The 288,358-nt window shown below is 36.2% G+C and overlaps 1 protein-coding gene and 1 long non-coding RNA gene across 9 annotated transcripts; one reads left to right on the top strand and one right to left on the bottom strand.

The window, feature by feature from the left end:
* Window positions 1–19,188: 19,188 nt before the first annotated feature.
* On the top strand, window positions 19,189–179,567 carry LOC119874186. Its single transcript, XR_005367872.1, has 3 exons — window positions 19,189–19,255; window positions 39,920–40,091; window positions 179,407–179,567. It is a non-coding gene; the product is annotated as an uncharacterized LOC119874186 (long non-coding RNA).
* HMGCLL1 (3-hydroxymethyl-3-methylglutaryl-CoA lyase like 1) lies at window positions 36,677–241,599 on the bottom strand. Of its 8 annotated transcripts, none has more exons than XM_038554354.1 (9): window positions 241,376–241,596; window positions 187,413–187,493; window positions 187,080–187,187; window positions 160,343–160,438; window positions 158,233–158,381; window positions 148,407–148,470; window positions 146,459–146,647; window positions 41,584–41,709; window positions 36,677–37,988 (listed from the first exon to the last, which is right to left on the bottom strand). In XM_038554354.1, the coding sequence occupies exons 1-9, from the start codon at window positions 241,481–241,483 to the stop codon at window positions 37,878–37,880; spliced, it is 1,032 nt and encodes a 343-aa protein (XP_038410282.1). In that variant the 5' UTR covers window positions 241,484–241,596; the 3' UTR covers window positions 36,677–37,877. The 8 variants fall into 8 exon arrangements, with proteins under 8 accessions (XP_038410282.1, XP_038410289.1, XP_038410288.1 ...); XM_038554361.1 differs by lacking the exon at window positions 241,376–241,596 and adding an exon at window positions 212,293–212,315; XM_038554360.1 differs by lacking the exon at window positions 241,376–241,596 and adding an exon at window positions 196,210–196,288.
* Window positions 241,600–288,358: the final 46,759 nt, after the last annotated feature.

Below are 288,358 nucleotides of genomic sequence, written 5' to 3' on the forward strand. Positions count from 1 at the left end.
TGGGAAAAATCCAAAAGTTATAAAATCAGAATCTTCAAGATCTGTCTGCATTTTCATGTTCATTGCAGCACAATGGTTAAGATATGGAAACAATCTAAGAGTCCATCTATGGATGGTTGGATAAAGAAGATCTCCATCCATCCATATGTACACATACAATGGAATATCCAGCCATAAGAAGAAAGGAAATCCTGCCATTCCAACAACATGGATAGAATTTGAAGGCATGATGCTAAGTGAAATAAGTCAAGGAAAGGCAAACTCTGTATAATATTACTTATGTGGATTCTAAAATAACTAAACTCATGGAAACAATAGAACAGTGGTTACCAGACACTGGAGTCTAGGTGGAAATGGAGAGAGGTTGGTCAAAGAATAAAAACTTCCATTCATAAGATGAATGAGTTCTGGAGATACAATGTATAGCCTGGTGACTATAGTTACCAACACTGTGTTTTTATTTTTTATTTTTTTTTATTTTTTTTTAAATTTTTATTTATTTATGATAGTAACAGAGGGAGAGAGAGAGGCAGAGACACAGGCAGAGGGAGAAGCAGGCTCCATGCACCGAGAGCCCGACATGGGATTCGATCCGGGGTCTCCAGGATCGCGCCCTGGGCCAAAGGCAGGCGCCAAACCGCGGCGCCACCCAGGGATCCCTAGTTTTTTGTTTTTTTTTTTTTTTTAATTTTTGTGTTTTTATTTTTAATTGAAATATAGTTGACCTATAACTTCGGATGTACAAGATAGATGATGTACAACATAGATGATTCAACAATTATATATTGTAAAATGTTCACCACAGGGTGGTGCCTGGGTGGCTAAGTCAGTTAGGCTGCTGACTGACATTTTGTGACCTCAGGGTCCTGGTACTGAGTCCTGCACTGGGCTGCCTGCCCAGCAGGGAGTCTGCTTCTCCTTCTCCCACTGCCTGCTCCTCTCCCCACTCATTGTCTCTCCTCTGTCTCTCCTCTGTCTCTCCTCCCCCATCTGTCCCTCCCTCCATCTCCCCCATCTGTCTCTGTCTCTCTAATAAATAAAACCTTTAAAAAATAAAAAGTGTTCACCACAGAAAGCATAATTACATTCTTTCTGCCACCATACAAAGCTATTACAATAATATTGACTATATTCCCTATGTTCTACTTCTCATTTCTGTGACTTATTTTATAATAGAAAGTTTGTGCCTCTTAACCCCTTCATCTATTTTCCTACCCCTACCCCTCTGGGGACCACTAATTTTTTCCTCTTTATTTATGAATCTGTTTCTTGTCTGTTCATGTGTTTTTTAGATTACATATAGAAGTAAAATCATATGGTATTTGTCTTGTTCTGTCTTATTTCACTTACCATATACCCTCTAGGTCCATCCATATTTTTAGAAATGGCAAGATTTCATTTTTTTTATGATTGAGTAATACTCCACTGTGTATAGATAATACATTTTCATTATTCATCTGGACATGTATGTTTTTTCCATAGCTGGGCTACTATAAATTTATATAGGAATAAGCCTAGGGACACATATATCTAATTAGTGCCTTCATTTTCTTTGGGTAAATACCCAGAAGTGGAATTATTTGGTCATATGGTAGCTCTATTTTTAGTTTTTTAGGAACCTCCATACTGTTTTCCACTGTGGCTGCACCAATTTATATTCATAGTTCCCTTTGCTCCGCATCCTCACCAACATTTGTTATTTCTTGTCTTTTTGATACTAGGCATTCTGACTGGTATGAGATGATCTCATTGTAGATTTGATTTGTATTTGCCTGAGCATAAGTTATATTCAGCATCTTTTCATGTGTCTGTTGCCCATCTGTGTGCTTTCTCTGGAAAAAAGTCTGTTCAGGCTCCTATGCCCATTTTCTGTTTCTGGGAAGCTGAGTTGTGTAAGTTCTTTGCATAGTATAGATATTAACCCCTTAATGGGTATAGCATTGCTAATGCCTTTTCCTAATCAATAGGCTGCCTTAAGATTTTGTGGAGGGTTTCCTTCATTGTCTAAAAGCTTTGTAATTTGATGTACTCTGGGTTGTTTATTTTTGCTTTTGTTACCCTGGCCTGGGAAGACCTATCCAGAAAAATACTTTTGAGGCTGATGTCCAAGACATTATTGCCGATGTTTTCTTCTAAGACTTTTTAGGTTTCAGGTCTCAAATTTAGGTCTTTAATCCGTTTTGAGTTTCTTCTTGTGGATGATGTAAGAAAATAGTCCGGTTTCATTTTTGGTCATATAACTGTCCAATTTCACACCACCATTTATTGAAAAGACTCCCTTTTCTCCACTGTATAGTCTAGCCTCCTTTATTACAGGTTAATTGATTTATAAGTGTGGATTAATTTCTGGGCTCTCTATTCTGTTCCACTGAACTGCGTGTTTATTCTTTACCAATTTGGATGCAGTTTACTTCGGTATCCAATTGCTGAGGCTATGATTTCTAGTACTATGTTGAATAAGGTTGTAAGAGTGGGCATCCTTGTATTCTGATCTTTCAGCTTTTCACCATTGAGTATATTAGCTGTGGGTTTGTCATGTATGGCCTTTATTATGTTGAGGTATGTTCCCTTATACCCATTTTGAGAGGTTTTATCATGAATAGATGATAATTTTTGTCAAATGCTGTTTCCACATCTATTGAGCTAATCATACAGTTTTCCACTCTCATTTTGTTAATAAATCAACATGATATACCATATTTACAGATGTTGATCTATCTTGAATCTTCAGCATAAATCCCACTTGATTGTGGCAAATGATCATTTTAATGTGTTGTTGAATGTGGTTTGCTAATATTTTGTTGAGGATTTTTGTATCTATGTTCATCAGTGATATTGGCCTCTGTGCGCGCACGCGTGTGTGTGCGTGTGTCTTTGTCTTTATCTGGTTTTGGTTTGCTATTTGGTTAATGCTGGCCTTGTAAAATTTGGAAAATTTCCTTCCTCTTCAATTTTTTGGAATAGTTTGAGAAGGAGAGATGTTAACTCTTTTTTAAATGCTAAAAAAATTCACTTGTGAAGCTGCCTGGTCCTGGACCTTTATTTTTATTGGAGTTCGTCGATTACTGAATCAGTTTTGTGACTACTAGTAGATCTATTCTGATTTTCTTCTGATTCAGTCATGGAGACTGTTTATTTCTAGGAATTTTTTTCTAGGTTGTCCAATTTCTTGGAATGTAACTTTTTTGTAGTCTTTTATAATCCTTTGTTTTTCTTTGGTGTCTGTTGTGAGTTCTCTTTTCCTAATTTTGAGTACTTTCTTTAAATCTGGCTAAGAGTTTATCAGTATCTTTAATCTTTTCAAAGAACCAAATCTTAGTTTCATTGATCTTTTCTAATATTTTTTGTATCTTTTTCATCTGTTTCTTCTCTAATCTTTAGTTCCTTCCTTCTGACTTGGGACTGTTTTTGCTCTTCCAGTTTCTTTTGGGTATAAGAGTAGGTTGTTTTATTTATTTTTATTTTTTTCCCTTTCTTGTGGTTGGCCTGTACTGTTATAAACTTCCTCTTAGAATTGCTTTTGCAGTAGTAAAGATTTCTCAACTGTTGTCTCTATCTTTGGCTTTCAGGTATTTCTTATTTCCTCTTTGGTTTCTTCGTTGACCATTGGTTGGTTAGTAACCTATTGTTTAGCTTTCACGTGTTGTGGGGTTTTTTCCAACTTTTATAATTGATTGCTAGTCTTATGCCATTGTGGTCAGAAGAGATGCTTGATATGATAAGTTTGATCTTCCTATTGAGACTTGTTTTGTGATTTAACATGTAATCTATCTTGGAGAATGTTCCATGTGTACATGAACAGTGTGCATTTTGCTTTTGGATGGAATGTTCTGTATGTATCTGTAAAGTCCATCTGATGTGTCATTCAAAGCTGCTATACTCTTCTAATTTCTGTCCCAATGATCTATCCATTGATGTAAATGTGGTGTTAAACCCCCTACTGCCGTATTACTGTCAATATCTTCCTTTATGCCAATATTTGCTTTACATTTAGTTGCTCTTTAATTAGATGAACAGATTTTTAAAGTTGTCACATACTATTTTTGGAAGGATCTTTTCATCATTACATAATGCTCTTCTTTGGCTCTTGTTATAGTCTTTGTTTTATTTTTTTAATTTTTTAAAAATATTTTATTTATTCATGAGAGACACAGAGAGAAAGGCAGAGACACAGGCAGAGAGAAGAAAAGCAGGCTCCCTGCAGGGAGCCCGATGCGAGACTCGATCCCAGGACCCCAGGATCATGCCCTGGGCCAAAGGCAGACGCCCAACCACTGAGCCACCCAGGCATCCCATAGTCTTTGTTTTAAAGTCTATTTTGTCTGATATAGATATTAATAACCTGGCTTTTTTTCTGTTCCATTTGCATAGAATATTTGTTTCCATCTCTTCTATTTCAATCTATATGTCTTTAGATCTGAAGGGATTCTCTTGTAGATAGCAAGATAGCATATAGATTTTTTTTTTTAAATTCCATTCTGTCACCCTGTTTTTTTTTTTTTTGTTTTTTGTTTTTTGTTTTTTTTTTTTGATTGAAGCACTTACACCATTTACACTTAATTATTGATTAGTTTGTACTTAGAACCATTTTATTGTTTTCTGGTTGTTTTTATAGTTCTTCTTTGTCCTCTTGCTCTCTTCCCTTGTGGTTTTCTTTCGTGTTATGCTTGGATTCCTGTCTCCAGTTTTTGTGGATCTATTATTGGCTTTTGGTTTGTGGTTACCATAAGGTTCATATATCATATCCTATGTATAGCAGTCTATATTAAGTTGATGGTCACTTAAAATTGAATGCATGCTAAAAGCTCTATATTTTTTACCCTCCTCTGCATTTTATGCATATGATGTCATGTCTTACATCTTCTTATTTTGTCTCAACTAATTTTTGTAGATAAAATTGATTTTATTACTTTTGTCTTTTAACCTCCATACCCACTTTATAAATCTGCTACCTGTACCATATGCTTGTTTTTACCAGTGAAATTTTTTCTTTTTCTTTCTTTTCATAATTAATCCAAGTTATGGCCTTTTCCTTTCCTTTTCTTCTTAAGAGACCAGTCTAATGGTGATGAACTCCTTTAGCTTTTTTGGGAAATTCTTTATCTCTCCTTCTATTTTGGAGGATAACCTTACCAAGTAGAGTACTCTTGGTTATATTCTTTTTTTCCTTTTAGCATTTTGAATATATTGTGTCACTCCCTTCTGGCCTGCAAAATTTCCGCTGAAAAACTACCTTATAGGCTTATGGGGTTTCCTTGTATGTAACTGTTTGCTTTTTTGTTGTTGTTTTGTGTGTGAACTTAATTGGGCCCATTTTGTTCAGCTCTCTGTGCTTTCTGTACCTGATGTCTGTTTCTTTTCCCAGAAAAGGGAATTTTCCAGCTATTACTTAAACAGGCTTTCTGTCCCTTTCTGTCTCTTTTCCTTCTGGGACTCCTATAACACAAATGTTTGTATGCTTGATGTTGTCACAGAGGTCCCTGATACTGTACTCATTTTGTTGTTGTTGTTGAGTTTGGGTGCTTTCTCCTCTCCCATCTTCCATATCATTGATCTGTTCTTTAATTTCTAATATGCTGTTTATTCCCTCTAGTGTATCTTTCATTTCATATCTTGTGTTTGTCAACTTGTTGTTTTTTTGTTTTCCATATTTTCTATCTCTGTGTTACAGTTCTCACTGAGTTCATCCACCCTGCCTGCCTTCATGATCAGTAAGCATCTTTAGGACTATTTTAAACTTTATCAAGTGGATTGCTAGTCTCCATTTCATTTAGGTCTTTTTCTGGGTTTTTGTTTGGTTCTTTTGTTTGGATTCTATTCCTTTCTCTCATTTGTTTGACCCTGTTTGTTACTATCTATTAGGTAGTTCAGCTAGGTCTCCTGGTCTTGAAAGTAGTAGTCTTATATAGAAGGCATCATGTAGGTTCCAAAAATGCAATCCCTCCTTGGTCACCATAACCAGGTGCTCCAGAGGTAGCCCCTGCATGGGCTGAATGTGCCTTCTTGTGGTGAGGCTTTGACTGCTATGGGTGCTCTAGTGGGAGGAGTTGGCCCTCAGTCTGGCTGTCTGCAATGATCAATCATGACTGCCATTGGTGCATTCCAGAGCAGGGCTTGCCTGGCAGCAGTGTGTGTGGGTGTGCTAGTTCATGGGGCTAGCTCCCCATTTCTCCTCCACCGGGCAGGAATAGCTGTTGGGGGATGGGGGATGAGTTCTGATCCTGGTGGCTGCTACTTGACAGTGTGGTGGTGCAGTAGTAGCTCTAAGGCATGCTGGCCTCAACTGAGGTTACCTGCTGGTTGTGGCAGAGTGGGAGCTGCTTTAGAGTGTCACTTTCTAGCACAGGAGTTGGGCAGAGTGGGTCCCCAGATGAATACCTGGGCTAGGTAAGTATTCTACCAACATAGATGGTGGTCAGAACTGGTTGCCATAAGTGTCAAGTTGCTAGGCTTAAAAAACAAAAAGGCAAGAAAAATAGTATGCGACAGCCTTTATATTCCCAGAGAAAGTTCCTGCAGATTTTTGATCCTCTGGTACACATCTTAAAATTATCCAAGAATCTTGATGGATACCTCAAGTGCTTTCCAAACTGTTGCTTCCATGCTGAGTCTCAGGCAAGCGATCTATCACTCTGTCCTCTAAAAAAGATATTTGGTTTCCTGCAGCCTTCTGGCTTTCCTAGAGCTAAGCGCCACTGTTTTTTCTTTTTTTTTTTTTTTTTCCCAAAACCTTGGTTGAGTGTTTACCTTCCCAATGAAGATCCTTATAGCTCCTATTGCCTGATTTAGGGCTTGATGGCCTCAATTCTCAGGATGTCCCTCAATGCCTGTGATATCCTGGTGTAGCAGGGACCCACAAGTGGGAGAGGCCTAGTTCCCTATCATACCTCCTCCTTGATGTAGTTTTGTGGGTTTTTCTTGATGCCTATAGCTATTGAAAGCCTGCTCTGCCAATGTCAGATCATTTTTACAGTGATTTAGGTTATATGTAGTTGCTTCTTCAGTGTGTCCCTGAAGATGACCTCAGAATCCTCCTGTGCTACCATCTTCCCCTCTATTTGAACATCTTAATACTGCATTCTATATGCACTTGAAAGTTCCTAGTATAGTAGTCAAATGTTCTCACCACCTAAAATGATGGTAATCATGCAAAATGATGCAGGTGTCAACTAATCCTCCTATGGCAATTTCCCAATAAAGAAGTGTATCAAATCATCACATTTTATGCCTTAAACATATACAATGTTATGTCAGTTACATCGTGATAAACCTGGGGGACAAGAATCTTGATTTCCAATCATATCCAAAAATAGATTCTATGTGTTTAAGTCTTTGAATTATTTAGCAGGAAAGAACAGATAACTATTAGATAATTTTTCTATTCGTGTATAAACATTCAGAAAATTGGCAAAGTTAACCAGATTTTGGTTATGGTTCCTCCAATTTAGGGACTAAGCATTAAGGTATAGGAACATTATTAATCTGACTTCTTAATGTGAGGGACATTTGGATAGGCAGCCTTCTTATTTGAAGGCTGTATTAGTTCTGGCTCCTTAGAGAGGGTCTCAGCTTCCTTGTATTCCTCTGAGGGGCAAAATGGTCCTTTAGTCTCTCTGCACGTTGTCATATTATACAGTATTTTGTTGGAATTAACTTCAAATCCCTCCTTCAGTCATGGCTTCCTTTCTGCTAGAGTTTCCAGTGACATGCCAAGTTGACAGTATAACTAATTACACCTTTGCTGAAAGAAAAGCAGTAAGAACTCTTAACCTGGCTTTTCCACAAACTTACATGGTTGTTAACATTGTTCATCATTTCTGACCTGATACCAAACCCATGGTGTGTTCTACTGTGGATGGGGTGGGATGGTGACCGGGGGGTGGTGGTGGGGAGCTGGGAGTGGAATCAGTCAGTGTTGGGTGTGAGGGGGATGTAGTGGTGAAGAAAGGATCAGGACAGGATGCCAAAGTTGAACATCCTGCTTCTTCCTTTCTCTTCCCTTCATCTCTCCAGGGTCAAAGTTTCCTGTCTTAATGTATCTTGCAACATAGTCTCCATATTTCTCATGCTACAGCTTTTAGTGCAGCCCTACCACCCAAATCTACCTGAAAAGGATCATGATATGTACAGGAAAGTTAATAAAATTTAGAAAATACTCTGTCAACAAGGCCTGGCTTTTGTTTCTTCATGTGCTTGAAAAGGATAGTTTTTGAGCTCAAATGCAACCGTGACTTCTTTGGTCTAAGATTTTTTGTCCCTTTGGTGCTAGTAATTCTTGGTTATACTTCTCTGAAGAATAAAGAGGTAGACTAGACAAAGACTGATGGTCAGCAAAGCAAAATTTATTAAGCAAGAGTACAAAGCTCTGGGAGAAGGAGTAGGACCCAAATGGGTTGCCCTTCGAGTTTCTAAATTTAGGGATTTTTATGAGCTCTTTGGTGGAAATATCTTAAGCAACCAGGGTGTGCTGAGTAATGCCAATGAGGGATATTAGTCACATATCTGTCTACTAATGAGGTCTGTGCTGGTGATCCTTTTTTCTGACATTGGGGGCTGAGATCTTACCTGCCCCTTTCCTGTGATGCTTTGTGATTAATTGTCCTATTTTAGGACATTTTGCAGAAGTCATTTCTGCAAAGGCTGCAAAACAGAATGTCAGTGTGGTCCTATCTGAGCTGCAGAACAGGATGTCAGTGCTGTTTTATTTTAGCTGCCCTGACTCCATTTTTTTTTTTTTCTTGTTGGAGACCCCTGCTCTGACTACCTAACTGTACAACTAACTTCTAAGAACTGTACTAAATCTTAGGAGTAATGAATACTGTTGCTTCATTAGGTTTGGAGCTATAGAGAATCCCAATTCAAGGAAAATGAGGGAGTATTTTTTGATGGCTGAAGGTTTTTCCATTATGTTCCTAGTACATTGGTTCAACTAAAAGCTAGAGTTAATAGAAGAAAGAGGAAATGAAGACAAGGGAAATGTGAAGAGTAGATGAGAGCCGAGTGAAGAAAGAAAAGGTAGGGATTGGGGGAGGTGGGGATTCTGCTACCATCTCTTCCATTTCTTATACTGTCCTAACTCCACTGCAGGTAGGAAACAGGAGTGACTGTTACAGCAGGGAACACCCCTAATTTAAAACTGTAAGACTGCTTTTATAGATTCATTCAGAGTAGGGATTTGGTGGTGGTACTTGTCTCCTCATTTTGCAAGTAACTATAATCATTGCCACAGGCCAGAGAAGACTGAAAACCATACAATTTTCCCACACTGGATTTAATTTGCTAGTCGCACACTTTTGTGTGCTCGTGTGTGTGTGTGAAGATTCATGGGACATAGTTCCCTTTTTTTTTTTTTTTAAGATTTTATTTATTCATGAGAGACACAAAGCGAGATGCAGAGACCTAGGCAGAGGGAGAAGCAGACTGCGGCGCCCAATGCTGGACTCAATCCCAGAACCCTGGGATCACACTTTGAGCCAAAGGCAGACCCTCCACCGCTGAGCCACCCAGGTGTCCCCATAGTTCCTATTCAGAAACTATTTCTGAACTAGAAGAGTTTTGATGTGGTTTTGGAATGTTGGCAAGGTCCAGATCCCATGGCCAGGAAAGAATTCTTGAGGTGTCTTTTGTGGAAAGGTGATTGTATTAAAGGATGAGGACAAGACTCATTAGCAGAAAAAGCTGCTAACTGGGGTTGTGAGCAATGACTGATTGTATGCCTGGAAATAGGGGAAGGTAAGGAAAAAGGTAGGTGCCTGAAAGGACTTTCATATACTAAAGACGACCCTCAGGATATGGGAGGCTTGCTATTGTCAAGCTATTGTTTTTTTTTTCCCTCTAGCAAAGCATTAACTTTGAAGACATTTGGGAGTTTCCTGGAGGACTGTCACACATATCCCACCCAGTAGTGAATGGAGGGGAGGGAGGTTGTGGAGTGTCAGCCTGTGTTTTGTCCTCAACTGACCTTTGCTTCCTCATCAGTTTGACTGCCCTTAATTGATTGTTATATAACAGACTAAGTCTAATATCCAAATGTTTGCCTTTATAACGTGGCTGATAGAAAGTTGAGTTTAATTCGTGTCTAACATTGACAAAGTATCCCTGACTACACAGACTTTTATAATTTTCATTATCTATAAGCATTTGTCTTCATTATTTATAATACTAGTAATAAGAATATAAAACAGAATAGGCTGGATTATTTCAAAAGAAATGAGTGGTCACAAAATATCAGTGAATCACAATAGCAAATGTTTATTGCTTGATCACACTACAAGTTAATTACAGATGAGTTCTGACCTTGCCCTGCTGCTGTCACTGGGAGGTCCAGGCTGATAAAGCAGCTTCTCCCTGGAATACCACCAGAGGGAAATCAAAAATCATGACAAGGTACATCTTGGGTCTTAAAATGTTGATCTAGGAGTAAAACCTGTCCTTTCTGCTAATTTTTCATTGGCCAAAGCAAATCATAAGGCTGTCTGAATCAGTGAAACAGGGAAGTACATTGTTGCTACGGAGAAGCTCAGGAGATATTTGGGGATAACAAGATAGCCCATCAAAATAGATAGCATTTAATTAATTATTCTGAACTCCACTTATAAGACTGACACATTTAATACTCATCAGAGTTCTGTTGGGTATATATTAGGTTTTTCTTGTAGATAGGCAATAATGAGTTTGAAGAATTTTGTTCAGGTTTAAAAAGTGGTCTGGGTTGGGATTGGAACTGGATTTTTTTCTGATTCCAAATGTCCTCTCTGCTTAAGTTTTTTGTACAGTGTGTTTTCATAAGCTTTCTGGGATAGGGAGGGGGTTGAGTATTTAAACAGGCTGATGAAAAGCTGAATGATCCACATTACCAGTTAAGTGTTAGGAATATCCAATTTGATGGTAGTGAGTTTTCTCACTACTCTTGTGTAAGGAACCAATCGCCAATAGGCCAAAGTACCTGGAAATGACCCAGTGATTTTCTCTCCTTGGCAACTAATTAGCCTGTAGCCTGGGGACACTTGTGATAGGTGTTCCTAAAACCAATTAAAAGGGGGATCAACTAGGATAACTGAAAAAAGGCAAACCAGATTTGTGAAATATAAAAATTATGTACATAATAGATTACATATGACAACTAAGAGGTATTAAAGTTAAATCTATGAATTTCCTTCGTATTTTTTTAAGGTGCCATCATTTTATGTATGAAAATAGAACTTTAATAAGCTATGAACTTCATAGTCTAACCAATTACCACAGTCTTAAAACCATTTTGGGTTATTGTATAGGCAGCTTTCATTTTCTAGGTGTCATTTCCCTTCATGTACAAAATTACTCCTGCTTCCCATTATCACACTCCGGTTAATTTCTTAAGGCACCACTAAGTGTATATTAAGGCAACATATTGGAGAAATACTGAAACCCAATTATATACCCGTGCTTGTGGTGAATCTGGATGTGAAAGAAACTCTGCCTTCTTGGAGCTAAGAAGTCCACTGCAGTGACTTAATTTACAAAATTTGCAAAGATATTTATGTAATTAGTATCAAATCCTGGCAGCATTAAAGCATTTTGGCAACACTCTTCACCTGCTGTCCTGAGTCTGACAGAAAGTAACATGCAAATTCATTCACTTCAACTTCAGTATTAATTTGTGGACTGAATGGTTGTATTTCTCCTGATATTCATATGTTGAAATCCTATCCCCTGCCTTCATGTGATGGTATTGAGAGGTGGGCCTTGAGAAGGTAACTGATGTTACCTGATAACTGATGAGGGAGGAGCCCTCATGAATGGGACTGGTGTCTTAATAAGAGAGACCCAAGTTGTCTAGTTTTCTTTTCCCCATGTGAGAATACAAGAAGTTGCAACCTGGAAGAGGGCTCTCACCAAAACTTAACCATCCTGGAACTCTGATTTCAGCCTTCAAAACTGTGAGAAATAAATTTGCTTATAGAGTATTTCGTTACAGCTGCCCAAACTAAGATCTATGATTTAACCTACACTACATAGAAGGTAGATATTTGTTAGTCTTGATAATTGCTTATACCTAGATAATTCTATACCAGAGATTTAGAAATCTATCAGAATTGAAAACTTCTGTATTTAAGCTTATAATTTTTGAAGGCTTCAAATTTCCTCATGAAATTAAAATTACATTTAATAATGATTGAATGTTGCCATGAAATTTGAAATGTAGTTATAAGTAAACATAAATACTGGAAAGTATCTTTTGTTAATTAAAGCTTTGACTTGTCATGAGAACTGAAAATTATGTTACTAATAGACTTCTTTCAAAGTCTGTGAAAATGGTACTATCCAGTTAACCTTACTATAATAAAAAGATGTACATTCTCTGGTTTCCAGGATATATGACCATATATTCTCATGCTTGAATATCTTGAAGCACACTGTGAAGCTTAGCATAAAGTAACAGACCCTCAAACAGGTGGATAACATAATTTTCTTTTTCCTAATGTATAACAGAATCTAAATTGCATCTTGCCTTCATTTGAAACCCAACCATTTGGTTATGGTAAACTGCCTTGATGGGAAGTTTATCTTAAGACTTATGTAATCTTTGCCCCTTGTGTATCATGATATTTGGGGAATATATTTTCTGGGGATAACATATGGTGGAACAATCTTTCAGGTTACCTGTTGTGACCCTGAGTTTGCATTATGGGGGGAATATGCTTCCAATTAACATTGTCCTGTGGGGATGCTATTCTTTATGAATTCAGGGTGAAGAATAGCTAAGGAGTCTGGTCTGTGTCTGACAGCTGGTGCAAAGCACCTTGAATCAATAAAACTCTTATTAATTCCATGCTAAGTACTTTCTATTGGTTCACATGGACATGATTCTACAAAGAACTGTAGATTTGAAAACCTCTAGTACAGGTTATCTTTCAGAACAATGCCAGTATTCCTGAAAAAAGGCCTAGATACTGACAAAAATGACATCAAGTAAATACCTCCACATCAGCAGTTTATAGTCAGTGTTTTAAGTGCTTTGAGGGTTACAAAGAAGTTTAAAGACCTAATTATTTCCTTAAATGATGTTCTAGGTCTTGTTTTCTAGAAATTTTAAGGCTATATAGACTAGGGCTTATCAAAATTCCTCTCAAAATACGAATTCAGTTTCTGTTGAAAATGATCCAACCATTTACAAATGATCTAGCTTGTGCCCAGTATAATGCTAAAACTATTAAACATCCCGTGGAGTCAAATAAAATTTAATTAGAGGAGGGTTTATTTTTCCTTACTATTCTCTAAGCTTTCAGATTGTTTCATATTCAGTTTTTTTATTCCAGGGCAAAACAGGACAACACATAAGTCATAACTATTTAGCCTTCATTATACATCTCTAGTTTGTTATTATGCCCTATTGGTTTTCTGGAACATATTCTATTTCATCCTCTAATTCAGATCTGAGAATCCAGATCCAAAGAAACAATTTGCTCTTGATATCATTACTACAGCCCCTCACCTTCAGTAGAATATCAACTTTATGGCCAATAATGGGGAAGGAATTGACCATCCATTCCTTTTTCCCCATTACAAGAATCTCAAGGTTATTTATTTATTTATTTATTTAAAATATCTTGTTCTCATTCCTAATATTCCCTAATAGCTAGTCAACAAGAAGAAAACTCTATAACTCTTTTTTTGTATTTCATTAGTCATTAAGGATCTGGGTGGTGTTTGGTAACAATTTATTGAAATGACATTATATGACACGATTCTTGTTTAGTAATTTAGTCATTTTAAAATTTCGGTCTTTTACTGAACAAATACATAGGTGCAGAGTGATTACTGTGTCTTAAGCACTGAGCACATGGTTGTAAAAGAGCTTTGAGGCTACAAATATAATTCCCAATTATCTGCCCAGCTGAAATCATTTTATATGATTTATAAGCACTCCATTAACCAACTTGTGTCCATACATTCATATTCCCCCATTTTCCCCTTTGCCGCCTTGAGCTTTCCACATGCCTCATGCCCCTTCCTTGCAAAGGATCTTTACACTTGCTGTTCCTTTCACATGAAATAGTCTTTTCTCTTTTATTTAGCACCATAATTTTTTTAGACTTCACCTCACAAATTATGTTTTATGGATGGACACATTGGGCAAGGTCATATCTTCTATACACAGCTAGAAAAAAGATGGGTTTCTTCTTTATAGCACTTATCACAAGTACAATTGTCGCTTTGATTTCCCCCTCTAGATAGTTCTATAAGGACCTATGGCTGATTTTACTCATAGTTACATCTCTAGCACATCATACAACCTGGCCCCTATTTGGCCTGGCTGACAGTTGCTTTCCCAGGATCCAGTCTCACTTCTGTACATAAAATTATGATTTTATTTAGGGTAACAATATGCTCAAGAGAAATGCTTGAATTCCCTGACTCTCTAACAACTAAGTATAGTGATGACACAATTCTGGCTAATGACTGGGAAGACTAGAATTTTCCTGATAAAGAGACAGATGTAGCAAGACTGCTGTTGCCCTCATTTCTGACCTTGAATGTGAATGTAAAGATTGGATCTATACAAGCTATTTTGAGACCAGAGGAAACCAGCAGAAAGATGAAAAAAACATACTTTCATCATGGTGAAGCAGAAATATTAGCATTACAGTGTTGTGGTCACTTACATAGACAGGACAGCCCTCCACCCAAAGTTGGTTCAAATATTGAGACTGAGGATGCTTCTATATAATACACCAAAATGTGAAGAGGTATATTTCTCACATTTTGAATCTTTTTGAGAAGACCAGAGAAGATATACAAGCAGATATAAAGATGGTTTGTGCAAAGAAGAAAGGGGATGATTGGCCCTGGATTTTATTCTGGCTAGGCGGTAGGGCCAAGGTGGAGGTTCTTACAGTTTGAACTTACTTGCTGGTGATTGCATGGTTTAAACTTCCTCACAAGCAACAATGGTAGGTGCACCCGGGCTTTCCTCTCAACTTGCCCATATGTGGTAGGGAAGGCTGGGGGAGATTTTAAAAGCTGTCAGTGGTTACATGCCAAAAGGGAGTCAGACATTTTATTACATAGAGCATAGATCAGTAACCGCATCCATGTACTCCTCCATGCTTGTCACGAGCAGGCAGTCAAAATCCTAAGCATACAATAGGTGCTGAAAAAATAAATGCTTTGTATTCATCTTTGAGGTATAATTGAACTATAATGTGTTCCAAGTATATAACTTAATGATTCAGTATTTTATATATTAAAATTATCACAATAAATCTAGTTAACATCTGTCACCATAATTATAAAAATTTTTCCTTGTGGCTTTTAAGATTATTAGCAACTTCAAAGATAGAATACAGCATTAACTATAGTCACAAAGTTGTACTGCATCTCTCACTTTTTTTTTTTTTTAGATTTTATTTGAGAGACAGAATGAGTGAGCGCATAGGTGGGAGAAGGGGCAGAGGGAGAGGGACAAGCAGACTCGGGGTGAGGCAGGGAGCCCCATGCCAGGCACTATCCTACGACCCTGGGATCACAACCCAAGCCAAAAGCAGAAGCTTAACAGATTGATCCACCCAGGTACGCCTCTGTGATTTAAAACTAAAAATTTGTACCTGTTTTGCCTACCTATCTATCCCCTCCATCCTCACTTCTGGGAATCACCCATGTGTTAGCTGTATCTAAGAGCTAGTCTTTATTTTTTATTCTTTCAAGATTCTACATATGAGGTCATGTGACATTTTTTCTTTATTTCATTTAGCATAATGCCCTCAAGGGCCATCCTTGTAACAAATAGCAAGATTTCATTCTGTTTTATGGCTAAATGATATTTCATCATATATACATATATAAATACACATATATACATACATACATATATGTTCAAGTATTTCTAAATCATATCCACATAAGCATATCATCTTTATCCATTCATGTGTCAATGGATACTTAGGTTGTTTCCCTTTCTTGGCTATTGTAAATAATGTTGCAATAAACATATTTCAAGTTAGTTTTAGTTTCCTTCAGATAAATACTCAGAAATAGAATTGTTTAACTATATGGTAGGTCTCTTTTTAGTTTGTGAGGAACCTCCATACTGTTTACCATAGTGGCTGTGCTAGCTTACATTCCCACTAATGATGCATAATGGTGGCCTTTTCTCTATATTTTCACCAAAGCTTGACTTTTTGATGATCAACATTTTAACATGTGGGAGGTGATACCTCCTTATGGTTTTGGTTCATATTTCCCTATGCTTAGTGATGTTGAGCATCTTTTCATGTACCTATTGACTATTTGTATGTCTTCCTTGGAAAAGTATCTATTCAGATCTTCCCCTCTTTTAAAACAGATTGTGTGGTTTCTTGCTATTGAGTTGTAGGAATTGATCTATTTTGGATTTTAACCTTTAACAGATACCTGATTTGGGAATATTTTCTAATCAAGTTCTTTCATTTTGTTGTTGATTTTCTTAGACTTGCAGAAACTTTCTAGTTTGATGTAGTCCCACCTGTTTTTTTAGTTGTCATTGTTGCCTTTGCTTTTGCAGTAAAATCTTAAAAAACAAACAAACAAAAACCTCACCAACACCAATGTCAAAGAATTTACTGCCTAGGGTTTTTTTCTGAGAATTTTATGGTTTCTGCTCTCATATTCGAGTTTTTAAGCCATTTTGACTTTATTTTTGTATATGGTATAAGGAAGTCGTCCAGTATCATTCTTTTGCATGTAACTGTCCAGTATTCCCACCATCATTTATTGAACAGATTCTGATACTTCAAACTCTGTTCTTTCTTTTTTTAAAAGATGTATTTATTCATGAGATACACAGACTGAGAGAGGCAGAGACATAGGCAGAGGGAGAAGCAGGCTTCCCACAGGAAGCCTGATGCAGGCCTCGATCCCAGATCCCAGGATCATGACCTGAGCCAAAGGCAGGAGGCCAACTGCTGAGCCACCCACACATCCCCAAACTTTATTCTTTCAAGATTGCTGACTATTCAGGATCTTTTGTGGTTCTATACACATTTTATAATTTCTTTCTATGTTGCATTTCTTGAAAAATGCTATTAGAATTAATGGAGAGTCCACTGAATCTGCACATTACTTTGGGTATTATGGACATTTTAAGATTCTTTCAATCCATGGTCATAAATATCTTCCTACTTATTTGTGTCTTCAATTTCTCATCAATGTCTTAAAGTTACCATTGTAGAAGTCTTTCACCTTCTTGGTTAAATTTGTATCTGAGGTGTATTTTTTTAATTTAAATTTTAGTTAATAGTACAATGTTAGTTTCAGGTGTAGAATTTAGTGATTCGTCGTTTACACATAATACATAGTACTCATCACACCAAGTATTGTTTATGCAATTTTAAGTGGAATTCTCTCAATTTTTTCTCATACCTTGTTAGTGTAGAGAAATGTAAAAGATTTCTATATATTTATTTTTGTATACTGCAACTTTACTGAATTTATCAGTTCCAGTAGTTTTTATGGTGAGGCTTTAGAATTTTCTATATATCATGTCATATGCAAATAGTAATAGTCTTCTTTCTTTCCAATTTAGATACTTTTTCTTGCCTCATTGTTCTTGCTAGGACTTCTTATAGTATGTTGGATAAAAGGTCAGAGTGAGCATCCTTATATTGTTACCAATCTTAGAGGAAAGGCTTTTAGCCTTTTCACTGAATATGATGTTGTGAGCTTATAATATATGGCCATTAGTGAGTTGGAGTATGTTCCTTCCATGCCCACTTTGTTGAAAGGATTTTTTTATTATTTTATTGTAAATACATATGAAACTATGTCAAATGTTTTTTCCTGCGTATCTTGGGATGATCATGAGATTTTTAACCTTCATTTTGTTAATGTATCATGTTGATTGACTTGCAGATGAATCATCATTCCTGCATCCCCAAAATCCCACTTGATCATGTTATGATGCTTTTAATGTATTGTTAAACTTGGTTTGCCAATATTTGTTAAGGATATTTGTTTCTATGTTCATGAGGAATCTTGGCATGTAATTTTTTGTTGTCCTTGTCTGGTTTTGGTATCAGGGTAATGCCACCCTTGGAAAATGAATTTGAAAGTACTCCCTTCTCTCTCTCTCTCTTTCTTTCTCTCTCTTTTTCGGAAGAGTTTGAGAAGTATTAATATTCTTAATTCATCTTTGAATGTTTGGTAGAATCCACAAGTGAAGCTGTCTGGTCCTGGACTTTTGTTTGTTGGAAAGCTTTTAATTACTGCTCAATCTCCCTATCACTAATTAATCTATTCATATTTCCTATATACTCATGATATACTCTTATAAAATTGTATAGGGGGACACCTGGGTGGCTCAGTGGTTCAGTGTCTGCCTTCAGCTCAGGGCATGATCCCGGGATGGAGTCCCACATCAGGCTTCCTGCATGGACCCTGCTTCTCCCTCTGTTTATGTCTCTGCATCTCTCTCTGTCTCTCATGAATAAATAAAATATTTTTTTAAAAATGTCTAGGTCTTAACTATATCTTTATGTCATTTAATTTATTGGTATATATTTATCCATTGGTATATATTTATCTTATAATGCTTTGTATTGCTTTGGTATCAGTTGTAATATCTTTGTTACTGATTTTTATTTGAGCCTTCTTTTTTCAAGTATGTCTAGCTGAGGGTGTGTCAGTTTATCTTTTTAAAGAACCAGCTCTTGGTTTCATTTTTTTGTGTGTGTGTTTTTATTCTCCACTTCATTTATAAATACTTGTTAAAGGTCGGAAAAATCAATGAAAATTTATAAGGTATGCAAAGGCCTAGACTTTCAGAGTTGTAAATTTTATATTATTCTGTATATACTATGTCTTTTAACTTGGGCATTGTAACAAAGAACTAAAGACAGGTAATAAGTAAATTTACAAAATGGTACATGGTTGTCTACACATGCTAGAGTTTGAGGCCAGGTAGCGAGTCAAATCAAATGAAGTAATTTGGAGCCATTATGACAGAGACAGATAAAGGTTGGCACAGAAACAGGCAAGTATATAGGAGTATATAATGGATCTAAAATTAAGATGAAGTTTTCCTAGATTTTTTTTTCTCGTGTTTGATTTCTAATTTCAAAGTGTGTGATCAGAAAACATGCGTGGTATGACTTCACCTTTTTTGAATTTATGGAGTTTTGTTTTGTGACCTAATATGTGATCTGTTCTGGAGAATGTTCTCTGTGTACTTGAAAAGAATGTGGGGGGAAGGTAGGGCGAGCAGGGGCCTCCGCTCATCCGGTCCCACCAACTCACCTAGGTAACTTCCAAATCATCCTGAACACCTACAAATTCGACCTGAGATTTAAAGAGAAAACAGAAAGCTACGCAGAGAAGGGTTTGCACTTCTAACAAAGTAGGAAGGAGGGGGAAAAAAAATCAAGTGGGGGAGGGGCCCCGGGAGGAGCCAGCTAAGGCCTGCAGGGAAAGTCCCCAGGACAGGAGAGCCCAGCCCTGGGGAAGCAGGAACTTTCAAAATCCACACCGGATTCTTCCCGGAGGGAAAGGTGCTCAGCAGGGAACTCGGGCAGGACCACAGGAGGGGCGGTGGGGCCGTCAGGTGCCTGGGTCACTAACAGAGGAGGTACACCCGGAGAGAGTGCCCCACACTGCAGATGGAGCTCGGTAAAGGGCTGGAGCGCCCGGCGGCGGGGCCTCGGGGAGAAGCCGGGGGTCAGGCGGGGGCTCTGGGCAGAGGGGGCTGCTCCCTGCTGCCTTCTGGAGCCGCGGCCTCGGGAGCACGATTCCAGCAGCGCAGGCCCCAGATCCCAGAGCGCTGGGGGACACAGCCCAGGATCCTGCGCTCTCCCGGGACAGGCAGAGGCTGGGAGGACACAGGACCGTGAGGACACTCCTGCCGCTGGGCCCCCCAAACTGTGCAGGTCAGCGCCCCCTGCCGCTCCTGGAGCACCTAGGCCATTGCAGACTGGGAGACTGTGGTAGTTACTGCGGGAGCTGACTCCAGGGCTGGAGAGCTGGCTACCGCCAGTGGGATTGTCCCTCCTGGTGTCACTGTGCCTGGGAGAGGCAGGGCTGCCAGGGAACACGGGCCTCACGAGGTAACCAGCTCCCACTGACCCTGGCACCCGGCGTGGGGGGTTGGGGCAGCTCCCCCAGGTGCACACACCTGAGAGCACAGCAGCCCCTCCCCCAGAAGACCAGCTAGAAGGACAGGGGAAGAGCAGGTTCTGGACCCAGCAGCGCTGGAAAGCTCCAGGGGAAGTCGAGGGATTTACAGTATATAGAACCAGAGGATACCCCTTCATTTTCCCCTCTTTTTCCAGTACAACTCGTTTTTATCAGACTAAAATTTTCCATTTTTTTTCTTTTTCCACCTTAACTACAATATTTTACCACCTCTTCATTTTTAAGTCTCTTCCTTTTTGTCTTTTAGATTTCTACAATTACAGGTATTAGATATATTTTCCACTTTTAGGTTCCCTTCAACATACTCAATTTTGGAAGGTATACAAGATATGTTTTTTTATTTTGTGTTTGTTTTCTCTGCCTCATTTGTTTTACAATGGTGGAAGTTGATACCTTCTAAAACATGACCAGCATGCAACCAGAACCAAGTGGTATATCGTGCTGGTTCATTCTGTGAGATTATATTCTCTCTTCATTCCCATTCTGCCCCCTCTTCTATCGCATTTAGGTTTTGGTGGTCAATGGTGGGGCTTTCTACTCGTATTTCTGGTTTATATAAATTTGGGACTGAGCATCTTCTAACATACAGAACAATATACTCAGAACCAAGAGGATTACCCTCTAGGATCCTCAGGTAGACTACATTCTCCCTCCACTACAACTTGATTACCACCACCGTCTCCCTGTCACCCCTTCCTTGTTTTCTTTTTTTTTTTTTTTTCTGATTTTTTTTCTCTTTCTCTCTCTCTTTTTTTTTTTTTTCTTCTTTGGGATTCTTGGGCTTTTATTTTTTACTACTTTGTTTTAAAATTTTTTTGCTTTAGTGGTACTTTTGTTTTATTTTGTTCTGGCTTTGTTTTCATTTTCTGGGCTCTGACCTCATCAGAATCATCTAGGGTGAAATTTACTTAGGTCATGGTTGATATTCTTGACTCAGCCCACTCCTACAGCCACTCTGCGCTGAGCAAAATGACTAGAAGGAAGAACTCCCCACAAAAGAATCAGAAACTGTACTCTCTGCCACAGAGTTACAGAATTTGAATTACAATTCGATGTCAGAAATCTGATTGAGAAGCACAATTATAAAGCTACTGGTGGCTCTGGAAAACAAAGGATTCAAGAGGCTTCATGACTTCAGAATTTAGATCTAATCAGGACAAAATTAAAAATCAGTTGAGATGCATTCCAAACTAGAGGTCTTAATGACAAGGGTTAATGAAGTAGAAGAGTGAGCAACATAGAAGAGAGGTTCACAGCAAGGAAGGGAATTGAGGAAAAAGAAAGACTATGAGGAAAGGGTAAGGAAAATGATAGCCTCAGAAGGAAGAATCTACATATAATTCAGGTGTCAGAGGGCACCGAGAGGGACAGAGGACCAGAAAGCATATTTGAACAAATCATAGCTTAGAACTTCCCTAATTTGGGGAGGGAGATAGAGAGATCCAGGAGATAGAGAGGTCCCTTCCCCCCCCCCAAAATCAATAAAAACCATTCAACACCTTGACATTTAATAGTGAAACTTGAAAATTCCAAAGATAAAGATAAAATCCTTAAAGCAGCAAGAGACCAGAGATTCCTAACTTACATGGGGAGAAATATTAGATTAACAGCAGACCTCTCCACAGAGACACAGCAGGCCAGAAAGGGATGGCAGGATGTATTCAGGGTCCTAAACTAAATGAGAAGAATATGCAGCCAAGAATACTATATCCAGCAAGGCTCTCATTCAGAATAGAAGGAGAGATAAAGAGCTTCCAAGATAGGCAGAAACTGAAAGAATATGTGACCACAAAACCAGCTCTGCAATAAATATTAAGGGGGACCCTGTAAAAGAGAGAGGAAGCCCAAATAAATAATCCACAAAAACAGGGACTGAATAAGTATTGCAATGAGACTAAATTCATATCTTTCAATAATTACTCTGAATGTGAATGGCCTAAATGATCCCCCAAAAGATGCAGGGTTTTGGACTCAATAAAAAAGCAAGACCCATCTATTTGCTGTCTACAAGAGACTCATTTTAGACCTAAGGACACTTCTAGCCTGAAAATGAAGGGTTGGAGAACCATTTACCTTTCAAATGGTCCTCAAAAGAAAGCTGGGGTAGCAATCCTCATATCAGATAAATCAAAGTTTATCCCAAAGACTATAGTAAGGGATGAAGAGGGACACTATATCATACTTAAAGTCTTTCCAACAAGAAGATCTAACAATCATGAATATTTATGCCCCTAATGTGGTAGCTGCCAAGTAGATCAATCAATCAATAGCCAAAGTAAAGAGATACTTAGATAATAATACACTAATAGGAGACTTCAACATGACACTTTCTGCAAATGACAGATATTCTATGCACAACATCACCAGAGAAACAAGGGCTTTAAATGATAAACTGGGTCAGATGTATTTCACAGATATATACAGAACTTTGCATCTGAATGCAACTGAATACACATCCTTCTCAAGTGCACATGGAACTTTCTCCAGGATAGATCATATACTGGGTCACAAATAAGGTCTCAACCAATATCGAAAGATTGGGATTGTCCCCTGCATATTTTCAGACCACAATGCTTTGAAACTAGAACTCAATCACAAGAAGAAATTTGGAAGAAACTCAACACGTGGAGGTTAAAGAGCATCCTACTAAAAGATGAATGGGTCAGCGAGGAAATTTGGGAAGAAGTAAAAAGATTCATGGAAACTAATGAAATGATGATACAACCATTCAAAATTTTTGGGATACAGCAAAAGCAGTACTAGGAGGGAAATACATCACAATACAAGCATCCCTCAAAAAATTGGAAAAAACTCAAATATACAAGCTAACCTCACATCTTAAGGAACTGGAGAAAAAACGGGAAAGAAAAAAAAAAACTTACACCAAGGAGAAGAGTGATAATAAAGATTGAAGCAGAACTCAATGAAATAGAGACCAGAAGAACAGTAGAACAGATCAACAAAACCAGGAGTTGGCTCTTTGAAAGAGGTAATAAGATAGAGAAACCATTAGCCAGCCTTATTAAAAAGAAAAAAAGACTCAAATTAATAAAATCATGAATGAAAGAGGAGAGATCACCACCAATACCAAGGAAATACAAGCAATTTTTAAAACATTATGAGTAGGTATACGCCAATAAATTAGGCAATCTAGAAGAAATGGATGTGTTTCTGGAAACCCAAAAATTACCAAAACAGGAACAGGAAGAAATAGAAAACCTGAACAGGCCGATAACCAAGGAGGAAATTGAAGCAGTCATCAAAAAACCTCCCAAGACACAAGTCCAGGGCCAGATGGCTTCCCAGGGAAATTCTATCAAACGTTTAAAGAAGAAACAAAACCTATTCTACTAAAGCTGTTCCAAAGGATAGAAAGGGACAGAATACTTCCAAACTTGTTTTATGAGGCCAGCATCACCTTAATTCCAAAACCAGACAAAGACCCCACCGAAAAGGAGAATTATAGACCAATATCCCTGATGATCACAGATGCAAAAATTCTCAATGAGATACTAGCCAATAGGATCCAACAGTACATTAAGAAGTGAGATTTAAGGATCCCTGGGTGGCACAGCGGTTTAGCGCCTGCCTTTGGCCCAGGGCACAATCCTGGAGACCCAGGATCGAATCCCACGTCGGGCTCCCGGTGCATGGAGCCTGCTTCTCCCTCTGCCTGTGTCTCTGCCTCTCTCTCTCTCTCTCTCTCTCTCTCTCTCTCTGTGTGTGTGTGACTATCATAAATAAATTAAAAAAAAAAATTAAAAAAAAAGAAGTGAGATTTATCCACTTCTTATCTATCCACAGTGACCAAGTGGGATTTATCCCCAGGATGCAAGGTTGTTTCAACACTCATAAAACAATCAACGGGATAGATCACATCAACAAGAGAAAAAAGAAGAACTATGTGTTCCTCTCAATAGATTCAGAGAAAGCATTTGACAAAATACAGCATCCATTCCTGATCAAAAGTGTAGGGATAGAGGGAACATTCCTCAGCATATGAAAAGCCATCTACGAAAAGCCCACAGCAAATATCATTCTCAATGGGGAAACACTGTGAGCCTTTCCCCTAAGATCAGGAACACGATTGGGATGTCCACTCTCACCACTACTATTCAACATAGTACTAGAAGTCCTAGCCTCAGCAATCAAACAACAAAAAGAAATAAAAGGCATTCAAATTGGCAAAGAAGAAGTCAAACTCTCCATCTTCGCAGATGACATGAGCTATACAAAGAATACCCAAAAGACTAATATTCGACAAAAGCAAGAAAGACTCTCCACTGGAAAAAGGACAGTCTCTTCAATAAATGGTGCTGGGAAAATTGGACAGTCACATGCAGAAGAATGAAACTAGATCATTCTCTTACACCAGACAAAGATAAACTCAAAACTGGATGAAAGATCTCAACGTGAGACAAGAATCCATCAAAATCCTAGAGGAGAACACAGGCAACATGCTTTTTGAACTTGGCCACAGCAACTTCTTTCAAGATACATCTATGAAGGCAAGGGAAACAAAAGCAAAACTTAATTATTGGGACTTTCAAGATAAAAAGCTTCTGCACAGCAAAAGAAACAGTCAACAAAACTACAAGACAACCTATAGAATGGGAGAAGATATTTGCAAATGGCATATCAGATAAAGGGCTAGTATCCAAGATCTATAAAGAACTTATTAAACTCAACAGCAAAGAAACAAACAATCCAATCATGAAATGGGCAAAAGACACGAATAGAAATTTCTCCAAAGAAGACCTACACATGGCCAACAAGCACATGAGAAAATGCTCCGCATCACTGGCCATCAGGGAAATACAAATCAAAACTGCTATGAGATACCACCTCACACCAGTGAGAATGCGGAAAATTAACAAGACAGGAAACAGCAAATGTTGGAGAGGATGTGGAGAAAGGGGAACCCTCTTGCACTGTTGGCGGGAATATGAACTGGTACAACCAATCTGGAAAACTGTGTGGAGGTGCATCAAAGAGTTAAAAATAGAGCTACTCTACAACCCAGCAATTGTAGTGCTGGGGATTTACCCCAAAGATACAGATGCAGTGAAACACCGGAACACCTGCACCCCAATGTTTATAGCAGCAATGTCCATAACAGCCAACTGTGGAAGAGCCTCGATGTCCATTGAAAGATGAATGGATAAAGAAGATGTGGCCTATATATACAATGGAATATTACTCAGCCATTAGAAATGACAAATACCCACCATTTGCTTCTATGTGGATGGAACTGGAGGGTATTACACTGAGTGAAGTAAGCCAATCAGAGAAGGACAATCATCATATGGTTTCACTCATACAGAGAATATAAAAAATAGTGAAAAGGATTATAGGGAAAGGAGAGAAAATGAGGAAAAATCAGAAAGAGTGACACAGCATGAGAGACTCCTAACTCTGGGAAATGAAAAAAGGGTAGTGGAAGGGGAGGTCTGTGGGGGGTTTGGGTGACTGGGTGATGGACACTGAGGAGGGCACTTGATGGGATGAGCACTGGGTGTTATACTCTATTGGTAAATCAAACTCTGATTAAAAAAAAATACAAAAAAAAAAGAGAAAAGAATGTGTATTCTGCTCTAGGATGGAATGTTGTGAATATGTCAAATCCCTCAGGTCCAGTGTGTCATTCAAAGGCACTGCTTCCTTATTTTCTGTTGGGATGATCTGTCCATCAAAGTAAGTGGTGTGTTAAAATCCCCTACTATTATTGTATTGCTATCAACTCATTCCTTTATGTTTGTTATTAACCATTTTTCATATTTGGGTGCTCCCATGTGGGTGCATATAGATTTATAATGGTTATATCTTTTTGGATGTCCCCTTTATTATTATGTTGTATTCTTCTTTGTCTTTTGGTGTAGTCTTTGTTTTAAAGCCTATTTTGTCTGATGGAGTATTGCTACTCTAGGTTTCTTTTGACCTCCATTTCCGTGATAAATATCACTCCATCTTCTTACTTGCAATCTGCAGGTGTCCTGAGGTATGAAATGAGTCTCTTGTAGGCAGAAAATACACTTTTGTTTGTTTGTTTAAAATCTCCTGCCACCCGGTCTTTTGACTGGAGAATTTAGTCCATTTACATTCAAAGTAATTATTGATAGATACGTATTCGTTGACATTTTGTTACTTGTTTTGTGGTTGTTTTTGTCATTTTTCTCTGATCTATCTTCTCTTTCTCTCTTTCATGGTTCTTTGGTTTTCTTTAGTGACATATTTGGGTTCCTTATTCCTTATTTCTTTTGCATATCTACTACTGTTTTTTTGTTCACATTCAGTTTATGTACATCTTTTGCATATATCAGTTTAATTGAGCTTAAATTTAAACTCTTTATTTTCTCTTCATGTTTCAGATATTTGGTAACAATTTTTATATCCTTTTATTTTGTGCTTCCTATTTTTCTTGACTCATGTGATTTTTGTTTTCCATTCCTAGTCTCCCTTATCATTTTTTAAATAGCTGGTTTAGAGGTCATGATTTATTTTAACTTTTGTTTGGGGAAAATCTCTCTTTCTATTCTTTTTTTTTTCTCTTTTTTTCTCTTTCTATTCTGATGGATGGATAGCCTTGCTGTGCAAAGTGTTCTTGCCTACAGATTTTTCACTTTCACTACTTTGAATACATCATTCCACTCTTCTCTGAACTGCAAAGTTTCTGCTGAAAAATCACTTTATTATCTTATGGGGTTTCCTTCATATGTAGATGTCTTCTCACAACCTTTAAAATTCTTTAGTACTATTTTTTGCCATTTTACGTCTTGGTGTGGACCTCCTTGGGTTGAACTTGTTAGGGAATCTCTGTGCCTCCTGAATCTGGATCTCTGTTTCCCTCTTCAGATTAGGGAAGTTTTCAGCTCTTATTTCTTCAAATATATTTTCTGTGCCCCTTTCTCTGCTCCTTCTGGGATCCCTATAATATGAATGTTACTAAGCTTGATGTCTCTAAGTCTGTTCTCCATATGCAGTATTTGTTGGTCTATCCTCTGTTCAGCATGGTTGCTTTCCATTACTCTATCCTCCAGGTCACTAATGTATTCCTCTGTTTCTTTCTTTCTTCTTTTCTTTTCTTTTCTTTTCTTTTCTTTTCTTTTCTTTTCTTTTCTTTTCTTTTCTTTTCTTTTCTTTTCTTTTCTTTTCTTCTGTTTTTGTTTGAGAGTTGAGTGAGTAGGGGAAGGAGCAGAGGGGGAGAGAGACAACCCAAGTAGGCTCCATGCTCAGCACAGAATCTGACATGGGCCCTGATCCCATGACCCTAAGATCCTGACCTCAGGCCAAAATCAAGAGTTGGCCACTTAACTGACCGAGCCACCAAATGCCCCTGTTTTTTTTTTTAACCCACAAGAGAACCTATACTTTTCATTAACACCATACTAACGTGTATGTGAGGCATTTCTAGGAAAAGTGTTCCAAACATTAAATATATCTTGGCTTCTGAGATTCTGCTGAGCTTCTCCATCTTCAGGGATTTTTAAATAGTAGGTGGAATAGAAAATGCCAAGAGGTGAGATAAGAGTAAGAGCTCTGCCAAATTAGGAAGATAAAGGCATAGTTTCCCAAAACAACACAGTCTTGGGATACTGAGGGCAGGGCTTATACTTTACCCTATATATCTTAATAGCAACTGAGACTGTTAACTAATGAACTAAAAGAAATAAATGAAGTTTATAATAAGGCCCCCATATTATTAAGGTAAAAGTATGTCAATTCATTTGTTCATGCAACATATACTCATGAGGTTCTATAATGTGTTAGATATCATGAGTCACAGGGGCTATAAAAGTATATATGATACAGACTTTGATTTCAGAAGTTCATAGTCCCCTCAGATGGGTACATAGCAAATAATTACACTGAAGAGTGATCAAGTATCAACAAGTTCCAGTGGGAATATGCTGGATGAAGAGCAGCTACCCAAGAGAGAAGATAGCAGAGGCCAAGGAGCATAAGGAAAGGCAGGACGTTGGGGGGTAGTTTGGTTTTGAGGGCATTTGAATGGAGACTGTGTAAAGTAGTAGAGGATAACAAAGGTAAACTTGAATAGTAGATGAAAATCCATTTTGAGAATGGTCGTGTTTGTTGTGAGGAGTTTTTAAAACTGGAGGAGAAATAAATACTGAGTGCTAATTATTTCCTACAGAAATTTGATTCTTTAGGTAGTTAGGATATAACATGGAAATTTTCACTCACCTGGGAAAGTCCTGTATCTTTAACAGCCTGTCCCTAATTCATCTAGGTAAATGATATTATATACAAGTTATGAGACATAAAAAATTACTTTTCTAAAACAAACAATGTAAAGATAGAAATAGATGATACCCCTTCAAAACTGCTGACTTGCAACTCTAGGCACCTATTCAAATATTCTGCCAATGATGCTAATGTGTTTATGGCTCACTGAAATGGTTTTAGAAAATTTTTTGCACTCTTGTGAATTAACTAGAAAATTGAAAATACCTCTTGTGTCAAGTTTTAGAAATAACTGAATATCTTTTGGATAGGCTTAGTGAATAATGTGGGTGGTTGGATTGGTATTATGTTAACTATTAGCAAAAGGTAAAATAATATGGTGAATATTATCTTAATATTAGCATAATAAAGAGACAATGTGACTACATCAGTGAAATTTTAGGGTTTTTTTTTGTTTTGTTTTGTTTTTGTATGGAAAAGACACAATGCAATCTAATTCTAAAAGGTAGTATCATTGACATGAATGCATGGCTTCCCTAAATGCCAATTTGAAGGACAATCTTTCCTATACACACAAAATATTTAATGATGATGGTGTACTGTTAGAGTCCACTGGGTCCAGAGAATAGCTTCTACTCATCCAAGTGCTAAAATACCAGGAGGAGAAGCAGACTAGGAGTATAGCAATGTCTGTGTTGTCCACCATCCTTTACATGTATGTATAAACCCCTTAAAAAACACATCTACCCCCACACATGCTTCTAACATTTGTCATCACATAATTCTCCCTTCTTACTGCCTATAATTCTAACCTAAACTCCTCTGATCCTCAACATCTGTGAAGGCCTTTAGAGATGCCAAACCCAAGACATATTATTTTTTGTTTATTTTATTTTTTGTCTTTTGTTTAAAGACAGGTCTATAGATAGGCTTTTCTTTACACAAATGTGAAAGATACCTGAGTTTACAGACTTAGTAAAGAAAAAAGAAAAAAAAAAAAAAAGCCAGACAGTAGATCCTTGGAGCATGGTCATTTGATAACTAGAACTTTGTACTCTTTCACCAAAACTTGCCCATTTTCTTCAACCCTAGCCCCTGGTAAACACCATTCTAGTATGATGATTATGGTTAATAATACTGTATATTATATTTGACAGTTGCTAAGAGAATAACTTCTAAATAGTCTTATCACAGTGGAGTATTGGTAATTATGTGATGTGATTAATGTGTTAGCTAACTACTGTGCTAGTAATCATTGTGTAATATCTAAATTTACACAGTGTAAATCAATACATTGTATACCTTAAACTTATACAACGTTGTATGTCAATAATATGTCAATAAAGCTGTTGGAGAAGAAAGCTACCAAAGATAAATTAATCTAAATAGAAGTAAATTGGGGGCTATGATTACAAAACTATGACTTAAGTTTTAAATCCCATATAACAGTTCTGTAGAAAAGTTTTTTTGAAATTCAGTAAAATATTGCTGTTTTTCTAATGTCGTTATGCATACTTATAAGATTTTTATGTTTTTAACAAATGCATTCCAAAAAGAAAAGTTTTGAGATTGTTAGGTACACTAAAACAGTCATTTTGCAACGTTTTAAAATGAGAAGATAAGAAGTTTTTTCGGGGGCCTACATTGTTTTTTAGTAACAAAATCTAACAATCTAAATATTTTCAATTTACTATTCTCCAAAAAAAAAAAAGTTCTTGGTATTTCAATTTCAATTATTCCCTTCTTCTTTAGCATATACACACATTCAGAATGTTGATTTTTGTCAGCTGACTCCCAGATGATCCAGTTGCACTTAGATGAAGCTCCTAGGAAGAGTAAACAGTGTTTTCTAACAATGCTGCAGGCCTTGTAGAATGCTTCCTGATTGTCTGCCCAACAATCCAATACATTGGCATTCATATACAGATAGGCCACTGCAAAATCCTGATTGGGGAGCATCTTTTCAAGATTCAGATGCTTCAGGGTAATGGTCTGGCTAACCTGTGATGTATTGGTTAACTTTATCAATGACAGGGGCCTTAAAGACTTAGCTAGAGATAGTAATGTTCAGGTAAGACAGTTTTCAGAAGTTCTGAGATACTTCTTCTCGATTCCTAGGAAAGTATAAGCCCTTCCATATGCCACATAAGCTTGATGCAATGGCTCAACTAGGGCAGGCAGAAAATTCCTGCTGTTAGGTGATGCCTGCAGGGATACTGAACCTATTGTGATACTTTTCAAACAGATTTACTCATTAAATTAGTTTACACAGTAAACATCTCATGCTTAAGTTCTTATAGAAACTATAGTTATGGGAAATATAGAAGGTAATCAATTCAGAATGCATGGGTCGATGATGCAGCATAATACCTAAAGCATAAGACTGTCAATTAAGATTACACAGTTCTGAGGTTTGATGGTGAGCCATTTCTTCTGGGCTCATGGCAAGCTCTTCAAGACAATGCATGCTTTACATGGAATAGGATGAAGGGTGATCTTTTATAAGAGCCTTAGAGCTAAACAACTCATAATGGAGGAGGAGTTCTATTCCAGTGCAGTTCCATAGAAAGGGATAGTAAAACTGACAATAGTTAACATTTATTGACTATTAAGTGTCCAGCACTTTGCCAAACACTTGTAAGTATTTTATAAAATCCAAGAGATCTATAAACAAGGACTACTATTGAAGTTTTACAGGTGAAGGAACTGAGGTTTCAAGTTTAAAGGTATTAGGTAAACTGACCAAGGTTGTATCACCATTGAGTAATAGACCAGATGGTGCCAGAAAAGACTCAAGACTGATGGATATGCAGTAAGTTCATTATACCTTCTCTCTCCTTGGGCAAGTAGTTTGGTGACACTGTCTTCTTCCCTCAATTGAGGCATTATTTCTAGTCTTCCTTTATAACTATCCCAAGTGCTCCCTAATACTCACTTTAATTTATTTTTATACTAATAAGCTTGAAGAATACCACATAGAGAAAACCGGTTTATCTCAGATCCAGGTCTCCTGGAGAAATTCTGATGACTCTATTCACATGGTGCTTGCATCTTATGGAGCTGGGATATAGTCAAGCAGAGGAATGTGACAGGCAATATTGACTTTTTTTTTTTTTTTTTTGCATATTTTGCTTATCCTTTATAAGACTTTTTTCACATTGGAAATGCGAAGTGGTAGGGCTGTTTAGATCATATGAGTGTTAGTTTGAAAGAATGTTTTGTTGTATGAATGTGGAACATGTAATAAACTGACTCGGGCCCATTTATCTCCCTTAATTACAAAGGTGGTAAATCACTGTTTTGGAAAGAAATTCACTCTAGAGCAATGTTCTCAAGTTTTAGTGTACCTGAGAATCCCATGGAGAGCCTGTAAAAACACAGATTGCTGGGCCTCAGGGCCTCAACCCAGAGCTTCTGATTCAGTAGATCTGGCTTTGGGCCCAAGAATTTGCATTTCTGTTAAATTCCAATCGCGTTCTAACAAATTGGTATTATATTGCTGTCCCTCATGTGATTATAAACACATTAATGATCCAGATTTTGTGAGCTGACTGCCAAATGACCCAGGTTTATCTGAATAAAGCTTCTAAGAAAAAAAGCAAGCTGTGTTGCTTGTCCTGGAACCATATTTTATTTTTAAGATTTTTTTTTTTTAAATTTAAGAGTGAGTGTCAGTTGGTGGAGGGGCAGGAAAGGGAGAGAAATCTTCAAGCAGATTCCCCAGTGAACATGGAGCCTAGCATAGGGCTTGATCTCACAATCCTGAGATCATGAACTGAGCCAAAGTCAAGAGTCGGACATTGAACCGACTGAGCCACCCAGGTGCCCCCTGAAACCACATTTTGAAAACCACAATATTAGAATAGAGATTTCAACTCTGGCTTCACATGAGACTGCTTTGTATACATCAAGAACAAAACAAACTCAATCAAACCTGGTACTTAATATTCTACTCTACCTCAAAAAAGTCAATCTTTGGAGGTGAAGTTCAGGCATCAGTATGATTATCCACACCCCACTCCCATCCTCCCTCCATTGATGGATCAAATGTGTAGCCTAAATGGAGGCCACAGAGAATAAGTTTATGTGTCAGCCATAGACAATTGAAGGTTATATCCATGCTGAGACTGGATTATGAAATACCTATAAATGGGAACTACTGAAGAAATACTGAGTTAATGAGTATGATATCAAATTATTATGAAACTTCTATGTCTCTTAATCACACAAATGACAGCTGGCATAACAGGCTTTCTCCTTGATGATGTATTACAGTGGTCTTGTAAATAGGCAGTGCTGTTATGATTCCTTGGATAGGAAAAGAAATAGGTTCTAGAAAGTTTAGATGATGAAACTGAGCTTACTGGCTCAAATGGAATGGTCTTATGTGCATGCAGGAGACTGTGTGAATGTGTACAATATGGGGGTACAGAGATGTAAAGAGGAATTATAAGCACTTCTTAAGGTAGCTAATGCCTTTCTTCCATGTCAGGAAGGTTTTTTTTAATATTATCACTTTTGTACTAATTTTGATGGTTTAATTACTGTTTAAAAAATATTTATCTGACAAACTAGTTACTCTAACATTTCTTAATCTTTTTGGTGTATATATGTATCCACTCTTGAGTTCAGTCATTCAACATAGATTTGAAGGATTTTCGATAAGCTTTGCTGTCAAACTACTTTAAAGATAAATCCTAAAGAATGAGGGCTAAGGATAAAATTAAGAAATATATTTAAAAGACAGAGTTCAAGTAGAATTATTTCCTTCCTTAAGTTCCCAAATGTCTGATTTAATTTCATTTCTATTTTTATTTTTCCTTCTCAGTAACATTTACTAGACAGCTATTATGCCAGAAGCTGAGCATTATGTTCTGAGCACTAAGGAAGTAAATTAAAGTGTAGTAAAGCCATTGTTCTCATGGGGCATATATTTTGTGGGGGAAAGAAAGACAATAAACAACTAAATATACAAAGAGTTAAAAATTCTATAATAAGAATTAAACAAAATGAGAGAAAGTTACTGGGGCCTTTCTTTAGACTGGGGTGGCCACAAAGACTTACTAAGGAAGTGATATCTATGATGAACCTGAATGACAAGAAGGAGCCAGGCTAAGATCCAGGGAAAACATTACAGGCAGAGAAAATAATTAAGGTATGGGAGCTGAGGTGGGTCTGGATTGGGGTTGTTTGAAGAGCAAAGACATTGGGCTACAGCACAATGCATGAGGGGTAACTGGTACAGGTATTTTGAATGCACAAAGCTTCAGGTACCCATTAGACACCCAAGAAGAAGTATCAAATAGGCAAGTGCTTCTCGAACTTTAGCAAGCATATGAGTTCTTTGAGGATTTTGGCCTGGGATGGAGCCTGAGATACTGAATTTCTAAAAAGGTTCCAAGCAATGGTAATACTGCTGGCTGTGGTATACATTTTGACTGGTAGAGATATAGGCAAATTTGTATTTGTGAGTCTATAGTTAAACAAAAAGGAGAGAAAGAGGAGACTAAAAAATTAGAGATAGAACATGGGACCAGAGAGGTGGTGGGACATACATAGTGTGGTCCCTAGAAACCAAGAAGTGCTTTCAGTAGGTGGGAGATCAAACAGAGTGGTAAAGATATATACACTTAATTTTAGCTCACAACAGTTCCTGGAAAAGTTGGCTGGAGTAAGATAAATTCTAATCAGCTCTAGGTGGGTTTCAAGCTATACCATTCTTCTCAAGCCTTCACTCCACCCTGAACTAATGACTGAAGACCTCACTTCCTATATTCCTGGAAAAAAGATGACCAGGATTATCTACTTTGCCCTTAAAACCCATACCTGTCAACTTCAAAACTTCTTCTGTTTCCATCCTTTGCTCCTGTCTCAGAGAAGCTAAATATGGTACTTCCTTAGGGTTAACTCCTCTGCCTCAGTTCCCCCACCATCTCACCATAAAATGTACTCCCATCAGGTTTTTTCTCCACTGTTACACTGATCTGTTGAAGGTCACCCATAACCTTAGTTGGTCTGTTCTACTGGTTTATTCCTCTCTTATGTTACCATTTAAGGAAGGAGCATATAACGATCTTCTCAATGAAACATGAGAAGTTTGGGATGGCGGTGGGAAAATATTCATTGATTTTTTTTTTTTTTTTTAAGACACTTGGAATAAAAACCTCCACAGCTGCTGGGCACTGTGTGGAATGTGAGGCTGTGAGGTGCACTGACCCGTTTGTGATCCTGGGGAGTGGGAGCCTGCCAATGAGCTAATATTCAAAGACCTCCCCCCAAAAAAGGACAGTGGGAAGAATCTTGTCACTTGTAACATAATTGAGCAACTGAACTAAGTGACGATGGAAAAGCAGTATTTCTGAAATATTGAAGAGAAGTTTGTTGCTTAGGCCTATCAAGTTAAGGCTTTAAAAAAAAGATTTTATTTATTTATTCATTCATGAGAGACCAAAAAAGAGAGAGACAGAGGGAGAAGCAGGCAGGAGCCTGATGTGGGACTCGATCCCGAGACCCCAGGATCACGCCCTGAGTCAAAGGCAAATGCTCAACCACTGAGCCACTGAGGCATCCCGAGTTAAGGCTTTTTATGTGCAACTTATAGCAGCCCAGCTGATAGACTCCACAATAGCAGAATGTGCCTGCCTTTGGAGCTGCTCAAGGCAGGCGATAGCCTCTCACCCCTCTCTCTGCCCTTTTCTCCCACCTTTCTTTCTCCCCCACCATCCTCCATTCCTGAACCTCTTTTCCCTGCCTCCCTCCTTGTCCAGTCTCTTCCTCTCTTTTTTCTGTCTCCAAAACTGTTCTTTTAACTTCTGGTCTGCCCTACATGATACAAAACTTACATCTTCTAGCCCACAAGAGCAATTTGCAAATGGTTATTGGTATTCAGAGCAATTCTTCACATGTCTGTTATTTCAATTCAATTTCTGCCTAGTGCCCCGGCCTTCATTTTATTTCTTCTTGACAATTTTGATAGTGATGATATTTGCGGCCAACTTACTCAATGTTGTATAACCTGTCATTCTCATATCTGGAGTTGATCATTTTGGAGGCTTAGAATGCACATATATAGTAATGAATAGCTATATAAGTGCAGCTAAAAAGGAAGTAAATGTTATAGTAATCAGAATAACATAAAAGGGCATCCTGCATTTTCTCAGAAAGTCCTAGTTACCATTTATTGGCTTTGTGAATTTCATGGATCTGGAACTTAGAAAATCTGTAGTTTTCAGAGGACTCCAGCTTAGTTTTCATCTATAATAGGTCATCAGCATATACATGTGATAAAATGTCACATATTCCAGAACACAGTATATTTTCTTTAAGGGAAGATGCCATAGAAGATTGTTTAGATAAGTACTTCAGTAAAGGTCATAATTGCTTTGCCATCTTAAGCCTTTCCCCAAGGCTAACTCTAGTATGGGTTTATATGTGGGTTTGTTGGGTGGGTCAGTCCTATAGTGATTCCAAGGTTTCCTGGTTAGTTGAAATGTGGATTTTGGGGGGATTCTCTGCCTATGGATTTCAGGCTGTTTTATGTGCTTAAGTGATTTTTTTTTCCTGCAAAACCAGAAATAAAACTCCAATGTAGCAGAAAGATTTAGATGGTTTGGGTGGGGAAAGGATAACATATAACTAAAACATGAACTTTCTTGTGGTGAATGTGAATAGGAAACATTGAGGTATTCTCAAAAACGAATCTGTAGAGTAAGATGTGTGCTGCGTAAGTGTGTGCTAAGCTGCACCTAGAGTTTCTGATTACTTGCTCTGCCTTCTGAAGAGTCCATGGTTTATATTTCAAAACAGCAAATCCTGGCTGTTCCTATAAGCAGTTTGCACCAACAGATCCTTTTCCAGAAACTCAAACTAAGAACCCCACAGGTCCCTAAGAGAGGAAAACTTAGTCTCCTCTGAAGATGGGGAACATATCCTGCTGTGCACACTGGGGCAGGTGTCCCATTACTGCTACAGTGCACAGGGCTGTGTTCTTTTGAAGAAAGACCCACAAGAGAATATAACAGGTAGATCCATAACGAGCTGTGATTTTGTTTCCTCTCCGTATTATTCCCACCCCCCAACCAATACTAACCCAAATGCAAAGACTTAGTACTTAGGATAATAAGCTCCTGTTCTAACACCCATCACAACCTGATGAGTTAGCCTCTTTTGTGGGAATTTAGTGTGGTTTTGTCAATTACCAATATGCTTCCCTTGTGATTATTATGACTATCTTTAAAGTTAACTTAGTTGTAATCAATGCTTCTCATATTTTCTGGAATTTCTTATTTCAATAGTTGTGATGAATATTTAATACAAAGTCCACAATGCTCACTTTCATATTTCAAGTTATATTCAAATTTATTCAAAGATAAGATCACCAAATATTACTGGAGAAGTCTACATAAATAATAGAACTGATGGTTCAGACCCACATTTAATAATTCTGTCCCCTTATGATTTGCATAGGTTACAGAAATGTTTTTTCTTAACAGTCTTCCAGCTCCTCTTCTCAACTTTGATATATTAATTTTTGTTATTTCTGGCAATGCTTTCTATTACAAGAGATAAAATTTCAGTCATTTCAACATTAAAAATAGCCATAAAGTCAACCAAAAAAATGATGTGATTTAATCAAAGGAAAATAGTTTTTTTTTTTTTTTTCATGAAATAAAAACTGCCTTAATATTCTTAGGATCATGGTGATCTTTCCTTCAGCAATTTGGATTTGATCTGAAAATTACCGAAGTGGATTATAATATATGTATCAATCTATTCTTATCATTACAACTGAGACATGAAATGAAAAACCTTATATTTTTTGATATTTGAATAATATCATCCTGGTTTTTACTAAAACTGATGAAAGAGAAAGTATGGTAAACTGGATGCATATAACAAACATGGGAGGTCGTAATGTTTCCAGGATATGGCAACTTGCCATTGACCACAGCCTCTTGGAACAAGATAAAGTCATTGAAATAGTTAACAGATGTTAGCCATACTAGAAATATAAAAGTTCTATTGCTAAAAATTATGTACGGTCAGATGGAGATTTGGCGCTTGGTCCATAATTTAACTGACTTGGCAAATGGAAAGTTGAGATCCAGAGGCATAATGCATAATATCAAGGCCACACACTTTGTGCACTATGCAGGAGCTCATAAACTACTGACAATATGTATACTGTGCTAAGCCAGCTTGATTAAGTATTAACACAGCATTTGATACTTAGGGAAATCTGAAGTCAATTTTCACATCTACTAAATTAAAAAGTTATTTCTATAAGAGCAAAAGAGTAGACTTTTCTCCAAGTTCAAAAGCATGTCTACAAATCATCTTATTTAGCTTCAGTTTGCAGTTTACCAATGATTGGTATTGCATTCCACTGATTTTGTAATCTATCTAGCAATACTCTTTAAAATATTTTTTCCCACGCTTGTCTATTACTTCACATTTCAGAAAAAGTTGACAGTAATGATTTTCAGATGAGTATCTGTAGCTGAAATGGGTCTTCTCAGCTTTAAGTCACAAGTTCATTCAAGTCGAGCATTGAAGGAGGCTTGTGCTACTTTAGAATTTGTGGTTTTATTCACAGCTTTGCAAATAAAGTCACCAGCTTCCATCACTTTGTAAAGATTCACACCCTAGTAAGGGAAAGAAGGGATACCAGGTAGATTAGGGAAAAAGAAGACAAAACAGATTTGTTTTCATGTTATTAGTAGTCAATTAATAATTTGAAATAAAAAATGTTGATTATTGTTGACATGAGGGTAACATTTGTCTCTTCATGAATCACATAAGAAGCATTTTAGAGTTTTATGTTTTATTAGAGCATATCTTGAATCTGATTCTTATATAAAAATCATAGGCTAGCCATACCTGAAAAAACTCAATGTAATTCATGGTGGTATCTACATTCTAGAAAGGGCAATGACAAAATTAGAAACAATCTACAAAATGCCAGTGGAGGGCAGTTACAATCAGAATGGTTTAGAGTTGTTCATAGATAAGGGCTTAAGAAAAAACACTTTTACTATATAAAGAAACAACTTGATAAAACTATGAGAAATACAGGAAAAGTAAATGTATAATTTTAACAGTATTCAGAAACACTATTGGTACGATATTGAAGGTAGTAGTTGTAGGTCAAATAAAATGAAGTAGTATTTAGTACACATCTGGAACTTGTTTGGTTGAGAAGTTGTACTGTCTGAAAGCATAAACAGGATCAAGAAAAGCTTAGGTAAATCCATGAATGACAGATAGGCGGTTGGGTTTGAGGGCCAAATTCGGGGCATGCTCCTCATCTCCTGGGCTTGGTGTAACAAAAGGTCCCCACCCAGCACCTCAGCTGTCAATATAGGGGAGGCAGAGCATTAGGTGGATTACCCAGAGATTTGCCCTCAGGTAGCATTTCATAAACTTCTATGTCTTCCCTTAACATGGACTAGAAACAATGTGGACTTAAAATTGAACAGACTCAGGTTTCCTTGCTATTAAGTAGTTCTTAGTATTTATGTAAGTCTGTCATTTTCTTAAAGACAAATGCAAACACAGGACCTTTTCATAACAATGACCATAAGGAGAGCATCATTTTAATACAGTCAACTCTATCTAGAAACTTTAAAGCAATGTTTCCATTGTAGTTCACTTCTCTCTTCTTGAGAATGGTCAAGAAAATAATTTTGTAAAGTGATACTTATAAATGATTCTCATTGTCTTTTTGCTATAAAGTTGTTCTTAAGGTACCAACATTTGCTTTCGTTCCAGATAACTTGTTTTGTCCTGTGCATGGGTTTAGGGTAGAATATGTTAGACACATTTTAGTTGACATCCTAAATGGAGTGCTATTTAAGTATTGTGAATAATTAGCTACATGTGTCTCTAATTTTTGAATTACACCCAGCAAAGGATTATAGAAAGATATTAGTCACCAGGGTTTTGTGCTTTCCAAGAATTCCATTGATAATAAGTATGCATTGGAATTTGCTGACACTTTCTCCAAAAATTTCATTTTGGCCTTTCTCTATCATTTTACCTAACAGATATCATCATAAAATAGCATTGCATTTATTACTGAATCAGTTATCGGGTGCTTAAATATGTCTCATGTACTGTGATATGCTCTGGGGTTTCAGGAACCCCATGTAGAATAAAGTTTCTGTTCTCAGGCTGTTTAGTGTCAAATAAGCAATATGGATGCCTGTTGATAGGGCGTCTTGTATTGTAATTAAAGTCACTGAAAGAGATATACCCAGGTGATTATGAGGGCACAGGATGAGACAATCAATCCACTGAGGAAAAGAAAGCAGAGAGGAGTGTGTCAGGAAGGGTAAATTCTGACCCGAGTCTTATATGGGCAGTATGAGTCATTGAGAAGGGGGACCGAGGGGGTTCGGTAGGCAGAAGAATGATACAAAACACCTGAAGAATGCCATGCTATATCTGTAGAATGACAGGCAGAGATACCCTGAAAAGGCATGAATAGGCCATATTAGATGACAGAACACAGCTTTGCTTTTCAGGAAATGAGAATCCAAGCAGAAACAAGGCATATTCATATTTGTATTTTTAGATGAAATCCTCTTGTGGTAGCATGGAAGACGAATTTAAAGGCAAGTCTGAAGTCTGCATACCAGTGTGGAAGATGAATACCTCAGAAGGAACTAAGGAATTGCGCTGACATAGCTACAACAAGGGTATTAAAGAACAAACAACCAAAATATAAGTCAAATGAGTGGCTCTTGGTAAGTGATACGGCACAGAAACCATAATAGCACTGGATTCTACAAAGAATCTTGGCTTGTTAGCCTGTGAAACTGGTTGAATTAGGCTCTTCTTTCTATTTAAATTTTGAATTCTTAGGAGTAAAGCCATGGCTTATTTGCATTTCAGCCCTCAAGTTCTAGAACATGACCCGATATATAATAGGCATCAAAGCATGGCTAGGTTCAATTCAGTCCTCTAAATCTCCAAGGAAAGATCTAATTTGTCTCAGTTTTTGTCGTAGCCATACATTTCTACCAGAAATGATTAAGCTACTTTGTAAATGAAATAATTAGTTATTCCTAACCAGGAAAGACAGGCAATAGCTTTTAATGTTTATCCCGAGTGATACCCATCCCCCGGTGAATGCCATTGAGCATCTCTATGTAATGGGCATAGCTGCCATAATTGTTCTTTAGCAGGGAAAGCTAGACATAGAAATAAGATCATAATAAAACCTCAGGGTAGGCTTAGAGGTAGAAGCACACACATTGGCATGGAAGTCTTAAGGTAAGGAACCCAAGGTATGAGCCTGGGGGTTTAGGTAGGGAGACACAAGAAGACTTTTTGGGATGGTGGCACCTCACTCCAGGTGAAATCGAGTATGGGGGAGTAAGGCCATCTGAGTGGTGGTGGAAGCAAGTGCCAGGAACAGAGGTGAGAAATAAAATGATGTGGAAATGGAGACTCCAGGCAAGTGGTACTGAAAGAACTTTAAGTGGAGAGAAAAAAAGATGTGAGAGAGAGAGGGAGAGGGAGAAAATTCCATTTTGTAATCCAGATGATGCTTTTACATCTCAGAAAACATTTTGAACTTCTAGTCATTTGTGAACCTTTTTCTTGCCTTCTATATCTGCCCTAAATTCTGTCTTAAAGACTAATAAGTAATTTTAACAAGCATGTGGCAAAACAAAGTGCTAATTTAATTTAGGTGGATGCTATAGAGTATGTGACTTTTCAGGTACTTTTTTTTTTTAGAGACCCTTCTTTTTCTCTAGTGTCTCACATGCTAAGTAGTATTAAGCTCTCCTCTTCCCTGACCATTCCAATCGTGCCCTGGGCTCTTTTCCAGAAGCTCTAGTTGTCACCGCAAGAAAATCAAGATCTCTGTTTCCTCCTAGGAAAACATCCATCCAAAACAAAACTGCAAAAACAACAATCCTAATGGCAAAGACACAAGCTGTAACTCACAGTGTGTGACATCAAATCAGATGATACATGAAAAAACACTTCAGAGGTCATGAAGCACTATAAAAATGTGAAATGGTAGCATTATTGGTGATGGAGCTACAGCAATAAGTTACTTTATAAAGCCCCCTGAAGAGTTTTTATTGTATTTTCCCACTGTGCATTTTAGCAAACAGCAAAAGTGTAGTAAAACTTTGACCTCAAAATTGCTTCCCAAATCTGAGACACATTCCCATTTGTATCTGCAAGGCATGCATGAATATTAAAATATGTTAAATGACTTACTGTGTTGAGCCCCAAGCCATTAAGCATATATATCAAATCCTCAGTGGCTACATTCCCAGAAGCACCTTTTGCATAAGGGCAGCCACCTAATCCGGATACTGCAGAGTCCACCACATTAATCCCCATCTGGAAAACAAACCAGAACACTCAGGGCTTGTCTATTTATGGCATGTAAATTGTTGAATTTCTACTTAACCTGTTCCAAAGAGCAAATGAGCAAAATCTAAACCTGTTATCCAAACATACTCACTTACTCACCTGCTGCTAGAACAGTCCCCCGGGTGCTGATTTCTTTTCTACCTAATTTTCCTCTTTTAGGCTAATAGAAACTCTAAGGATCTCAGGAAGTAAAATAATCTTAGATCAAAATTAAAACGGTGTTATTCAGTGATAACAGCACAACCAGCTTGAAGTAAGATGAATTCACTTCTAGGTTGGGTAGATTTTCCAACCAATTCCCTGGTTCTATCCTAATACTATTATATAAACACGAAATATTTCCAATACCCCAACACAAAGTCAAGGTGACTTAGAAGACTAGTGGTAATAGTAGGGTCACTATGTTTGGAAATAGGATTTTTGTGGGCTCATTTGACACTGAATTCACTCAATCTTTATTGAGTCGTTCTCTTACCCGATCCTGCTGCTTTGGGAGAAGTGAAGAGGTGATCGGGAGGCAAGACATCTACCATTAACAATAGCATCATCTCACGTTTACTGAGTCTTTATTAAGTGTTGGACATTATTCCTAACATCTTATGAGTATTTTTTTAACATCTTATGAGTATTAACTCACAATCTTCACCAGAAATCCATGAGGTAGATATTCTATTATCCCCAAATCACAAATGAAGAAACTCAAGCACATCAGGATCAAAAAAATTGCCCAAGGTCACATCTGTCTCCAGAGAATTCACACTGGGATTTATGGTTTCTGGAAGCATGCAAATTGGTATAGGCCATGTGTATGGGGATATCAGAGGGTAGAGGATATGTATGTGCTGGAGATGTCCTTGTAGACATTATCACAGTGGGGTCTGAAAGGGGCCCTGGAGATCAAAGGGTTAGAGAAGACTAGGGAAGAGAGGCAGGCATGTCATGCCTCTATAAAAGGTGACAATTGGATAATCAGAAGCTACCAAGAGGCCTAATCTGATTATTTAACTCCAGGGCATTGGAGAAAAAAGTAACATGGCCTCTGCTAAAATGGGAAGTACCTGAAAGCAAAAATCTTGGGTAGCCTGCTAGGTCAGCTGTTCATATTCACGGATCGGAACCATACACTGTGGCTACATCTCCAGAGTCAGCCTCAGGAGATCTGGGCTCAGACTTGAGAATCTGAGTCTTTCACAAGATCATGGATGCTGCTCTCACTGCTAATCGGGGGGGGGGGGGGGGGGGGGGTCACACTTCCTTTTGTTTTTCTTTTTTGATTAACTTTTTTAGAATAGTTTCAGATCATCAGAAAACTGGTAAAAAAAAAAAATACCAAGTTTCCTATACTGTTACATGATCTTGTGATTATGGTAAATCTGTCATGGCTGATGGACAAACATTGGTACATTATTATTAAAGTCTATACATGATTCAGATTTCCTTATTTTGAACTTAATGTTCTTGTCTGGCCTTTAGTCTGGGTTTGTCCAATGTTTTTCTTAATGGTTAGACTAGAATTCTAAAATATTTCGAGGAAGACCACAGAGGTGAAATGCCATTCTCAATACATTGTATCAAAGATAGATACTATCAACAGGATTTATGACTGGTAAGCACTTTGATCACCTGGCTGGGATAGTGTTTGTCAGGGGTCTGCAGAAAGGAAGTCCTCACTCCCCACTTTCCAGAGGAAAGTCACTATGTGCAAATCATGCTTAAGAGACAGAGAGTATCTATGGACATTATTTGGAATTCTCCCATTTGGGAGATTTGTATGTTCTCTTTGATTTATTCAAAGATTTTTTTTTTTATCAGTAGGGACTCCAGGTATTTTTTTATATCCAATTTGTTTTAGAATCCAGTATTACTTTCTATATTTTGTGGATCAGGTTGTTTGAGATTTGTTTTTTGCAGCTCTTTTAGTTGGTCCCTGTGTCTCTTTCTCATACCAAAGGAACTGTGCTTTTTGAATCATTCTTCTAGATTTCCCCTTGAGACTTAAGAGGGATTCCTACAAGGTTAAAAAAATTTTTTTTTTGGATGATAGACCAAACTGGTTAACAGCAGTGATTACCAGATGGTGTAAAAACAGATAATTCATTTCATTCTAATTATATATATAGTTTAAAAAGGGGGGGGGGTGTAAACTTTTGCCTGTAGTAGAATAATAGTATGTAAACAAGAATGAACATAAATGAATCTAAGACTGATTTTCTTGATTAACATCATTATTTTGCAACGAAGTGCTCTTCCTAAGATGTGAGACTGTAGGGTCAATCTGCATACAAAATCTTTAAATACATACATGATCTGAATGAAAAGTTACTTGGAAAACGCACTTTCCCTTTTTCCTAGCATCAGAATAACTGTAGACCTGGGGATTTTCTATCAATAAGTTCTATTCCCAAATTAGTTGAATGAATTCTACCCACTGTGTGGCTTCAAAGCAATTTTTTTTTTCACAAATTTGAAGTTTATTAAAGTATATATTACCTGTGAAGGAGAACATTAAGATATTAGTGCCTTTTAAATTCTCTTTTTAAAAAATCATAGTACTACTTTAAAAGCACTTTTCATGTAGTTAAATCCTAAATTCTGACCTCTATTAAATGTATAATTCTATTCCCTAGAAATCTTAATGGATAATATTACCCATATACTAAGCTATGATCTTGTTTTACATAAGTGCTTTAGGGGTATCTGGGTGGCTCAGTCAGGCATCTGACTCTTCGTTTAGGCTCAGGTCATGATGTTGGTGTTGTGGGATTGAACCCCGAGTTGGGCTCATGCTCAGCAGGGAGTCTTCTTGAGATTCTCTCTCTCTTTCTATCCTCCCCCTACCCTCCCTCACATGAGCTTGCTAGTGTTCTCTCTCTCTCTCAAATACATCTTTAAAAAAAGAAATAAGCTGTTTTGAAATTCTGCAACTATAAAAATTTGGTTTTACCCTGTATATTTTCTGTATATCGCTATCCCTATTCTGTTAGAAATGATACATACTATGATGAAAACAAGTTCTTGACAGTAGGAAAACATTCTCTTCATTGATTTTTGATGGTAAACGGAGTGACATTTTTTTGTACTTACTGAAATGATATAGTAAACACAGTGACATTTAAAGATAATAGATGGGATCTTAGATGATTTTATCCTACAAGAGATTATCTTCATTAAAAGATTTTTTGTAGATACTCCCTTTCCCATATCTCTGAACAGAAACCACTACTTTCATGCTTTCACATTCCCAGGGGTGTGGGTATGTGTGTGTTCCCAGGGTGTGTGTGTGTGTGCATGTGTGCGTGTGTGTGCATTCACACATGCAAGCATGAGTGAGTTTTTTGCACCACAGATTGCAGAACAAAGCATTTGTTTTTTGTTTTGAAGGAAAGTGCATCTTTAGATGAGAAACCACAAGGTGGCAATGTAGCTTCAAAATCCAAGTTAAAGTCAAGCGTTTACAACCCCACTGTGTTCCAACCCCCCAGAATAACAAACATGTAAATAAATCACTTTATATTATACAAATAAATATTTTCTTTGCAAATGAGGAAACTTTTACTAATGGTATATAATACAAACTGTTGCTCAGTATATTTTTTATTAGTCTTCCTTTGACTTAAATCTATTTATGAAGTGCATTCTATGTGCCAGGGACATGGGATATATACAGAATCCTGTAGCTAGTAATTCTCCCTAAACTAAAATCCAGAACTCAAAGGGTTGAGGTATTCTTGGCTCCCACCTTTCTCCAAGCTCATGATTAAAGCTATTTATCCAGTGACCAGGAAATGATAAACTTGTTGGGTTCAGTTACATGTGCTCTGTCTTGAGCTCTATACTTATGTGCTTGGACTTAGGGGCTGAGAAAAATGAATAAAATATTAGTAGCCTCTTTTTTCCTGGAAAATGGTAAATTGATTGTAGATATACAATGGGCACATCATTTTGTGCTACAGTCTTAGGTGAGCTCTGCAGAGTATTAATCTTGTGTAGTGCTTAGATGACCTGACCATGCTGATATGCTAATGAAAAATACATCTTGACTTTTTCTTGATGCTGTAAGAACTTATTTCCCAAAGAAAATGAGAAATCCTTAAGAGGAGTCAAATCATTTTGCAAAAGTTATAATGTCCTATATTTTCATGATTTCACAATATTTAATAAAATCTAACATTTTAGGTGTTGAGGATACTAAAATCTTAAGGAACTTAAACAATTTTAATATGTTAAGTTTTGAAATGACATCTTTCTTTCTATGATCAACTTTTTTTAAAAAAAGTCTATAATGTTAGATTTACCTAAAATATCTGATGGTTTAAGTTACTCATTTTTGGATTTAAGTTATGTGGGGAAAAGGCAAATGTTCATATGGGATAAACATTAAAAATGTACTAACTTTTCTAGTAGCTATCTCCTCAGCCATTCCTAAGTCAATATACCCTCCAACAGAGAACTATAATTAAGCATAAGGTGCTACTTGTCTTCCAGTGATCAGGCCAGATAGCATTAATGAAGCATAGCACTCTTTGTAATAAGCTCAGATCTTGCCTTGAGCTACTTCTCAACTCTAAATAGTTACTATATATTGATTTATACTACCTTAAAAATAACACTATTTGCATTCATGTGTACTAGGGATGTAACATATTATATAAATCACAGGTAATGTACTGTTAGCATACATGAATAAAGCCCAGTGTTTTAATTAAGGGAAGTATATGCCAAAATTGATATGTAAATGATGATAAGCATATATATTGCTGTTGAAGGATAATTCAGCTAACTTAATTGGTTACTAACTTTCATGTAATATCCCTCATATTTTTTTAAGATTTTATTTATTATTCAGAGACCGAGAGAGCCAGACAAGACACATAGGCAGAGGGAGAAGCAGGCTTCCTGCGGGGAGCCTGATATGGGGACTCAGTCCTAGGACTCTGGGATCGCAACCTGAGCCAAAGCAGATGCTCAGCCACCGAGCCAACCAGGTGCCCCAACATTCTTCATCTTTGAATAGGTTTTCCTACATGTTTCATTCTCCTTTGCCTTACTATACATAAGGAGATAGATTATATTCTTACCTTCACTGAGTATATTTCAAATGGAGATAGAAATGGGACTGTGTGTGTAGAAGGGTGGGTACAGAAATGGAAAACAGATAAGAAAATTCTCAATTTAAGTAAGATAAAATAAATACTATTAGTGAACATTTATTGAATGCTTATTTTGTCACACTGTGTCTTATGCCTTATATATGATAAAACCACACGATGTTAGTGTGAAATGGGTAGTAACCCATGCCCATTTTACTGATGAGGTGACTGAGGTTCTAGGAAGACAAACACTATTTCCTACTTCAAACAGTAGAAGACAGAGGAAGGATGCAGATAGCTGTGTGCAGTATACTGTCCAATGTCAATTGTTAACAATTAACACTCTATGCCAGGCACATGACTAAACATTTCCCATGCATTGTTCATTTAATCCATGTAATAACACCAGAAGGGGCAGTTGTGACTGAGAAAGAGAACACTAACATATCAAAAACCTTCCTTTTTTTAAGATCCTTTTTTCAACTTTCTGAAAAATCTACACAACATAGTAATAAGAGAGTTGAGAAAGTAAATGATCATTGTCCCAGGGCTTTTTTTTTTTTTTTTCCTAGGAAGCTAGCCCAAGAAAATAGCCAGAAATGTTAATATAGATTCATGTTCAAGGATAAGGTATTCTTTGTACCATGATTTGTAACAGGAGAAAAAAGGCCATAAGTTAAATATCCAGTAATAAGGAAATAGTTAACAAATTACATAAGATGGGCTATTGGGAAACCATTAAATATTTTCAGTGAATATTTAATGGTATAGAAAAGTGATTATAAGAAACTGGAAGATAGGAGAGGATACCATCCATGCTTGGTATCATTCGTGTCGGTATCCAATGATACCGAGCATGATAGCATCCTTCTAATTAATATATACCACACATGTAATGTGTATTTGTTTCATTGTCATCCCCTTCTTCTGCTACAACAAAACCCCAAAACTATATTGGCTTCCTTCAGGTTCTATTTTTTCATTTATTGGTTTCAGTCCAAATTATAGAGATGATTGCTATAGGAATCCTCTACCATTGTCTGTTCTTTTTTTTTTTTTTTTTTTTTTTTTTAATGATAGTCACACAGAGAGAGAGAGAGGCAGAGACACAGGCAAAGGGAGAAGCAGGCTCCATGTACCGGGAGCCCGATGTGGGATTCGATCCCGGGTCTCCAGGATCGCGCCCTGGGCCAAAGGCAGGCGCCAAACCGCTGCGCCACCCAGGGATCCCCCATTGCCTGTTCTTGAGTGGATATTGCTTCTATACTGCATTTCAGTAACCACCTATTCCCTCCACCCTAGTGGCACAAAATAATTAAGCCAGTTCCCCTCAAACTTGAATGAGCATAAGATTTCACTTACAATGCCTGACTTAGAGGGTATTGTACTAAAGGAAATAAATGGGACAGAGAAAGGAAAAAAAAAAAACATATTATTTCACTTATATGTAAAATCTAAAAGAAACCCAAAACAAATGAACAAACATTTATGATGTCTGAGGTGAGACCTGAGCTTCTGAATTTCTAACAACTGCTGAATTATGCAGAAGCTGCTGCTCCTCAGAACATACTTGAGTGGAAAGAGACTCTGTTTCGTCTGGGAAAGAACTGGTTCTCATGTGTCAGTATATCCCGGTCCAGTCATCACAGTGGTTCCATCCTGCCTTGCACAGTGTTGCTCAGAATGGGACCACCTGAGTATCAGAATTACCTAAAGTCCTAGTTTAAAAGGCAGATTTCTATTGTCTATCTCCAGAAAACTGACTTTTTTGTTCTTGTAAAGTCCATTGTTTCATATTCTAAGATGACTTTAAAGCATAATAAAGTGTGAAAATAATTGTTTTCATTTACCTGTTCATCTGTGGCAGATAATGCCAACTCTTTACCAAAAATTTCTTTCCTCCTCTTCTGGGACTCTGCTAGGTGTCATAACCAAATGCCCTTTAAATTAAGTGTTGTTATGTGACTGTAGGTTAACAAATGATGTGCAAGCAAAGTGATGCAGGCGCCATTTCTAGGGATAAGTCTTTTTAGAAATTCTGTCAATAGTCAAATGCAGATTCTAGTAAGGCCTTAGGGAATGGTGAGACAAAAAAAAAAAAAAGACGGGTGGAGCCTGAGTCCATGAGTTACCACCTGGAGGAGAGATGGCCACTGACAAAAGCATGTTTGGTGAGGAACAAACATCCATGTGTTAGAGCCATTACCCATTTTGGGGTGTGCAGTTATATCAGCCAGTTAGAATTAATATACCAACTGATGGGATAGATTAAAATCTACCATTTTTCAACTATTTTCTATTCCATCTGTGTTGTTTTTCTTTTCTACCTTCTGTTATTTTTTATGATCCATTTTATCTCTTTTACTAATTTAATATTTCTACCTCTTCAAATTGTTGTAGTTACACTATGGTTTACAATATAAACTGTAAAAGTCTACTTTCAACTATCCACACCACATGTAGGGAAAGACCTTACAGCAGGATCTTCTCAATTCCATACAACCACCCTTTGTGCTGTAATTTCCTTACCTTTACTTTGATATTCCCATAATACATTTGCATACCCATAATATGGTGCTTCCTCTATTTGCTTCAGGTAGTTTAGAGCAATTAAAGTTTAAAAAATTATTTTGATTTACTCCACTTTGAATTCTCTGAAGAAGCTCAACAGGAATCAGAATATTAGAGATTCACATCCTACTATTTAGTTAACACTCACCTTTTAGAGGTAGTATGCCTTTTAGAGGTAGAAGAAGGAAAATTATTTAGTGAAAGAGACAAGGAGTTCAGGAGGAGGTCCAATGTCACAAGCCAGAATAGGAAGTTTCTCTAAATACTTTTTTTTTCTTTTCTTGAGAAAGAAAGTAAGCAAACGGGGTTGGCGGGGGAGGGAGAGAGAGAATCTCAAGCAGGCTCCAAGCTCAGGGTGGAGTCTGACCTGGGGCTAGATCTCATGACCTTGAAATCATGATCCTAGCAAAGACCAAGAATCATACACTTCACTGACTGAGAAACCCAAGAATCTTAAAGTTTCTCTAAATACTTATACCACAGTGATGAATGCTTCACCTACTTAAGGAAAATAAGAACCAAGAAAAATCTACTGGATTTATGAAATTGACAGATTTAAAAAAAATTTTTAAATTTATTTATGATAGGCACACAGTGAGAGAGAGAGAGAGAGAGAGAGAGAGAGAGGCAGAGACACAGGCAGAGGGAGAAGCAGGCTCCATGCACCGGGAGCCCGATGTGGGATTCGATCCGGGGTCTCCAGGATCGCGCCCTGGGCCAAAGGCAGGTGCCAAACTGCTGTGCCACCCAGGGATCCCGAAATTGACAGATTTTTAAATGGTTTCATTAGAGACAGGACAGGGGAGAGCTGACAATTGAAAAACAAACAGAGGACATATAGTCTAGTACTTAAAAAAAATCAGTTTAGGGAGACTTGTACGTAAACCTGTTCTATACTTGTTAGCTGTGTGATGTTGATGTTACTTCTCTGATGCACCAACTGTAAGATGACTCTAATAGTACACAGTCATGGGCTTGTTGAGGACTCAGTGGGATCTTCCATGAAAAATGCTTATCTCATAGATTGGCACATAACACTCAGCAAATGTTGGCTTTAACAAGTATATGTCAAGGATATAGAGACAGAAGACATGTGATAATAAAGAAGAAAATCAGGGCATAATTGGGGGTATATGAATGGAGAGAGATGGAGAATATTGAGACCTGTAACCTGGAAGCCTTAAAAGACAGAGGTAAGTAAGTGGAAGTAAAGAATGATACCATACATAGAAGAGAAAATTCACAGAGATAAAAGCCTTAGAGGGTGTGGATAAGTTTGGGATTAGGGCAGAAACATGGTGTTGAGCTTAGAAATTAGTGGAAAAAACTGTCCTTTGAGACAGAGTGAGGGGGGAAGATGAACAGAGGTACAGAGATATGTCGAAGGAACACAGACCCCGAAGTTTTCAGGGAAATAAATGATCGATACTCTCAGAAACACAGTAATTGAGTTAATCTGCTGAGATATCAGAAACAAGTTATAGTATTTCTAGCTCCCTGATACTAGAGCTTCTCTTGGACTCTGCCCTACCCTGCTCTTACCACACATTTTGATGTGTACACAAAGAGGCGGGTGTATAATGAGGAGGAAGATAGGGGGACAGTAAATAAATGACACCATGTAAATAATAAAAAAAAGTACCTATACACATAGAAGTAAGTTTTTAATAAGCATCTAAAAATTCCAGATTTTTATAACTAATTTAGTCAGTTTTCCTTATGATTGATTGATTCAAAGGGAACTAAGCCCTAAAGTTCTTAGTCACAGAGGTCATTGTTCCAGAGATGGATCTAGAATTTAGGCCTTCATGTTTTTGGAATTTGGTAGGAGGTAAACAACTTCCAGTTCTAAATGAATGTTAGTGGGAGGCCTATGCAATAGTGTAAATGTGCAACTAAATATTAGGTAAAAAAAAAAAAAAAAAAAAAAAACCCCAAAAACTATAGAATGAGAGCACAGTGATGCTGATATGAATTAGGTGTTACAGTGTTACCAATACTCATAAACCAGGGAGGGCTTGGGATGATGGGAGGACCAAGTTTTGGTAGGAGGAGGGAGCCAAAACAGCAGGTAATATATACAAACTATATAAGGGCAAGAACGTTCCTCTATCTCCATTATAGGCTCAGTAGGTAGCATAGCACTCAGAACATAATGAGTTATTACTCAAATATTTCTGAAAGAATTGAGCAAATAGTGTGCCTAAAATAACAATGCATGCAATATCAAGACCTGGGTGCAAGTATAACCATACATGGTAATAAATGAACTTGATACAATTCAATTGGAAACATAGAATTCCATAAGGAGGATTCTAAAGTAAATGAAACAGTTCAGTGGATCACTACCTACTTGCTCCCTAAATCTCCTTCTCTTCATTCTGCCTTCCCATAAAGATGGGTTCCTGGAACTTGTTTGTTCAGTGACTCCTTATAAATGCTTGGTACAGTTGATGGACCTCATTTGGGTCAATCAGTCTCCTCCCCAGGAATTTAGAACAGAAACAAATATATATTCTATGTTTCTAAAAAGTGAGATGTATAGCATATGAGGTATGGGCAAGCAACTTTTTACATGAGCAATGGGAAGTAAAGAAGTTCAGTCTGCAGTAAGAGGGAAAAGGAAGCATCGTTGAATTGGAAATGTCACCTGAATTCCAGATAGCCTCTCAGTCTTAGGTCCAGCTTCATTTCTGTCCTACCTTGGTTTTTGAAATAACATTTAATTAGAACTATTCCAAGTCCCTTAAAACACACAGTAATCCTAGGAAGTAGGTACTATTACCATCCTCATTTTATAAATGAGAAAACTGAGACACAGGACATTTAATATGATCATGCATGGTGTTACATATTTAGTAAGTGATGTAAGCTGAGATGCAGGATCAGGTGGAAAAGTCTCCAAATCTCTGCTCTCAACTTGTGTGTATACCTCTCTAAAAGGTTTCCATGAGACATTGCTGTATCCTCATAACAAAGTCTCCTTTTTGCTTAAAGTAGCAGGAGTTGGCTACTGTTACTTGGAAACAAAGAGTAATAACTAACACATCATTAAGTTAATGACCTGGCAGGGAAGATATTCATAAGTATAGAGAACGATAATACAAAGTAGAGTGTGGTAGCTATTATGAGAATTACAAACAGAGCTATTCAGAAACACCAGTGAGACGGTTTCTATATTTTGTAGGGGAGCATGGAAGGAGGGGCAGGGTGAAAAGGTTGATGAATAGTTTGGCTCTGCTTTGGGCCTTGAAGGATGTTGACAAGTGGGGGATGGTGAGGGAAAAGATGTTCTACAGAGAGGGAACAGCTGAGAAAATGCACCTATGATGTACAGGCCAAGGATGTACTGAGAATACTTTAATGAGATTTGTATTATAGGGGCTGTTGAGGTGTGGAAGGAGTACAGCTCCAGATCATGATAGGTCCTAAATGCCTTTCTCTGGGGGATGAGCTTTCTTCCCTAAGAAATAAAGAGCTACTTAAGGTTCATGAATAATCATGACATCATCAGCATTTGTTTTACTCAAATTTTGTTATCAGGGGAGCAATCATTGAGATGGATAGGAGGTTGAGAATATGTAAGTAGAAGTACTTGTTAGAAAATTAGTGCAATGGATGAAGTCACTGGTGATGAGTATTTAAAATGAAGCAGAAGGGGAAAAGGATTTGTGTTAAAGAACAAATTTGACATTTATGAGGTAAAATCATGTCTAAATGAATGTATAATACTGGAAGTAAGAGGTGTCATTGACAAAAGCAGTGATTTCTAGCTTAGTAACTAAGATGATCCATTAACTGGAATGGGATAGAGAATCAACTCTAATGAAAGGTAGAAGTTGCTTTCTTGGAAATCATTATAGATGTAAAAAACTGGATATTTAACATGTCATTCCTTAAAGCATCCCTGCTTGTTCAAAACTAGTTTTAATTCTTAATCTTTCAGGGCAGCCCTGGTGGCGCAGTGGTTTAGCGCTGCCTGCAGCCTAGGGTGTGATCCTGGAGATCCAGGATTGAATCCTGCATCGGGCTCCCTGCATGGAGCCTGCTTCTCCCTCTGCCTGTTTCTCTGCCTCTCTTTCTCTCATGAATAAATAAATAAAATCAAATAAAATATATATATATATATATATATATATATATATATATATATTTCTTAATCTTTCATTGCATACCTATTTGCTTTTGCTCATTTATATCTGGGGTGATGTACAGCTTTGGTAATGTTCAAATTCATGGTTAAGCATTCTTGTAATCCAAAGAACTGGCTTCCATTGGGCAGTGAAATAATTTAAAAAGCTGTGACAACCTGCTTCCTGGGTCCCTAAGTTGAAGGCTCTTCCTCTCTGCTGAATACAAAGAGTATGGTTGGGGAAATCGGTGATAGAAATTCCAGATGGGTTTAGGGGAGCCCTACAATACAGGGGACTGGTACTGCTTCCAAAAGTGTATGCTAGAGGAAGTATAAGACCCAAAAGCTCCCCAACCAGCTGACTGAGATGCCAGGACAGCAAAACTGAAATGAGGAACCTGTCAAGTGGGACCCAAGGTAGTCTCACACTAGAATGGAGAGAGCACAGGTGGGCCTGAGATAACTAGAATCAAGACCAGGAAGGAGCAGCATATGGGCCAATATCCATTTGTCATGGTTAGGGTACTACCAGAAGGGTGAAGGCTGAACAGGCTGGAGAGAAGCATCAAGGAGAGAAGGGAGGACGAGGAATGCCATCACACAAGGTAACCCCTGGCCAGTGGTGGATGGATACTCAAACTCCCTTCAAACTTATCTCATAGGAACAAGAGTCAAAAAGCAGAAGAAAGGAGACATTGAGTTTTAAGAGGAAATGACTAAGCTGATTAACATATGTATTCAGCCATTTATTAGGAGGTAAACTGGCATTTAAACTGGAGTGTTCATTAAACTGAATACTGTCACTTACATAGAAAATTTAAAACATTTCATAATATTTAATCACTATATATTACCACTCTGTCCTTATTGTTCATTTCAAATAGTTCAAGTTCAATTTGATTTCCTTCCTTTGAGAGGCCAGGGAGAGGGATGTCCAGTACGGAGCCCAATACAGGACTTGATCTCACAGCCCTGAGATCATGACCTAAGCCAAAATCAAGAGTAGGATGCTCAACTGACTGAGCCACTCAGGTGCACACAATCTGGTTTATAAATGATTTACCAGAAATCTTGCTTATTCTAAAGACACAACTGATCAGAATATCCACAAGATATTTATGGTCATAATGGTGTTAATTTTTCTAAGCAGTGAATATAACTGAGAGAAAGCTGAGTATACATGAAATCAAAATAGATTTTCCTCCAGTTGAAACCAGTTAACTCAAAGAAGGTAGAAAAACAAAAATATAATTACGTTTCAATATATAGGAGGTAAAGCAGGTTTGGAGCAAACCACATCTAGAAACTATGATATAATCAAAGGTTGATGCAATTGTAGGTATTTATTTTGGGTAAGACTCAGTGGTAGATAATAGTTGCAGTTGCAAAGTTCAAGATCATTATGTGGTCAAGAATGTAGATAGGGAAGCCGGGGTGGCTCAGTGGTTTAGCGCTGCCTTCAGCCCAGGGCCTGATCCTGGAGGCCCAGGATCGAGTCCCACATCAGGCTCCCTGCATGGAGCCTGCTTCTCCCTCTGCCTGTGTCTCTGCCTCTCTCTCTCTCTCTCTCTCTCTCTCTCTCTCTGTATCTCTCATGAATAAGTAAATAAAATCTTTAAAAAAAAAAAAGTAGAGTCTACAGAGGTAGATTTTGCTTGATTATGAGAGATAACTCTGTAGCCATTTAATGCTGCCTAAACTTAAGTGGTTAGCTCTCAAAATAATTCTCTCTGCCACTGAAACTATTAAAAGGCCATCTAAAGATCGTAGAAAGAATCCCTTCTATAGTAAGTGAAGTTATTGGCTCTGGCCTCTAGGAATTTTATCCAATCTTAAGTCTTTCTGCAAATGTACGTTTAGCTTAGCTTGCTCAATAACATCTAATTTTGTCATAAAGTTATATACATAGACAACATAAAAATATTAAGTGCTGCTGCTATTGTGATTTGAGGTAACATTTCTGTGGTAGGGCCATTTCTTGGCATCTGAACACAAGAGGCAAATTCTAAGCAAAGACACAGTGACTTCTTGGGAAGGCCACATGCAGTAATCTTCTAGATGGCATATAACTGTGGAGTCCACTGCCAATAGCCAAGAAAAAGACCTATAAAACATAGTTTAAGGAAAAAGTTTGTTGAAGACTCTCCTGAAGGGTGTCAAGCCCACACATATTTGGTATTTGCAGCAAGGCTGCCAAATACCACTAGAATTACAAAAGCTTCCATATGACTTACAACATATTTTAGGATTTGTTTTAACTTTAATACTTCCAAGCACTTAGAACTCAATGCCACCCTTAGTTGAAAGTGAAAATAGAGAAGCAGGTAGGAATTTTTAGATCTGAGTCCAAGTACTATTCCCTCACTTGGTTAGATAACATTCAGAGAAAAAGAAATCACCTATGAAATATATAGGAAAATACAATGTTAACCATGGAAAAAACAGATTGATAGGGCCAAATATCCTGTTTGGGCAAGAATAAAGTAAGACTCCTCAAGGTTCACAACAACAAGAAAGCTGCCACCTGCATCTGATTTCCAAAGTGCATGGCCCTGTGATGGTCAAATGCCTGCTTGCTCTGTGAGGTTTGGTCTGTTCCTTTTCTTTTCCTTAACACAGGGGACTGACTTGTGCAGTCTACATTCCCCCAACTCCTCTATGAACTAGATTCCAACTGGTTCAGCCAACAGAAAGCTCTGTTGGAGGGAGAATCCAGAATATCCCCCCCTCCCCTTTCTGTTTCAGGTGGTATTTCTAGCATAGCCTGTTTCTTCAGTGGCTCTAAATGTTGGCCATGGACAGTCCCACCTTCCTTTTGGTGACTCTGGATGGTGGGTTCCTGTAACAGTGTCTTCTTTCTTTGTCTAGCCAAGGGGCCTCATTGATGTTGATGTGGTGGTTTCCTTTTCCTGTTCCTACTAATCTCAGGAGTGCCTCCTTAAAAGTGAGAACACTGAGGGGCAAGCTATAAGGAGGCACTCGCTCTCAGGGTAGAGCAAGTACAATCAGCACCTGAGAATGAGTGCCCCCTAAATGGTGTGCCTTAGGCACCTGGTCACCTGCCTCAACCCAGGCCCTACTCATTGCTGGTTGCTTTGCTGCCTAATGTTCAGTTTTATGGTTCCCCTGTCACCTGTGCACAATTTCCTCGATTCACTTACATGGCTCCTGCTTTCTGGCTGGACCCTGAAAGATCCAAGTATTCCTTTTATGAAGTTCAGTCTGAATTTGCTTCTATCTAGCTCCTACCAAAGGCAAATTGAGAAAATATTTTTAAAAATATTTTAGAGTATACAGTCCCTCCTCTTCTAAGTATTTGAATTCTAGCCTTATATCAGTTTAGTTTATCAGAAAGACATATACCAGTATCTTATCAGCTCAGACACTTGCGGAAGTAGCTTCCCTGGATCCCATTTTAAGGTTATTTTCTTGTATTTATTGATAGTCATTGTAAAACACTAAGAAGTCAGTCATACTAGAGGATTTTTTTCCCCACATGTATCTTAAAAACTCCTGCTGGAGATAATTGTTCATTAATTTTACTATGCTGTATCCTGTATTAATCAGGATGATTAGGTTGAACTAGGGAAAAAACTAGAGGAAACCTATTGGTTCACTTAAGTGCATCGTAGAAAGAATTTGGAGCTAATCTTGGGAAAGACGGGAACCTTTCTGTTTCTCTCTGTCTCTTCCCTCTCTCCTTCCTTCTCTCTTCACCCTCCCATCTTCCCCCAACCACCCCCTCTGTCTTACCAACACCCACCCCCAATCATTTTGTTTTTTGTGTTGGCTTTATTTTTCCATGTCTATTATGCCAAAGGTCACAGGATTTTTATATAAGAAAAGTGAGTACTTTTTCATGAGCTCCAGCCAGGACAATACTGGGACAGGGGTCTTTATTGAGCCACCTTAGGTAAAGTGTCCATTTGTGGACTGGCTACAAAGCCAAGTGTATTAGAGCACAAAGATTTCTTGTACTAGGATCATGAGTCCACTGTAACATATACTTAGGAGGGGTGTTGGTATATGATATGTGTGTGTGTGTGTGTGTGTGTGTAAGGAAAGTGCTGCAATTTCTACACTCTCACAAGAAGTACATGGTTGAACTTATGGGGAACAGTTTCTTGGAGGAAGCTGTTACTTTCATACATCAAACAAGGATCCTTTGAAAGTTTCACCAAATTCCTTCGGTAGAAGCCACTTGGTATATTCTATTTAAATTTCAGTATCCTAAAAAAATGAATGTTAGCACTCTTGTAACTCTTCATGTCTCTGTTTTTAGAAAAGTTAAAACATCATTTAATGCTCAGTAGTGACAACTATTCATCCCACCAGTGCACAGACATTTGAGGAGTTCCTATGCTGTTCAGGGCTCCAGGTATAGTCACAGAAAATAACATGTACAAAATTTGTGCCCTTACAGAGCCAACTCTCTGGTGGAGGAGAAAAACACTTGAGATGGATAAATGACAAAAATAATGTAGGAAACAAGTGACAAGGAGAAGATGCCAATTTACTCCATTCTTCCAAGGAAATTGCTTGACAAGTAGGAAAGTGAACTTAAGTACTTATGCGAAATAATTTAAGGCAAAATAAAGTTAGGACAAATGCCTTGAAAAGGGATGATGCTTGGTGTGTTGAGAGCAGTAAAAAGACCATGATGACTGCAGTGGCTGGAACCAGGGAGACAGTGTGAGACAGATGTGTTGCAGGGCCAGATCTTGTGGACAAGTGTATTTTGATAAGGTCAGTATCATTAGTGTAGCAGACTGGAGTCTCAATCAGATTATTTCAGTGGTAGCCATAGAATGGAAAAACTTCTGGGGGCATTGTACTTTTACCCATATCATGAAACATTTTGCTGTTTGATAGGCCACAGTGTTTTGGATTTGGAAACTACAGTAGACTAGGGAGGTGTCACAGGCCAAAGCTCATGAAGCTATTAACAAATTAACTGAAGTCATGTTTATGCTTTCCTGTCAAATAAAACATGTTTACTTGAACAAAGGTCTTTTGTAATTGAGCATAGGAGATTTGGTTTCTTACTAGACAATATAATACAAATTTTATAAATGTCTATTAATTCAACAAGTTCTGATTTCATAGGGAGACCTCATCAAAATTACTATGAAATGATAGCTCTTAGGAACATATTCAGCATTATGTAAGCTAAAGAATAAATCATTCAACCAATATTTACCAAGCATACACTTACAAAAGGCTTAGCATTCTAGTATATTTAAGACACAGTCCTTGATAGAAAAAACTTATAATCTAGTAGAAAAGCTATGATGTCTACGTGAAAACACAGAAAACTATGAGAAGCACTAATGCAGGTCAGTTAGGAAAATAGTTCAAGGAGGAAGGAAGTTATTTCAGGCCCAGGTAATTAGAGGAGGTTGCATGGGGGAAATGACATGAATCTGGCCTTGAAGAGTAGGATGATTTTACAGAGTATGGCACTTGGAAAGAGTCTTAAAAAGAACTAAAAACAACACCAATGACTGAACTTGTTAATGACAGTTTCCTGTTTATTGACATTTTACATTCACTCAATTCCTTCCACTATGTAGCAGAATTTTGTAGAAGTATCCAAAATACCATTCATTTACTATTTATTTAAACATATTAAGTGGTTTCCATGTACGTACAACTCACTATGGGGGCAAAGATAAAGGCTAGATGCAGTATTATAAACCTAGATGGTTAGTAGAATGGGTTTTTGAAGATCATGATATGTACGCACACAAATACTTTTTAACTTTCAGTCAAACGCTACATTATTGAATATTTTTAAGGTAGCTGTATATACATATAGATCTGCATGTCTATACGGAGCTATTGGTGGGAATGTGTGTACATATATTTCAGCCATATCACATAATTCATGTGTAATTTAGAACTCTCAGAATCTTCTTTACAGCTAATGTCCATAAGACATCTGTAAGTACTATTATATTTCTTAATAGAAATATGTGTGTTCTTGCTCAGTATTTCAGGCCAGTGCCTAGTCTTGTATCAATTACTCACATCATCTCACATGTCCAGAAGGAATTTATATCAAAAGTTTGTAAGCCATCTAACAAATGCATGCATGTTTCTCTAAAGCTGTATTTGAAATTTTACAGAGGTGGAATTCTTCCAATCATCATATCTCACTAAGTATAAGAGAAATCCAAAACTTTATACAAAATGAATTACAGCACTATATAGTTATCTATGCAAAATGTGCTAGTTGCTTATTGCAATATATGTAAAAACCAAAAATATGACTTTCAAGTTGATTTTAACTCAAAGGTGAATTATTTATGTACACAAAGAACTCATTTTCACTTTACCAGAGACAAATGACAATTGAAGTCAGAAAACACTCAAAATTAATTTTACCCAAGTTTTTGTTCCTTCTATCAACCACATATTTATAAACATTGTTTCACACCAGACAAGGTTTAGGGGAACATGATATACATGGCCTTTGGTTTTGCTTTTAGTTCTTCAGTAATTAGGTATTTGACTTTGGAAGTGTTACTTTACTTCTATGGGTCTCACTTGTCATATTTGAAAAGTGAATTGTTAAAATATTCCCCTTTGAAGTCTTACTTGGAGAGTAAAGAAAGATACTCTTTTTTAAAAAAGAGGAAGGATAGAGTACATGGTTACTCTCCTAACTATAAAGGAAATGAGAGATGCTTAAGAGCTTCCTATAAAGTTTCAATAAAATGTCATTCAGGGTGCTAATATTACACCTGCCAAATGTCATACATTTATAGCACAGGTTTGCACATGGTAGACAGGCAGTCTATAAGTGTTAGATGAATCAAAGAACATATTTTGTGCTTCTAATATATTCTTCCAGTGATAAAATACATAACAATTAAAAATACATTTTTAACATTAAGAGAACATGTTTATTATACTGTAAATCATGCTTCTCTCTCTCTCTCTCTCTCTCTCTCTCTCTATATATATATATATATATATATATATATATATATATATATATACACTCAACTCTTTTTTTAAGTCATAGTTCCAATTGTAAGCCATGGATTCTTCCAGGAACATTATGTCCTTTGGCTAGGAAAAAAGAAAAAAAACAAAAAAAGACACACATTCAAAAGTGAATATATATTGATCTGATCCATGGGCAGAACACTTTTCTAAAAGAAATGTATTGAATTCGCTTGTCACTTTTATCCAAGTGAGGAAAAATATTCTGTTGTTACTAGTAAGCTGTGTAGCCAACGTATCTGCACATTTTTCTGTCAGTCAGTATTTTGTAACCCAGGAACTTATGAAATTTAGTATGAAGATAAGTTTTAATGTCACCATTTCTTATTATTGAAACACTAGCAACATTTAAACACTTATCTGACCAAGTAACATTAAGTAGGAAATCTCTATGAGACATAAAATATAAGTTGTAATATCTCCTCATGAGAAACAATTTAATGTGTTTTATTAAGACTTTTGCCCTTAGGGTGCTGCTACAGGACTTGGAACCAAAATCCTTTAACTCTGTGACTCAAATATGGAAAAAAAGAAAAAAAAAAACCCAAATCTAATTTGTAAAATTATTCTGTGGTTCTTTGTTGGCAAGAGGTATAAACATCTTTAAGAATAATGACCCATTGTATTTTTTAGTCATCTAGACATTCTGTAAGGTAGTAAAGATTTTTTTTGAGAGTAAATTGTTTTTTGGCGAGTCAAAAAAAGAAACATGTGGAACACATTCCTTGGCTTTCCCAAATCTCCAACTGTGAGCGACACATGTACAATATTTTGAAAGTTTAGAAAAAAAGGCAAATCATATTCTCCAAATAATACTGTACCTTCCAAATAGTACTGCTTTGGAAAAGGTGTAGCTAGTGCGTCAATGCCTGGTAATCAATGATGGGGGAAGGGGGGAGGGAATCAAACAGGCAAAGATTTGCTACTTTTGAAATATATTGTTGAGTAGAATACTTGGCACATTGTAAGAACAAGAATATAATTTCTTCCTTCATGTAACTTTGACTAGTACATTCACTTAATGAAAACTTATTTTGGTACTTTATTTAAAATTAAAGCCACCTTTTCAATAAGAGATGGTAAACATCATTTGATCAGAACTTCAAAAAATACCGACCACAATAAAAGTAGACCAACATTCTACAAAATATTTTTTATTTTAAATGTACATGTACTTGATTGGACTCTGGGTTTAAATAAATTAAAGAAGTACTCAAGATAGCCAATAATGCCACTCAAGATGCTGCAAAATACATAGCCTTGCAAAACTACCCTAAAACACATTAGTAATGAAGTCATCCTACTTATAATTTAGAGGAATGTTAAATAGTAGCAAAGCTAATTAAGAATGTAAATGACTTTACTAATATGGCAGAAGGTTTGAGTGATTCATTGTGATCCATATGAATGACAAGCAAATCAAGACACTCATTAGCCTCATCACATATGCAATATATGCATGTGATTATGGGACCTTTGTGGTATAACTAATAGAAATCTCTGTTGAAATTAGAGTCAACAAATAAGACTGTATGAAAATACCTTAGAATTTTTTAAAAAGATGTAATAAGAATAACTGCTTTGGGATCCCTGGGTGGCGCAGCGGTTTGGCGCCTGCCTCTGGCCCGGGGCGCGATCCTGGAGACCCGGGATCGAATCCCACGTCGGGCTCCCTGCATGGAGCCTGCTTCTCCCTCTGCCTGTGTCTCTGCCTCTCTGTCTCTCTCTGTGTGACTATCATGAATAAATAAATAAAATCTTAAAAAAAAAATAACTGCTTTGCTTCTCTATGCTTACTGTTTTCTAAAACAGGAGTTACTTCTTTTTTCAAAAGAGGCCATCTGCTCTCTTGGGAGCTTGCCTTCCTCAAAACTTTCAGGTGAAAGTTTATCTGTTGGAATCACATCCAAAATTATTTCCGTTCTTCCCATGCTAACCACGTATGCTCACCTCTTAAATTTCTAGGTTTTGTTCTCCTCCTCAGTTATACTGCCTCCTAGCTTTCTTCTCCCTGCCCACCCTTGCTCACCTCCTGACTACAAGAGCTCTCCTCTTTGCCACACATAGCTGTCTTCAACTTCTGTATCTGGAATAACAACTATATGATCTTAATTTCATCTAGATATTTATTCACATTTCAAAATACAATCCATAATATTTTGCCAATAGAATCTTATAAATTCTTTAAATTGATCTAAAATAGAGAATGCAAATAGTTACTGAAAATGCCAGTCATCTTTAGCTCTGCTTGGATAAGCTCCTGTAAAATGGTCTAAGGATTATTTTGAATATCACCTAAGACTAAACTAATTATACAAATGTCCTTTGTTAAAGGCATGCCTCAAATGCTCAGATCTCATATTGCTGCTGTGTATTTTAGCCAATAGATTTCTCAGAAGTAGTTAAGTGCAAAATGTATATGCCTAACAATGACTCCATCACAATTAAAACATGGTTTAAGGAGGAAAATTGTGCATGGAAGGTATAAAGAATCTCTTCCCATGTGGAACAATATGTGTTGTCAATATTCACAAAGAAATGATGTTAGGGTTGGGATGTTGAGTCTATACAGCCTTTGCCTGAGAAGAGAGAGAGATGTGGAAAAAATGGCCTTTGTAATGTAAAAAAAAAAATTCTGTAACTATTTTAAAGCAAATGAAAAATCAAGTCCATAATTTAACTTGTGTCTACTGCTATGCCTTATTTTCCTTGCTTTAGGACTATTAAAGAGAAGGTTCCAGAAAAGTTATGCTAGAACATACAAGTTTTCAGTGCTCCTACAAGATAATAACATATATTCTGATTCAAGTATTTCTAAATATAACAATGGAAACATAAAAATTTTGGTTTGAAATTGTAGGTCAACTGCAGATTTTCTAGTATCTCAAACAAAGTATCTACTTTTGTTCCCTAAATGTTGTAACCCTTTGGCACCTCTCCAGATGGAATCATCACTGAAAGAAAGTGAGCTTTGTCTTTTGTTCTGTTTCTGAGTGGGCTGTTCATTTTTCTACTCCATATACTTTTGCTTTCCTGAGAGAACACACGGGGCATGCTTTTAGTATAAAATATTTCCAAACTTTTTTGATTGTCTTGAGTCTCACCTCCAGGGCCATACTCTGTACAGGATCATTTTTAAAAAATGAGAATACAAAACAGGTGGAAATCAGGAACCAAATAATACTTTTCAGACTAAAATGTCTTGATTATAATTTTATTCCTTTCTTATCTACTTTAAATATTATACTGGTAATGAGACTCTTGTATAATTATATAGGATTAAAACTTCTGTCAAGATACACATTTCTAGAAACAGTAACTGTGAATATTAATGTTCAATTCCAAGAGAAATTGTTAATTGCTAATGTGTGACAGGAATTGAAAAAGTTATATCTATGATATTAAATTTTGAGGCCGTAACACTGAAAATGTGACTTAGTGACTTAATTTTTTGTTTAAGAAAGCACTCTACTACCAGGCCTCTATATACCCACTTGGATACACATCTAAAGGACTTCTCAAGTAAATTTAACCTAAAACAAAGCTCTCCAAACACAAAAAATATGGCTAAAGCTAAGCTCAAATTTCAATTCTAATTGTGACTCAAATTCACACAGATTAACAAGTTAGTGAGGACTAATAGTAAAATAAAGTTTCCTCTGTGTGGATCTCCACAGGTAAAATCAACACCCTCTCCTACTTTCTAGCCTTTTAGGATTAGGTATTGAACATTTCCCCAGGTGTTGTAAATATGCCTAAGCTCTCATGAAATCAGTCCTGGAGGCTGCTTTGTCATAAGGAAATCTTTCCTGATTGGAACTTCATAAGGCAGGCTCTCTTATTTTAAAACTTTTTCTTATTTATTCTGCCTTATATTCTTCATTTGCTTTGCTTTTTCTTATGGGCTTTATTGAAAGATAATTGATATATAATATTATGTAAGTTTAAGGTATACAACATGTCAATTTCATACGTATTGCAAAATAATTACCACCACAGCATTAGCCAATACCTCTACCTGGTTATAAAGTTACCATTTCTTTTTCTGTGGTGAGAATATTTAAGATCTATTCAATTAGAAATGTTCAATTGTATAATATAGTATTATTAGCTATAGTCACCGTGCTGTGCATAAGATCTCCAGAACTTATTAATTTTATAACTGAAAGTTTCTAACATTTGACCAGTATCTCCCCATTTCCTCTACCTGCCAGTCCTTGGTAACTATCTGTTCTGTTTCTCTCAGAACAGCCTTATTAGGTTTCACATATAAGTGATATCACAGAGAATTTGTCTTTCTCTAAATTATCTCACTTTATATAATGCCCTCAAAGTGCATCTAAGTTGTCATAAGTGAGAAGATTTCCTTTCCCATGGCTGAGTGTGTGTGTGTGTGTGTGTGTGTGTGTGTGTTCATATCACATCTTTATCCATCAAAGGGCACTTAGGTTGTCTCTTTATCTTGACTCTTGTAAATAATGCTGGAATGAACGTCGGGTACAGATATGTCTTTTTTTTTAACTTTTTTTATTAGAAAAGAAAAAAAATACTGCATAGGTCTTAATACCTGGACATCAAGTATATTTACGAATAGAGAGCATCTTCATATAAGGGATTCTAAATGGAAGACCCAGATGGCACTCCTTGGTGGGGAGGAGTTCCAGCCCTCACCCCAATCAGACCCATCCCACTCACACCTCAACTTTTTGGATTGGGGACAGGCCAAAGGCAGCTCCCAGGTGTAATTTCAGATATCAAAGATCCTTAAGTGATCCCAACATCCACCCCTTTCTACTCTTACATTCATGCATCCCTAAGATAGCTGCCTAGGACAGGTCAGTAGTGAAGCTCTGATCAAAACAAAGCCAAACAAAGACAACAACGACAACAAAAATGCAAAAAAACAAAACAAAACAAAACAAACAAAAAACAAAAACAAAAAAAACCCTACAAAAACAGAAGAAACACATTGGTTCCCTTAAGACCATGAGATACACAAGCCACCTCTCTGTCTTCCCTATCTCTCCAGGGCCTCTGCCATTGAGCATACATCCTTGCATAGACCTATGCGGCCCAGCTGCTCACCTGGCTCTGTCACATTACTGTTGTCTTAATTGTCACTAACGAAAAAAAAAAAAATTAAGGCACATGCTACAGATACACCCAGCCAGAGGTCTGGTTGGCCCCTACGACTTTGTTTCATGCTATAGTACTGAGGAGCATGTGCCTCCAACTGGGAGCCACCTGTATACCCCAGTGAGCTTCCTAAGAAATACAATATTCCCTCCTACCTCAATCTTTCTTCCCTTAGGTGGCTGTTGTCCATTTCCTAACAATAGGCATAAGGCCCTCAGCTCCTACCTGCCAATGACCACCCCCAAAATTCAGTTGTCTCTGCCATAGCGGTAGAGTAGGTCCTCAGGCCAAAGCTCAACACTCCTCAGTGAATAGCTCTTGGGAGCTGTACAGATTTTTCTTGATGATTTGGAAGCCTGTGCTTAGGGGTCAGGGATTGGTTGAAGCCAGAGGTGAAAGGAATGATGGTAGAGCTGAGTAGACCTTGATCTTGGTCTACAGGCATAAATTTAGACACAGCATGAATGTCAGCTGGAAGTTCATCACCAGGCTGGGGTTGAAGGTCAGCTGGCCAGTGCAATGGCAGCTTTTGCCCTGCTGTACACAAATTATCCGGCAGTGCTCCTCAGAGACCACTGGGCTTGCTGTAAACCAGGTGCAGTAGTTTCTTGCCCACCTGGCTCACCAGCTGGCTGGGCATTGATGACAGCCATTCTAACTGGTATGAGGTAATATCTTGTGGTTTTGATTTGCATTTGCCTGAGGATAAATGATGTTGAGCACCTTTCTATGTATCTTTTGGCCATCTGTATGTCTTCTTTAGAAAAATATCTGTTCAGTTCTTTTGTCATTTTTAAAGATTTTATTTGAGATATAGTGAGAGAGAGAGCATGAGCTGGGGGCAGAGGGAAAGGGAGAAGCTGAGCAGGGAGCCTTCCATGGGGTTTGATCCCAGGACCCTGGATTCAAGACCTGAACTCAAGGCAGATGCTTAACTGACTGAGCCATTCAGATGCCCCTTTTGCCCATTTTTAATTAGGTTGTTTGCTATTGAGTTGTAGGAGTTCTTCATATATTTTAGATATCAATCCCTTATCAGATATGTGACTTGAGAATACTTTCTCCCATTCCACAGGTTCTTTTATTTTCCTGATTGTTTCTTTTGATGTGCAGAAGCCTTTTAGTTTGATGTAGTCCCACATAGCCTCTTTTAGTTTATTTTTCATTTTGTAGCTTGTTCTTTTGATGTCATATCCAGGAAACTGCTTCCAAGACCAATGTGAAAGAGTATTTTCCCTATGTTTTCCTCTAGAAGTTTTATGGTTTTAGGTCTTCTAAGAGTTTCATCCATTTCAAGTTAATTTTGGTGAGTGGTGTAAGATAGAAGTCCAATTTCATTCTTCTGCATGTGATTATCAGTTCCTGACACCATTTACTGAAGAGACTATCCTTTCCCCATTGAAAATTCTTGGCTCCCTTGCAAATATTAGTTGAACACATATGCAAGAATTTATTTCTGAGCTCTCAATTCTGTTCCATTGGTCTATGTGTCTATTTTTATGCCAGAAACATTCTGGTTAGCTTTGTAGTATAGCTGTATATTTGAGTTTGAAATAAGAAAAGCATGATGCCTCCAGCTTTGTTCTTGCTTCTCAAGACTGCTTTGGTTATTTGGGGCCTTTTTAGGATTTTTTTTTTATCTCTGTGAATAATAAACGCCACTGGAACTTTGATAGGGGTTGCATTGAATTTGTAGATGGGTTTGGGTAATATGGACGTTGTAACAATATTAATTCTTCCAATCCATTAACACAGGATATCTTTCCATTTGTGTTCAATTTCCTTCATCAAAATCTTAGCAATCTACTATCTCTTTGGTTAAAGTTATTCCAAGTATTTTATTGTCTTTGATGATACTATGAATGGGATTGTTTTCTTTATTTTTCAGATGTTTTGTTGTTAGTATATAGAAACCCAATTGTTATTTATTGATTTTTGTATATTCAACTTTACTAAATTCTTTGATTAATCCTAGCAGTGTTTTGGAAGAGTTTAGGATTTTTAGTTATATAAAATGGTATCATCTATTAACAAAGACAGGTTTGCTTCTTTCTTTGATGTCTTTTATTTGTCTGATTGCTCTGAGTAGGACTTCTATAATTATGTTGAATAGAAGTGGTAAGAGGGGGCACCCCTGTCGTGTTTCTGATCTTAGAGGAAAAGCTTTCAACTTTTCACCATTGAGCATGATGTTGTTTGGGTATATTCACACATGACATTTATAGATTTTGTTTATAAGTTTCATAAGCAGAGTTGTTAGGATCATTTCGAAGAATATAAACTCTATAAATCAATATTGGGCATTTGCCATCTTTAAGATATCTGTGAATGTCCTATATCTAGCTATTTATCCTGATTTCTTTGTATTTCTTGAATTTTCAGTATGTATAGTTTTTATGTTAAAGGTTTAGTATATATTTGGTTTTAACACATACTTGGTTTCTTCTTGTACTCTCTAGTTTCTCTGTTGCTAAGCTGAATTTTTTTTTTTTTTTAGTCTGTTATATATTGATTGGTAACTATTCTGTGTAGGGGCACTGTTACTTAGAATATTTTTCAGCCTGAAACTTTGCTGAATACTCTTATTACTATATTTATTTGTTCATGAGAGACACAGAGGCAGAGACATAGGCAGAGGAAGAAACAGGCTCCCCGCAGGGATCCCGAAACTCCAGGATCATAACCTGAGCCGAAGGCAGATGCTTAACCACTGAGCCACCCAGGTGTCCCTAGATACCTTGTTTTAGAAAAGACTCAATTAAAAAACCATTTAGTATAATATTCATTGTAAGGTTTTCATAGATAATATTCATGAGCTTCAGGAAGTTTCCCATATACTTTAAAGAGGTTTTATCAAGAACAGGTATTTATCAATTGTTTTCTGCATTCCTTAAGAAATGGTTTTCTCTTCTATTAATATTATGATTACATCAATTTCCTGATATTTAACTGATCTTTCATTCATTCCTGGTATGAATGTTAGTTTGGGCTATTAGAATACTATAAACAGTGTGACTTACAAAACAGCCATTTTTTTCTCATAATTCTGGAGGCTGGGAAATCAGCATCAACAGATCTGATGTCTAGTGAGGTCCCTTTTTCTGATTTGCAGATGGCTGTCTTCATGTTGTATTCTTTCATGATCAAGAGAGAAATCATTTCCTCTCATAAGAGCCTAGTCCTACTCATGAGGGTTCTATTTTATAAGCTAATTACCTCCCAAAAGTTCCTGTCTCCTAAAAATATAACATGGGCTTTAGGATTTCAACATATGACTTGGCTGGGGTGGGGGCACAAATATTCAGTTCATACCAATGGGTCATGTTGTATTCATTCTTACTAGATTAAATTTTTTAACAGCTTAAAATATGTGCAGTTAAAATACTTTTAAAGTTTTCTTTATATTTGTTTGTATGTCATGTAAATTTTAAGATTGGTCTGGCTCCCAAACTACTGCACTTAATCTACTGTGTACTGCCATTAGTAATGGAAGTTGTTAAATAACAAAAATTCAACAGAGTAAGCTTTAAAGATCCAACTGGCTTTACTAATTAATGAATGAAGCAGCAACCCATCTAGCAAGTAGAGGGGAACTCCAAAGGGCTACAGAAATGAAAAAGGTTTTAAAGGTAGAGAGGGAACAGAAAAAATGAAATTACTAGCAAAGAATCCATTGTTTTAAGCAAGGTCACCCTCCTAAGGAGAATACAAGGGGTCTATCAGTAAACTTCCTAGTGCTGACCAGGAAATTCCCATGTTGACGGTTAAAGGTTACATTCCTTAGGGGTTGAAACTGCAGTTAAGTTAGGTATTAAATCTTGATTTACTGACTTGAGGCCTTAACCTAAGTGATGCCATTTTGGGCCTAAGGTTTTCTTTTTTTAGTAAAGTGAATAATTTTCCCAAGATATATTAAGGTGAAAATAAAAGCTGGATGAAAGTTTGCCAGACCATATGATTTTTGAGTTTAGAATCTATTTGTAGACCTTCTGAGGCTTAGTATCAAGTCCCAGAACCCTACTCCATACACCTTTGTGGTTAATGGGGCAGAAATTTGAACAAAATTATGCCTGATGGACTAAATTATTTTGGTTAATCAAGAGGCAATATCACTAGCCAAACAGAGGGAAACAGTTTTGTAGGAAGCTTATGAGGGATGAACCTTGAAAATAGTGGTAGCTCAAGGAAATGAGGTGTGAAATCAAGAACAAGAACTTTGTCATTAAGTGTCATAAGAAATAAAAGAAGTTCTACTTCGTGAGTTAATCTGACAAACTGAAATGACTCTTGTGCTTTAACTCTTCTGTTTCCAGTGCCTCTCTCATAGTTCAGGCACAACCGTTCTCTGATCTGTAGAACAGCAATAGCAGGTTAAATGTATCTATAGGACAGTGCTTTGATCATTGACCATCCAGTCACTCCTGCAAAACCTATGGGAATCAGCTACATATCTCCCTCTCCCCTTTCTCTCTCTTTCTTGCCTTCCATATGCAGCCAATCATAAGGTCCTACTAATAGTAGCTCCTAAAAAAATTTCCAATAGCTTTCTTCTCCTACTCTGTATGGTATATGCTCTATACATAAAGTATTTAATATCTCTTGCTTGGTACACTGCAAGAGACTATAACCTGATCTGCCTTGTCCTATATTCCTTAAATCAATTCTCTACAGATCTACCAGAAAGATTTTTCTTTTTTTTTTTTCAGAAAGATTTTTCTAAAATACAAATATAAAGTTCTAATATCATTTCCCTGCTTAAAATCTTTTGTGGCTCTCTATCACCTACTGGATGAAATAGAAGATTCTTACCACTGTTAGTGAGACCCTTCATGTTTTGGCATCGGGATATGCTGTCAAGCCTTATCTTTCATCATTGTCTTACATTATATATACATGACTGTTTTCTTTGTTACTGTTATCTTGAAGTTCATATTCCAATGACATAAAACTTCTTGTAGATTTCCTCATACTGTTTGTAATTTCCATTTTCTCACCACAGTGTCCATTCTGCCTGAAAATTTGCCTATACATAAAGTAATTATTCCTCAACTGAAAGGTTGCTTCTTCTAAGAAATGATGTTTTTGTAATAAAGTTATGGCTTCAACTAATAAAGATCTCATTTTAAGAAGTTCCAACATACATGTAAAAAACATTATCTTATTGATTTCCATGCCTGTAGTTCAAATATATGCCTATATTATATCTATCTAATATATATGTATACATATATACAATACATATATATTATATACAGATATATAAATGTTTTCTCTTTGTGAACATTTTTTTTCATATATTTTTTCTGCAAATGTTTCAACCAAGAGTCATTTCAGATTTCTTCTGTATAGACATCTAGTATTAAGTTGCCATGCTACCTGAATGGATATTAATGAATTCCTGTTCCACCTTACATCTAACACCAACTAAAACTGAATTACATAATTCAACCAGAGCACACTTAAGGAAAATCAGCAGATCTACACAAACAAAAATCAACTTCTGAATTTTTAAACATTTTAATCATTTCAGAGACTCCCCATGTATTCCCCCATTAAGTGAAGGTGTTCTGTTCTTTTAGTATCCTTAGGTTCTGTGGTATCAAAGTAGTCCTACTTTTCCACAAAGATATCAAGTAAAAAAATTCCTTATCATCGACGTAAGAAATAGAGTATTCCTATTTAAACAGTATATTTTTAGCAATATTTAGTCACTTTGAAGATAGGTATTGAACATTAAGTATATACTAGGTGTAAGACACTGTGCTAGAACTTTGACTAACCATGACACACACACTCTTTTTCCTCACTAATAAGTGGAACACTGATGTGTAAATAAGCAGTGGATAGTGCTGAAATAAACATAGGGGTATAGATATGTCTTCAATACCCTATTTTCCTTTCCTTTAGATATATACCCAGAAGCAGGATTATTGGATCATATGCTAGTTCTACTTTCAATTTTTTGAGGTACCTTCATACTGTTTTCCACAGAAGCTAAACCAATTTGCATTCCCACCAACAGTACTAGAGTTTCCTTTGTTCCAAATCTTCACCCGCATTTATTACCTTTTGTCTTTTTTGTTGGTCCATTCTAACAGATGTGTGATTATACCTCATTGTCATTTTGATTTGCACTTTCCTGATGATTAAAGATATTGAACACCCATTATTCACAAAAGATATGGAAACAAACTAAATGTCCATGAATTGATTGATGAATAAAGAAAATGTGGCATATATATGCAATGAAATATTCTTCAGCCAGGAGAAAGAAGAAAATACTCTTATTCCCAACAATGTGGATGGACCTTCAGGTCATTATGCTAAGTGAAATAAATAAGATGGAGAAAGACAAATGTATAACTTACATGTAGAATCTTTAAAACAAAAACTGATAATGAGTAAAGTGCTGAATCCTTTCACAATGTATATATACATCAAAGCACCATTGTGTGTGTGTGTGTGTATCGATGTCATTTATACCTCAAGCTGAAATTAAAAAGAAATAAGCCTGTGGAAATATTGTGTAAACAGCAACAAAACTGGAGATATGCCATATGGCAGAGGAGCACAGTCCAGAAACATCTGTTAAGGAAGTCTTTGTAAAGTGTGACTTAAAAGACAAATGGAGATTGTACAGAGATAGAAAGGAGAAAAAGTGTACCATAAAGAACAGCCTGCCCATGTGAAGGCCTCCATTCCAGGGGATTTGAGTGAAGAGGAGTGTGGCAAACGATAGGGCTATAGTAATAGGCCTAGGGCAGCCCAACAAGGGGTTGGGGATGTATTTTGAAAACTTAAGGGTGCCATGGAGGCACTAAAAACTTTAAGAATGTGAGTTCTTATGTCTAACAATGTACTTTATAAGGTAACAATGGATTCAAGTTTAATGATTTTGAAATTATTGAAAAATGAATGATCTAATATCTCACAGATACATACACAATTTAGATAACCAATTTTACCACCTAGTAAAGTACAATATCATTTCTTAAAGTACAATTAACATATAATTTTTATATTAGTTTCAGGGGTATAACCTTATTGATTCAACAATTCTGTACATTACTCAGTACTCATCCAGTAGGTGTAGTCACCCTCTATCACTATTTAATATTATAACAACATTATTTTATTTTTTAATAATAAATTTATTTTTTTTGGTGTTCAATTTGCCAACATACAGAACAACACCTGGTGATCATCCCATCAAGTGCCCCCCTCAGTGCCCATCACCCATTCACCCCCAACCCCTGCCCACCTCCCTTTCCCACCCCTAGTTCGTTTCCCAGAGTTAGGAGTCTTTATGTTCTGTCTCCCTTTCTGATATTTCCCACACATTTCTTCTCCCTTCCCTTCTATTCCCTTTCACTATTATTTATATTCCCCAAATGAATAAGACCATAAAATGTTTGTCCTTCTCCGATTGACATACTTCACTCAGCATAATACCCTCCAGTTCCATCCATGCTGAAGCAAATGGTGGGTATTTGTAGATTCTAATGGCTGAGGAATGTTCCATTGTATACATAAACCACATCTTCTTTATCCATTCATCTTTCGATGGACACCAAGGCTCCTTCCACAGTTTGGCTATTGTGGCCATTGCTGCTATAAACATTGGGGTGCAGCTGTCCCGGGGTTTCATTGCATCTGTATCTTTGGGGTAAATCCCCAACAGTGCAATTGCTGGGTCGTAGGGCAGGTCTATTTTTAACTCTTGGAGGAACCTCCACACAGTTTTCCAGAGTGGCTGCACCAGTTCACATTCGCACCAACAGTGTAAGAGGGTTCCCTTTTCTCCGCATCCTCTCCAACATTTGTGGTTTCCTGCCTTGTTAATGTTCCCCATTCTCACTGGTGTGAGGTGGTATCTCATTGTGGTTTTGATTTGTATTTCCCTGATGGCAAGTGATGCAGAGCATTTTCTCATGTGCATGTTGGCCATGTCTATGTCCTCCTCTGTGAGATTTCTCTTCATGTCTTTTGCCCATTTCATGATTGGATTGTTTGTTTCTTTGGTGTTGAGTTTAATAAGTTCTTTATAGATCTTGGAAACTAGCCCTTTATCTGATACGTCATTTGCAAATATCTTCTCCCATTCTGTAGGTTGTCCTTTAGTTTTGTTGACTGTATCCTTTGCTGTGCAAAAGCTTCTTATCTTGATGAAGTCCCAATAGTTCATTTTTGCTTTTGTTTCTTTTGCCTTCGTGGATGTATCTTGCAAGAAGTTAATGTGGCTGAGTTTAAAAAGGGTGTTGCCTGTGTTCTCCTCTAGGATTTTGATGGAATCTTGTCTCACATTTAGAACTTTCATCCATTTTGAGTTTATTTATCTCTGTGTATGGTGAAAGAGAGTGGTCTAGTTTCATTCTTCTGCATGTGGATGTCCAATTTTCCCAGCACCATTTATTGAAGAGACTGTCTTTCTTCCAGTGGATAGTGTTTCCTCCTTTATCGAATATTAGTTGACCATAAAGTTGAGGGTCCACTTCTGGGTTCTCTATTCTGTTCCATTGATCTATGTGTCTGTTTTTGTGCCAGTACCACACTGTCTTGATGACCACAGCTTTGAAGTACAACCTGAAATCTGGCATTGTGATGCCCCCAGCTATGGTTTTCTTTTTTAAAATTCCCCTGGCTATTCGGGGTCTTTTCTGATTCCACATAAATCTTAAAATAATTTGTTCTAACTCTCTGAAGAAAGTCCATGGTATTTTGATAGGGATTGTATTAAATGTGTAAATTGCCCTGAGTAACATTGACATTTTCACAATATTATTTCTGCCAATCCATGAGCATGGATTATTTTTCCATCTCTTTGTGTCTTCCTCAGTTTCTTTCAGAAGTGTCCTGTAGTTTTTAGGGTATAGATCCTTTACCTCTTTGGTTAGGTTTATTCCTAGGTATCTTATGCTTTTGGGTGCAATTGTAAATGAGATTGACTCCTTAATTTTTCTTTCTTCAGTCTCATTTTTAGTGTATAAAAATGCCACTGATTTTTGGGCATTGATTTTGTATCCTGCCATGCTGCCAAATTGCTGTATGAGTTCTAGCAATCTTGGGGTGGAGTCTTTTGGGTTTTCTATGTAGAGTATCATGTCATCGGCGAAGAGGGAGAGTTTGACTTCTTCCTTGCCAATTTGAATGCCTTTAATGTCTTTTTGTTATCTGATTGCTGAGGCTAGGACTTCCAGTACTATGTTGAAGAGCAGTGGTGAGAGTGGACATCCCTGTCTTGTTCCTGATCTTAGGGGAAAGGCTCCCATTGCTTCCCCATTGAGAATGATATTTGCTGTGGGCGTTTCGTAGATGGCTTTTAAGATGTTGAGGAATGTTCCCTCTATCCCTGCACTCTGACGAGTTTTGATCAGGAATCGATGCTGTATTTTGTCAAATGCTTTCTCTGCATCTAATGAGAGGATCATATGGTTCTTGGTTTTTCTCTTGCTGATATGATGAATCACATTGATTATTTTACGAGTTTGAACCAGCCTTGTGTCCCGGGAATAAATCCTACTTGGTCATGGTGAATAATTTTCTTAATGTACTCTTGGATCCTATTGGCTAGTATCTTGTTGAGAATTTTTGCATCCATGTTCATTAGGGATATTGGTCTGTAATTCTCCTTTTTGGTGGGGTCTTTGTCTGGTTTTGGAATTAAGGTGAAACTGGTCTCATAGAACGAATTTGGAAGTATTCCATCTCTTTCTATCTTTCCAAAGAGCTTTAGTAGAATAGGTATGGTTTCTTCTTTAAACGTTTGATAGAATTCCCCTGGGAAGCCATCTGGCCCTGGACTTTTGTGTCTTGGGAGGTTTTTGATGACTGCTTCAATTTCCTGTTGGCCTGTTCAGGTTTTCTATTTCTTCCTGTTCCAGTTTTGGTAGTTTGTGGATTTCCAGAAATATGTCCATTTCTTCTAGATTTCCTAATTTATTGGCGTATAGCTGTTCAGAATATGTTTTGTAAAATTGTTTGTATTTCCTTGGTGTTGGTAGTGATCTCTCCTTTCTGATTCATGATTTTATTAATTTGAGTCTTCTCTCTCTTCTTTTTAATAAGGCTGGCTAATGGTTTATCTATCTTATTAATTCTTTCAAAGAACCAACTCCTGGTTCTGTTGATCTGTTCCACAGTTCTTCTGGTCTCAATTTCATTGAGTTCTGCTCGAATCTTTATTAACTCTCTTCTTCTGCTGCGTGTAGGATCTATTTGCTGTTTTTTCTCTAGCTCCTTTATGTGTAAGGTTAGCTTTTGTATTTGAGTTCTTTCCAGTTTTTGGATGGCTGCTTGTATTGCGATGTATTTCCCCCTCAGGACTGCTTTTGCTGCATCCCAAAGATTTTGAATGGTTGTATCTTCATCCTCATTAGTTTCCATGAATCTTTTTAATTCTGCCTTAATTTCCTGGTTGACCTTTTCATCTTTTAGCAGGATGGTCCTTAACCTCCACGTGTTTGAGGTCCTTCCAAACTTCTTGTTGTGATTTAGTTCTAATTTCAAGGCCTAATGGTCTGAGAATATGCAGGGGACGATCTCTATCTTTTGGTATCGGTTCAGACCCGATTTGTGACCCAGTATGTGGTCTATTCTGGAGAAGGTTCTATGTGCACTTGAGAAAAATGTGTATTCAGTTGAGTTTGGATGTAAAGTTCTGTAGATATCTGTGAAATCCATCTGGTCCAGCGTATCATTTAAAGCTCTCGTTTCTTTGGAGATGTTATGTTTAGAAGACCTATCGAGTGTAGAAAGCACTAGACTGAAGTCACCAAGTATAAGTGTATTATTATCTAAGTATGTCTTAACTTTGGTTATTAATTGATTGATATATTTGGCAGCTCCCACATTCGGGGCATATATATGGAGGATTTTTAAAGGATCTATCCAACAGAGGACTTAAGTATGATATAGTGTCCCTCTTCATCTCTCACTATAGTCTTCGGGGTAAATTTTAGTTTATCTGATATAAGGATGGCTACCCCTGCTTTCTTTTGAGGACCATTTGAATGGTAAATGGTTCTCCAACCTTTTATTTTCAGGCTGTAGGTGTCCTTCTGTCTAAAATGAGTCTCTTGTAGACAGCAAATAGATGGGTCCTGCTTTTTTATCCAGTCTGAAACCCTGCACCTTTTGATGGGGTCATTAAGCCCGTTCACGTTCAGAGTTACTATTGAAAGATATGAGTTTAGTGTCATCATGATATCTATTCAGTCCTTGTTTTTGTGGATTGTTCCACTGAACTTCTTCTTAAAGGGGAATTTTAAGAGTCCCCCTTAAAATTTCTTGCAGAGCTGGTTTGGAGGTCACATATTCTTTCAGTTCCTGCCTGTCTTGGAAGCTCTTTATCTCTCCTTCTATTCTGAATGAGAGCCTTGCTGGATAAAGTATTCTTGGTTGCATGTTCTTCTCATTTAGGACCCTGAATACATCCTGCCAGCCCTTTCTGGCCTGCCAGGTCTCTGTGGAGAGGTCTGCTGTTACCCTAATACTCCTCCCCATAAGAGTCAGGGATTTCTTGTCTCTTGCTGCTTTAAGGATCTTCTCTTTATCTTTGGAATTTGCAAGTTTCACTATTAAATGTCGAGGTGTTGAACGGTTTTTATGGATTTTAGGGGGGGATCTCTCTATTTCCTGGATCTGAATGCCTCTTTCCCTTCCCAGATTAGGAAAGTTTTCAGCTAGGATTTGTTCAAATACATATTCTGGCCCTCTGGCCCTTTTGGCGCCCTCGGGGACCCCAATTAAACGTAGGTTTTTCTTCCTCAGGCTGTCGTTTATTTCCATTAATCTGTCTTCATGGTCTTTTAATTGTTTGTCTCTTTTCCTCAGTTTCCCTCTTTGCCATCAACTTGTCTTCTATGTCACTCACTCGTTCTTCCACCTCATTAACCCTCGTCGTTAGGACTTCTAGTTTGGATTGCATCTCATTCAATTGATTTTTAATTTCTGCCTGATTAGCTCTAAATTCTGCAGTCATGAAGTCTCTTGAGTCCTTTATGCTTTTTTCTAGAGCCACAAGTAGCTGTATGATAGTGCTTCTGAATTGGCTTTCTGACATTGAATTGTAATCCAGATTTTGTAACTCTATGGAGAGAGGACTGTTTCTGATTCTTTCTTTTGAGATGAGGTTTTCCTTCTAGTCATTTTGCTCAGTGCAGAGTGGCCAAAAACAAGTTGTATTGGGAAAAGGAGAAGAGAGGAGAGAAAGAAGGAAAGAAAAGAGAAAAAGAAAAAAAAAAGGAAGAAAAAAAGGTAAAAAGAAGAAAAAGAGAAAGAAAAAGAAAGAAAGGGGGAAAAAGGGTGGGGTAAGCAAACAGAAATCAATAAGAAAAAAAAATACACGGAGTATCTTCTGATTCTGTATACTTTAACTCCCGTGACTTCCCCTGGAACTTGTCCGTCTAGCTGGTCTTCTAGGGGAGGGGCCTGTTGTGCTGATTTTCAGGTGTTAGCACTTGGGGGAGCTGCTCAGTCCCCTGCCTGGTGCAGGGCTCACTGGGGGTTGTTTACCCCGTGAGGCCCCAGGAGGAACAACCGCAGTGGCGGGGCCAGCTCTGGAGCCCCGGAGTCAGCTCCCGCAGTAGCTACAGAGCTCTCCGTCTGCAGGGCCTGGAGGCGCCGGGGCGGGGCCGCTGCTCTGCTCAGCTCGGGGCAGGAGCGTCCTTGCTGTCCTGGGCCCTCCTGTCCTCTGCCTGTCCCTGGGGGAGGCCGGATCCTGGGCTGTGTCCAACGCCGTGCTCCGGGGCCTGCGCTGTTGGATTCGCACTCCTGGCCTCACAGCCCCCCTCCGTGGAGCCACCCCCGAGCCCCCCGAGCTGCTCCCGCCCCGCAGCCCCCTCCGCGGGGCCCCCCCAGCCCCCCCCGAGCTGCTCCGGGTCCCGCCGTGCGCGCTGCAGCCCTTAGGGAGCTCGGCACACTCTCCCGGGGCGCAGGTGTCTGTTACTGTCCCGGGGAACCCGAGGGCACCCCCGCCCTCCTGGGTCCTGCTCCACCTCCCTGCGAGCCCCTTTCCGCCCGGGAAGGTCGGTGCAGCTCCTGCTTCTCCGGGACGGGGCTCTCCTGTCCTGGGGACACTCACCCGGCCTCAGCCCGGCTCCTCGCGGGGCCCCTCCCCCTTGGAGGCCTTTTGTTTCTTTATTTCTTTTCCCCCGTCTTCCTACCTTGATAGAAGCGCGAACTCTTCTCACTGTAGCATTCCAGCTGGTCTCTCTTTAAATCTCAGGCCGCATTCATAGATTTTCAGGGTGATTTGAAGGTTATCTAGGTAATTTGGTGGGGACAGGTGGTTTGGGGACCCTACTCTTCCTCCATCTTGCCCCTCCTCCTTATAATAACATTATTGACTATATTCCTTATACTGTACTTTTCATTTCCATGACTTATTTATTTTATAACTGAAAGTATGTGACTCTTAATCTCCTTTATCTCTTTCATCCATCCCCTCACCTACCTTCTGGTAACCACCAGTCCTCTGTATTTAAGAGACTGTTTTTTGGGTTGTTTTTCAGTTGTGTATGTAAGTAAAATCATATGGTATTTGTCTCTGACTTATTTAAATTAGCATAATACCTTACAAATCCCATCCATGTTGTTGCAAATAGCAAGATCTCATTCTTTTTGGATGTCTGAGTAATATTCCATTCTGTATATATGCCACATCTTCTTTCCATTTGTCTATTGATAGATACTTGGGTTGCTTCCATATCTTGGCTATTTTAAATAATACTATGATAAACATGGAACTTCATATATCATTTCAAATTGGTGGTTTTTTCCCTTTAGGTAAATAACCAGTAGTGGAATTACTGGATAATTTGTTATTTCCATTTTTATTTTCTTTAAGAAATCCACATACTGTTTTCCACACTGGTTGCACCAATTTAAATTCCCACCAACAGTGTATGTGAAAGTTGTTTTTACTTTATAGACTCACCTACTCTTGTTTTTTTTTTTTTTTGTCTTTTTTATTTTAGTTATTCTGACAGGTATAAGGCGATGTGTTATTTTCACTTTGATATGCATTTGCCTGATGATTAGTCACATTGAGCATCTTTTCATGTGTCTATTTGCCAATGTATTCTTTGAAAAAGGTATATTCAGCTCCTTTGCCATTTTTTATTTGGATTATTCAGTGTTTGTTTTGGTGTTGAGTTGTATAAATTCCTAAATATTTTGGATACTAACTCCTTATCAGATATGTAATTTGTGAATATTCTCTCCCATTCAGTAGGTAGCCATATCATTTTTTGATGGTTTCTTTTACTGTGTGAAAGCTTTTCATTTTGGTGTAGTCCCACTAGTTTATCTTTTTTTGTTTCCCTTACCTGAGGAGACACATCTAGAAAAATGTTAAGGCTGATTTCAAAGAGATTACTATGGGTTTTTTTTTTGAGGATTTTTACGGTTTCATGTAGGATATTTAGGACTTGAGTCCATTTTGAGTTTATTTTTGTGTATGGTGTGAGAAAGTGGTCCAGTTTCATTCTTTTTCATGTAGGTCTCCAGTTTTCCCTATACTAGTCATTACAGAGACAGTCTTTTCCCCCATTGCATGTTCTTGCCTCCTTTATTGTAGATCAATTGACCATGTGAGTGTGCATTTATTTCTGGGCTATTTTGTCCCATTAATCTTTTTTTAAAAAGATTTTACTTATTTATGGGAGATACACACAGAGAGAAGCAGAACATGCAGCGAGAGGCAGGCTCCTCGTGGGAAGCCCAAACTGAAACTTGATCCCAGGACTCCGGATCATGCTCTGAGCCAAAGGCAGATGCTCAACCACTAAGCCAGCCAAGTATCTCATTGTCTCATTAATCTGTGCATCTGTTTTTGTGCCAGTACCATACTATTTTGCTTACTATAGTTTTGAGGTAAATCTTGGAATCTGACATTGTGATATCTCCAGCTTTGTTCTTATCAGATTATTTTGGTGATTTGGGGGTCTGCTGTGCTTCCATACAAATTTTAGTATTATTTGTTCCAGGTCCGTGAAAAATTCTGTTGGTATTTTGATGGGGATTGCATTAACCTGTAGACTGCTTTGGGTAGTAAGGACATTTTAATGATTTTAATTCTTCCAATCCATGAACACAGAATAGCTTTCCATTTGTGTCATCTTCAATTTCTTTCATCAATGTTTTATATTTTTCAAAATATAGATTTTTTCACCTCCAAGATTGTTTATTCTTAGGTGTTCTTTCTGGTGATGTTTTAATGGAATTTTCTTAATTTCTCTGACAGTATCTTATAGACGGTACTCAATAGATGTTTGATGAATTCCTGAGGAACACACAAAAATTCTTTTATGATACAATGTTGCCATACCCAGTTAGTTCCCTATCACAGAAAAAGATTTAGAGAAGATGTCAACTTCCCAGTGTAAATGTGGAATGATTGAATGATATTCCTGATTCTGGTACAAAGGCTAGACTGTCTGTTAGGTGAGAAATGAAGCAAATATGAAGAGTGAGAAAAGAGAACACTTCTAATGATCAATATGTACCCACATTTATTTAATCCTCACACCTGCTCATGAGTAGATACTATTAATATCCCAAATTTACAGGCAAAGAAACATGGGATATAGGGAAGTAAAGTAATGTTCCCTAAGCCAGAGCCAAAATTGGAGTCTAAACATTTATATTCTAGAAGCCCTGCTTGTAACTACTGTTATATAGTCCGCCATTTAGGAGCTAAGATGCTATAAATAAAATCAGGGAAAAAATGAGTTGGCTTACCAGAAGTAATGGCTGTTCCTTATCTTTAAATGATCTATTTTTTTGTGTATTGGCATATTTATTTTGATTAGGGACCATACACGATGTTTGAGGATAGAGAAAGCAAACCTTTTGAGTAGCATGTATTTATAGACCTATATTTAATTGTGCATATTTCCTTTATTCTCTAATTCATTTTATGAGTTTCAATCCAGGGCTTTTAGAATAGTATTTTGAAATTGGGACAAATCTCAACTCTGTGGTCAACTACTATTCAACAAAGCAGGAAAGAATATCCACTGGAAAAAGGACAGTCTCTTCCATAAATGGCACTGGGAAAATTGGGCAGCCACATACAGAAGAATGAAACTAGACCATTCTCTTACACCATGCACAAAGATAAATTCAAAATGGATGAAAGATCTAAATTGAGACAAGAATCCATCAAAATCCTAGAGGAGAACACAGGCAATACCCTTTTTGAACTTGGCCACAGCAACTTCTTGAAAGATACATCTATGAAGGCAAGGGAAACAAAAGCAAAACTTAACTATTGGGACTTAATCAAGATAAAAAGCTTCTGCACAGCAAAAGAAACAGTCAACAATACTAAAAGGCAACCTACAGAATGGGAGAAGATATTTGCAAATGACATATCAGATAAAGGGCTAGTATTCAAGATCTATAAAGAACTCATTAAACTCAGCAGCAAAGAAACAAAACAATCATAAAATGGGTAGAAGACATGAACAGAAATTTCACTAGAGAAGACCTACACATGGCCAACAAGCACGTGAGAAAATGCTCCACATGACTTGCAATCAGGAAAATACAAATCAAAACCACAATGAGGGGCAGCCTGGGTGGCTCAGCAGTTTAGCGCCACCTTTGGCCCAGCACATGATCCTGGAGACCCAGAATCAAGTCCGAAGTTGGGCTCTCTGCATGGAGCCTGCTTCTCCCTTTGCCTATGTCTCTACCTCTCTGTCTCTCTGTTTCTCATGAATAAATAAATAAAATCTTTAAACACACACACACACACACACACACACACACACACACACACAATGAGATACCACCTCACACTGGTAAGAATGGCGAAAATTAACAAGACAGAAAACAAATGTTGGAGAAGATGTGGAGAAAGGGGAACCCTCTTCTGTTGGTGGGAATGTGAACTGGTACAACCACTCTGGAAAAAAAATATGGAGGTTCCTCAAAAAGTTAAAAATAGAGCTACCCTATGACCCAGCAATTGCACTACTGGGGACTTACCCTAAAGATACAGATGTAGTGAAAGACCGAGACACCTGCACCCCAATGTTTATAGCAGCAATGTCCACAATGCCAAACTGTGGAAGGAGCCACAATGTCCTTTGACAGATGAATGGATAAAGATGTGGAATATTACTCAGCCATCAGAAAGGATAAATACCCACCATTTGCTTTGACATGGATGGAACTGGAGGGTATTATGCTGAGTGAAGTAAGTCAATTGGAGAAGGGCAATCATATGGTTTCATTCATATGGGGAATATAAATAGTGAAAGGGATTACAAGGAAAAGAAGGGGAACTGAGTGGGAAAAATTAAGAGCTGGAGACAAACCATGAGAGACTCCTAACTCTGGGAAACAAAGGGTTTTGGAAGGTAAGGTGGAAGGGGATGGGGTGACTGGGTGACAGGCACTGAGGAAGGCACCTGATGGGATGAGCACTGGGTGTTATATGTTAGCAAATCGAAATTTAATAAAAACAAACATTTAAAAATAAGCATATATACATATATATATACACTGAAAAGAGGAACTTAGTGGAAGTTTAAAAAAAGAAAGACTGTAACAAAAGACAAATGACTTAAAATGACAAAAGCCAAAACTGTCAAACAGCATTTTGAAGCAAGTGAACAGCTACATGAAGTGGGGAGCAGTAGGCAGAAACCACGTGGAAGCTGAAGTGAGGAACAAGTCCTAATCCTGGCTATGTTTTACAACTGTTCTGTACACCTTGTAGACACTGAAAGATAGGCAGCTTCTACAATCTATTGATCTTGAAGACAGATGTTTATGCAGTGATCCTAAAGGTTAGCTATTGAAAACATGGAAATATATATACAAAAAAAATAGTTCTATTGTTTCATTCCTTTGATTTTTTTGAAATATTTGCTGCAAGAGCAGAAGTGCTAGAGAGAGGGAATGATAGAAAGGGAGGAAAAACCACTTGCTACTGTTTGCTATTTTCCTTGGCCAAATGGAACCAGAATAAAGGGGGACAAAATACTAAACCCAAGTGTAAACTAAGAATCCGGGGGCTTCTTCCATCCTGGGGTGATGCATGTGCATATTCATCTTTTGGCACATTTGGGAAATCAAAGTTCTATTCTTTACTCAAATGCCATTAAGTTATTTAGAGCTAGATCTAGAGGTTTCATATTTATTATCATGAAGTATAAAGCCAAATGTCCCTTTTTCAGGAGCACCATAGATTAACAGATTAGAATGTTTTCCACATGTCCATTTTTACTGTCAAGAGAATTTTAAAGAAGTTTTCCAGCTTCCGCAGCTGAACCAGATGTCAGTGGGTCCCACAGTGAAATGAAATTGGCAGAGTAGCCTTCTCATGACCCTGGGGTTGTTTTATCAGGGATCAGTTTAATGTCTAAGAGCCATTCCTTGCTGAAGACTGTAAAGTTTTTGGGTCCAGTCTGCCACAATTACAGAATCTGCTGACTTGTTCGAACCACTGAAACCAAGCAATATTTCTTATAACTTTTCTCACATGAATCTATAATTGTTGTTTGTGTTGGCACAAGAAAAGTAAAGGGTCTTATTTCCACTGTGCATTTCTGGTCTCTGGTTTCAGGAACATCAGTAGAGAATCATTTTACCAGCCACATTTTTTGTTGGGTAACTAAGTCCTGGTGATTTACCCTATAGATCCCTCTACTGTGTTCTCAAATGACCATGGGCAAAAAGATAGTGGATGGACACTTTGTAAAATAACTGTAGGAGTTAACACAATAATGTTTTTTTTTTTTTTCATTGCTAGCTTTGGTTCAAGATTTTATGGCCAAAAGTCCAAATGTGGTTATACTAACATATTTCATTCTTTCTTTAACTTTTAATTTGTCATTGTTAATGTAAAAAGCATATTTAAAGTAGACATACAGTTTAAAACAAAATAAAATGAACATGCTTCTTACTGCACAGTTTAAGAAATAGAGCATCACCAATAGTTTTGAATTCCCTTTGAGAATTATCTTTGATTACATGTCCCTCCTCCTACAGAAAATTCAGTTTTTATTAAATTTGCTACAAACTCTTTTGCCGTGTCTCCTGCTATATATGTGCAATATATTTCCTAAGTATATATCTCAGAATGAATTGCTGCATCATAGGGTATGTACATGCTCAAAAAAATTTGCAGAATTTTTATAGTGTTGCAATATACTATGATTGCTAATTTTGTCTATTTTTGAATTTCATATACCTGAAATATTACTTTAGATATTCAATAGTTTTTCTATACCCATTATTAGTTTTTTTGAGATGAATCCTGTGATTACACATAGCTCTAGATATTCCTTATCACAAAGTATTTCATTATGTGAATATGTCCTACTTTATTCAATTCATTTGAGATGTAAATTGGGGCAGATTTAGTTTTAATTACCAGCTTGCTACAAACTGTTTTTGCTGGGTCTCCTCCTATATATGTACAAGAGATTTCCTAAGTATATATCTTGGGAATGAACTGTATCACAGGGTATGTGCTCAAAATTACTATAAAGAGCCAATTTATTCAAAGGTAGTTGTATCACCACATATTTTGCTTAGCAGTATGAGACTTTCTGTAACCTGACACCATTACCAGCGCTGGATATTCTGTATATCCAACCCTGGAATATCTGACTTTGAGATATTTGGCAGCATAAAATGGAATTTATTTTCATTTGCTTTTTTCTAACTAAAAACATGGTTGAATACATATTTTATGTTTATGTGGCATTTGTATTCCTTTTTGTGTATAATGCCTAATGGAGTCCTTTGACCAGTTCCTTACTTGTTTCTTTCATTTTGCTTTTTTTTTTTTTTTTTTTTTAAGGAAACTCTTCCTGTATAACATACATATAGAGAAGAGCACAAATCATAAGTGTACATATCAGTGAGTGTTCATAAGCTTACCCACATCAGAAAATAGAATATTACCAGTCCAAGATGCCCCTCTGAAACTCCCCCTCCCACATTATACTATTCCCATCTTAACATCCATCACTATGGATGAGTTTTGTATGTTTTGAATGTTATTAAATGTAATACAATATATACTTTATCATGTCTGTCTTCCCTTGCTCAACAAGTTTTCTTGAAATTCAAGTATGTTGCATGTAGTAGTGTTTTATTAATTCTCATTAATGATAAATGTAGATACCACCATTTTACATAAGTTCTCTTGCTGACGTACGTTTGAGTTACTTCCAATTTTGAGCTATTACAAAGAGTATTAGTGTGAAAATTCTTGAACATATTTTTTTGGTGAGTAAGTGTATACATTTCTGTTGGTATATATTTAGGAATGGAATTGCTGAGTTTTAAAGTATGCATATGTTAAAAAGTGATGGTATCAATTTAAACTCCCCCCAGCACTGTATAAAAGTGCCATCTGTTCAGAAGTCTTGCCAATACTTACCAGACTTTATAATTTTAGCAATTCTTGTGGCTACCCAGTGGTATCTCACTGTTGCTTTAATTTACATTTCTCTGATGATTAATGGAGTCGAACTCTTCATAGCTTAATGACCATTAGTATAAGCTCTGTTGTAAAAATGTTTCTTCAACTCATTTTTTCAGTATCTCTTGGGCTTTTAATCTTTATTTTTTTAATAGATTAGTAGGAGTTCTACATGTAGTCAGTATTACTATTCCTTCATCAAATATATGAACTGCAACTATGTTTCCCCACATCATGTTTTTTTTTTTTAATTTTACTTTCATAATGCATCTCCTTCTGTTTTAATAATCTTAATATTTTGGAAGCTTTAGATTTTCTGAAAAAAATGTGAATACAGTACCAAGAATTACCATATTAACTGTACCAAATTACCATAACCAATTACTCCTATTACTAACATATTTTATTAGTATGCATCCTGTTGTTTTGGGGTGGAATATCCTACAAATGTCCATTAGAATAAATTGGTTGATAGTGCTGTTCAGATCAACTCTATCCTTACTGATTTTCTACTTCCTTGAGCTATCAATTACTGAAAGAAGTATGTCAAAGCCTCCAAATATAAGAGGGAACTTATATATTTCTTGTTTCATTTCTGTCAGTCTTGCCTCAAGTTTTGATGCTGTCCTGTTAGATGCATATATATTTACAATTGTTATTTCTTCTTGGATAATTATCCTTTTGTCATTATTAATATGCTTATTTATTCCTCATAATTTTCCTCATTGTGATGTCTGCTTTGACTGAAATTAATATTGCTACCCTACTTCTCATTTGATTGGTATTATTATGGTATGTATATATGAGTCTTTATTTAAAAAGGATTTCTGGTAGACAACAAATAGTTTGGTTTAAGTTTTTATCCATTCTGACAATCTCTGTCTTCAAATTGGTGCATTTATACTATATGTATTAATGTATATAGTGTATATAAAATATATATATACAAATACATTTGAAATGATTAGAGATTATAGGTGGATTAATATCCATCATGTTTGTAAATGTGTTCTATTTGTTGCATTTTTAAAGAATTTTTCTCCATCTTTTTCAACCTTCTCTGGTTTTAACTGAGGATTTTCTATGACTATTGTATCTTAGTATATTGGTTATAATTCTTTTAAAAAGCTTTTAGTGATTTCCCTAGACTTTCCAATACACATTTTTAACTTTATTCACCTTCAAATAATTCGATAGCATTTCATGTATAGTGCTGGTACCTTATAAGAGAGTATCCCCAATTCCTCCCTCCCATCCCTTCTAACATTGCTGTCATTCATTTCATTTATCCTTAGGCTAAAATTACTGCATGTTTTGTGGCTATTATTACTTTGAACAAACAGTTTACTAGATGTACTAAGAGTATTTTGAATAAAAGATTGCATTTTACTTTCATTTATTACATCTCTGCTCTTTTTTAAAGAAGATTTTATTTATTCTATAGAGTCAGAGGGGGTGGGGTGGGGGGCAATGACATGGGCAGAGGGAGAGGGAGGCTCTCTGTGAGGAGCCTGATGTGGGACTTGATCCCAGGACCCTGGGATCACTATGAACCAAAGGCAGACACTCAACTACTGAGCCACCCAGGTGCCTCTCTGCTCTTCCTTTCTTATGCATCTGATTTTTCTGACATAGATAATTTTCCCTATCTATGAAGAATGTCTTTATCATTTCTAGTAAGGCAGTTTATTGATGATGAAATCCATTATTTTTTGTCTGAAAAAGCCATTGTTTCTCCAACACTTCTGAAGAGTAACTCTTTCAAATATAGAATGCTAGAATTATGGGTTTTTTCCTTAGATATTTTAAGTATTTCACCCTACTTTCCTGTTGCTGGCATGATTTCTAATGAAGAATCCAATGTAATTCTTATGTTTCCATACAACTAAGATGTTTATTTTCCTCTGGCTTCTTTTTTCTCTGTCTTTAGTTTTCTGCAATTTGAATATGATATGCCTAGGTGTAGTTACTTTTATATTTATCCTGCTTGTTGTCTCCAAGTTTCTTGGATCTGTGGTATGATGCCTGACATTAATTTTGAAATACCTTCAGATTGCTTCAGATATTTCTTCTACTCTGTTCTCTTCTTCTTCTCCTTCTGGTATTCCAATAACACATATGTTACACCTTTTAAAATCATCCCATAGTTGTTGTATAGTCTGTTTTTATTTTTTCCATTATTTTTCTCTTTGCATTTCAGTTTTATGAAGTTTCTTTTGACATTTTTAAGCTCACTGATTCTCTCCTTGGCTATGTGCAGTCTACTGATGAGTCCGTCAAAGGCAGTCTTCATTTCTGCTACTTCTTACTCCCCTAGAATTTCCTTTTAATTTCTTCTTAGATTTTCCATCTCTCTGCTATATTCACATCTCTTTTTTTGCATGTTTCTGCATTTGCCATTAAAGCTCTTAACATTGTACTTATAGTTACTTTAAATTCCTTGTCTGAAAATTCTAACATCTGTGTTATATCTGAATCTGATTCTGATATTTTGTCTCTTGAGGCTTTTGTTTCTTGTTTCCTTCTTGGCTTTTGGCTTATCTTGTGATTTTTAGTTGTTTATTGAAAGCCAGACATGTTGTATCTGATGGCAGAAGCTAAGGTAAATAGGCTGAACATGTGTGAGAATTAGTTAGTCTAACTAGGAGTTTGGCTGTTTTAATGCTTGTTGTAGCTGTAATAACCAGAGGCTTCAAATTTCTCCAGTTTCCTTGATTTTGCATTACCTCTTTATGTGGGATTCCCTAAATACTCCTCCTTAGAGTTTATATCTTGTAGCCCTTTCAACTTTAATTCAGTGTTATTATGCTGAGGACTTATTGGTGTTATAAGGTGTAGGGGAAGAGGAAGCATTTTATAATATTAAGATTCTCAGACTTTTGGGACACCTGGGTGTCTCAGTGGTTGAGCGTCTGCCTTCTGCTCAAGGCATGATCCTGGGGTTGTGGGATCGAGTCCCACATTGGGCTCCTGCAGGAAGCCTACTTCTCCCCTCTGCCTGTGTCTCTACCTCTCTCTCTCTGTATCTCTCATAAATAATCTTTAAAAAAAATATTTTTAGACTTTTAGTGAGCCTGTGTCTTAGGAGGTGACCTTCACAGGTGTTTCTCCAATAGTATCACTTTTTTTTTTTTTTTTCTTTTTCTACCTCGTTAGTAAGACATGAAGTCTGGCAGGGACTGGAGGGGCATGGATATCCTTCCTCAGCTAGGATAAGGCTCTGGCAAAGTATTTTTCCCTAGAGAACAGGCCTTTGAAAGGAGAATGCTCTGGTAATATTGCATAGTGAATATTCTTCCTCTCTTCTTGCCAAACCACAGGAAGAGCTTTCTCAGCTCCTATCAGAACTTGGTGGGGTTTCTTGAGGTAAAGCTCAAGAAACTGTGATGACTCCTTTGAGAATGGCTCTAGGAGTTTCTCCCCATTCTGCTTATCCATGCTTAGTCTCCAGCAGTTTGTCAAAAGTATCATTTAAGTGTTACTAACAGGTAAGGAGATCTCAGTTGTGCATCTGTGGATTTGGCTATCTCCATATTTCAGGATGGAAACTTGCCTGCAATCTCAGTTCCCTGATGGGTCCAAGAAAATTCATTTAATTTGTTAGATTTTTTTTCTCATTTTAAGGATGAGGGTGATGATTCCAATCTCCTTATGTGTGGAACTGATACGATGGTTGTATAATATCTTTTTATGGACAGAAAATTCTAATTTCAGTATAGTCGACTTATTGATCTTTTTCTATTTTGTTCACTCTTTATTTTCTCTTATATTATTTACTTCCACACTTAGATTTAGAAGCCTTCAGGACCTGGTTTTATGTACAGTAGGAGGAAAGGGTTAAGATTTTTTTCTATGTGGTTATCCAATTGAACAAGCACGATTTATTGAAAAGATCATGCTTTTCCCAATAAACTCTATTGATGCTTTTTACTACAAATCAAATAACTATGTATTTGAGTCTCTATTTCAGCTTTCTATTTTGTCTTTTTGTTTTTGGTTCATATGTCTATCCTTGCATTATTACTTTGCTATCTTCTTGATTTTTATCTTTATAATAATAGTAATCTGATATTACTCAGATTTGAAATTCTTTTAGATTACCTTGACTGTTTTAGATCTGCAGGCCAACATCAATTTTAGAAATATACTTGTAAATTTCCACAACCCCCCCCCCCCGCCCAATACAAAAAAATCCCTGCTGAAAATTGTATTGGGCTTGCATTGAATGTATAGATCAATTTGGTGAAAAACAGCATTTGTATAGTACTAAATATTTCATGCCAGAAATTTATCTCTCAATGTTTAAAAACTCTTTCCATAAAATATTATGTTCCCTTCTACAAAGCAATAGTACACATCTGTGGTTAGATTTATGCCTTATTTGATATTTTAATAATACTACAATGGGAAATTTCATTTTGTAATGAAGTATTAGTTATTGGTATATATAGGAATAACGTTGATTTTTGTATATTATGTTTGTGTTCTGTAGTCTTCCCAAATTTAATTACTGATTTTAATAACTTATCTAAAAATTCTTTTAAGATTTTGAATATGCAATGATAACATCTGAAATAATGAAGATTTTATGACCTCCTTTCTAAATAGATTAGTGGTTTTTTTATGTCAGTAGATTACATTCAAAGGATTTTATTTAGGATGTCATGAAATAGATTTGACTGTGATTTTTCTTTATTGTAATATTCTTGTAGGATTCACTGACAAGGTTATACTGGATTCATGAAATGATTTGGGAGGAGAATAGTGGAATTGCATATCTAATATTATACTGGGGCTTCAACAACCTTAGCTGCTCCCGTTGCAACTTAAGAATTTGCTCCCCTAGTGTTTAAGACTTGTTTTTAAGGGACACCTGGGTGGCTCAGCAGGTGAACTCTGCCTTTAGTACAGGATATGGTCCTGGAGTCCTGGGATTGAGTCCCACATTAGGCTCCACTCTAGGAGCCTGCTTCTCTCTTTGCCTATGTCTCTGTCTCTTTCATGAATAAATAAATAAAATCTTAAAAAAAAAAAAAAAGACTGGTTTTTAAATTTTAGGCAAGTGAAAAAAAACTGAATAGTGAGAAACACTGAGTACCAAATGTATGGTATAGACACATTATACACTGAGATAACAATGTATCTTTTCATTATTAAAGTTCGATTTGCCAACATATAGTATAATACCCAGTGCTCATCCCATCAAGTGCCCTCCTCAGTGCCTGTCACCCAGTTACCCCATCCTCCCAACCGCCTCCCCTTCCACCACCCCTTTGTTCATTTCCCAGAATTTGGAGTCTCTCATGTTTTGTCTTTTTAAAAAAACTTTTAAAATAGCGATTCCTAATATATAATATTGAACCTAATTTTAATTCTTGGAATAAAACAAGTCCTTAGTTAATGAGTTATCTTTTTATACATTACTGTATTTGGTTTACTAATTATTTAGGATATGGCATCAATATTCATGAGTGAGAGTGGCTATAGTTGTCCTTTTATATGCTGTCCTTGATTGATTTGGGAACCAGAAGTGTATTACATATGAAATGGGATAGGTTCTGTATTTCAGTTTGTCTGAAAATGTTTGTGTAATACAGAAACTACTTCCTTTATGTTCAATATAACTCACCTATAAAAGCAACTGGGTCTGATGTCTTCATTGTGGAAAAAACGTAAACTACTATTTCAGTGCAGATCTAGTTCTTTTCTCAATTTTTGATCATTTATAACATTCTACAAATTTTCTCTTCACCTAATTTTTCAAATATGTTGGCATAACCTTTTCTTATGTTTTGTTTACCACAACACTGTACATTCCTTCCATCTTTTCATCTCTCCTTATGACATCAAAGTGAAATAATCGAAGAAGTTCATAAAGCCATTCAAAGTTTCACAGAAAAGTAATAAACTGTTTATAGACCTTAGGAAGAAACATTGCAACACTTCCAGATGAATTTAACATAGGAGAGAAGTAAAAGAACAAATGAAAAAGGAATAGATATGAATGAACTTAGGGATTTATCTGTGAGACATGATAGAGTGAAGTCTTAAAAATTTACAGAGCAGTAACATCTTTGGGTTAATGGATTATAAAAGAACAAATATGTGTTTAAAAATGAGAGTTACTACCAAAATATTGCAGGTAACAAAAATAGTTCTTGAAGATACTATTTAGAGGAAATACAAAAACAGACATGAATCTAGGTTAGTAATCACACAGATGTTTAAACATTTTGCTTATTCAGATTTTAGTTATGTAGCAAAACTCTTAAATCATTAGTGAGGCACCACTGCAGGTCAGTCTCCTTGTCTTATGTGGAGTGAAAATTTGCATTTTAAATGGCATCTTAATTATCACTAAACTACTTTTCCCAGTTTTTTAAAGATATAATTAATATACATGACTGCATAAGTTTAAGGTGTACAGCATAATGGCTTGACTTACATATATTGGGAGTGATTAGCATCCATCATCTCATATAGATAAATTAGGAAAAGCAAAAAAAGAATAAAACCTTTCTTGTGATAAGAACCTTAAGGTTTTATTCTTAACTCTGCTGTATATTTATAAACGTTGTCAACTATAGGTCTCATGCTATACATCACCAGTATTTATCTTATAATTTGAAATTTACAAATTTTGAAGATATTTTCCCAATTTTTCTTCTCCTTTTCTTTCACTTCTGAAAAACACAAAACTGACCTTCTATTTATGAGCTTGATTTTATTTTCTCTGTAGGTTTGTTTGTTTTTAGATTCCACATATAAGTGAGGTTATACAGTATTCTCTTTCTCTGCCTTATTTCACTTAATATACTCAAGGTCCATCTATGTTGTCACATGGACAAACTTCTTTTTTATGGCTGGATAATATTCCACACTGTATGTTTCACAACTTTATCCACTCATCTGTTGATGAACACTTAAATTGTTTTCATATCATGACTATGGTGGATGCTATTGCTATGCACGTTGGGGGTGCAGATGAGAAGTTTATTCCAACATGCTTGAAAAGTTAGATGAAAGGAAAATTCATAGAATGATATACATTATCAGAAATTGAAAGAAATAGAACTTCATTGAATGAGTAGTTTATATATTTCATATTACTATTTTCATTTCTTTGAATATATTCTCAGAAGTGGAAGTGCTAGATCACAAAGTAGTTCTATTTTTAACTTTTTGAGAATATCCAGTCTCTTTTCCATAGTGACTGTACCAATTTTTACAATCCCAGCAACAGGGTAAAAGGGTTTTCTTTTCTCCACATCCCAACGGCATTGGTTATCTCTTATCCTTTTGATGATGTTTATTCTAACAGGCATAAGGTAATATCACATTGTAGTTTACATTTGTATTTCCCTAATGATTAGTGATGTTGAGAATCTTCATGCGTCTGTTGGCATTTGCATATTGTCTTTGGAAAAATGTCTGTTCAGGTATACTGCCCATTTTTAAATTGGATTGTATTTTACTATTGAACTGCTATTTGCTATTGTGGGAGTTCTTTATGAACTCCTTATCAGATATGTTTTGCAATTTTTTCCCATTCAATAGGTTGTCTTTTTACTTTGTCAATAGTTTTTGTGCTGTGCAGACACTTTTCAGTTTGATATAATCCTACTTGTTTATTTTTTATTTTGTTGTTTGTGCTTTAGGTATGCTATCCAAAATATCACTGCCAAGATCTGTATTAAGGAGCTTTCTTTCCTGTTTTCCCCCAGATATTTTATGGTTTCAGATCTTACATTTCAGTCCTTAATCCATTTTGAGTTCCTTCTTGTGAGTAGTGTTAAGGTAAGTGTTTAGTTTCATTCTTTTACATGTGAATATCCAGTTGTCCCAGTACCATTCATTTCAGAGGCTATCTTTTCACCATTGAATTTTCTTGGTGTCTGGTCAAATATTAGTAGAACATATTTCGTGGATTTATTTTGGGGCTCTCAATTATTTTTCATTGATCTATACATCTTTTTTCATGCTAGTACTTTTCCTTTTGCCTTTATTGTATTTATTTTTTTAATTGAAGTATGATTGACAATGCTACATTAGTTTCAGGTATACAACAGTGATCTGACAACTTTATACATTATGCTCACCACAACTGTAGCTACCATCAATCACAAGGCTATTGCAATATCACTGACTATATTCCCTATGTTGTGACTTTTATCCCCATCACTTACTCATTCCATGACTGTAAGCTTGTATCTCCCATTCCCCTTAACCTATTTTGTCCATTCCTCACCCCTGTCTCCTCTCAAAATCATCAGTTCTATTTAGGAGTCTGTTTCTGATTTTTGTTTTGTTTTTTAGATTCCATATATTAGTGAAATCAGATGGTATAGGTCTTTGTCTGACTTACTTCTCTTCATATAATGCCCTCCTAGGCCCATCCATGTTGTTGTAAATAGACTTCATTCTTTTTAATGGCTGAATAATATTCCACATTTTCTTTATTCATTCATCTATGGAAGAACACTTGGGTTGGTCCCATATGTTTGTTATTGTAAATAATGATGCTCAAACATAGGGTGCATGTATCTTCTAAAATTAGTATTCTCATTTTATTTAGGTAAATAGTGGAATTACTGGATGAAATGGCATTTCTACTTTATACTCTTTGAGCAACCTCCATAATTTTTTCCACCACAGTTGCACTAATTTTTATTCCCACCTACAGTGTACGAGAACTCTTTTGTCTCCACATTCTCACAACACTTATTTCTTTTTTTATTCTATACATTCTGACAGATCTAAGGTGATACCTCACCATGATTTTGACTTGCATTTCCCAGATGATTAGCCATGTTGAGATCTTTTCATGTGTCTGTTGACCATCTCTATGTCTTCTTTGAAAAAGGTCTATTCAGATCCTCTGCCCATTTTTTCAATTGGGTTATTATTACTTGGTTTTGACTTGTATAAGTTCTTTATTTTAGATGTTAGTCCTTTATCAAATATTTATGAATGACTTCTCCCATTCAATACATTGCCTTATCAATGTTTATGATTTCTTTCACTGTGCAAAGCTTTTCATGTTGGCATAGTCCTGATGATTTATTTTTGGTTTTATTTCCTTTGCCTTAGGAGACATACCTAGAAAAATGTTAATGCTGATGTCAAAGAGAAAACTGCCTTTGTTTTCTTCTAGGAGTTGTATGACTTCGGGTCTCAAATTTAGGTCTCAAATCCATTTTGAGTTAGTTTTTGTGTGCAGTGTGGGAAAATGATCCAGTTTCATTCTTTTTGTATGTACTCAGTTTTTCCAGCACCATTTATTACAGAGACTTTCCTTTCCCTATTTTATATTTTTGACATCTTTGTTGTAGATTAATAGATCATGAAAGTGTGAATTTATTTCTGGGCTATTTTGTCCCACTAATCTATGTGTCCACTTTTGTGCCAGCAGCATACTTTTTTGATTACTACAGCTTTGTAGTTTATTTTCAAATCTGGCATTGTGATATCTTCAGCCTTGTTCTTCTTTCTGAAGTTTTCTTTGGCTATTTGGGACCTTTGTGGTTCCATATTAATTTTGCTATTATTCTAGTGCTACAAAAAGTACTATTGGAATTTGGAAAAGGATTGCACTGAACTTGTAGATTGTTTTGGGTAGTTTGGACATTTTTAATGATATCTTGACATTTGTCTGTTTTGTCTTCAATTTCTCTTATCAATGTTTGAGTTTTTAGAGTACAGATCTTTTACCTTCCTGGTTAAGATTTTTTCTAAATATTCAGTACCACACCATTTTGATTTCTACAGCTTTGTTGTATAGTTTGAAATCAGGAAGTATGATGTCTCCTGTTCTGGTTTTCTTTTTAGGATTGCTTTGGAAAAATTGAATTTTGTGGTTCAAAATTTTAGGATAGGTCTTTCTACTTTTGTAAAAGGAAAAAAAAATACAATTAAGATCCTGATAGGCATTGCACTGAATCTATAGATGGCTTTTGGTAATATTGACATTTTAACAATTTTTTCTAGCCCATGAACATAGGATACATTTCCATTCATGTGTCATTGCTTTCATTCATCAATGTATTTTGGTTTTAAGAGTGGAGATCTTTTTACCTCCTTAACTTTATGCCCAAGTATTTATTCTTTCTGATGCCATTGTAAATGGAATCATATTCTCTATTTCTTTTTCAGGTAATTTGTGATTAGTGTATACAAATGCTACTGATCTTTCTATGTTAATTTTTTGTGGAGTTTTGGGATTTTCAACATATGAAATCAGGTCACGAATAGAAACAATTTCTTTTCTTTTCTACTTCTCATGAATTTTATGTATTTTTCTTGACTAATTGCTCTGGCAAGGACTTCCAATACTATGTTGAATAGGAGTGGTGAGTAGGAACCCTTGTTCTGTTCCTGTCTTAGAAGAAAAGTTTTTAACTCTTCTCTGTTGAGTATGCTATCTGGGGGCATGTCATATATGACCATTACTACATTGATATTTGTTCTTTATATCCTAATTCATTAAGTATTTTAATCATGAATGGATGTCTAATATTGTCAAATACTATTTTAATTTCTCTTGTAATTACCATACAATTCTAATTTTTATTTTTTAAAAGATTTTACTTAATCATTTGAGAGAGAGAGCAAGCAGAGGGAGAAGCAGACTCCCCATTGAGCAGGGAGCCTGATGTGGGGCTTGATCCCAAAACCCTAGGATCATGACCTGAGCTTAGATGCTTAACCAACTGAGCCACCCAGGCACCCCTAATTTTTTTTTATTTTATTCATGTATCCTGTTGATTAATTTGTGGTTGTTGAACCATCCTTGTATCCCAAAATTATACCCACTTGGTTATGGCAAGTGACCCTTTAATCCACTGATTTCAATGTATTAGTATTTTATATCCATATTTATCAGGAATATTGGTCTGCAGTTATCCAGTTTTCTAGTAGTATCCTTTGCTAGCTTTGAAATCAAGGAAACTCTGGCCTTATGAGATTAGAAACATTACCTGCTTATCAGTTAAAGTTTTGAGGACTGGTATAAATTCTTATATAGGTGTCTGATAAAATTCATCAATCAATGAAGCCCTCTGATCTTGGGCTTTCCCTCGTTGAGAGGTTTCTGATAATTGATTCAATCTCCTTACTAGCAACTCAGTTTCTTACTCAATTTTTAAATGTCTTTCCAATTCATTCTTGTAGGCTGTATATTTCTAAGAATTTTACATTTCTGCTAGGTTGTCCAGGTTTTTGGCATATGTTAATAATAGTAGCCTGTATATTTTTATGTTAGCTGTTGTAAGGTCTCCATTCTCATTTAAAATTTCGTTATGAGTTCTATTTTCTCCTTGGATAGTCTAGATAAAAGTTTGTCAAGTTTATATTTTCAAAGAACTGATTTTTGATTTGGTCAATATTTTCTATTGTTTTCCTGTTCTCTATTCATTTATATCTGCTTCAATCTTGATTTTTTTTTTCTTTCATTATGGAAACTTTGAGCTCAATTTGTTCTACTTTTTAAGGGATAGGATTAGGTTGTTTACTTGGGATCTTTCTTGCCACTTAATGAAGGTGTTTATTGCTGGGAACTTTCCTCTTGGAACTGCTTTGTTGTATCCTATAAATGCTGGTAGGTGGTGCTTCCATTTTTGTTTCAATATACTTCTTTATTTACTCTTTCATTTGCTCTATTATCCATTGGTTGTGTAGGAGAAAGTTATTTAATACACAAGCCATATTGAAATACCTAGTTTTGCTCTTTTTACTGATTTCCAGTTCTATACTGTGGTCAGAAAAGATGCTTGGTATGGTTTCTGTCTTCCTGAATTTGCTGAGACTTGTTTGGTGGCCTAACATATGGACACTCCTAGTAAATCTGTGATGTGAACTTAAGAAAAATGTATATAGACATACCTTTTTATTGAGCTTTACTTTATTGTCTTTCACAGGTGTTTTTTTTTTTTTTTTTTTTTTTTTTCTTTTTCAAATTAAAGGTTTGTGTTAACCCTGAGTCAAATAAGACTGCTGGCATCATTTTTTTTTTCTTTCAAAAGCATTTGCTCATTTGGTATCTCTATGATATATTTTGGTAATTCTTTCAATATTTTAACTTTCTCATCAATACTTTGTTATGGTGACCTGTCATCAGTGATTATGACTCCATGAAAGCTCAGATGATGCTTAGTATTTTTTAGCAATAAAGTATTTTTAAATTAAGATGTATACATTTTTTAGACATGTCATTGAACATTTATTAGACTACACCATTGTGTAAGCATGACTTTCATATGCACTGGTAAATTAAAAAAAAGTCATTTGACTCATTTTTGCAATAATCACTTTATTGTGGTGATCTGGAACCAAACTTAAAATATCTCGGAGACATGTCTATAGTGTCTTGTAACCAGATATATGTTCTGTATATGTCTATTAGGTCCATTTGGTTTCTAGTGTTGTTCAAACTGCTGTTCCCTTATTGATTATCTTTCTGAATATAATATTCATTATTGAGAGTGGGTTATTAAAGTCTCCAACTATTGTTATGCAATTTTTCCTTTAGCTCCCTTAGTTTATGTCTTATATACTTAAATGCTCTGATGTTGGACACATAAATATTTAGTTGTTAAATCTTCTTAACCCCCTTTAGCATTATATAATGGCCTTTATTGTAACTTTTTACTATTTTTAAGGCATATTTTGTCGAATACAGCTATAGCTCCCTCTGCTTTTTGTGTGGTTACCACTGAAATGAGAGTTTCCATTATTTTTATCTCAGTCTATGTTTACTTTTAAGGCTAAAAGGAGTCTCTTGTAGGCAGTGTATTGTAGGATCTTGTTTTGTTTTCCATTTAGCCACTCTATACCTTTTGATTGAAAATTTGAATACATTTAGGTTTAAAGTAATTACTGAAAGTAAGGATTTATTATAACATTTACTGTTTTCTTTTGTGAATTCATTGTTCCTTTTTCTTATCCCACTTATCTTTTCTTGTGTTTTGATTTCTTGTGGTATCAGTATGCTTTGACTTCCTTATCATGTTCTTTTGTGTGATTACTACAGGTTTTTCTGTGTGGTTACAAAGAGGCTTACATAAAATATCTTAAAACTATAACCCTCAAAAAATGGAATTATTACACTTTTCACTTTTATTTCTCCTTTCCTCACATTTTTAGGTTAATGATATTAGAATTTACATATTTTATATTATCTAATAATATATTATTGTAGTAAAAACAACCATAACTACATTTTTTAAACTTTATTTAAATAGTTGTAACTGAATTATATACCACCATTACCAGAGTACAGAATCCAACTTTGACTACATATTTCCATTACCACTAACTTTTATATTGTCTTCTGTCTGTTTAGGACATAATTAGCTTCCTTTTTATTTCTGCTCAACTCTATAGCTTTTCTTGTAGGCAAGACTAGAAGTGATGAATTAACTCAACTTGTTTTGTTTTGTTGATAGAGCTATTTTTCCCTCCTTAATTCTGAAAGAAAGCTTTCTGATGTATAGAATTCTTGGTTGATTTTTTTCTTTGAATATTTTGAATATATCATTTCATTCTCCCCTGACTTGAAAATTTTCTGTTGAGAAATCTGTTGACAGTCTTATGAGGGTTCCCTCATAATGTACCTCTTTTCTTTGATCTCCTGCTATTTTAAAATTCTTTTTGACCCACCATTTGCTTCAACGTGGATGGAACTGGAGGGTATTATGCTGAGTGAAGTAAGCCAGTCGGAGAAGGACAAACATTATATGTTCTCATTCATTTGGGGAATATAAATAATAGTGAAAGGGAATATAAGGGAAGGGGGAAGAAATGTGTGGGAAATATCAGAAAGGGAGACAGAACGTAAAGACTGCTAACTCTGGGAAACGAACTAGGGGTGGTAGAAGGGGAGGAGGAAGGGGGGTGGGAGTGAATGGGTGACGGGCACTGGGGGTTATTCTGTATGTTAGTAAATTGAACACCAATAAAAAATAAATTTAAAAAAAATAAATAAAATAAAATTCTTTTTGATATTTGACAAATTATGTCTTGATGTACCCCTATTCAGGCTACTCCTTTTGGAGTCCTTTGGGCTTCTGGAATCTGGATATCTATTTCCCTTCCCAGGTTTGAGAAGTTTTCAGTCAATATTGTTTTAAATACACTTTCTGTCTTTTGTCTTTCTCTTCACCTCCTGAAATTCCTATAATGCAAATATTGTTTCTTTTCATTGTGTTCATAAGCCTCTAGGCTTTCCTCACTTTTTTTTTTTTCTTTTTATTCTCTGATGACTGGATAATTTCAAATGTCCTTTCAGGTCACCAATTCTTTCTTCTGCATGATCTCTAAGGAATAAATTAGTTCATTTATTGTATTTCTTAGCTCTAGGTTTTTGTGTACATGTATGGATAATTCCTTAAACTTCTCATTTTGTTTATCCATTGTTTTCCTAATAAAGTTTGTGTTCTTGTAGTTCACAAATGTTTAAGAGGATTATTCTAAATCGAGAATTCACAGATCTCCATTTCTTTAGGATCAGCTATTAGAGTTTTTTTAAATTTCCTCTATGTCATAGTTATCTCATTTTTCATGACCCTTGATTCCTTATGTTGTTTGAGCATCTAAGTGGTCTCCTCTTCCAGACTTGTCAGATTCTCTTTGTCAGAGACAGTTCTCTAACAGTTTGCTCAGTTTTGGTTCTGAATATGTCTGATTTTAATATCCATGGCCAGATGATACCTACTACTATTGTCTCTTTTGGGACAAGTCAAATGGTCATGCTTGAGGTTGGGGGTAAGTATGCCAAGACACGTGGATAGGACTGCTGGCTTGGTTCCATACCCAAATGAGTCTGTAGAATGGGTTCATCAGTTACCTTAATTCTTTGGTCAGATTTATTAGGTGGTCATGACTTGGTAATATAGTCAGTATTATGTGATGCTATGAATTAATTTCCCTGCATGGGGAGGGCAGCAAGAGAAGACTTAGAGCCTGTATGGGTTGGTGTTTGGGGGCTCTACTCAGGCAAAAGTGTACATTTAATTCCCCAGTTGAGTGAGGCCACCAGTTTTGCTCTGCAGGTAGGGAAGACCCCAAGCAGTGTTCTCTGGTTAAGTGCCCCTGTAAGCAGGGGTGTTGCATGGGCTCCACAGTTTTCTATGTGCTCTGGTATAGTTCCCTGTTTGGAAGGGCTGAAGGCTGTATTTAGTAATAAGTGGGGTAAAAGTTCACTTTTCAACCTGGGTACGGTAGAAAAAGTGGCTTCAAGGCCACTAATGCTTTTTGTTGAAATTTTCTATAAAAATATTTTTGAAAAGGATTAAAGTTACCATATTTTTATTATAAATGATTCTTTAAATTTAAAACACAAAACCAAAATAGTTCAGTAACTCCCCAATAACCACCAATATATTCTTTACCTAAGAGCTTTCCACATATAAGAGAGATCATACAGTATTTATCTCTACTGGACTTCCATCATCTGAAAGCCCTTGAAATCCACACATGCTATAAATGGCACAGTTTCATTTTTATGGCTAAATAATATTTATTGTATATATAACATCATTATCAATTCATCAGTGGGCACTTAGGTTGTTTCCTTATATGGCTATTATAAATAATGATACAGTGAACATACATCATTTTTTCAAGTTAGTATTTTTATTTTCTTTGGACAGCTTCGACTTCAAAGTGGAATTGCTGGATTATATGGCAGTTCCGTTTTTCAGTTTGTTGAACTACCTCCATACCATTTCTATAATGGATGTACTGAAATTATTTTCCCACCAACAGTGAATGAGGATTCTCTTTTCTTCACACCCTCATCACTTCTTGTCCTTTTAATAATAGCCATGCTAATAGGTCTGAGTAGATATCCCATTCTGGTTTGATTAGCATTTCCCTCAGTGATGGTGAACATCTCTTCATTTACCTTGTAATCATCTATGTGTCTTCTATGGAAAAAATGTCTATTCAGATCTTTTGCCCATTGTTTAATCTGATTTTTTCTTGAGATATGTGTTACATATATTGTATATTAGCCCTTTGTCCAGTATGTGACTTGTAAATATTTTCTCTACTCAATGGCTCTTTTTATTTGGTTGGCAAATTTCTTTGCTCTGTAGAAGCTTTTTAGTGTGATGCAGTCCCACTTATTTTTGCTTTGTTGTTTTCGTTTTGCTGTCAGATTCAAAAAATCATAGCCAAGACTCATATCAAGAAGATAATTGCCTAAATTTTCTTCATTGCCTAAGTCTTTAATATATTTTGAATTAATACTTGTGTTTGATAAAGATTCTAATTTCATTTCATTCTGTGGCATATAGCTATCTAATTTTCCCAACACCATTTATTGTAAAGACTGTCCTTTCCCTGTAGTATATGTTTGGCTCCTCTGTCATAAATTAATTGACCCTGTATTTGTGGGTTTATTTCTGGATGCTCTTCTGTTTCATTGATCTATGCATCTGTTTTTATGCATGTACCATTATTTTAATTACAGTAGGTTTATAATAGAGTTTGAAATAACAGAGTATTATGCCTCTGCCTTTGTTCTTCTTTCTCAATATTACTTGGTCTATTTGGGCCTTTTTTAACTACATGTGTTACACTGGTTTCAGGTGTACAATATAGTGTTTCAACAGTTCCATATATCACTCAATGCAAGTGCACTCCTTAACCTATTTAACTCATTCCCCTATCCACTCCCCCTCTGGTAACCATCAGTTCTCTTTATTTTGGAAGTAATTATAATTAAAAGTCTATATTTTAGTTTCTCTCTTTCCCATTAGTTCATTTGTTTCTTAAATTCCACATATAAGTGAAATCATATGGTACTTTTCTTTCTCTGACTTATTTCACTTAGCATTATGATGCCATATATATATATATATAATCTCAATATATCGTCTGGCTCCATTCATGTCATTGAAAATAGTGGGATTCTATTCTTTATGGTTGAATAGTATTCCTGTGTGTCTATGTGTGTAGACATATGTATATATCTCCTTTACCTATTCATCAATCAGTGGACATTGGGCTGCTTCCCTATCTTGGCTATTGTAAACAGTGCTGCTATAAACATAGGGATGCATGTATCCCTTTGAATTAGTGTTGTTGTATTCTTGGGGCAAATACACAGTAATGTGATTGCTGGATTATAGGGTAGTTCTCTTTTTAACTTTGAGGAACCTCCATATTGTTATCCACAGTGACTTCACTAGTTGTGGTTCTATACAAATTTTAAAACTCTTCTGTGTAAAATGCCATTGTCATTTTGATAGGGATTACAGTGAGTCTGAGGATGTGGGTAATATGGACATTTTAACAATATTAAGTTTTCCAATCCATGAATGTGGAGTATCTTTCCAATTATATGTATCTTCAATTTCTTTAATCAGTATCTTACAGATTTTAGTGTATAAGCCTTTAACTTCATTGGTTAAATTCATTCCTGCAACTTACTGAATTTGTTTATTATTCCTAACAGTTTTGTTGTTGTTGAGTCTTTAGGGTTTTCAATATGTGGTATGTCATCTACAAATAGTGACACTTTCTCTTCTTCCTTTCCACTTTGGATCCCTTTTATTTCTTTTTCTTGCCTTACTACACTGGCTAGGACATCCAGTACTATGCTAAATAAAAAAATGGAAAGAGTTATCTTTTTCTTGTTCCTGATCTTAGAGAAAAAGCTTTTAACTTTTCATGACTGAGTATAATGTGAGCTGCAGGCTTGCTATTTCTGGCCTTTGTTGCATGCTCTTTCCTCTATACATGCTTTGTTGAGAATTATTATTGTAAATAGATGTGAAGTTTTGTTAAATGCTTTTTCTGCATCTACTGAGATGATAGGGTTTTTATCATTCTTTTTGTTAACATGGTATATCACATGTTGATTGATTTATAAAGTTGAATCCTTGCATCCCTGGGATAAGTCCCACTTGAATAGGTATATGATTCTTTTTAAAAAAATATTTTATTTATTTATTCATGAGAGACACAAAGAGAGGCAGCAACATAGGCAGAGGGAGAAGCAGGTGGGACTCAATCCCAGGACTCTGGGATTACGACCTGAATCAAAGCAGATGCTCAACCACTGAGCCACCCAGGTGCCCTGGTATATGATCCTTTTAATATGCTGTTAAATGTGGCTTGGTAATACTTTGTTAAGGATTTTTGCATTTAAGTTTGTCGTGAATGTGGCCTATAATTTTCTTTTCTAGTGGCCTCCTAATCTGGCTTTTATATCAGAGTACTGCTAGCCTCATATAATGAATTTAGAAGCATTCTCTTTTTATAGTTTTGGGAAGAGTTTGAGAAGGGCTAGTATCAATTCTTATTTCAACATTTTGTAAAATTCGCCAGTAAAACAGTCTATTTCCAGACTTTTGTTTGTTGGGAGGTTTCTAATTACTAGTTCAATCTACTTACTAGTAACCGGTCTGTTCAGATTTTCTAGTTCATTGCGATTAAGTCTTGGTAGGTTATATATCTTTAGGAATTTATTTCTTCCAAGTTGTCCAATTTTTTGGTATGTAATTGTTCATAGTAGTCTTTAATCCTTTGTGTTTTTGTGATATTGGTGGCTAACATCTCTTTCATTTTTGATTTTCAGTCCAGCTAAAAGTCTGCCAATTTATTAATCTTTTCAAAGAACCAGCTCTTAATAGAAAAGATCTATGGAATTGTCTCTTTATTCCCTATTTATTGGAATATTTACCATTATGAACTTCCCTGTTGGAATTGCCTTTGCTGTGACCCACAAATGTCTTGACACAAGCACATGTACCCGAGAAGAGAGACCCTGGTTTTGCTTGCAAGTAGCTCTGTCCACCTGCCTGCTTACAGTTTTCAGGAGTTCTCATTCTTCCTTTCAAATAGTACTTTGCTACTCTCCATAATAGGTGGTCTGTGATGGCCTACTTCAGATTCTCAAAATTTCCTGAATATGATTTCTGACCCCTCCCAAGTAGAGAGTAATCAGGAGCTGATGGAGTTATGACTCAGCTCTTCTGTGCAGGCATCGGTAGACTAGGCTCCAGGGCAAGAAAAATTCTTCATTTTGGAGCTCAAATTAGGCAGACTTCCAGCCCACTGTGGTCTCTGCTTAGAGTATACCACCAACCTGGATCTGCAGATGAACAAAATTGCTAGATGGGACTAGTATTTGGACTATGTGGATATGTGGATAGAAACTCATTCTACTAAGATTCAAGTACTGTTTGTTGGAAGCCCTTTCTTCTTTCTTGGATATAATTAGATTCCCAATGGTTGAGCCCTGCATCATCCCTGTGAGCTCTGTGAGGTGAAATCAGAGTAGATGCACCCACAGTGCTAGGAGAGAGGTGGTTGAATGTGACACCTGGGCACTTTCTTCCCACTGGAGGAGTGGGAGGCTAAGGGTAGACCTATTGCATGGTGCTGTATAGCGGAGGAAAAGGGAAATATGCTTATCATGTATCTGTTCATCTTACCCTTCTAACATAATCTGTCTTGGTTTCTCAGGGGCAAGGTGATACTTCAGCCTTTTTCCTGTGTTCTACAATTCCCTCAGGAGTGTCTTGTCCATGAAGAGTAGTTATGTTATTCCTGATTTCACTTTTTCTCACAAGTAGAATTATGTTACCACCTCAGTGATGTTAACCCTGTAAACCAACTGTTTTTCAGGTTATTCTCACATAGAACTATACTGATAGAGATTTTCACTTCAGTTTCTTTTCATGATAAATATAATATTAATACACTGGGGGAGAAACCTTCTAGAAATGTATTCTTTACCAATTTTTCTTACCAAGTTTTTTTTTTTTTTTTTAATTGGAAGACAATGGGTCTGAAATGTCTTCAGGTCTTAAGTGTCTTCGACCTTAAACTAGACTGAAAAGAATCTCAAAGTCATACAGTCCATTCTCCCATATTAAAGCTCACGACACTGAGTTTATGGATGCGGGGGTCATCCTCTGCAGACTTGGGCTTTATAAAGATCTTTACCAGCCTTTCTACATTCTCTGTGGGAGCCTCTACTGTCTGCTGAGAACAATTTGCCACCCCTGTTGTTCTATTACAAACTTGAAACAGCATACTTTTCCTTACATTACAGTTGGGTGCTGCATATGTGTTGAAATATGGAGCTTTATAAATTTCCTGAACCCGTTTTCAGTGAATATAAAATTACAAATCTCCTGCCTCTCTCATCCTAACCTTTTCATTTATGTAACCACAAGTGATCCTCATATAATCTTACACTTTATATACATGTTGGTCCCTCCCCCCCATTTTGTATTAGTAGAGGATGTCAGTATAATGTAGAAAACTCACTTGAAGATACTTAAGGATTTCTTTTTAATTGAAAAAAAATTACCATTTGTGTAAAAGCCTGAAGGTTATAACAATATACAGAGATAATTATAAAAGTACATGTGTAGATCTACTTTTATTCTTTAGCTGACCACAGTTCAACAGGGTTCATTTTAATCTCCAATTCCAATTAATCTGATTTAGGATTTCTGTACTTACTAAAAACCACTGATTCCATTTTAATCCTGGATTAGTAAGAGGTCCCAAAATGATATATAATTCTTACAGGGGTAAAAACAAGTAAGTGGGATACAAGATGCAAGCCAGATTTTAGGGCACTCCTTTTCAAGAGGTTACCTGTAACTTAGTTCCAGCCAATTAAAGTCACTTTGATAAACAAGTTAGCACTGCATTAAAATCTACAGCAAGATTTTCATGTGCCTTTTCAAAATTTAAGAAGGTAAGTAGTCAATATATTTATCTGTTCATCTAACTTTATGTGTATCACTGTTCCCTTCAATCTTGCACATTTACCATAGATATTTCCTTACAAATGTCTTTTCAGTTTACTTTTCAGCCCAAATGGCCAAGAGGGGCTACTTAGTCTTCATCTGCCTCTCCCCTAATGTTGCCTCCACTTTTTTTTTCTTTAAATTCTCCATAATTTAGTAACATCTTCCTACCCATACCACAAATGAACCCACTCACCTGGAATTTCAGATAGGAACTCACCATTTTTATCTTAACCCTGCAGTAAATACCATGATTTTTAATAAGCAAACAACATTATCACATTGGCAAACATATTAACATTTCTAAATCACAATTATTTTGAATTAACATAGTCTCACAAACTCTAGAGATTTTTAATTCTTGAAAAGTCTTGTGCCTTTATACTTAAGCAAGAGAGTCAAAAATAAACTAAGATAAAATTCAGAAAGCTATATATATATTTTTGGTAGACACACTATGGATAACTGTTGGCCTTCTTACAGCTGATCTGAATACTAAAACATTTCACTTAGAGGTCTGTTATCCATAAAGTCTTGTGTATTTTCAAGGGGAAGTGTTCCAAAATGTCTATGTAGGAAAATAAATAGGATTTTCTTTCCTTACAGAATAGAAACAGTATTCTTTTAATTTAGACCTTCATTGGAAACAGTGGGTTTTGGTTATTGAAGCAAATGTTTCCTTTAAGAATGTTTACTGAACTGAAAACATTTTACTAAGAAATATGAGCTTTATTTAGTTATCTAGAGTTATGAGATCAAAGTAAAAGGAATCTAATTCTCAAAGCATCCTTTTCAAACCTCAACTTTTTACCTCAGGAAATTAATGTTGTAAACATTTTCCATATCCTGTAAGGAAACTTTTTCCCCAAGAAATTAATGATGAAATGAGCTTTAGGGAAACTCAATTTCTGAATGAAGGGAAAAAAAGATTGATAAAATATAAGGAAGAAGCAATATAAAATCAGGAGGAAAAACAGAAGCATATATTAAAATCTCATCCAGAGTTAGAAATCTATATTTGTAAGCCATCTACAGATTAAAAACAAATTTCAGGGGCACCTCGGTGGCTCAGCAGTTAAACATCTGCCTTTGGCTCAGGGTGTGATCCTGGAGTCAAGGGATCAAGTCCCACATCAGGCTCCTTACATGGAGCCTGCTTCTCTCTGTCTCTCATGGATAAATAAATAAAATCTTAGAAAAAAATCATTAAGATTCCATTTAATGCAAAACTCTACAGCCATTAAAAAAAGAAATTTCATTTTTATATAAATAATATAAAATATACCAATTTATTGAATGGAGAGACAGGATTGATTTAAGAATACTAATGTATACATTTAATGGATATTTAGAGGGTCAGTTTAGTTAAAATTAAATGAGACAAGTATTTAAAAATAAGGGTTTGACAGACTAATACAGAGGTCATGCCCTATTAATTAAATCTCTAATACGAAGTAACATTAATTAAAAGTGGGATACTTGCGTGAAATAAATAGACCAATGTGACAGAAACAAGAAATTCTACTACCTTTCAAGTAGGTGGCTTTGGGCAACTGCCTCATGTGAGGAAAAAACCCAAAAAGGTATAAAATATAGCATGTGTCATAGCTTGGAGAAGAAAGAAGAAATTACATATAGAAATTATTATCTTGTACCATAAATAAAAATAAAGAACAGTTGGATTAAAGATTAGAATATAAGAAATGAAGCCAAAGACAAGACAGGTTAACAAGTTTTATAATTTAAAGGTTCTAAACACAGTTCCAAAGGCAGAAGCCATTGAGAAGAAAATGTTATAAATATGTGGTCATCTTACTTTATCTAGCATTTAACATAGTTGATTACTTCTTCCTCCTTGATATACTTCTTTCTTGAGAGTCTAGAATTCAAGACTGCTTTCATTTTCTCCTACCCTATGAGACTATTTCTTAGTTTATTCATTATTCCCTTTGATCTCCTACTGATGAAATACTTTGGTGTTCCTGTTTTTGTCTTCATTTCTTCACTACCTAATGCATCCCCTTGATTTAAATATTAACTATAGCTAATTACTTCCAAATTTACTTCTTACCCAAAACTAATTCTTACCCATAATTGCCTATAAGTAGGAGTAAGCATGGTATAGGTATCAGGAGGTACAAGTTTTTTAGCTTAATATACTATCAAAAACATTATGTGTGTGTGTGTGTATATATATATATATATATACTGTATGATTGAGAATGACCTATTTTAATAATTAATGGTAATTTCCCCTACATGGTGAGACTGTAAGTGCAGAATTTTTTCTTTGTACTTAGCTATAGTTTCCAAATATTTAAAAATCAATTTTTTTAGGTGTTAAAACCCCATCTATAGGAGGAATGACATCATCCAGATGGCAATATCAGCTGTTCCTGACTTTGCTCTCCCTCACAAAAATAGCTATTCATGGACAAGACACCCCCTAATCCAATCCTAGAAGAGAGGAATGAGGCTGAAGCACCCTCATGCATCAAAGAGACCAAGCTTCATTAGAAAGGCAAAAAAAAGCAGCTTCCTGCTGACTGCATTGCCCCTCTCCTAGGTAGGGGCAGCACCACGCTGAGAGTTCTCCCCTGAGGAAGACGGTCCCTCCTGGGGTGGGGGTGGGGGGAAGCCTAGTGGTGATATCTGCCTGGGCGACATCCTCCTGGGGTCTTGTCCCTATATCGATTGAGGGGTTGCTGCCTATGATGGAGAAAGCGGTAGTAGCTTGTAATAGTCTATACTCCAATCTTGGCAGAGTAAGCTCATTTAGGCTGTATCCCAACTAGCTAACTGCAGAACCAAGTTAATGGTGCATTCTGACCAGGGAAATCAATGGACTCACGTCTGCCTGATTCTTTTTTTTTTTTTTTATAAGATTTTATTTATTTATTTATTCATGAGAGACATAGGGAGAGAGGCAGAGATGCAGGCTCCATGCAGAGAGCTTGATGTAGGACTTGATCCCGGGACTCTGGGATCCTGCCCTGAGCAGAAGGCATACGATCAACCACTGAGCCACCCAGGCCAATTTGCTAAGTAATGGCCAAACCTGCTACAGCCCAACTGGGCCCCAACTGACCAGAAGGGAGGATAAGGGCACCTAGAAGCTGTACAAAGTAGTAATATTCTTGTCTTGTTGCCCCACCATGGCAGGGAAAAAAGTTGACTACGGTCAAATTACCGGATGGTTGTGACTGGATACTAGAGAACCCACCACACCAATCCATCCTTTAGACTCATTGGGGCAGGGAACCAAGCCAAATGTTCAATCCAACTTCATTTACCCAATGGTACAACTCCAACCACTGATTGCAAGCTTGAACAACTGACTTGCTAAAAATAAACACTAACAGGAGGCCCCCGTGGCCAAGGACATTACCAGCAGACACTTCAAGAACCCAGAGTAGGCTGGACTATTTATGACAAAGCAAACCTGCAAAGTTTGCATTTTAATAAGAAGCCTGCTTTTCCAAAGATACCAACATAAGGGATCAGGGACCACAAAAAAAAAATCAGGTAAAGATGACCATCAAAAGAAACTAATAAAGTATAATAACTAATGAAATTTATATCTATAAATTGTCAAATAATTCAGAATAATACTTTTAAGAAGTTTAGTGAACTATACAAACGTGTACAAATAATAAAAATTAGGAAAACGAGTAATAGAAATGATAAGGTCTCAGAACTAAGAATTCCATAACTCCTAATAGCTTCAAAAGCAGACTTGACCACATTTAAGATTTTATTTAACAGAGAGAATGAGGATAAACAGAGGGAGAGGAAGAAACAGGCTCCCTGCTGAGCAAAAAGCCCAATGCAGGACTTAATCCCAGGACCTTGGCAGGTCAAAGGCAGATACTTAATTGACAGCCACCTAGGCACCCCAGTAATTATTTTAAATAAAAATGGATGAAATCCTCCAAATGAAAGACATAAAATAGCTGAATGGATTAAAATAAAAATAAGATACATCATATGATACCTATATGAGACCTCCATTAGCCTTTTTTCTTTTTTTTTAAGATTTTATTTATTTATTCACCAGAGAGAGAGAGAGGCAGAGGGAGAATCAGGCTCCATACAGGGAGCCCGACGTGGGACTCGATCCTGGGTCTTCAGGATCAGGCCCTGGGCCGAAGGCAGGCGCTAAACCACTGAGCCACCCAGGGATCCCTCCATTAGCATTTAAAGACACATAAACTGAGAGTGAAGAGATGGAAAAAAATATTTCAAGCAAAGCAAATGGTAAGTAAAAAATTAAAAAAAAATCAGGTATTTAGACAAAGGTCATTATATAATGATAGAAATAATTCCCACAAGTAGATACATAAAGTAAAAACTGGGGTGCCTGGGTGTCTCAGTAGATTAAGTGTCCAACTCTTGGTTTTGGCTCAAGTCATGACCTCAAGGTTGTGAGATGGAGCCCTGTGTTGGGCTCCATGCTTAGTGGGGAGTCTGCTTGGGATTCTTTCCCTCTGTCCTTTCCCCCACTTATGCTTGCTCTCTAAAACAAATACATCTTTAAAGAAGCAAAAACTAATAGAAGGAGAAAAACAGCAATGAAATAATAGGGACTTTAATACCCCTGCTTCAACAATGGATAAATATTCCAGAGGAGAATCAAGAAAACCAAGGATCTGAGCAACACTATAGACTGTATGAACCTAAGAATATATAGAGAGCCTTTTATCCAACAACAACAGAGCACATATTCTTCTCAAGTGCATGTGGAACATTTTCTAGGGTAGAATTTCTCAGCAAATTTAAGAAGACTGAAATCATACTATTTATCTTCTCTGACTACAACAGTATGAAATTAGAACTCAGTACAGGAGAATTCATAAGTGAATATAAGCTAACACATTCCCAAACAATCATTGGAACAAAATGTAAACAAAAATGGAAACACAACATACCAAAACTGTGGATGCAACAAAACCATTTCTAAGAAGCAAGTTCATAGCAATGGATGCTTATCTTAAAAAGAAAAAATTCAGGGAGCTTTATCTAGACTAAGGAGAAAAAAATGAAAAAGAAAACCTTACGACCTATATCAAAGAAACAGAATAAGAGGCTACTATGATCAACTATATGTTAACAAACTGGAAAAAGTAGAAGCAATGGAAGAATTTTTAGAAACCTATAACCTACCAAAGCTGAATTAACAAGAAATTTAAAAATCTCCCAACAGAAAAAAGCCCAGGAGATGTCTTCAATAGTGAAATTTACCAAATACTTTAAAATTTAATACTAGTCCTTCTCAAACATCAGGGAACAGTCCCATTCATTTTACAAGGACAATATTACCCTGATACCAAAGCCAGAAAAAGACACCACTAGAAAACTACACACAAGTATTCTTGATGAATATAGATGAATATATAGAGAATATATTGTATTCTATATATAGAACATATATATAATACCAAAATTGAATTGAGCAGCCCATTAACAGGATCATTTGCCACAATCAAGTGTGTATTACCCCTGGGATGCAAAGATGGTTCAACATCTACATTAATTACATCACTTTAATGAAAGAATCTCATTATAATCTCAATTGATGCAGGAAAAGTGTCTGATGAACATTCATTTATAATAATAAAATACATATAGAAGGAATGGGTCACCACACAAGAAAGTCCATGTGTGATAAGCCCCCAGTTAATATTGTACTCAGGGGAGAAAGGTTGAAAGCTTTTCCTTAAAATCAGGACTAAGGCAAGACTGCCCACTCTCCCCACTCCTATTTAATATAGTACTGGAAGTCCTTGCAAGAGCAATCAGGCAATAAAAAGGAATAAAGCAATTAGAATTAAAAAGGAAGAAGTAAAATGGTCTCTATTTACAGATGACATGGATTTCCATACTGAAAATCCTAAAGACTCAACCACAAAACTGTTAGATCTAATCGATGAATTATCTGAAAAATAAAGCAAGAAGATAAAAGATCTCTACCCTGAAGACATTGATGAAAGAAACTGGAAGAATATTGTTAAAATGTCAATAGTACTAAGAGCCATTTATAGAGCTGATACAATCTCTATTAAGATTCATAGGTAGAGAAAAAACAATCCTTAAATTTATATGGAACCACAAAAGATTCAGATTGCCAAAGCAATCCTGAGAAAGGAGAACAAAGTAGGAGGCATCAAACTTCTAATTTCAAACTATTTTACAAAGCTATGGTAACCAAACAGTATGGTACTAATATTTAAAGGATCAATGCAACAGAATCAAAAGCCCAGAAATAACCTCAAGCAATACATTTAAAATTTGGCAGGTTATTCAACAATACTTAATAGAGAGAAGATAGTCTTCAATAAATGATGGGGAGAAAACTGGATATTTACATGTAAAAGAATGTAAGTAGACTCTTATTTTATACTACTCACAAAAGTTGTGAAATGAGTTACTGTCCAACATGTAAGATCGTGAAACTTCCAGAAGGAAACAGTAAAAACTCCTTGACATAAGTCTGGTGATGATTATTTGGCTATGACACCAGAAGTATAAATAACAAGAAGTAAGTGGGACTATGTGAAACTAAAAACCTTCTGTGTAGCGAAAAGAAACCATCATTAACATGAAAAATCTACAGAATGAGAAAAAGTTTGCAAAACATGTGTGATAAGAGATCAATAACCAAAAAATAAAAATCCAATAAAAAAAATGGGCAACAGAGGGCACTGGGGTGGCTCAGTCAGTTAGGCTCCTGACTCTTGATCTCAGTTCAGGTCTTGATTTTGAGGTTGTGAGTTCAAGCCTTGTGTTAGGCTCCATGCTGGGCATGGAAAAATGTCTGAGTGGAAAATTTTCTAAAGACATGATGCAAATAGCCCAGAAGCACATGAAAATATTTTAACATCATTCATCAGTAGGGAAATTCAAATTAAAACCACAATGGTATATTACCTCATGCCTATTAGAATGGTTACCATTGAAAGGGCATGAAATTTAAAAATGCTGGTGAAAATGTGAAAAAAAAGGTGAGACCTTGTGTACTGTTGGTGGGATTACAAACTGGTGCAGCCACAAAGGATAACAGTATGGAGGCTCATAAAACAAACAAAAACTACGAATAGAACTGCCATATGATCCAACAATTCCACTTCTGGGAATATATCAAAAGGACATGGAAACATTAGCTCAAAAATGGATCTGTACCTCATGTTCAATGAAGCATTTATAATAGTCAAGACATGAAAACAACCTCAGTGCACATTCATGGATGAATGGATAGAGTTTTGGTATCTACACACAATGGAATACTACTCAGCAATAAAAAAAAATCATGCCACTTGCAATAACATAGATGGACCTTGAAGAAATTATGCCAAGTGAATTAAGTTAGACAAAGGCAAATACTGAACTATATCATTTAAATCTAGAATCTAAATTTAAAGCACGCACATAAAAATACCCTAGAGAGATCAAATATTTGGTTACCAGATGTGGAAGGTGGACAGAAGGAACTGGAGCAAGGTGGGCAAAGACACCAACTGCCAGAAGATAAGTACTAGTGATATAATATATGACATAGTAATTATAATGCCACTGTTGTATATCATATATGAAAATTGTTAAGAGTAAATCCTTAGTTCTCCTTAAAAAGAAAAAAATTCCATTTCCATTTCTTATTGTGTATGAAATGTTAACTAAACTTATAGCTATTAACTGAACTTATATCACTTCACAAAATATGCAGCCAAACCTTTATGCTTTACATCTGAAGCTCATAGTGATGTATTTAAATCATATCTCAATAAAGCTAGAAAAAACTAATATGCCCCTTTAAAACTGCTTTAAACAGTAAGATAATAAATGTAGAATTTAGTTTTGACTGCACTGTTAAATTATTTGGCAGACAGGCCTTTCAGAAATCTATTTACCTTATGGATTGAGGCAGCCCAGAGGAATTATTTTGCTATGGTCATGTCGAACATAGATTCATGAAATGTGGATTGCTATCATTAACAGATTGCAGCATTTCTTCATATAAAGTTCACCATATCTTGAAAAGATAAAATATCCTAATCACCTGTTTTCTAAACCCACAGTCTTGGGAGTCATTAACTGATTCCCTAAACCACCCTCATCTATACATACTCAAATATAAATAAATAAATGAGCACTTTCTAGTCCCACGGAGTCTGCTTTGAAATAACATTTTTCATATGTGTCCTTCATTCTGTTTTCCCTCTAATCATTTATCACCAGAAAGGGACTATTGTAATAGGCTTTACTCTAGTGTCTGTGTCTCTGGTCTTTGTAATTTTGCCTTTTTTTTTTTTTTAAGATTTTATTTATTCATGAGAGACAGAGAGAGAGAGAGAGAGGCAGAGACACAAGCAGAGGGAGAAGCAGACACCCTGTAAGGAGCCCGATGTGGGACTCGATCCTGGGATCATGCCCTGAGCCAAAGGCAGATGCTCAACTGCTGAGCCACCCAGGTGTTCCTAATTTTGCCTTTTTATCTCTGCATCACCCAAAATCAAAACCACTCATCTTCCACATCAAATTTTGAGTGAACTTCCTGTAGCAAGGCATTAATCAATTTGTCCTGATTTGCAAACATCAAATAGTTGTCCATTGCCAGTAAAAGAATAACAAAATGAATAGCTTTTTCATGTTTGGTGCACACATTGTCACCCTTTGGTTCCTGTGACACTTACCTGAAATTCCCTCTGCTCATACAGGAAACTCTCCAAGGTCAAACAGTAACCAAACTTACTCTTGCATACATTCTTCTCACTACTTAGAGCACTTTGCTGTTCAAATTACATATCTCTATATATCTATAGATATATATGCTGCCAATCACTCTCAGAGCAAAACCGCTACCAAGCATGAAGGGTTGGTTCCCTTGTTCCATCCAGACAGGGAATTAATTCATAGCATTGCCCATTGCTGGGTGTAGCTCCTGACTTTGCCCTACCTGTTCTCTCCAGGCAGGAGAACTGTCATAGCCCTACCCACTATAGAGCATGGATCCTCACCCCATCTGAGCAGAAAGGCTGATAAGAATACTTGAATATTGTGTAACAGAACAATGCTTGAGTTGACAGCAGACAGAGCTCATCACCAACAATGTAAAGCCAGTGGCCCTACTGGGTCAGGGAACATGGAACATGGGTCCTCTAAGACCACAAAGAGCCCTGTCAGGGCAGAGAAGCTAATCCATATCCCCAGCTACTAATAAATATAGTAGTCAATCATAACTATTTAGTAAGCCTGAGAAGAGAATCCTGGCAACCATAGCTAGAGCCCATTCTACAAACTCATTTGTATGTGGAACCAAGCCAGAAGTAGTTTCCAGCTGTTCCCAAACTGTGGCATCCCCCCAATCCTTACCTCAAATAGTTGCTTTTTTCAAAATAGATCCTAATGGTAGGTCCCACCTGCCCAAGGATATTACCAGTGGACATGTACAGAAACTCAAACTGAACTGACTGGTGAAGGACTATCTCCTACAAAGCAAATCTTCAAAGTTTGAAAGAGAAGACTGCTTACTCAAATGTGCAGATAATAACATACAGACTCAAGGATTAAGAAAAATCAAATAAATAGGAAACTGGAGAGGAAATTAATAAAGCTTCAATAACTGTAAAGAAAAGGAAATCTAAAAACCATCTGATAATTCAGAAGAGTCCTCCTGAAGGAGTTTAGTGAATTATAAGAACAGAAGACAACAAAACAAAATTAGGAAAATGATGCATGAACAAAATGAGAAGTTAAATGGAAACTATGAAACCAAACAAGCTAAAAAATAAGTGTGAATTCCAAAGAACATTACAAAATCAGACTCAACCATGCAGATGAAATAATCTACAACTTGTATGATAAGATGTTTGAAATTATCCAGAGAAACAAAATCAAAGTGTGAAAAAAGCCAAAAAAACTTATGAGATACAATGAAAAAAAAAAAAAAGAACCATATTCCCATGGGAATTACAGAAGGAGATGAGAAAGACAAAAGGACAAAAATATCTTTAAAATAATATTGGTTGGGGATCCCTGGGTGGCGCAGCGGTTTGGCGCCTGCCTTTGGCCCAGGGCACGATCCTGGAGACCCGGGATCGAGTCCCAGGACGAGCTCCCGGTGCATGGAGCCTGCTTCTCCCTCTGCCTGTGTCTCTGCCTCTCTCTCTATCATAAATAAAAAAAAAAACTTTATAAAAAACATAATATTGGTTGAGGGGCACCTGGGTGGCTCTGCACTTTACACGTCTGCCTTCAGCCCAGGTCATGATCTCAGGGTCCTAGGGTAGAGCCTTGCATTAAGCTCCCTGCTCAGCAGGAAGTCTTCTCTTCCCTCTCCCTGCTGCTCTCCTGCTTGTGTACTCTCTGTGTCAAATAAATAAAATAAAAAACCAATATGGGTTGAAAACTTACCAAACATGGGAAGAAAAGTAGACATCCACATCAAAGAAGCTCATGAGGCCCAAATACTTTGAGTACAAATAATGTTACATGCAGATATATTATAAGTTACTAAAAGTCAAAAAGGAGGAGAGTGGAAGATGGCTGAAGAGTAGGGTCCCCAAACCACCTGTCCCCACCAAATTACCTAGATAACCTTCAAATCACCCTGAAAATCTACGAATTCGGCCTGAGATTTAAAGAGAGAACAGCTGGAATGCTACAGTGAGAAGAGTTCGTGCTTCTACCAAGGTAGGAAGACGGGGAGAAAGAAATAAACAAAAGGCCTCCAAGGGGGAGGGGCCCCGCGAGGAGCCGGGCTGAGGCCGGGGCGAGTGTCCCCAGGACAGGAGAGCCCCGTCCCGGAGGAGCAGGAGCTGCACCGACCTTCCCGGCGGAAAGGGGCTCGCAGGGAGGTGGAGCAGGACCCAGGAGGGCGGGGGTGCCCTCGGGCTCCCGGGGACACTAACAGACACCTGCGCCCCGGGAGAGTGCGCCGAGCTCCCTGAATGGCTACAGCGCACGGCGGGACCCGGAGCAGCTGGGGGGGCTCGGGGGCGGCTCCGCGGAGGGGGCTGCGGGGCGGGAGCAGCTCGGGGGGCTCGGGGGCGGCTCCGCGGGGAGGGGACTGCGGGGCAGGGGCTCGGGGGGGGGCTCGGGGGCGGCTTCGCGGAGGGGGCTGCGGGGCGGGAGCTCTTGGAGTGGCTCGGAGGCGGCTGCGGAGAGGGGGCTGCGGGGCGGGAGCAGCTCGGGGGGCTCGGGCAGAGGAGGGGGCTGTGCGGTTCCAGGAGCAGCTCGGGGGAGGCTCGGGGGCGGCTCCACGGAGGGGGCTGCGGGGCGGGAGCGCGAATCCAACAGCGCGGACCGGGAGCACAGGGCGCCGGGACACAGCCCAGGATGCGGCCTCCCCCTGGGACAGGCAGAGGCCGGGAGGGCCCAGGACCGAAGGACGCTCCTGCCCCAGCTGAGCAGATCAGCGGCCCACCCCGGAGCCTCCAGGCCCTGCAGACGGAGAGCTCCGGAGTTCCTGAGGGGGCTGACTCCGGGGCGCCAGAGCTGGCCCTGCCACTGCGGTTGTTCCTCCTGGCGCCTCACGGGGTAAACAACCCCCACTGAGCCCTGCACCAGGAGGGGGCTGAGCAGCTCCCCCAAGTGCTCACACCTGAAATTCACAACAGGCCCCTCCCCCAGAACAACTAGACGGACAAGTTCCAGGGGAACTCAAGGGACTTAAAGTATACAGAATCAGAAGATACTCCCCCGTATTTTTTTTTATTTTCTTTTTGATTCCTGTTTGCTTCCCCCACTCTTTTTTTCCTTTCTTTTTCTTTTCTTCTCTCTCTTTTCTTTTTTTCTTCCTTTTCTCTTTTTCTCTTTTCTTTCCTTCTTTCTCTCCTCTCTTCTCCTTTTCCCAATACAACTTGTTTTTGGCCACTCTTCACTGAGCAAAATGAATAGAGGGAAAACCTCACCTCAAAAGAAAGAATCAGAAACAGTCCTCTCTCCCACAGAGTTACAAAATCTGGATTACAATTCAGTGTCAGAAAGCCAATTCAGAAGCACTATTACACAGCTACTGGTGGCTCGAGAAAAAAGCATAAAGGACTCAAGAGACTTCATGACTGCAGAATTTAGAGCTAACCAGGCAGAAATTAAAAATCAATTGAATGAGATGCAATCCAAACTAGAAGTCCTAACGACGAGGGTTAACGAAGTGGAAGAACGAGTGAGTGACATAGAAGACAAGTTGATGGCAAAGAGGGAAACTGAGGAAAAAAAAGACAATTAAAAGACCATGAAGACAAATTAAGGGAAATAAACGACAGCCTGAGGAAGAAAAACCTACGTTTAATTGGGGTTCCCAAGGGTGCCAAAAGGGACAGAGGGCCAGAATATGTATTTGAACAAATCCTAGCTGAAAACTTTCCTAATCTGGGAAGGGAAAGAGGCATTCAGATCCAGGAAATAGAAAGATCCCCCCCTAAAATCAATAAAAACCGTTCAACACCTCGACATTTAATAGTGAAGCTTGCAAATTCCAAAGATAAAGAGAAGATCCTTAAAGCAGCAAGAGACAAGAAATCCCTGACTCTTATGGGGAGGAATATTAGGGTAACAGCAGACCTCTCCACAGAGACCTGGCAGGCCAGAAAGGGCTGGCAGGATGTATTCAGGGTCCTAAATGAGAAGAACATGCAGCCAAGAATACTTTATCCAGCAAGGCTCTCATTCAGAATAGAAGGAGAGATAAAGAGCTTCCAAGACAGGCAGGAACTGAAAGAATATGTGACCTCCAAACCAGCTCTGCAAGAAATTTTAAGGGGGACTCTTAAGATTCCCCTTTAAGAAGAAGTCCGGTGGAACAATCCACAAAAACAAGGACTGAATAGATATCATGATGACACTAAACTCATATCTTTCAATAGTAACTCTGAATGTGAACGGGCTTAATGACCCCATCAAAAGGTGCAGGGTTTCAGACTGGATAAAAAAGCAGGACCCATCTATTTGCTGTCTACAAGAGACTCATTTTAGACAGAAGGACACCTACAGCCTGAAAATAAAAGGTTGGAGAACCATTTACCATTCAAATGGTCCTCAAAAGAAAGCAGGGGTAGCCATCCTTATATCAGATAAACTAAAATTTACCCCGAAGACTGTAGTGAGAGATGAAGAGGGACACTATATCATACTTAGGTCCTCTGTTGGATAGATCCTTTAACAATCCTCCATATATATGCCCCGAATGTAGGAGCTCCCAAATATTTAAATCAATTAATAACCAAAATGAAGAAATACTTAGATAATAATACACTTATACTTGGTGACTTCAATGTAGCTCTTTCTATACTCGATAGGTCTTCTAAGCACAACATCTCCAAAGAAACGAGAGCTTTAAATGATACACTGGACCATATGGATTTCACAGATATCTACAGAACTTTACATCCAAATTCAACTGAATACACATTCTTCTCAAGTGCACATGGAACTTTCTCCAGAATAGACCACATACTGGGTCACAAATCGGGTCTGAACTGATACCAAAAAATTGAGATCGTCCCCTGCATATTCTCAGACCATTAGGCCTTGAAATTAGAACTAAATCATAACAAGAAGTTTGGAAAGACCTCAAACACGTGGAGGTTAAGGACCATCCTGCTAAAAGATGAAAGGGTCAACCAGGAAATTAAGGAAGAATTAAAAAGATTCATGGAAACTAATGAGGATGAAGATACAACCATTCAAAATCTTTGGGATACAGAAAAAGCAGTCCTGAGGGGGAAATACATCGCAGTACAAGCAGCCATCCAAAAATTGGAAAGAACTCAAATACAAAAGCTAACCTTACACATAAAGGAGCTAGAGAAAAAACAGCAAATAGATCCTACACCCAGCAGAAGAAGAGAGTTAATAAAGATTCGAGCAGAACTCAACAAAATCGAGACCAGAAGAACTGTGGAACAGATCAACAGAACCAGGAGTTGGTTCTTTGAAAGAATTAATAAGATAGATAAACCATTAGCCGGCCTTATTAAAAAGAAGAGAGAGAAGACTCAAATTAATAAAATCATGAATGAGAAAGGAGAGATCACTACCAACACCAAGGAAATACAAACTATTTTACAAAACATATTCTGAACAGCTATACGCCAATAAATTAGGCAATCTAGAAGAAATGGACGCATTCCTGGAAAACCACAAACTACCAAAACTGGAACAGGAAGAAATAGAAAACCTGAATAGGCCAATAACCAGGGAGGAAATTGAAGCAGTCATCAAAAACCTCCCAAGACACAAAAGTCCAGGGCCAGATGGCTTCCCAGGGGAATTCTATCAAACGTTTAAAGAAGAAACCATACCTATTCTACTAAAGCTCTTTGGAAAGATAGAAAGAGATGGAGTACTTCCAAACTCTTTCTATGAGGCCAGCATCACCTTAATTCCAAAACCTAACAAAGACCCCACCAAAAAAGAGAATTATAGACCAATATCTCTGATGAACATGGATGCAAAAATTCTCAACAAGATCCAACAGTACATTAAGAAAATTATTTATTCCCGGGACACAAGGCTGGTTCAACACTCATAAAACAATCAATGTAATTCATCATATCAGCAAGAGAAAAATCAAGAACCATATGATCCTCTCATTAGATGCAGAGAAAGCATTTGACAAAATACAGCATCCATTCCTGATCAAAACTCTTCAGAGTGTAGGGATAGAGGGAACATTCCTCGACATCTTAAAAGCCATCTACGAAAAGCCCACAGCAAATATCATTCTCAATGGGGAAGCACTGGGAGCCTCTCCCCTAAGATCAAGAACAAGACAGGGATGTCCACTCTCACCACTGCTCTTCAACATAGTACTGGAAGTCCTAGCCTCAGCAATCAGACAACAAAAAGACATTAAAGGCATTCAAATTGGCAGAGAAGTCAAACTCTCCCTCTTCGCCGATGACATGATACTCTACATAGAAAACACAAAAGAAAAAAAAAAAAAACCACAAAAGACTCCACCCCAAGATTGCTAGAACTCATACAGCAATTTGGCAGTGAGGCAGGATACAAAATCAATGTCCAGAAGTCAGTGGCATTTCTATACACTAACAATGAGACTGAAGAAAGAGAAATTAAGGAGTCAATCCCATTTACAATTGCACCCAAAAGCATAAGATACCTAGGAATAAACCTAACCAAAGAGGTAAAGGATCTATACCCTAAAAACTATAGAACACTTCTGAAAGAAATTGAGGAAGACACAAAGAGATGGAAAAATATTCCATGCTCATGGATTGGCAGAAATAATATTGTGAAAGTGTCAATGTTACCCAGGGCAATATACACATTTAATACAATCCCTATCAAAATACCATGGACTTTCTTCAGAGAGTTAGAACAAATTATTTTAAGATTTGTGTGGAATCAGAAAAGACCCCGAATAGCCAGGGGAATTTTAAAAAAGAAAACCATAGCTGGGGGCATCACAATGCCAGATTTCAGGTTGTACTACAAAGCTGTGGTCGTCAAGACAGTGTGGTACTGGCACAAAAACAGACACATAGATCAATGAAACAGAATAGAGAATCCAGAAGTGGACCCTCAACTTTATGGTCAACTAATATTCGATAAAGGAGGAAAGACTATCCACTGGAAGAAAGACAGTCTCTTCAATAAATGGTGCTGGGAAAATTGGACATCCACATGCAGAAGAATGAAACTAGACCACTCCCTTGCACTACACAAAGATAAACTCAAAATGGATGAGCGATCTAAATGTGAGACAAGATTCCATCAAAATCCTAGAGGATAACACAGGCAACACCCTTTTTGTACTCGGCCACAGTAACTTCTTGCAAGATACATCCACGAAGGCAAAAGAAACAAAAGCAAAAATGAACTATTGGGACTTCATCAAGATAAGAAGCTTTTGCACAGCAAAGGATACAGTCAACAAAACTAAAGGACAACCTACAGAATGGGAGAAGATATTTGCAAATGACGTCTCAGATAAAGGGCTAGTTTCCAAGATCTATAAAGAACTTATTAAACTCAACACCAAAGAAACAAACAATCCAATCACGAAATGGGCAAAAGACTTGAACAGAAATCTCACAGACGAAGACATAGACATGGCCAACACGCACATGAGAAAATGCTCTGCATCACTTGCCATCAGGGAAATACAAATCAAAACCACAATGAGATACCACCTCACACCAGTGAGAATGGGGAAAATTAACAAGGCAGGAAACCACAAATTTTGGAGAGGATGCGGAAAAAAGAGAACCCTCTTACACTGTAGGTGGGAATGTGAACTGGTGCAGCCACTCTGGAAAACTGTGTGGGTGTTCCTCAAAGACTTAAAAATAGACCTGCCCTACGACCCAGCAATTGCACTGTTGGGGATTTACCCCAAAGATACAGATGCAATGAAAGGCCGGGACACCTGCATCCCGATGTTTATAGCAGCAATGTCCACAATAGCCAAACTGTGGAAGGAGCCTCGGTGTCCATCGAAAGATCAATGGATAAAGAAGATGTGGTTTATGTATACAATAGAATATTACTCAGCCATTAGAAACGACAAATACCCACCATTTACTTCAACGTGGATGGAACTGGAGGGTATTATGCTGAGTGAAATATGTCAATCGGAGAAGGACAAACATATGTTCTCATTCATTTGCGGAATATAAATAATAGTGAAAGGGATTAGAAGGGAAGGGATAAGAAGTGGGTAGGAAATATCAGAAAGGGGGACAAAACATAAAGACTCCTAACTCTGGGAAACGAACTAGGTGTGTAGGAAGGGGAGGAGGGCGGGGGCGGTGGGGGTGAATGGATGCCGGGCACTGAGGGGGGCACTTGACGGGATGAGCACTGGGTGTTATTCTGTATGTTGGCAAATTGAACACCAATAAAAAATAAATTTATTATTAATGAAATAAAAGTCAAAGAGAGGGGATGCCTGGTTGGCTCAGCGGTTTAGCGCCTGCCTTTGGCTCAGGGTGAGATCCTGGAGTCGTGGGATTGAGTCCCTCTTCGGGCTCCCAGCATGGAGCCTGCTTCTCCCTCCTCTTGTGTCTCTGCCTCTATGTCTATCATGAATAAATAAATAAATAAATAAATATATTTTTTTTTTAAATCTCTTATAAAAGTCAAAGAGAAGGGAATCCCAGTCTAAGATGGTAAGATAAGACAATGAACTCACCTCCTCCATGGACACAGCAAATCTCAATGTATAATGTAATGCCTCCTGAAGAAGGTAGTGCTGACTGAATAACTTCTACACAGCAAAAGATAAAGACAACATAGAGCAAGAAAGATGGACGCATGCTAGTGAATGGAACGGTATTCTGCAACACTGCAAACTACGATGGGGAGGGATGGTTGAGAGAAATTGAGCAGATTTCTCTGCTCTAGGACACAGAAAAAAAAATCAGTTGAAAAAAGCTACTATAATATAAAGGAATCAGCCAAGTAGAACCTACTGGCAGCCAGTAGAACCCTGCTAAATAGCAGAGGAACTACTAGACCTCTCTCTGGGTCTGATGGGTTGGTGAGATCCATGATTCAAGTTCCCTCCATAGCTTAATAGCACAGAAGGGAGCAAGGTTCCAGGTGCCATAGCTGACCAGTGACCTCAGTGAGTCCTGGGCCTCTAGCCCATACCAGGCCTAGACACACTGGGGCACAGGAAAAATAGACAGAAAAAACCATGGTTTAAAAGAGAAACTATAATATAATGGGACTAGCACTAGAATCCTTCCAAATAGCAAGGAGCTACTGAAACACTCTGAATTTAAGGGGCTAGTGAGCAATCATGGTTTAAGATCCCTCTCCACAATGACGTAGTAGATATGGACAGAGTCCTGGCACCCAAGCTAGCCTACTGCCTCAGTGACCCCTGAGCCCCTAGTCCACACCAGACCGAGTTGGCCCAAGCATGGCACATGATGTCTATAGCTCCATCTATAGATAGACTCACTATAGCTCCATCTATGCCACCAAGAAAATATTGGCATAAAGCACACTAACAAACTCCAAGCCCATAGTACTTTGGCTCCAGATAGGTTGCTAAGGTACTTCTGGTGCACAGTGCTCCAAGACTTATAGGTTCATGTCTCCTCACACAACCAAGGTACCCTGAGAACCCTTAGCTTGTGCCCACCTTGTTTTTAGGCCCTCACTAGGTCATCCCTGTCTGAGAACTCTAGGACATTCCAGCTTGACCTACTTTAGCTTGAACAGTCCTGCCAAGATACACTTGCTGAAGAGAGCACACAGATACACCAGCTTACACCCACTTCAGCTTTAGCTACCCAACCAGAGTTCTATTTGCATAGAGAGTCTGGTGACTGCCCCACAAGCCATGCCCAATTCAGCTGTGATCATGTCACAATGGTAGCCCAAGCACAGAGTGCCTTGGAACTAGGTACAATTCTAGCCAGCCAGTGTCAACCAGACAAACTGTCTACACTGGGGATGACCATATATAAGTCCATTCCTTCAGGTTTTGGTTAAGTACCTGTTGTAATTCACAGAAACATAAGCAAAGCAGAAAAATATGCCCAGATGAAAGAACAGGACAAAACCTGAGAAAAAAAGAACTAAGTAAAATGGAGATAGGCAATATGTCTGATAAAGATTTTAAAATAATGAACATAAAGAGGCTCAGCAGAATGGAGAGGAAAGTGCTCACTGAGAACTTCAACAAAAAGAAAATACAGAATCAACATAAAATACAGAAAAGAACCACCTAAGAATTGAAAAACATATCATCAGATGAGTATATACAGGAGACAGATCAGTTGAGCTGGAAGATAATTTTAAAAAATGAGGACAGCTTAAGGGTTGATCTCTATCAATATCAATCACAGAAACATTATAGGAGTCTCAGAAGGAGATAAGAGGGAGAAAGGGGTAGAAAACTTATTTGAAAAAAATAGCTGAAAACTTCCCCACCCTGGGGAAGGAAATAGACAACCATGTTCAAGTAGTACAGAGAGTTCCAAACAAGATTAATCCAAGGAGGTCCATAGGACAACACATAATGATTAAAATGTCAAAGGTTAAAGACAAAGAATTTTAAAAGCAACAAAAGAGAAACAAAGTACAAAGGAAATTCCATAAGGTTATCAGCTGACTTCTTTTTTTTTTTTTTTTTTTTTTTAAGATTTTATTTACTCATGAGAGGCAGAGATACAGGCAGAGGGAGAAGCAGGCTCCCTGCAAGGAGCCCAGTGTGGGACTTGGCGTCCCTCAGCTGACTTTTCAATAGAAACTTTGCAGGCAAGAGAGAGTGGCATGATATATTCAAAGGGCTGAAAGGAGAAAAAACTACAACCAACAATATCTAACTGGCAAGGTTATCATTCAGAATTGAATGGAGATATAGTTCCCAGACAAACAAAAGTTAAAGGAATTTATCACTACTAAACCAGCCTTCCAGGAATGCTATTGGGACTTCTTTAACTGGAAAAGAAAATAACATAATTAGTAGAAAATTATGAAAAACAGATCTAAAATATGACAACATATACATAAAACATGGGCAGGTAGCAAAAAAAGTTCTTTTAGAATATGCTTGAAACTAAGTGACCATCAACAATATAAACTGCTATCAGTTGCTGTATACTTAGTATGCAATATATGAACCTCATGATAATCACAAACCTAAAACCTATAGTAGATACACAAAAAACAAGGAGAAAGCCAGGAATAACACTACAGAAAGTCATCAATAACAAGGAAGGAGGTCAAGAGTAGAATAGAAAAGAACTACAAAAACCACCAGAAAACAATTAACAAAATGGCAATAAGTACATACCATCAATAATTACTCTAAATGTAAATAGTGTAAGTGGTCCAATTAAAAGACAGGGTGGAAGGATGGATTTTTTAAAAAATAAGATCTATTTGCTTCCTACAAGAGAGTCACTTCAGACCTAAAGACACTAACATACTGAAAGTCAAGGGATAAAAAAAGATATTCCATACAAATGGAAAGGGGGAAAACACCAACATAGCAATACTTCAAATGCACAAAACAGGCTTTAAAATAAAGACTGCAATGAGAGACAGAAGGGATCAATCCAAAATGGTTACCACAATGTAAATATCTATGCACCCAACAACAGAGCACCTAAATACACAAAGCAAATATTAACAGACATAAGGGGAGAAGTTGATGATAATCCAATAATAGTAGGGGACTTTAACACCCTACTTATATCAATGGATAGATCATTCAGAAAAAAAAATCAATAAAGAAACAGTGTCTTTAAATGGCACATTAGCAGAGATGGACTTAACAGAAAAATAGAGAACGTTCCATACAAAAACAGCAGAATACACATTCTTTCAAATACACATGGAACATTCTCCAATTTAGATCACATGTTAAGCCATAGAACAAGTCTCACTAAGTTTAAGATTTAGATCATATGCATTATATGATCCACACGCATCATATGAACCACAATGGTATGAAACTAGAAATCTATCACAGGGGAAAAAAACTGGAAAAAACACTAACACATGGAAGCTAAACAACATGGTACTAAATATCCAATGAATAAATGAATAAATTAAGGAGAAAATGAAAAAAAAATACATGGAGACAAATGAAAAGACAGTGGTCCAAAATCTTTGGAATGCAGCAAAAGCAGTTTTAAGAAGGAGGTTTATAGCAATACAGGCCTACCTGAAGAAACAAGAAAAATTACAAATAAGCAATTTAAATTTATGACTAAAGGAATTAGAAAAACTAAAAAAAAGCCTAAGGTTAGTACAAGGAAGGAAATAATAGAGATCACAGAATAAACAAATGAAACAAAGACAAAAAAAAAAAAAAAACAACACAATAGAAAACATTGATAAAACCAAGAACTAGTTCTTTGAAAAAAGAAACAATACTGATAAATCTTTAGCCAGACCAATCAAGAAAAAAAGAGAATCCAAATGAATAAAATCAGAAATAAAAAAGAAAAACTGAAACCACAGAAATACAGAGGATTATAAAACCATACTATTAAAAATCATATGTCAACACATTGGATAACCTAAGAGAAATGGATAGATTTTTAGAAACATGCAGTCTTCCAAAACTTAAGAAATAAAAATTCTGAACAGACCAGTTAGTACAACAAAACTGAATCAATAATCAAAAACCTCCAAACAAGCAAAGTCCAGAACCAGATAAATTCAAAGGTGAATTTTTATCAAACATTTAAAGGACAGTTAATACTTGTTCTCCTCCAATATTTCTAAAAAATAAAAGAGGAAGATATCTTCCAAATATATTCCTGTAAAGCCATAATTACCCTGATACCAAAAACAGATGAAGACTACAAAATAGAAAACTACTGGCTAATATTCCTGATGAAAACAGATGCAAAATCCTCAACAAAATATTATCGAATCATACTCAACAATATGTTAAAAGTACTATTCACTACAGTCAAATGAAATTTATTCCAGGGATGCAAGGATGGTTCAATATTTGCAAATCAATCAAGGTGACAGATATTAACAAAAGGAAGAATATCAATGAAATGACCATCTCAATATATACAGAAAAAGCATTTGACAAAATTTAACATCAGGTCACGATATAACCTCTTCACAAATGGGGTTTAGAGGACACCTTAACATAATAAAGGCCATACATGAAAAAAACACAGCAAACATTATACTCAGTGGTTAAAAAATGAGAGCTTTTCTTCAAGATAAGTAACAAAACATGGATACCCACTCTCTACTTTTCTCAACATGGTCCTGGAAGTTCTAGACATAGCAATCAGACAAGGGAAAAAGGCATTCCAGTTGGCAAGTAAGTTCAACTGTTACTATTTGTTGATGACATAATACTATACATAGAAAATCCTAAATACTCCACCAAAAAAACTATACGAATAAATGAATTCAGTAGTTGCATACAAACTAATATGCAAAGTTTTTCTTTTCTATACACTAATAATGAAATAGTAGAAAGAGAAATTAAGAAGACAATTCTAATACAAACCACCAAAAAAAAATTAAAAAACTAGTAATAAACTTGACCAAGGAGGTAAAAGATCTATACTCTAAAAACTATAAAATTTTGATAAAAGAAATTAAAGATTGTACAAATGTGGAGATTTTCCATGTTCATGGATTAGAAGAATTAATATTGTTAAATGTCCACACTACCCAATGCAATTTACAGATTCAATGCAATCCTTATCAAAATACCAACAGCATTTTTCACAGAACTAGAGTAATACTAAAATTTGTATGGAACCACACAAAACCCCAAATATCCAAAACAAACTTGAGAAAGAACAAAAAAACTGAAGGCATCACGAACTCAGATTTCAAGATATACTACAAAGCTATAGAAATCAAAACAGTATGATACTGGCACAAAAATAGACCTACAGATCAGAGAAACTGAATAGAGAGCCTTGAAATAAAGTAACTCTTATATGATCAATTAATCTATAACAAAGGAGGCAAGAATGTACAATGGGAAAGGACAGTCTCCTCAATAAGTGGTCCTGAGAAAACTAGATATCCTCATGCAAAAAAAAAAAAAAAAAAAAAAAAAAAACAACTGGACCACTTTCACATATCGTGCACAAAGATAAAATGGATTAAAGATCTCAATGTGAGACCTGTAAACATAAAAAAATCCTCAAGACAACATAGGGAGTAATTTCTCTGATACTGGGCTTGTCACATTTTTCTATATGTCTCAAGCAAAAGAAGCAAAAGACAATAAATTATTGGGACTAGACCAAATTGAAAAAGCTTTTGAACAGCAAAGGAAGCCATCAACAAAACAATAAGGCAACCTAATGAATGGGAGAATATATTCACAAATGATATATCTGGTAAGGAGTTAATATCTAAAATAACATATAAAACTCAAAACCAATAATCCATTAAAAATGGACAAATAAGTTGGATAGAGATTTTTTTCCAAAGAAGACATAAACCTAGCCAGCAGTCACATGAAAGAAAAGATGCTCAATATTACTAATCATCAGGTAAGAACAAATCAAAATCACAATGAGCTATGACTTCACATTAGTCAGAATGGCTAGAATAAAAAAAGACAAAAAATAAGTGTTGGTGAGGATGTGAAGAGAAAGGAACACTTGTGAAATGTTGTTGAGGATGTAAACTGGTGCAACCACTGTGGAAAGCAGTATGGAGTTTCCTCAAAAAGACGAAAATAGAAATACTATATAATCCAGTAATTCCACTGGGTATTTACCAGCTATATATGCACTCTAATGATCACTGCATTTTTATCTATAACAGTAAGATATGGAAGCAAAGTGCCAATAGATGAAGAGATAAAAAAGGAAGTAATTATATACACAATGGAATATTATTCAGCCATAAAAATTGATAACATCTTGCCATTTGCAACAACATGGATGCCCCAGAGGGAATTACGTTAAATGTAATGTCAAAGAAGATCAAATACAATATTTCATTTATATGCAGAAAATTTTAAAAAGCTAACACAGAAACAGACTCAAAGAATAAGCTGATGGTTCCCAGAGGGGAGGGGAGTAGGAGGATGGGCAAAATTAGTGAATGGGAATGGGAGACAGAGTCACAGCAATGGAATGAATAAGTCACAGGGACAAAAGGTACAGCATAGGGAATATAGTCAATGGTGTTATAGTAGGATCTTATATCTAATGTAATATTTTGTGTCAACTATTTAAAAAAAAACAAGTCAGAGACAAAAAAGAGTATTAAAATTAGCAAGAAAAAAATAGAGAAGTCTATGCAGGGGAACACACATAAGACTTCTCAATAGAAGTGGATTTCTCAATAGAAATTTTCAGGCCAGAGAGAATGAAATAATATGCTCAAATACTTAAATTAAAAAATGCCAGGGTGCCTGGGTGGTGCAGTCATTTAAGCATCTCACTCTTGGTTTGGGCTCAGGTAGTGATTTCATGGTCATGAGTTTGAGCCCAATGTCAAGTTCTGTGCTCAGGATGGAGTCAGCTTTGTATTCTCTCTCCTTCTCCCTCTGCCTCTCCCACTTGTGTTCTCTCTCTCAAATATATATATATATATTTTTTAGAGGGGGCACCAGGGTGGCTCAGTGGTTGACCATCTTCCTTTAGCTCAGATTGTGATCCCAGGATTCTGAGATCCAGTCCCACAGTGGACTCCCTGCATGGAGCCTGCTTCTCCCTCTGCCTGTGTCTCTCATGAATAAATACAATGTTAAAAAAAAAAAAGATAAAAGTGTCAGCCAATATTTCTAAACTAATCTATCCTAAAGAAATGAAGGAAGGATGACAATGAGTTATTACCTCACACTTGTACAATGACCATTATTAAAAGACAAGAGATAACAAATGCTGGCAAGATCAAGAAGGAATGGAAACCTTTTTTTTTCTTTTTTAAGATTTATTTATTTATTCATGAGAGAGGCAGAGAAAGGCAGAGGGAGAAGTAGGCTCCATTCAGGAAGCCAGATGTGGGACTTGATCCCGAGACTCCAGGATCACGCCCTAAGCCAAATGAAGACACTCAACCACTGAGCCACCCAAGCGTTCCAGAATGGAAACCTTTATGTACTGTTGGTGGGATTGTAAACAAGTACAGCTACTATGGAAAACAATATTATAATCCTCAAAAATATACTGTATTGCCCAGAAATTTCGCTCTTAGGAATATATCCAAAAGAAACCTACAACAATATCTTGAAAATTTATGTGCATCCCTTGTTCACTGTGGCTTATAATAGTCAAGACATGAAAACAATGTAAGTGTCCACTGACAGGTAAATGGAAGTAGTTGTGGTATTATATATCCAATACTCAGTCATAAAAAATGAGGAAATCCTGCCAGTTGTGCCAACATGGATGGACCTTGAGAGCACGATGTTAAATGAAATAAGTCAAAGACAAACACTGTATGATTTATATGTGGACTCTAAAGAACAAAACAAAACATCCCACCAAACTAAGAAAAAAGATCCTATTTATTGTTACCAGAAGCCATAGTAGAGGGACGAGGAATTGGAATAAAGTGGTCAAAACGTACCAATGGTACCAATTTCCAGTTATAAGATAAACATTTGAAATGTACAACATGATGACTATAGTTGCCATTGCTGTATGATACATAGAAATGTTAGAGTAAATCCTGAATTCTTTTAACAAGGAAAAGTTTTATATCCTTACTTGCTTTTTCTTTTTATTGTATCTACATGAGATGATGGATGCTAACTAAGCCTATCATGGTAATAATTTCACAATAAATGTGTTATCATTATGCCTGTAAACCTGAAACTCACAGTGATTTCAATTATATCTCAATAAAACCACAAAAGACAATTATTACAAAATATTTTACTTGATAAGTCTTTAGAAATGTACATCCATAACGATTTTTAGTTTTTATAATTGACACCGATTTTTAAAAATTTAAGTCCACAGAATTTAAATTTGTAACCTAGGTGAAAATAACATTACTTAAGCAATTTGACATGATTTTAATATTTTGAGAAATGAAAATATTAAGTAAAGTCATAGTATTTCATCTGTTTCTTTTTATCTATCATACCAAATAGCAGAGAAACTGTCCCATGGAAGGAAGACAAATTTTTGGTTAAAAGAGCATAAATAAATTATAATTCTTAATGGTCTCAATTGATAGGCATAATTTCTATTTTATGTTCTGCTCTCTATTAAAGAAATTTATAAAGGGGAAAAAGACTTTGTATATCTTCCAGTTTGGGATTCCACATTTGACATGCACTTTTTTTTTTTTTTTAAGATTTTATTTATATACTATGAAAGACACAGAAGAGAGGCAGAGACATAGGCAGAGGGAAAAACAGACTCTCTGTGGTAAGCCTGATCAGGACTCAAACCCAGGACCCCAGGATCACAACCTGAGCCAAAGGCAGGAGCTCAACCACTGAGCTATCCAGGCATCCCTTGACATGCATTTATTAAGTTTCTCTTTCTCTACTAACTATTCTTGAATCTAACTTTTACGAAGAGTACTATAAGCAAGTTTGGTATGCAACAGTTAAGAAGTAGTTTTATAAAAATCAGCCAATGTGATCTAACAGCTACATTAGTAACATATATTATTACTACCACCTAGTTCAAGCCCAGAATTAGAAATATCTAAAAAAAAAAAAAATATCTGGCAACATATCAGAAAATTGTTCAAATAATAAAGCTGAGGGATTTTTTACTTTGGCTATTAGGGTTATCAGTGGTTCCAATTTTCTGTGTGCTTGTTTTTGTTTTTAGTGCTAGGCATATAACCATCAACTGGTTACATTACAGTAAGCCAAAAAACTAGTCAAGAGAATAATACTTTGTATTAATACTAAACTGATCAATTTCAAACCAATATTCTAAAAGAAAATGAGTGTTCCCACATTGTATTGAATGGCAAGATTATTTGTGTATATAAAGTTTCCTGGTAAATATGAACTTCCAAGAGACAAAAAAAGTTTGAGGAAAAAAACTTGGAAAAAAATAGAAAATGAAAATCTGAATGTGTTTTTATACAAAGAGGGCAAAACAACAAGATTGCCAAATTAAAACCATATGTGTTGAGAGAGATGTGATGAGTTCTTGGTTGAAAACAAGATCTTGAACACAAGATTAAAACAATAAGATGAGACATTTACAGAATAAATAAGAGAGGTGCTTGAAAAGATAGTGAGTTTTGAAATTTCCATCTCTTATGCCAAGGGAAGAATCATATCATATCCTGGCCCAAACAGCCACCAATAATATAAAAGCCAAAGTTAAGTACTAAAGAGAAGAAAGACTTAAGTGGGGAGGAAATAATTGTATGAGTAAATGTTATCTTTTTCCTGAGGGTGATAACAACATGGATTCATTTTAAATTTAAAATGGTTAATTTTTAAATAACAGTAAAAAAAAAAAAAATTACCAAGGTTAGTCTACCTTCCTGATTCAAAACTTGATTATATGCAAAGAAAATGATATAAGAGCTTCGGGCCAGGATTTCTGTCTTAGTTGGTACACTGAGAGGTAAAGACAAAGAAACATTGATTAATCTAATCTTTGGAATAATATGGTCATGCTAATAAAATTAAAATTTCTAAAAAGAGCAAAGAAGATACTTTGATTATATCTGTTATGAATTGATAAAAAAATGTCATGAAAGAGATATGAACATGTTCTTTGATTTATCTTCCAGGGTGATATCTTGCATATAAGGAAATGGGAATCTAGAAAAATATGAAAGGTTCTCATTATCATATTTTATAGATAATGGAAAACTCAGGGTCTTAGCATAATGTTCCTTGCAAATCTTAAAAAAAAAAAAAAAAAAAGTACCCACTGGGAGAATACTAGGTAATTTCAAGAAAATGAAGCAAACAGCACAACATTCAGGCTCACAGGAAGTGAAGAGACATCAAGCAGGTCCACTCTCCACTCTGAGCTACATGGTTCTTGATTCTATTTTTCTGTTCACATTTGATCTCCAGGACTGCATCTCCAACCTACTCCAAAAAAGATGGTTTGTTTAATATGTATTAGGGATTTTCCTGGATCCTGAAAGCTCTGACTGGTGGGAATAGAGATCACAAGGTGTAAATAGTCTTCCCCATATATATATCCCTTTATCCCAGAGGGTCAATCAACTATAAAATAAAGGTTCTGATTATAGTTGGGAAAACAAGGTTTTGTTTTGTTTTTCTTTTTTTTTTGTGCATAATTAAACCACAATTAAAGAGAAAACAAAATATTCTGATGAATTCAGCATTCAGGTTCTCATAGAACCTTCTCTATGTTGGAAAAAAAAAAAAAAACCCTTATAATTTTTATAACATTTTCCTATTTAATCAGTATGGATGCATTGCTATGGGAGAGGCATAGCATTTTTGGACATGCTCTCCTTTTGAGTAAGCTTCAACCTTATGATCTAAGCATAATCCATTGTATAAAGATTAAAAACTTTAATTTTTAGCATATGACAATAGAATTTCATGTATTTTTATATGCTAATTAATTGAATGCCAGTTTAAAATGCCACCTAGCTAAGAAGCTTTTCTACCTCTTTTAAAAACCTGTGCATTTGTTGAAATCAGTAAAAACTGTTATCTCTGAAAACAAAAAACTGATCACTTATTGCTAAAATCAGAGAGAAGTTTATTTAATAAAAGGATATTGGAGATAAATCAAAGAAAGCAACGTTATTCAAATATTCGATTGTTTTTCATCACTGATATAAGCAAGTAATCCAAACACTTGATAAAAAACAGAAAGGTACTTTTCATTTTTTTCACAAAGACTTTTATGGCTCAGGAGCCCCAGTAGTACACACCTGAAATCTGGACAATACTAAATTTCTGCTGAACTTATTGTCCTCTTTTCTCTCTCACTTTTTTTTTTTGTTTTTTTTTTTTTTATAATTTACACATTATCCCACTTTACAGTAAGAGGATTTTCCAACATAATACCATGCTGGAGAAAGTTAATTGCGTAGAAAAAAATTACAGTCATAAAGTTTTGAAAATACAAAGTTAGACTAAAACAATCTTCTTTACAGCAGTACTGCTCAGACTTTAACATCTGAATCTAACATCTACAAGTGTCTGATAAATATTGATTATATTGATATGTTTGGTAAAACTTCTCTAAGGGCATCCAATTTTCACCTTTTTGTTTTCTTTCATGCTCATTGATTTCTATTTAGATCTTTATTGATGTTAAAAATAACGAACAACATCTAATGCATGTAAACTCTTTATATCTCCTGGGTCTACTCACAAATAAATGGAGTAATAAGTTATTATTACTGTCATTAGTAGTTTTAATTGTAATGACTGTAATAATAGTACTAAATGCAGTGTTACCAAGTCAATCATTCTAGGAACTCTATATCTCATTTCAATTTTGCATAATTTAAGGAGGGAGACATCATTGTATGCATTCTACAGATGCAGAACTGAGAATGGAGACAACTCTGACTAGTGAACGGAATTTTGAAAAATCCTCCTTGTGAACCTCAAAAATAAATTACATAAAAACATTTGCTGTTTGGTAGCATTTAAGTATGGTTTAGTAAGAGGCAATATAAAAATGAATGCTTTGATATAAAACATTAGGAAAATAATTTGGCTTTTCTAACAGAGAATACTAAACATATGGAAAACGTTATTAAGAAAGGCACAAAAACTAAGTCTGTTAAACTTAAGAAAGAAAAAAAGTCACAAAGTAGCTTTCTTGAGGAGAAAGCTAAATATTGCCTATTTTGTTTTGTCCCCATCCTATCAATCAACATGTACTGTGATTTGTGGTACTGGATATTTGTTTTACTCCATTTTTACCTGGTTATGAAGACAAATCATTTGAGTAAAAAAATAAGTTATGCAATTGTCTGGTATTAAACAGATGAAATGATTTGTTCACTAGTGTTTTACTCAGGTAACTTGGGAACATGAGAAGGGTGAAACTCAATTTCTTACATAAAAAATTAAGTAAGTATATTGCTTCATGTACATTTCTTCCATTACTAAGATGTATGTTTTGTCACCTCCTTTTCTTGCTCTTTCAGTTTTGAGTGGTTATAAATATCCTACACTTAAAGCTATAGTCTCAAAATTATTTCTCTACATTAAATATCTGATAATTAGGAATTCTTGACTTCCATACAATTACGTACAGTTGAATAAGCCATATAATAAAAACATACAAAACCTGGGAGCCCAAGAAAGATCTCTACTACACGATTAGTATGTGCTTTCCAGACTGAGGGGGGATGTTCCATTTATAACTCTCATTTGTTTCCTACCATTGTGGCCAAGTTTCCACTTATTATATGTCTCCTTGACTTAATATTAACTTCCAGTTTAGAGCGCTGTAAACTGTTTCTCAAGCCCTAAATTAAAGCAAATGATATCCACACCACATCCACCACCAATTTTACTAGAAGCCACTTCAAAGATTCCATTTTAAAAAATGAAGTATGGCCACTGCTTCCCAAAGCCAAGGTTAGCTCTGTCCATGACGAAGCGGAACTTTCTCTGATTTCCCCTCTATTTAAACACCAGCCATTTTTTCCAAGACATTTCTTTTTTCCTCCACTAAAGGTAAAACTGGTTATTTTGTTGTTGTGGCCGTTGTTATTGGGGAGGGGATGGGAGACTAGAAAAGGAGAAGGACCCTGGAGAATTCAGTCTATTCAGTGTTGCTGGGGATTAGTACATGTGCATTTGCAGGGACAGTCCAGTGCCATATCCAGCTAGGTTTATGAACATACAAGTTTCAAAACATTAAAGATTGTCCCAGCTACACTCAGTTTCAGAGAAAGCAGCAGTATTTCTTTCTGATGTTGTCACTGACTTTCAAAACTATACAAAAGGGGGTGACAAAAAAGACCAAAGAACTTAGGAACAACTTTTAGCTTCCTCAGCAGGCCTCTGCTTTTTGGTCACTTCTTCACTTGTTCACTTAAACTAGCCTTCCTGCTTTACATCATGTAAAGCCACTGTTACCTCTTTTCTACCTATTTATATGGTGACTACAAATTACGCTCTGGGGCAATGTAAAGACGAGCTGGAAGTACACTACTAAGTACACTACTGCTTTCCCGGGCCCCCTGCCTCCATTCTGCTGTCCCACCTCCCATTATACCTGATGCCAGTGCACACAGTACAAGAACAGAAAACACAGTTATAGGCAACTGTAGATACATTTTCTACTAACTGCCACATGAATTGACAAGAATACCCACCCCTTTGTCCCTTCCCTTCTCTAACACACAACGCATACATACATACCCCAAATAGCTCATCTTATGTTAAAGGTGTGTTCTTTCAAAAAATAGTTATATGATTCCTGGCATCTGAAGATGCCACTACTCCACAACCACTTAAAAATAATTTATCTCCCTGAGCCTTTCATTCTGCAGGTGATATGAATTTGAACCCTGCATCTACATGAGGGGCTGACAAAAGGTTGTTATGAAGTATAAAGAGAGACTAGGTGTTTTACCTCTATACATAGCCAAAGCCATAATGAATACTCTTGCTTTCTCCCCTTGTGAGGTGAATTTTTGCTGGTTTTCCCTTTGAGGGCCTGGAATTTTTGGAGGGGTCTCCACCTCATACAGGTTCTCATCCATGTTCCCCATCTTGTTTGGGCCTGGGGTTTTTTCCTGACCATTTATATGGCTGTTGCAGGATGAGAAAATGCCCCCAAATCTTGGTCCTCATCTCTTTCCAATTCAGCTAATTCACCATATGTCAAAAAGCTTAGCTTCTTTTCTGAATATATTTGACTTCTTTTAGTTCCTAGGACATAATTCTCCTCTCTCACAATGCCTTTTGCCCAAGTGGTGTTTCATCTGCTTGAACTTCTCTTTTCACACACTGGCATGTGCATGTGCATGCACACACCTTTATGGGTTAGTTGTCATGCTTTATATCTAATTTTAAACGTCATTTCCTCAAATAAGCATTGTTAACCATTAAAATTATAATAGGGTATCAGAAGGATTTTGAATTTTGGCATTTTCAAGAGGAAGTTTCCAGAAGCAGAAGTTTGGGTGCACATATTTTGCATTATGCCTCCGAATCACAAATAACTAAATTGTCATTCATTATATAGTAAATATGCTATGCAAATTAAATACTACTCAAAGTGTTACCATATAGAAGATACACCCATATAAAGGAATGACAAAAAGAAGGGGAAGGGAAGGAGAGAAGTGAGAGGAGGAGGAGAGAAGAGAGAAAGAAATAAATTGAAAAAAGGAATATTCATATGTATAAATGAGGGGTGGGCAGTGGGAGACAGAGGTCTTCAGGAACCTGCTGGTCAGGAACACTTAATAAGTTACAGTTGTACCTAAACACGGAATCCTGAAGTGATACCTAGTTCTCTATTGTTTTAGGAACCAGAATACCTAGGAAGGGAAAATTGTAAAAATTCCCATGCCCAAAAATCCATGGGATATCATTTTCTGTTCTCATTCATATCCTATTCCAGAGGATAACTAAAGATTTGTGCACATATGCTACAAAGTCAAAATAAGCCCTTTGTAGGGCTTGATCTTCACATTGTTTTTTAACTTCTGCCAAACAACTGTACTCTTGAAGTCTATGACATAAAGCTTTACATATTGATTTTCAGCCTCACAAGAAAGTTTTGAGTCAGTCTTATCTTTAGTTGTCAAAATCTTGGGTTCTAAAAAAATCACACAAACCTATTTTTAGCTGAGTTTAACAAAATAACACTAATTTTAAGACATACCCTTAAAATACTTTTTGTATGTATTGTGTTAACAATTCCAAATAATAAAGTTATTAGAATTAGAATTTAATATGTAATTTTCAATCATCTAACTTTCCAGATGTCTTCTAAAAGAATATACTTGATAAAAACCAGGGGTTCTTCCAAAAGGATGCCTGTAACATCAGAAAAACATGCTAAACAAAATGTAGAATATTTTAACACTATATCCTCTAATAGAGCACCAAATTATCAACAAAAGCATTAGTTACATGATCATAATAGAATACTCTATATTTTTTACTCCTCAAAATGCTATTATACTTTAGTCTACTAAATTTTATGACTGAGAGCATGTAAGGGTTAGTAAAAGCAGACATAGCCCTAAGAGGACTAATACTTTAAAATGAATAAATGAAAGACTGAGGGACTCAAGATGGTGGTTTAAGATGACTCTGGGCTTGCCTCCTCCCACAGAAACATGGAATCTACACTTATATATGGAGCAATTCCTCCTGTAGAGGAACTGTGGACAAAATGAACTGCTTTTGCACACCAAAGGATGAAGAGACCATATGAAGAAAGGCAGGGGAGATGCAGACAGGGTAGCAATGGAATTCTCACCCCAATCCTATGAACTGCAGAAGGAAGGATAGGGCTGGGGCTGTGCAGATATTTGTTTGACCTGCAGTGTGGCAAAAAAGCAGTAGTTTGAAGGGCCCTTAGACTTTAAGTTAGGGAAGCCTACTTACTAATTCTAGAGTATCGATCAAATGGGAGAACTGCTGCCCTGCTCTCTCTCTGGGATTGGGGGTGTTGGGGAGCACCACTGTTTCCATTCCCTCTCCAGAATGATAGCTCAGATGAGAGCAGGACCCAGGCACTCTAGTCAATTTGCTTCCTCAGTGAGCCCTGATCCCACACCAACTCTAGTAGTCCCCATAATATAGCTCCTCCAGCAAAGCCCCCCAACTAATGCTACCCCAGCTATAGCTGTCCCACCAAGGATGCTCCCATATAGCATACAATATGACACCCCCAGCATATACCCACTGCAGCCCCAGTCATTTTGCCAAGGCATCCTGGTCACAAAACAACTCAAAATATCTCTTGCCTGTACCCATGCTGCCAATGATCCTCCTGTGTAAGGCACCCTACCCAATTCTACCCTGACTCCAGCCAGATAGCCAAAGCTTCCAGACACATGCAGTCTACAAAGAGGATGTTCCTATATAAGGCCACCCCTTCAAGACTGGGACAGATAGCTGTTTCACCTAACTCATAGTAACAAACCAGAAAGTCAAACAAAATTAGAAGGTAATGAATATGCTTCAAGCAAAAGAATAAGATAAAGCTTCCAAAAAAAACCAAAAAAACAAAATAAAAATAAAAATAAAAACAACAACAACAACAAAAAAAAACCACAACTAAATGAAATAGAGTTAAGTAATCTACCTGACAAAGAGTTCAAAATGATTATTATAAAGATGCTCACTGGACTTGAAAGAAGAGTAGATGAAGTCAGTGAGAACTTCAACAATAACAACAACAACAAAAGAATTTTAAAAAAAGAACCAGTTAAAGCTGAACAATAAAATAACTGAAATGAAAAATGCACTATCAACAGTAGATTAGGAGATGCAAAAGAATGGATCAGGCATCTGGAAGAAAGGGCAATGGAAAGTACCCAAGACAACAAAAATAGTATTTTGTTTAAAAAACAAAAAAACAAGTTTAGGTTAGGGAAACTCTGAGACAACATCAAATGTACTAGTATTCACATTATAGGAATCCCAGAATAAGAAGTAACAGATAAAGGCACAGAAAAATTACCTGAAGAAATAATTGAAAATTTCCCTAAGCTGGGGAATGAAAATGACAGCCAGGTCCAGGAAGCACAAAGAGCCAGTAACAGGATGAATTCAAATAGGTCCACACCAAGACACAGAATAAGTAAATATAATGAGAAAAATCTTAAAAGCACCAAGAGAAATGCAACTAATTACATGCAAGGGAAACTCCATAAGGCTGTCAGGCAATTGATTTTTCAGCAAAAACTTTGCAAGCCAGAAGAGAGTGGCGTGATATACTCAGTGCTAAAAGGAAAAAAAATGTACAACTAAGAATGCTCTATATGGCAAGGTTATTCAAATTGAAGGAGAGATAAAGAGTTTCCCCTATGAACAAAAGTTAAAGAAGTTCATCACCACTAAACCAGCTTTATGAAAAGTGATAAATGGAAAAGACAATAACTAGAAGAAAATTATTAATGGAAAAACATTCACTAGTAAAAGCAAGTATACAAACATCCAATGGTAGTAAATTGATCAATCAAGAGATTCACAAAACAACAGAGAAAATAGACATTTTCTATCTCATATACATAAAACATGGAGAAGAGGAATAAAAATGTAGTTCTTTTACATGTGTTCTAACTCAAGCCACCATCAGCTTAGTATTAATTGTTATACACTTAGGATGTTACATATGAACCTCATGGTAAACACAGTCCAAAGACTGATAATACCTACACAAAAATTAAAGACAAAGGTATTCAAGCAGTACTAAAGAAAGTCACTAATCAAAAGGGAAGAGAGCAAGAGAAGAAACAAAGAACTACAAAAACAACCAAAGAACACTTAACAAAATGGCAATAGATATAAACCTATCAATAATTAAATGTTAATACCCTAAATGCTCCCATTCAAAAGATATAGGGTGACTGAATGAATTAAAAAAAAGCAAGACCATCTATATAGCTGCCTATAAGAGACTACCTTCAGACCTAAAGATATATATAGATGAAAAGTGAAGGGATGGAAAAGATGTACCATGAAAAATGGAAATAAAAAAGTTAGGACAGCAATATTACATAACACAAAATAGACTTTAGAACAAATATTGTAACAGGAGACAAAATGGACATTACATAATGAAAGAAGGATCAAGCCAACAATAGGATATAACAATTATAAATAACTATGCACCCAAATACAGAAGCAGCTAAATATATAAAGCAAATTATTAACAGACATAAAGGGAGGAATTGACAGTAATTAAATGATAGTAGGGAAATTGAACACCCCATTTACATCAATGGGTAGATCATCCAGAAGAAAATCAATAAAGAAATGCTTGTTTTAAACATACATTAGACCAGATGGACTTAATAGATATATACAAAAATTCCATCCCAAAACAGTAGAATACACATTCCTTCAAGTGTAGATGGAAAATTCTTCAGAAGAGATCCCATGTTAGGACACAAAACATGTCTCAGTAAATTTAAGACGACTTACATCATATCAAGGATCTTTCCCAAACATGACAGAAAGAAGCTAGAAATTACAAGAAAAAAAAAACAAAACAGACAAGTGGAGACTAAACAACATGTTTGTAAACAGTGAGTGTGTCTCCAAAGAAATTAAATAGCAAATCAAACAGTATATGGAGACAAATGAAAACAGAAACACATTACTTCAAAATCTTTGGGACATAGCAAAAGCAGTTCTAGGAGGAAATTTTATAGAGAAAAAGGCCTATCTCAAGAAACAGGAAAAAATCTCAACAATCTAACATTATGCCTAAAGAACCCAGAAAAAGAACAAACAAACCCCAAAGTTAGTAGAAGAAAGTAATAAAGATCAGAATGAAATAAATGACATAAATTCTAAAAATACAGTAGAAAAGATCAGTGAAATTAAGATCAGGGTCTTTGAAAAGGTAAACAAAATTGAAAGCCAGATTCATTACAAAAAAAAAAGAGAGAGAGAGGGGACATAAATGAAATCAAAAACAAATGAAGAGAAATAACAACCAACACCACAGGAGTACAAAGAATTATAAGAGACTACTATGATAAATTATACATCTCAATTTGGACACCCCAAAAGAAATGGATTAATTCCTAGAAATATATACTCTTCCAAGACTGACACAGGAAAATGGAAAATCTGAAAAGACTGATCCATGAAATTGAATCAAAAATCAAAAAATTCCCAACAAACAGAAGTCCAGAACCTGATGGCTTCACAGGTTATTTCTACCAAATATTTTAAGAAGAGTTGATATCGATCTTTCTCAAACTATCCCCAAAAAATTAAAGAGGAAGGAAAGCTTCCTAATTCATTCTACAAAACCATCATTACCATGATACAAAAAACAGACAAAGACACTCTTTAAAAAGGAAATTACATGCTAATGTCTCTGATGAACATAGATGCAAAATCATCAACAAAATATTATCAAACAAAATGAATAATACATTAAGGATAATTAACCAAAATCAAGGGGGATTTGTTACAGGGATGCAAGGATGATTCAATATTCACAAATCGATATACATGATATACTACGTTAATAAAATGAAGAATAAAAATCTTATCTCAATAGATGCAGATAAAACACTTGACAAAATTCAACATCACTTAATAAAAACTCTTTAAAAAAAGTGGGTTTAAATGGAACATATTAAAGGCCACGTATGACAAACGCAGTTATAATATTTGATGGTAAAAAGCAGAAAGCTTTTCCTCTCAGATCAGGAATGAGACAAGGATATCCAATCTTGCCAGTTAGCTTCAGCAATCAGACAAAAAAAAATTCAAATTTTTATAGAAGAAGTATAACTCTCACTATTTGCAAATGACATGATACTATATATAAGACTCTAAAGAGTACACCAAAAATGCTGTTAGAACCACAAAATGAATTAAGCAATGTTGCAGGATACAAAATTAATAAAGAAAAATCTGTTGCATTTCTAGACAGTAATAACAAAGTGAAAGAAAGAAAAATGAAAAAGGCCAATCTTCATTTACAACTGCATCAATAAGAATAAAATACCTAGGAATAAATTTAACCAAGCAGGAAAGACTTGTGGTTTGAAATCCATAGGACATTGATGAAAGAAATTGAAGACGACAAAAAGAAATGGAAAGCTACATCATGCTCATGGATTGGAAGAATTAACATCATTAAAATGCTCATACAAACCATAATAATCTACAGATTCAATGCAATCCTTTCAAACTACCAACAGCATTTTTTTTCACATAACTAGAACAAACAATTGTAAAATTGGTAGGGAAGTACAAAATACCTTTATTGGCCAAAACAATCTTGAGAAAGAAGAACAAAGCTAGAGGTCTCACAATCCCAGATTCCAAAATATACTACAAAGCTAAACTAATCAAAATAGAATGGTTCTGGCACAGAAACAAACAAATAGTTCAAAAGAACAGGACAGAGAGCCAAAAATAAACCCAGAGATGGTTAGTTCATCTGTGACAAAGGACATCAGAATATTCAAAAGAAGAAGTCAAGAATATACAATGGGAAAAGACTATCTATTTAATAAATGGTGCTAGGAAAACTGGACAGCTACATGCAGAAGAATGGAACTGGACCACTTTCTTACACCATGCACAAAAATAAATTTGAATGGATTAAAAACAGAAATATGAAGCCAGGAACCATGAAACTCTTAATATGAAACACAGGCAGTAATCTCTTAGACACTGGGCTTAGCAATATTTTTCTATACTCATCTTCTCAGGGACAGGGAACAAAAGCAAAATTAAACTTTAGGATTACACCACCATAAAAAGCTTTTGCGCAGTGAAGGAAACCAACAAAACAAAAAGGCATCCTACCAAATGGGAGAAGGTATCTGCAAATGATGTTTCCAATAAGGGGATAACGTCCAAAATATATTAAGAACTTACACAATTTAACACCAAGAAAAGTCCAATTAAAAATAGGAAGGGGACCTGAATAGACATGCATTTTTATGTTGTTATTTTTAATTTTATTTATTTATTCATGATGGAGAGAGAGAGAGAGAAAGAGAGAGAGAGAGAGAGAGAGAGAGAGAGAGAGAGAGAGGCAGAGACATAGGCAGAGGGAGAAGCAAGCAGGGAGCCCAATGCGAGGCTCGATCCTGGAACTCCAGGATCACACCCTGAGCCAAAGGCAGACACTCAACTGCTGAGCCACCCAGGTGTCCCTAGACACATATTTTTAAAGGAGACATACAGATGGTCAACAGACATATGAAAAGATACTCAGTATGACTCATCATCAGGGAAATACAAATCAAAACCACAATGAAATATTGGCTCACACCTGTCAGAATGGCTAGTATCAAAAAGACAAGAAATAATAAGTGCTAGTGAGGATGTGGAAAAATAGTAACTCTAGTGCACTGTTGGTTAAAATGTAAATTGGGGCAGCCACAGTGGAAAAAGTTATATACTTTCCTCAGAAAATTAAAAATAGAAATACCATACAACCCAGTATTTCAACTTCTGGGCATTTATTGGAAGAAAACAAAACCACTAATTTAAAAAGATATAGGCACCTATCCATTCCGTGGCAGCATTATTTACAATAACCAAGATATGAAATCAACTTTTTTTTTTTTTAATTCATGAGAGACACAAGGGAGGGAGAGAGAGAGAGGCAGAGACACAGGCAGAGGGAGAAGCAGGCTCCATGCAAGGAGCCCGACGTGGGACTCGATCCTGAGTCTCCAGGATCACACCCCCTGGCTGAAGGCGGCGCTAAACCGCTGAGCCACCTGGGCTGCCCTGAAATCAACTTATATGTCCATCAATAGATGAAAGGATAAAGAAGATGTGGTACATATATACACAAGGCAGTATTATTCAGCCATATAAAGAAATGAAATCTTGCCACTTACAACAACATAGATGTTGCAAATAAGCCAGATAAAAAAGACAAATTCTGTGTGTATAATAATACATTTCTGTAAACAAGCGAGACAGGAAAAGACATATACTATATGATTTCTCTTATAAGCAGAATTTAAAAACCAAAACAAACAAGCAAAGAAAAAACACAAATAGACTCATAAATACTGGTTGCCAGAAGGAAGGGGGATAGAGGAAATGGATAAAATAGATGAATGGTATTAAGAAGTACAAACTTCCAGTTACAAAACAAAGTCATAATCATGAAAAGCATGTGGAACATAGTCCATATTGCTGTAAGTTTATATGGTGACCAAGAAGAACTACACTTACTGTGGTGATCTTTTCTTAATGTACATAATTATTGAATTACTATGTTGCACCTAAAACTAGTATAATATTGTATGTCAACTACCCTTCAGTAAAAAAGAACAAATTTTATCAAATCAAATTAATAGTAACAGGAGACATAATTGCCCTAAAAAGAAGTGTGTAATTTACAGAAATTTCCTGAATGCTTGTCATGTGGTAGACACTGTTAAACATTATATTCATAGCAATTTATAAATATTATCCCACTAAAGCTCTTAACATTTATAAGTAAGGATATCCATTTTATACACATACACAAATAACACAAAATACCTGAAGGGCCGTAAGGATATTTGCTAAGGCTTGTCCATATGTGTCATGGCAATGAACAGCAAGAGCACTAGATGGGATTTCCTTCATGACACTCTCCAACATTCTCTTCATGCTTCCTGGAGTTCCCACTCCAGTGGTGTCTCCGAGAGAAATCTCATAACAGCCCATGCCATACAGTTTCTTAGATACCTGTCAGGAAAAGTTGGGAGTTAGTAAAAACAATGGAAATGAACAGATTCAAACCCTGTTATTTCTTAGCAATAACCTAGAAGTAAAAGTCACAACTAAGATTAGTTTTGTATTCATGGAAAACCTTATATTTTAGTTTTCTGGTCTTTTTTCCTTGTTTATTAAATCCTAAGTATTATATAAAAGTTACAAAGATATGACTATATTTTTTCTAAAGTTTGCCTTAGAGTCATAACTATCTACACTGTTCAGTTATGAAATTATAAGCTACAATTTCAATTATGAGAGGCTTCCTTTCTCAACCCTTTAATCAAACAGAAGCATTACAAATTTACTTTGGAAGTAGTATTTCTCAAGGTGCTCTTAGAGTTCAAGAGATATCAATACTAATTCCAGCTCTGTAAATAAGTATTTCTGTGATTGGTAGTTACTATATATTTCTAACTTATTTTTTCTGGCTCATAAATGGATGTACTTGTGCAAAGTAAACTGTAAGTTCCCTTTAAGCTAGGTTACTAATGTCCCTTTGAAAGAGCAATAGGACTTTGCAAGGAGGAAGCATGGTATGTTAACAAAGACATGAGTTCTGGAATCAGACAAGCCTGGATTTAAATCTCAGCTGCCACTCATGCTAGTAATGTGATACTGGGTAGAATTACCCTTTAAAGCTCTGGTCTCTCTTCTGTAAAATATAGACAACAAACACTCTTACTTAGCATATTTTCTTTCTAAGCATTATTAATGTTTTTAGAATTACACTAATGATGATGCTAGTAAGGACATGTTGGAAGTGTTAAGAAAAGTATATGCAATTATGAATGTAAATTATTAACAAAGTCTTAGAAGGGTCCCATGCAGGTGAAGGACTACAACATTGAAGCTTCTTTATTTTATACTATAGACCTCTGTGTGCAAAGGTCTCTCTTACAAAATAGACTATGGGATAGCAGTCATTTGAAAAAAAAATCTACAGTAAATTTCAAAAGTTCAAATGAAAGTACAAAAGAGGAATGGCTTTAGCCAAACTGAAAGTTTATCCTTCCTAAATTCTGATATTTCTAACAATGCAATCTTCACTACTTCAGTACCACATTACAAAATATATGAAAAGAACAACAGATGCAAATTAATATTTCATATACAAATGAGTTCTGCAGAGCCTATTATAGTCTCAAAGACTGAGTATCTTGTATTCATTGGTATCAATTAATAAGTAGGAGAAGGAAATAGAAAGTGAATGTCAATAAGCAGGTCTTTAGTGACTATAATCAATTTCCCGCACAACTGCTAATAAAAGGAACTTGAATCTCAGCAGTAAGAGCTATAGGATCTCAAGGTCACAGAAACAGTGTCCAGCAAAAGTGGTGTATACTCTGACACAAGTGCCAAAGTGTGCAGGACGAAAACAAGGGGACCTTAGCTGGGCAACCAAAGTGAAGTTTAAGTGTGTGTGCAGCAAGTGCCCTCACATTCTGATGGACCGTGGAAAGGTCGCTCCCTGAGTTCTACCCAGGAAAAAATGAAACAGGTGTTTTTATTCTTTTACCTTGAGCACCCAAATGATAAGACTCAAATGTTACTTAACTTTTTCAAGAGCTATAAACAGTTAATTAGTTAATAACTTGATCAAACTTGTCTTCCATTTCATGGTTCTTCTTAAATTTTGCTGTGCAGATGCAATAACAGTAAGGAAAATAGTCCCCTTTTAAAAATAATATACATCATTTTACTAAGAACTAGGAAACCAGGGGTATCTTACTTCTGTCACTTTTTGTGGTGTGATGTTTCCTTCGTATGGACAGCCCAGGGCACAAGACACATACCTAAGTTTAAAACACAGAGTCATATAAATATATAGATGATGGATAAATCATTTCTGTTTTCATTTTATAAAAATAAAGAAATTGATAAAAAGTCATCAAAATGTATTTTACACTAATCCATTATTCTCAGAACTAATAAAAGCCATTTTGGAATATTTTCAATTTAACTCACATTTTTATCTAGTAATTACAATTTGATGTATGTTATTTGATGGCTGAAGAGAATAACATAACAGATGTTTATCTTGTGGAGTTTTTTATACTATAGTAACACATGAACATTCAAAGCAAAAAATACCACCAAACTACATAGTTTTATTTAAATAAGTACATACATCCAACTGTCAAATATCCAGGTCTCTGGAATCAGAGAGATAACATGTAGATGACTAACTGAATTTCTCTTCACTCCCATCTGGATCTTTTGGCCTCATTTAGATACAGTCATTAATCACCCCCAAACTCCTAAACCTGGCCACAGCCTCAAAGTTCATCTTGTTTATCTCTCATGGGTATACCTAAATCATCCCAAACAGAAGAGTTTTAGTCTATGTTTAAAAGACTCCAAATAAAGATATTCCATAAGCTTCTTCGACAATTTAATAAAAAAGTCAAGCCTTTCCTGAAATAATGCTACTTTTCCATCTTAAAGTATTAAGCTTTAGAAAAAGCCTGTTTTAGCTATTTTCAGTTCAACACCAATCTCATTTTATTAAACTTTCCTCGGAGATTTTACAACACTTGTATTAAAATAATGCATCATGTGGTTGATTGTCAGGGATGAAGCAATTCACATGAGAGAGGGGTGGTAGGAAATGAGGCTGGAGATCCAATTCTCTGAGCCAGAATATCACAGGCTTTAGATAATAAGGCCCTTGAATGCCACGCCAAGGAGTCTGAACTTTGAGATCACTCAAAATTATTAGGTAATGTACTGACAAGATCAGAGTAGTTTTCCAGAAATGTTAACTCTTAGAGAACTCTGGAAGTGGTTGTCAGAGGAAAAGTGGAGACAAAACAAGACAGACCATAAGACTGTATTTCCATTATTCTAAGATGCTGTCCATTATAAGATACGCTATGAATTTCATAAAAGATTTTGGAGTAAAAAAATAAACTATATATTCAATGATTCAACCCATACCTATTGATTCCAACATGTAATCTAATTTCAAAAGTATCAAAATGTGAATAAAAGTTTTATTTTGAAATTAAAATAATCAATTTAATAAATTAGGAGGTAGCGTGATGAGGACAGAGGAGTAAAGAGGCTAATTCAATTAAAATTTAGAAGTTATGCTGGAGAGGAAATCTATTTCTCTGCTCTAATAGTTAATATAATTTTGTTTGACTAATCTATATAAATTTAATCAACACAAGTGGAAAGGAAATGTTACGTATATCTAACACTTGGAAAAGATGGCTGAGGTTGGTAGAACACATATTTTCAATTTGGATACAATGATCATAGATAAATTGTGTGTGTGTGTGTGTGTGTGTGTCTGTGTGTACACGTCTGTATAATCACCTTTTTTCTAAACCCAAAATATCTAGATGTGATTAAATAGAAAATTAAAGCCATGTATTTACATGTTATTTCCCTAAAAATGAAAAAAAAAATCCTAAAAAAACAAGTGCAAAACAATAAAAGCAAACAAACTTCTCATTCCCAACTTATCTGGGAATGATATCACTTTGTGCTGTGACTTTAACTTTGTCCACATGCATTTTCATTCACTCAAGTTTTCCCTGTAATCCCTTGGGTAACTAGGGATAATAAATAGATTTGAGAGTATCTAGTCTAAAGAATCTCCTCACTACTATGCCATAGCCCCTTTTATCTATTTTTGATTGGCTGGTGGTTAAATTTCTCACAGACATATCTGAAATTATTTCATACTCTGCTGAAACCCCATACTATAACCTCTCCATTTCTTTTTTCTTTTCTTTTTTTTATCCAGTTTCTTACTTTTGGCTTAACATATTTTTTATAGAACTACATCCTTCGATATTTCTTTCAGTAATGGCTGAGTCTTGCAGACCATTTTGTCAGCAAATGATTTTATCTCACCCTCACTACTGTATAGTAGTTTGGCTAGGTATAAAATTCTAGGTTAACAGTCATTCTGCCATTTTAAACATATTTTACCATCTCTGGTCTCAGTTTTGCTGATGAGAATTTTGCTATCTAATGGTAATGCCTTATACCAATTTTATAGTAATTTGTTCTCTATTACCCTTAGGAGTCTCTGTTTATATCTAATATTCTACATTTTACCATGAGAATGTCAGGACTTGTTATACTTCTTTAATATTTACATTGATGTTTTTCTTCAAATCTAGAAAATCCTCAAGGTAGTGGTTAATCAAGCCTCTCATATCTAATTTCCCTTTTTTCTCTTTCTGAAAATTTTCTTAGGCATTCGCTCTTAACCTCACTTTTAAAAGTTCTATTAAAATTTTCTGTTTTATTATTGCAATTTCCTTAAATCCTACTTCCAGTCACTGATACCCATTTCAACTTTTTGTGATCTGCTGCTCAATGCAATCGTCATTTTTATTTAATAAATGTATTTTTCATTTCAAGAAAAGTTTCTTTATGCAAAAGCTTCATTATTTTTTGTAAAGATTTGTTCTTCTATGTTCTTCCTTTGCCTCTATATTTTGAAGGGTTATTTTATCATCTTCTATTCAGATTCTTCTATTTCCTTCTTTTCTGTTAAAGTTTTCCTGCTTTTTCTTTTTGCTTTTTTCTTAGGGTACTTTGTATCATCATGTGGTATATAATTTTTACTGTGACTTTTTATAGTTATTTTAGTTTCTGTAGGTGTTCCATGAGAGTCTTGAGTTATTCAAATGTTTCTGTAAACAAGATCTGACTTCTTTTTACCCTTTCCCTGTGGACTTTACCAGTTCTTGGACAAATTTCTATTTGAATTACTTCATTTGGTTTTTCAGAATACTCCACAAGTTCTACTGACTTTGCATTTGCAAGGAGGTGATTCCTAGCTCCAAGAATAATCACTTTCAAATCTATACTTTAGTAGAGTATCTATCTTTTCCTCTTATAGACATTAAAATTTCATTTTCAAGACACTAGGAGTTACATCTGAAATAGATACCCCATATGCTAGTGGCATCAACCTGCATGCTTACCACACTTTCTTTGATGAAATCTGAGGACTTTCTTTTCTGAGTTTGGCTATATGTTTTAAAAGTGGTTATATTTATGTGTTAGTAATGGGAACAAAAGGGAGCCTCTGCATCAACTCAGTCCCCCATAGTCTCTGGCTTTCATCATCACATAGATAGATAATTCCAGGAATAACTCCAAATCTCACGAACATTACAAACTGATTTCCTGACACATTCACATGCCATATTAAGTTTACTCTGTCCAAAATGGTGCTCATTCCTGTTTCCCCTGCATTTGCCATTAAAAAAAAATAATAGCAATTTTCAGAATCTGTTCTGCCAAATCACTTAAAGCTGATATTTGAGAACATATTCAGTAACTGGGTTGGTTGGTTCTTCGGCTCCAGCTAGCATGTGACCACTTGTAGTGCCACCCCCCCACCCAAAGAGTACAGAATGGTCCCTGAGTATTTTCTTCAGGACAGCTGCATACATCTCCTAAGGGATTTCCTTGCCTCTGGTGTCACTCCACTCATTTGTACACTAGTAACTACTGACAAAATAATATGACTACAGCATAGATCTAATTACATAGGTTTATACTCTGAAAATCTTTAGTTGCCTTTCATTGTCTACCAAATAAGTTTGGTATTCAAGTTTAGCAATTTGTGAAACTTCAGCATAACTTACTACCTCTTTCCCATTACACAGCTTCAAAAACTCCCATTCCAATGAAAGTAAACCTTTTCCTGTTACTTAAACATTTCTTGAGATTTCTCTTCACTATGCCTTTGTTCTTTGTAGATTTCCTGCCCCACCTGAAAAGGCCATTATTTCTGATTATGCTTCCATATATTTACCTATCTTTAATGACTTCATTTTATTGACACCTTCTGCATTACATTTCTCCAACGTAATTAACAACCAGAGAAATTTAGTACAGTATTACTTTAAACCTGAATAAGATATTTTTCTTAATGTATTTGGTTTTTTGACAATATAATAATATTTATATATAATATTATTCTTCAGTCTGCTGGAAACTCTTCAAAGTTTGGCCACTTTTTCATTTTCATATTCCACACAGTATCATTAGACAGTACATTACATAAAACAGTCAATATTTCTTGAATGAACTAATGCACATATGTATTAAGGTCCCATTTTCATCATCTGAATAATTTTCTACAAAATTCCTAATCTTTACTCTAAATGGATAGCCTCATTCAGACCATTAATGTTCTAAATCCTGTAGCCAGAGAGGATAGCATATGAGTTCAGACTTAGAATAATATTTTAAACATTATATAGGATGACAAAATAATAAAGGATTCACTAACTATATTGAAGCTCATCATGATAAAATTCAAAGCATGGGTTACAATAAACTCTGCAGATAGAAATGTGAATTGTTTTATTTTTATTTGTGCTTGTTAAGGCCATTTATCGGTATTGTGCAAAATCATGATAAAAGAGAAACAGGCATTCAAGTCTTTAACAACTTTACCTGGTGAAACTGAGTCAAAAAAGTACCTACAGTGAAGCCTTACCCAACGCTACCTTTCCACAATTATCCTACATACTTTAATCATTTTGCCAAAAAAACCCAAAAGGATGAGGAAAAGCCTGGAATAAATGTTGCAAACACTTTAAATGGAAACAATCAACCACTGCTATCCTCAGAAGAGAAATGCAATGCCAAGAGCAAGGAGATGACATGTGATGTCAATTAAACATAATTAAGATATTTAAATGTAGGAGCTGTTTTGATGCAGTCATGCAGAGTACATCCACTTATAAACAATACAAAATAACATTCCATTATTAATAAGTCAACCAAAAGTTGATTGTTGAGAGCCTGTTGAACACTTAATGCTTCAGATGATATAAGAAATAAAGACTGTTCCTTAGTCTCAAGGAACAATTCTGCTAAGATGCTCTTTTTTGCTTTACAATGCTAATTTCATGAGAAATGAAAAAACACATTCTTTACTCAAAGGCTCTGTATGAAAGCTGTTGAGATATGATTGTACCAATACAGCTTACACATATTAACTATTGCTGGGTATGTGTTATTCTGATACACAGCAGTGCCAGAATAATATGTAAGGCTAAAAAAAAAGTATAAACCCTCAAACCATATGTATGACAGAAAATAGCTTTAACAGATGTCTCATTTTTAGAGTTTTATGTACCGTGTTTGGTAAATGATGCTTTGAATTGCTCTTCTAATTTTTCTTCCAGGCCAACACAAAGGCCTCAGTTTAACAGAGGCTGGAAAGGAACTTGACCAATAAACTGTCCACTTAGAAGATGATGCTATACATGCAACTGAATTCCATTGGGGTAGATCATCCAATGGAAGTTATTTGCTACATTAGTTATGAGAAACACTAACTGCTGGTCACTGTGTATTTAAAAAATTGAAACTTGGGAAGCTCACTATCACACTCAATAATATTGCTACTACCTTCAGGATCAGGATCAGAATCTGTAACAACATGTATTTTGACAAAGAAAGAATGAGAAATACAACATGGGCAAAATGGTTTGGCTAACAAATAAGCAGGATGCAAGTTCTTGAATAAATGGGTTTGTGTTAAAATTCTCTCTCAAAGGGAAAACCAGTGAAAAATGACGACTTTGAGGAGAAAGAAGTGCCCTTACTTCACAGCAGTTAGAAAGATTGCCATTTTAGAGCCTAGAAATTATACAGAGCTAGCAGCTAGTCAAAAAATCATTAAGCACAATAATTTCCTAACATCAAGAGGGTTTCATCAAAGAAGTTGGTCAGTGATACACTTATATAATCTTATTCAGAAGTCCTCCAGCCAAGACAGCCCCAGTGGCATAGCGGTTTAGTGCCGCCTACAGCCTGGGGTGTGATCCTGGAGACCTGGGATTGAGTCCCACATCGGGCTTCCTGCATGGAGCCTGCTTCTCCCTCTGTCTCTCTCTCTGAATAAATAAATAAATAATCTTTTTTAAAAAAAGTCTTGAAGCCAGATTGGATTTTTATTGGTCTTGGATAAGAAAGTAGGCACTAAGAACAAGAGATGCAAAAAAATATGCACTGTAAAAAAAAAAAAAGTAAAAATGAACTATTGAGATTCTACCGACACAAAAAGCTTTTGCACACTGAAGGAAGCCATCAACAAAATAAAAAGGCAACCTATAAAATGGGGGAAAATTTTTGCAAATGATATAATGGATAAGGAGCTAATATCCAAAATATATAAAGAACTTACACAACTCAATGTAAAAAAAATAATAATAATCCAATTAAAAAATGGGGAAAGGACTTGAATACACCTTTCCAAAAAAGATATATGACCAAGAGACAATGAAAAGATGTTCAACATCATGAATCATATTGGAAATGTAAATCAAACCACAAGGACTTATCTATCATCTCATACCTTTCGGAATAACTAATATCAAAAAGATTTAAGAAATAGCAAGTGTTAGCACTGATGTAGAAAAAAAAAGTACCCTTGTGCATTGGTGGGAATGTAAATTGGCAGGCACTGTGGAAAACAAAGTGGAGGTTCCTCAAAAATTAAATAGTAATTTTATACCATCCAGTGATTCCACTACTATTTACCCAAAGAAAACAGAACCATTAACTTGAAAAGTAAAACATTATCACTTCCTAAAATTGCTTTTGTTTTTCTCTCCAAAATAAACATATAGATAATATACAATTATCTATATTCATTTAACTACTAATTTGTCCTTTACTCTTTGTTCTCATTATTTTGCACCTTTTTCTTTTCTGGAATTTAAAAAATTCAGCACAGTTCACAGTTAAATAATTTTGAATTGTGTAATTTTTTTTAACAATGGATGGATAATTTTGTTTGACTTCTAGGAAAAAAATGTTACAAATACAATTCTATCAACTTTCAGTAGGCTCAGACTTTCAGAATAATCATGGATCAACTCATTTTAAGCGATTTTATAGGAGAGGCCTACGATGTAATTACGTAAAAAAGTTTTGCTTTGATACACACAACTGCTGACTTTGTGAATTTGTAATATATGTATAAGCATTTTAATAGTAAAATTAATAATAGCTCCTTAGTGATAATTTCCTTTTTTAAAACTAATATTATCACAGAGAAAGTGAGTATGTGATTCTTGTGACTTCATTCAAGGTAAGTTGATACTTAGACAAGAAGGAATAAAACTAAATGACTTACATATTAGGGTACTACGTCATATCTTGAGGCATTTCAATTTTGAAAGGATCTTGACAAACCAAGAGATAATTATTTCAACAAATGCATTGATAAAAATAGAGAAAACAATTACCTTTATCACGGACATTTTTCTTTGCCTTTTTAACTTTTTAAAAATTTAGATAATAGAAAAATAACCTACACATTTTGAACATATATCATATGAATTACACATTTAAAAGCTGAAGTCTAAAATGTAGACATTTCATTGCTCATTCATATATAATGTATATTCAGCAGTAGTTAGCTGACTTTGCATTTTATGTCAATGATTTAGCATGGTATGTTTTCCCAATGTGTCCCAGATGTTATGTAAAGTCCTGAGCACATGTAAAAAATGTGTACACACGCATGTGTATATGTGTGTTTCAGGGAGGGGGGAATTCAACAATAGCCTTTATAACTTTAGCAAAAGCTGCTATTTAGACCCTATGAAAGTTACCTATTTTTATAAAAATTTAAACTGTTTTAGTGAGCATTTATAAAATGTGTATTGCCTTATGGCCTTTAAATCTGACAGCTGATGACATAAATTTTCTGGATGGTGATCAAGTACATGTTGATGCAGCTGTTGCCATGTTGCCATAGTAAGACATGCTGAAGCATCTACTTTGGTTTCCACTAGTTGAGCATGACTCTTAAATGATTACTAATGACCTATGACTTTTAATAATGAGCATATAAAATCTTGACTGTTAGTAAAAATTAATTTAAACTCTATAAAAGTTTGGGGGAGGAGAAAGATAATTCTCAACTGCACAAATAACGAACTCACATCCAGAAAGGTATATTTCTAAAAATGAACAGTGTTGAAGAAAATCTGAGTTGTGCTCCAAAGGAGCAAAATCTGCAGTGGAAAACATAAATTTGTGTATTGTTGAGCTCTATAGCAAGTTTCCAATATACTCTGCTGATTGCATTAGACTGTGGGTCACTTCTCATCCAACTTGCACTCTGTGACCTCCCTACCAAGGCCTGGCAAATTTTTTAAGTTTGTAGCATGGCTAGAAGTTTTTTTGCTGATGGGACAATGTTAATTGTTCAACAATCATATTCAAGAAGATTTAGGGTTTCTATTAGCTTTAACACATTACCTGTCCTACTTTATAAGAGAAAAACTAAGATAAATATATTATACAACTTATGTTGACATCCATCTTTTAACACTAAAAAACCCTTCCCATCTGAAAAACAAAACCTTCCTATTTGAAGTGTGAGTTGCACACTTTAAAATTTTTCTTGTATGTGCTTTCCATGATATGTGTATATTTCAATTACAAAAACAATTTTGTATCTTTAAACACTCATTCTGGAAACTCTTACTATGGAAAGAGGAAAAAGAAGGTACAAAAGTAAGCCAACCAAGGAGATAGCTACCTGTGGTGTGGTCTAACTCCATTTGCTCTCCAAATGACCTTGAGTAGATTCTAACCCTATTCACATACTGTCACTGAAAATTGGGTGTTGCCTTTTCATTAACCACTGAACTTTCCCTTACCACTATGAATTTTGCTCACCTCAATCAAAGAAGCACAACCTGTACCTAAATCCAATTACAGCTCTCAGGCTTCTCTTAGGAGAAGCATTTTAATTTGTTAAGATGGTAAGATTATCATATCTCTATAGTTATAAAAAGCAACAGACAATTAGCTAATATCTTAGAAACAAATTGTTTCTTAAGTAAACATTTATTACACATTTTACAGAGCATAGGCCTGGGAGTAGAGCCTATTTGCAGTGCATGCTGCAACTGCTGGTTCTGGAAATAGGCAAGAATCAAAACAAGTCTCTCTCTTTTCCTCCCTCATTTACCTTTGCTTTAGGGTCATAAAGGGAAAACAAGGAAGCTGGCTGTTGAAGGGGAGGTTGAATGGGTGAAATGATGAGCCAAATTTCCCAGGGCAGCTCAAAGGCTCAATTTTATGTTTTAGGTATGCTATTGAGGTTCGACATAATGTAGTATTTGAAGAAAAAGTCATGGTTCTTTTAAAAAAAAAGTTAAAGCTGTGGAAACCACATTAGAGGATTCCTTCCCAAACACTACTATGAGTTAATATAAATTTATCAACCCACAGTAGGCTGAGATCAATAGATGGCTGCATTTGAGTAAGTATTAATAACATGAGTAACATGTTATCAATGTCAGGTTTGCAATGTCATGTTTGCCCCTGACCTTAGCTGAATTATACACTTCAAAGCTAGATAAACTAATAATTATTAAGTGAGATACACAAGATGTATTACCCTACAGTGGTGGCCCTGATCATACAAGGTACAAAAGATACCCTACATATATAATGAGTGGTAAAATAATGTCTACATGGTTCATAAATGAGCTTACACAATAGATATTAACTAAAGAGCATTTATGGGATTTCATAAATACCCTCGTGCTGGAATATTCATGTGCCTTGCAGACTTAACGACCTCCTCAAATTTCTCCATACTTTCTTCAATAGAACAGTTAATATTCCTCTTGCTGAAGGATTCAGATGCAGCACCAAAAACTGATATCTCAGTAGCTCCAGCAGCAACCTGAAAAAGAGAATATAAAGGCAAAACCTAGTAATTTCAAAAATTTAAATGATAGCAATAGAAGAAATATTAACCACCGGATAGAAGCATCCTTGTGTTTATATTTGCCTTAGAATTTAAAATTAGAGTCTGCTCATCCTGCCACATCTGCTCTTTTCAAATTTAAAAATATTTGGTGATAAGAAAGTAATTCTCCAAATGCAACACCCATAAATCTGAGGCACAGAAAACACAGTGATGGCATTCCAATTTAATTTTACGTTTCCTAAATTATGTGTAAGCTCCAGAAATATTTTAACTGTAATTATGGAAAATACTAGCATCCCAATAAAAATTTTTAATATCTAAGTGAACCATTATTTTTAGACCAATTATTATTAAAATAGAGGCTAGTAAATGCTTTCTGTTCTTCTCCTCTTCCTATAACCTCACAGAAAAATGTTTTTCCGATTCATCCTTTAGACTTTGCCCGAAATTTTCTTCCTGTCTCTTAACCTAGCTCCCATTGTTTCATACCTGGACTGCTATAACCATCCCCTTGCTAGTCTTTAAATCCAAAATATTAACCTAATCATTTTTCCCTTTTGCCATTTTTTGTCCTTGCTCCAGGCTTCTCTAGTGACTTATTTTCAAATACCAAGTTTTCTCATTTTCCAGCTGGATTTTTAAAGACTTTCTATTAATGTATCTCTGGCACTGTGAAAGATTCTCCTCTCTTTCTGATACTCTCTTAATATATTAAGAAGAAATAATCTGTCATTTTTTTCTCTCCAACATTTAAAAAAAAATATATCTGCCTCTAGTCTTGTAAGTGAATTTTTAGCTTCTAAAATTAAAATTCTACTTATTTGAACACTTATTATGTGTTAGTCCTGTTGGTAGTACTTTGTGTGCTCTATTTCTAACCCACAATCTTATAAGCCAAGTTCCACTTTTCCCATTTTATAGATGAGAAAACTGTGGCTCAAAGTGGCTAAATCGTAAGCACAAGGTCCCAAAGCTACTAAAAGTTCTGAAGTCATGCTTTGAGCACAGGTGTGCCTGACTCCCAAGGCACTTCTTGCACTCCATTATCTGCACTTCCAAGCTAGCAGGAGAGTGGGCTCTCAGTTTTGATGTCTTTTTCAAGGTGGAGACATTCCTTACTCTCTTAAGACCAACGATAGCAATATTTATAATTTTTAAATGCCTCTTACTTTCTTTACAATGGGATAAAAAATATCAAAATAAACAAATGAATAATGGTTTTAACAAGATACACAATGGGTGATATATCAACTAGTACCCACAACTTTTACTTTATGTAGCACAGTCCCAATGACAAAAGTGAAAAATATTCATGAACACCAGAAATAGCTGCTGCAAAACTTTTACAGTAAAGCCATGAAAGCATAATACTTCAAACCTTTACTTAAAATTGCCCTGATTCTTCTTGTATGTGTCATTATTAAAACTTTTTGCATATAAATTCTTAAGTCACATAGGACTGGAAGAAACCAACCAGGAGAGGAACAGGGAAGTTGTGATAGGCAGCTGCAAATGACAGTAATTAGTTTCACCTAGAGGGAAGGAACAGAATCAGAAAGCTGATCCAAAAAAGTTGACAGAAATGATCCACTCTATTAATAATTATACTGAGAAATATTTAAGTTAAATTCTATATTCCTTACTAAAGAGGGAAGCAAAAAATTATGCTTTCAAAAGAATTTCATCAAAATGGATAACTGTATTTTTGTGTTTTGATTCCCGAATCATTAAACTGGAAAGGCCATTTATGTGGAACACTTCATTCCCTAATAAGATCCTGAGGTTATCGATCGCCATGTATTCATGTGTGTATATGAGAATAGCATTTAATACAGAGTAACAAAGGAGGTACATCCAATACTGTTTTAACTTTGTAAAGATCCTTAAAACAATAAGAAGCAGACTGATTTAAAAATAATTAGTAGCACGCTTACAGCACGGTGAAAACCCTGAAGATTAGGAGTAAGGACAGGATACCGAACTCCTGGGTATTGATGAATGCCTTTCATCACTTCAGTGTGATCAGCCATCTGAAATACATAATATTTATTTAACCTTAAATACTTATTGAGCATGTGTTTAGCTTTTAGGAAGGTTATAATTACACACACAATTATATTTTATAAATTAATGTCAGAAAAACAAGCTATGCCAACATAGCTAAAGATAAGTAGTTCTTAAAGTCACAAATACATTAAAAACTAGATCTGAGTTTAATTTATTCACATAACAGGATCTGGTTAAATGACTGATTACAAATAGTCAGCAATTCTTAACTTTACTATTTTCACTTCACTGATCTTTAGTCTCTTCATTTCACAGCCCAAGCTTCAAATAAAATATCCTTATGACTAGGGAAAAAGGTTTTTTTTTGTTTTTAAGATTTTATTGATTTATTTATTTGTTTATTTGAAAGAGGGACAGAGAGAACACAAGCAGGGTGAGGGACAGAGAGAGAGGGAGGGAGGGAGAGAGAGTCTAGGAAAGACTTTCGGCTGAGCATGGAAGCCCGATGCATGGCTCAATCTCAGGACCCTGAAATCATGACCTGAGCAGAAACCAAGAGCCCAATGTTTAACTGTCTGAGCCACCCTGGCACCCTTAGGTGGGGGAGAATTTTAAAGACAGTATGCTATGCATTTTCCTTCCGTATGAAAATTTTATGTTCAGATAATTTTCAATGTATGAAATTTTACATTGTTTAGTAAAAAAAAATCATGCATCTGTTTGAATAATTTAACAAGACTGGGATCCTACTATATTGTTTGGTTAGCATAAATGTTTTAGTAATAGTCATAGTGTCCTATACATTACTATCATTAGATTACTATTTGTTCTCATAATGTAAATAAATGCATACAACAGAGTACATAGTAAGAAAATTTAACCCATCCTTCCAAGCCTTTATTTTTCTGTATTTTCTATGAATCTTTAAAAATTGAATTTAAATTAAAATATCAAATCTGTTTGCCACAAAGTCTTTAATTTAGCCTCCTAGACCAAAAAACTGATGATCAAATCTCATAATCATCACATAAATTATCATTGACATAACCATGAGCTTTATATATTTAAGAATAATGAATTATGGCAGGAAAAACAAGTAAAAGGAATAATATATAAACAATGAAAAGTCTACAAAATGATCATGGAGAAAGCTATAAAAACATGCACCAAACCAAAGTCTGTATCTTCAATATGGGAATGGATGAGGAAAGATGTTTTTTTCTCTATACATTGTGGTTTGTTACAATAAATATTATTTTTAATTTTAAAATGAAATAAAAATGAGTTGAAGTACAAATGCTTTTCTTAATATACACTTTTTTAAAATGTGAAATATTATAATATTTACTGTTATTAGTCTATTGGTATTATTTTCAGTGAAATGCCAGTCAAATTTAATACTTTCAATGAAGATGGATTAAATGAGTTTTTAGTATATTTTAAATTTAAAATTATATATTTAAGATGCAAAAAAAGTTGACTGCCATCATAACTTATTGACATTTAAGCCTCCAGATTTCAGTCAATCCAAACACATTTATTTCTAAAATATGATTTTTGCTTATTTCTTCAGGATCACATTTACTATCTGCTACTTGATATATGCATTTTGTACAAAGACTAATCACTGTGTTCATCTATAATGCATAGAAGCCAAGTCTCTAATTTTAAGTCTATTTGATTTGAAGCCAGATGTTTAGTAAGCACCTTTTGTGTCCAAAACCCTATGCTTGACCTTGTGACAAACATAAATATAGGAAACTAAAGTCCTTGCACTAAATAATTTGCAATATGGTTGGGGAGATGCACATGGAAACTTAACAATTCAAAGGAATATACTGGTTATAAATGTGAGCACAGGTTAAAAGAATTCAGAATAAGGAAAAGTTGGTAGGGCCTATAACAGTCTAGGAAAATTTAAGTATGGGATACAAAGAACATGACTACAGCATATAAAAATTTAAAAAGACAGGGGCACCTGGGTGACTCAGTCATTAAGTAGCCAGCTCTTGATTTAAACTGAGGGCATAATCTCAGGGTTTTGAGATTAAACCCTGGGTTGGGCTCTACACTCAGTGAGGAGTCTGCTTGAGATTCTCTCCCTTTGCCCCTCCCCTCAACTCACTCTCTAACAAATAAATATATCTTTAAAATAAATAAAATAAAATAAAATTTTAAAAGTGGCCATACCAGTATTTCTAATCCCAAATGCTCTTCTAGAAGCTCAACAGTCCCTATCAAGAGGTGAACTGTGTTTACTTCCCACTTAAACCTAGGCCGACTTGTGATTGCTCTAAGCAATAGAGTATAGCAAAAATAACAACATGTGACCTGAGAGCCCAGGATATGGAAAAGGATACAGCTCTCGTATGGTTTTTTTCTTTGGATGAAACCACTGCAAGGAAATCAGCTAACATTCGGTGAGAAAAATTAGCTTCTGCAGAGAGGCCATGTGCAGCAGTCCATGTGCAAAGAAACTAAGGCCACCAGACAACAGCCAGCATATTTACCTGAATTCTATTATTTCATTATACATGTAAATAAACAAAAATCTGAATGAATGAAATAACAATTTAATAGATGTTTCAATCAGTAAAACGAAAAAAATGAATAGAAATGATAGTAATCAAATTTCCAAGTATGAAAGCTGAACTTTGATAATCATTAAAGACACCTTAGTAAAATTATGATAAATACATGAATTTGAATCCAACAAATCAGTGCTTTTTTGTTTTTTAAAATAGTCACAGTGGGGCAGCCTGGGTGGCTCAGCGGTTTAAGTGCCCAGGGAGTGAGCCTGGAGTCCCAGGATGAAGTCCCACTTCGGGCTCCCTGCATGGAGCCTGCTTCTCCCTCTGCCTGTGCCTCTGCCTCCCTCCCTCTCTCTGTGTCTATCATGAATAAATAAATAAAATCTTTAAAAAATAGTCATTGTAATGAGGCCATTTAAAAAGTAGCATTCTGTCTAAATTTGGTCAATAAAGACAGTTATGTAAAGAGGTTTAGAAGATCATGATAGGATATAATTTTATTACAATGAATAAAATAGAACAGATTTAAATTAAAGGTATAAAATTCTTGCTTTTTTCTTTTTCTCTTAGGAAGCTTATGCTATACTTCAATCTTTTTTTTTTTTAATTTTTATTTATTTATGATAGTTACACAGAGAGAGAGAGGGAGGCAGAGACACAGGCAGAAGGGAGAAGCAGGCTCCATGCACCAGGAGCCCGATGTGGGATTCGATCCCGGGTCTCCGGGATCACGCCCTGGGCCAAAGGCAGGCGCCAAACCGCTGCGCCACCCAGGGATTCCTGCTATACTTCAATCTTGATGTTATTTTAAATGTCTGAAGTTTAAGCTATTATTCAAATAATGGAAATATTCCTTTATAGCACCATTTTCTCATTTTAATGAAACCTTTCTACATCTGGTTTGATTTAACGTACTTTAAAGATTTTGCTTTGACTTTTCATTTAAGATCATAAAAATCTCCATAATTTGGTTGATAATATACTTTGGTATTATCTGGCCACAGTCTGGAAATGGCAATACCTATGTCTATCTGGTCAACATAACCAGCTGTATGATGGCTAATCAATCTTAGGAATCCACATTTATATATGGATTCAAGTAATAATATTTGTGTAACAATTTACAAGGGTATTAAGGATATGCAAAAGGTCATAAAATTTAGAGTGTAACAATCATATAGTTTAGAGATTTTATTTGCTATTGTCATGGAGTAATTAGACTTAGATACTCCACATTATATATTTAGACATTTTACTAATATTTTGCCATTATCTGAATACTATAATCTCTTCTAACTACATAATATCCTCATTCAAATTTCCTGAGTTTATTCGGATTTCAAGATAATGCACAAATCATAAACAATGATAAAGGGTTTCTCATAAATTTAATGAGAGAAAAAACAAGTTTCAATTATATTTTGTACACAAATTATTAATTTACATCGATAGGATACCAGGATACCAAAGTTAATTTTAAAGTGTCCTAAGACCTTAAGAAAATCATTTTAAAATTTGACTTCGGTGTTTGAATACTGATTCAATATTTTATACACTTACTACATATTTAACATGCATAGAAAAATGAAGCAGACACAGTTCATACATATATAATACACAGAACAGTAGGAAAAGATATGTGTGTACATATATATATAACAGACCACAAAATACAAATGTCATGTGATCTGCAGATTTATGGAGCAAGAGAAAAAAACATTTTTCTTGGTAAACTAGAATAATGACAAATATTTAAACTAAATCTTGTCTAGGCTAAATGTAAATAACTCAGGGGCCAGTTTTTTAACAGAGCAAATTATTCATAAAAGTTTACTGAAGCAAAACTATTCATAGAGCCTGAAACTATTTAAAAATATTCATAGAACAAGATTATTCACATATATGTCCATATATTTTCTATGATCAATTGAACTTTTATGTACTGAGAAGGAAGGGTTTGATAAGCCTAAACTTAAAACATACTTTTTTATTAAAATTCTTCAGACAATTATTGGAGAAATATTTTATAGAATCTTTTTTTAAAATCACACAATTCTTTCATTCTTAAGTCTAACGAAAGTAAAAATATCTATTACTATTTATCTCTCTCCCAAATAACTGCTGTCAGAGAAAACAGAATATTCACTAAGTAGACTTTGTTCAGTTCCAACTGAATATATGTTGTCTGAGATGTTCAATAAAGTGAAATACATATTTATAGTTAACTATTGATAGAAGTGCAGAAAAAACTGAGAGGTTCTATTTTTTGTAGACAAACTGATTCCTATTCGCTTAAGACTGATTTTTTTTTCCTTTTTCCAGAAAAAATGCAATTACAAAGATCATACATGGTAAATGCCATTAAGTTCCAGAGTTGCATTATAAAATTTTACATGGAAATCTCACACACATTGATGACATATAAAAGCTACATTTATTATTTTAACTCAATAGGAGTTTAGTCACTAACAAGACTGCAAAATAGATAGGAGGATTTGAATTGTTTTGCATCACCATGGAAAATTATTCAATGCATCTCTGTGGCTCTGTTTAAGGTAAGGAGATTGTACTGTTTTTATGGATGGAAATATTAAGAATTCAAGCTAGCACTGTGTTGTTAAATGGCAAAGGTGTTTAGAGTAGAATCTAAAATTAAAATGAGGGGAAAAGTATTAAGAGATTCCATCTTCATGGTGATATCTGTAAGTGGTATCTGCCAAATTATATTACTTGACCACCTCTTACAACTGGATCTTACAACCTAAATATGGAACTCTACTTTTACTCCTTTTCTCTCTGCCCTGTTATAACTAGTATGACCAAGTCAAGCATCATCAATGGGTGAGCATTACCTATTGCCCCTTCCTTCACTCCAACCACTGACTAAAGAACTCAAATTTTTCCTCCGTTTCACTCTAACAAGACTGTTGCACATGATTTCTCCTTATAGAATATTATGAGGAAAACTGAGAAGTGCTAGGAACAAGAGGACAAGATTGATAGAAAATCTAAATAATCAAATTAGCAATAAAGTTGGAGGAAAACAGGCTGAGTGTGAGAAATATGTTTTGGTGGCAAGATGTTTTACTGCTCTTGAGCAGTGAAGAAGTATGAGAAAACAAAAAGACAATTACACAAAATGTTGCTTTAATCTATACAGTGGGTCTCCTATAATGACTTCAAGTAATGTATATAAAGATTGGAACAGCATTTGATTCCTTTAAGTTCTTACATTATAGTTCTTTATGTATGAATTCAGGCACAAATTTTCCCACTAGAGACAGCTCATGACTGTTCTGCTCCTCAAGAATATTGTTCTTATATATTTAAAATACTTAAAATACATTGTATAACATATAGTACTCAATTACACCTCCTAATGAAATTGTTACCCTAGAGTTGAGCAGACTCCATATTCACCATGTTCTGCAATATCTGGCACCAAAAATATGTAATTATTTGAGAAGAAACAAGTTTCAAAATGTATACTGCCAGAAGCTAGCCTATAGAAAATTCTGTTAAACATTATATGTGTAAAATTGTAAGTGAATGATTCAGTTTTCATCAGTGTCAAATTAAGTGGAAGTCCTTTCTTATCAGAAATATACTCAATATACAGTATATAAAATTATAATACATAATTCATATTTTAGTTTTTATCTTTTACAAAAATGACAGAATATCTATCAAAATTCTTCACTGTGAAGAGCACAAAACTATAGTAACTCTTCTGAACTATATGCGTATAAGGCTACACATCACAAAGTGTTAGATACAATGTAACAAGACATTACCAAAAATGGATTATTATACTGAAATACACTTTACTAACCTGTCAAAAAATATATTTAAAAAAACAAAATCAGGACCTTAACACCACAAAAGACTGAATCATCTTTCTAGCTTCTCACAGAAAATATTATAAGGTGTTATTATATGAAAGAGGCTAATTAAGAACTAGAAAATGTAGAAAAAAGAAAGAAATGGAAAATCAAAACAGGACTACAACTAGCAATGAGACTGAATCAGTAATTTAAAACTGAACAAAGAAAAGTCTAGGACTAGATGAGTTCAACCAAACATTTAAGAAGTCTTAATGTCAATCCTTCTTCCAATTCTTCCAAAACATGAAAGAGGAGGGAATACTTCCAAATTCATTTTTTAAGACGATGCATTAGGAGCTGTTCTATAAGACCCTGATACCAAAACTAACAGGACACTACAAGAAAATCACACGCCAATATTCCTAATGAATACAGAGGAAAAAATCCTCCACAAAATACTAGCAAACCAACCAGAATATATAAAGAATCATACACCATGACCGAATGGTATTTATCCCTAGGATACAAGAAAGACTCAACAGGCACAAAGAAATTAGTGGGATACACTACAGTGACAGAACCAAGGATAAAAGCCACATGATCATCTAAATATATGTCAAAAATTGACCAAAAAAAGCTTCATCAAAAAGCATTTGACAAAATTAAACACTGTTTCATGATAAAAATACTCAAACAAATAAGACTTCAGGAATAGAGTAAAATTACCCTGACATAATGAGGACCATACATAAAGCCCACAGCTATCATTGTACTCAATAGTGAAAAACTTTTCCTCTAATATCAGGAATAAACAGGATGCCCACTCTTTCTATTTCTATTTGCCAAAAATTAGAAGTCCTAACCAAAGCAATTAGGCAAGAAAAAGAATTAAAGGCATGCAAAGGAAAGAAAGAAGTATAATTATCTCTATTCACAGATGGCATGATCTTTTAAATATTTATATATTTATTTATTTGAGAGACAGACAGACAGAAGGATGAGGGGCAGAAAGAGAGGGAGAGGGAGAATTTTAAGTAGATTCTGTGCTGAGCGTGGAGCCCAAAACAGGGCTCAATTTTGTGACCCTAAGATTATGACCTGAGCCAAAATCAAGTAAGATGCTTAACTGACTAAGACACCCATGGGTCTACAGATGATATGATCTTAAATGTAGAGAATTCTAAGGCACCATGTAAACAAAAATAAAAAAAAAAAACCTCTTAGAACTAAAAAAAAAAAAAAAGTAAACTTGCAGGATACAAAAATCAGTTGCACAAAAACAGACACATAGATCAATGAAACAAATGGAGAACTCAGAAATAGACCCTCAACTCCATGGTCAACTAATCTGTGACAAAGCAGGAAAGAATACCCCATAGGAAAAAAAAAAAAAAAGACAGTATCTTCAACAAATGGAGTTGGGAAAATTAGACAGACACATGTAGGAGAATGAAACTGGACCACTTTCTTCCAACATATACAAAAATAGACTCAAAATGAATGAAAGACCTAATTGTGTGGCAGGAATCCATTAAAATCCTAGAGAAGAACAAGGCAGCAACATCTTTGACCTCTGCTACAGCAACTTCTTCCTAGACACATCTCCAAAATCAAGAGAAACAAAAGCAGAGACTGCTGGGACTTCATCAAGATAAAAAGCTTTTTCACAGCAAAGGAAACAGTCAACAAAACTAAAAGACCACCTACATAATGGGAGAAGATATTTAGAAGTGACTTACCAGATAAAGGTCTAGTATCCAAAATCTATAAAACAACTTATCAAATTCAATGCCCAAAGAACAAATAATTCAATCAAGGAATGGACAGGAGACATGAACAGATATTTCTCCAAAGAAGACACTCAAATGGCCAACAGACACAGGAAAAAATTCTCCACATCACTCAGCATCAGGGAAATACAGATCACAACCACAATGAGATACAACCTTACACCAGTCAAAATGGCTAAAATTAACTCAGAAAACAGCAGATGTTGGCAAGGATGTGGAGAAAGGGGAACTTTATTACCTTGTTGGTGGAAATGCTAACTGGTACAGCCACTGTGGAAAACAATATGGAAGTTCTTCAAAAAAGTTAAAAATAGAACTACCCTACAACCCAGCAATTGTACTAGTAAGTATTTCTTCAAAGGTTACAAATACAGTGATTCAAAGGGTCACATGCACCCCAATGTTTATATCAGCAATGTCTGCAATAGGCCAAATATGGAAAGAGTCCATGGACAGATGAATAGGTAAAGAATATATGATATATACATAGAGTGAAATATTACTTAGCCGTCAAAACAATGAAATCTTGCCATTCGCAACAACATCGATGGAACTAGAGGGTATTAGGCTAAGTGAAATAAGTCGGTCAGAAAAAGACAAATACCATATGATCTCAGCCATATGTGGAAATTAAGAAACAAAACAGATGAACACAGAGGAAGAGAAGGAAAAATAAAATAAGATAAAAACAGAGATGGAGGCAAATACTAAGATACTCTTAACATTAGGAAACAAACTGAGGGTTGCTGGAGGGGAGATGGGTGGGGGATGGGGTAATGGGTCATGGGTATTAATAAGGGCACTTGATGTAATGAGCACTGAGTGTTATATGCAACTAATGAATCACTAAATCCTACCCCTGAAGCCAGTAATAAATTACATGTAACTAAATAGAATTTAAATAAAAAAGTTTTAAAAATCAGTTAAATTTCTATACATTAACAACAAATCATCTGAAGAGGAAATTAAGACAATCTCATTTCCAATAATATCAAAAATAATAATATACTTAGGAACTAAGTTAACCGAGGAGGTGGAAGAACTGTACATGAAAACAATAAAACATTGATGAAGGAAATTAAAGAAGCTAGAAACAAGCAGAAAGACATCCCATGTTCATGGATTCCAAAATTTTGTACTGTGTAAATGTCCACACTATGCAGAGTGATCTCTAAATGAAACATGCAATCCCTATCAAAATCTCAATGGCATTTTTAACCAAAATAGGAAAATAATCCTAACATTCATATGAAATCACAAGGAAGCCCAAATAGCCAAATTAATCTTGAGAAAGAATAAAGATGGATACACTTCCTAATTTCAAAATATATTTCAAAGCTACAGTAATTAAAACAATATGAAGACAGACATATACACCAATGGGACAGAATAGAAAGCTCAGAAATAAACTGATACATATATGTTCAATTGATCTTTGACATGGGTACCAAAAATACACAATGGAGAAAAAGCATTCTCTTCAACAAATGGTGCTAGAAAAACTAGATACCAACATATAAAAGAATGAAATTGGATCCTGATCCTAGAGCGTACAGAAAAATGAACCCAAAATGGATTAAATTTAAGACCTGGAACTGTAAAACCCCTGGTGGGAGACAAGTAAAAAGCTTCATAGCACTGATTTTGGCAATGACTTATTGTATATGACACCAAAAATCCAAAAAAAAGTAAAAGTAGACAAGTGAGACTACACCAAAGTAAAAAAGCTTCTGCACAGCAAACAGAGTGAAAAAGGCAACTTACAAATTGGAAGAAAATATTTAGAAACCATACATCAGATAAGAGGTTAATACTCAATATATATAAAGAATACTGACAACCATATAGCAAAAATAACCACCTAATTAAAAATGGGCAAAGAATAGACATATCTCCAAAGAAGACATACAAATGGCCAAAAGACGTGAAAAAATGCTCAGCATCACTAATTATCAGGAAACACAAATCAAAACCACAATAAGATATTACCTTATACCTGTTAGGATGGCTAGTATAAAAAATATAGGAAATAGCAAGGATGTGGAGAAAATGGAACTCTTATTTATTGTTGGTGGAAATGCAAAATGGCACAGCCATATGGAAAACAGTGTGGAAGTTCTTCAAAAGATTAAAAATATAAATATCATATGTTCTAGCTATCCTACCTCTAGGTATTTATACATAAGAATTAAAATCAGAATCTCAAACAGATATCCGCATTGCCAAGTCAGAGCAGCATTAGTCACAATATTCAAAATGTGGAAATAATCTAAATCTCCATTGTTGAACAAATGGATAAGAAAATGTGGCATCAGCCTAGGACAAAACATCATCAGCCTTAAAGAAAATTCTGCCAAATGCAACAACACAGATGAACCTTGAGTACGTTATGCTAAATGAAGCCAAATGTAGAATGATAAATACTGAATAATTCCATGTATATGAGGTATCTATAATATAGTCAAACTCATAGAAGCAGAGAGTACAATGGTGATTGTGAGAGGCTGAGGGGAAGAGAGAAATGGGGAGTCATTATTCAATGGGTACAGTTTCAGTTATGCAAGATGGCTAAGTTCTCAATGTGTTGTACAACATTCTACCTATATTTAGTGATACTGTATGGTGCCCAGAAAAAATTTGTTATGAAGGTAGATCTCATGTTAAGTTTCCTTCCCATAAAAAAGAGTATTATGATGGAACCTCAGACCCTTAATATTTAAAATACTTTTCCTTAATTTCAAGGTATCTTTGATACTTGAAACTTTTTTTAAATTTTTATTTATTTATGATAGTCACACACAGAGAGAGAGAGAGAGAGAGAGGCAGAGACATAGGCAGAGGGAGAAGCAGGCTCCATGCACTGGGAGCCCGACGTGGGATTCGATCTCGGGTCTCAAGGATCACGTCCTGGGCCAAAGGCAGGCGCTAAACCGCTGCGCCACCCAGGGATCCCAATACTTGAAACTTTTAAAATTTCATGAGGTTTTTTGCTCATTCAAAATCAATAGTAAATAAATTTTACTACCTAATTTTATACTTAACATTATACACTCTCTCTTCTTAATGAGGATCCTCCAGCTGATAGCTTCAAAATTGGAAGTTCCCTAGACATGGTTAGCTTCTGTCCCCTAGTGATTCCCAAATCTCAGCAACAGAAAGATAACACTGAACTGTCCAAATATTATCAGCAACAGTACAACTATTACTTCATTTGGAGTTATGAGACCTAAGGGCTGGCCAACTACCCTCAAAACTGAATCACCTCAGGGATCAAACCATACATGGCACCTTACCAAAAACACAATCCTTGAAGAGGAAGGCAACCGAGCCATACATGCCTAATGTTAGCTCATTGGATAACTGCATATTCTTATTCAAAAGTTTGTGATGAGGGACCTTGACAGAGGCAACAAAGTTAAACTTGACAGCTCTTCACAAGCATCAGTAGGAAGTTAAATTAACAAGAGAAGAAGAGACTATAACAGTATGGGTTCTTTGGGTAGCATGATTAACATTGACAACTTCCACAGAATTAAAAAAAAATAAGATCCTAAACAGAGTAAAAGTTGAGTTAGAGCATTTTCCATGACCCGTCATCATTGAAAGAAAGCTCTGTCATTGTCACATGGATTCTTCCCTTACCCTGACCCATATATTTGATCTTTGGTGGTGCAAGCCAGGTACCCACTGTGATATGGAATCAGGGGACTGATTCCATATCTGAATATAGATATTCAGAACCTAAGAAGCATAAAGAAAGAATCATTTAGAGAACAAGATACTCTAAAACACATGTAGGGTATAAGACACTTGGAGAGGTAAGGAAAGTGATTTTTCAAACTCCTATAGTAGGATACAAATTAGGTCCCTTTTAGTCTTTTATAGGATACACAAATGAAGACTGGAAGGACTTAATCATTTTGACATTCTAATGTATATATGCATGGTCTAGAAGAGTCTGAAACTCCATCCTGGAGTGAAGAATAAAAGTTTTAGATTAAGTTTCTCCTTCAACTCATATAGACCCAATGGAATAAGATTTTTCTATTGCTCTGCATGAGCATCACCATTGTCCAGAGTGCTGTGGTTAGATCACACCACCCTAACTTATTAGACTCCAGCAAACTGGTATCATCTTATATCAGACACCCATAAACACAATATACCTAGGAGGACAGCATTATATCAATTACTCATTCCTTGGATGGACCCCTATTCTCCTCCCCCCACTGTTGAGATTCCAGACTAGTTTGTAGCTAAGCCCTTGGATGTTTTGAGAACTCCAGAGTCCTATTTTTCCTTAATAGCCCATCTAGTTATTGTTGAAGTGCTCCCAAATTTCCTCTAGCCATGGCAAAATGTTTGCAATACTACGTCAAGCTGCTTTGCATCTCCGATCCTTTGCATGTACCATTCCATCTGCCTGAAAATTATTTCTTCATTTTTCATCTAAGTTCATTTAATTCATCCTATATTCAGCTCAAAAACTCCTAAGACATTCTCAAACACCAGTTTGATTCACATGTCTCTATTATCTCCATAGTTATGCATGTGCCTAACATTGCTCTCATCATATTTTGTTTTTGTTTTTTTTTTTTAAGCAAAATAACAAATTTTATTTTTTTTAAATATTTTTTTCTTTATTTATTTATGATAGTCACTCATATTTTGTATACTGTCTTGTGTCTCTCTCTCCCCAAAGTATTAGCTCCTTGAAGAATTTGAATAAAAGAGGCATTTAACAAATGGTTGTTGAAGTTAACTGAAATTTCTCATCCTTGCCCTTTATTCTGTTTTAATTCAACCCATCTGGGACCATGATTTTTTTTTTCTCTACTAATTCTTCTAAGATTTTACTGTTAGTGATGGTGATAATGATAAAAACAAACATTTGCTCTATGCCAGTCTATATGTTAGGTCTGTATGTGTTGAATTCCTTACATACATTACCTCTTTAAACATTTTTAACAACCCCAATGAGAGGGATAATTTCTGTAGAAGATGACTGGAGGTATCAAAGATGAGGAAGATCACCCAGCTAGTGACAGAGAGAGAGTCTGGATGGGACTATCTGACTATAAAGCACATTCTCTAAAACTCTGATAAACATACTCCCTATATCTTCTATTGTCTGTATCTTTATGTTAGTCCTGCTGAAGATTTCATGTGTCATGTCAAGGGAGAAGCTCCTAGAAAGATCCCATCTTCAAGCTAAATAATTTGGGTAGTGACACATGGTTTAATTTTCTAAACCAGTGTCTCCTCAACTTGATTCATCATCAGAGCTATTTGAGGTATCATAAAAAAATACAGATTACTTACACCCATCTGTACAGATTCTGGTTCTGCTCTCCTGTAGCACCTAGCAATCTGTAGTCTCAAAACTTCTCAGGAGATGCTAGACATCAACAATATTGAAACACAGCTGACTCAGTTACAAAGGCTTTTGCTGGCTTCCATTAAAGGGAAGAGAAATCAGTGTATTTGAGACTCTCACCCCTGCTTTAATAAAGAAGATTCATTTTATTTTTATTCAGAGGTAAATGCAGGTTATGTGGATCTAAAACAACTGCAATATGAGAGGAAGGTTCTTTAAGAACAATGCAAACATATCTAACTTTTGTAAATTTCACTGAAATATATGACGAGGTAAGGACATTGTTAGAGCACCTCCCAGGATCTTGGAGGGATCTATACAAATATTTTTAAGGTAGTTTTTCTATCTGTAGCACATACTGAAGTTCCAAATAATGTCTTATCTAGGGTGAAAAAAATTCCATGGATTAAAAACAACAGAAGTTTGGAAATTTAGAATCTTGGTGAATTTTCTTATTATGCTCTTAACAATATCAAGACAGTTAAGGATCTTCCTGAAATACACATTCATGGCATCTATAGTATTCCTTTTCCTTACCACTCCAGAAAAAAAAATCTATCAAGAAAGTAGTTTGGAATGTCTTATTCTTGATACATCCATATTTCTGAGTCTATCTATGTTTATAAATTCTCTGCTTCATAAACCATTGTAAAATTCTGCCAGGAAATGCACTTAAATTCATGGACTTATACCCTCATTTTTTCCCCGCTTGATAATATAGTCTGCTGAATCACTTAAAAAATATATTTTTGAAGTACTTTTTGGTTTTTGTTTGCCCCACCACCACCATGCATCACCTAAGACAACATTTACATAAGTTCAAAATAAGCAGGAAATGTCAGAAGGCATTTCCCTGCCATTTCCACTAGCCAGATGAGACATAACCAATGGTATTACTTTCTACATGCAGGAGTATAGCAGAAAAGTATTCAATACAGAATGTACAATTTCTTCAACACATGCCATCGATTACTATAAAAATGTAAGTAATGTGGTTTTAGACACTATAACTCAAAACTCAATTTGAGCAGTAACTCCTCTTAAATGTAATAATACTTTCATAATTTCAGTAATAAGAAAAAATGAGAGACTAGAGCTCTTCTTGACAATTCTGGGTGAAAATGCTCTACCCAACTATGAATAGCATTGTAGCCTGGGTACTATAACCCTGTCTCATTCACAGACTCTTTGCACAAACCCCATATATCTTAGCCTCAGTAGCACACAGGAAATCTTGGTCTGCTTGAAGAATTAAGACAGTTTTAATAAATCACAGTCTTATAATAATAAACACAGGAAATCTCTGGAAAATTGAACATCTACTTTTTTTTTTTCTTCCCCCTACTCAATACCTTGCTTTGGCTACACTACTAAAATGGTCTGACACCACACTTAAAAACTTCTTAAGTCCAAAAGCCTTAAAACTAATTTGGTATGGTGTATAATTTCCTGTACTTCCTTATTCAACATTACCTTTGTATTCTAAGGACTTTTGTACTGCCCTGTATTGTATGGAACACACATGCTTCTCAAGAGTGACCAAAACAAGTAACATCTGACTCCTATGCTTATGCAAATCCAGGAAGGACATTTTAATCATAATTCATTAATGTCTACAAATATTCATTTTTAAGTTATAAAATTAACCGTATCTGCCCAATGGATTTGTATATTTTAGACTGGAAGACCTGTGTTTCAGATAGAAAGACCAGCTATTATATTCAATAATGTTTCCCTGTGTCTTAAGGTAAACATAACAAATACATATCAGTTATTCTTTGTTCAGATCAATGCCTTTGTGACCACCCTCCTGGTCTTCCTGTGTCAAAACAATCATGGTCCCTACATCACTCTGAAGTAGGAGCAAAATGTCTCAAAGCTCCCAGTATATAATTTTCTTTCCATTCAACTGTATTGTCTCTCATATATCATGCCTTGTGTTTGATAATAACAATGTCAACATTGCTATTTTCCATGCATGGAAGAAGTCATTTTTAAAATGCTGTATCTAATTTTACTTATTCTATACTAACTAAATGGAGTTTCCTTCTCTACCTTCACTTCTTTCTATAAGCCATCTCCATGCACAGTGGATAGTCACACTGATAAGAGGGTAAGCCTAGATTGATAAGCCATATTTCACTGGCAATATGGGTTGTAGCAAAAACAGTCTCATTACTGTGACAAGCACTGCCATCACTGTGAAAGTTGTATGATGTTGATACAATGATTTGGCCATTAGGTGGATCTGGAGATTTCTTTCTTGTGAACAATACAGAATGCAGAATTTTAAAACATTGGACAGAGTGACCAATGGCAAACTGCTTAACGTGTTCTGGTTACCAGGTTTTGTATTATTATAAATAATTTACAGATAGTCACTTGATTTTAAAGCCTCTAAGTTTTGTTTTTAGTGATTTCATTCCCACTAACCATTTTCATTTTACAATTGCCTCATTATGTCAATATCATGGTTATTGTAAGCAAATACCCATTATTCAATGGTGTTTGAATGCACTGAGCTTTGAGCTCAATGAAGATCTCACTGCAGTTTTTAATAGATACAATAAAAGCAATGAATGGCTGAATGAATAAACGGAAAGGATCCAAGCCATAGAGGGATAAAAACATACTTTGCCAATCATATCATAAATGAGTAAAAGTCAGGTCTCAGATTTTCTATCATTCCATCAGAAAATGTGTATGTTATATCTAAACAGTAGATGTAATAATGTCATAAAAAGCTAAGAGCTTGGAGAAAACTAAAACTATTTGGGGGTTACTAAGAAATGCATTTCTTACTACATATTATAAGCTGAATTCAATACAAAATTCATCAATCTTAACTAAGAGTAGTGTTATAATTTATTAATGTGTCTCACATCACAGAAGTACATGAAAGCTAGGAGTAAGTTGTATTAGTGTTCTAAAGTTACTGGCATGAACCAGCTTTGACATGTTGGTATTTCAAAAAGTACTTATATATGCAGTTTAAAAGGCAAACATGAATGTGAATACCTAGAACAATGAAAACTATAACCTTTGCAGTCACCAACCAGAAGTTGTCCAAAACCTTTATAAAATGAACATCATTCTTCCAATAGTGTTCTATATGTGTAACAATGAATAAATATCCAAAATTCATAGATGGCATAAAACATTCTTTTCTAAAGTGTAATTATGATCAGACTTAATTTTATAAATGGACTATTCAAGGTAAGTGAATTTGGGTAAAAATGTTTAAAGCATAATAAAATCAATAATTTATAAAATATGCTTTTGATTGACAGGTATACTATATGAAAATACAACTTTATAGTCCTCTAATTTTATCAGATGTGGAAGAAGTGAAACACTAGCATACATATCTCAGTGTGTACATTTTCAAATATAAAATTTATCTATTGTTTAATGTGATTTTTGGGATATAATGTTAACTTTACTATTCATACTTATCTACTTCTCTGTTACTGCCTATTACTCCTAAAAAGCTTTCCAAAAATTTAACCAGGCATTTTAGATCAGAGCATGTGTATATGTGTGTGTGTGTATGTTCACACATGTACACCTAAAAATTAGACAAAAAGAAACTTCACTTTTTAAAAATTAACTAGAAATCATAATTCTTTATAAACATGTTAACAAAATAAGTCTTTTCAATCATTCTATTTAAAAATGATTGGTATAATATTTTCATTTTCCATGCTCAGTGTACAGGGATCATCAATTTTTGAAAAAAATTTAGTTCCTTGGCATACTCTGCTTCTCTTATAGCAGATGGCATTTAAGTGGTTTAGTCAGAAGACATACCAATGGAATGAGTTTACACTAAAACAAAACTGACATGTTGATCAACAAACTAATCAGAGTAATGCAAAAAAAGAGCATTAAAAAGTCAGACTCAAGTCTTTCCTCTGCTAAAATGTACCTCTATTCAGCTTTTATACAATTATATTATATCCAGACCTTTCAACGATCAATGCATATAGATCTTCCACAAGACCAGATTTTAAGATTGGTTTAATCAGATACAAAAATTGGCTTTGAACAACTGTTTCTTTCATGGGAAAACTTAGAGAAAATATGATAAATACAATAAATTTAGTATAAGTGAATAAAGGTGAGATAAAGTATTTAAACATTTGGTTATGATTGCTTTTATAAACATAAGAACAAAAAAAAACCAATTTGTTAGTCAAAATGCAGTTGATCAAATTAAGTAATCATAAAATCAGTACATGCTGAGCTTAATAAATCTTTGAGTATAGTAACAGTTTTTGGCCTCACGAGGAAAAAAAGTCCAAAAACATTGAATTATACCTTCAGCATGAAAAAATAAGGAAATCTAAGCAGTAGAATTGCTGACATTATTGCTCTTAACTATAAGGTTTGCTTTTGCTTTGGATACAGTAGTGAAACTACATCTTAGCTACAGAATAAGTTGGTGTTGAACGCTGAGTAATATGTACAATGTTAGCAACTCATATTTTTTCCAATTTTATTGCAAAGTATAACCTTAAGCCAGTTCAACAAGAAAAAAAAAAAACAGCAGTGTCCCTATTATAACTGAAACACCCATTTTTATATTTCCATGTTCTTTTCTGAGACAAGTGTTTTAAAAATTTGCTTTATGCTTTGAAAATTTTGACTGTGCTTTACACAATTTGCTTGCCTCATGTAAGAACAGTATTGATGATCTAACTGTACAATATTTTAAAAACTACTTCAAAATATTTTAGTTCAGGTTAATCACTGCTTAAAAACATAGAGATTGATTAAGCAAAGCTCTCCCCCTTGATCAGAGAAATGTAAAAAATTTACATCATCACTATTGGTAAAGCTATAGTAAGTAATATCCACTATTTTAGAAGCAAAGCTTGTATAGTATATAAATCAAACTCACCACCATATTGCAGAGAGAGCCTACTGTATAGTATTATGAATACATGTGATTACTCTTATTTAAAAGGAGAAAAGTTTTGATGCAAATCTAGAGAAATATTTTAATACAGTAACTTAAAATGATGCAGGATGTTTCCTGCTCACAAAGAGCAACAAAAATCTAATTGCTACTTTCCATTTCTAGAATACATTATTTGCTACATTTTTTTAAAAGGACTTTCCACTCTTTACTCTCTCAAAAGGAAGCAGACATTACCTAAATAACACATTGAACTGAACCATGTATACATATTGGACAGGCCAGATAGGTTAAAAGAGACTATCTGAAAACATGTCAATCCAGAAGTTCAATTCTACTGAGCGGGTCTAAACATGGAAGGCACAGCTTCTGGTTATATAGAAATAATATATTCTACAGTGAAGGTGTGTGTGCTCCTGCAGCTGTGTGTGCTCACCATCTTCAGATGGATTGCAGGGATTTGGGGATATGGAGACCAATTACAAGTCTCTAACTTTTACCTCTTGCTTTCTGGCTTTTTCTTGTATTTTTCTGTCCCCATCTTCCAGCAGGACATGATTCTCTTCTCCCAAGGCCTCCTCTTTTACTTGGGTTCATGTTTAGAAAATGAGACATGGGGAAAAGCTGGCTTCACTCCAGAGTAGCAGTGGTTATGAAGACAAAGGCCTAAGACTCTGTTTCAACAGCTTCTACAACATTTCTGCCTTAACCAGAGGTGAGGAGGAAAAAGATGTCGAGAGGGCTGTGAAGGCAGCTTTCTCCCCTTCATCTCTTATTTGTCTAGGCAACAATCCTCTCCCACTCAAATACCAATCTGAAACCCATTTGAAGTGCAACAATTTTATAAAGGGAGTAGGTAGGAGTGAGGTAAATGTTAGCAGTCCTAACAGTGCTAAAATATTTACTTTTTTGGAATTTAGGAATTCTAGAATGCAGAATCTGCTTTTCTATGACCTATATTTCTTCTTTAATTATTAGTAAGAAATAACAAGAAACTAAATTATTGTATCATTTTTAAAAATACAAGAGTCACAGATTATAAAAACAGCTCCAATGTTAGTTACCCTCTCATATACTCCTCTAGAAGACCACTCCTCAATCAAGAGGGGACATCTATCTCTTCCCTTTGAAACTGGATGGCTTTGTAGTTACCTCAGCTAATATATTATGGAAAAATAATACCATAAAATTTATAAGACTTGGTTATAAAAGGCACACCATTTTTGCCTGCCTCTTGGAGCACTCACCTTTGCAACTCTAAGCCACCATTTTAAATGTCTTAAGGTGCCATGCTATAAAGAAATCCAAAATAGCTTATACAGAGACAACGCATAGGGAAGTTCTAAGAACACATGGAAAAAGAGGTATCCAACCAGTCCTCACCTGCCCCAGCCTCACAGTGGCTGCTATTCCAGCTCTGACCACCGTTTCTGGAAAACCTCTAGCCACCTCTAGCCAGAAGTGCCCCACTGAGCCATGTCAAAAATCTTGATAGAAACCATAAGCAAAAGCAATGGTTATTACTGTTTCAGGAGACTGAATTTGGGGATTATTTGTTATGCAGATAATCAAAAGAACCATTCATTTTACTAGCTTTCAGGGGCATATGGCAACTGCCGGTTCACATATGTGAATACACATATGCACATACATATAGAATATTTGCCACATGTTACACAATCAATGGAAAAACACTGGACATACTGAAACAATCTGAAGAGGCTGTGGCTTATTTCATTATATGATGAGGAAAAAATGAGGTAGAAAATATTATATGCTTGCTTTTTATTCTCATGAAGAGGTAACATATTTTATCTATGTTGATATGGCTTTCATAATTTTATCCCCATTTACTTTGAATAATTATCAGGGCTCATATACTAAAGAACTTTGTGTCTATCTCTTTTCTGAGGTCATATATTGAACAAATATTGAGCAATTATTATTTGACATGTAAGAAATTCAATATGCTCAAATAAGTTGGAAAAAAAAAACGGTCTAGTAGAGTTAGAAACTATTACTTTTTTTAAAAAAAATGGAACTTTCAACTTCTCTGGGGACATCTGAATGGCCCAGTAGGTTAGATGTGGGAACTCCTGATTTCAGCTGGGGTTGGGGGTTTCAGAGTTGTGGGATGGAGCTCTGTGGGGAGCTTTGGGCTGAGGGAGGAGCCTGCTTAGGAGTCTATCCCTCTGCCCTCCCCCCATGTGTGTGTACACTATCTTTCTCTCTCAAAAACAAAAACTTTGATAGAATCCTTTTTATAAGGAAGCAGCACTAGTGTGTACAACTGGACTACCAATTCAGGAGATATGAAAAGGAAATGGAGGCATCACCAGTGACTAGTCTATTGATCCCAATTGTCTGGTACCTAGTGCTGACTATGATAATTAACACAGACACATCTCTGCTTTAGAAATGGTATATGGAAGGCCTAAAGGTATGGAGTAGGAGAGCAATTAATTGAAAGTCAACCTTAGTGTGTAGCAGAAAAGAGTGTCCTAAACAGAGAATTGAGCATTGAGCACACTAAGGCAAACTCCATTGTAGAGAGGGTTAAATTCTGATCCTCATTCAGCTGTTCCTCCCCAACTAGCCAGGGGTAAAAGGACTCCTGTTGTCATGAAACAGGAACTGTGGTCTTGGTAAATTTCTCCTGCATCCTTTTTGGGGAGATGGGAGGAGCCAATTCATCTGGGAAATAATGAATGAGACTTTCACGGGATCACTTCCCAGATAATGAAATTACTGTCAGTTATCTTGCCTCATAAACAAAATAATTTGGGTGTTCTCTGTGTGAGGGCATATGCTCTCTCAACCTCTTTCTCTCCCTCTCTCTCTGTCACATGAACACACGGGCATGTGCACATATGCGTGTGTGTGCACGCACACACACACTCTCACTTACATACTGGACATCTCTGCTAACTTACACTCTTCCTTGCTTCTTCTCCACACACACTCATCCTTTTAACAAGAACAGAGCCAGAAAGAGAAGCAGGAGGACACTCAGAAGCTACAGCCTCCTGCATCTCATCAATGTAAATTTGAATTTGGAACTTCAATCCAATAACTGTTTTCATTACTAAAAAAGGCCTCTATTACACACTAAAAGGAGGGCAGGGGAAAGTTTATACATTCCTTACTGCTCACATTGCACTTCGGCAATATTTTTAATTGTTCAACTGATTTGTGAGTGTTATAGTCTTTTCTGTATACTTCTTTCTACTATTACATAGAAAATCTATTTCTGTGTCATGACTTGGTACCCACTGGTTTCAACAGTTAAAAGTTAACTTAAAAGGAAGCATTTGCTGAGACTTTGCATATGACCTATATAGACATACAGTGCTGTGTATAGGTTAATGTAGTCTTATTTTTCAGTAAATGATTGATGTTCACTTTAATCACTCATGTGAATGAAAATGTTTAAAACCAAATCGGTAAATACGATGAATGTAAAATGCTACTTCACTTTTGGAAATTATTGTATTTATAATGATTTAAATAGCTTAGTACTAGGAGCTCCTGGGAGGTTCAGCTGTTGAGCATCTGCCTTTGGCTCAGGGCATAATCCCGGGTCCAGGGATCAAGTCCCACATCGGGCTCCCTATAAGGAGCCTGCTTCTCCCTCTGCCTAAGTCTCTGCCCCTCATGAAAAAATAAACAAAATTTTAAAAATTTCTTTAAAAAAATAAATAGCTTAGTACTAAGAGCCGCATTCCAAAATTGCAGTAGGTCTATCTATCTCTATAAACATGTTTTCTTTCTGCTGTTATTGTTCATTCCATAGAAAGTGAGGGGCTATCTGGATTCATTTCAAATGTTCGTATATTATATGTCACTCTTAGGAAATCTTTTTTCCAGATAAGTTGTAAAGAACATGTTTTTATTAATGGCAGGTATTTTATCATCTCTGGCCATTTAGATTATAGGAGTGGGATCCTGTTTTATATGGCACCCTGCTACTGTGGAACTTTTCTTCTAGCTGCTTTAGAAAGCTGCTGCCAAACAAAACAGTGGGAGGCAACTGTAAAAACGCTTTAAAATGCTAAAAAAAGAATAAGTGAACAAGCAGCAATCTAAACATAAACTAGAAGACTATTCCCATGACCTATGTTTAAGGGAAAGAAATGGAAGAAAACGCAAAGAATTAATAGAAGACTGATTTAGAGCCAAACTCACAGTCTTTAAAACAAGTAGAAATTACTTCAATCACATGTAAGCTGTTGCACTAAACTTGTTCTGTCACATTTCAGACATTAGAGTAGTCTGATGTCATGACATTTTATTCAAAAATGAGTTATTATGATGTAAAATTTCAAAAGAAAAATTAACATTATGAATTAGTTCTGCTGATGTGACATTTTATGAGCATAAAAAAAATGAAAGCAGAATTACATGATGAGATAATCTCTAACCACAACAATAAAAACTGCTCTGCTCAGGCAAGCTCAGTGAAATCTACAACACAAACACAACTATGGAAATTCAAATTGCAAAAATGGGATATTCTCAATATTGTCCTTTGAAAAATCCCTTGATATGTTATGTAGTAAGTGACTGGTACAACTTTGGAAGAATCAATCTGATACTATCTTTGATTCAGGCACACCGCCTTTTTTTTTTTTTTTTATAGATTTGTGATTTATTTAAAACACTTTTTTGTTTGTTTGTTTGTTTGGAATGCATATAACCACATGAAAAGTAAAAGTATGTAACATATTCTTCAGTATTTGAAGGATAAGTATCTTCAATTATTCAGATTGGGCCTACCTGATCCAATATTTAAACACATTTTAAGAAAAAGCCTTTAAGAAAAAGGCTTTCCATGATAAAGAAGGAAGTTACTTGTATGGAGTCCAGGGTCAGTCAGTCAGCCTATCTGCTGGTTAAGCATTCACTCAAATAACACTATGGGGTGCTAGTCAGGGGTCAGGTGCTCTGTACTCTGGGCATTCACATGCAGGGATCTGTTCATGGGCCTTATTGCCCTAAACATCCTCATGCTATAGGCAGCACTGCTGGGACTTCCAAGGTTCAAGGTGGTTAAATCACTTACTCAAGTTCAGGGCAGAATGTAGACAGAAACATAGTACCAAAGGTATTTCCACCTCACCACAGCTGTCCTCAGGAGCTACGTGGGGAATTCCATCATTTATTCAATAATACTTTGAGTCTAGGAAGTGTTCATTAAATCTCAATAGGTTAAGTCCTGAATTCACCTCCATACCAGGCCCAGAATAAATCATCTTACTTTATTGTCTCATTACATATCTACTTAACGTGAGACCAGAAAGCATTTTCCTATTATTGCATACAGAGGGACTGCCTTCCCTTTTGCTTTAACCATCTCTTCTCTTAACTAGAAACAGGAAGTATGGCCCTCCAGGGAGGGTTCCAGCCTCATCCTTCTAAATGTCATTGAATATGTCCTAGATTAGTTTCAAGAATAATCTATCAAATAATTTCCAGTGTTGTATAATAGAATGTGACAAGGGGCATCATTTTAGCAAAGAAGAATATTTTGTAGGAAGCTTTACAAAAACATTGGAAAATAAAAATATCTTAAAGAGGATCTAGTAAAATATAATATCTGAAATACAACTTTGATTAATCATCAATTAAAATGACCAAGACCTCTCCTTTTTCCTGCCGTTACCCTCAAGTTATACCTACCTTTCCAGTTTCTCTCCAACAGTAATCAAATTTTTGAAATGAGCACTAAATAAATCAAATAGAAGCAATTTCATGAAGACTTAAATATGATAAAAAGGGTCTCACATTCCCTTAAAATTAATGATGGCTAATAAAATAACAATGGGTAGCCATTTTATAAAATGGTAATATCAAGGAAATATGTCCGGTCTCATAAGGCTATCTGTGCCTTCCTAAGGAAAAGATTTGTGGCCTTCATTACATAGGACCAAATATATGAACAAAAGAGTCAGTTGTCCATCCCCCAAAACTGAAGGTATGCATTATTATTGTTTCAGGCTGATTGGTTCATTATTCATTTCACAATAACTTATTAAGCACCTACTTACTAGACACTAAGTGAGGGGCACAGTGATGAACAAGACAGACACGGATGCTACCTCCATCATTCTTATAGTCAAGGAAGCAGGTAATTTAAGAAATGTTTACCAAAACATATATGATTATAAACAGTGACAACTGAGATGAAGAAAAGTTACATTTTTGTTTTTGAAAAAAATAAAAGTAACGTTGATATTTGAAAACTGCCTCTGTGAAAAGTGATGTATTACTATTAATTCTATTGTGGCTTCTGGTGCTTCTAATGTCTTGCAATTGAAAAGGCTTTATTATTTTAAGCCTTTTTGCATCATCTTATTTTGACAGAGCAGTGTAGCAATTGAGATATACATAAGTAAGTTTAGATAAGGTACTATTTAGATACAGAGGTAGGACTTATAATTAGGGAAGAAGCAATTTGGTTTGGCAGACCATTTAGCAAAATGAAGTAGAGAAATAGAGTTAAGGCAGGAAAGGAAAAGGGCTAAGGTATAGAGGACCTGAAATACCAGACTAGTTTTCCAGACTTTTTTTTTTAATGGGGAGAAAGGAATGTCTAAAGAACTTAGAGGGGTGTCTGGGTGGCTCAGTCAGTTAAGCACCTGCCTTTGGCTCAGGTTGTGATTTCAAGGTCCTGGGATCAAAACTGGCATTGGGCACTGTGCTCAGCAGGAAATCGTACTTCTCCCCCTCTACCTCTGCCCCTCCTTCCACTTGGGCTGGCTCTTTCTCTTTCTCTCTCTTAAATAAATAAATGAATGAATGAATGAATGAATGAATGAATGAATAAATAAATAAATAAATAAATAAAATCTTTTTAAAAATAATAAAAATAAAGAACTTAGAAGATTTTAGAATATAAGGAAAGGAGAAATAATGCTTACAAATATCACTTAAGTGACTACCACAATAATTGGTTAATAAGAGCGTGGATTACTAATGTTACCAAGAGAGAAATATAGGCTATGCTAAGGAAAAATAATTTTTATGTAACTGACTAGATATGAAAGAGAGACCTTTGAGTACTGAGGTCCAGGACTCCATAGAGAACTGACGAGCTATTTACATAAAGCAGGATGGTCAGAAAGAAGTTTGATTTTGACTCAACTGAGTTTGAGGTACTGGTGGCACATCTAGCCGAAGCTTATCAGAAAAAGCAGGACCAGAAATATAGAGTTTTCATCCTTTTAAAGTGACTAGTGCTGGTGGAAAGACACACAAAGAAGAGAGCACAGTCAGAGAAAATTACTGAGGGCAGAATCTTACGGGAACCCTAAATTTGTAGGGAAATGATAGAGAAAAAGCAATTGGGAAAGTAAATGAAGGAGGATTTTAGAGAATAATAGAACCAAGGGAATGAGATGAGAAAGTAATCAGTGAAGCATCTGACTCTTGGTTTTAGATCACAGGGTCATGAGATCAAGCACTGTGTCAGGCCCCATGCTGAGTGTAAAGCCTGCTTAAGATTGTCTCTCTTTGGGACTCCTGGGTGGCTCAGCAGTTGGGTGCCTATCTTTGGCCTAGGGCATGATCCCGGAGTCTCAGGATTGAGTCCCACATTGAGCTCCCTGCATGGAGCCTGCTTCTCTCTCTGCCTCTCTCTCTCTCTCTCTCTCTCTCTCTGTGTGTCTCTCATGAATAAATAAATAAAACCTTTAAGAAAAAAAAAGAAAGCTCTCTTTTAGCTCCTCCTGGCTCACCCCCCCCAAAATGGCAAAGAGTACATATCTACATTTCTTTTTTTTTTTTTTTTCATATCTACATTTCTGATTAATATGAGATTACATGGGGAAGGAATCATCAGGCCACTTATCAATACTTCATTCTAAGACAAAAAAAGCTAAAGCACCTGAAGATATTCAGATTATTCATCAAGTCAGTAAAATAATAAATGGATGGGAGGCTCCTAAGTTGCTATTTAAGTGACTTATTGACTCAATATATCGAATCATATACTCAGGCTTAGGACAGAGTTCCAAAAAACTTTTTAAAACTTAATAGATAGAAGATATTTCATGATAGGGATTTTTCTTTAATCATGTCTCAATGCATGGGCTAATGTTTTGTAAAAAGATAGTAAACTAGTAATTATATCAGGTTAATATCACAATTTATATCAGAGCATTCGCTAAACCTTGGAAAAGTTGAATTAAATATTCAGTTAGGGAATTATGGATTTACATACCTGTGGTACCCATTTGGAGGACACAAAGCTGGTCACTTCTATTACAGACAAGCCAGTTTGGGAAAGTTGATTGATAAATTCAATTTTTATATCTGTAGGAACTATAACCTATGAAAGCATTAAACATTATTTTATAAGTAATTTATATAGAGTCCATTGAACATAAGTAGAAAATTACTTCTCAACAAAAGCAAATCGTATTTAAGATGCGTGAATTTAATACCAATTGAGAACAATCATGTAAACCATGAAACCCATATAAGTCTTTAGGATATTAATAAATATTTTGATTTACCATTCAAAATAAACTATATAAAACTAATATCAAACTACCTTTTCATTCTGTAATCCATCCCTAGGTCCAACTTCTACTATTTTAACATACTCAGGGAGTCCAGATAACTGAGATGTTTCCTGAAATGGAAAATACAAGGCAAGAAAAACAGGTTAGCTATTAGAACATCAAACTTGATTATTTAAAAAGTCAAACATTTACACTTTGTTAAGTAAATTTCTCACCCCAGAAAGCTAAAATGGTAAGAAATCAATACAATGCTATAATTCAAATACTAAGTTTATATTACTGGCAACATGATGCCATTTTTTCTTCTAGTTTAATGATATTTAATCTAATTATGATTAAAATTGAAAAGATTAATTTTAAAACCATAACTATGGGAAAGGTACCATGTATGACCTAAAGTGCAAACTTGTTGAGTAACTGTACATGTGATGGCAAATTTGCTATTGTTAGAATTCATTTAAAAATTATATCTTTTGGGGCACTTGGGTGGCTCAGTCAGTTAGTGTCCTACTCTTGATTTTGGCTCAGGTCATGATCTCAGGTCTTGAGATCAAGCCCTGCATTTGGCTCCATGCTCACCACAGAGTCTGCTTGGCAATCTCTCTCCCTCTGCCTCTCTTGCTTATGCTCACTTGCTCTCTTTCTTGCTTTCACTCTCTCACTCTAACTAAATAAATCTTAAAAAATAAAAATAAAATTACATGTTTGTATTAACAGACTTCTACAGAGCAGAGTCATGATAAAGATGCCACACTCTATACCCTGAACTTGAGTAATGTTACTTTGGTTTTCTGGCCTGTGTCCAAACAGCTGAGACCGGAGAAAAAGATATACTATTTATTTTGTGTCACACAGCACAACCAGCACCTAGACACAGCTTACTGAAGGACACAGCCCCTCCATTGGGACTGAAACCCTCAATATTCCACTGGGAACACCTAGCTGTCAGGCCAGTGTTAATACTCTATCTTTTGCTAAAATCTGGAACAGCAGAAGGTTTGGACTCTGGAAACTCTGGCTCTAAACCAAGAACTATGGACACGTCATATTTAGAAAGACATTAGTTTAAAACAGGAAAAATAAGAACAGCCTTTCTAAACATTGTATTGCAGTTAAAATTAGAATAATCTCAATCAAAATCAGCAGGACCTGTACTTCAGAGCTTTTCTCATCTTGCCTTTCTACGGGGATGATGAATGTGGGCTAACCAATATGTATTGTCTCACTCTCTCCTTGTAGCAAACATCAACTAATACTGGGGAGTGGCTGGTTTGGATGCAGGACACAGTCTGTTTCTATGACACAGAAAAATGCTCCCTGGCCCTTTTAGGGTCTATAGGCAATATGAGGTTTTATTGGCATTCAGTGCTAACTCAAGAAAAGAACCAGGATGATCCCTGCTACAATGTTTACACACCAACCTCAGCACTACCATGAAATTGGGCAACAAGCAAAAATTAACCAAAAAGGAAAATATTTCTCATCTCTACATCTTCTGAGTAGGTTGTAATCCCTGCAGCTGGAAGGGTGCAGGATTAAGAAGCAGCCTGGGGTTCCTTGGCTTTAAACTCAGTTTGGGATGGCAATCAAGAAGCCATGGTTTCAACCAGGCACTAAATGATAGAGATGGCATGGGAAGGTAGAGTAAATGAAAGTTCACTCTTCTTTCCTATTAACTCTAGTCCTGGGACTGCAGAAACAAAGACACAACTGGCCAATCTTAAACCATGTTTTTTCATTATCGCTGATTGCTTCTTGAAACTACACTTGCAACAGCAATTGGCTTGGAGCATTCATGGAGGAAGAGCACTTCTTTATTCAACAGCAGTGTTTTAAGTACACAAAGAACACAGTGTTTTTTTAAGGTATAACAATATGCTGAATTCAATTCAAGAATTTAAAACCCTCCTCTGCAACATTGTTGTAGAAATAAACTAGAAAAACTAAAGTGTGAACTGCAACCAAATTCAGCCGTCTCAAAGTGTTAGGCAGAAGCTAGATATGAGTGCTGGAGAGAACATCTGGAGGCAGAGTCCCAACCATTGAAGGGGAATGAGAGAGACATGAACTGGAGGCAGGGAGAGTGACAATGAAGCTGCACAATAAATGCCTGGAAGCACAACATCCTGACTTTGTGGCTTCTCAGACCGTAAGGCTGACAGACCAAAGAGCCACAGGTGTGGAACATGCCCTCTCCTCTTCCACCCCTGCCCCAGGGTATCCTCTATACTCATTAAAATGTATTTGCATTGTGGGTAGAGCCCTGCAGGATGGAAAAATCTGGCAGGATGGTTCCTAGTACAAACCTCCAAGGATTAAAAATCCCCCCTCCCAACCTGTGGGAGGAGTTCCCCATTTGATTGGAAGCAGCCCCCATTAGAGACCACCCCACAGCACTTCACAGTCCCTCTCAGACCAGAGAGACCCAATAATATCCAATCCAAGAACAACCTGGGGGCGCTTCCAAGTCCGGGAACCTGCCCACTCTCCTACCTTGGGAGTGTAACTGTGCTTTAATTAACTGCTTTGTGCTTACTACTTTCCTTCTGATGGTCTATCCAGCACAGATCCCCTAGCAAATCTTCTCATGGGGAACCCAAGGACTGAGACCTCCATTCACACAATGCAGACTTTCTTATTGTAACAAAAGCAATATATGTGCTCACATGATATTATTTTAGATTTCTTCTTGAATATAATACTATTCTTTTGTCTTTCTAGGTTTGTATCTCTATTCCCTCTGCCATGCATCTGAGAAATAAGAAAGTTAAAGTGAAAAAAAAAAAAAAAGAAAGTTAAAGTGTGTTCAGTAAGCTCAAAGAGTTAACAAGTTACCCTTGTTAACAGCAAACCAAATCAATCAACACATACATGAATATATATGATGTGAGAGCCCTCTCTTGGTGATTTCCAGTCTTTTTCTAGGGATTACTATCTCTATTGATTTCTCTAAGGAGCTGCAGCAATACATCAACAATGCCTTCAAAGAAATTTCACCTAAATGCTATTCAAGTACATAGAAGTCAGTGATTCAAAACCTATCTCATAACTTTCCCCACCGCATGCCTTTCCGCAGGTATTTCTCCAGAACATGCTATTCTTTACCTTCTCTCTTACCATTTGTATCTACGTGGTCCATTTATTACTGGTTTGACTTTGGCATACACCCACCACCAAGCACAATGCGTAATACTTAGACTGTGCTCAATAATTACCTGTTGATTATATTAGTGAAACTCTTCTCTCACTGGCTTCATTAAAATTGTCATTTTTTTTCTCAGCCTTTCTGTTGCTATAACTTCCCTAAAAAGTCTTGCTAATCTTGATTTTCCAGGATTAAAATCTTTCAGCATCCAACAGACCTTCAGAGAGATCTATCAGCTTAAAGTGAAATGATTCATGACAAGCCTCTCATCTTCTACCACACTCTCCTTTCATGCATTCTCTGAATTTAGCCATGATAAAATCATGTCTTCTACACCTTCATGTCTGTACACATGAAGTTTCTGTTGGTTTGGAAATTCCTTCTGTCCTTAGGAAAGACTTTCCACCAAACCCATTTCTCTTCTTCATGGGCGTAGGCCTGGACTGCATTTCTCCCCTACATAAGAATTATTTCTGAACAAATTCCAACCAAGGGAATATAAAGATGAATGATATGTACTACTTTTAGGCATTGGTCCATGGAAATATTCCATGCATATCCCTCCATGCTCCTTCCCCTTTGGCCAGCTTAATGCAGAGGAATATGGCAAACTTGAAAGCTGACAAAGACAAAAAAAAAAAAAAAAAAAAAAATTGAAAGAGCCTCCATCTCTGAATCACTGCTTAAATAAGAATCCCAAGCCAGTAAGAAGCAGTTAATTTATGCTTTATATAGACAAAATAAGTGTCAACTCTCCTACACCATTTACATTAGAAGTATATCCTTATAGTTACCAATTATGAAGAATGGGGCAGTTGTAAGCTAACTAGCAAGGCCTGCCAAAGATGCTGGTGGAAAGCACAAGATTTCTGGGTGAGAGAAAAAAGGCTTGTAACACCAATAGCAGTAGCTAGAGGATCAGGATTTGTGCTAGCTCCCTAATCCCTAACACCCACAGGCAGAGCACACAAACATATGTCTTTGATTTGTCAATCTGTAGATGTTCAAATGGCAGACAAGTAAGCTAGGGCACTGACCATAACCCCAAAGTCAGAAAAAAAAAAATTAATAGTCTTTAGTGCTCCTGAGTGGGTAAAGTGACCACACCCATTTTTAGTTCTGTACAGCTCCTACAGAGACTTTACAACTGCAGCAGCCCTGTGGACATCATCAGGTTTTGGCCTAGCCAAAACATCAGCCAGCCAGGCCAAGGCATCAGGAAAAGCACTGTGAACAGGAGGGCACCATTGAATTAGTAACTCTGCTTCAGGCAGTGGGGTGGGCAGCAGAGGGCAGCTGCTACCTTTTTTGTGCAAAGCTGAGACTGCACTGGGGACAGGCTGACTGCTTTCTTGAATATGTCATTTTGATTTGATTAGTGAGGCCTGTTGAGATTGTACTACCTTGTTAGTCAGGGTCCAAGCTGAACTCCCAAAATGGAAACAGGCCAGAGAAGCCTGTTTCTCAAGGCCTCCACTGCTCAGGTGTCCAGTTTCAACTAAAATTCAACAGCAAGAGAATACCTGATTTTCAAAAGATAACTGGTAGCTATGCCAGGGCAGGGAGAGGTCCAAAATCCTAACCAGCACCTCCAGGTGGAGGCTGCCTGACTGTGTTAAAAGTTCCAATTTGTAAAATCACCATCATAGGGACATGCAGTTCTTCCTATTTGAGATGATCTCCTCTGGCACTTATAGGACCAACAATTATAGTCATATCACTCATCAATTATTGCTATATGTTCAGATGTGTAATCGACAACAGTACACTGAATTGACCCAAAAGGTTACTTGGGTTCTCTTTTCCCACTGTGAACACTGCCCAAACCCCATCAGTTGAAACAAGACTCCCCACTGTCATGGTACTGAATAGGATGATGACTTTGATGCCTTTATATGATAGCCATAAACATTTGAGTATTCCCTCTCCCCAAAGTTTCTCAGTATGTATGGGAAACTATGCACTAAAAACCATCTTTTTTCTTAAAGCAGATGGAAGAAGAAGGTTGGGAATGATCTGGGGGCACAGAAGGAGAGATCAGTTCTATATCAATAAGGCACATTTCCTCCCAATTTGGGGTAGCTTAGTAGCTCCTTACCAGCTCAATCAGATGAACTTGCAATATCTGGAAAACACACAAGCCCTACATTACACATAAAAATCATTATTACTATCACTGCTGATTTTAACCTAGGGAACCCCTGAACCCAGCATCAGGGAAACCAATGCAAATATAACTGCATTGGTTTCCAGCAGGATAATGGGATTTGTTCCCTTTGGCTGACATGGGCTGGACTTGCACATGATCCATCATCAAGATAACATCTCTAAGTCCTCATCCAGTCACAAGATATTGGCTAAGGGAGTTTTACAAAGTGGCAAGGCTGTCTATAAAATTCATTTAGAATTCTTTGGCTCCCTTCTCATTCTCCTCTATGTTGCCTTTCGGCACTATAAACACAACCTGGGGCAGTTTGATCCTCCATACTAGTCAATGACTGACTCATCTATGGCTCCTCACAGGAGTTTGTCTATCCCAGCCAAATCTCCCCAAGAGGGCCAAAGTTTCTGTATAGCAGCCAGGATTCACAGACTTAGAGACCTTTTGCTGTCATCTCCAATTATATCTAACTTTGGCAGACAGACAGCAGGACAGGCTAAGCTGTAAGAAGGTCCGGTTACTGCTATTCCTCTATCACAAGCATTACTTACCCCAACCCCTCAACTCCCAACTGAACTAAAGTTTTTTATGATTTACCTGGGTTCTTTCTGTAACATTGGCCAAATTTATTCCTTCTATACTCCTACTAACTGTTGACAGAAAGAGGGAAGAAAACCTTCAGCCCACATAGTGTTGATCTTAGTGCTAGTTGTTACAATAGGTGGACCTGAGACTGACTGCCAGATGGCCAAGGAGGCTCCCCTGTCCCTAGGAAAGTTAGCATAACCAAGACACTACTCAGCCCTTGAATCTGCTTCCTTTATACCAGACAGCCACCATCTTCCCAATTTCTTATCATTAACATACAATAAAACAGACCATATTTTGCTCAATTGACTATAAAATCTGGTCAATATATCTGTTAACAATTTCCACTGACTTCCTTCAAATACCTTTAATCCATCAGAAAAGTTCTCATTCTTCCTCTTTCAGGAAGTCGTGCCTTCCTCTCTATACCATTCTTATTAACAATCTGTCACAACCTGTGAAGGACTAAGATTTTACCCTACATTCTAGCTCATAAGCAACCCTGCCACAGATTATGGGTGCTGGCAGAAGATATGCAGCTCTTGAATCAGAGACAAAGGCTTTATTGTTCACATTAATAGCAGTAGTCAGAGCAACAACATTTCTTCACACTGGTTCTCTGAGTATGACAGGAGCTGTGCTTGGGGAACCTGAGTATTTCATAATGGGCAATTAGCATGCCTGCCCTTTGCTCTATTTCCCAAGTTGCTTACTAGACAAACACCTTGAAAAGATATTTCCAAAGAAAATTAATCAATGCCTTGCTAATAAGTCATACAGAAATGCAAGAGATCCATAAAGAATTGCTGCTCAACATCTTTATTACCTCAATTAATACTCAGCAACAAACTCTTATTATCTAAGATTCAATTAGTCATCTACTCAAGACTCTTATGACCTCCCCAAATAGAATTCATGAATTTCATTTCTATGATCCCAGAGAGACTTATCTTAAAATAGGCCTTTAAATTACCACTTTGCCTATTTTGCATTTTTTATTATAAACCTTCAAAGTCATCAGGGGCACCTGGGTGGCTCCATCAGTTAAGCATCCAACTCTTGATCTCAGTACAGGTCTTGATCTCAAAGTTGTGAGTTCAAGGCCCATGTTGGGCTCCACGCTGGGTGTGGAGCCTACTTAAAACAAAAACAAAACCAAAGATCCCTTCAGAGTCATCAGAATGGACACATACTAAACACTTGAATATTGTCCGTTAAATGGATTAATAAGCTTACATCTAAAATTTAGAAAAGGTGGGCCCTCCATTTATTCAATATATATCAGCAATATTATTATAGTTATTGGATATATAGAAATGAATCAATAAAACAAACAAACCCCTGCCCATAACAAGCTTATACTTTAGTGGCATAGGGCTCTGCATGCTACCTTCGGGGGGGGGGGATGGAGGGGAGGCAGTGTAGCCATGGCAATTTTTTCTTTACAGTGAATTTATGAGAGTTGATAAATGACTTATAGACTTATAGTTCTAAGGAATTGAGGGTTTTTTTTTTTTTTAAGTGTGTAGAAGTTAGCTACATAGTCTTTGAACAGGTCTAAAGTCTGAATTTATTTTTATAGCATTAAAAGCTCTATGTTACTGAGCTCAGTGTATCCTGTTGAATGTGGAGTAGTGGAGGATACTAGTGAAAAACAAAAGCTGTATTATCCAGAACAAGGCTTTCAAAAAGCCATGTTATATGGCTGAATGTATGCCCACATTTGGTATCAGATTTCTAATGGTTCACTTTCATAGAACAACAAAAGCAATACTATCTTGCATTTACACGTTGCTGTATTATTCCAAAGCACTTTTCTATCTACATTTCATCTGTGAAGCTACCCTTTGAGGTAGGCAGAACTGAAAGAGAGATTAAGTGACTTTCTAAGGTTACCCAACTAAGTTCTCTGGCTCCTTTTCTAGTTTTCTTTAGGATGAGATTAAATATACCACAAACTATTGAGCTTAAGGTTGAGAAATAATGAACCATTCTTTTATGCAGAACATAAATGGGCTGCTTTACTCACATTTTCAATCTTACATAAAATTAAATGGAAGGCATATTTTGATGGGAGTTTCTCTGAAATCTTAATGAGGTGTGTGCATGTATTTATTTTTTATATTTATACATAAAATATATCTGGGTGGCTTCTGTATATACAATCAACCCCCCTGATGGTGATAGATGATTCCTTACTATTCACTCTACAAATACTGCTTTTTTCTCCCCTCTAAGAAAACACCGTAGAAATTTCCTGACAGATTTTTATATGTTCCACTCACTTCATTTCCTGAGGAGTAATTTTATGTGTAAATAAAGTCTTTATAATATTGACATATCCTGTTTCATAGCCAGTATTCTTCCCACGGAGAAATGCTATGCCAGCCAAATCAAATGCTCCCACTACACAGATGAGAAGTCTGAATCAAGAAATTGTAGGATTTTCTTCTGAAACTAAACTGAACTTTTTAAGGGAGCATTAATTGTCCACTTTTCCAAAAGAATCTAGTTTTTTCATCTCATTTTAAATATGCACAAAGTCCATTTTGTAGTAACATTAAAACCTCCACATTCTCATATTTGTTCTTAGATATTTCCCTTTTAACCTAACATAGTCAGAAACACATAAAGCATTATCACTGGTTAAATAGATATGTACGGAAACCTTGGCCCTCTGGAGCAATCTAAAGACATTTTCTCTCCAGTGCCTTTCTAGGATGAAGGGATGAATCAACAAAGCTGATATTTGAAACCCTTCTCTCAGAATATCCATGTCCCAAAGTTGACTCAAAAGCAATCTCTGGCAGTTTAAGAATTTACTTGTAATGAGGTAAAAATAAGTTTGTAATGTACTATTAAGTCACTTCAAATTTTATGAACAATATATCTTAATTTACAAAATCAAAAGGTAAAGAAGGTATCCACTTACCTTTTAATAATTTTTGACAGCCAAAAGGAAAAGGGGAATGTGTGCAGGACTTTGTTCCCAATTGCATTGGGTCAATGTTTAACAGAGATTAAAAACAAGCTCTAAAAATGTGAACACTCTTCTCTATGTATGCATACTAATATTTGTTCTAGGTACTAAATGGAAAACTAATGCTGGGTGTCACTGTAGATATAAAGCATAATTAAATATGAATTCCTTCTGGGAATATGTAAATTTTATGAGCACTTAAATAAGAGCAGTTACAAAAAAGCAGAATATTATGCAAGACTATCTGCCAATACAGCAGATTGAAATATAGAATGATGGACAGCATAAGATCTAAATTTATTAAAAATTTTAAAATGAGGGGGGGTGCCTGGGTGGCTTAGTTAAGTGCCTGCCTTTGGCTTAGGTCATGATCCCCAGAAGGTAGAGCCCTGCACTGGACTCCCTGCTCAGTGGGGAGCCTGCTTTCCTCTCTCCCCTCGACCTTTGCTCATGCTCTCTCTCTCAACAAAATCTTAAAAAAAATTTTTTTTGAATGAGGCTCCTAACAGTTGCATCACTAAAGTTCATTTCCCTGTTAAATAAATACCATTTTTAAAAGTGTCTTGACCCTACCACCCAGTGATTACACTACTGGTTATTTACCCAAAGGATAAAAACAGTGATCTGAAGGGGCACCCACACCCCACTGTTTATAGCAGCAATGTCCATAATAGCCAAATTATGGAAAGGACCCAGATGTCCATCAACAAAGGAATGGATAAAGATGGTATGTGTGTGTGTGATGGAATATTACTCAGCCATCAAAAAGATGAAATCTTTCCATTTGCAATGATGTGGATGGCACTAGAGGATACTATGCCAAGCAAAATACGTCAGTCAGAGACAATTATCATGACTTCATTCATGTGTGGAATTTAAGAAACAAAATAAGCACAGGGGAGGGACAGAAAAATAAGATGAAATCAGAGAGACAAGCCATAAGAGACTCCTAACTATGGGAAACAAACAGAGTTTCTGGAAGGGAGGCAGGTGGGGGGATGGCTTAATTAGGTAATGGGCATTAAGGAGGTCACATAATGTAATGAGCACTGGGTGTGATACATAACTGATGAGTCACTAAGCTCTATCTTTGAAACAAATTACATACTATATGTTAATTAATTGAATTTAAATAAAATTAAATTTAAAAATAAAGTGTCTTGAGTAGAGCACCTGGGTGACTCAGTCAGTTAAGTGGCTGACTCTTGGTTTTGGCTCAGGTCATGATCTCAGGGTCCTGGGATGGAGCCCTGAATCAGGCTCTGTACTCAGTAGGGAGTCTGCTTGTAGGTTCTCTTTCTCTTCCTCTGCCCCTTCCCCTGCTTTCACTCTCTCTCTCTCAAATAAATCTTTAAAAATAAATAAATAAAAGTGTCTGGAGCAATAAATATATACACACATATTTAATAGGTATTCATTATAATGCCTTAATAAAATCATAACTATTATAAATTAATATAAAATCATAACTATTATAAATTAGTGTATGATTGAAAATACAGAATATTAACATAATTAAGTTCATGAAACATGAATGGAAATCAATAGAAATAAAAGTGAGATGAAACATAAGGAGAAACAAATTGAAGAAATCAAGAATAGTCCTTTTTAATGCGAGCATTCTATAATCTGTCCAGTGAATATATTAAGATGATTTTAAAAGAATTAAAAAAGAAAAACTTCAATGTATGGATACATTGCATGAGATCTTGCATACACAGTTATGCTTCTTTAAGTGGTGGCTATTATTTACATTATTTAGCTTAAGAAATGATTTATTCTTGGGATGCCTGGGTGGCTCATCGGTTGAGCGTCTGCCTTTGTTTGGCTCAGGATGTGATCCCGGAGTCCTGGGATCAAGTCTCACATTGGGCTCCCTGCATGGGGCCTGCTTCTCCCTCTGCCTGTGTCTCTGCCTCTCTCTCTCTCTGTGTCTCTCATGAATAAATAAATAAAATCTTTTTTAAAAAATCATGGCTTTAAAAAATGATTTATTCTTGCACTTATGGCAATTTAATAAAATAAACTTTATGAAAAATTAGCCAACATCATCTATAGCTTTTTCATTACTATTATCATTATCACAGTATTAAAGTTTAAAACAGTAATAAAAGTGTTCATTAGAAAGCCAAGAGAAAACGTTGGACTTGCAATATTTTAAGTATGGAAAGTTAGCTTTTCCTTAATGTCTTTGCTAATATACAAAAATATATTTTACATATATATTATTATTACATATATATATTACATATATATATATTATTTAACCACTAAGATTGTTTTTAGCTCCTACAAATCCAAAAAGCAGCCATATTGATTGAAAATGTATACACACACACACACATACACACTTAGAAAAACTCCAACTCCCAGGAAAAAAATGTGATATGTCATCTAATACACCAAGTTTCATCATGGAAATATTTTTTTAGGAAGACAAATTTCTTTTTTTTTTCTGTGTTTTTAAAATTTTTTATCTAATCTTGTACATGTAATGATACTTTATTGCAGTTTTAATTTATATTCCCAATGACCAATTAATTGAGCATTTTTTTCATATTGGCCATTTGGATATTCTCTTCCATGGCATGCATGTCCAAGCTTTTGCCCACTGAGGAAGAAGTGTATCTGTCTCTTCTTTCTTCTTTCCTTCTTTTCTTTCTTCCCTTCCTTCCCTTCCCCTTCCCTCAAAGTTATGCTGGCTTCATAAAATGAATTGAGAGGTGTCTCTTTTGGGATCCCTGGGTGGCACAGCAGTTTGGTGCCTGCCTTTGGCCCAGGGTGCGATCCTGGAGACCCGGGATCGAATCCCACGTCGGGCTCCCGGTGCATGGAGCCTGCTTCTCCCTCTGCCTCTCTCTCTCTCTCTCTGTGTGACTATCATAAATAAATTTTAAAAAAATTAAAAAAAAAAAGAGAAGTGTCTCTTTCCTATTTTCTGAAAGAGCTTGTTTAAAATTGGCAGATTTTTCTAAAATTTTTTTAATAATAAATTTATTTTTTATTGGTGTTCAATTTGCCAACATACAGAATAACACCCAGTGCTCATCCCATCAAGTGGCCCCCTCAGTGCCCGTCATCCATTCACCCCCACCCCCCGCCCTCCTCCCCTTCCACCACCCCTAGTTCGCTTCCCAGAGTTAGGAGAAGAAATGTGTGGGAAATATCAGAAAGGGAGACAGAACATAAAGGAAGACAAATTTCTGAAAACAGTAGCTTATAATAGAATACACAACTATCTATGTTAAACTAGCTATACAAGCAGCATGACCTTATAGCCACAAAGTTTAGGAAAACTATTGGAATACATAATTTTGTCAAAGTTTTAAAGTTCATACACCCAAGCTGGTATAGCAGTGTTTTTGCTGCAGAAACTTGCCTTATTACTAAGGCAAGTTGTGGCTAAGAAGCCACAACTCATTGTTCTAAATAGTTATTTAATTTTGGGTTTCCATTATCATTCGCAAAAAGCAATTAATTACATTGCTTTACATTACTTTTTGTTTTGCCATGTTGGTTGGATAACAATGGCAAACTATGAAATCACATCAGAGAGGTCCTATGAGTTCTCAGCTTTATGATACTCTTTATTAAGCACAAGAAGACTAGAGAATCCATTCAAACTTTAAATAAAATTTTTCAGATCTTAACGAAGACCCTTTATCAAAATATTCTACTAGGTAATATGTATTTTCTTTTTTAAAGATTATTTATTTATTTATTAGATACACACACACACAGAGAGAGAGAGAGAGAGGCAAAGACACAGGCAGAGGGAGAAGCAAGCTCCATGCAGGGAGCCTGATATGGGACTCCAGGACCCAAGGATCACACCCTGGGCCGAAGGCAGGCACTAAACTGCTGAGCCACCCAGGGATCCCCAGTATGTATTTTCTGATTGGCAAAAACCAAAATCCCTGAGAATACACCAAAAATTCTTTGAAAATAAAACACTAATGACTTATGGTGTCTCTTATCTCATGACATGTTAACAGTTTTTTGGTATCTGTGAGTGATGAATTGTTGAGTGTTATATGTGGCAGAACAAGAGACAGAGATAATGAAATTAGGTAGAATCTAGGTCTTTGGAAATTTTGCTATTATTAATGCATGTTTTGGTGTGCTCATAAGCTATCCCTTTCAGGACCAAGACAATCCTAGAAGCTGCAGTTCTGGCACCTGACGACATTTCATTTAGCCTTTTTTCAGGGACTGCCTCAACTAAAGAAAGCCACTTTACCCATAGTTGGATCTCTGATCATCCAATGAGTGGTTAATACAGGAACTGCCCACTCCCTCTGATGTAAGGCAGTGAATGGAACTCCAAAGGACCTTACCAGCCCCAGAGACCTGGGTGGGATGGAGACCTTTGGTGTCACACTGCAGTTACACCTCTCCTCTGCCTACTCCTACTTGTTCCACTTCTCACAGGTACTAAGTCAAAAGTACCAAATTTCTGCACACAAGTCTTCCTCCAAGAACCTGTTTACCCTTTTCCTCTATGGCCATTTTCCAGTCTCTGAATATATAAATTGAAATAGACATATTTGGGAGTTTTAATAGCTTCCACACTTTTGTCACTTGACCTGTAATATAAATACTACTAGAGCAGGGAAAGGCAAGTGGAAGCTTCTGAGATTCTGAAACTGTCCACTCTTCTCATTTCCTGTTCAGCTGAAATAACAAAATAGTAAAAGAAAAGAAAAGGAAAAGGAAAAGGAAAGAAAAGAGAAAAAAAAGAAAAGAAAAGAAAAGAAAAGAAATAACAAAAAAAAAAAAAAAAAAATACAGAAAGCTCAGACCAAACCACGACACCTCCACTCCCCCCCCTCCCCACCCCACCAAGAAAAAGGAAAAGAACCAGAAAAGAAGGGAAAATAAAAGAAGTACACTGGGTGAACTGAGAGAAATGGCAGAGATTATTGCCAATACATATTTAAAGAATATAGGAAGAATACAGTGGTGATAGCCTCATCATAACCCACTTTAATCCCCAGTACCACCTCTACTAAAACCAGAAGGATAATAAGATTTTGAAGGATGACAATGGACTTCTACAAACTCAACCCCAAATGTAACTTCTGTATCTGTTGTAATATATTTGCAAAAATAAATGAACATTGCCTCAGGTACATGTAGGTAGCCATTGATTGGACAGATGTGCTCTTTTGTATACCTGATAGAAGAGCATAAACAACTCCCACTTGTTTGGGATAAATAAGAGTAAACATTTGTAGAATTCTCTCAGGACTATACTAATTCTCCTACCATGTATCCTAATGTATTTAAAGGGACCTGAACTATCTGGACATTCTGCAGAACATCACATTGATCCACTATAGCAATGAGTGAAGTTCTCACAGTATGAAAGGATACTCCAAATATATTAAAAAATTATAGAAGTAATTCATGGAACTTTGATTTTTTTTTAACTCAGACCTCTCAACAAAACAAAACAAAAGTGCTTAACATTCAGTATAGAATTAAAAGTGCCAAGAAGTCTGATCAATACAATAGCAACCCTGTCTCTATAGGGCATATACTGACCCAAAATGCCAAGCATACTACCACTCCTCTAATTCAGACAGAGGGCAGGAAACAGTAATAAAACATGGCAGTCTTTCACACTGAGTCCAGGTATGGGCTCCTAGGCCTTCTCAATGTAGCTATCTACTTTAGTATCTGCTATCTATGTAGATACCAGTTCCAGTTATCTATTGCTAATGATTGTACCTAACAGACAAGGCCAAAATCTATTTGTGATGTTCAGTATGGTGTTAGTGTTCTTACTACTGTTAACCTTAAATAAAATAAAACTGCCAGTTATTTTACCAGAAAAAAAAAAAAAAGTGTTTATTCAGAAATAGCAGAGAAAAGCAATTTGGGACAAGCAGGCTAAGAACAAAACCATAGGCAAGTCAGGAGAACAAAGGTGAGGAATATTCTTTTATAAAGGAACATTTGGGGAGGCTGTTATAAACAAAAACTCCACTGGTGTAAAGTAGGAGTTCAAAGTACAGTGGCTTTTCACTGGCTGATCTGTGATAGCCTCTCATTGGCCAGGCTGTTTCAGGAGAGGGAGAGAAGAGAAAAACCTTGCTTTCTTCTGCTGGCCTAGTAAACTAGTATCAATCTACAAAGATAAATCTCGTCTTGTTGGGTTTGCAATTGACAAGGAGTGATAGAACATGAGTGCCACCCCTTCTGGCCTCCCAGCTCCGTATTAGTAGTTTCTTTTCATTAATTTTCATATTATTATGTATCTTAATATTTAGAGATAAGAGGTTAATATCCAAAATAAATATAGAACTTATAAACCTCAACACCAAAAGTAGTAATAATCCAATTAAAAATGGGCAGAGGACCTGAATAGACATTTTTCCAAAGAAAACAGACAATGGCCAACAGATACATGAAATGATGCTTAGTATTACTATCATCAGGGAAACACAAATGAAACCACAATGAGGTATGTCCTTATACCTGTTAGAAGCACTATAATGAAAAAGTCAAGATAACATGTGATGGCAAGGATGTAGGGAGAAAAGGAACCCCCATGCACTGTTGGTGGGAATGTAAACTGGCACAGCCACTGTGAAGAACAGTATAAAGGTTCCTCAAAAAGTCAGAAATACCACATGGGCCAGTAATACTGCAGGATATTTACCCAAAGAAAATGAAAATATTAACTCAAAGAGATATAAGCATCTTTCTGTTTACTGCAACATTTACAGTGGCCAAGATATGGAAGCAACATAAGTGTCGCTCAGTGGACAAATGGATAAAGATGTGGTACACACATACACAAACAGAAATATAACTCTGCCATAGAAAGGAGAAGATCTTACCATTTGCAACAACAAGGATAGACCTAGAGGATATTATGCTAAGTGAAATAAGTCAGAGAAAGGCAAATATTATGCAATTTCACCCATATGCAGAATCTAAATAACAGACAAAAAGCAGAAACAGACTCCTAAATACAGAGAACAAACTGATGGTTGCCAGAGGGGAAGGAGGTGTGAGGATGGGCAAAATGGGTGAAGGCAAGTGGGATGTTACAGGCGTCCAGTTATGGAACAAATAGGTGAAAGGGAAAAGTACAGCAAAGGGAATATAGTCAATGGTATCGTTAATAGTGTTGTATGGTGACAGATGGGAGCTACACTTATGGTGAGCACAGCATAATGTATATAGATTTGTTGAATCACTAGGTTGTACACCTGATACTAACATAATGTGTGTCAACAATAGTTTGATTAAAAAATAATAAAACAAAGCATTGGCAAAGCATTGAGAAAACACGTGAAATAAAACAAAGATCATAACAGCTATGAAGATTTGTGGGAAAGCCGTGCTCCATACTGTACACATAATGGCCATTAGACAAATAAAAGGCACACGCAGTCATGTTTTGTTCATTCACTTAATTCTAACTGGGTAGCTAATGCTAGAAATTGGTCAAAGAAAGCCATTTGGATATAGAAATCAATTCTCGTGGTTTTACCCTAGTTAAAACTTTCCTAAAATAAATCATTATTCTAGTACCTTTGTTTCTAATACTACTACTAAAGCAAATCCTAGGAGGCTTTTAAAAAGCACAGTGCAAGGGCCATCTTATGTGGTAGTGAAACTCTGGAGACAAAAAACCTGGCTCTACCAGGTACTTGATGCACAAACCTAGCTCTACTACATATTTGGATGCACAAACTTGAGGAAATAATTTGATTACTATTCCTCGTTACCCTCTTTTTAAAGTGGGAATGTGACTCTCCTCTGAGCCAAGCAGTCCTTGGCTTATAAGTATATTGTGAAGATTGAATATGAATATAAAGCATTTAACTTAGTGAAGAGTTAATACTTGATCAATGTTTATCATGTGCCTTTAAGACTAACACAAAGACTTGAATATTTTAAAAGAATAGCTTAAAATTATTCCACTATCACTTTAAAATATACCAATTTGTTTAAAATTTACAATGAAAGGAATCATTGTAAATAGCAGAGCTACTGTAATTCTAGCCACAATCAAAATAATACATGGAAATTATTCAAGGTCTTTCAACAAGGAGCTCAGAACACTTTGGAGACATTATCCTATTCTGGAGCCTGCCAACAATTTTATCCACCTCCAGTGCTGACACCATCGACTCCACCCATCCTGTTCCACTTGGCAATGTCAACCTCAGTTTGAACCTTTGAGAGGCAACAGAAGGGCACTCAATTAAGAGGGTAAATAAGAGCTCATATTCAAAATCTGGCTGAAGAATGCCATAAATGAACATAGGAGTCACAGTTACTTACTTGTTGGAAATGTCCTCCTGGAAAAAAATATGAATTTAAAAAGCAAATTAAATAATTAATAATTCTGATTGGCATCATATGCTCAAGGCAAGAGTAACAAAAAAAGGCCCATAATCCTCTCTACAAGCTAGATTTTAATTTTTTTCTTCCTTTCAACATCAAAGGAAGGTACGGAGGATCTAAATTTTTTTTAAAAAAGAAGAATGACAACAACAAGAAGAACAATGTAGATCTTTTTGTGTAATGCAGCGTCAGATGCATTGAGTCATTGGGTCAGAATGAAGCTGACCCATACTCTTGAGCATAGGCTCATAATGCTTTCAAGCAACCCAGTTACTCATTTTGTCATCACTCTCAGAGTACACTAATTATTATAACTGCCACTATAGGAAATGGAATACAAAAGCTTCCTGAGTGCAAAATTTATCAGAATTTTCAGAAATCTCATCATTTGCGATATTCAAAATATATAGAGAATAAAATATACTGAAACATTCAAAACAGTGGAAGGAGGCTTAGATAATTTCGAAAAAGTTAAACCAATGCACGTGACCCTTTGAGGCATGGAGTCCAGAGCAGGACCCTAAGGGTGGTTATGTCTAAAACTGAGACTTCTTTGTTCCTCTACAATCAGTCCTCCTAAAAGCTTCCACATCTCAGTAAATGACATATTTTTCTTTTTAAACTGCTTCTGTAAGACTGAACATGTGTGCCCTCACAAATTCTCAATGTGACTGTTGAAACCCAATCCTCAATGTGATAATAGTTGGAGGCAGGGCTTCTGGGAGATGATTATGTCATAACAGTGGACACCTCATGAATGAGATTAGTGCCCTTATAAAAGAGACCCTAAAGAGCTCTCACTATACTTCCACCATGTGAGGACACAAGAAGGAAGTAAATTCTCGCCAGACACTGAATCAGCCATCCCCCTGATATTGGGAACTCCCATTATCAAGAACTGAGAAATAAATTAGTTGTGTATAAGCCCCCCAATTTATAGTATTCTATTATAGTGACCCCAATAGATTAAGGTAACAGCTAAAGCCTACACGTGGACTCATCCTTGATTCCTCTCTTCTTCATGTGCCCTCTATCAGGTCAGTCAGCAAACCACATTCTATCTTTGAAATAATCATCTCTCACCTGGATTACTGGAAGAGCACTGTAGGCTGCCTCTTCACATCTACTCTTGCCACCCCCTCTGGAAGACAGCAACCGTACTAACTCGTTTAAAACATAAAACCAATCACATAATTCCTCTGGTTCAATAACCTCCATGATTTCCCATTTCCCTTAGAGAAAAATTCAAAGTTTTTACCATGGCTTTTGAGGCCTCCAAGATGTTGTACCTTATTACTTTCCTGAGCTCCTCTACATTCCTCCTTCACTCCTGCTCCAACCACAATGAATTCCTTGCAATCTCTTGAACACTTCCCCTGCTGGACTGCTCTTCCCCCCATGTAGCTCTGTGACTCACTTCCTCTTTTTTTCATGTCTCTATTCTTTATAAAGCCAATATGGGAAAAAACAACAACAACAACTAAAGTCTTCTTCACCATCTTATTGCCCTTAATCTTTATTATTCTTCTAGGATTCATCACCACCTAGCATATTGTGTATATATCTATTTAATTATCTATTGTCTGTCTCTTCCCATTAGACTAAGAGTCCCTTGAGCGTATGGACTCATTTAAGTTCACTGCTGTATCCCAGCTCTCTGAATTGAGTCTGGCACATGGAACATGCTCAGTAAACACTTATGGAATAAATAAATGGATAGGATTTATTAAATCAGAGTTTATACAAGTTAGTCACATAATAAAGGGTGTTCACACTCATTATGACTTAGAAAACCAACAAAAATTCACTGTATGTAGTGCTTTCTTCTAGTCTTTGGATGACAACTGGAATCATTATTTGCACATGAACTGTCTAAGGAAAGCTTTCAAAAACACAGAAGTTGCATGTGGTAAAGAAGCTTCAACTAAACAAAGTTAGGTCACACATCTGGACCACTGCTATTCTTAGAATGTCCTGTGGTCTAAAGGAATATAGATGTTTCTGTTGTACAGATTCTCCTGAGCAGGGTGGGATAGAGTTGAAATTTTCTACTGGTATTAGTGGCTATGATAGAGACCAAGATATATCCGGTCTTGACCCTGAGGGTCTAAACACCTACCAGTATGCAGGTATGCAGAATCTTTGGGGGGAGGGGCCCCTATATTAAAGTAGAAGAATTGTGATCATTGCTATCAGCATCAATTACCAAGGGCTCTGTAGGATTCTGTGACTAGTAAGCTGGACTTTCTTTTATCCATTCATCGGATAAAGCATGGCATACATACTGCAGTGAACACAAGAGGCAAAAGACTCCTTCATGGAGTTTGCAGACAACAGCAAAAAATAAAATAAAATAAAATAAAATAAATAAATATGAGTGTTACAAAGAAATCAATGAGGGAAATGGAAGAGGAATTTGGAGGACAGGAGACATGTTGCAAGTTTACCTAAGAAGGTGTACTTTAAAAAAAGAATAGAAGGAGGTGATGGGACTGAAAGCCAAGTTATACAGAGGTCTTGTGAAAGGACCTTCTAACAGCTTGTGCCACATTCTCTGAGTTGACTGGGGGGAAATGTATCCAGTGTGTTAACTGTTATAGGAAGAGCTAGAAGGCCTGTGTTAAGTGGAGAAGAATGAGCAAAAAGTAAAAACAAGTAATAAAGGAAAATAAAGGGTTTGACAGTATAGAGGGCGCCTAGGTAAAGACTTATTCCCAGTCTTTCAAAATCTGCTTCCTCATTTAACTCCTTCCCACCTTCACTGTGAACTCCAGTGCTGCCCTGTCTGGAGCTTCAAACCTCAAGCCAGGCTGGAGCAGAACTCCATTAGGTTACCTGGCTGTACCTCCTGCTTCCTGAGGACACTTGTCCACAGCAACCCCAGCCCTGCATTCAGTAATTTCTAGACTGCTTCTCTCTCTGACTTCTCATCTGTCTCTGCTTTCTAACATACTGACTTTTCCTGGCCCTAATTCTAATTAAAACTTATGTTTTGTTTCCTTGGGGCTCTGAATGCAACTGATGAGGTTTGCTACCGGCTTTATTACACTTTCCTTTCCAGGTGGCCAATTTCATTTTAGAGACACTCTATCTTAAACCCCAGAGGTGTCTCTAATGTTGGAAATGTGAGCCGGCTAGTGAGGGGTGGTCTGTGGCGGCTGAATTTCTGATCCTTCTTAAATCACATCATGTGTGTATTTGTTCATTCCATGTACACCGAAATCTAGCCCTGCTTAAATGTTCTCCATATATTGGGAAGTAGGGGGAATACTCAATAAATTATGTTGCCTAAATAGAGTACAGCTGGTAAGCACACAGTACTTAAATGTGCTCCATGTACTTAAGACTACGCCTAATTCATTCCACAGAGTCTTACTCTCAAGCTGAACAAGTGAGCAACAGGATACTTAGACAAAAGTTTAACCTGCTGGGGTCAATCTAAAACACCCTGCCTTTCCAGAATTCAGGTAGAACCTACCCAGAAAACTCAGTTCTGTTTCAGACTTCATTTAAACAGACAAAAAAAAAAAAAAAAAGTAAAAAGGGTCAATTTTATAATGTAATAGGTAGAGGATGACCTTACAAAGAACAGGGTTTCTGTAATTTTTATTTACCACAAGAATTAACAGAAATAGGTGGAATATGAGGATGAAATTTCTTAAAGTCAGGACTGTTAAAAAGCTTGAAGGGTTATTCATGGATGACTACAATAAGACACTCTGAAATATAAGGTAGCCATTACATTCCTTTTTGTTTGAAGTGGTCCTGGTTTATACCTGTTGTCCTAGGGTAATTAAAATTACTCCCTTTTACCCTCATTGTACTCAACTATGGATCATAAGTTACTTGACCATCTCACTTAAATTTCCTACATTAATTTACTTTGAAGGAATACAGACTTAATTTCACTATATATCCCTTCTACCCCTATCATAATAAAGTTTTCATAGTGACAGGTAAGATCCCTGTCTCTGCCCCTATCACTTTCACTCTATGTTACTATGATAACCAAGAATAATCACAAATAAGCAAAGCCATTCCATCAAGAATGCTTTAATCCCAATACCTGGACTGTCCTAGAAAGTGAGCCTTTTCCAGTGCCTAGATTTCTATAAACAGAACTGGCAATGAAAAAAAGACTTGTCCTCAACACTACTTCCTCCAAACCTGCTTCTTGATTTTTTAAAAAATTTTCTATCTTGCAATGGATCCACCATCCTAGAACTATCCCAACATTCGAAATCTCACTAAAAGTGAGATTCCTGACCATGGAATCTGTCAGGACTATGATCTTGGTTATCAATGTTCCATCTTTACCCTGAGATAACCCAGAATAAATTTTGGGTAGGCAAATACTCCCAGACCTTTCACCTAGTAATGGAACCAACCCTATTCAGAAATGAACTCGATTTTTGTTTTTAATGATAAATATGAGCCTTTTGTGGAAAAATAAACCATCTCCTACCATTAGAAGGGGTTCAGAACAAGCTTCCCCAAAATGCAGAATACAGATTATTTTGAGCTGAAGACAATCAAGGCCCTTAAAGACAGAGCTTTTAACCTCCCTGTTAACTGCTTCTAAGAATTCACATAGAGGTCCTGGGTCTAGAAGGAAGCTATTATCAGAGATTAACTATGAAGAATATAAGCTAGGAATGGTAAACTGAAGAGAGCTTGGCAGGACCTGTTCATTCAAATATCTATATCCTACTATCTCTGCATGTCATGACAAACATTTGTTTACCAACCTTTTGTTACTCCCAGCTTCCTGTGAATTATCTTTCTTCCCTTTAAAACTTCAGACCCCTACCCTCTTCTGTTGGTCTCAGGATGACATATAAACCTAATTGCCTGTCTCTGAGCCTCTTGTGTCTTTGAAATGAAATTACATTTTTCTCCTATTAATCTGTCTCTGGTGAGTTTAATTAATACACCAGTCCTATCCTTCCTAAATCCACCCCCCCTAAAAAAATACCTAGAAAGAGAATGAAAATTTTTCTGTGCCTACAAGTGACCTTCAGCAGGCTAGACACTGTTCACTCCGGGACTTTTGTAGCTGAGAGATCCTAGGACTTTTGACAAACACCAGCAGAGGTAAGAATTCTTCCCATGTCAGTCTCCCCAGTCTCTACCTGCAGGATCTAATGGGAACAAGAGTAGTGAGAGTCCTTTTTCCTTTTTTAAATTTGGATTACCAGGAAAAAATACTGTTTAAACTAGTTTCTTAGGTATAACTCTGCCAAAATTTGGTATGAGTATTCTTATTTTCTATTGATTCCTTTCTCCCAGAGATAGTCATTTTGTTTTATGTCCTGAGAGCTTGGCTTTAAAACCAGAGAATATTCTTGCTAGTCTCCACCAACCAAAAGATATACGTATCAGTGTGAAACCAGAAGAGCCAAATAGGATGTGGATCTGATAAGAAAAACAAGACTTAGTCCAACTTGAGCTGGACTGGGTCCAGGGTGAGGTGGCATTCCCTTTGTCCAATTGTGCCAGCTCTCAGGGGGAGTTTGTCATAAAAGGTCTCAGTCCATAAAGGATCTTGGTCATCTCAATCTTCAGTGTGTTGTTAGTGCTGGCAAAGTCCTATTCCAGAAGCACCTGGCCAGGGTCGCAGATTAGCAGGACTATGACTGGAGGCAACTCATATTCTTATGAGACACTATAGACCACTTGCACTATACCTTTCTAACCAGTGTGACAAGAAAGGTTTTTTGCTTTCTTAGACTAACCCTGGAAGTGAACTTTCTGGACTTTTGTGAGGGCTACATCTTTTGTACTCTCATTTGGGATGGCTTTTGCAGAAACGCTTATTGGTTTGAGTCACTATTAAGACTATAAGATCCTACTCCTCAATGGCTAAATGATAGATCCTTTGAATTTGCTATATTTGAAAGAAAAACATTTTAAGAGTACTCATCCTAAGTAATTGTCTTATTGATACCTATGGAAAGGTATGGAAAGACCAAATTAAAAAGAGGACACAGAGGATTATAATGGCTAATCTTAGGGATGCTCTTAAGAACAGAAATTAGACTTATAATAAAAATGAGGGTCCACATTAACCCGATGTTAATTTCCCTTCTTTAAAAACTACCCCATTTGTCTCCTCAGCAAATTCCCAGACCCTCCTGCAAATAATAAGGAAATGTATCAGCTAGAAGTGAATGTACAGAGGTTAATAGAAGCAGTACTGGAAGTTTTCACCCTACAGTGAATGGGTCTAAGGCTGAACTGTGAATTCAGAAAGGAGAGTTGTTGAATGTTTTATACAGACTTTCCTAACCTCCTGGGGTTGACGAGACTCTGAGGAATTTTCTGGTAAATTGCTAACTTAAATAGCTAAGGGAAATTAAAATTAATGAAAAATCTTGCCAAATTCTGGCAGATATTGGAATCTGCTGAGGGGACCTTAGGAAAACTGGCAGAAGCCAGCTACAAGCAAAGATTCTTGCCAGATTCAGCTCTTTTGCATCTCTGTCTATGCGGCCCAGAGTCTAGAGAGGAAAATAAAATAGGACATCTCTTCCTTTCCAAATCCAGACCTATTGGTTATTGATCCTTTCTGTCTCAGAGGTAGGTATTGCCTTCTTGTTTGTCCTATTTTGTGCCCTGAGAATCTGGGTTGGCTTTCCATCTGGCTGGACTATGCAGGTTGTCAGTTCTTTCTTTTGGTTATCCTTATGAATGATTCCAGATCTTGTGACGATATCTTCTGCACCTTCCTTAAGGACACCTCTTGGGTCCACAGAGTTGTTTAGTACTACCAGAAATATTTACCATTTGTCCCAGCTGAAATATGACAAGATATTTGAAAGGACTTAATAACTCTGATTAGAAATCTTGGCCACATTGGAAGCTGATATTCATAGCCTAGTATTCTTTTTAGACCTTCTGCTCTAAGCTTAATGTGTCCAGAGGAAAAGGAAAACATTCCAATGTAGGTGGATGGATAGGTCAAATCTTTATTATCCAGAATATTCCCCAGTTCTTTGAGGAATTAAAAGCAACTGTCCTTATCTAAAAAATCTTTGAAAAACCAGAAATGCAGCTCCAGGCACAACACACAGGCCACTAATCCTTTTTTCACTAATCCCAAAACCTCCCCTATATATCTCAAAAGACTTCTAAGTACTGTAAAAATTCTGGCCTTAGGGGAGGAAGAGTCCTTCTAAGAGGAACTTGCATTCTTTCACTGTGCCTTTGAAATGTAAATGTTTTACCTCACCTTCCCTGGGAATTCTTAATTAGGTCATTACTTTAAAATGCCAACTTCAGAAAGGTATGTTTCAAAAGAAAGAGAAAAGTTTATTTGAACCTTAGGGGGAAAAAAAAAAGTCGCCTTATGTGCCTTCTGCACAAATATCTATTCCATGGTTAAAATTTTAGAATGGAAACTATGAGGTCTGTGCTTGTCTTTATGATCATGACTGTCTATATATGTGTATTGTTGATGTGTGGTATCTTCTAACTCTGGATGGTACTGCTAAAATTAATTTTAAAAAGGACTTAAATTTTACCTATGTAATCAAGCCGCTAAAATTGAATTGTTACTATAAGTACTTTTAAAATAAGCTTTATTATCAACAGTATACTTATGTAAAACTGGAATTTAATTTTCTTTCATCTACTAAGAAGACAGTTTTCTTGAACTACTGGACTGACCTTGAGAAGACAGTGTAAAAGGATCTTCTTTACCTTTAATATACCTAGAAAACAAAAATTTTGACAATTTGTCTTATAAAAATAGCTTTCTGTTATCAAGTCTTTGATTACTCAAGAAAACTGAGTTTTCTCTATTAAAAAAGCAAAGTTTTATGGATTTTGTTTTAGGGTTTTTTTTTTAAACTATTTTATGTATTTGCCTTTGAAGTCTTTGTCACTATGGCTAAATAGATAACTAAGTATGGTTTCACAGTGACCTCTGTATGATCCCCTTTGACTGTTTTAAAATCTTTTGAAATTTTTGACAAATTTCCCCAAAATCAAGTTCTAAACGATATCTTTGACCTTGAACCAACTTTGAGATTTTTCAGAGGGTCCCTGGAATGTCTCGAAAGAGTTGTTCCTGCCCCTTAAAGAAAAAAAAAAAAAAAAAGATGTTAAACTAATTAAGCTTCATATATTAAATTACATGGGAACCATTGTCAAAAGAATAGTAACAGTAAGCTGCCTTTTTTATGTTGTCTTTGTAGGTATTTATAAGTATTCCAGAAATTATAAAACATTCCTAGAAATTTGGTGTATCCTCATTACAATGTTATCATTTGTAATTCTGATTATCTTAAAATATTGTGTGTGTCACAGAAATAACCAAATTCCTTGTCAACTGCATTATAATGAACTCTCATCTGACCTTTAGCCATTGACATTTTTAAGCCTTTGTCACTTAAGGTTATTGTTTTTATGTTGTTGCAGAAGTATTTCTCCAAAAGTGTTTCAGCTTCAAAGAAATTTATGAAAGGATTCTGATAAGCACTCTAAAATACAGTTTTGTTAAATTTCAAATCATACCACTGAAGTAAGCAATTACAGAACTCCATGGGGGGAAAACTGATGGCTTCATAACACTGCTAACAAAAGATCAAAATCAACACAAATTGGTTACATGGGCTTGAGGAACTGATGAGGAAGATTTTAATTTTTATGACTTTTTGTTTAAAATATTACCAGTTCTTTAATCACATGTTTTCCAAACATAAGAAAATCTGTTCTCTTAAGCTGTGACTTAGAACAATTTAGCAGAATATATCTTAATAAGCAAAGACAAAACATCTTTTTCTCCTTGCCTGATCCCTCCAGAATTTGAAAACCCTCTGGGAGTATTCTTATTTTCATGGCAATATAGTTATTTGCCTAAGTTCAGTAAGAATCTCTTCATCTTGTAACAGGACACAATCTGAAACGTAGGCTATGTCACCAAAGCTTTGATTGGAATATCATATTTGGAGAATGATGTGCACAAACTCAGATATGACCAGATAGCTTTAAGGAACTAAGATTGACTCTATGAAGCTAATAAAAACCCCTTGGAAAAATCAGCCTGGCACCTTGCTCATAGGGTTCCCATCAGCTTTGCCAGGTGAATGAGGTTACTTTCTGGCAAGTATAGAAACCTCAGTATATTTGGTAGACCTTAAGAAGAGAAAAATTAACCTGAAACTATAGGTATTGCTGGTGACGTCTAATGGCAAGTCATTGGCTTGACATCCTCACATCAAGAGGCTTTTAGAGTTCAATATGAGATTGTTTTATTGGGAGGTGCCTAGGCAGCCCAGTCAGTTGAGTAACCAACTCTTGATTTGGGCTCAGGCCATGATCTCAGGGTCATGAGACTGTGCCCCACCTTGGGCTCTGCCCTGAGTGTGTATCCTGCTTAAGATTCTCTCTCCTTATTCCACTCCCAGTATGCATGTGCTCTCTCTCAAAGAAAAAAATTCCAGAAAAGCAGATTTAAAAGAGCCTATATGATCAATCACTACTTTTGCTATAATTATGTAAATAATTAGGTTAAATTTATTGATATTAGATTTTATGAACAGATTAGTCTGTTTACCTTATTACTTTGATTAAAATAGGGATTATAGAGAAAATTATGTTTTAATAATATAAATCTTTGTGAATATCAAATTCTAGTGCGTTAATTGTCCAAGGTTTTGTTTTCTATCTATAAATTGGACAAGAATCCTAAATTCTTCCAGTCTTTTTTTCAGTATGCGGCTAAAATTCTCCAAACTTAAAATTGTCCTATCTGACTTGGAATCATTAACAACTAAAATTGTCCTTTTCCCTAAGCCATACAAGCTAGAGTTGGACAATTTGCTATGAACTTCAGAGAAAACACAACAGTTTACGTATAGACAATAATCATACCAGTTGCTGGGTGACCACCTAGAAAGATCACCAAGACATTCAAACTACAAACCAGGAATGTCTATCAGAGAGCCTCTCCCTGCCCTCACTCCATCTGAGGATGCTTCAAGCCAGACATCTAGAAATTTTCTTGACTAGCTGCCTTCAGAGCTCAGAAACTGGGATTACAGTCTAATCATTAACCATTTTTTTCTTTTGTTTCCATAGGAATGTCTCTTATTAAAAATCTAACAGGGGCACCTGAGTAGCTCAGTAGTTGAATGTCTGCCTTTAGCTCAGGTTGTGATCCCAGGGTCCTGGATCAAGTCCAGCATCAGGGATGCAGGGAGCCTGCTTCTCCCTCTGCCTTTGTCTCTGCCTCTCTGTGTCTCTCATGAATAAATAAAATCTTTAAAATGAATGAATGAATGAATGAATGAATGAATGAATAAAACCTGATTGCACCATAAACTTAGCTTTGGGAGTCCATCTGCATCACCACCTCCTGAAATGAGACACAATTATCTAACTGAACACATCTATTCTCAGGAGTAAGAGACTAGTTTAGGGAAATGGAATAATCTACCAACTCAAATTCTGGACTGTCAAACTTCTTAGCAAAATTTTATAGGTGAGACTGAAGGGGGTTCAGAATGAGTCTCCCCAGAATTTGTCACTTTGGCATATAGATTATTTTGAGCTGAAGACAATCAAGACCCAAAAGACTCAAAGAGCTTTTTTACTTCCCCATTAACTGCCTTTAAGAATTTAGATTCAGACCTGGTCCAGGAAGAGAGCTATCACCAGAGATAACTGTAAGAATTATAGGCTAGGTGTGGTAAGCTAGGGGGAGCTCTGCAGAGCCTGTTTGTCCAAATTCCTGTGTCCCACTTTTTCTGTGTAGCATGACATTTACCAAACTTTTGCTCTTCCCATCTTCCTAATAATTGTCTTTCCCTTCTTTGAAGCTCCAGATCCCTATTCCCTTTCTCCTTGGTTTGGGATGTTGTATAAGCCTCGACTGCTGGACTATCCTTGAGCTACTTATGTTTTTGTGGGACTCCTTTAATGAAATTATTTTCTTTCATTTAACTAATAGACCAGCCCAAAGAACCGGGGGGGGGGGAGGGGGGGCTGGATTTTTCCTATCCCTATACATCTAAACATAGAGATTTTATATTTCTTCCTTCCTTTATTCAACAATTCATTCATTCATTCATTCATTCATTCACAGTTTAGAGTGGAAAATAGCCACTAAGAGAAAAGGAATGGAAGATCTGATCATTTACGAAAAGAGTAAAAAATTTCTGTAGAAAGCAATTTAAAGCAACACTGTCATTATGTATTATGAACAAGGTGGTATCAAACTGCTAAAGCACAACCACTTACTTGATCAAAGCCTTGGATTTTTATTTACAAAACCCAGAGCTCTCTTAGGACTTTAAAGTAGGGCCAATGTAATCAGAGTAAGACTCTAAAGGTATAATGCAGGATGTCTTTCCAACTCTAAGAAATGATTTCCAGTGGCTCTGAATAACTAGACATCATCACTGTCCTTTACTATTTCAAAAAAATATGTTCGAGTATGTTCTGTATTATGTGAATCTCACGTTCTGTTTCATGTGATACCTATAAGCTAGTCTGTTCAAATTCCAATTCCAGCTTTTTATAAGTTCAGCTGTGATCTATGGTTCATTCTGTTAAGTCTTCTCCATAATCCCTCCGTTCCATATTATATATACACCTTCAGTGCTTCCTTCCCTCCCTCACATCCTAACACCTTCATTTAATCACTTCTTAATCATTTGCCTGAAAAGTAAACCCTGCAGTCACTTATTGTTTCCTTCCAGATGCTGCTGTGGAATGACTCCCCATGGGCTTCACCTAACATTCCATCCATGTTCATCTGGCTGTGCAGACTGTGATTCCAGCACTCTAAAGCTTTTAAGCTCTTTCTTTCCAAGAAAACTCATAGCTAACACCATTATTTCCTCACAAAAACAGCTAACATCTGCAGACTAAAACATCAAAACAAAGAAAAAACTTTGTGCACAGCTCTACTAAAGTTGGATGCAAACTTTATCAGCCATTTTAGGCAGTAAATCAATGTTCTTTTTTTCAATTTCCATTAAAAAAATAAACCATAAAGGCTGATTTTCAATTTCCCCTCAGAGGAACAGTTAACAAACAGGTTACATGCAATGACTAATTAGTCTTTATTCCTTCCAGCTAAGCAAACTAAGCTTCTATTTGGAAACTCAATCTCTAACAAAATTTATCAGGTTGCTCAATAAAGTTTAATTTTATTCTACACATAACTAGTTTATTTCAGCAGCATTATTTATTCAATTTATTCAGGGAACAAGTATGCCAACAAACCACTTATTCTAAACTAAAAGTATTCAGTGTTTATTAAAATTATTGTTAGGACTCTCATATTAATAACTTCGAATATAATTAAACTGTATTCTTATAAAATCATTTTAAAAACTTTGATCATATTTGTTTTACAACCTCAGTTAATGGAGATTCTTTTTGGAAGTAAGGTCTTTATAATACAAGACTAAGACAAAGCTCAAGCCTCATCATTCCAGCTGTTTTCCTGTATAGATCATAATGGCCTTTAGTCATGGGCAATTCCTTTAGATCAGTATTTCTCAAATTTTAATGTGCATGCGAATCCCCTGTAGAGCTTATTAAAACACAGTTTCTTGGGCCCATCTCCAGAGATCATTATTCATTAGGTCAAGCTGGGTCCATGAATTTGCATTTCTAACCAGCTCACAGATAATGGTGATACTATTTATTGATCCAAGAACCACAATTTGAGAACCAGGAGTCTTGTTTAAGCCAACTTAAAAGAAAAGCTATACGATTACATTTAAGAGCCCATCACTATCAACTACAAATTCAATAAAATCCCTCTGCCAATATAATGTAAAAATAAAAATTAAAATCACAATCTTTATATTGATCTCCATTCTAATTTCATAGCATGAATAGCACTTCCTAACTTCCTCTTTTCAAATACCATTATTTCATGTCTAAATGAAAATGATTTATCTTTCCTCATCGGGACCATTTCAAACTAGTCTTCCAGCATATGCTAGAGTAATTAACAGATGAAATTTTAAACCATAAAAGCAGAATCTCAAACAATTCCACAAACTCTCTTTATAAAGTTTTCAAGTCATTTGAACATTTTTCTACCTCCCATTAAATTTTTGGTGGTATTTAGAAATACCAATATTTGTAACATCTATGTATATTACAGCACACGAGAAGAAACATATATGTAGTCATTATGTTAATGTTGAACAGCTTGAGAGAATGGGAGATGGTTGCTCAGGAAAGGCCTCAGGATCTGCTGCCCCCACCACCAGGCCATCGGGCTTCTAGGGCCTCTTTAGAGTCCTTGAGGAAGGAAAAAGTTGGAACATCAATGGTTGACTTACACAGGTTTGGTGTGGCAAGAATAGATCCTACTGTCCAAAGTGACGTAATACCAGATGTAATAACTCATAGTGGTTCAAGTTTGAAATAATATAGTGAAATCTCAAGGACACTAGAAGATGTCAGTAGAATAACTCAAGCAATCAACTATAAGGCAGGGGGGATAAATGAGAGGCACTGTGGAAGATTCTATATAAATCGATTTCTTGGGGATCCCTGGGTGACTCAGCGGTTTAGTGCCCGGGGCATGATCCTGGAGTCCCAGGATCGAGTCCCACGTCAGGCTCCCTGCATGGAGCCTGCTTCTCCCTCTGCCTGTGTCTCTGCCTCTCTCTCTCTCTCTCTCTCTCTCTCATGAATACATAAATAAAATCTTTAAAAAAATAAAAAATAAAAAAATAAATCGATTTCTTCTTTTAAATGCCCACTTTTCAGTAGTCTCTCCCAGTTTTTCTTCTATCAGTCTCAGACACATCTCAATTGCTCCAGCTCCTAATTTCTCTTTGCCCAGCTCATCATTTCCCCTGAGTGTTCTGACTCCAAAAAAAACCATGCTTTGATATACTATCATTTACCCAACAGTGATAAATATGAACTTACATATATTCATAGACCTAAACCTACATACATGAAGATGGACATTCATACTCATAAACACATTTGGACATGGATGGGGTGACTTTCAGTGAGTAGGTATATATGCCTGCACATGATGATAAACATAATCACGGGAACAAGATTATGAGCTATAAATGTTTGTCCAGATGAAAATTAGAGCAACTAAAATGTGTCAGCACTTGGAAAGTATCCAATGTTTAATTATAAAGTATCAACTAGGGTTGATAAAGTGTTAATATGTGCTTATAGGGATGTTAAGGCCAAAATGTGAAAAATAAAACACATACCCTACAATCCAAATATAATTATACTCTGCCACAATAGTAATACAAAAATAACAAAAGTATGTAAGAATATGCTTTGTTTTTCTGGTTTTCAACTCCTGTGGTCTTTATCATCTATGAGAATTGTATATGTTACTAATGATTAGGCACAAATTTAATTTTTCACACACAGGATTTCTTCCTAGAAATTAATGAGGTATCTATTTTCTAGCATGTCTCGGCCCATTTTTATTATTCCCTGGCATTTACTTCCTCCTATTCCTATTAGTTAATGGATAAGTTCTCCAACTACATTAGGAATACGAAAACAGAAGAAAGTTAGTACATGGAATTTGAGTAATTAATTAATCTGATACCAAGTTTTGCCTGTGGTTTCATCAAAACTAGTTATCAGGAGTTCATACAAAATTCATAACAATAATCATTTTTATTTCCCTTTACCAACAGTTTAAAAAGAAGCTGCTACTCCTCTCTTGCTTTTGCTTTCATTAGTAAAAGAAAAGTCGTGTCAAAAGTCATGAGGCTTGGGGCACCTGGGTGGCTCTGTGGTTGAGCATCTGCCTTTGGCTCAGGTTGTGATCCCAGACTCTGGGATCAAGTCCTGTATCAGGCCCTGCAAGGAGCCTGCTTCTTCCTCTGTGTATAGCTCCGCCTCCCTCTGTGTCTCTCTCATGAATAAATAAACAAAATCTTTTAAAAAAAGAAAAGTCAAGAGGCTTGAGGCTTCCTCTGGGGTGGATCGGGCAGCCATACAGCTTGATCCTCCCAAAGAACAAAGTCAGCCCCAGTGGCAAGAAAAAAGGAGGAACTACAGCAAGAGGCCACCTCAACTTTCCCTACTTCAGCATTGTTTCTTAGAACTGCTAAGCAGAAATGGGAAAACAGCAAAGCAACATGAAAGTGCATCTGTGATGGTGTAAATTCAACTCAAATGTTCAGTCATAATGTGACTGGTTTCTCATTTATTTCTCAAATGGAAACATCTTGAAGATTTTCTCTTAGGGATACCTTGTAGGGCTAGAACAACTGCCTTGTGGTTATGTGATTATTTTTTCTTTCTCACCCATTACCTATTTTTTTTTTTTTTTTAAGATTTGTATTTGTTTATTCATGAGGGACACAGAGAGAGAGAGAGAGAGGCAGAGACACAGGCAGAGGGAGAAGCAGGCTCTATGCAGAGAGCCCAATGCGGGACCCAATCCCAGGACTCCAGGACCACGCTCTAGGCCAAAGGCAGGCACCAAACCACTGAGCCACCCAGGGATCCCCACCCATTACCTTTTTTTATTCAATGATTAATTATATACAATTTGTTTCATTATCTTTACTTTTTGACCTTCTGTATCAAACAGAAAATTCTTGCTTTCTATGCTTCAAACAGCTCAGGTCTTACTAATAAGGAGTTTTTATTATCCTCACAATAGAACATCAGCACATTTTATGTGACCAAGTTTTTTTGTTGTTGTTGTTCCATTTATTTTATTATAGTGTGGTTTTCCTCTACACACTACAGTTTTGGATGACCACTTAGAAAAAAGAATAAAGATGCAGTAGTTGAAAGAAATAGATTTTTCCAACAAAACTTAGCCAGGAACTTTCAGGTGTGTGAAGTCTACATACATAATATTTGGTATGGATATGATGCATTTTATATAAATCAGACCTTTTTGGTATGACTTTAAGTCAACTGTACTTGCCCTAAGTTTTTTTTTAATACTTTTAAATTCATTTATTCATGAGAGACACAGAAAGACAGGGAGCGACATAGGCTGAGGAAGAAGTAGACTCCGTGAAGGGAGCCTGATGCGGGACTCAATCCCAAGACTCTGGGATCACAACCTGAGCCAAAGGCAGGTGCTCAACCACTAAGCCACCCAACCACTAAGCCGCCCAGGTGCCCCGTACTTGCCCCAAGTTTAATCTAGCTACTGAAAAACTAAGAAGGGATAGATTTCTCAGAAATATCCTATAAAACCAGCAGTAAATGAAGGGCTGCTGTTAGTTAGGTACAGAGCAAAAGGGGAAGGCTGTGAAAGATTTATGAAGAACAATGGCATCATTTTAAAGAATCTGAATAACTTCTCTCTGAAATAAGAATGATTCATTCAGCTTCATCCACCTCGGTTTTTAAATACTGGATCTCAAAATGAACTAATGAGGGAAGATGAGCTATAATCATCCCAAGTCATTTGTAACCAACTGCAGTTTCCTTCCTTAAAGTGATAGATTAATCTAGAACCTTACTGATTATGTTAAATGAAAAGAAATTATAGTAAATGAGTACAAACAATTTTCTTATAATTGAAGTTTGTACTGGTCAATAGACTGACAGGATATAGCATGAGAAATATTGGCTTTGGGACCTATATGGATTCAAGTCCATTGTCTCTCCTAGTTATGTGGCCTGCAGAGATTTTTATTAACTCTGAGCCTCCCTCAACTCCTATTAAAAGTGAACATAATGGGATCTTTTTCACACAAATCTAAGAGTTCAGAAGTTAAATAATGCCCTTAGCAAAGTCACTGGAATAAGTTGGCCATCTGGCAAAGAGTGGCTGCTGATACTGATGCTGTGTGAGGGGTACTTGGGTGGCTCAGTTGGTTAAGCATCTGCCTTCAGCTCAGGTCATGATCCAGGGGATCCTGGGATGGAGCCCCATGTCAGGCTCCCTGCTGAGCCTGCTCCCTCTTCCGCTCCCATTGCTTGTGCTCTTTCTCTGTGTCAAATAAATATTAAAAAAAAAAATCAGTGCTTTGTTAATTCTCAAGTTCTTGTTAATAATACTCTATTAACAGTTGATGTAGCATTTTGTATCTCTTCTATTCTCTCATTTGTCCTATTTGGTAAATCAGTTGCAAATTGAGAGCAGGAAGGCTAAAATAATACTATTGCCCCTAAATAATAATTTTTGATTAAGACAAATTATATACATTCTATTTAACAAGTTATCACTATTCCTTTCTCATCAAAAGGTCAGTATCTGTGTACATTCTTTAAAGGCAAATAGATATTTAAGAGATCTACCTCTCTAGAGATGAGTATTTACAGAGGCTTATGCTCCATCTCCCTTAGCTCGTTCTTTCTTTCAATATTTTCTAGAGCATACATTTAGCAGAATTATATTAAATATTAAAATCATGTCATAAGGGAATGGGGACTAAGTGATAGCAGACATTCATGAGTCAAACTCTGAATAACTACATCTGTTACTCCACAGGTCTTTTAAACACAGCCCTAAAACCTAGGAAAACAGAACTCCAAATTGCCCTCAACTTTTATATTTGACCAGGTCCACAGATTTCTATAAAATGCAAGATTTGAATGGTGCCACAGCATTTTTAAAAATCTGAGAATTCTCAGTCCTTAAATCAAAATTCTCAGAAAGTAGAAATTGTGCCTAAGTAAAATAAGATTCATATTTTGACTTCAACATCAACCTATGTGATCAGCTTCTATTTCACAGTGAAATAAATACAGATTGAGGAAAGAATTTAAAAAGTGAATGCCAGACTCTGTACACTCAGTGGGTTACAGATGTATGAGAGTGGTGGCAGAGAGCCACTCCACTTCCTTCAAGATCCAAAAACATTTGGAAGCAAGCCCCAGAAGGAAAGACGTCTGACAGACATGTTCTCTTTGGGGTTTCCTGCCTCCTTGTTTGCCAAGCTTCCTAGATCCCATTGCTTGTTAATAAAGTTCACCAAAAAGACTTTATGAAATGCTGATTTCATAGAGTGAAACTTATATTGAAGGCGTTTTTATGTAGTCGAAGTTTCCTGACATCTGCATTTCCCTACTTCACAAATCCAAGGAAGCGTGACTTGGAAAGTTAACGAGCATAAGGTGACATTTGATGCGCTTACTATCAGTGGGATATTCAGCCCAAACACTGAATCCAAAACCAGAGACCATGGCTTAGACACTGCAATAGAGAAGCTGCTTCACCCTGAGGGTATTATTATTATACCCGTCAATGTTTCTACTACTTCTTCCATAAAACAGAGTCCTGAGAAGATGCATATTGTACACCGTGTGAATTAACTCAGTAAAAACAGAGATATGGGAAGTGACTGAAAAGCTAGATTCTACCTTCATAGCCAGGAAAGAAAAAAAAAATTAGCACCTGGATTTAAAAATTGACATTAGAGTCCAATATGAAAAATAATACAGTACAGCTAAAACTAACTCTAGTTTACAAAAATAATATTTTTGATACTGCTTTTGCCAATCATAAAGTCCGTTAATTTGGCTGAAAGTACCTGAAGTTTGTACTGTGGCTGCTTGCTGTATTTAACACATAGAAACAATTTAGCTCTATAAATATTTTTAAAAGACCTGACTATGTAGGTCTCCTGGATAACAGAAAGGTAATAAAATATAGTTTCGTCTCCTGAGAAGATCTCAATCTAGCACTAAAAATATCATGTATTAAATATAGAGATACTTCAATCTTTTCAAACATATTTGGTAGGAAACTACTTCAATGCGGAAGATGGAACTTCCAAGCACTATACAGGGAATGGGGCTGGCAGTGGGGGTGGGTGGGAGGGGTAGATAAGCAAAATACTCATGAGATTCACCACTTGCAAAACATAAGCATCCATCTTCAAATCAAACATAAAAAAAAACTAAAAAGGCAATTTTTAAGATTAGGGCCTTTAAATTCTTTTTCCATGTAAGAGACAAGAGACCAAATAGAGGATACAGATGTAGGTTGACATGTATATACTCAGACACAGAAATATTCACAACTAAATGAATAACTCTCCATGATTTTATTAATTCTGCCCATAAATCTTCAATCATCTTATTCTGACCAGAAATCTATCCAAATCCCATTTGACCTCAAATCTACATCCAACACAAAGACTATTATCATCCTCACAGACTCCCCCAGCACTGCATTAAAATGTATTTACAGGTTTATGTTTTTAACCAAGTCACAAAGAAGGAATGCAGTAAAAAGCAGGATTCAAATAAAAAGCAGGATAAAGAAATGAGCTTTCAGGAGACAACAATGAAAAATGAAAATATGGCTGAATAGTGCCATTGGGACAGAAGCTCTAGCGGTTCTATCTCCCCTTCTTGCCCACCATGCTCCTTAGCACCTTGCCAGCACCAGAGAGCCAGAGCACAGCCCTTCCTCTCTCTAAACCAAGGAAGGAAATATCATTTCCTCTTATCAAAATCCTGCTGGGAACAACTCTGGTCCCTTCATCACTATGTAGAAATAGCAGTTTTTGTTTACATTTTGTATTTTTCAGAGAGCCTTCCCACTACTTGGCCTTCCTTTACATTATTGCTAGGCCTTCATATAAAGAAGAAAATCTAAAAATATAAACATCTATAAACTTGAATAATGTTCTCAATTATCTTCACATAAAAGTCTTTATATAAAGTCTGATTTTAGAATGAATGTTTCAGGAGCAAGATCTGCTAACCAAAATTATTTTCTGAAGAACAGAACATAAAATTTGGCCCCAAATTGGTCAGATGTAGAAGAAATGAAACAACACCTGAGTGTTCATTTAGGAATGAATTCTGATCTCTCAGAAAAGGAAGATCATCCAAAGGGGAAGATGGCAAACTTCTGGTAATTTAAACATAACTCCTGCCTGCTGAGTATTATGAATAGGGTATACATTGTTGAAAATATGCCAATGTTGAAAAATGTCCTCGGTTTCTTTAAAGCATCCCCACATAATTGTCCATCAAGAGTAACAAAAATCAAATATCCACTGGCACAGGAGGATAATCTGGATGCCAGAGGCAGCTAAGTATACAATAAAAGAGTCCAAGTCCTGCATTTCTATGTACTTATCTTTTAAGTATAGTCTTGACCAAAGAAAATATTTCCAGAGGTTAAATTCTGTTCACCTGTGTAACAGGCGATTTGCATCTCCCACTTAAACCAACAAGAGAGACCAGCAGGAGAACCCTGGGATTCTATATGTTGCTTTTATTATTAGGGCTTCAAGCAGACTGGACAATCACTTTCAAATCAGAATTTCTGTTAATAACAATATTCCCCAAATATATGATTCTGCTTTCTCTCTCTTACTATGATCTGTTCCATGACAGTGACCCATAAAGTCATGGTTCTGTCTAACCCCTTAGTTGATGAGGAAAAATAAAAAACAAAAATAAAAGTTAAACTTGGAAAGGGATAGGCAAGGAGAGAAGAAAGGGTCAGGGAAAGTTACAGCACAGAGTGAATAAGCATAAAGAAGGCCAAAAGACTTGGAGGAGCTCACAGCTAATGAAAAAAACAAGAACACAGAGTGGGGGAGGGAAGGATGTGAAAGCCAGCTGGAATAAGAGAAAGCAAGAAATACAGGAGCCAACAGAAATCCAAGGACAGAAAGTATTGGAGATTGAAGGGAACAGGAAATTTATTGGAAACCAAGTTGTTTTTCCTTTTGTATCCAATGCAATTCTATTCCAGGCAGAACTCTAGTCTCAACCTCAAAGAGGACAGAAGGGAAGTTGAAACTCATAGGAGTCTTTCCTGGACAGCAGCCAGGAGCTCTGGATAGATAGACTAGAGAAAACATGATATGACAGCAGACCCTCTGAAAGCAGATACAGGATAGAGGGGTGGCAGTCTCAGCACTGGATTTTCAAAAACAAAGCAAAAAAAAAAAAAATGTAAAAAAAGTGATAGTTTTGCTCCATCTCAGAGCTACTGAATCAGAATTTCTGGTACATTTAATAAACACCTCAAATGATTCTTATCACCAGAAAAGTTGAAGAAACACTGATATATTAGTAAAAATTGGGGGCTCTGAAACTAGAAGCTGCCTGAATTTATTTCTGAGCTCTGCTATTCATTATCTGTGGAACATGAACAAATTATTTTACCTTTCTGCATCCCCATTATTCAGTTTATAAACTGGGTTGTTGGGAGGATTAAATGAGTTACTATACATAAAACAGTTAGGCAGTGTCTAGTACATATTGAACTCTCCACAGTGATAGCTACCGAACCATAAAAGTACTCTGAATAGAGAACTCATACAAAATAATGTATCTTAATTGGTTTAAAAAATAGGAAAAAAGTTATAAAAAGTCTGCATCTTAGATGCAGTATGCATAGGATGAAGTACATGGGAGCGTTCTTCCAAATGGTACAGAGACCAAGCCACAACCATCAGGGTTTCTGCTCTTGGTCTCTGCATTCACATTTTGGCATTTCTCTTTGGAAATCAACATGTGAACAACCTTGACAAAAAGCTTTCTCTTTTTTTTCTTTTTTCAAAAGCACATATAAGTCAATTCAAATTAAAGGAGACTCCAAGATATGGAGTCTACATGCTCGAGAGAGAAGGATGCTTTGAAATGCAGTAAATCTAAGACTTAGCTGATACAGAGATACCCAAAGAGAACCACATCCATCACAAGACTGTTGAGGATCAAACACTAGGTAACCCACCTTACTTCACAATCCTGTTTTCTTTAGTCATTTCCCTATATATTATTCCAACAACCATCTATTTCCTCTATAGAACCTCATGTAGTTCTCTGCCTTTCTAGTTATATAAAGATTCAAGTTCTTTATTTTTCCATTTGGAAACTCAACCTGTAGTCACAAGCTCCATGACATTCACAACCCTTTTCCTGAACATTCCCATCATCTTCTGGCCTTAAATCAAGCCTTGATCACCCTTATGGAAAGCACTGACTGGTAACTCTCTCATGTAGAGGTTGCTCAGTTTTCTATAACCTTGCTTAATGACCAGAAGTACAGATGGCATCTGCAGTTTCTATTACTTCCTGAAAACTGTCACTCTTTATTTGTACAATAATTCTTGCTCCTCTGAGATCCATGTGATTTGGCCATACAGTCCTTTAGCCCTTTCTGAGGACTTATATCCCTTATACATCAAAGCCATTAGAACTTAGTTTGCCATTGTTTTCTTAACCCGAAATTTTGATATTACTCTGCAGTGTACTTAATGTCATGGTGAACCTTCTATCCAATAATCAACTTCCACTGAAATTTACTGAATCTTACTTTAGCTGAGCCATTAATTCACATGGTTATACAAAGGGCTTATTATTGCTTGTGACTGCTCACTGTTTAAGATTCTGACCACAAATATTTTCAACTTTCTAACTTTGTTGTGCCCATGACTATAATCTCTGGCTTCATCAGTACTACAAGTCTCTGGAATTCTACTTCCACCTACCTGTCAGATATTTTTTGTTAACAAAGAGAGTCTTGAGAGTGGCAATATACCTAGTAATATGTGGAGGACCCATGGTGTAATAATAATGAAACAGACTTTCTTCAAGATGAATGAGTTCACTCTGTGAAATACATGGTTTGTTCCAAACAAGCATATCAATTTAAATATAAAAAAATACCAAGAAGTACAAATAGCCTCAAAAATAAGTATAAAATGGTGAGGCTATTAGATATGGCAGAAAATAAACATATCAATAGTTATACATAATCACATATAATCAAAGGTAAATCCACCTAATTAAGGATAGACACAATCATATAAACATATTAGCTTTTTAGAGACACAATTTAAAATAAAATGACAGAAAAATGGATGTGAACTGTCTTAAAGCACTTATTTTTTTAAAAAAGACAAATAATATGAGCTAAATGTTCAAATTAAGAAAATTAAAATGTAAATTCAGAAAACAGGGAGATACAATTTTTTTTTTCAAAAAATAGAAATCAGTTGCTAGTATGTCATACAAATGCACAAAGATACAAACATACACATATAGGCAAGAGGATCAAGAAACCTACAAAATCCTTTTCAAATAAACTGATAAAATATGTAGACTTCTATAAAGGCTTACAAATCAACAAAAAAAAGAAAGAATGAACCAGTAATGAAATAAGGCAATGTAAAATATTAAAAAGAAAAAGTTAATGACAATAACAAAATTTGTTCACCAACTTCATGTCCGAAAAAAAAAAAAAAACAGATCTGAGATAAACTTCTATCAATAAAGACCAATTATGAAGGGACTATGCATTTAATCATTGCTTCATTCAACAAATTTTACTGAACTATGTCACACGGAAGGAGTAGTTATACTGCCTCTCTAAAGCCAGATTTTGAAGTTGAACATAATTTTTCTTATTTTTAAAATATTTTTTTCTCTTTCATAATTTTTATTTATAGTGAAAACCATTGGGATAGTCTGTTTTTCCATGAAGTATCACTTTCTCATGAAGCAGCCAATCTTTTAATTCTGTATTTGAGCTTTAAATTATTACTCCATGCAAACTTTCCATTATAAGATAAATAAGTTCTAAAAATCTAATGTATAGCAAAGTGATGAATACTATATTATATACTTGAAATTTGCTATAAATGTAGATCATAGATATTCTCACCACACACAAAAAAATCATAATTCTGTGATGTGATTCAAGTGTTAGCTAAAGCTAACACGGTATTCACTGTGCAATAATTAAGTGTATCAAATCTGTATACCATAAAATTATACATTATATGTTAATTATATCTTGTAAAGCTGGGAAAATAAATAGTTCCTCTAAACAGTTTGCATATTATCTAGAATGTAACTGTCTCAAAATGTTTGTAATATGCTAAATTAATATTTTAACTAGTTTGTTCAGTGAATTTCTGTGAACAACCAGAAAATCTGGACAAAACATTAATGAAAACTTTTGTTTGACAGCCTTAGAGAGTGGCCAAGGTAGTGAGTACTTAAGTGGCCAATATGCCATGCATAAGAAAAGCAAAATGGTAAGACCCACCCTGCCATGACTTCTTAAAACATCTGCCAATTCTACATCAACAGTTGAGAAGATCATCAGAGCTTCTAGAATTCTTAGGGGCTGTGGAGAAAATACTTTGATTTTTAGGCCCACCTAGGAGGAAACACTCTGGTAAATACCCTAGGCTTTTTAGTTAGAACCCCTGAATAGTGACAAAATAGAAGTAAGGATGAAGAAAAAAGACAAATCCTTACAAATAAAGTAGACCCTGACTCAAATCAGCTAAATATCTGATTGGCTTAAGGTAAGATATGCTTATACTTGCTAAAAGCTAAAGATAACCCTTTCTGCATTTCATACCTGTTAGAATGTTTACTTTCAAAAATCTAAGAAGTGTTAAAAAGGATGGTGTGGGGGGTCGATAACACACCTGTACTATTGGTGGGAATGTAAATTGGTGCAGCCCCTTGGAACAGTATGAAGGGTCCTCTAAAAATTAAAAATAGATCCAGCAATTCTACCTCTAAGTATCCAAAGGAAAGGGAATCACTATATTGAAAAGGTACCTGCAGCTCCATGTTCACTGCAGCATCATTTACAATAGCCAACTTAAGTGTCCATCAATAGATGAATAATAAGATGTAGTATATATACACAGGCTTATTTTTCAGCCATAAAAAAAAAAAAATCCTGCAACTTGTGACAAGATGTATAGATATTGAGGGCATTATCCTAAGTGAAATAAGCCAGGCAGAGAAAGACAAATACAGTAAAGTATCATTTATACATGGGATAAAAAAAACTACTCATAGATACAGAGAACAGATTGTTTGTTGCCAGAAGTAGGCAGAGGGGCAAACAAGGGGAAATGAGTAAATAGGGGGGAAAAGAATCCTTTATGGAGAAGGCTATTTTGAGGACTTTCAAATTATGTCTATAGTTTTCATTTCAGGTGTTGAACAGACATTCAAAAATCAATAAGCATTCCAAGACAAAAAATATATAAATCAGACCAACTAGAGATACAAACATTGGAGTTATCAGACATGGAACTTAAAATAATTCTAATATTCAAGAATTCATGACAAGATGAAAAATCATGGCAAAGAACAAAAAAATGGCTTTAAAAATTACATAGAAATGCATTAACTCACTTCCGGAGGAGCAAGACGGCGGAAGAGTAGGGTCTCCAAATCACCTGTCTCCACCAAACTACCTAGAAAACCTTCAAATTATCCTGAAAATCTATGAATTCGGCCTGAGATTTAAAGAGAGACCAGCTGGAATGCAACAGTGAGAAGAGTTCGCGCTTCTATCAAGGTAGGAAGACGGGGAAAAAGAAATAAAGGAACAAAGGCCTCCAAGGGGGAGGGGCCCGCGAGGAGCCGGGCTGAGGCCGGGGCGAGTGTCCCCAGGACAGGAGAGCCCCGTCCCGGAGGAGCAGGAGCTGCACCGACCTTCCCGGCGGAAAGGGGCTCGCGGGGAGGTGGAGCAGGAACCAGGAGGGCGAGGATGCCCTCGGGCTCCCAGGGACAGTAAAAGCAACTGCGCGCCCAGGAGAGTGCGCCGAGCTCCCTAAGGGCTGCAGCGCGCACGGCGGGACCCGGAGCAGCTCCGGGGGCTCGGGCGGCGGCTCCGCGGAGGGGGCTGCGCGGAGGGGGCTGCGCGGCCCCGGGAGCAGCTGGGCCGGGCTCGGGCAGAGGAAGAGGCTCCGTGCAGAGGGGCCTGCGCGGTTCCAGGAGCAGCTCGGAGGGGCTCGGGCGGCGGCTCCGCGGAGGGGGTTGCGCGGCCCGGGAGCGCGAATCCACCAGCGCAGGCTCCGGAGCACAGGGCGCCGGGACACAGCCCAGGATCCCGCCTCCCCCGGGACAGGCAGAGACCGGGAGGGCCCAGGACAGCAAGGACGCTCCTGCCCCAGCTGAGCAGATCAGCGGCCCCGCCCGGAGCCTCCAGGCCCTGCAGACGGAGTTCCTGCCGGAGCTGAATCCAGGTTTCCAGAGCTGCCCCGCCACTGGGGCTGTTCCTCCTGCGGCCTCACGGGGCAAACAACCCCCACTGAGCCCTGCACCAGGCAAGGGGCACAGCAGCTCCCCCAACTGCTAACACCTGAAAATCAGCACAACAGGCCCCTCCCCAGAAGACCAGCTAGACGGACAACTTCCAGGAGAAGCCAAGGGACTTAACACAGAATCAGAAGATACTCCCCTGTGGTTCTTTTTGTTGTTGTTGTTGTTGTTGTTGTTTTGTTTTTTGTTTTGTTTTGTTTTGTTTTGCTTTTTGATTTGTTTCCTCCCCCACCCCCCCTTTTTTTCTCATTTCTTTTTCTTTCTCTTTTTCTTCTTTTTTTTTTCTTTCGTTTTTTTTTTTCTCTTCCCTTTTTTTTCTCTTTCTCTTTTCTTTCCTTCGTTCTCTCCTCTCTTTTTCTCTTTTTCCCAATACAACTTGCTTTTGGCCACTCTGCACTGAGCAAAATGACTAGAAGGAAAACCTCACCTCAAAAGAAAGAATCAGAAACAGTCCTCTCTCCCACAGAGTTACAAAATCTGGATTACAATTCAATGTCAGAAAGCCAATTCAGAAGCACTATTATACAGCTACTGGTGGCTCTAGAAAAAAGTATAAAGGACTCAAGAGACTTCATGACTGCAGAATTTAGAGCTAATCAGGCAGAAATTAAAAATCAATTGAATGAGATGCAATCCAAACTAGAAGTCCTAACGACGAGGGTTAACGAGGTGGAAGAACGAGTGAGTGACATAGAAGACAAGTTGATAGCAAAGAGGGAAACTGAGGAAAAAAGAGACAAACAATTAAAAGACCATGAAGATAGATTAAGGGAAATAAACGACAGCCTGAGGAAGAAAAACCTACGTTTAATTGGGGTTCCCGAGGGCGCCGAAAGGGCAAGAGGGCCAGAATATGTATTTGAACAAATTCTAGCTGAAAACTTTCCTAATCTGGGAAGGGAAACAGGCATTCAGATCCAGGAAATAGAGAGATCCCCCCCTAAAATCAATAAAAACCGTTCAACACCTCGACATTTAATTGTGAAGCTTGCAAATTCCAAAGATAAGGAGAAGATCCTTAAAGCAGCAAGAGACAAGAAATCCCTGACTTTTATGGGGAGGAGTATTAGGGTAACAGCAGACCTCTCCACAGAGACCTGGCAGGCCAGAAAGGGCTGGCAGGATGTATTCAGGGTCCTAAATGAGAAGAACATGCAACCAAGAATACTTTATCCAGCAAGGCTCTCATTCAAAATGGAAGGAGAGATAAAGAGCTTCCAAGACAGGCAGCAACTAAAAGAATATGTGACCTCCAAACCAGCTCTGCAAGAAATTTTAAGGGGGACTCTTAAAATTCCCCTTTAAGAAGAAGTTCAGTGGAACAGTCCACAAAAACAAAGACTGAATAGATATCATGATGACACTAAACTCATATCTCTCAATAGTAACTCTGAATGTGAACTGGGCTTAATGACCCCATCAAAAGGCGCAGGGTTTCAGACTGGATAAAAAAGCAGGACCCATCTATTTGCTGTCTACAAGAGACTCATTTTAGACAGAAGGACACCTACAGCCTGAAAATAAAAGGTTGGAGAACCATTTACCATTCGAATGGTCCTCAAAAGAAAGCAGGGGTAGCCATCCTTATATCAGATAAACTAAAATTTACCCCAAAGACTGTAGTGAGAGATGAAGAGGGACACCTATATCATACTTAAAGGATCTATTCAACAAGAGGACTTAACAATCCTCAATATATATGCTCCGAATGTGGGAGCTGCCAAATATATAAATCAATTATTAACCAAAGTGAAGAAATACTTAGATAATAATACACTTATACTTGGTGACTTCAATCTAGCTCTTTCTATACTCGATAGGTCTTCTAAGCACAACATCTCCAAAGAAACGAGAGCTTTAAATGATACACTGGACCAGATGGATTTCACAGATATCTACAGAACTTTACATCCAAACTCAACTGAATACACATTCTTCTCAAGCGCACATGGAACTTTCTCCAGAATAGACCACATATTGGGACACAAATCGGGTCTGAATCGATACCAAAAGATTGGGATTGTCCCCTGCATATTCTCGGACCATAATGCCTTGAAATTAGAACTAAATCACAACAAGAAGTTTGGAAGGACCTCAAACACGTGGAGGTTAAGGACCATCCTGCTAAAAGATAAAAGGGTCAACCAGGAAATTAAGGAAGAATTAAAAAGATTCATGGAAACTAATGAGAATGAAGATACAACCGTTCAAAATCTTTGGGATGCAGCAAAAGCAGTCCTAAGGGGAAAATACATCGCAATACAAGCATCCATTCAAAAACTGGAAAGAACTCAAATACAAAAGCTAACCTTACACATAAAGGAGCTAGAGAAAAAACAGCAAATAGATCCTACACCCAAGAGAAGAAGGGAGTTAATAAAGATTCGAGCAGAACTCAACGAAATCGAGACCAGAAGAACTGTGGAACAGATCAACAGAACCAGGAGTTGGTTCTTTGAAAGAATTAATAAGATAGATAAACCATTAGCCAGCCTTATTAAAAAGAAGAGAGAGAAGACTCAAATTAATAAAATCATGAATGAGAAAGGAGAGATCACTACCAACACCAAGGAAATACAAACGATTTTAAAAACATATTATGAACAGCTATACGCCAATAAATTAGGCAATCTAGAAGAAATGGACTCATTCCTGGAAAGCCACAAACTACCAAAACTGGAACAGGAAGAAATAGAAAACCTGAACAGGCCAATAACCAGGGAGGAAATTGAAGCAGTCATCAAAAACCTCCCAAGACACAAGAGTCCAGGGCCAGATAGGCTTCCCAGGGGAATTTTATCAAACGTTTAAAGAAGAAATCATACCTATTCTCCTAAAGCTGTTTGGAAAGATAGAAAGAGATGGAGTACTTCCAAATTCGTTCTATGAAGCCAGCATCACCTTAATTCCAAAGCCAGACAAAGACCCCACCAAAAAGGAGAATTACAGACCAATATCCCTGATGAACACGGATGCAAAAATTCTCAACAAGATACTGGCCAATAGGATCCAACAGTACATTAAGAAAATTATTCACCATGACCAAGTAGGATTTATCCCTGGGACACAAGGCTGGTTCAACACCCGTAAAACAATCAATCTGATTCATCATATCAGCAAGAGAAAAACCAAGAACCATATGATCCTCTCATTGGATGCAGAGAAAGCATTTGACAAAATACAGCATCCATTCCTGATCAAAACTCTTCAGAGTGTAGGGATAGAGGGAACATTCCTCGACATCTTAAAAGCCATCTATGAAAAGCCCACAGCAAATATCATTCTCAATGGGGAAGCACTAGGAGCCTTTCCCCTAAGATCAGGAACAAGACAGGGATGTCCACTCTCACCACTGCTGTTCAACATAGTACTGGAAGATCTAGCCTCAGCAATCAGACAACAAAAAGACATTAAAGGCATTCAAATTGGCAAAGAAGAAGTCAAACTCTCCCTCTTCGCCGATGACATGATACTCTACATAGAAAACCCAAAAGTCTCCACCCCAAGATTGCTAGAACTCATACAGCAATTCGGTAGTGTGGCAGGATACAAAATCAATGCCCAGAAGTCAGTGGCATTTCTATACACTAACAATGAGACTGAAGAAAGAGAAATTAAGGAGTCAATCCCATTTACAATCGCACCCAAAAGCATAAGATACCTAGGAATAAACCTAACCAAAGATGTAAAGGATCTATACCCTCAAAACTATAGAACACTTCTGAAAGAAATTGAGGAAGACACAAAGAGATGGAAAAATATTCCATGCTCATGGATTGGCAGAATTAATATTGTGAAAATGTCAATGTTACCCAGGGCAATATACACGTTTAATGCAATCCCTATCAAAATACCATGGACTTTCTTCAGAGAGTTAGAACAAATTATTTTAAGATTTGTGTGGAATCAGAAAAGACCCCGAATAGCCGGGGGAATTTTAAAAAAGAAAACCATATCTGGGGGCATCACAATGCCAGATTTCAGGTTGTACTACAAAGCTGTGGTCATCAAGACAGTGTGGTACTGGCACAAAAACAGACACATAGATCAGTGGAACAGAATAGAGAATCCAGAAGTGGACCCTGAACTTTATGGGCAACTAATATTCGATAAAGGAGGAAAGACTATCCATTGGAAGAAAGACAGTCTCTTCAATAAATGGTGCTGGGAAAATTGGACATCCACATGCAGAAGAATGAAACTAGATCACTCTCTTTCACCATACACCAAGATAAGCTCAAAATGGATGAAAGATCTAAATGTGAGACAAGATTCCATCAAAATCCTAGAGAAGAACACAGGCAACACCCTTTTTGAACTCGGCCATAGTAACTTCTTGCAAGATACATCCACGAAGGCAAAAGAAACAAAAGCAAAAATGAACTATTGGGACTTCATCAAGATAAGAAGCTTTTGCACAGCAAAGGATACAGTCAACAAAACTCAAAGACAACCTACAGAATGGGAGAAGATATTTGCAAATGACGTATCAGATAAAGGGCTAGTTTCCAAGATCTATAAAGAACTTATTAAACTCAACACCAAAGAAACAAACAATCCAATCATGAAATGGGCAAAAGACATGAACAGAAATCTCACAGAGGAAGACATAGACATGGCCAACATGCATATGAGAAAATGTTCTGCATCACTTGCCATCAGGGAAATACAAATGAAAACTACAGTGAGATACCACCTCACACCAGTGAGAATGGGGAAAATTAAGAAGGCAGGAAACAACAAATGTTGGAGAGGATGCGGAGAAAAGGGAACCCTCTTACACTGTTGGTGGGAATGTGAACTGGTGCAGCCACTCTGGAAAACTGTGTGGAGGTTCCTCAAAGACTTAAAAATAGACCTGCCCTACGACCCAGCAATTGCACTGTTGGGGATTTACCCCAAAGATACAAATGCAGTAAAACGCCGGGACACCTGCACCCCGATGTTTATAGCAGCAATGGCCACGATAGCCAAACTGTGGAAGGAGCCTCGGTGTCCAACGAAAGATGAATGGATAAAGAAGATGTGGTTTATGTATACAATGGAATATTACTCAGCTATTAGAAATGACAAATACCCACCATTTGCTTCAACGTGGATGGAACTGGAGGGTATTATGCTGAGTGAAGTAAGTCAGTCGGAGAAGGACAAACATTATATGTTCTCATTCATTTGGGGAATATAAATAATAGTGAAAGGGAATATAAGGGAAGGGAGAAGAAATGTGTGGGAAATATCAGAAAGGGAGACAGAACGTAAAGACTGCTAACTCTGGGAAACGAACTAGGGGTGGTAGAAGGGGAGGAGGGCGGGGGGTGGGAGTGAATGGGTGACGGGCACTGGGTGTTATTCTGTATGTTAGTAAATTGAACACCAATAAAAAATAAATTAAAAAAAAAAAAAAGAAATGCATTAACTCAAAAATATAAAATGAAACACAATAAATTAGATTAACAGCAAATTACAACTGAAGAGAGAATTAGTGAAATGGAATACAAGTGAGAAGAAAATATTCAGACTGATGGAGAAAAAATATGAAAAACACAAAAATGAGTGTAAGAAATAGATGGAGCATAGGAAAAGTTCTAAGATTTTTCAAATTATAAATTCAAATGGAGAGATTAAGAGAGAAAGAAGCAATACTTATGGAGAAATGGTTGAAATTTTTCCAAAACCTATGAAAACCAATAAAGCATCAAGCCATAGATCCGAAAAATGCTACAAACTATTGGCAAATGCAAAGACAGTTAAATCTAGATACATCATAGTCATACTCCTGGAAACCAAAGACAAAGAGAAGACTCATTACCATTAAAGAGGCAAAAATAAGACCAATGCTTCATTGTCTCTTGCTTCCATTGTATCTATTGAGAAATCTATATTTTGTGCTGTTGTCATGCATTTTAATTCCTTATATGGAATGTATATCTATGGTCAATATTAACTTATATTTATGCTTATTATATGTATATATGTATCAAAATCAATGTAATTTCAAACAAAACTGAAAAATCATCAGATTTTCCCTAAAGAATATAGTAAAAGAACTACTAGCTGAAGGACAAGAATTTCAGATGGAAAAATGGAGATAAAGGAATGAAGAGCAAAGAAATATATTCTAAACATAAAAAGTATATTAACTGTATACATACATATTACAAATATAACAAAATTAACATATACAATATAAAAAGTAGAAGTCAGTAATGAGGCTTAAATACTATATTTGTATGTTTAATAAGTTGCAAAAGTACCAATTTACATATTTTAATAAGTCCAGGTCATATGTTGACATCTTAGAGATAACAACCAAGAGTGCAGTAAAAATGGTATATAATTAACAAGCTATGGCAGGGGAGAAGTGAATAATAAAAATATGCCATAAAAGGAGTAAAAGTGGAGGAGAATAATAGAGAAAAAAGTACACTTGAGACAAATTAAAAAAAAAAAAAAAAGTGAGATGGTACCTTGGTTCTTTTCTAAAAATTCCTCCCCAGTCATCCTATTTAGTAAATGTACTAACAACTGCATAACTGTAAACTAAAAAGTATATAGTCACATTATCCTCTTATTAAATTTATGCAGAAATATATTTAGGTTAGATTCCTGAGAACTTTTAACATCAATACTTTTTTTGAATCGTATTTTTTCTGAGGGCAAATATAACTTAAAGGACAGGATATAGTGTACTATAATTTTAATGTCCATTTATAATTTTGCTTTTATACATCACTGCATTTAAAATATTATTTGATTTAGAATTTAGACCCTGGAGAATTTTATTGTCACAACAGGGTATTAATATATGAAAAAAAAATTAGCTATTGCCTAAACAGCACTTGGAAATCAAAAAGAGATTGCTTAAAAAAAAAAAAAAAAAAAAAGAGATTGCTTTACTAGTTACCTTACATTTAATCAAAATCTTAAACATACCAATTAAACCAGCTTCTTCATATGCATTAGAAGAGACAAATGGAAAATACAATAGGCTTAAAAGATAGCTTGAACTATAGGATGATCATCAATTTTAACCTCCTGCAAAAAAAAAAAAAAAATGAAATCTTCTGCAAAATCAGTGTTATTAGCAAAAAATTAGAGACTTAAAGAATTTAATCAGTGGAGCTGTAGTACTGTACAGCTTGTATTCACACTGATCCATTGTGTATTGGATAATAAATTGTTAAACTTCAAATACATGAATATTTACATATACACATGCCCATATTTATTTTTCAACCTAATCATTTATCAGGGATACATTATTACCTCACCTGTAGACTAAAATTTTAAGATATAGCCAGGATATTGCCTACACAAACTCACACAATGAAGTGGTAGCAGAAAAAGATCTAAGTTTCCAATCTTCCATTATCTCGCACAGGATTCTTTCAAAATGTAATATTGTATCTTCCCCAATGGTTACCAAATTGTTTCAAATCCCAGGGGTCCTTCTCATGATTCTTTCTGCCAGATTTTACAGTAATTGGTTAAGCACCATGCTATCTCATCACCCCCCCCCAAAAAAAAACTATTTTTAGCTCTTCTTCCCATCAAAGCCTGACTAGCTCCTGTGAGATGAAAAGGTAAGAGAGTTGACAATATCCATCTTCTATCACTAAGACCAAACTGTATTGATCTCAAGTATTCATTCTCATCACATTAGGATTCATTTAACTACTATTTATTATTGTACCACAATGTACCAATCACTAATTTGGCAAATGCTTCAAAGAATTTCATGGTCCCATAAACAGCAGATAAACAGTAGTTAATTCGTTCATTCAGAAAGTATTTACTGGCCATGAAAAACTAACCAGACATTCTGTTAGTTGCTAAGAATGGTAGATCTCTCCCTTACTTTTATGATGCTTAGATTCTGGTAGAGAACTACACAACAGATAATCACAAATATAAATATATAATTCATATTATATATAATGAATTGTTCATTGAGCCATTTAGGAAACAGGAGTTGCTTGCCTTAAGAGTCTAGGAAAGATTTTTATGAGAAAGTAACATTTGTGTTGAGATCCACAGGGTGAACAGAAGTTAATTCGTTAAAAAATAATCTTCCCAGCAGAGGGGAAAACAAAGAGAAAGAAGAAACATTACAAAGAATTCAAAGAGGGCCACTGTGGCAAGCAAGAATAAGAAAATATCTTAAGTTGATGTTGCAGAGAAATGCAGTAAATACACCCTTTGAAGCTTCAGAGACACATTGAAACCTTTGGTATTCATTCCTGAAAGTAATGGAAATGAGTACAAAGCTGTAAAGTGAGGGGGAGAGGGGGAACACGGCAGGGATCCATTCAAAATACAGACTATCTCCCAACTAATTATATAACCCTGGGTTGAAGGACTCCAATTGTTTAGTAGTCCACAAGAGACAGTACCATTTTAAAATTGGCAGTAGCAATAAAGTTGGAGAAATTGATGGATTTGAGAGAAATTCAAGAGGTAAAATTGCAGAACTTAGTGACACTTTGGATGAAATTAAATGAAAATAGGAAATGAAGAGCTGCTGCCTCCTGAGGAGCTCCTGCCTTGTGGCATATAGAACTGGACAGATTGTGATGGTATTCCTCTGACAAGAAATACTGGAGAAGGTGTGGAGTTGAAGGAAGGAGAAAGCGAATCCAATTTTGAAAATGTTGAGTTTGAATTGCTTTTGAAATATCCAAAGTGATAATGTCCAGTGAGCAGCTGAATGATAAAACTGGAGCCTAAGAGGGAGATAGGAATATAAACCCAGAGAACGCATATATATAAATAGCAACTGAAACCCTGAGTGTGGATAGGAAGTCACAAGGAACCTGGTCATTAACCAGACAGGGATAGGCCACTGAGTCAGTCTGGTTCCAGACCAAGGAGCCAGAGAGGTACGGCTTAAAGCAGTTACAGGTGTTGTTTAATGGAAGCCAAGGAAGACCAATTTCAATGAGTCAATGTCAGAAGTCAATGATACAGAGTTCAAATAAGACAAGATATAAAAAATTACCATTCAACAAGATTGGGACTGAGACAGAATTATGCATAAAATGCCATGGAAGCACAGAAATGTGGGCATTAACTCTGGGTAGGGCAGAGTTGGTAAAAAGAAGTGACATTTAAGCCGTGTTTGAAAAATGAGTAAGAGTTTCCCAGGCAAAGAAGTCAGGGGATAAAATGGCAATATTTAGTGAAGGAATAGCTATTTCTCACACTCCTAGTCATTTTTTATTACTTTGCTTCCACATCTTAACAGGGCAGACATCCTCACATAGCAGCCTAGCTTCCATCAATGCCCTCACAGTCCAAAAATCAGAATATGAGAGAGAGAAAAACAATGTTAATACAGCAACATCATGGAGTCTCAGAGTTAGGGAATAAAAAGAGGATTCCTGATTCTATAACAAACTATGAAAAAAAAAAGTTGTAAGAGCAAAAAGTCAAATTAGAATGTAGAAAAATTAAATAGACATGTGAACATATGAGAAGAACTTTCCCTCTCATGCGTTCTCAGCAACAGGCTTTGAGCCAGATGACCATGGCTATCTTTTAAGTAATGAGAAACAATGTATTTTTAAGATTTTATTTATTTACTCATGAGAGCCATAGAGATAAAGAGGCAGAGACACAGGCACAGGGAGAAGCAGGCTCCCTGTGGGGAGCCCCATGAGGAACTCCATCCCAGGACCCAGGATCACGCCCTGAGCCAAAAGGAGAGGCTCAAACCACTGAGCCACCCACGCGTCCTGCAGTGTATCTTCTGACTGGTTTTGAAAGAATCCACAAATGCTGAATTCTGATTTGCAGAACAAAGATCACAATTTCACACGTTCATAAACTGAGAATACACTAAATGTAAAACTACAGGAAAAAGGATACCTAGTATTAAAATAGTTGACTTAAAGCCACGTAGTCAAATTATGTTCACCCACTGAAATAGTATAACTAACACAAGTCATTATTCTGCTCACGAGACGAATCACGGATAAACATTTTGCATCCAGCAAAAATAAAAAGAGTCCAACCCCTAGACTGCCCCTTCCTTTTTCCATGCTTTAATGTTCACATAACAATAACCACTGTTCCTATTTGGCGAAATTTTTAATTCTGAGCTCTTTTAAAGGAAAAGCAAATTTCTTTTTTCATTTACCTGCCATTGGTTTGAGATGCATTAAGCTGCAAACACGTAGACAATTAAGTTGCCTATTGTCTTAAAATGGGCTTTCAGGAATCACACGGGAATAAATTTTGGTTCGAAATTGCTGTTCCTTACAATCTTTCCCCCCAAGCTTGTTCAAGTGCGTCGAAGCATAAATGCATTAGGAATAATTAAGGATATGCTAGATAATTTCACCCTACGATGTCTTCCTAGCCTTATACATTGGCGTCACGCCTTTTCCTGCCACCCATTGTCCTCTTTGTCACACGGTACAGGGAGGATAAAATAAAGATAATAAAGGCACTATCCCTGGAGGAATGGCTACAGTTAGGCATGGAGTATAATGCAGCCCCTCCAAGAGAAAAGCAGAAGAACCCGTTTCCTCTAGGCGTCCTGCAAAAGGCTGTCACAGGTAGAGATTCTGCTGGGTCTGAGCTATGGAGGCGGGTCTACGTGTTCACGGCACAGAGATGATGGGGAACCTTTTACCAGGTGAGGCCTAGCCAGACAGAAGTGCTGCAGGGAGGGCCCTGGGGTGCGGTGGATGACATAACCGGGAGAGAGCAGCCGGCTGTGCGCAAAAGGATGGGGACGCCCTGGGCCGCGAGGTGGTACCTGCGCAGTGTCGAGCGCCCCAGCCACTGAATCCCCGATCCAGAGATGCTCCCGGAGAAGCTGCTGGTAGCTGAGGCAGTGCTTCACCGCAGATGGCACATTCCCCATGGCGCGGCCCGCGACCGCAGGCGGGAGCCGGGAGGAGAGGGACGCGGAGCGAGCTGCGCCGGTCCGGAGCGCGCCCCTCCGGGCGCAGGCGGCGAGCACCAGCCCCGCTCCGCGCACTGCGTCGGCGCCGACAGGGTGGGGAGCGGGCGGCGGCGGCGGCGGCGGCTGCGGCGGCGGCGGCGGCCGCGCCCGGGCAGGGAGCGCGGGGAGCACCTGCGGCGCCCGGAACGCGGAGAAGCGGAACGGAGCCCACGGACGCCCAGGTGTGGCGCCTCTCCCTCGCTGCGCCGGGCGTGCGGGGCGATCCGCACACGCCCCACTGACCGGCTTCTCACCTGGTTCAGAGCCTAAGCGAGAAAGAGGGTGCAAATAAAAGGAAGGGCGCATGCGTTTTTGTGCCGGTGAGTCTGCTCCTTTCCAGCTGCAGGATTTCGTGCTTAGTGTAGGGTTTGTCCAGCGTTGGACTCACTCGCGTAGGTGATTGATGACGATCAGCTCGATTTTAAACCGTCTTGAGCCCGTCTGCAAGGGTAAAATACAGCTCTAACAAAGAGGAAAATAAATATAGAGAGTGCTGCAATGGCAGAGATGTCACAGATAACTTGGTGTCAGTAAGTCGGTACTACAGGTTAAGCACTGAACTGGAATTGAGTTGCTTAAGAGATGCCCGACTCAAAATTGTTGAAGCCCTAAAAAAAGGCTAAATTCATTGGAACTAAAAGTGCTACATAAATCCTTAGGGTATTAGAAGAGGAGTGATCTTTGGTGTGGAGGGGATTGGGAAGATGGCCCTGGAACAGACCTTTTCCCTACCTCCTCTCCTTCACAGGCATATTTACATCACCTGGACCCACTCTAAAACTTCTCAGAGTGGGTGCAGCAGCTTGCAACTGAAAAGATATTCATCAAGAAGAGTCTTGAGCAGCCAAGCATGCATGGCCAGGCATACCAGTCAGCTCTACTGGTCCCTGCAGCAAATAGAAATCAGAAGCTGGCTGATGTTGCACAACCAGATGAAAGGATCCAAAGATTATCTTGTAAAACATAGTACAAACATACTTAGAAGTAATTTAACACTCAGATTAAGGAAGCAATCATTACTACTTGGGAGACTGGTGAGACTTCCATTTGCCATAGAAACAAAGCAGTTAAGGACAGAAAAAGGCAAAGAAGGGGGGAGATATCATATAGATCCTTAGTGGAACAGCACTGGAAAGGACAAAGAGGATAAGGGGATCATAGATCTCACAGCTTTGACCAAGGAGCGTTAACTTGGAAAACGTGTCCTGAGCCCTACCAAAGTGAAGTCATGCAATTATTGGATGTCTTTAAAACTCCTAAAGCACACACACAAAATCCCAATTATGATTTACCTGAAAGTGACTATTTTATAGGTGTGTATTCCTAGGGTTAAATCCACTCTGTTTTGTTTTTAGCAGAGCTCGACTGTTAATTATTTTTCCTCCACAACTGTAATGCATTCAGGTGGCACCAATGCCTATTACTTTTTTTTTCCCCTCCCTGCTGTAATACTCTAACAGAGAACAGAGTTTTTGAAAGAATTTAAAAGGACCGATTGGAACGACAGTAAACAAGGTAATCTTCAGAATGGAGTCAGTCCTTCAAAACTTGAAATAGTTTTGACAATTCATAGTGAAGCCTAAACTTTTGAAGAATATGACTTCTAAGCCAGATACTGTATGTTCCTTTGCTATGAAAAACACCTAGAAGTGAACTTTACTGCTTAATAGTTTGCTAAATAGGAAAGTTCTTCAGAAAATGTCATTTCCCAATTAGTTCACCATAGTAATATAGTGTTTTGTTTTTTCAGAAAAGCCTTATAAAAAGGAAAATATTTGTTGACACAGGCTTACTTAATGCCTTTCATATGGAAAAAGCTGTATCAAAAATTTAAACTATAATTCCTGTAACTACCAAAGTCATTAGCACTAATAAGGACTAAATATCTTAAGAATGTTTAATCTATCAAATGAAAGGGAGGGAAAATAGATGGGCTTTTGCTAGAAGGTAAGGTTTGATGTTAAAGTTAATTATAAATGCTGAAAATTTAATGTTGAGTTAGCGTGCATTTTTCTTTTCATGATCAGAATGAAATTTCAATATGTATTCCTGTTAATGCAAATTAAGAAAGCTCTAAATGAAATGAGAATAGATACAACACATCCCTGTGGTGGCAATGTAGCTCTTTCTACCCCTGTATGCAAGCTAAGAAACTTGGCTTCATCAGAGCAGCATAGGAAATACTTGTTAAAAATCACCGTGTGTGTGGCATATTATGATCTGCACTCTGTTCTATCATTATGCATCAGGACTGAGCTATTTCTCTTTCATTGTATTTCAATCATTCAAATATAAGAAGATACAAAAAATCATTGTAAATTAAAAGGAATTAAATTTCCTGTTGTCTTCAGTGAATATAAGTAACTTTTCATTCAAAACCTTCACATGGTCTTAAAAAAAAAAAAAAAAGAAAGAAAGAAAAGAAAAGAAAGGACACCTGGGTGGCTCAGCGGTTGAGGGTCTGCATTTGGCTCAGGGCATGATCCCTGTCCTGGGATAGAGTCCCTCATCAGGCTCCCTGCCTGAGCCTGCTTCTCCCTCTGCCTAAGTCTCTGCATCTCTCTCTGTGAATCTCATGAATAAATAAATAAAATCTTAAAAAAAAAAAAAAAAGAAAGAATAGAAAACCTTCACATGGAACGCCTGGGTGGCTCAACTGTTGTGTATCTGCCTTCAGCTCAGGGTGTGATCCCGGGGTTCAGGATCGAGTCCCACATCAGGCTCCATGCAGGTCCCTGCTTCTCCCTCTGCCTATGTCTCTGCCTCTCTCTCTGTATCTCTCATGAATAAATAAATAAAATCTTAAAAAAAAAAAAACAAACCTTCACGTGTACCTGTCTTTCCTGAATTGTTCTTGACTCCCTTCCCTCCTTAAGCTCCTACCAAAATTCCAGTCTCCCAAAAAGAGAAGTTAACTGCCATCTTGGACCTATTGTCTCTCTCTGCTCTCCTATTGACTTCTCTCTGCCACATTTCTCTTTGAAAGGCACCACCGTAGCACAGTGAGGGAGACCCCAAGAGCTGGTTTTAGAATACCTGAGATGGTAGCCTGGTTCCACCAGTTGCAAACTAAATGGTCTTTAGCAAGCTCTTTAGCCTCTGTTTCTTTTTGTGTAGGGGGATTATGATAAAGTTTCCTACCTGACAGAGCCATTGTAAAGATTAAATGAGCTAGAATATAAAAAGTGATCAACACTTGGTCTCTGGCACATAGTAGGCACCCAATAAAATTTAGCTATTACTACCACAGTGCTCTTGTTTTGTTTTATTTTGTATTCAAAGATCACACTGTACAGCCTGAGCAATTTTTGAAAATATGTACCTGATCAATATTTCTAAGCTTAAAATTCTTAGAGATTTCTTATAACCTTTGCAGAGAAGTTTATTAAAATGAGACACTCAGTTTTTCTTGAAGATAGTTATTCCAATCTCATCTCCTACTGGTTTTCCAAACTTCTTCTTAACTCCACAGGTATCAAAGTATTTGCAGTTCTTAAAATTTCAGGGCTCTCCCATGCTGTACTATCATTTGCATCTTGTTCCATAATACACACTTCGGGAAATACAAAAGATACTTGAAGATATCAATGAAATCAGCCATCAGTCTAATGCAAGAAATATTTTAACATTTTCTCTCAAAGAGAAAATAAATTTTTCCTACCTTGGCTTCTTATTCTGCCCTTTTCATATAACATTGAATTAAATTCTTTCAAACTATGATGCTAATGGCTATGTGATATCCATATATGCATATATATGATCAAAATAATAATCTTCTACAGTAAAGTCTTATATTTATTTTTGAAAGGGAAATAGCTAGAATATGATAGAATGTGTAAATAATTGTCTAATTAATCTTCCAAAAACAGTGCAGCAATAGAAATCTAGGATGCTGTATTTCTGTCAATTTCTTTTTTTAATATTTTATTTATTTATTCATGAGAGACACGCAGAGAGAGAGAGAGAGAAAGAGAGAGAGGCAGAGACACAGGCAGAGGGAGAAGCAGGCTCCATGCAGGGAACCCCTTGTGGGACTCAATCTCAGGGCTCCAGGATCGTGCCCTGGATTGAAGGCACAAGCTCAACCACTGAACCTCCCAGGCATCCCTAATTTCTATTTATGTTTTTAAACAAAATTGGTTTCATGTATACAGTGTTTACTCATATGGTTAGTAATTTACTATTATAAGTTTATCCTTGGTGAAGGCTTTTTTTTTTTTTTTTTAAGATTTCATTTATTTAGGAGAGAGAGCACAAGCAGGGGGAGTGGCAGAAAGAGAGGGGGTGGGGAAGCAAGCTCTCTGCTGAGCTGGGAGCCCAACGTGGGGCTCATGGGGCTTGATACCAAGACCCTGGGATTATGATCTAACCTACGGCAGATACTTAACCAACTGAGCCACCCAGGCATCCCAAGCCTTTTTTTCGCTCCCTATGGGAATCCTGTATAGGCTATTAGTACATCCCAAAAGGATGGCTACACTTTGGCTTGGTTGGGGTTTCCAATAAGTTTGGTGTACAACTCTAGGATTTATTTTTTGTTTTTGTTAGTATCTTAGCTTAATATCCACAAGGATATTATGAACCTGGAACTTAAAAGCACGCACAATGGAATTTGGCTTCAGTTTTCGTGCAGGGATTTCATTTCCCACTCACATAGTCAGGTGAGCCTTTTCCATCTTGTATACATGGAACTGCCTTTGGAGACCAAATGACTCATGACCTTGGTTCCATTAGCTCCTTTTCTCAGATGGTCACTGGATATCCCATTCCCATGTGATAAGAGCCCCAGCCTCTGGCTATAAAGACCTGTACACTCTTGTGGGCTTCTTGGCAATATTTAGACCCTGGGTACATCCTTGATATCAGTGTCTGAGGGTAGGGACAGTCATCTCTCACATCAGCTTTGTCCTCCATATTAAATAGAATTCTAATTTGAAACCTTTTTAATGATTACTGTGTTTGTAGATACTTTTCAGTCCCCAAAGTTCCTATCACCTCTTGGAAAGTAAAATTAGAATCTGGGAGATGGCGAACTGAACTGAACACTAAGTTTTACTTGGAGAAACTGAGAAACTTACTGTACAGTTCTGATATTTTGACTAATCTACAAGAAAGAAAGCTAGGCTTAAGTCATATGTTATCTATACCCACTCCCATCCTGCTCCCTATATCTTCTCCATATAAAATGACAATAATAAATTCCATAGTTGTGCATTGTCTGTATCTTAAACAAAGCCTCTCAAAAACAGAATGGGAATGGGTTTGTGTTTCAGAGACCAGTCAACCCAAAACTAAGTAGACTGACCATTATCAATCCTCTCAAGTGGTAAGTTCTTGGGGAAGAAAAGTCCAGTTAAAACAGGTTATTTTGGGAGTTCCTTTTGCCCCAAAGATGGCTATTTAAGGGTTTGTATGATGACAGCATGGATAAAATCAGAAGCACGTAAAAAAATCAAAATAGTAATAGTAATAAGTGCCAAACTGGCATGTAGCCAAGGTACCTACTGGGCAGGGATCAAAGACACATATGGTGAGTCTCAAACAATGATGCTGTAGAACTTTGGCAAGTATCACAAGACTAATGTGCTCCAGCCTTAAACAATAAAAAAGAAAGAATGAAAACAACTTGGTTACCAATACTGGATGATACCTAAGGGGAAGCAAAGCTTTCATCATCTCGGTTTTATTGCTGAAAAATTTAGATAACTTCTCACATATGTTTTGTCTGGCTGATCTAAATTGATGGGAAGGATAACAGTGTGTTTAAAAACATTCTTGGCATTTGGTCCCTAAAATCAAAGTTCCATTAACAATAGCATTGTTCTGAAATAGAGCATTTTTTTGAGAGTAAGTAATGAGATCTATTTTACCAAAATAATACCCCACCCAGGTGATGGATACCTGGCACTAGATACAAAAATCAGAACAAAGCTGCAAACTACATTTCTCCAGATGTAGGAGTCTACTTCTTCTTTCACTAATTCAGAAGAATCCAAAAGCATTAGCATTGCAAGCTATATTGTAAAATAAAAGGTACAGACATTGACTGTTCATTATTATCAGTTCATTAGATGGCTGCAGTGCACATAATTTTTGTCAATAGATATAAAAGTATTTTTCCATTCCATTAACTACAAACTCAGACTCTATTTGGAAAACGTTTTTATCAATCAGTTGATATATTTTGATGGTTTATAGTAAATGTGACCTTAATAGGTGAACTATATTAACTCTTACCCATGAACACTTATCATCCTTTGAATCTATATCAATCACTATTGAATGAGAAAGCAAATTGATATCAAATACAAGTACAAAGGACTTGGTATTTTGCTTTACACATAGTAGGTGTTCAATAATCTTTAGTTTCTACCTTTTCTCCTCTTTTAAAATCAAATCAAATTCAGTTAAGAATGTATATATGTTATATTGCTCCAGTTGGAGGGAATCTATAAATCTAAATTTAATGACTTCTATAGAACATTAGTTTAATTCACTAAAAATATTTTTTTTTGATGCCCAGTAAATGGGAAAATAAATATGAACAAACATGTAAGACATACCATTATGACTTTAAGGGTCTCCCATTCTAGTGGTGACATTCAAAGAAAAAAAATAAAATTATACATATATAATATCTAAGATATTGGTAACAGATGCATTTTAACTACATGAATGTAAGACACTAAATGCCACAGTTATAGACTCTAGATTAAAAAACATTATAGCATAATTTCCATGTTCATTAAATGTGCATTGAGTATTTAATGTATAATAAGTATAGGGCACTATACTACTGTGTGGGGGAGTAATGATCAACAGTCTTTAAAACAAAGAGACTTCAGGATGCCTGGGTGGCTCAGCACTTGAGCATCTGCCTTTGGCTCAGGGTGTGATACCAGGATCCGGGATCGAGTTCCACATCAGGCTCCTTGTATGGAGCCTGTTTCTCCCTCTGCCTCTCTCTCTCTCTCTCTCTGTCTCATGAATAAATAAAATCTTCTTTTAAAAAAAAGTTAGAGGGCAGCCCTGGTGGTGCAGCGGTTTAGCGCCGCCTGCAGCCCGGGGTGTGATCCTGGAGACCCAGGATTGAGTCCCATGTCAGGCTCCCTGCACGGAGCCTATTTCTCCCTCTGCCTGTGTCTCTGCCCCTCTCTCTCTGAATAAATAAATTAAAAAAAAATAAATAAAAATAAAAAAGTTAGTATCTATTTTTTTAAAAAATAAAAAATAAAATAAAAATAAAACAAAGAGACTTCTAATTTTCTAGTGAAATATGTCACTAAATATCTATAATAAGTGCCAAGTGATAATATAAGTGGAGAACCATAGGAGCAGAGCACACTCCATTTTCAGTTAGGAACATAAGAAAAGGCACCAGGAAGGAGGGCACATTTGAGAGGATTAGACAGACCAAGCCCACCATGATGAAGAGAAGCAGCAGGATGGGAAGAGAAAGATCAACTGATAATGGACTACATTACTACCAAGAACTATCAAGACATGGAAATAACCTTAAATTAAAAAGTTAATAAAAACACCTGATCTAATGATATTTTTATGTTCGTGATTATTTCACTGTGGAAATTACAAATATAATGATCCTTTTCAGTTTTGACAGAGATGAACATAAACACATAAATCCACTGGAGGTGCTAAAGAGACTAACTTTAAAGTATTTATTTTGCAAATCAGACTTTTATATATAACTTTAGATTTTGTAAGTATGTCATACATGTTCTTGTGAGCAGGGGGGAGGAAAGGTTGTATTTATTAAGTGACAAGACCTATTAAGCACTCCACTGGTTATTTTAACTATGTGTATAAATTCTCATCTCCATTTAACAGCTGCAGTAACTGAGGCTCAGAGATCTTGAGCAACTATAGCAAATTCAAAAGGAAATGTGAGAGATTCAAAATTGTGTCTCTTAAACCCTTTGTGTTAGCATTTTCATGTCATGGTTTTCAAGAATAAATGATGGACAGACATTCATACACACAGCCATTTGTTCCTCATAACACTTTGTAGGAAAGGAAAGCTTTGCTCAGAGAGGTTATAATGTTTGCTTTAGAGCTCAGTCTTCTGATTCTGCATTCTATGAGATTTCCACAATACATGGAGAATACATGGAACATTGTATTGTTCCAAATACAATCCAATTTTGTCTTAAGTAGGAAATTTGAGGACCTTTCAGGCTTAATGACATTAAAAGTACTTTCCGTAAGGTTAACATAAGATTAAAGAACTCTCTTCATAACTCCAGCATCTATATATTCTCTGTCTTATTTGAGGATTTAAGACAAAGCTCTAAGTACTCAAGAAAATTTGTAGATGGATACTTCATCTTGATGATCCCATGTGGTGGTGGTGATATTTCTCTTTTTAGAAGTTATTTAAGCCATAAACTTATGTCTATGCTATGTTTATCACAATATCTATATAATAAGAATTATAATTTTTAAATTCTTGATGATTTTTTACTTTTCATTTTTTCTTTCTCTGTCACCTGGAATACTCATTCGTCTATTTCTCCAAATATCATATGGTATTTTTTTTTCCTGAACTAATGAAGTTCTACTCTACCACTTAAGGAAGTTTTTTCCATCATGGAAAAGTAGTTGTCATGCCAACAGTTTCCCAGTGTTCTCCTGGAAGTATAATTCTCTAAAGAGTTCATCACTAATTGGATAATGGAATCCTTTTCTAACTAGAATGCCATCACTCCAAGAACATTTTAGTTAAAAATTATAAGGGTAAAAAATCATAACAGTATAAAATAATAAGTGGCATTATTCAATGCTTTGTATTTTTCCAGCCTCAAATCTCCACTAAACTCACAAATGGAAATGCTTCAATATGGAATATTATATGAATTTTGAAGGCAATAATCTATGGCTATCCTATAATGCAATATTATTTTTTGCAACTTTCAAAAACTGATTCATAATGTTTGGATAACTTTTCATTAACTCTTTTAAAGTTTGAAATTAACTAAAAAAGTTATAGACCCATGAGAGCCCCAGATGGGAGTGAGAAAGAGAACAGGATCCCTAAAATCAAGTTCTTGAGATTCCCTTCGTCCTGCTCAGTCCCTGCTCCCATTAGTTTTCTTCCAGCATCTTCTGTTTCACCTTCTTACTCTATGTTGTAGGAACACACTTGTCACCTTATATATTTTATTTCCTCAGAAACTTTTGCCACTCCATAGAGATTTCTGATTCTTGATAACTCACAGTTTGCTTAACAGAAACTTAGAAAATACAGAGTTAATGTTAGGATTAATCAGCATTATTTGCAACATTTTAAAAATGTTTGCCTTTAAACTTCGTTTCCAGCAACAGAATAGCTTAAATTGGTGTTTCTCAACCTCAGCACTATTGATATTTTGGGCCTGCTAATTCTTTGTGTGGGGGCTGTCCTGTGCATTGTAGGAATTTTAGCAGAATCCTGTGCTCTAACCCAAAAGATGTCAGTAGCCTCCCCTAAGTCATGACAACCAAAATTATCTCCAGGTACCACTGAAGTCCCTTGGGAGGCAAAACCCACCAGTGGTTGAGAATCACTGGTATAAATGATGATGATGGCAGTGAGTTAATCACGTGACAAGAACTATCCTAAGTACTTTAAGTACACATTATGTAGTTAATGAGAAAGGTTCTGTAATTCTTACTTGACAGATAAGCCAATGTGAACACAGAGAAATTAACTAAGTCACATGATATCACATGGCTAGTCAGTAAGACAGCTGGAATTCAAACCCAAGCAGTCTGATTTCAAAGCACACATTTTTTATCATCAGGCTAGAGCTGCATTGCTGAAATCACACTAAGCAAGAATGGAATCTGTCAAAATCATGGATCATTTCTGGTTTACATTTTTTTCCCATGATTTCAAACTTTTAACCCATGGAAAATAGACTTCCTACGAATGTAAAACCTCTCCCAATAAGTAGGTTCCCTCATCCCCTTAGTCCTGTTCACTGAGTTGTTGAAATTCCATCAAAGACCAGATTTCCCAGGCAGGGATTTAAAGCTCAGTCCAAGGAATTAGATTCCTGGGATCATATCCTGACAGAACCATTATTAGGAGTATGAGACCCATAAATATCCTAAAGCTGTCTACATGTTTTCTTACTTTATAATGATTCAAATATTAAGAGGATCTATATATTTGTATTATCATTAGTTCAAAACAAAATCATTAAAATTAGTTTAGAAATCCTATATCTCTTAGCATTCAAATATTATCTTCTTACAAATAAGAGCCTGAAAAACTTAGATTTCTTTTGCCACTTCTCTATCTTGTGTGGCAGAACTGATATTTTCACACAAAATAAAAACTATCATACAGCATACTTTTTAAAGATTTTTGCCTTTGTAAGTATGGCCTTCAAAAAGTAGGATTTCTTTCTTGATCTAAGACCTTATTTTGTTTCATGCTGACTATAAAATGTTATAAGGAATATAGTTTAATAATCAGTTTTATATCTAATAAAGCATGGTTAATATATATAATATTAAATACATGATATGTATTATCTCCTTCCAAGATTCTAGGAAAGTTGTTTGCAATAATAACAACCTATACTTGCATTTACTAATTGATCTCTATGTGCCACACACTATATTAACAGTTCTTCATATATTAACTCATTCAATCCTCATAACAACCCCTTTAAGTAAGTATCTTTAATATCCCCATGTGGAAGCAAAGAATTAGAACCATAGAGAACTTGACCAAGTTAAAGAACTTGACCAAAGTTCACATAGATAAGAAATGACTTAGTTGTTTTATAAACCCTAACAGTTTGGCACCAAAGCTTTAGTGGAATCACATATGTATACTGCCCTCCTAAACTGGGGGAATTATCACTACATATTGTATTAATCATCATTTTAGTAGATAAAGTAATTAAATTAGGATATCTATCTCACACACGGTAGGAAAAATGTACTTGGTCTCTTAAAAATTATACCATCTATACAAAATTTCTTGGCAGCAGAGGGTAAGAATTTTATTTTATGAAGAAATGAATTAATAATTATAAAAATAGTTTTGAATTAAATAATTCTAAATTATTACTTAGTTAATTTTTTTCTTTATTCCCATCTCATTAGCTCAAATATCTGGGACCTGTCAGAGTCATGTGACAGGTCAAACAACCAGTAAAATAAACAGTGAGACAGGTTTTCCAGTTTGCTAGGGTCAGTCCCAGATTATACTAGTCTTGGTATCCTTGCTATTTAGGATTTCCTGAATTTCTCATTTTTAATTAAGAGGTTTTTTTTTTTTTAAGATTTTATTTATTTATCCATGAGAGAGAGAGAGAGAGAGAGAGAGAGAAAGAGGCAGAGACACAAGCAGAGGGAGAAGCAGGCTCCATGCAGGGAGCCTGATGTGGGACTTGATCCTGGGACTGCAGGATCACGTTCTGGGCGGAAGGCAGGTGCTAAACCAATGAGCCACCCAGGGAATCCCTTAATTAAGAGTTTTATTTAATAATTGCATTAGAATAAGCCAAGATGAGTTATGTAGTCCTTAAACTTCTGCCACAATCTCATCTTGCAGAGTGTGAGAGACATTTGTTCTGAGAATGGAGTTCTCACTTTAACACGTGGTTAAATCTCTAAGAGGACCAGCAACAAGACTGTTCCTTTATTTGATCTTTTCCAGATGCAACATATAACTACTATCTCCTTTTCAAGGGCAATATGCAGGGTGCCAGCTGATCAAATAAAATGTGCTTTGTGAGAAGCAGCTAGGGACAGCTCATTCCATGTGATCTTGGGTGATGATAGTCAGAAAAGAAATCTACCCCTCAGCCCCTCTTGTCCATTGGTCTTACCAGCTGGTTAGGTGTTCCGTGCCCCCTTCCTAGTCCTGTGAGATATCTGAGGCTGACATAATACTGATCCTCTGGGCCAGAGGGAAATATTGGGAATCATAAGCTAAATATACATGAATAGAAACTGAGCAGTCCTGCCACAGAGTACAGAGTGTAGCGAATGCTCTGGATATTGTGGAGTTTTTAAAGATTTTACTATACAAAATAAATCCACAATGGTTTGTTGGATTTTTACTTAGACTAGTACTTTTTATTTTGTAATAAAATCTTTTGATAGCAATCTCATGAGAAAACAGAAATGTGCATTTAGAGTAATAAGTTCCGAACTTCCATTTCTCAAGAAAGTTGATGATGCGCTTGTAATTTAAACAAAATGTGTTTCAGTATTTACCATCTACCCTGGGAATTGTACTGATCACATTAAAATCAAAAGACAAATCTACAACAGAAGCATCAGCATTTTAAGAAGACTATACCCAAAGACAATCTTGAACCACATGTACAGGCAGAGGTGGGATATATATTTATAAAGCATGACTTTTCATTTGGTTAGGTAACTATTCTAACTTAATCTTCCTATTTACTTTCTAAGATTTTGGTGTTTTTGTTTTTGTGTATTTGTGTGTGTGCACATGCATGTGCACATGTGAATTCTAAAGATAGGGCTGCTAATATATTTTATAAGAAAGAAAACTTCTAAGTAATACTTGCTTATTACATTGTGTTCAGAGATTTCAGTAGACAAGCACCTTAGCTAATTACCAGAAAGGTTTTGTTTGGGGAATCAAAGTAAAGCTGTTGAATTGTATTCCGCCAAGATAAAAGATTGGACTTGACTGTGAATACTACTGTAAGTTCAAAGCTCAAAACTGAAGGTAATTTTTTGTCGTTATTGTTATAATACAAATGCAAACTTTGGTGTAACATGCCAACATAATAAGAGCAATGCTCCTACTAAAAAAAACTATAAAGAAAAAAATGTACTTGGGATTGGCTGTGATGCAAAAATAATTCATGAATGTAACCAACTGGGGAAATATTCTGCTGATTTAATCAAAATAGAAGATCTGGATGCCAAAATTTACACATATCAGGGAATAATATTTCATTGAACTACAATCTTTTGTGATGAACTGATGTTGAAAAAAATACTATAGCTTAATGGTATAATATTCCTTCTTCACCGATTATGCTTGATCCTATTTAAGAATATTAGGGCCATTGTGAACAACTTTGTAAATGAATCTGAGTTTCTAATATGTACTAAACGTTTTTTTGTATAAGATTCCTCTAAATTGTGATGGCATTTTGTTCAAAAAGAGTTAGAAATCTTTAATATATATGTTCAATTAATAGAATGCCCAAGACTTCAATTTTTGAAAATTTTAGCAAATTGTAATTATAGAAAACAAGGTTTTCAAAGAGAAGTCTTTAATATTTATCTTTACTACTTCAAACTAAATGGCGAAATTAAATGATACATAAGATTTAAGTCTGAATTATATAATCGAGTTTTGTGATATCTTGAATTTGGGGAAGAATCTTTTAATAAAAATCTTATGTGTTCTTGGATAAATTCATATTCTGTATGGGAATGAAATTAAATAAGAAGGTTTATACTTTCACAATATCTTATTTGAAAAATATTCAACAAAATAGGTATTAAATAGGATACTGATATTTATATTGAAATAAATATTGAATTTGAATAGAAGAGCAAATATTCATAGAGACCATTTGCTTGATGAATTTTATCTTGCAAATGTTTTTGTCAAAGCAGAAATTTCTAAATGCAATTTAAAAGACAGTGTAGCTACTTGGGTTAAAATATTGAATGAAATATAGGAATTGAGGGGCATCTGGGTGGCTCAGCCGGTTAAGCATCTGACTCTTGATTTTGGCTCATTTGGTGATCTCAGCACATGAGATCAAGCTCTGCATTGGGCTCTACTGGGATGGGAGCATGGAGCCTATGTAAGATTCTCTCTCTCTCTCTCTCTCTCTACCCCCCTACTCCTACTTGTATGAATGCTCTCTCTCAAAAAAAAAAAAAAAGAAAGAAAGAAAGAAAAAAAGAAAAGAAAAAGAAATACACATGCACACACACATATATGAGTAGAGGTATCTTCTATTTAGAAATTTTTTTTCTCAGCTTACCAGGAAACTCAGCAATTATATAAAAATATTTTCTCAATTAAAAACACCCATAGGAAAGAGTCCAATACAGCTATAAAATTTCAGTTTTATTAAATAAAGTATATAACTTCAGGAGAGAAAATAGAAATATTATGGAAAATTTTTATGTTAAGTCTATGTTGAAAAAGCATATTCCCACACAAATTTTAGAATATATCAGTGACCTGCTATTAGAGAAAGATATGACTAAAATGGATTAAGTTCATGAATAAATGTAATGCTTTTTTTAATGTTCAGATAATTACTGCAACAAGTCTATTATTATATAGCTATATATTTTTATTTTTTAAAGAAAGAAAACTAAAAATACTGTTTAAGAGAGCTATTTTATAGGTACACCAATATATTGTCAATAAATAAATATTTCAGAATTTGCATAATTTCAATTACTTTAGTGCACTTTTCAAATTCAAAAGAGTCTCAGTTTGGACAATAAAATCATGTGGTCACTCTATATGATTAAAACACAGCATATGTGGGAACCTACAATAAGATTGTATTGGTGTTTTGTCACTGTGTAACAAATTCCCACAAACTAAGCAGCTTAAAGCAACACACATTTATTATCTCATAGCTCCATGTGAAAAAAAGCTGGGCATAACTTAACAGAGTCCTCTCTCCTCAGGGCTTCACAAGGCTATAATCAAAAGAAATGGGCAATATTCTCAACAAAAGGCTCAGCGGGGGAAGAATTCACTCCCAAGTTCACCTGAGTTGTTGGTGGAATCCATCTCTCTGTGGCCATATGATTGTAAATCCTGAGTTTTTGCTGGCTACAAGCTGGAGTCTACTTTCAGGTCCTAGAGACCACCCATAGCTCTTTGCCATGTGGGTACTTCTCTAGCATAGCTACATTCTTCGTTGAACCCACAGGAGAATCTCTAGCTCCAGTAGGCTAAGATAGCACCTCATGTGATATAATTGCAAGAATGACATTCCGTCACCTTATTTTATCAGTTAAAAGCAAGTTCACAATCTGTCCACACTCACAAAAAAGAATATTACTCAGAGATGTAAACCCCAGGAGGTGGGAATAATTGGATGTCAATGATTAGAATCTGTTTGTGACAAAGATAATATTAGATATTTCAAAATTAAAAAAAAATGAACATGTTGCTGTAGCATCCCGTATTACTCAAACTGTACAGTGGTTTTAAGATCCACTGTCCATGAGTTCTTTAATAACCCAACCTTGAGAGATAGTGTCTATGTCATCTCACCTTGACTGAGAGCCAGTATTACTTAACTATTTTTTAACCAGAAAACCCGATAGAAGTGAAATGTTGTGACTTCTGAGACTAGGTCAGAAAAGGCCACGCAGTTTTCATTCTTTCAGTCATTTGTTTCTATCACTCAGTCTTTGGAGGCCTCTCTTGGGACACATCCTTTCAGAACCCAGCCACCATGCTCCAAGGAATCCGTATCACAAGGAGAGGTCATGTGTAGGTGATCCAGTCAACAGATCCAGTGCAGATGCACTGCAGCTCCAGTTATTTAAGGCCACAGACATTGCTGAGTCTTCCCAGCTAAGGCTGCAGACATGGTAGAGCAAGGAATATTTGTCCTCTGTGCCATTGTGACATTTCCTAATTCCTGACCCATAGAATCAGTGACTAATAGTTGTTGCTCATAACTCTAAGTTCAAGGTGATTTGTTACACATCAATAGCTAGTAGAATACATAGTGAGAACTTTTTTTATTGAGAACTTATGTGAAATTTTGATTTAAAACCACGATTAAAGAAACCTCAGATATAACTCAAAGTCTCTAATAAAAGTACAAATAAAAAACTAAGTTTACGAATTTCATAGGTTTGCATTGTAAAATCTCAAATACTTTCACTATATATTTAAATTACATACATACTTAATTTTTTTCTTTCAAATATGTTATTAGCAATTAGATCATGAAGTTTATATCACCAGATGCTGAATTTTAAATTACTGTCTGCCAAGTTAAGCATTTAACACAGCTATGACAATTCTATTTACTATGTAGATATTGAAAATCAATGACAAATACTAAAATACACTTAGCTTGTAACTAAAGCCAGTTGTTGGCTTATCAACATGGAAAAAATATTTTAATTATATACTATCAGCTAAATGAAAAATAACATATCATATGTAAAAAAGTAAAATGTTATGTGTGAAATGCAATGATTCTTGATCAGCAGCAAAATGTGGGTATCATTTGCTTTTCCACATTTCATTTGAATTTTATCTCAAGATCAAGGTGCAGCACTTAGATGTTATGAATAAAGTAAGATCTTCTTTGGACCCTAACATGAACGTTGTGACTTTTGGCTTTCATTACAAACATCATGTCAATAAAGTTAATAATACTTTAATAAAGAAATTCTTTTAAAAAACTTGTAATTATACATACTTTTACAAACTTCAAAATATAATGCCTCTATAAGACTTTCCCTTTCATCACAGAGTACTAATGGCATAGTAAAATAAATGTTTAAATATGATTTACAGCCTCCTTCTATCTATGAAGACTTAGTTTCTTCCATAACAAAACAGTACTTATGTAAGAATTAATCCCAGATTTTCAAAACTGCCATTGAAAAGGATACAGAAGTTGTTAAGAGGGAACTGAAATATAAGATATATTAAGAAATTCTAAAAGGAAGAAGTTGTAAGAGCTCAGGGCTCATGGCCCAGATAATTATATGTCAGGAGTCTATGGACTTTAAAAATAATAATAATAAATAATAATAAAAACTCTCTGCATTTATTCCTTTATCTTTGAGAAATGGAATAAAGGAACTACCAATGACAATGGTGAAATGAAGTAATTATTTTCAAAATAAAGAGCTTAAAATATTCTGGGTGAGATCCTAGCTGAAATTATAAATAGGACAATTTGTAAGTAAAGAAAATAGAAATGTTAATTGTTATGGCCAGCACAACTTCATAAAAATCACTTTTAAACTTTTTTTTTTTTGAGACTTAGCTTTGGAAGACAAAGAAATGGAGCTTAGTATCTGAGTATTTTACCTTAATAAGACTAAACTCAGAAAGGGGCATGATGACTAAAAGAAAATGTTTGAGGAAATCCATTGTGGAAGAAGGATTAGACTGGTTCTGCATGATTACAAAGATTAGGATTTGGATCAGTGGGTGAAAACAAAGGTTCAGTGTACTGAAGGGTAGGTTTCCCACAAAAAAGAGCATGGTCAGCCAATCTGCACATATTCAGCACATGTAAGGTCCTCATCACTGGATGTGTTCAAATTAAGGCCTAAAGACAAATAAATAAACACTATCCCAAAACAAAAACAAAACCCCACTTTTGCAGTAGAAGAGTCTCTTATCTACTGTCATTATGGTTGCCAAGTGTCCTATATACATCGAACATGTCCTGTGTTTAATGATTTTGCTCCGTGTCCTGCATAACTTTGATAGGATACTTTATTTTTCTTTAAAGATTTTATTTATTCATGAGAGACACACAGAAAGAGACAGAGACATAGGTAGAGGGAGAAGCAGGCTCCCTACCAGAGATCCCGATGAGGGAACTGATCCCAGGACCCCGGGATCATGGCCTGAGCCAAAGGCAGATGCTCAACCACTAAGCCACCCAGGCGTCCTGATAGGATACTTTAAATGTCCTTTAGCCTGAGTGAAATAAGTCAATCGGAGAAGGACAAACATTATATGTTCTCATTCATTTGGGGAATATAAATAATAGTGAAAGGGAATAGAAGGGAAGGGAGAAGAAATGGGTAGGAAATATCAGAAAGGGAGACAGAACATAAAGACTCCTAACTCTGGAAAATGAACTAGGGGCAGTGGAAGGGGAGGAGGGCGGGGAGTGGGGGTGAATGGGTGACGGGCACTGAGGGGGGCACTTGACGGGATGAGCACTGGGTGTTATTCTGTATGTTGGCAAATTGAACACCAATAAAAACTAAATTTATTATTAAAAAATAAAAAAAATGTCCTTTAGCTTTCATCAAAAAAAACGACAAAAATATGTCAGACCTATTTTTCTGCTACAGTAACTGGTGCTTAAATAAATTAATCCCAACATTAGCTGAAGCCATACCTTCCCTAATAAGCCATACCTTCCCTCATGGTTTTTGTTTCAGTTTTGACTAAGGGAAATTGAACAGGAAGGGCTGAGAATTAAAAGTACTTATTTTTTTATTTCATAGAAGAGACAGAAAAAGACTGTTTTGGCCAGAGTTCTAAATTGTGATAAGTAACCACCATTATTAAGTGAAAATAATTTCAAATCCATACACATGCTCTGAAATCAGCTCATCAACAACAGTCTCACTTTGGAAAATTAGCAAATGAATGATGACCTTACACCTTTGAAAGTCAGCAGCTTCATCAGTGACCAGTCTAGACAGCAGTCAATCAGCCAGTGCCTCATTGTGGTGAATTTGGAAGTCAGCCAGTCAACAGCAGCCTTACTTCTAAGACCCACACTAACATACCTGAAAGTCTGTTGGAAAACAGATCTGCTTCTAGGTTAAATGAACTTGAGAAGTTCATTAGTTCTTGAACTCCAGGCTTTCCTAAACCTCATGGAAGGTTAACTCTAGTGTTGTATTCATATCTTAAAATATAGCTCTCTTTTGCAGGCAAATGGGAAGTTAACCATTTTTTCACCAGATATCAAAGTCACTTATTGCTAGTTTGCAACTCTTCCAATGATTCAAACTCTGATTATTTAGTTATGAGTTTGTACTTGTGAAATAACAGACCCACTGGTGTGCTTGTGAGATTATCAAATGGAATCTTTTAGATTCTTGCAGTGGTTTCTAATATCTATCTTGTTTTCTTCAGCTAAGATAGCAGAAGAGACGATGTATGATACATCTGTTACAGTCAGCCACAAATGAAAACAGAATTAATCCCAAAAGACACAGGTCCAGGGCAAAGGACCAAAAGGGACTATTTTGGTATGAGCAAAGTATATCTCAAAGGTGGTCCTTGCAATCCATTGACACAAGGTCTAGAAAGTAGGCATGTTCTGGAGAGTCATCCTTGGCCTCCAGGTTTCCATAGTGCTGCTTTGCTTCTATGGCTTCCCTGGGTACACAAGTTAGCAGTTTACTTGGACCTCAGCCTCATTCATTTTTTGCTTCAGCCTACACATCCACTTCTTCCTCCACTTGGCTTTCCTGGTGCCAAGGTTTCTAGCAAGATGGCACTAAGGCCAAGACCTCAGTTATTTATTTTTTATTTGTATATATTTGTACCCCAAAATAAAAGAGTAAATTTTGTGATACATCTTCTGAATAGTGGACACTTTTTTTTTTTTTTAATGATAGTCACACACACACACACACACACACACAGAGAGAGAGAGAGAGAGAGAAAGAGAGGCAGAGGGAGAAGCAGGCTCCATGCATCAGGAGCCCGATGTGGGATTCGATCCCAGGTCTCCAGGATCGCGCCCTGGGCCAAAGGCAGGCGCCAAACCGCTGTGCCACCCAGGGATCCCTGGACACTTATTAAACAAAGAAAAAGAACTCTTGAAGCTCTTTGAGCAATATTAATTTGTTAATTCAATATTGACAATGATGGAAAATCAGATACAAAACAAAATTTTCCAGCTAAAATCTTTAACTAGGACCAAAAGGAGAGACAAATAACAAATATCATATGAAGAGAAATTTAGATAAAGAAAACACACTGAATACTTTCATTAGTCTTTTTCAGCTCAAAGGACTGAACATACTCTCCTATCGGAAGTATTTTCTGATTCCAAAATTGCAGGCCAATTTTCAAGTGCCAGAACAAAATCTACTGCAGTAATTTTTAAAAGTACTAACTCCATTTACTACTACAGAGATTATAAAAATATAAATGTCTCACTTTTTAGACCATAACTTGCATAAACCACAGATAAGCAATCACAATGCTGACAAAAATTTCCCCTTTTCCCATTCAATATTATTTTGGTAAAAATGTCTTGCTTATAAAATGGAACTTGAGAAATAATAGAAAATTTTGCAAATCCTCTTATTTAGTAGTTAATGGAGAAAAAAGTACTCTTCTAATGGAGGCCATACAAATATAAATTTGGTAAATGTTTGCATAAAGGTGAAGACAGTGATTACTTGAAGTTGAAACAAAGCATGAATGGTGTTATGGAATATTGGCTGTCTTGCCCATATTCTGATAATGCTCCTCAAGCATCATTGGATGTCCATTCTATTGGAGTAAATGTTATAAAATTATTCTTTTATTTCATTTGTCCTATTCAGACTGAAAGATTAAAGAATTTTTGTGATTATTTTGACATTCAGTATTAATTTCCTTCACATTCAAAACCCAAGTGGATGGGCAGCCTCAGTGTCTCAGCAGTTTAGCGCTGCCTTCAGCCCAGGGTGTGATCCTGGAGAACTGGGATTGAATCTCACATCGGGCTCCATGCATGGAGCCTGCTTCTCCCTCTGCCTGTGTCTGTGCCTCTCTCTCTGTGTTTCTCATGAATAAATACATAAAATCTTTAAAACAAAACAAAACAAAACAAAAACCAAGTGGCTCTCTTTAACAAATACAGTTGAGAGAATCCTCAATTTAGTTGAAGCTCTGAAATCTGTTTTAATTCTAAAGAAAAAGACCCCCCCCAATTCTTGTTGACATTAAATGAAGCCTATACTTTCTCTTTAACTGTAGGAGTATGCAAATTGAAAGAGTTAACAGTGTTTTTGAAATACTCCCTCCCTTCAAGGAACTTTTCAAATGCATTAAAGAAAGAATCAGTGAAAAATGTATCCTGTTGAGATCAAGGCTCTTCTTAAAAGAGACATCACTTATAAATCGGAAAATAAATTCTGATTTGAAGTGTATAATGGCTAAGGTACTTGTGACTATTTTTAAAAATAGACTTCACCCCTTAAAGAATTTGATTCTTCTATATGGATGTTAGTAAATGTTTTTCCAGGATGAGAATAGGAAATCATGTGTAGTGTTGAAGAAGAATGGAATAAAAGTTGATAACAATGTTCTCTTTTTTTGTTAATAGACAACATTTAAAAAAGTTACTGATCAAGAGATGCAACACAATCCTGAAAAAGGCAAAAGCAAGTTATGCTATTAAAATAGTACTGGGTGTCATAAAGTATCTACAATTGTGGTGAGCATTGCATAATGTATAAACTGGTTGAATCCTTATGTATACTTGAAGCTAATGTAACATTGTGTGTCAACTGTATTTCACTAAAAAAATAGTATGTGCTTCAACAAATCAAATTGAAAATCAATTCTGAGTTAACTTTATGCTAGCAAGTGTTCCGTATACCAGTATATAATGCTAATGCTCAGTGTATTTTCCTGTTAATGAGCGTTCAATGGACCAAAGAACAAAGAAGTGGGCTACAATGATTGCAGAAGCTGGGTTTCAATGGAATCTGATAAGCAAATTATGCAAAACAAGAAACTGTTAAATAAAGCCAACTCATTAGGGAAACATAGTTGAAGAAAGTAGTGTGTAATTCAAATACTTAAAATTTATTACAGATAAATAAATAATTTTAGTATAGATATGCCTCATACAAATTTTCTTTTATCTCAATGCAATATACAAAGCTAATTAGAAAAAATTCAATATTTAAGTGAGCATCTTGTATTTTTATTAGCTAAATCTGGCAACACAAATGGCCACAAATAACAAAACCTCAGTGCCATGTGTTTCTGAGTGTGAATTGTGTTGTGATGTGAGTTTGTAGGTCAGTTGGATGGTGCTATTGATCTTGGCCAGATTTGGCTAATCTAAGGTGGGCTTTCTCCAGTATCTATATGCAGTTCATGGGAAGGCTAAGGCCTGGCTGTTAGAGGATGGCCTCACTCATTTGTCTAGTTAGTGGTTTACTAACTGTTGACTGAAGCTATTGGGGTGGCTGGGACACATGACTCTCCTCATTCTGTAGCACAGCCTTGACTTGTACTCAGTAGCTGCAAAGGTTTCAAAGAGAAACAGTGGAAACTCAAGGTCTCTTAACTGACACATTATGAATTTTACTGCATTGTATTGGCCAAACTAAGTCCTAAGTTTGATACAAGCTCAAAGAGTAAGGATATAGACTTTACTCCTTGAACATACTGAATTACATTGTAAAACAGGATAAATATGTGAATAAATGGAGATTCATGGCCATTTTTGCAATAAATCTACCACACAGGAATTCAAGCAATGCAGCTCTAAAATTTTTTCTTTTCTTAGCAAGTCAGCACATTTGTTCATTGTAAGATGTCCTTGATTAAAAGATGAATTGGATATAAATTAATGTGTTTTTTTCTAAGATTTTACTTATTGATTCATGAGAGACACAGAGAGGCAGGCAGAGGGAGAAGCAAGCTCCATGCAGGGAGCCCGATGCAGAACTTGATCCCAGGACCCTGGAATCATGCCCTTAGTCAAAGGCAAATGTTTAACCATTGAACCACCCAGGTACCCTACATTAACGTTTAATCAAGTTGGCTATAAATCACTGATTTTGACCAAATTTCTTAATTAATTTTTATTATTAATTTCTTGTGTTAAATAAGGACTAAATAATGTAGATATTTAAATCATAAGTAGTATGGGGCACCTGGGTAGCTCAAGCAGTAAGTGTCTGACTCTTGATTTCAGCTCAAGTCATGATCTCAGGGTCCTGGGATTGAGTCCCTTGTTGGTTCCGTGTCCATGCTCTCCACTCAGCAGGAACCTGTTTGTCTCCCTCTCCCTCTGCCCCTCCCCCAGCTCACATATGCACTCGCATGTGTTCTCTAAAATAAATAAATAATTCTTAAACCATAAGTAATATGATTTAAGCTTATTATATTTGTCATTCATTTAGTAATTATTTTCCCACATATATTGTTCAAACTAGATTAATCCAATTCTAATCTTTTCCCTTTATAGATGTTTCCTTATACCTTCCATGAAAGGTTCTCCATTTTAAAGGACTAGTTGGGTGGCTCAGTGGTTGAGCATCTGCTTTTGGCTCAGGGCATGATCATGGTGGGGAATGGAATCCCGCATCTAGCTCCCTGCGAAGAGCCTGCTCCTCCCACTGTCTATGTTTCTGCCTCTCTCTGTGTCTCTCATGAATAAACAAAATCTATTTTTTTAAAAGAAAGGTTCTCCATTTTAAGATAGGATAAATATAAATAGTATTTTATTAATAAAATATCTACATCATCTCTGGAGAAACATTTCATTTGTCTCTAGATATGTTGGCTTGCTAAATAAAATACACAAAAATTACCTGGAAAGGGTGTCCTTTATTAAATAATGAAATCAGCAAAAAGTAAGTCTGCAGAGCATGGAATAGTATAGAATGGCCTTTTGTATTTGACTCTCTGATACCAAAAGAAGTTTCATAGATCTTAGTTTGAGATCATGTATTACATTTGTTCACATGCATATGAAAAGAATCAGTAACTAAAATTTTAAGGAAAATAAGATTTTTCTACATATGTTGTGAGTATTTCCATTCCCAAAAAGCCAAAATAATTTTACACAACCTGAAATTATATTTCTTTTAAATCATAATCTTTGATGATACATTTCTGGCATTTTGTGCATTGTCTTAACTTGTTTGTATTTTCTTCCATGATTAAATGCAAAATCAATAAGATTAAGCCCCATCAGCATCCAAGAGAGACTAAAAATCTGTCATTTCTGGTGCACTTAATCTCAGTTTTATTTCACTTACATAAAATTATGAGAATTCTGTTTCAATAAGTAGTATCAGTACTTTGGTGTTTACATTTTGCACTCTTTCTATATAAAAGCAAGTTAAAAAAAATTCAACAATTGACCAAACAAGCAAATACTTATATTTGGTTTAGGAAATGATCCTGAAGAATTGAACTATTGGCATTACCACATGATGAAATCAGTTGGGAAGGAGTCAGCTAATACCTAAAATACATTTGATCTGAAATACAAACATGAAAAATTAAGCCATGCAAATAATTTAGTAGAATGACATTCTTTAAAAAGGTATTTAATTTCCTCTAAAACAATGGTTCCCAATCTTTAGCCTGAATCAGAAGCACATGGAGGACCTGCTAAAGCACAGATTGATGGGTCCCATCCCAAGTTTTTAAGTCTGGGGTGCACTTGAGAATTTGCATTTTTAACAAACTTTCAAGTAATGGTGATACTGCTGGTCTAAAAACCAAACTGAAAATTACTGACTTCAGAGGAACTGAAGAAATAGTATAAGAATTAATGACTCTCCACTCTAATACTTCTTTGGATAACTGTTTTCTTTCTAGGCACCTGGATAAAACTGGTTCTCAACCCATGCTAATCTTAAGACGAATCCTAAAAATAAAAACAAAAAACAAAACAACAAACAAACAAACAAACAAAAAACAAATCCTGAAGACAAGGATTATATATAACTAAGAAAAGTTTTATACTTTCCCTATATAGAGTGTTGAAAAATCATGTCCCTAACTCATTCCTAGTTGCCAGTTTCACTGTCCTTTGAACTGCTTTACTTAAAGTTTATTTAAGTTATAATTTATTTTAGGTTTATTTCTAGTTAATAAACTCTATTTTTATATATAGTATAAAGAGGGACTCCTGGGTGGCTCAGTCAGTCGAGTGGCCAACTCTGGATTTTGGCTCAGGTCATGATCTCAGGGTCCTGGGGTGGAGCCTAGAGTCAGGCGCCGTGCTAAGCGGGGAATCTGCTTCTCCCTCTCCCTCTGCCCTTCCTCTTTTTTCTCTCTCTCTCTCCCAATAAATAAGTAAATCTTAAATCAATCAATCAATCAGCCCAGTATAAAGAGATAATTGTGAGTGCTCATGCTACCCATGCATATCTGTTCATATCAGGGATTCTCATTGCTCAATTTGGGAGAAGTATGATAGTTGGATATTTTAGCTGATATAATATCTCAGGTTTACTCAACACAGCAATGCACAGTTTCTGAATTATAGACTCTTCTCAGTCGCTCAGTATTTTCTTTATTCACTTCATGATTTAGGGGGCAGAAAATGCCCATGCCACTAAGTTTATTCAAATTTGTGTCACCACAAAAGATCTTTTTGCAGAAAAACTGGTAGTATCCTTCCTATGGCCCATTATTAACTTTAGTCTTTTGTTACATCTCACTAGTCTGAAAGTTATTAGGACATGAGCTTGCTTAACTTCAAAAAATCAAAAGTTAAATAGCATGTTTATGTGTCTCTGAAATTTATTTTTAAAAATCAGTAATTGCTTTTGTAATTTATGATTCCTCCAAAAAGAATGTCCTACTTTTCCCTGATGGGGTAAACTAAAGAGCTGAAGCATAAGAAGCCTCCTGCTCCTATCACATATCAGGGTCAGATTGTTTTCTCAGTGAAAACATTCAATAAAAAAGAGTAAGTCGATTTTGTTCCATAAGTGCATACAAAAGTTATATTGATTTGATATCTATTCCCACAGAGAAGTAGTTTGTTGAGTGTCTAGAGAATTTGGTGAGGAGAAAGGTCATTCATAAAATTGTCTCATCCAACATTTTCCTTCCTCCCATTTTTTTTTTTTTTTTTTAAAGAAGAAAAGTTGAGTGTAGCAGAGAGTTGGCCCAGTTGCTGCAGGCTCCTCCACCCTCGAATGTTTGATCTGCAGGGCTCTTTGCCAAGTTTTCTACTGACAGAGAAGCCCTGAAATAGGAACCTTTAAGTCAATTCATCAGAAAACAAATATTACATATAAATTAGTTGGAGGAAAAGAATATCATACACATTCTTTAACTTCTTTAGTTATTTTGAAACAAAACAAACCCCTCCTACCTCTGCCAAAGGATGTGGCATACACATGTAACTAGCTACATTTTAAGCCTTAAGATGGAGTTTATATTTCTAGATTAGTTTCAATTAACTTCTGTGTTGCTCAGGTTTTCTAGGTTTATATTTTATAATTTTAAAATTCCATTTTCAAAGATCGTGCAATTAGTTTCCTATAGCTTTTGATTAAGACAAAGGAACTTTAAAAATATTAGTGGAGAAATAGTGATACTTATACCAGAGGGACATATTGAAAACATGATGAAAAACCAATGAAGCTTCCAAGGGCTACTGGTATCTAAAGCTTGCAGTTTTAAGGGTTTTTCTTTTTTCAGTTTTTGAATTAATGATAAATGAAATATTTTCCTTGAAAACATTCCAATCGGCAGAAAACCTAAATGTACAGAACAATTATTAGGAAGCTATGAAGATTTTATCCTCTCCAAATGCAGGGGTTTATATTACTGTTTTATGATCATGAATATTCATGCAGTGGGCACTACAGTAACACTGAATATTCTCAGCCTTTTACACGTATTAGTTTTCAACAATCCTAGTTTAGACATGACCATTTTAAAAAATGAAGAAACTAAAGGTCATGGAGATCAATAGGCCAAAGATCATGTACTGTGGCTTATATTATTTAGTGTGTTGACATTTAAACTCATAAAATGCTATGTTATGAGGTAGACAAGGAGATCTGCCATCCAAAGTCTCCCAATGAAGAGTTTATAGCTTCTGCTGCCAGAAATGCTGTTGGCAAAAAGCCTTCAGCTGGCAGTGCTTGCAAAGACTGCCTTAGCTGCAGAGAGCTGACCCCCACCTTCCCTGGGCAGCTTACATGGAGTGGCCAATGGGGATGGAGTTAAAAGATTTGGCCATCTCATCCAAGATGGGTCATATCTAGCTGGCCATATTAGCTCCAGAAGCTATCGTCAGGCTTATATTGCACCTTGACCACCCCCTCTACCCAATCTTGCTTCTTTTCCTTTCCTTCCACAGATATTGGTCACAAGGGCACTTACTAATAGACGTTGTATGTACCAAACTTAATCTCAGGATCCACTTCTCAGAGAACCTAACAGGGAACACTGTATCTGCATAATTATAAAATATATTTGTGTCTATGCTATATGTGTCTAATTATTCAATATAATAGTTCAGTAAACATCCTTGTACATTTTTTATTGGTATTGGCAAAAATTCATATTGAAATGGATAGGATTATTTTTATTTGATCATTAATTTTGCTTCAGTTTCATATTCTATCCTATCTTGATTTAGAAAAGTCACAATCACTCTTTAATTGTAAATCTTCCCATCAACTGTAACAGTAAATCTTTTAAGATAAATGATCTCCTTATCAATTCTCTACAGTGCCAGTTTCTACAGCAATGAGTGATCCAGGTTACCACTGAAGTAATCCTCTGAATCACTTCCCCAAGCCCCTGACTTAAAAAATCCATTCCAAATGTTGTACTATTGTTTTTTTTTCATAAATCATTCCTATTATATAAACCTTAGGATTATGTTTTCATCAATATCATATGTACTTTGCAATTTTCCTCTAGCAAAATAACAAGGCAGCTCCACTTTTACTGTTTACTTTTTTGAAATAGATGAAATGATATCAAGTCTTCATTTTATAATTTTCTTGTTAGGGAGATTGAAAAGGTACAGGTTATTGAAGGACTAGTCATCTAGGACAAAAATCATCTTTCCATGTACTTCTATTGCTGCTTTTTTTGAATATTTCACTGCTCTGTAAAGCCCAGGTTTAATGGTAAGCTAAGAGAGGAGTAGGGGAAATAAGAAACTAGAATTCAAGCTACTGAATGAAGTTTATCTCTCCAATTAAAGCTTTGTTTGGAGGATTGTTTTTCAAAGATTTTACTCATTTGTTCATTAGAGACACACAGAGAAAGGCAGAGACATAAGCAGAGGGAGAAGCAGGCTCCCTACCGGGAGCCTGATGCAGGACTCAATCCCAGGACCTGGGATCAAGACCTGAGCCAAAGGCAGATGCTAAACCAGTGAGCTGCCCAGGTGTGTCATGGCTGAAAGATATTACAAATAGAACAAAATAGAGATATCTAAGTGTTTTTTTTTTCATACATATAACGCATCTCCATTATTGGAACAAATAATCCATTAAAATTATGTAGAAAAATTATTTTTATATTTTATGTCTCTAATGGAACACCTCACATTTAGAAAAAGAAACTTAACACAAATTTTTCTAACTTTTTAACCAGTGTCCTAAAAAAGGATGATCTATTTTTCTATGTCAAATAACTGAATATAAAGGCCTAGCATCTCAGCCCATTTGGGGACAGTGTCAAAGGTCATTCTAGCATCAGAACTCCCTGTGCGGTCAGCTGTGACTGTCACTACATCTGACTTTTTCCTCCACTTCTGTTTGCTTTCTTTCCCTTTCTTAGGTGTCGATCCCAAGGACATTTCTCAACAAATATCCTGCATGCCAAACTCTACCTCAAAAATCTGCTTTTTTTCAGTACCTAACCTGCAGAGATAAGATTCTTTGAAATCTATTTCTACTTCTGCCATTAAATATTTGGGAGATGAAGAGAAAGTAAACCTTCCTGCTCCTCTAATTCAGACTTCTACTCTCCTATGAAATATGACATTTAGAAAGTACTTGCTTTTTAAAATCCAGCTAATACTAGTCCCTCTTCCTGCTAGACCAAGACCATTTTCTATCTTCACAGTACACATTAATTTACTTTATTTTAGTAAACATATGAGGATATGAGTCTTGGCATTCTCCCCAGTTTTCTCAATTACTACACTGAATTTGTCCCACTCTATACCATTTCCTGGGTCAACTAGAATCTACTGCTACTACTTAACTTCTGATCTTCCTTCAAAAGACTTATATAGCATATCTTATAATATTTCCTTCACGGGATCCCATTACATGTACAGTTACATATATCATCTTTAAAAAAAGTCAACACCCTACACTTGTCTCTCTGTCAGAGATAAATTCTAAGTCTACTGATGAATAAGTCAGGGGCTCCAGAGAAGCTTGTGAATATTTAGTTTCTCCCTTGTCCCATTCCAGACTGACAGGAAACCCTAATGACACTTAGGCATTTCTACTACAGAGTCAAACATTCTTTAGATAAAGGCACTAAAAATGAAAAAGCATTTAAAAGAGGACAGCAAGCTATCTCAGACTGAAGAAAGCTTATTTTAGGACACTGAGGAAGACCAGTCAAAGTAATAGCACTGAAATAAAGAAAAAAAAATTCATCATGGTAAGATAAATCCTCTTTAACTATTTTTAAAAAATTCAATGCCTGTGTATAAACTAAAGAAAAATAACTGTCTCCTTTACAGTCTCACCTAAAATCATTCTAAAACTCATATTCTGGGAAACCCCAGAGTATTATATATAAATCTGCTTCTTAAAGTTGTATTTAAGCATGGCAAAAAGTACTAAGGTTTCTATTTTAGTGAACAGAAAGATATTATATTCTGACAAATAGCAAGTATTGATAAATATTGACTTTAGCAAGTCAGAGTTTTTCAAATATCCACAATCCTCTATGCTATTTTTTAAAATTATATATGTGATGCAATTAGTGCCCTTATAAGAAGAGACAAGATATTTTCTCCCCTCTATCTCTTTCTCTCTCCCTCTTTCTGAGATATACTTAGTATCTGTCAAGAAGGCAGCTGTCAGCAAACCAGAAAAATGGCCTTCACCAGACAGCAAAATTGCTGGCACTTTGATCTTGGATGTACCAGCTTTAAGAACTATGAAAAATAAGTGTCTGGTTTTTTTTTAAGATTTTATTTATTTATTCATTAGAGACACAGAGAGAGAGAGAGAGAGAGAGAGAGGTAGAGACACAGGCAGAGGGAGAAGCAGGCTCCATGTAGGGAGCCCAATGTGGGACTTGATCCCAGGTCTCCCAGGATCACACCCTGGGCTGAAGGTGGCACTAAACCACTGAGCCACCCAGACAGCCCTAAATGTCTGTTCTTAAGCCACCCCATCTATGTTATTTTGTTATAGCAGCCCAAGTTGGCTAAGACACCATGATTTTTAAAAAAGATTTTATTTATTTATTCATGAGAGACACAGAGAGAGAGGGAGGGAGGGAGAGAGAGACAGAGTGAGGAAGAGAGAGACACACACAGACAAAGGGAGAAGCAGGCTTCCTGCAAGGAGCCCAATGTGGGACTTATCTTGGAACTCCAGGATCATGCCCTCAGCCAAAGACAGATGCTCAATCACTGAGTCACACAGGCATCCCTAAGACACCATAATTTAAAAATACTTTATAAATAAACTAACTCTAATCACGTGCAATCTAATAATATTTCTAGTTTGTTAAAGTTCTTTCTTCTGATTGATTTGAGATTTGGAGATATCTATGGATTTTATATTTTTGTTGTTGTTGTTAAACCATCTTGGTCTAAAGAAAGTTTGGATTTTTACTATTTTCCAATTCTATAGATTACTAAGAATATAACTTTCTAACACTTAATCTTAAAATTATAACTATAAATCTTAAAGAATATGTATAATTAGAAAAACAATATCCTTCAATCTAAGCAACAGCAACAAATATCCCCACACATCTATGCCACATTCTAATGAATAAACTTACTAATATAAACAATAATTGTGAATGATATTTCCTTGCTATTTACCAAGACCACATTTCATATTGGATTGGCTTTTGGAGTAAACAGATGGTGGTTTTCTAACAGCAGGTTTTATGTAAATGTTTGGTTATTGCATAATTGTAAAAGAAAAAAAAAACATGTCTATCTCCTCCACTCCCTCCTAAAAAACTACAAAATAGTTAAACCCACAAAAACAAGAAAGAAGATGATAACAACAAAGTTTTGAAATCTGTAAAGCATACAGATGAAAAGTAAAGCATACCAGTGAAAAGTAAATCCAAAGCCAACATTTGGAGCAGAACTGCAAAAACTAATAAAGCATCTGGTACCTCTGGAAACTTTGCATACAAGTAGAGAGGGAACATTTGGAAGAAATCTTAAAAAGATTTTAGGGGCTCCTGGGTGGCTCAAATGGTTAAGCGTCCGACTCTTGATTTCAGCTCAGGTCATGCTCTCAGGGTTGGGAGAGTGAGCACCATGTCAGGCTCCATAATGGGTGTGAGGCCTGCTTAAGATGCTCTCCCTCTTCCTCTGTACCTCCCCACCTAAAAAGAAGAAGAAGTAGAAGAAGAAGAACAAGAACAAGAAGAACAAGAACAAGAAGAAGAAGAAGAAGAAGAAGAAAGAAAAGAAAAAAGATTTCCCAACTCAATTACCCAATCTACTGTACTAATGATGGCAAGACTTGTGGATTTTTTTCTCCAGTTAAGTATTTGTCTATCGACTATACCATCAGACAACTCCTTAACCACCACACTGACAAAAGAGTGAAAGCTTACTCTCTGAGAAGGCTAAACCAGAAAATTTCTTGATTCAGTATCAGTAGGCAAAAATGAGTGACAGGTATCAAAATGACAGGAAATTTAAGAAAAAACTAGCATAGTAACTGCTAAGAACCTTTCAGCCGATCCTACTACTTGAAACAACAGCAGTTAGACTTATATTCCCTTGAAAATGTATTTCTAGGTAAAATTTTAAAAGAAAAGATTTATAGAATTTGAGATTTGAAAATACCCAACAAAACAGCTGAGAACCATTCTGTTATAGACTATAAAAGTAGCCACTTATTCTTTTTATTTTTACATAGATCATGCTCTCTTGGTATACTAAGAATCCTGAGACCTCCTGTGAACCAGTTCATTCTAGTCTGCTAGAAGATGAGAGGAAGAGAACACACATAACCCAGCCAACAGCCTACCAACCACCCCAAATGAGATCCTAGGTCATTCAGGAGCCAGTCAACATAGAATTTAGTCAAAAAAGCATGAGCTTGGGGACCCGAGTGGCTCAGTGGTTGAGCATCTGCCTTTGGCTCAGGTCATGATCCCAAGGTCCTGGGATCAAGTCCTACATCAGGCTACCTGTAGAGAGCCTGTTTCTCTCTCTGCCTATGTCTCTGCCGGTCTCTCTGTGTCTCTCAAAAATAAATAAATAAAATCTTTTTTTTTTTAAAAAAAGCATGTGCTTGCCCAGAGAGATCAGCTGGGCCAGTTTAGACTCCACCTAAACCACAGACTCATGAGTTAAATAAATGCTTATTAGTTTAATTTAAGTTACACATTTTGAAGTTGATTAGTTTCACAGCAAAACTAACTGGTACACTAGCTGACCAAGCTATTATAACACCTACTACGGAATAAGACCCACTTTTGAACCTGAAACTTCCTACCAGCTTTAAGATAAATTCTTAACTAGTAAAAGGAAAGTCAAGTACAGTCCTAACCCACACATGAAGAAAACACTTGATTAGAATACTGAGACCAAAACAGATACTTTTTTTTTTTTCAAAAATAAAAAGAAAACAAAACCAGTGAAGATAAAAGAATAAAGCATCATGAAAGCTTATTTAATGTCTTTGGAGAGATGGAAGATGGTATCTCACTGTACAACAAGAAGGTAAGTTTATAAAAACAGAATCTTTAAGAACAAAATGGTGCTATTGGAAATCTAAAATATGAGAGCAAAAACAGAGAACTGAGTAGAAACACTGGATGAAAAATTGAGAAAATCTGCCAGAATAAAAAATAATGAGGCAAATAAAGAAAATAGGAGGAAAAGGATAACAAAATATGAATCAGTTTAGGAATTTGAATATGAGTAATACACATTTAAGTAAAGGAAACAAAGAATAAATTATAAAAGAAATGATTTAAGTTTTGTTTTTATAAATTAAGCACATTAATATTCCAGATTACTGTACAATAATTTTGAAAAGACAGACATAGGGCATATAATTTGAAATCTTACAATTCTAGAAATAAAGACTGTGTAGAAATACAGAAAAGAAAGGAGAAAAATCATATGCAAAGTATCTGGAGTAAGAATGTAATAGAACGGCTAAATCAGTAATTTTTTAGCTATCTTTTTTGTAATTTTAGAAAAGTAGTTTTTCTAATTTACTGGAGATTAAAAAGCTAAAGATCATTGAAAATTAAAAAGCACCAAAGGCTAAACCCCTTTAAAATGCTAAAGGTACATAATTCTAAACTAGAATGATACACCCAGTGAATTTATGTCAAGTGTGAGAAGCTAATGACATCAGGCATGCAAACTTTTAAAGTTTTTACTGCCCATGCAACCTTTCTCAGGAAATTATGAGATGAGGTGTTTCCTCCAAAGAGAAGATAAAGCAAAAAAAGGGGAAAATACTGATTCTAGGAAGTGGTGGAAAACAGTGGGTTCCAGGATGAGGGAGACCATCAGCAGGCTCCAGAGCAAGCTGACAAAAGTGTGATAGGAGGATGGAGAATGTGAAGAGGAATCTGGCAAGAAGATGAAATTGGCAGAATATTTGGGTGCATTTAGAACATGTAGAGTGGCATAATAACTTTCATGCTCGCTTCTGTATTCACGTAATATGAGGTTGAATACACATAGCTTTCATAATGAAAAATATTTTAGTATAAAAGGATTGTGCTCAAATGCATTAAAATGCACACTTCCTATAAAATGGTATCTCCAAAAAAATGATTTTATATCTGACACAAAATGTCAATTCTACCTCTGAGGAGCTAATAAGGCTACTGATTCTAATATCTTTGCACATATTTCAAATTCAAAACAAAATTGAAAGAGTGGGAGTTTCTGTAAGCTATCTGTGTTTAAATTGGCCAATTACATGCATTTGATTCCTCCTCAAATCCTAGAGTTAATAGATACTTTATAATGAATTATTCATACCATTTTAACCATGAGCATTTTTCCCAGGAAAAATAATAATACTATAAGGACACAAAGATCATGGTTGTCTGACAAAAGCCAAGATATTGGGGGATGCTTGGGTGGCTCAGTTGAGAGCCTGACTCTTGGTTTTGCTGGGGTCATGATCTCAGGGTCATAAAATGCAGCCCCACCTTAGGCTCTGTGCTGGGCGTAGAGTCAGCTTGGGATTCTTTCCCTCTTCCCTACCCCCCACTTGTGTGTGCTTGATCTCTCTCTCTTTCAAATAAATAAATAAATAAATAAATAAATAAATAAATAAATAAATTTTAAAAATCTTAAAAAAAAAAAAAAAGCCAAAAAGGCTTTTGGGACAGCCTTTCAGAAGCGATGCTGTTGCAGGGACCCTGGAACCTGCTTGTTGCCCACTCCTCCTCAACTACTCATCACCATGCACTACCTATTAAATCCCCAATAACAGAACAGTTATTTTAGGTGTGCCTGCATGGCTCAGTCAGTTCAGTGTCCAACTCTTGATTTGGGCTGAAGTCATGATCTCAGGGTTGTGGGATTGAGCCTGGCACCCAGTTTCATGCTGATTGGAGAGGAGAGTCTGCTTGAGATTCTCTCTCCCCTCTTCCTTTGTCCCTCTCCCTGCACAGGTGAGTACTCTCTCAAATAAAAAACTAAATTCAATCAATCTTAAAAAGATTCTCTCTCTGCCCCTTCTCATTCATGAATGTTCTCTCTCTCCTTCAAAAAAAAATGTTTTATTTATTTAAAAATGTACCAATTTATTGATCTCTTCTGTACCATTACTGGGCACCACCTCACAATTCACTTTGGGATTGATTCATGTGCTCTAAATATAGCATGACAAATAAATGAACACATTTTAAAATATATATAAATTAAATTTGGTATAATGATGTTTACAGACCACACCCTTCTATGTCAGGTCTGATGCTGACTGTGTAATTTGGAAGCTCTGAAGAGCATAAAGGAAAAAAGCAGAACACTTTAAGGAAAGGTATTCTATTAGCCTTACCTATTTTAACATACTCCTGGCAGGTGCACTGAGATTAGCCTCTATGAACTCTTGTGTTTCCAAAGCATTGAGGTTTTATTTGTTTTTAAAATTTTTAACTGAAGCCACAAGTAAAACAAATCAATACCTTGCAGAGGCCCCCAGATAAAACAAAACAAAACAATGAAAGCCTAACAACCTTTGAGCCAAGATGAAGATTAAAAGATGTACTTAAAATAAAATATTTTTTAAAAAGCCTAGAGGACCATTTCTACTTAGTTCACATATCACATTAGTAGAAGCATACAATTGCAATTCCAAATGAACTAAAGTTTTAGTCAGTTATTTTTAAGAATTCTGATGAGAGAAAATGGAGAATGATATAACTAATCAAAATAAGCTAAAATAATCTATGCATGATATGGCATTTTTATTAACTGAATGAACACATTTTAATATGTTTTTGTTATAGTTGATTGTTAATGAATGATAATTATATTTACATTTCGTATAAAGTTATGTGTCATATAATTTATTTATAGTTCAAAATTTGTTATTCTTGTATATAAAAATATCAAAACTGAGCATGCCTAGCATTTTGATTTGACCTACTGAATTTCTTGGTTTTTAGACTTTTATAATCAAATTCATATTGTTCAACTTTTTTGGAAGTACTCATCTTCTTAAGGAACTTATCCTCACATCATTTGAGAGACAATGACTTTTATACACATTTATATTATAGCACATTTCATATTCTAATGGAGAGTGAGCTCCTGAGAGGTAGTAAAAATTCACGGTAACAGGATGCTTGATAGACCATCATATACCTTGATTGAGTAAAGGCATAAACATACTCTTCTTTGGGCTCTGCTAGAAAATTTTTAGAATAGAGAATCTCATAGTTCTGTGAATTTTACTGACTAGCTGGGAAGACCACATAGCAATACATGAAGCAATGAGGAAACCACATAGGCTCTTGACATCTCTGAGAGTCATCTAGCATCCTGTTTGGCTTGCCATAATGGCAAGGATGTGTATTTGTGGTAGATGTTATTTTTCACATGCAAATAAATTGTAGAACTTTACAAAAGACTGCAAATGTGAATGCAAAGCAGGGGAGTACAGTGCTGGCTAATTTGCTCACTAGCAAGTGACTCATTAGCCTAAACTAGCCTCAAGGCATGTGTGATTCAAATTTATGCCTCACCAAATTACATAGAGAAATTACATGGATTTTTGTGATCTTGCAAAGGTCAAAACCACAAATATAAACTTGAAAATGCCTATGGTCTAATGTATGGTCAATTGTGTCCTTGAGTTATAGGAATCAAAAAAAAAAAAAAACAAAAAAAAAACGAGTAAGCCAATATTTATTGGTCTAGTCATTAATAGCTAATGGAAGAGCTATTATATATGTTCAGTAGCCTCAAAAGGAGGGTGTGCTTGAATAGGCAAAGAGAGTATTTCAAGTAAATAAAGTACCATAATTCAGGAATAAAGATTGAAATGAGAATGCTGTATTCATGGAACAATGGAGAAACCAAATTAATGCCAGTAGAAAGTAGATGTATGAAAAAATAGAAAATAAGGTCAGAAAACCTTAGTTCCTCAGATATAGGGGAATTATAGCATGCAAAACCAAAACCAAACAAAACAAAACCCCAAAACATACAAGCAAACACATTAAAGTTAATGTGAGAAATTCAACCTTGATACAGTAGGCATCAGGGAACAATGGTTGGTTTTCCAGCAAGATAAAGTGAATTAAGCAAATAATGTTCTAGAAATGTTGGTGAGCAGAAGAGACTAAAAAGATTAAAAATGTATGCCAACAAAAATCTTCAGAAAGCTCAAAAATGAATAAACAGTGGACAGTAAGAAGTGAAGAAGACTGTACAAATCTAAAAGACATTGAAGTTATATTCGTGCCAAAACTTGGTGATGATATTGAGGAGAGGTAAAAATGCCAAGAAAAAAAAAAGTTTTCTGTTAGAGCTAATTTCCTCAGGTGATGGCAATAGTTTCTGAATAAATTTGTTCTTATCAATACGTCTCATTTTAAGAACTGCTTCAGCCTTTTAGCAAATATTCCACTCAAATCAATTATATATTCTCATATCTTATTATCGTCAATGCTTTCACACTTTTTAAACAATTATATTTGAACATATCGGATCATACTTTTACCCTCTTTATTAGCTGAAATGTGAAATTGTAAAAATAACACCAAAGCGCCATCTCAAGGATAGAAAGCAAAGTAAATGTGTCAAGAATAGAAGTGATTCCAAATGGTGCCCTTGATTCAAAGTGTCATCTAGCAGTTGAGAGTAGGAAGACAGATATTAACAAAATTGATAGATTTAGACCTTTGCTGAAAATGTGCTTGTGTGTATGCATATACATGTGTGTATAATATTTGCTTGTAAAACATCTGCTTAGCTACCTCTAACAAGGGTGGCAGAAATAATGAAAAGGAAGGAGACACAAAAGAGAAACTTTGTGTCTGAAACCTCAGAATGTTTGAGTAAGCTTTTGCTACTTGACTTTAGCACTCTGCCTTTAAGATTACTACTCTGAACCCAGCAGGAGTTGAAGACAAAGAGGAATTGGAGAAATGATTTGGAACATCTTAATCCATAGAGCCAGAAGTAATAAATGACATTTCTAAAATGACCAAAATGCTTCTTCCCAACATTCCTGCAGTTGAATGCCCCTGATGATGGATGTAAACATGTCACATATCTTTTCCAAGTAGATCAATCTGTTGATACCATTCCCAAATTCTAAAACCTTATTTGGTTGAAATAATGAAAAGCCTCATTGCACACTGAATAAATTACTCATCCATATGTGGTACATTATTCATATCCTGGAAAGGGAAGAGTCCTTAGAGGAGAATTTTAGTCCCTGGAATATGTTTTACTTCTCTTGCTCACCACCTAATTGGGTCTTTTGTGAATAAAATCAAATACTACTTAATGTGAAGGTGGAAAGATTCATTCTACATAGGCAAATTGAAGATGAGGATTTCTAAATATTCTAAAAATAACTGAGACAGTTTATTATCGTTTAAGGCATATACATTCTGAGTCTCCAAGCTAATCCACCTCTGAATATAAAAACTCAAAACTTCCCTGAGAGAGAGTTGGATGTACCTACAAACTGGAAATAAAGTAACCTTGACAAAACACTTAAAACTATATTGTCTGGATAGACAATATTAATCCTATTCTAATAGATGTGTTTCCATGTCATTCTCAAAACCTATGAGTGATTTACAGAAAAAAATTATATGCCCATGACAACAAAAATAGAAAAATGGAAATATACACAGAACTTTTTTCTAGTAAAGTTTATCTCTCTGTCCATGTCTAATAGTAAAGTAAACAGACAACTGAGACCCAGCTTTGAATCATACATAATTATATAACTAAGGGAAATGTTGACGAGGTAGAGCCAAACAATTAGTCTGAAACATCACAGAACAAGAGACTGTCAAGTTAGAGATGCAGACCTGAGGCCCAGCCAAGAGTCCTGGGTGAGAAAAAGATCTCTTCATTTTAGTGGAATATACAGCTGAAAACAAAGAACTAAATTTCATATATTGTATTATATTCAATTCTCTGTGGCTGAATTGATTACTGTATCAAGTTACTAAGACTATATACTTCTTTCCCAAAATGCATGCTGGTTGTCACTTAGATGTCATCCCTACAGAGAGTCAGTTTTCACTTTTGCTTAAGTTTATGGAGAAGGCACATCATGTTGATTTTTTTTTCTAGGCATCTACAGCAGGATTTCTTCTTTACTATATCACTAGAGGACGGGGGCAGGGGAAGAGTAAAGAGAGTTCAAGAGCTAGGACAGAAACTGATAAAAACCCAACTCTTTGTCCTAGCTTTATTGATCTTGGCCATTGCTGAACACAAGGAATGGTGATATTTAATTAAAACTAACAAAATCAGAGAAGTAGAGTTCTGGAGAATTGCTGGCAGTCAAGAGAACTGATTACAGAAGCTACAGTGGGAACCCAGCTTGTTTGCTACCGTTGCCTACAACTGATCAAACAAGGGTCTATAAGAGGTGATCCAATGTCCTTTAACAGTGTATTGCACCCCTGGATAGAACAATGACTCCGCTCTGAAGCACTGAGAATGCAGATCTCATGGTCAAGTACAGCACTGGCCTTTAGGATACTTATTTCATTTTCACCACACATCAGTAATGTGATTCAGGACATCACACAGAACCCACTCACACTCTGGTAAGACCTAGGACACCTCAAGGGGACTATAAGTGGACAGTGATCAAAAAGATATTAAATTAAAAAATAAACATGTTTAAGCATTTTTAAAAGTTGATATGTCAAAAAATTATGTAAATCTTATGCACTGGATTTACATAAACATCCAGATAGAAATCGTGAACTTAGAACTTTGTGGAATTTTAAAGGATAATAAAAATAATGAGAAAAATGTACAGTAACATGTTCTCACTAAGAACAAAGGGTCTCAGTTTCCTGGCTGTGCCAGTAGTAGCTCATTCATATTTCCATATGTCCCTATTACTATAAATGCTTTGTTTCCAGTGTTACAGCTGTACTCACAACCTAAATCTTTTAAATTCAATTGCTGGTAACCTAAATAGCTTATGGCTTCGTGTAAGGATTCATATTTCTTAACTTTAAGCAATGAGTTGTTGCCTGTAGGGATGTGTTAAACTAACATATGAGTAATATGTGTCTAGAGAGTTCAAACAAAGGAGGTGCCTTGCATTCACACCAGGTCCCCCATGTATTTTTCTCATTATGATTACAGACAGAATAGTGTCATTTTTAAAATCTGGACAATAATAAGGAAAAAAGTTTAAAGACCAAAGTAATGAGAATTTAACAAATGTAATAAAAGGAAACCAGCTTTGTAAAAGAAGTGGCCTAAAAAGTGTCCCCCATAACATTATTTACTTTTGACAGACCCATGTTGGGTGAAGGATGATATACAGAGTTTCCTGCAGTGATACAAACTTTAAAACCCTGATTCAATTGTTCCTTGAAAGTTGAAGTGTGACAATAAAGTTATTTCTGAAAATTGGCCTTTAAAAGTCAATTAGAAAATAAAACTAGATAATTATCTTTTCAAATATATTATATGTCTTTGACTTTGTTTCATTTCTTCTATTTTGTTAGTATTAATTTAGATGTTTCAACCAAAGAACTAGTGTACAACCCCTGAAGAGAGACCACATCTGGTCATATAGCCTCCCATATTCATATTAGAATAATGAATTCTCAGAAAGAATATCAAAAAGATACGTATGTCCCTTTGTCTTTCTCCTGTGATTTGATGTATGTGTATGATGTGCACACACACACAAACATATCTATATGGCATAATTGACATAAACGTCTAGTAGAGAATTGGGACTAAATCATTTGTCATGACAGTGACTATGAATGCAAGAAAAAGGACAGTGAAAAGGCATATAGGGAAGAGTGTACAGTGGTTTAAGTCTGCAAAGCATAATTTGTTTTATCCATACTACTGCCAAATGCTAAGACTATAAAGCTTACTTTAAACACCCTCTATATAACTTTGACCCTAGAACTCAATGCTTAAAACTGATAGAATTAGGTCACTACTGCATTCTTGGTAATTTACCACATTTTTGCTAGAACTACAGACAAAAACATCAGAGTAGGGCAAAGTGATATTAGAAATTAGAAACAAAAAGTAATTTAGAGGGACTCCTGCATGGCTCAGTGGTTGAACATCTGCCTTTGGCTCTGGTTGTGATCACAGGGTCCTGGGATCGAGTCCTGAATCGGGCTACCTGTAGGATTTTTCATTTCCATTTCGTTTTTCATTTTCACTCTTTATTATCTTGTGAAAGTCACACTAACTTCTTGAAAACTCAATTTCTTCATTTGTAAAATGTAGATGATAAGCCTGCCTAACCTGCTGGAATCTTGTGCAAATAACAGGAAACAGAACAAGAGAAAAATTTATTTTGATATGTCTTTGACTTTGTTTCATTTTAGGTAGCTTGGTAGCTTTCAAAAATATATATAATGAAAGAGATAAGTTAAATAGCTGAGGAAATTAGGATAAATGGAAAGTAGGAACAGGGGAACAAAGCCAGGAGCATAATCAACATTAAATTTATACCATATGGTCCTAAATATTGTTAAGGTAAACTATGATGTTAAATCTGTTTTCTAGCAATCCAATGAAAGGCCGGAGAATGACAATATATACACCTGAAAGACCAGTTTTGTTTTTTTGTTTTTTAAGATTTTATTTATTTATTTGAATGAGAGAGAGAGAAAATGCAAGTGGACGCAGAGGGAGACAGAAAGAATCTGAAGCAGACTCCATACTGAGCATGGAGCCTAATGCTGGGCTTGATCTCATGACTCTGAGACCATGACCTGAGCTGAAATCAAGAGTCAGACAGTGAGCCAACCACACCACCAATGTGCTGGATAGATCAGTTTTTTCAGTTAATATGTAATCCCTCTATAAATTCTAATTAATAGTACTTACTTAACCTTTCTTTGCTTCAATTTTCTTATTCCTGAAAAGAAAATTATACTTAGTGCAAAAATTGTTCAGCGATCAAATTAAATAATTCATGTGTGTGAATATAGCACAATTTCAGTAACTGTTAGCTACTATTATTATTAATAGCAACATCGCTTTCATTAACATCAGCACTACCACCAGCACTACTTTTACTGATGATATTTTTACTACTACCACTATTACTGCTACCACTAGCAGGACGATGACTTACCAGCAAACATTTAATATGCATTTACTCTGTGCCAGGCACCTTGTTTAGATCTTTCCAGTTGCTCTATCGTTTAATTATTTAATTCATTCTGTAAATATTTTTTGAATATCTACAACATGAAAACACTATTCTAGACACCAAAGATATAGTGGTGAACCAATACTCATATTTCTGGTTTATTTCTTTGTTGTTTTGTGGAGCTAAAGTTCTACTGGCACAATTATATTTTCCTAATTTACTGATAGGCTAATGGAGATCAATAACCCCTTGCAAGAACACACAGCAAAGACTGGCAGAGCAGGAGTCAAACTCAGCTCTACTGCTTTCCACACATAAGCCCATAGAATTCAAACTCGTTTTTGTTGTTGTTGTTGTTGTTTTATTCAGACTCATTTTTAAGAATGGTTTAAATGTTTTAATATTAAGACATCAAAGGAATTGTGAAGGGACAAATTCAGAGCAGCTGAAGATTATCATGATATCTTTCCTGCTCTCTGTTTTCTTCTAGTATTCCTTCACCAGGTGTCTAAGCCAGGTTAAAGGGAAACAATGACAAGTCATGATGGAGAAGGAAGAAGAGAAATCACACAGTGTCTCACAAAGCTGAAGATGCTCACATCATATAGTCAGGCAACTTCACTGTTTGGTACATATAAATGGTAAAGAATATAAATTTGCATCAACAGGAGAGTGAGTCGACTTATCATACATTATTACTCAATGAAACACTATGCCCCATACCAAAAACTAATAAACTGCAGATTTGACTATCAACAGAATTGTATAAATGTAATGTGTAACAAAAAAGCAAGGCATGGAAGAGTACATAGAGCATGATTCTTGTATATGAAACTATGAATCTTGTTCTATTTAAAGATATATAAATTAATAAAAATGAAAAACTTTGCAGTCAAGATTATATCTATCACTGGCACTATAAGGAGGTGGAAGAAAGAAAGGCATAAACTGCAATTGGGACTGAAAAGAATTTTCCAATGCTTTGGTGATTTGTATCACCAGGGTAGGCACATGCTACTCTTCAAGCCTTTATCACATCATATGTGTAAATTATGTATGCATTATGCATTATCTATTTCACAATGTTATATTTCATGTCACATAATTTACATTTTCTATTGCATGCATTATTGAATGAAATACTTTAAAAATTTACTTCCATGAAATGAACTTTGTTTACCTTTTGGTTGTATAATGGGAATTATAATGCAAAGTTATGATTACATGAACAAGATTTTTTTAAAAAGCACAGTTAAGTAATGTTAAAGAAGGCCATTATATCATTGTTTATAAAGCAAGACTTTTTTTAAAAAATTTAATTTATTTATTCATGAGAGACACACAGAGAGAGAGGCAGAACATAAGCAGAGGGAGAAGCAGGCTCCATGCAGGAAGCCTGATGTGGTACTTGGTCCTGGGACTCTGGAATCATACCCTGAGCCAAAGGCAGATGCTCAACTGCTGAGCCACCCATGTGTCTCTAAAGCAAGATTTAAGAATAAATGAATTCTTATTAGTGGAGGAATGGTTGAAAGAATTAAAGAATATCTACATCATGAAATATCACAAAGCCATTAAAAATAAATTAGAGGGCACCTGGGTGTCTCAGTCGGCTAAGCATTTGCCTTTGATCAGGTCATGATCCGTGGGTCCTAGGAATGAGTCCCACTTTGGGCTCCCTGCTCAGTTGGGAGTCTGCTTCTCCCTCTGCCCTTGCCTGCTGCTGCTGCTATCTCTCTCTCACTCTTTCTCTTTCTCTCAAATAAATAAATAAAATCTTTAAAAACAATAAAAGTAAGGGACACCTGGGTGGCTCAGTGGTTGAGCGTCTGCCTTTGACTCAGAACGTGATCCTGGTCCATGGATCAAATTCCATATTGGGCTCCCTGCATGGAGCCTGCTTTTCCCTCTCTTTGTCTCTGCTTCTCTCTGTGTCTCTCAGCAATAAATAAATAAAATCTTTTAAAAATTAAAAAAAATAAAATAAAAATAAACTAGAGCTATACCAATTTATTTAGAGATTCATATTCATAAGATATAATTGAGTAGAAAAAAGAAGAGAAAGAAAAAGAAAACATGAGAAGTTTTGGGTTAACAAACAGCAAAAAATCTATAAATTCATAGTGGTATACATTTTAAGTTATTGAGAAAAATAGGAAGGAAAGGGGAAGCAAAGAATAAAGAGAAAGACTAAATATGTTTTTAAAGCAGGCACATGTGGTATAAACCCTTATGTATAATTACTTTTGTATGCCTATATGCATTAATAAATTAGAATACCAAAACAATAAAGTTAGATCTATTGATATACAGGAAGGATCAATATATTGAGTGAAAAGCAAGTGGCAGAGTAATATATATGCTAAAGGTAATACCTATAAATAATAATAAATGATGAAATGTTTCATATACCTGTGTATAATATATACTATTTGCACACTCATAAAGCATATGATTTTCTGATCAAGGAGAATGAAATAATAGATATAACCTCTGTGGTTAATATTGGTTACTTAAGAAAAATAGAACTGGGGTAGAGATTAGAGAGGAAGGGGAGAGATGGCTAAATGTATGTTTGTACAACTTTGTATAACTTAACCTATTATAATAAATATGGACAATTCTATAACTTAAAAACTATCAAATGGTAAATATGATTTTTTCTAAAAAGAAAAAAAGAATTTGTTTTGCTTGCAATTACATTTCTATCATGATGACTAAAGTAATCCTTTGTAATTTACAAAAAAATTAAATTGCTTTCACATTCCACTATCATTTTCTTAAGAAAAAAAAACTATCAGAACAAGGAAAATATATAGCTTTCTTAATTAATTGATTAATGATAGGTTATATAAAACTATGGGTCAATCTGCATAAATTTTTGATCAGTCAGGTTTCTGGTGCTTCTAACAGAACATTCACTATGTGTGACTTTCTTCTTTTTCTTATGGAATCTCTTTTAGAGAAGAAGCCTTCCATGTTGTCATAACAATATTAGGACATCATTGTCAAAATTCAGGGGAGACCATGTGCTTGCTATGGTAGCACATATACTAAAACTCAGTGGAGACCTGGTAGGAATTTGAAGGTAAATAAATAAATAAATAAATAAATAAATAAATAAATAACTGACTTTGAATCTATAATGACTTGACATTGAATATGAGTGAAAAGCAAGTGTTACAAAATTACAGAAAATTTAGACATTGCAGTCCATTACACAGAAAAAAAATCAAGAAAAGGTAATTTAAGTGAATAAGCTGTTTTAAGAATAAAAAATATGATGTTCTTCACCAAATAGAAAACAGGTATTAAGTGTTTGTGTGAGGGATTCTTGAATGTGGTTCAGCAGGTGTGTCTGCAATTAGGTTTGTCAAAGACAACCATGGTCTGCAGTTTGTCATTGCCTCTGTCTTAACAGAACTCAAACTCACAAGATAATCATTAGGAGAGTCTCATGGCCTTTAGAAATCATATTCAAATCAGTCATTTCTGGAAACTCTGCTTATTTGGGGAAGCAGAAAATATCTTGTCTTTCTTTCTAAATATTCTATAACTATCCTGAAAGCAAGGAAATAGCCCCATGAGCACATGGTTATGGGGACAAAAATTAAAAGTAGATCTTGGATTGTAACATTCCAGGACAGATTTTACACATATATTCTTAAGTAGCTTCTTCCATTTATTTGCATGCAGATTTATTATTTTTGTTTATCTAATAAAACAACTAGCACATTCCTTTTTTTTTTTTTTGCTTACTTTAAGTAACTGGCATTTTTCTGAAATCTCCATTTTTTCGACAAGTCTCTTGTAAAGGAAAATTCATAATTCTAGGGGAAAGAATGACATCCATATCCAACTTGATTTTTGAAGTTCATTCTATACCATCACTTTCCCATCCCTGTGTGAAAGAAAGAAAGAAAGAAAGAAAGAAAGAAAGAAAGAAGAAAGAAAGAAAGAAAAGAAAAGAAAAGAAAAGAAAAGAAAAGAAAAGAAAAGAAAGAGAGAGAGAAAAAGGAAGAGAGAAAGGAAGGGAGAGAGAAACAGGAAGAGAGAAAGGAAGGGAGGGGAGGAGAGGGGAAGGGAAAGGAAGGGATGGGAAGAAATTATATCTAGTGTTGTTCTATCACCACTAGGTAATTTCAATGTCAATGAAGATGATACGCCCAACAGCAGAGCTTCCTAGTTCTCTGACTTTCACATTGCCAGAAATCTTGACCATAGCCAGGACAGCTCCATCTCTGAAATATTACATTTAAACACATAATTTGAACATCACAACTTCCCATCCTCTGGCTTGCTCATATAATTTTGTTTTAAAATTCTTTATGATGTCAAATATTTTAATATATCAAATTTCTTCCTCTCTGTCAACTCAGCTCAGGATTCACTTCCTACAATATCAACTTCAGACTCTATGGTTAATTACAGCAACTCTTCTTGTCCTCATAAATCAGGCATTTTATGACCTCGCAATTTGTCCAATATACAAATCCCATGGTTCTTTTTTGCACCTGCACACAACCGCTGAGCAGTTTTTAGATAAATTTTCAAAACCACATAGATTAAGTGTATTATAAATTTAAGTTCTCCAGCCTAAATTGAGTTATCAATTGTGCTAAATGATATTTCTATATTTCTCTAATCTATCTTTTCAATTCTTATGACATATTTTCAACATATGATACTTTTATCAATGTACTTTTACTTTCCATGTATTTCATTATGTTATTATACTTTTCTCCTACTTATCAGAAAAAAATTAATTTACTAATCAGAGGTTGAAACAATTTGCCCACAAAACCTGTACATTTATTTTAATGAGTATGCATTTCTTCACCTTATTCCAGTTATGATTAGAGAAAATTTCTCATTCTAAGCTAAATCCCTTCACCCATGTTTTTTCTCCTTTACAGTCTATTTCTACTAGCTTCTTCCCACCAACATTAACATAAACTGCAGTATTTTTACACCAACATAGATAAATGATCCCTATGTTGATAGACTGATAATTTCTTCCCTAGACCTCAAGTTTCCTTACAAGTATCACTCTAGTTTCCTTATAAGTATCACTCCAACATATTGAAAGAAATATATCATGATGCTTTTTCCACTCACCTCAATTTCTTCTTCAATTCACTGAAATCTGCTACTTGAAGAATTACTAATACTTATCCACAATATGCTCTTAACAAAGTTATCAACAACCTATTTTGCTACATTATTGAATTGCTCTTCATTGTTATTTTAGGTGACCTCTCAACTACATTTGAAATTTTAACAGTTTCCTCTTTTCAGAACAATCTGTTCCTATAATATCAACCTCTCCTGGTTTAACTCCTG

Source organism: Canis lupus, chromosome 12, assembly GCF_011100685.1.
Source record: "Canis lupus familiaris isolate Mischka breed German Shepherd chromosome 12, alternate assembly UU_Cfam_GSD_1.0, whole genome shotgun sequence".
Lineage (NCBI taxonomy): Eukaryota > Metazoa > Chordata > Mammalia > Carnivora > Canidae > Canis > Canis lupus.

What these genes read in the sequence shown, in the direction of transcription:
- HMGCLL1 (XM_038554354.1), bottom strand. Translation starts at nt 241,483, where the DNA reads ATGGGGAATGTGCCATCTGCGGTGAAGCACTGCCTCAGCTACCAGCAG. An exon ending in CCTCCAAATGGGTACCACAG is followed by an intron (nt 160,439 to 187,079) that starts GTATGTAAATCC and finishes TATGTATTTCAG; the next exon opens with ATGGCTGATCACACTGAAGT. An exon ending in CACCACAAAAAGTGACAGAA is followed by an intron (nt 146,648 to 148,406) that starts GTAAGATACCCC and finishes TTTTCCTGACAG; the next exon opens with GTATCTAAGAAACTGTATGG.